The sequence below is a fragment of the Strix uralensis genome, chromosome 2, assembly GCF_047716275.1.
Source record: "Strix uralensis isolate ZFMK-TIS-50842 chromosome 2, bStrUra1, whole genome shotgun sequence".
Classification (NCBI taxonomy): Eukaryota; Metazoa; Chordata; class Aves; order Strigiformes; family Strigidae; genus Strix; species Strix uralensis.
The window spans coordinates 5,236,419-5,483,898 of NC_133973.1; the positions used below are offsets into that span (position 1 = coordinate 5,236,419).

At 43.1% G+C, this 247,480-nt stretch overlaps 4 protein-coding genes and 1 long non-coding RNA gene across 11 annotated transcripts; 1 reads left to right on the top strand and 4 right to left on the bottom strand.

The window, feature by feature from the left end:
* Positions 1-589: 589 nt before the first annotated feature.
* POPDC2 (popeye domain cAMP effector 2) lies at positions 590-12,889 on the bottom strand. Of its 3 annotated transcripts, none has more exons than XM_074853296.1 (4): positions 12,345-12,889; positions 9,855-9,963; positions 6,052-6,559; positions 590-1,044 (listed from the first exon to the last, which is right to left on the bottom strand). In XM_074853296.1, exons 1-3 carry the CDS (start codon positions 12,887-12,889, stop codon positions 6,098-6,100), a joined length of 1,116 nt encoding a protein of 371 aa, XP_074709397.1. In that variant the 3' UTR covers positions 590-1,044; positions 6,052-6,097. The 3 variants fall into 3 exon arrangements, with proteins under 3 accessions (XP_074709397.1, XP_074709413.1, XP_074709404.1); XM_074853312.1 differs by having other exon boundaries at positions 6,190-6,559; positions 12,345-12,880; XM_074853303.1 differs by lacking the exon at positions 590-1,044 and adding an exon at positions 3,943-4,509.
* A 5,589-nt stretch (positions 12,890-18,478) lies between these two features.
* COX17 (cytochrome c oxidase copper chaperone COX17) lies at positions 18,479-21,227 on the bottom strand. The gene is made up of 3 exons (XM_074853323.1): positions 20,925-21,227; positions 19,091-19,201; positions 18,479-18,686 (listed from the first exon to the last, which is right to left on the bottom strand). Exons 1-2 carry the CDS (start codon positions 21,041-21,043, stop codon positions 19,117-19,119), a joined length of 204 nt encoding a protein of 67 aa, XP_074709424.1. The 5' UTR covers positions 21,044-21,227; the 3' UTR covers positions 18,479-18,686; positions 19,091-19,116.
* Positions 21,228-25,986: 4,759 nt separating this feature from the next.
* On the bottom strand, positions 25,987-33,512 carry LOC141936412 (uncharacterized). 3 transcript variants are annotated; one of them, XR_012626737.1, is made up of 4 exons: positions 33,296-33,512; positions 31,694-31,873; positions 30,712-30,789; positions 25,987-26,080 (listed from the first exon to the last, which is right to left on the bottom strand). It is a non-coding gene; the product is annotated as an uncharacterized LOC141936412 (long non-coding RNA). The 3 variants fall into 3 exon arrangements; XR_012626736.1 differs by lacking the exon at positions 25,987-26,080 and adding an exon at positions 29,478-29,745; XR_012626735.1 differs by lacking the exon at positions 25,987-26,080 and having other exon boundaries at positions 29,478-30,789.
* A 2,341-nt stretch (positions 33,513-35,853) lies between these two features.
* Positions 35,854-67,406, top strand: CFAP91 (cilia and flagella associated protein 91). Of its 2 annotated transcripts, none has more exons than XM_074853284.1 (18): positions 35,854-35,958; positions 36,732-36,808; positions 38,973-39,130; positions 41,880-41,963; positions 43,238-43,294; positions 44,193-44,374; positions 45,061-45,238; positions 45,561-45,718; positions 45,978-46,160; positions 46,274-46,416; positions 52,466-52,582; positions 55,651-55,722; positions 57,254-57,400; positions 60,480-60,701; positions 61,975-62,123; positions 63,303-63,394; positions 66,566-66,885; positions 66,966-67,406. In XM_074853284.1, the coding sequence occupies exons 3-17, from the start codon at positions 38,985-38,987 to the stop codon at positions 66,865-66,867; spliced, it is 2,232 nt and encodes a 743-aa protein (XP_074709385.1). In that variant the 5' UTR covers positions 35,854-35,958; positions 36,732-36,808; positions 38,973-38,984; the 3' UTR covers positions 66,868-66,885; positions 66,966-67,406. The 2 variants fall into 2 exon arrangements, with proteins under 2 accessions (XP_074709385.1, XP_074709390.1); XM_074853289.1 differs by having other exon boundaries at positions 35,878-36,079.
* A 7,769-nt stretch (positions 67,407-75,175) lies between these two features.
* Positions 75,176-236,643, bottom strand: GSK3B (glycogen synthase kinase 3 beta). 2 transcript variants are annotated; one of them, XM_074853348.1, is made up of 12 exons: positions 235,272-236,643; positions 178,804-178,997; positions 149,961-150,044; positions 134,501-134,611; positions 131,458-131,588; positions 129,802-129,908; positions 120,522-120,619; positions 109,087-109,182; positions 97,140-97,178; positions 94,573-94,759; positions 88,333-88,431; positions 75,176-81,162 (listed from the first exon to the last, which is right to left on the bottom strand). In XM_074853348.1, the coding sequence occupies exons 1-12, from the start codon at positions 235,357-235,359 to the stop codon at positions 81,095-81,097; spliced, it is 1,302 nt and encodes a 433-aa protein (XP_074709449.1). In that variant the 5' UTR covers positions 235,360-236,643; the 3' UTR covers positions 75,176-81,094. The 2 variants fall into 2 exon arrangements, with proteins under 2 accessions (XP_074709449.1, XP_074709459.1); XM_074853358.1 differs by lacking the exon at positions 97,140-97,178 and having other exon boundaries at positions 235,272-236,634.
* Between the last annotated feature and the right edge of the window lie 10,837 nt (positions 236,644-247,480).

A 247,480-nucleotide genomic window follows, 5' to 3' on the forward strand; every position in this document is an offset into this window, starting at 1 on the left:
GTACCACCATCTCCAATTCCCTGACAGAGGAAATAGCTGGGGAAGTTCGTCAGCCAACACCTGTTGCAGTTGGAAGAGGCCTTCCATCTCCACAGTATTTTCATCTAAGATATTGCACTTCTCCCTACCAGTGACCGCTCACGCCAGAGATGTTTTGTACTCACTCATTTCATCACTCGGCATGTGCACCCTGAGGTCATCCCCCATAGAGCACACACAAAAAAAAAGGGTTAAGGGTTCAGGCTCTCCTTGTTTACACCTGCCCCCAGTCCCAGCTCCTCCCTTTTCTTATTCCAGATGAATCAACTCAAATAACCGACCTTTCACCAGAAGTCGGTAACTTCTTTGAGAGGTGGTGCTTGTCATAAATGAGAAATCCTAACCCCTGGAAAAGTAATTTCTTGTCTTACTAGAGTGGATGCCCAGTGAGATGCATGCTATCAAATCTCCATATTATGCTCTCCATTGCAAGCCCATTACCAAAGCCATCAGGCATCCCATTTTCCCCTGCCCTTTCCCCTCCATGCCTTGAGATCACCTCCAATCTTTCAAACGGTGTTATCTCCCTCTCCAAATCCTCAAACGCCAGTAGTTTCATCTCTGACTTTAATGGGAATCATTAAATCAAAGGGAACACAGATTCTGCGAGCAGGCTGGTATCACTTGCAGCAATATCGGTGTACCTTGGTATCAGAGCTGCCAACACACCTCAGAGGGGCAGGACTAGAAAACAAACCGTGGGAGCACACTGGGGCAGGCAGCTCTGGTGAACAGCCATGGGGTGGGAGGTGCTGGAGTGTCACACCACAGTCTCACGCATGTGCTTCACGTGCTCCTGAGTGTACATGTCTGCAGGCAGACGTCTCAGTGCGTGCTGAAGAGTGGTTCTCTGGTCAGAAACCTGTGTGAGCATACAGTCCCTTGGAGGGGCTTCGGGATCAAAACAGCCTGTTGTTCCCTAGAGTTCAGGGGTCTGAGTGGGAGCCAGAGGGGCTCGTCCTTTGCAGGGAGGGTGGGGAGAACTCCGGAGAAGGTTTCCAGAGGCTGCAGAATGAAAAAAATGGAGAAGGGAGGAAAATGAAAGCAGGGGAAGGGGGGAGAGAATGAGAGAGAATACCATTATTATCACAGGAATAAATCTTACTTCCAAACTTTTCCAAGACACAAACCCCATGGATCCCACTGTTACCTGTCCTTCTCCCCTCCCCTCCTAAATTAGCATGCAAAACTATGTAATTGTTCAACATGGGATAAATGAGAAAATGGGATTACACAGCCATCCTGTGACAGCAAAAACAAACCCCTCCAAAGCACCTTCTGTGATACCGGTGAAACGAAGCCCACAGCTCCTTTGATTTTTGGTCTCAAAGCAGGTATAAAATGATTCCTACCGACTTAGATACCAAATTAGAGGCCATCAAGCATTCAGCCATCCATCCACCTCACCCACCAAATAGCCAGCCCCGAGATGTAACTGTACAAAACTAGTTAGTGACAGCTCCACATCTTGCAAGCGCTTGGTAGCAACAAACAAATGCGATATAAAAAGGGGAAAAAACAGGTGGCTTTTGGTTGTTTGAATTTTCATGCAAGGAATAAGGTTTAGTTTGCTATGGAGCACTGAGCTTTACAGCAATACGCTGTTAAAGCAAGTTTTGAACAGAACCTTTGAACCTGCCTCTTTTAAACAGGCGGCCTGTAAGTTCTTGAAGTATCTCTCCTCCTCAGGGAAAGAATGTGCTCATCAGTAGGATGTCACAGTCTGCCTTGCTCATAAGCAGACTAGAAACTCTTTCAAGGAACTAGAAAAGAACAGTAGGCCAATATATCTCCCAGGAATATTTTCTTTTGCATGATCTTTGCAGCACTTTGGGCAATCAACAATTGCCCTCCTGCACTGTAGTATTGCCATTGTAGTGACAGAAAATGAAAAGGAGCATGATCCATAGAAGCACTTCAGCACGGGGAATTTAGGGAGCTGGAAGGTGATTACCCAGGTTAGCAGGTGCTGGGGAAGGAGGTGAGAGCACAGACCAGGGGAAAGCCCCAGGGTAGCCTGCTACCTGAAGTAGCTATTGCTTTCTTCAAACAATGACACTGCAGGGAATACCCCTGTTTATTATGGATGTTTTCACCACTTACAAGGGAAAAGTTATGAAAGGCTGTGGATGTTGTCTACCTTGACTTTAGTAAGACCTTTGACACCATTTCCCACAGCATTCTCCTGGTGAAACTGGCTGCTTGTGGCTTGGATGGGCACACGCTTTGCTGGGTAAAAAACTGGCTGGATGGCCGGGCCCAAAGAGTTGTGGTGAACGGAGTTAAATCCAGTTGGCGGCCGGTCACGAGTGGTGTCCCCCAGGGCTCGGTTTTGGGGCCACTCCTGTTTAACATCTTTACTGATGATCTAGACGAGGGGATCGAGTGCACCCTCAGTAAGTTTGCAGATGACACCAAGTTGGGTGGGAGTGTTGATCTGCTCGAGGGTAGGGAGGCTCTGCAGAGAGACCTGGACAGGCTGGAGCGATGGGCTGAGGCCAACTGGAGGAGTTTCAATAAGGCCAAATGCCGGGTGCTGCACTTGGGCCACAACAACCCCCAGCAGCGCTACAAGCTTGGGGAGGAGTGGCTGGAGAGCTGCCAGTCAGAGAGGGACCTGGGGGTGTTGATTGACAGCCGGCTGAACAGGAGCCAGCAGTGTGCCCAGGTGGCCAAGAAGGCCAATAGCATCCTGGCTTGTATCAGCACTAGCATGGCCAGCAAGGACAGGGAAGGGATTTACCCCTGGACTCAGCACTGGTGAGGCCGCACCTCGATGACTGGGTTCAGTTTTGGGCCCCTCACTACAAAAAGGCCATTGAATGACTCGAGCGTGTCCAGAGAAGGGCAACGGAGCTGGTGCAGGGTCTGGAGCACAGGTCTGATGGGGAGCGGCTGAGGGAACTGGGGGGGTTTAGTCTGGAGAAGAGGAGGCTGAGGGGAGACCTCATGGCCCTCTACAACTCCCTGAAAGGAGGGTGCAGAGAGGGGGGATGAGTCTCTTGAACCAAGGAACAAGCACCAGGACAAGAGGGAATGGCCTCAAGCTGCGCCAGGGCGGGGTCAGACTGGCTCTTAGGAAGTATTTCTTTGCAGAAGGGGTTGTTGGGCGTTGGAATGGGCTACCCAGGGCAGGGGGGGAGTCCCCATCCCTGGAGGGGTTGAAGAGTCGGGTTGACCCAGCGCTGAGGGATCTGGTGGAGTTGGGAACGGTCAGTGTGAGGTTAATGTTGGACTGGAGGATCTTCAAGGTCTTTTCCAACCTTAATGATTCTGTGATTCTGCTTTCCTGGACCATAGCAGACCTGCTCACACCATCCACTGAGCTGTGACAAGTGCCTGGCCAGAAGGGAAAATTGTCACCCCTCTGTATCACTAATTTTTGTGGTTAGGGGCCCAAGTTGCTGTGGAGTACTGTCTGCATGTGACAATTGCCCTTGTGCTGCTGGGATGGGGTGTGATTAGGATACCCAAGTGGTGAGCAGAGTAACAAGGAAGCACTCATTCCACTGTTATGCACACGCTAAACAGAGTTTGTGTTTCCTTGTCTAATTACCTTAGAAATTAAAATACTACACTGGCTATTGTCTCCATCCTGACAGACAAGGAAGATCATCCTCCTCTCACCCCAAATATCAGCCTCTCAAACATTTGGGCTTTTATCACACATCTCTACTGCAAGTATCAGCACACCTGATACTGCCTCATTCACAAGATCTAGAAAGACAAAAGCTCCCAGCTTCCAACATGTTTTAGAAGGACTGTGTGAAAGAAAGAACAGCTTTGTGCTGTGTTGCACAAGCTTCCCCCATCACACATATACACACACACCTCTTGTGTGTATGTTCACAGTATTGACTCATCACCAGAAATGAGTAGAAATGAATCAAAAAAAGTGACAGTTCCTTGCCTCCTTCCTTTTTAAATTGCATTTGAAATTCTGATTTTATTGAGCTTCATCAACTAGGAGAATTCTGCCAATGACCTGAGAATGGATATCCTTCTGCTGAGAAGACAAAATACAAGCAAAGCATAGACAAAGTGACTTCGCCACATTTACAACACTATCTGCATTCATTTCTGATTGCGTGTATTCGACAGACGTGCCTGACAGTTCGGAGGATAGCTGTCTCATAAGGGATTCAATGTTCCTGCCTCTCCAAGTAAGGACTGAAAAAGCTGCAAATTCATATCTCCGGCAATCTACCAAAAAAACCTAGGGACTTCACATTCCTAAGACTTCTAAGCTAGAAAACAAATGAGGATTTTTGTTTTCTTTTTCGCTCTGTGCTGCCTTTTTTCAAAAAAATTCCCCAAACCTAGGCAAAACTCTTGCTGACTTTTTATTCGATTCAAGCAAAACTAAATATACTTCTTACTTCCTTGTCCAGTTTCTTCACATCCCAGATTTTAAGTTTGGAGGCATGAAATCAGTCCAGGAACAGGCACGTGACTCAGCTCAAAGCAGAACTGTACAAAACAGGAAGATCTTGCAGTTTCACTGTTTTCAAAAACTAAGAATAGCAACTGGATGAAGCAACCCAAAAGGCCTCTTCCACCAGAAGCCTACTGCAAACAGGAAGCCCTGTCTGACCCAGACATCCTTTCCATGCAGATTCTAAATAAAATTCAAAAATGCAGAGCGTCACAGCGGTGAGGCTTGTGCACAAGCACTGCAGGGTAGGGGAGGTTACTGCCAACGTGTCAGGGCTGATGCCAGCAGCCAGGGTGTCCCCTTCACGCTCCCTGCCAGTGAGCCCACAGCCATTTGCAGCCCAGAAGCAGAGCCAAGCAGGCACAGGGAAGACCAGAGTGTGATGGTTCACCATGTTTAAGGATTCCTGCTGGAAAACAGTCTCCCCAGGTGCAGCCCAGCCCCGCAACTTCCTCCCTGCCACACACACTCAACTGGGACACACGCAGCAGTCACTTCTAGGACACAAATCCCAGTCCCAGGCTTGGCGGGTGGTAGCTGGGTTACAGAAAGCAGCTATTACGGGGCAGCAGCAGGAATGTACATTTTGGGGTCTGCAGCTGGCGTGCAGCAGCTGGCGTGCAGCGGCTGGCTAAAAGTAGCTCAGTGTGGAATTTCTCTCTTGGCCACTTGGATCTGAATTTCAAGCACGAGCCACCCTTCTATCTATTTCTGTTCACGTGCGTTGCTCCTCTGCCCCAGCATCCGCCAGGCCCGGGAATTTTTCCCTTGCAGAGTAAGCTGGCATTTTGGAAGAGAACATCTCATTCCCACTCACCGGAAAGTAGTTTGGGGCACATTAAAACAAGATTTAGCCTGTCAGTCCACCCAGGGTGATTGGAGGCAAGAGCTATACCACACAGGGCAGCTTTTTCAGTACCTCACTGATCTGGCTGAGACGAAGCTCAGTAGACACAAGGAGGACAAAGCAAATACTGGGATGAGCTGTGGCAGGCAGAGGGAGGAAGGACTCTGAGCTTTCTACCCCTGCCCAGACCGAGCACTCGCAGGGTGAACAGCAACTCCTTGCTCTCAATCTGCTGTAAACCCTGGAGCTGTTTCTACCCCTGTCAGCATCTCCTGCGTTGTCTGCTCTCTCACCTGCAGACATCTTCCTCAGCTCAATACTGGAGTATCTCCAGGCACAGCTCTACCTCAGGGCAAGCCAGGTCATGCCCCGTGGGGTCTCTGCGGGCACTCGTGTACCACCCGCCAGCCTGGACACCATTTCAGTTTCTCTGCCTTTCCTGAGGGATGGAGAGAGGGCAGGGCAGGGAAGAGCTTTCTATGCTCAGGTTACCGACCCTGCCACAGCATGGTGCAGCTGGTGCCTGGAGTTAAGCCTCTATCCTGCTGCTTTTCCTTAAGAAAAGTCACAAAGCTTGAGCCCACCTCCTGGGATTCCTTGGGGCAGCAGGCAAAAAAAATGCTGCGGAGAAGCAAACCCACGGCAAAAGAGGGCAAAAGGCTGGGGGCCGCTGCTCTGCCTGGACAGTTGCACCACGGGAAGGACTTGCTTCCGCAAGATGGGTACTTACGCGGGGGTCCCGCACAGGGTGAGGCGTGCCTATGCCAGGAGTGCCCTCACTTCATATACTCCCCTTCGCTCACATAGTCCATAAAAGACCCCGGCAACTCAGCAAAATCTTCCAAGACAAGACTGGTGGAGTCCTCACCCAGCAGGTCACTGTCGGGCCGGGATGGCCGGGGGCGCGGAGCTGACGGCGGTGGTGGCGGTGGCTGCGGAGGGGGCTCAGAGGCACCAGCCTGGCCAGAGGCAGGCGGTGGTGGTTCCTCGCAGTCCTCCGGCTCCCCCTCAGAGGAGGCTGGCCCGAGGACGTGGTAGAGGCTGGGCAAGCGGATGTCAAAGCGAAGGCCGAACTTGGCGAAGAGCTTCTCGTTGAGGGAGTAAAGCTTCTCCGAGATGTCGTAGCCCAGGTGGGAGGAGAAGAGCCGGGCAATGTAGCGGTCCTTCCTCAGGAGGAGATACAGCTTCTTCCTCGGCCAGGTGATGAAGCTGCAGTCGGTCTCGGCTGTCAGCGTGACCTGTGGGGCAGGGAGGGAGCAGAGTAAGCCCCACCGCCTGGGCAGGGCTCACCCACCTCAGAGATGCACGCTTCTCTCCGGGGAAGGCCCCCTGCCCCTTTGATGCCTGCTCTCCTTGGAGACAGCAGGGCTGGAGAGCCAGATTGTCCAAGCTGAACAATGGGATAAATCCTTACTCACCTCTGTTTCTTCTCCCCAAGGAGCCGGAAACCAGGTTCTCCTATGTAATCAGTGGCATGTCCTTGTTTAACCTAGCCACATGGCTGGCTACATTTCACCCTCTTGCTTTCAGGTGATGCTCCCTGTTGACACCTGAGCAATGCAGCTCAAAGGAGCAGGGCAGCACAGACATCCTTATCCCTCTACAGAAATGCTACAGAGGGAGGCATTTCTTCATGCCCAGCCAGTCCAAGTTGTCAGCGGGTAGCCCTGTGGCAGGCTGCCAGCCCATCTGGCTGCAGAGTTGCACAACCCCTGCTCTGGGAAGGCCCTGGGTGCAGGAAGGGCCACCTGGAAGGCTTGCCTGGCCACCTGGAAGGCTTGCCTGGCCACCCTGCACCAGAGGGACATCCTGTCTTGCCAGCTCTGCTGGGCGCTGTAGGGCTGAATGGCCCTGAAGGATGTGCAGCACAGCTCAGCAAGAGAGGAAATAAAAGGGTTTTACTGTGTTTGTGTGTAGATAGGGAACTCATTTGAGGTTTTATTGGGTTGATTTTAGAAAATGTTGCGTTTTGCTTTTGAGAACAGAGCCAATGCGAATGCAAACAGAGCCGTTTTTCTCCCTAGCTGTAAAACCAGACTATTAATAATAAAAAACATGACATAATACACGAGTGTATATTGTAATATATAAATATAATAATAAAATATAAGAAACACAGGAAGGCTCAAACTGCCTTAGGCCAAAGAACATCCGAGTGTAATGGAGACACCAGCATGTGAACAAGTGCCGGAGCCAAAATATCCTGGGGGCTCCCTTTCACTCTATATCCAGGGGTCTCCTTGGCCAGCCACCATGGCAGAGGGCCACTGGGAAGCTGAAAACGGCTTGGCTGCATGTGTGTGTCCTTGGGTTTGATATTCAATGCCACTGCCATGCAGGCAGCTGCCTTATGAAAGAAATATAGGAGATAAAACCTGAAAACTTTCCCAGGCTGAGGTGAGCAAGAGGAAGGGTCACAGGGAAACCAAAATGACTAGAATCTCATTTTCCTAACCAGCTTCTGGCACAGCGATCGAAAGCCTCTGCTTCTTGTGAGGGATTAAGTGAGATGTAATAAGAAAACCTGCCTCCTAACCAGGACAGATTTCGCTCATGAATCGCCCCCAGCACTGGCAGAGCCCATAATTCAGCCTTCTGGGGGAAAGTGCCAACCCTGAAACCCAAGTCCTTCAGGCACTGGGAGCCAGCAGTCCTGTGGGAAGAAGACACAGCCAAAGCAGAAAGCTCAAGAAAATCACCTCTCCTTGTAGACTAAGTCACGCTTCTGCCATTTTTCAGTGGGCTGACTTGAAACTGCTCAATCTAGAGAGCCATGGGGAAAACTCGGGCAAGAAAAACCTTCCATGTGCTCCTCCAGCAAAGTCCTAGAGTCAAACATGCACTTTTTTAACCAAATGATTGTGATGCTAGGAATAAGGTTGAGACATGTTGCAGAGTTTTATTAACTACTCAGGTAAGAGGGACTAGTGGCTTAAACAGCTGCCAAAAGCAACACTTCACTGTGGCTAAGCACAGCCATCAAGGGTGATGTCCTGCCAGGAACATGGACTGGTCAAGCCTCACCTGCTGAAGGCTGCTACTTCTTCATGCTCCTCAGTAAGCAGACGTGGGTTTTTCAGGCATTTCCAGCACATGACTGCAGCCTTTCCCCACCTGGGACTCTACCTCCCCATCCTGGTGCCAGGCACAACCAACCTCCCTGACCAGCCCTGCCTTGCAGAGTGGGAGAGGGGCCAAGAGCATGGTGCTGGCACGGCTGGTGCAGCCTGGCACCAGCTTGCTCCTGAGCCACCTCATGCACCGCAGAGAAAGACAGTTGGGAGGTCTGGGAACATTCAGTTCCAAAGAAATTAGCTCAGAAAATGCTGCAGAGGTCTTTGCAGGTTACATGCCATCCAGGTGGCCATTTCCCTGCCAGGAGCACCAAGCAGCCATCGTTCTCTCTGGTCGACTCTCAGGAAAATGCAGTTCAGGAGCTAGTAGCAATCTGCTGTCAGATTGAAGCTCTGTGCAAAACACAAGATACCCTCACCCCTAGTACAGCCATGCTGTTGTTGCCCTCTCTACCCCATTATCTTGGCCTGACATCCCTATTTCTTCTCACGAGCTGTGGCCCTGTGCCGCAGCCACACGGTCAGATACCTCCTGGAACTGTTCCTCTTGCAAGACCATAACCACTGGCGATGGCACAGCTTCCAGAAGCGACCACCACGACCCTTTCACACACAGGCCAAATTCAGACCCGAGGAAAGCAGATTTGGAGGGTTGCCCTGGTTTAACCAAGTCTGAATGTTGCTGCCCTCATGTGAAAGCATCATCATTCCCTCATGACTGTCCCACACTCCCAAGGGATTAGCAAAATCCCTCCTCATATGCCCTAACCGACATATTCTAGATTGATTTCCTGACAGGGATCAGCCTGTCCTGGGATGTGAGTTAAAGGCAGACAGATGTGGACCTAAGTGATCTCCTCCAGAAGGAAAGCCAAACACATACTGTAGGGTGTTGACAGCAAGAGCAAAATCCTTTCAGTTGCAGTAAATAAGAATTTGTCTGGCCTCTCAGCAAAGGATTCTTCTGCTCAGAAAGAACCATATTTGGGTGTGAATCATCCTTTCTGCTTCTCCATCCCAAACACATCATCGTCAGAAACTTCTTTGAGGAACAGGATATATATGGATTTACATCCCTGCTGCAAATTGCCGTGATGCTGGAACGATGCACCCTGCTAGCAGTGTGTAGGGCAAATGCATCAACACAGGTACTAGGGAACGCTGTGCTGGCAGAAAGCCAGCAATCTGATAGCCCATCTCCCTGCTAAACTGGAAGGAGCACCACGTTCCACCCTCCCTGCTATCAGCTGGTAGTAGGAGCACGCATTGAGGTCTTCTGAGGAAGGTAGAAAAAAAAATCAACACACCTGATTGCCCCATCCTGTGGTGGCTAAAGCATGAGGAAGGGGAGGAAAGTGTTCCTTTGAATTGTATAATAAGCCCCCTCCGTCCCCTTCTCAGACATGCAATGAAGCAGCAAGGAGCGAAGCTGGGCTGCTGCGGGGCTGCACGGGGTTACCTGGAAAGTTCCTTCCTCAGAGGGTCGCAGTGACTCCCATTCTGGAGAGTCCAGGAACTGGTACGGAAAGACGTAGTGAAGGAATTGTCCGTCCTGGCTCACTCGGACCCTGCAGAGAGGACAAGTGAGGAGCACAGGCTTAGTCCACAAAACAGATCATCACACGAACCTGATCAGCTCACACAATGTGCAGGCAGCCGGTCCCGCCAGGGAGGAAAGGATTTCTCCTCATCTCACGTGTGTCTCATACCCTCTCCGGGCTGGCTGCAGATGCTCCAGTCTATGGGGCTGTCCACCCTCTCTCTGCAGAAAACAATATCTGCTCCACTTCCCCATATTCCATCTGTTTTCTGTTTCCTGCTACAAAGCCAGCCCTCGCAGGTGCAATGCTTGATCCTAAACCAGGACTTCTCAGCCTGCAAGTCTGCTGCTGCTTTTCAGGTACTTCTAAGGCAGCCTGTGGCTCTTCGTACTTGCATCTTTTTCCTGTCCCCAGGGTTGCACACAGGCATTCCCTGTCTTGATGCTGGGAAGCTGTTACACCCAGAACCCCCCAAAATCCCACTGGCCATTGTTCCCGACACATCACACTGTGAGCTCCTGCTGCACATTACGATTCAATCTCTCTTGGCCTCCCAAGTATCCCTTTCCCCTACTTCTACTACAACTGCCTACCAATGTCAAGGTTGAACTTGCACCCAGCTCTGCTGTGGGAGCAGAGGAGAGCTGCACAGGCCTGGGGCAATGCCAGGGCACTCTGGAGCTCTACTCGTAGTGCTGCACCACCAGATTTGGGGTCTCTTGCCTCCCTATCACCATGTTCCCCCCGTTGTACGTTGCTCAAAGGCAATTCTTGCTTTCAGGAGTTACAAGCCTCAGTTCACCGTTGGCTTTCAGTCAGCTGGGAGTGCTGCCTGGAAGGGTCAGGGATTGCAAGGCAGGTTTCCTGATCTAGGCATGCTCTGCACTTCCAAGCCCCCCTTATTGTTCAGTTTAAGGGGGGGCACCACTATATTAGCAATGCTCTGCTGGGTCAGCAAGGACCTCACAAAGCAATAGAATGGCAGCAGGAAATGCAAATCAAATCCCATCTCCACAGAGCATCCTATACCAGCCAAGATGCACACTTCCCACTGCAAAAGAGCAGACAACTACCCCGCCAGCACTGGCTTACTGTTGCAGCACCTTCCTGTCCACCGAGCAGCATCAGATTATCCAGTGCAGGGCAAACCAGCACAGACTCTTCTCCACAAACGTGACTTGTGGATATGGTAAACTTTACAGCAAGCTGCTCAGCACAGACATCTGGTAAGGGGAAAGACACCTAATGGAAACATGTACCCAATTTCCTCCCAGTGCTTTGCCATTCAACACTGTTCAGTGGTCCCAGGATGCTCTTAACACATCCTAGAAAATGGACAAACACCAAGAAAAGGAAGTACAACCCTTCTTCTTTACACACCCCCCCCTCACCCTCACCAGAGAGGGTGGACCACCGCAGTAAAACATGAGTCCCAGGTGATGCTGGGCTTGTCTTCCCAAAGGAAAACCTTTGTGACACACCCTACAGCTCAGCACTGCTCCCATTTACAGATCTCCTACCTTTCCCACTCTCACGCGACATTAGTGCCAAGTGCCTGGCAGCAGCTGGGAAGCCAATATCATTACTATTTGCATGCATTTGGATTTTGCAGCTCATTAAGAGCTATGCTTATAAAGGCATGCCACAGGATCTCAGGTGAACAAATGCCAACACTCCATCAGCACAGTTCACTCAATAATCAAACCCCCAGTGCGACTACCTAGAGGTCCCTGAGGTCCTCCTTGGTGGTCCAGAGGAAGGAACATCATGAATGCATGACAGCACAGGGAAAGAAAGAGGCCTGATGAGGCAGGATCCACCACAGGAAAGCGCTCTCTCTTTTTACAAAATGACTCTCAAAGTGAAAAATTTCAGAGCCCTGAGGGTTAATGTGTTGGAAACAGGGGTGGAATCTCTTCCTGAACACTTCTGGCCAGGGAGAGAAGGTGAACTGAGGACTTGGTGTACTGGGTGCACAGCCCTTCGCATCACAGAGGTATGTCTGGTACCCCCCCGAGACCACAGGTCCAGGCACACTGCCTTCCTGCCTTGAGAAACACTCTCATGGCCAGTCTGCTCCCATCAGAAATAAGATCACTTTAAAATGACAGAGAAAGAGGTAAGGATTCCCCAGCAGTATCACAGGCAAGGCTGAGCTGGCCGCTTCACCGCGCATAGCTTGATTCTGCAAACTGTTCCCTGAAATATTCTAACTTAGGAAAACAAAAGAAAACAAAAACAACCCCCAAAAGCAAATTACCCCCCTCCCCAACAAACAGGTGCATATCTCAAAGCCCTTTCAGAGGAAGGAAACAGTCCTCACCCCAGTTTCTAAGAGGGTGAAAATTCAATAATAAGCCACCAGGCTTTTGCTGTCAGACTTTGTCCAGAAACCGGAGAGCCCTTACCTGCCAGACAGCAGCAACGACAGGCGGTCAATGGGCGTCTTGCCCTCCACTGCATAATTCTGGTCTCTGACTAGCGACTGCACTTGCTCTTCGCAGCACTTCACAATTTCTTTGTAGACTTCCAGGGGCACCTGCAAGGGCAGGTACATGGTCTTGTAGAGGAGGTCAAACTCTTCCGGGATGGTGTCTCTGCGGAGCCGGTAAACCAGGTGAGCCAGCTGAAGCAAGCAGGCAAGGGCGAGCAGCATGTTCCAGACGAAGATATCCAGCCCGCAGGCGCTCAGCCAGCCCCACAGGGCATAGCAGAAGTAGCCTGGGGCCAGGAGGCCAAAGATATAGAGGGACCCAAAGATGCCACTTCCCCCCATGTAACCCAGGAGGACGATGCAGCTGGCCAGGTGGTAGGCTGCTCCCTCCATAACCTCCTTCCAGGCATCACACACCGGAGGCTGGAGAACAGCCTGGTCCCAAGAAAGGCTGCTTGCGCTCATCCTTCCCCACTCCCCACCCTCCCTGGCCTTCCTGCGCTCGGAAGGAATTGTCATACACAAAGGGTGCTGCAGAGGTCTGAAACCAGAGCTGCTGGGTAGCTGTTCCTCCTCCTCCTCTTGAGCGCTGGCAGGTCCCACAGCAGCGTGCTTCAGAGTGACATGTTAAAGCGCCGCCGAACGTTTTCGCACCCGAAAAAATCCCAAAAGGGCTCGTTTCTCCTCTTTGTGGCTCACAAACAAGCAGCTGGCCCTCTCCTTAGCCACACCAGCGAGAAAAGGAGCTGGCAAACAAGAGGTGAAAAGAGCTCAGTCAAAGAAAGAGTAGAGGCCATTAGCTGTAAAACTCGCAGGCAGGACAGAGATCTCGTTGCGCTGCCTCTCTCGCCTGCCCTCCGGCAAATGGAAAGAGCGACCGTGAGAGAGCAGTGGAGGGAGCTGGTGTTGAGTGTGGAATGTGTATCACTTGGCAGCGGAAAGGAGAGAGACCCCAAATGGATAACCATGTTTGGAATTGAAATCCAAGGAGCAAAAGCAGCGAGGAGAACAGAGAGCAAGCATGCACCCGCTACTTAACATAACTCAGGCGGCCAGATAAGCCCGGCGCAGCGCGAGGCGGGGAAAGGAGAGGGGAAAACAACCAGCTTATCACACCCAGCTCCGGCCACGCGCGGGGCTCCACACCGCTCTGCGCTCCTGCAAGAGAGTGACTTTCGCCCAGCACAAAAAAGGAAAAATGTCACCCCCTTCTCCCGCTGCGACTTGTAGCAGTGGCAGGGACTTGGCAAAAGAGAGGCTGGTTCTCGAGAAATGCTTTCCAGGCCCTGCAGCACAGCCTCCCCTTGCTCCAGGGAGCTCCAACTCGTAGGGCGTTTCAGACCAAGGGGCACAAGGTAAAGCTCTGCATGGACAGACAGTTGCGATGGGAAGGGATAAAGCTCGAGTAAACGAGGCACTGGGAGCCAGCTTCATCTGTCACAAAGGGGACTATCCTGCCTAAAACTTTGGGAGTGCAACACTTGGAAGCGTGCTTTGCGGGGAAATCCTAGTTCAGGGAGGATTCTCCCACCCTAGGATTCTCCCACCCCAATGGGCTCTGTTGGGAGGCATCCTTGGGAAACGTCATCTCACATTTTTGCTTTTTTTACAGCTATTTGGAACCCCCCAGACCTTCATTTAGCACACAGAGGAAAGCAAACACTTTCTGCTGGGGTAACCCGGGACACAGGCACGAGAGGGACCCGCTGAGTTCAGTCTTCCGCGGTCAGCTACCGAAAAGATGCATAAATGCAATTTCTCCCCTGCTTCGAGTAACACAGCGGCAGGATCTGCCCCGCTGCCAGGAAGCAGTTGCATTTCAGGCATTGACGCAACCCGCACGGTCGGACGAGAGTCTGAAGTCAGCCTGCCTGGGTCAGTGGAGTAGAGGTAGGGTTTCAAGGGTGCTCATGTTTCAGGCCGAGCTTGCAGCTGCCCTGCCTGACATGCCATTCCCATTGGCACCATTCACTTAAAGACACAACTAGTTGCCTCTTCTACTAATAGTAGCTCTGGAGGAACACTGTCTACTGGGCGAGGCTGAAGCAATGCTTTATGGCAACCTGAAAGGATTCGTCACGGTCTTGGACCATCTATCTCTACAACAATTAGTCCACGTGCAGCGCGGAGCAGTACGGCTCCTAAGAGCAGCCAAGGCTGTGCCACCTTGACAGGTTTGCCATGAGGGAAGGAAACAAGACAAATTAAGCTTTGCACAGGGCGTGAGCACAATCCACTCAAGAAAGATGCTCTCCGTTAAGGGTGAAGTGAAACAGGGAATCTTGTCTCCAGCTGTCCCTTATTTAAGCGAAGAAATAAATCCTACTGACTGAAGCAGAACAAGGCTCAGCTGCAAGAGGTATGGGGAAATGAAGAACTTCATTTTTCTTGACCTTCTCTGCAAAGAGGGAAGGATGATCTTATAGTCAAAGCACTACAATAAAAATCTTGGGAGCCAAGTGCTGTTTTTCATACCATTGCCATGTACTTGGCTAGATGATCCCAACAACAACAGGTCTACCTTTAGGCCTCTGCAAAAAAAAAAAAAAAAAAAAATCATTATAAGAGGCCCTCTTTCCAAGATAGGCTGACATTTGATATAATGGGGAGTTGGGATATCAAGATTGGGAACGCTTATGATACTTTATCTGATGCTTTACATCAGATCTGTGAGACAAAACTGAACTGCTATGAATAGCAATGTAGAGGAAGCATTCCAAGAAGCAACGCTGCAATTTCTACCACCTTTCCGTACCACCAAAAAACTTTTGCAGCAACATTAAAGAAAGTAACAAAAAAAAAAAAAGTTCTTAATTTCACTCCTCAGTTAGGTAACTTCCTGAGCTAGAAAATACTCTGGAACACAAATGTTAATGACTCATTAGGACAGGGAAGGTGCTTCCGCTGGCTCCTTCCAGAACAGGGAGAGTGGCGTTGCAGTAACCCCAGAGGCGCACGCTGGGGTCGCAGAGCTGCCAGGGCTGGCGACGCGGGCGAGGACGCCCATTGTGACTTCCCTGCGGAAGGCAGACAGGAAGCTTTAAACCCACAGCAGGAACAGCACAAAGCTCTCCTTAGAAACTGTACAACTTTTCTGCTGGGGCCGAATGTGACTTTGCAGAGAGAATTAAGCCTTTTAAAAAGTAGATCTCTGAGCATACTCTAGAGATTAGGTGTCTTCAGGCCCAGTTTTTAAAAGGAAGATTTGTAAAGCAGTTGAACCACCGAGGCTCAAATCTTCCTTTCTCCCTTGAGAGTACTGTGGCCATACAGACCGCCTTCCCAGTACTTTCAATTTTCCACCCATCAAGAGTTCAAAAAGCTCTTAATTTTCCCAAGAGAAGTTTTATTTTCATGCCTTGCCTTGAATTAGAATACATGCCTTCCATCCAGGGATGCTGGGGTTCATCCGAGATAAGCGTTCAAAAGCCAACACTGATTCAAGGGAAAAGCCACACCAATATTAAAAGGGAGATACCAAGGCCCAAACCAACTTGGAATCAAGAGAGTGAGTGCACAGAAAACACCTGAGCAGCATTAAGACTCCTCCCTGGAAGGCAGCACACAGGCATTACAACAAAAGGAGACTGTGAAGAAGAAAAATAGACATGTCAAACTTTTCAGCACTCAAACTGGCAGTCTGTAAACAGGTACTCTGCTGATTTTCCCACTTAATACTGATTCAACCAGTATAATATTTATACTTAACATTACTTAATATTTAGCCCCATGTGATGATGTAAGCCAGGTGCAGCCTGCACCACATCTGCCAAATAAATCCTCTGTCCTTGAGAGCAGCACCGCACTGAGAGATTATCAGTCCCAAATTTCACAGCAGCTAGATGACTATTTTGCCCATCCTCAGGAAGGCTACAGGTTCACTGCTGATCCCGCAAGCTGAAAATTAGCCCAGTCACCTGTGTCGAGGACACTAAGACCTTGGTGGCTTCAAGTCAGAAAGGGCATAATCAGATCTCACCTTTTAGATTGGTTAGACAGTGCATTGGTGGCATTAGTCTGCGAAAGTGTTACTTACACACTAATAAACCCCGTAGCTCCAAAATATCCTGCTGATGTTTCAAGTCACATTCGATTTACAACTGTTGGGAAAGGTCTAAAGCCTGCTCCAGACAAGCTCGTGGTGAGTTACAAAGGGACAAAGACGGTGTGTACCATATGGAGTTGTACTCTATAGTTCATCAGCTTTCCTGCTATCACCACGTGCCGTGCCCTCGCAGGTACACCCAACACCCTGCGCAGGGCACTGGCTGTCACCAACTCCATCGTGGAGCAGGAACACAGCGCCAACAACTCCCCTGCACCACATCAAGCCCTGAATCCGCTCCACAGGAATCCTGGAGTAACAAATGTAGCCGCTCAGCAAGAAGTATGATTTGAATATGAGGTTCTCCCAAATTGTCCAGTATCCTTTCTGTACCTGTTGCACACAGGTATCGCAGCATCCCACTCATCATCTTCCTGCCAAAAACTGTCTAAAGTATCTACCATGCTTCTACCTTCACGCAGGCCTAGATGTGCCATTCCTTAAGTGTATAGAATTTGTGTAAAATTGCACAGGGACCTGTTTTTATTTTTCTTGACCCGATTTAAACAGCACTTCGTTCTCACTTGACCACTGCCAACCCCTGCCCTGCTCTCTGCTCTGTGGCACCATTTCCACAGTTGACCCAGACTGGACACGCTACCACAAAGCCAGTGCTCGCCCACCTTTTCACATTCTCTTCAGTTCAAGCTCTGACATGCATCAATGCAACAATAAATAACTTACTCGAGTTTCTACCTCAAGACAACAATAAATGTCAAGGGGAGCACCAGGTCCTGCTCGCCAGCCAGGTACAGCGCCGCAGGCAGCTTTGAACCCTTTTTGCCAGAGCCACACCTGCGGCCCTTCTCTTAGGCTGGAAGCCCCCGCGGGCACAACTTTTACCTCAGGACAGGGGAGTGGACGAGCAGCGTAGAGCTAAGTCTGACAGCCTGGCTCGTCCCCTGCAAGCATTTGAGTGCTTTTTCCTCAGACTCCAGAACCTCCATGAAACATTCCCAGAAGCAGAGGCTAAACTCTCCTCACACAACTCGTGAGTCTTGGCAGGGACAGTACCAAGCGTCACCTACTAAACGCCAACAGCCTATTCATGGTTAGCTCAGAACGTGCTGGGCCCAGTCGGCAGAGCAGCGATCACGGCTGCACCCATCCCTCCAACAGGATCAAAGCCAAGAGAAGAATCAAGGCAAAGCACAGATTTTATATCTTCAATTTCTGAGAAGAAAACTCAGCAGGAGAGGAAATAATCGGAGATGCCATCTCAATCAAAGTCAACTGACCAAAGGAAGAGCAACGTTAGAGTTGCATAGCAACATAGTATGAAGCCAAAAAAGTCCCACACATGTAACAAACTACCAACTGCACGTTTTTTGCTCTAGATTGTCATAAGGAAACAAAGGCCACAACCACCTTCCCACTGTCATGTCACACAGGTGAGAAAAAAAGCCAAAAACAAAAGCCTGTGCACACCTAGCACAACACAACAAAAACCGGGCATTAAAAAAAAAAAAAAAGCTTTTCTTTCAGGCAAGTGACCTGTACATACACCTGCAGTCCTCTGCTCCCTTTCTCTTGAAGAACTACTGGCTCAAGAACTTGAGTTTGGTATGGGAAGTACTTAATTCTTCATTATAAAAAATGAAGCTTGAACCCTAGGGTAAAGTTATTCAAAAAACATTGGAAGAATTCTAACAGGGGAAAGCAAATCCAGTTTTGACTCTAAGGGAAGTTCATTTCGTTAAGACTGTGGTCGTCTTCATAGAAATACAGTCACACCTACCATGCCAAACAGCACTACAAGCCTGAGCATGACTTTGCTGGAAGCAGTAACAGGGCAGTGTTAGCAGCACGATTTCTCAGTTTGCATCAGCGGGACAACCCACCGAAGGCCCATCTGTTCAACCACAACACCGGAGTACTCGATGTTGTCCTGTCAATGAGTAAGCAGGCTCTTGGCATTCTCTCCACTTCCGTCGCCGCTGTTTTCAATGAGGATGGCACTGTCATTTCTTTACGTGAAAAGAAACAGAAGTCAGGAACACTGGTCATTTTCAGACTTTTATTAAGAGGAAAAAAATATATTTTCTATAGCAGTGGTCAAGAGCTAACAGTGTAAAAGCCACAGACATGATGCACAGTCTATCACTAGAGATTCTTTATAAATAGATTCTTTGTTTATATTTGTTCTTTGAAGTAACTTGCAGAAATAATTTATTTTGCAGCTTTCCAGAACAGTCACACCTCAGACATCACCTAGAAGAGAAAGACAGCTTCACAAAACATGGATTTCCACTGGATATTGAGGGACAGTTCACCAAGCAACAAAAAAACCCCCCAACAACAAACCCATAAAAACCAACCCCCACACTGCCCTAATATTAGAAATCTAAGCTGAAGTTCGGATCTGTTAGAAGACAACAGAGGCAGAACCGTACCCCGCTGCTGAAGAGCTACTCTGAGTAGCTGCGTCCTGCTGGACGGCTTCACCACCCTCCCAAGGACAGTGGTGCTTCCTCTAGTGTCGGTGAGGATGGCTTTGCCCTCCCTGTCGTCAGGAAGACACCTTTGCTGTCACAAACAGCACCCTGGCCCTTCCAGCGGCAGCAGCGGAGGTGCCAGGGCACTGCAGAGGCAGAGGTCCTGAAGGCTATACTCACCACAACCACAGTCCTGCTCATCTCACTCATATCTTGAAGCCCAGAGCTCTCATACACTCTTTGTGAGCTTCGATTAGGTGCCCACAATTTTCTTCCCCCTTCTCAATGATGCTGCAAAACAAAAAGATTTCCAAGGTTCAACAACAAAACTATTTGTTTGCTATTAGTCAAAGTCACAGAACTGCCAAGTTGTTGGGGACAATCAAAAATCCCTATTAGGCTCCAGAGATCTTTTTGCCTATCCTGTCCAGGGTAGCACTGTTCTGGAAAGTATAATACTATCTATCTCAAAAAGGTGCCCAGGTCTGGAACTGTGCACTTAAAACTCTGATGGTGTAACAGAATTTCCTATTAACAGGCCAGCGTCTACTCTGGGCAAGTCTAGACAAGGATTTGTTATACAACACAAGGCTGTTGCATCACTTCATCAACATGCTGATCTCATCAGCAACCAGTTTCAAATCATTCAGCACGGAAGCAACAAAATTCCTCCAGTAACAGACCAATACAGAATAGGTTGACCAGTAAATGATGTTTTAGTCCAGCTTCAGTTGTCATTTAGGGAACCTGAAGCAAAAAAACCTGTGCAGCTACTCTCAGAAAAACCTTCTTTACCACCTATGGTAACTTTTGATGTTAGTCATCCATCCAAGTGTCTACTACGTATTCCAGCAGGGGTAAGAACCTACTATCGTGTGTATATCGCGTGTACTTCAGGCTCCCTCTCTGACTGACTGGCAGAGTGCTTCCTGACTCCAGCAGTGTGGGAATTCCACCGCTCTGCAGAGAGCGGGTCAGATCAACCCTCATCCGCCACGTTATGCTATTCCTGCTGCCAAAGAAAGAAACTACCAAATGGCGAAGAATTAAAATATTTTGTTAATAATATTAAGTTTTATTACAATACATACGGACAGGTCTGCTGGCTGCCCAAGGCAACTCCATCTGACCTGGGATTTGCATCCCACCACCCTTGGGGGCCCTGGACTCACCTTCACTCTACCCCTAGTGACACCCCCCTACTATTAGCAAAAATACAGTGTCCAGCATTATGTCACCTACTGAACAACAGCTGTACCACCTGTCAGGGAAAAAAAAAAAAAGACAATTTGGTCGTCAGATTAAAGTTTTTTAAACTTTAAAGATTTACTGTCACAGACAAGAGGACTCTATTTGGGGGGGGGCATTTCATGCTGCTCGACAGGTCCTATGATCATGACTAAGGCTACGATTACAAATGCAGCTACACACACCATTGTCAAATTTTACACCTCTGTGAGAAATGTCATCCTACGAGACCTAAAACTCAAAGTATTTTGTTTTATTTAAAAGAGAACAGCATTTATTATCCGTTAAACAATAAAAATGTTACTACCTGCTGGTACTGGTTGCTTTATTCAGTCAACACTAGTGAAGATTTAGCAGCATTAAAAGCTAATCTCTGAAACCCATTTTAAACTAGGGCTATGAAATATTAATCTCTTTATTTCTAATTTATCTTTTTAAGCCATTTTCTCTTCTTCCTCCTCACTCTCCCTCCTCCCTCTCCCCCCCTCCTGGATGCTCCAGCACCCTCCGTCCAGAGTGGAGGGGGCTCCCAAAATCGCCCCGGAACGCAGGCGGGGACAGAAACTCCTAGAAGGCAGCAAGGAGCGGGGCGGGGAGGGAAATCCGAGGGGCCAGGCCGCACCACAGGCCGGAAGCGGGCCAAGAAGTGGGTAAAACGCCCCAGCAGCTCGACGATGGGCCGAGCCTGCCAAGGGGAAGGCCCACCCCCAGGGAACACCGGGGCTCACCCCCCGGGACGGGAACCGCCGCCGGCCGAGGCCCTCACCAGGCGTCCCGCGCTTTCTTGGTCTCGGGGCAGGCGCAGCAGGGCTTCAGTGGCTTCTTCTCTTCCCGCGCCTCCCCCGCGACCTTGGCGTCGCAGCTGGCGGCGGCGACCGTCGACATGGCGGGCGGCTCCCCGGCACCCACAGCCTGAGGCGGGGAAGAACGGGGCGGGAGCGGCCGCTAGCGAGAGCGGAGAGACAACCGCCGCCAGCAACACCCACGGCCCTGAGGGCTCCGCTGCTTCCGGGCGAGCTGCCCCGCCGCCCGCCGCCCGCCGGGAGATGGAGTTCGGGAGGCGCCTGCCCGGCGCCGGCCGCCTCTCCCCGCGGCGGGTGCGCATGCGCGGCCGCCGCCCGCGCTTTCCGCTTCCCTCAGGCGGTGGGGAGCGGTGTCGGGCGGTATCTCAGCGCCGGGGCGGAGGGTGGGAGCACGAACGGGTACCCGCACTCGGGAACAACCGATCGATGTGTCGGAAGAGACGTTCCCCACGAACACTCGATAAGTAACGAGCGATAAGAGTACACCTCACCTTTGCTAGTAGCCGAGGTTAGTGATTATGCCAGTAGTTAGAGTTACCCTGTGGGGACAGTCACGAGGTTTTGAAGGTTGATCGAGTGAGACCTTGAAGCGTGGCCAAGATGACCTTGATTAGCGATAAGAAACTCATCAAGGATAGACTTTGATCTCCAAACCCTAGAAAATAAGTAGAACCTCCTGGGCCATAAAGAGAATGACTGGGATTGCGTTGAGAATGAGTTATTTGACAACCTGGCAAAGTGACTAATCAATTAATTAACTTGGCAATGCAACTAACTTTTGAGTGTCTTGAAAGTGAACTACCTTAATTAGAATACTAAAAAACACACCCAGAGGTCAAAAAGACCCCAGCCCAGGTTAAGACCCTTCCCCTGAGCATGCGTAGTAGTAGAAGCATTATGTAAACTGTATTCTAATTGTAGGTTAATCACTAACCAGTATCTAATAAGCATGTCTGGAAAAGTAATAACCTCTGATTTTTGTATATAAAAGCAAGCACAAAAACGTGCTGTTGGTGTGCTTGATTTGTGGAAAAAATCCACTGAGCACCCAGCCTGAATAAATAACAGTATCTCTCCTGAGTGTGTTAAGATTGGCACCTGCACACCAGGCATAAATCTGCTTTTTGGGTAACACCAGGAAGAAAAGGGAAGGAGGGAGCAGGCAGGAGGCTGAGAAACGGCGTCGGCAGCTGAGAGGACCTGTCACCCACTGCAGTCTGAGAAAGAGCAGCAACTGGCAGGATTTCAGTTCTGCCAGAGCCAGGCTCTGTGATCAAAAAGTTGTAGCCCACTACGTAAAGCTCTTTTTTTTTTCCCCCTACTCAAGCAGTGGGGGAAAACAGGGGCTCTGTTCCTTATGTAGTTGTGCACAGAAAACTGGAGATGTGTGGGAGTGAAGAACAGGTGGCTCTGCAGGTACTGCACGAACGAGCACAGCCATCATCACCGGCAGCACGAAATGTTGCTGTTTTACAGCTGGGGGCCAGCCTGGTTGGTCCCTGGCTGGGCAATAAGGGAAAAGATACAGAGCTGCTTTTTTTTTGGTCTGCCCCAAACCGGGCATCAGCAGCCACTCCTGCCTTCCAGGTCTCTGCCCTATACAAAACAGCTTGGCTCTTTTGCCAGTCTTGTCAGCTCCCGAAGGCAACTGCGTGCTACACTTATGCCCGCAGCCAGCCCTGATGACGACAGGGTTATACCTGCACATGGATAGACTGGCAGGCACGTGGGAGAGCAAAGGGCTGCCCCACACAGGGAATGTGGGAAGGGCTGCACATCGGTGGTTGTGACACTGCTGACAGCTTGGAAGGGGAAAAGGAGTGTATGCCCACTGGGATACAGCTGCTGTGCCTTTTAATGGCGTCTAGCAAGAGTCAAAGAAGAAATGGCAGCTTATGTCAGGTACTAAGGGGATCCAAAATTGTAGGAACACTGACAAGAACATTTGGAGGGACAGAAAACCTGTATTTTAGGTATTTAATTGATTTCTGACTTTAAGGATGAGTTTTTTTACACTTAGGGCAGATTATCCCATACTGGTCAATCACAGAGGTATTTATTTTGGTCTGTGATGAAGAGTAAATAGCAGTAAGCTCCTATAAAACAGGTTACATGCTCTCAGTCTCAGCAAAACTTAGGAGCTCAAAATATCTGCTAGGGATCTGAACACTCCAGTCAGGTAAAAGATTGAAAAGGGTCCTGCCCTATACAAGTCATGAAATATCAAGCAACCCTGTTGTTTTAAGAGCCCTGGGCAAGACAGAGAGAATTATTTCATTATTTTCAGTATTTACCCTTCCAGTAAGCCAGGCCGGAAGTAAAATCATTCTTGGTTCAAAGATTTTGTTCTTTTATTTCTCTGGATCACCAAGGTGAATGCCAACACCACTGACTCAAGTTACCTGAGCAAGTAAATGATAGGAGAGGATTCTTTTTTTCTTTTTTATCCCCTCATTCTCACAAGCAGAGATGAGAAATAGAACCTAGCTCTCTTCCAGAAGCCCAAAGCTCCACATTCGCATCACACAGGTAGATGAGGCTCTCCTGTTTTCACCATCGAGGCACCTCTGTGGCACCCTGACAACACAACTCCTTGAAATGCAGGCTCCTGAAGAGACTGCCAATGCATTGCCATCCTGCCCCTGAAATGGTGTCATGCAACACTCACTGACCTACTTAATTATCCATGAATCTCCATGCAGTAGCCTGTCCCCAGCTATCCCATTTGGCTGGGAAGGCTGTTCAGACTGACCTGCACCCACGCAGCCTCCTGGTTCGGCACGCACGCCTTGTGAGGCCACGCAGCCCGGCGTGATGAACCAGAAGATGTACAGGTTGCATTTGTTGACCAGAGTATGCTTGTCCCAAATCCACACAAACATGCGGCAAGATGGAGCTGAGGTTGAAATGCCTATCGAAAGCATGCATCAGCTCTCCAAAGGAGTGGTTGTAATTAGTTTTTCAACATATTAAGCTTGTTCTCCTTTCAAATTAACTAGCTTTGTCTTTTCTTCCTAAAGCTTTATCTGCTGGCCACTATCCAAAGGCCTAGATAGAGCTGGTGATAGCAACACAAACTCTGAGGGAAAGCCTGTGGTAAAAAACCTCAAAGGGGGTTTCCCAAGTCTGCCAGTGAACAGTATCTTTTATTTAACAACAACTTTTATTTTAAAAAAAGAGTTTGAATGAGACTGATTTGGCCTGTAGAACGGTATCTTTTATTTAACAACATCTTATTTTAAAAAAAGAGTTTGAATGAGATTGATTTGGCCTGTAGAAACCAGGAAAAGACCAAACATAACACATTTTATACTCTTGCTGGAGTTACAGAATACCAAGAGTAGAGGGAGGTTAAAATTTAGTCATCTTGGGAGAAGACTTCAAGGGGGTCTGCTCTGCAGAGACTAAACATTTCTTCAAGCAGCACTCCATTTTAACTGTAGCAGCTTTCCAAATAGATTAAGGAGAAGCACTGCTATTTTGGCCGCTCTGCCTGCATGGTAATAGTTTGTAACTCTGGAAGAAGGAATCACTTCTTTGTGGGATGAAGGGACAGGGGCTGGCAGGGAGGAGAAGGAAGGGAATTGCCATTAAAGCACAGTTCACACGTTTTCATACTGACTGCACCAATTTGGAGTACAGTGCAGAGAGGAGATCACAGCCTCTTCTGACACTACATTGTGCATAAGGATTGTTAACTTGGTGCTTTTGTTTTCCATTTGTCCTCTGCCTGCTGACAGTGGCAGAAGAATTATATTAAAGAGTATGTGCTGGGATGAACAGATGTATCTACCAGTCAAAGAGGAATAGCTAAAGGCAGGCTACTGAGCTGAGACTGCTGGGAAACTGTCAGATCCAGTACCCAGGAAAAGAGATTCAGTGAAAATCTGAGAGTCTCTGAAAGAGAAACGGTAAAAAAGACCCTCCCCCTGTCTGTCATGTCACTTGTGAGAGTACAGGGACTAGAGCTAGCACTGGACATTTACAGCTCTGGGTTTAGAGGACTAATGGGTGAAACATGGGGAGACTGCCCAGTCATCAGGGGGTTCCAAATTATTTTCATTTATGTACAGCCTTTTATCAGAATTAAAGAACATACAGCAGTGACTCATGATGTGTAAACACAGTAGCACTGCAGCAATTGCCGTTGGCTTCTTGTATCTTCAGTTTCAGCTCACTAAAACATTGGTTGTCCAAAAAAAGAAGTACTTGTCCGTTAGAGAGAGACTCAAATGGACAGACTTTTCAAGGAACCTCAAAAATGTATTTACATTCATTGTTACTGTTAGGTAGGGTAAGCCCCTATCAATGTCCGTTGAAAGTAGCAGTCTGGGGTAGTCTGGGGTTTTCCAGATTTCTCACACTTCTGATATAGACGATAGAAGGTAAATTTAGCTGTGGAAAATCTGTGCGGTGAAACAGAGACAAAGATATTTTGATATTTTCCACATAGTGGAAAGTGTCTGTTCTGAAAACCACCAACTCTTTACAATCTTGAAAAAAGAAACCTGTTTAATATTGGTCTAGAGAAACATTTTTGTCTTTGACTTAATATAAACACGAGACAGCTACTGCTCCAGCAGCCCAGTCAAACATACACTGTCTTTGATTGTCAAAGCAGCTGTCTGTATTTTTGGTCAACGCTTAGATACACATGGGGAAAAAAAGGACTTCAAACCTCTGAGCAAGGTGACTTGTCAGGGCCCTGTTACCTATTATATCAACTGCCCAAGCACAGGACAGTTTCTCTTTTTGATCAGAGCTGCAGACCTATCGCTACCAAGTACTATCAGCTGAGCAGCGTGAGCTGAGAATGAATGCTGGGACAGAAGGACCTTTGCTCTGGTCTAGTACAATGGAAGAGACTCTAAGGTGATGAACTACATCCCCTCTAGGCTTCAAACCCCATCTTTAGGTGAAGGCAACTGGTTCACTGGGCTAAAATCACCTCAAGAAGTGATGCCTTCCCAAGCTGAAGAGGCAAATCCCCACGTTTCAGGACTATGGCATGAATTCTGTATGCAGGCATGCTGTACCACAGGACTGACCCATCCCCTTCTGGGACATCACCATGCAAGTCTGTATGGAGAGAGTCTCCTTCCATACTGGCAAGCAAGTCCTTAAAGAAACAAGAGTAGAATTAAGATTACTTTTAAGGCATTTCTGTCTCTTTGAATGCCCTACGAGCTAGTACTGCAACAGATCATCTCTTGCCAGAAATTCAGCCGTCAGAGAGCATCAGAGGCTGGAGGTGGAAGGTAGCTTGCAAGCCTGCAACCATTTTTCACATTAGAAACAGAACTGCTGTCTCTGACATAGCAGGACTCGGCCCACAGCATCCCAGAAATTCTGGGGTCTCATGCTGGGACCAGGACTCTGTGGCCTAGCCCTCCACAGTAAAGAAGATAGCAACCCTCCTACAACAGGCAGAGCAGAAACTCTTGTCCCAGTCAAAATTGGTAGCAAAACTAATTTCAAGAATTGCCACCACCGCTTGCTCTTGCTAAGAAACTGATGGTTTATAGTACAGGCAAAACACTGTTTCTAGCGATGAATGACTTCTCCAGTGAAATCTGGATGTTCATGCAGGAGGAGGTGGAAAAAAACACATCAGTGCTTGCTTTTGGTATAAACTTAAAGGATCTTCATGTCTTTCTCACATTTTTTTTCCCACACATGTCTCCCCAGTTTGTGCTAAGATTATGACTATCATCACTTTCATGCTATGCCTCTTCTTTTCACTGCCCGCTGAAAGCATATCCAAACATATTAGTGAAGATTATGAATTTGCCCTGCAACACTGCAAAAAGCCAGGTCAGCAAATTCAGTATGCGATCTCCCTGGTAACACGGCAAAAGAAGGAAGCTGGCATTTGGTAGCATGTCACAAAGCAACCTGCCTGTTCCTCATGCACTGGAGGGAAGAACAACTGAGCCTCTGGACCCATGGCAGCTTTCCACGTTGCAGATGTGCAGCAGCTGATGTCGGATGTGCATTTCAAGCCTGGTCAGGCTTACTTCAGGGCTTCCTGCGATGACTGATCAGCTGCTCCCCTTTGTGGAGGGAACACCCATGAAAATCCAAGCATTCTGGAATGGATCCCATTGCGCAGACTGGTGGGAAGGAAAGGCCAGGTGTTTGCACTCAAATGGCTGCATGTGCTACCGACACAACCAAAGGGCATGGCTGAAGAAGACAAGTGTGTATCATCTGACAGTCTCTATGCTCAGTAACTCAGAAAATCCTAACCTGTATTTGGAAAATAGCATCACTAATCCTCCAGAAGACATGAATCTGCAAAGGTCTGTCCCTCCGCTGCAGTCAGACTCTCTGTTTTCAGTTAAAAATCAGAAAAAAATAGCCCAGGTTTAAAAGTGTTTAGGCATGAAGATGGTGATACACACTCGTCACCCAGGGGAAAGTTTTGCTCTCCTCAGGTATTTTTTTTTTTTTCCTCTGCTGCAGTTAACCAAGACAGCTGCCTATATAGTTCTTTCCAAACAAAAACCCTCTTTCATTCTCACTTCTCATGACTTGAAAGAGTAAGACTTTCAATCTTCTGCACAACCCCTGTATGAATTGTTGGAACTGATCAGAATGTGACCCCAAGCAATCAGGGAGCTGAGCCACTGTTAATACGCAGCACCACATGCATGCATGGGTGATCTCCGATTAGTCACCCCACAAAATTCAAATGCTGCCTAAGGCCTCTGCTTATGCATTACAGAAATCTTGTTCAGAACCCAGGTCCACTTGCCTGTGTATTGAAGAAAAATGCCTCACTGTAGTTCCATAAAATACTTCATAATACAAACTTCTAAGCCCGACCAGTGCTGCAGCAAAGCAGGCAGTGTTTCTGCGACCTCCGATGAATGGTGTTAAGCTGTCAATCAACACAGAAGCAGCAATACAGTAGCTCCACTTCTTTTCCACTGCACACATTCCAGTCGTCCTTTTTTTCCCCCTAAGTGTTGCTGCTACTAACAATTTTATTCTGCTTGGTGGCATGCCATTTTGATGTCTGTGTCGGTAGCAAATCTGGCTTGTTTGAATCTATTCAAGTCTTTCTCGATAATGTTTTATGAAATGTGAAGCTCTGCTACAGAAAATAGTTTAACATTCACAACAAACTGCGGGAGCTAACTGGAAGCCTGGAAGGAATCATTAGTATTTACAAATACATGAGCCATTCCAGTTTTGAGATGTCACTGATTGCAGCTGCATACTTCTATGTACTCACATCCCAGCATCTCACTCCTTTTAAATATTGCATCAAGACATAAGCTGTAGAGTGCTGCAAGCTGCTTGTAAAAAGCCTGCAACATTACATATCTTCTGAATCCAGTTAGAATCCCCACAGCTGTTACTTGCAAAATTACAAAATAATGTAGAAAATTCAGTCACTCTTAAGGCATTTCTTTCACATCAGTGGTCAAGCTAGGTTTCAACTTCGAACACCTTTGAACACTTGTTTTCTTCTGCTTTTCTTCTCATTGGCCCAGGAGAAGAATTTCTAAGTAAGTCTAATGAGCATTATTGGCACTTTCTCAAAGTGAGAATCTTTATTCCCAGCAAAAATCAGTTGGGCTTGACTATCAAGTGCTTAAGGGTCAGATTTTAAGAAGCATTAGGGCATCTCCATAGGCAGGCGGAGTCATTCTCAAGAGAGCTTATTTACATTGACATCTTCCTAAATACATTATGTAGCTGGAGTACAATTATTTTTGGAAAAGAGACATGGGAACACAAGCCATCTACATCGCAGAAAATCGCATCTAAACCTTCAGCTCAAGCCCACGTCCTGACTATTTTGCCCTGGTTTCCAATATGCTGTACAGTATGCTGTGCAGTGTTTTCTCCAAGTATTGAGTGTCTTGGGTTGGTACTTTGTGTAACAAACACTAAATTTTACTCTGTGCATCCTGTCTGACTGGCACATCATTAACTTCAACCACTCCAGTCCCTTATTTAAAGGGATTCTGGGTTTAAATGGATTCTGGGTTTAAATAAGGGTCTGATTCTCCTAGGGGTCCAATCCAAAGACTTCCTCAGGATCAAAGCAGGGATGTTTCCAGATCAACACGCTAAATGCTGAGTTCCTGTCATACCCTCACAGTTGATATGTCGAGACACCAGTGACGTGCTCTAGATCCTGTACTGTGTTCTGTTCAGTCTCCACCATTTGAGACTGGAAAGTGATGTGGAAAGGGCTGTGTGGGTACAGGCAAAGACAGAGGGAAAAGATAGGGGAACTTTCAAGACTGAAGAGAGCACAGGCTTTGGTTTCTTACACAAGGGAAGTGATACTTATGCATCCTTCCTCAATCCTTGAAAGGGCTCTGTTCAGCCCCCATCTGATTCTCGCTTTTTCTTCCCATGGCCCGAGTGTCCTGCCACTTCTGTCTCACCCTTTTATTTCTGGTAGGCCTCCCCCGGGCCCTTGGATGTGTGCTAGCCCTCAGCTGACCTTTGTCAAGTGGATTGCAATTAAAGGATAAGTAAGGTTTTTTTTTGGAAAGGTTTATTAGACAGGATTAAGATCATGTTGCACTAATCATTTAAGAGGAAATAAGAGCGTAGTGCATGGCAGAGTTATACTGTATTATAATAACAAGCTGAAATGAATTTCCGTAGCACTTCTGCCCAGCGATTTAATTTCCATGAAGAGAGTGGCTATAATGGTCACAGAAAATCAATAGTCTCTGGTGCTCCCGTCAGGCAAGCACAAACATTCACTCCCTGGAAAAGTTTTCCAACTAGTTGGAATCCAGACTTGACCAGGCACTTTGGCAAACAATAGGAGAAAGAACAAGGAGAGCAGAAATACTGCAGAGGTCAGCAAGGTACTCCATTTCATAGTTTTTGACACATCAGATAATTACATACTACATGTCTCCCTGTCTGCTGAACTGTTAAGCTACCTTGCGCTACTGCGGGCTTTAGTACAAACCATCCATCAAGCAGCCAGTAAAAATCTAGCTACTGAACTGTTGAGCTTCTGGGTGAAGAAAGAGATCTCCTTGGCTCGAGGAGACAACCTTCTCTGTGCACCCCGACATTCTTAGGGAGTCACCACTCCTCTTGGTCATGCCATCCCCCTGCCTAGACTGGGGGAGAGCAGAGTTGGGAAGTGTGATCAACTGGCCAGGCCAGGATGGTGGTTGCTGGTGACAGCACCCTCCCTGCATCCCTGCAGGCTGAACAGGCACCGCCAGTCAGGTGTTCGGGAGATCAGGACTTCAGCAGGGCCTCTCCTCGGGCTCAGCTGAGTGAAACAGGGCAATTCCTATCTTCCCATGCACGCTATTAACAGGCTGTTTTTTAGGTTTGTCCTTTTAAAGAAAGAGCTCTCCCATCCCTCCTCAAGCTCCTTCTAGTTACAGCTGCCTCTTGCCTTCCTTCCCTCCCTCCCTGCACTTGGACTCCCTTTTCCCAGTTGGTGGGTTTTCTCTCTTCCCCCCAGCTCAACAGACAGCTACCAGCAAATACAGTTGTTATTTTTTTACGTTTTAAATAGACAAACAGATGACAAGGCTGGAGCCAAACCCTCATGAAAAGCAGATATGGAATCCAATCACAACCCAGCTATAAGAACATTTCTCATCCAGGTCTCCAGAAGCAAGAAGTGGTTGGATTGCGTGGAGGATACAAGCTCATCCCAACTTCTAAGCCAGAAATATGCCACAAAATCCTGTTAAGTCAATTCAATATTCTCCTTCCATCAAATTGTTCCTCTGGTTGTTCTCTTACCTCTTGTGCTCAGACTAGGATGTAGCATCTCCTCTGCTGATTCAACCACTGATTGTTGTGGCAAGGAACAGAGGGAATCTAAGGTTTAATTTTGAAGAGAAATGTCTTAATGCACTGGAACTTGAAAGCTGCAAGCTAACATGTTGGCATTGCCATTTATTCCTCTGAGTATTGCATGGGGGGAGTGAGAACGCTAGGAATTCACTAGTTCCCTAAGGAGTTCCACCCAAGATCCTTTTCCTGCTGAGGTGAATCAACATTATTCCTGACTTCAGGCCAGCAAATCATCCAGTTGTCATCCCTGTTCATTAAGAATCTCATCCAAAGCTGATACAAGCCAAGTGAACTAAAGTATATGCATGTCCTTCAGAGGATGCCTGAAGTATTGGTAAATTTGGGGTTTCGTCACAAATGGGGCTTCTCTGAACCATGGGCTGAAAATGTCAAAATGTCCTTAATTCCACCTTCCTTTTTTTTTTTTTTTTTTAAAGTGCTAATCAAAACCATTACAGAAATCTTTCGAAAGGCTTTGAAGTGAATCCTTTAACTGTGTTCACAAAGCACTACTACTTAATTTTCTTTGAACTTTGACTTTTTAGGCTATCCGCATCTGTAGATTGCTTTTAGTACAGGAAATGTGCCAACAGTCATACTAAGAAAATAAAAGCAAGAGAGAACAGGTGTGCTATAGAGTTTCATCTATTTTTTCCATTTCAGTAGTCATATCTCAAGATGCCTCTCTTAGCAGACCTCTTAGTAAAAACAGCACAAAGAAACCAAAGACTTCACCTTGGCAAAGCTCCATTTATCACAATCAGTACTCCAAGGCCATTTGTACAAAAGATGTCACAAGTTAAAAGTGAGGTATTCCACAATGGATACAATAATGCCTTACTGTAGCCAAAGCCAGTACAGAGACAAGGCCTTGGGCCACAAAGCATTAGATTTCACAGCATCTGTCCTACATCTTTTTGAGACTTACCTCTGCTTCCTGCCGGGAATAGTGACCACGTCTTCCTCCTCCTCCTGTTTTCCCCACTCTCCTTCACCATCTCTTCTGACGGGCTGGGAGGAAGGCCTCTTTCTTCTGGATTAAAAACCTAGCAACCACATTGACCACAGCCTTGTGCTGCTGCTTTCCTGCTCCTTCTGAATCACACATCTGGAAAAAGGTGTTTATTATATACAGTTAGTAAACCAGGTGGAGATCGGACACGGAATGGAAATTAGGCCTTACTTTGGATGGGTCTAAGGGCCAAATTCATTTTATATCATTTCACATTTAATTGAAGTGCTGAACTGGCGACACCCAGGTTTGAGACTGTGATGGACCATGTATGCGGAAATTGTGACATCCTGTGGCAAGGATGGGAAATGGCACGCTAACAATTACTAATTTTAAATAATGACTTTAATTTTGTCATTTCCTGCCATCAAAGCCTCAGTAGGGCTTTTAATGCTATAACTTTTTTGCCTGTAACTTAGATGTCTTTAATAACTAGGAAAAAAGCTACCACGAAGCATCACATGCACCCAGCATGGCAAGAGTGCTGTCATTTGACAACTGCTGACAAACAGAGAGCAGAAGACAACCATCTCCATAATTAAGCTTAAAGCCAGATGGATGACATTTTGCCAGGGGTTTCACAAATCCTCGTGGATTTCAGGGGAAAATTCACATTCAAGAAACCCAGTTCCCTCCCAGGCTTTGGAGGACAGAAGGAAGACAGAGTAGAGAGACCCATCATCAGTTTAGCTCAACTTCTTTGCCTTCTTCCCCCCAATCCTGCTTTTCCACACCCTTCCCCACTGTTTCAGCTCCTCATCTAGGTCTCCCATTTTCTGGTCCAGACCACTTCAGTTCTGCTCTACTGGCTGCTCATCCTGTCTCTCCCTCCTCCCCCTGCACACTGGTTCTCTACCACCCCACTCTCCTACTAATTTTGCTTTGCTCAGCCAGCCTAGTTTCTCCTCTAAAACCACATTTTCACATCTGATCCATCTTCTCTTTGTCCAGCTACTGTTCTGCTCTCAACTAATGCGTACCCTCCTTGTCTAAATTTTCCACTTCCCTTTGTCTGATTTTACAGTTCAGACACATCAGCAAGTCCTCACAGTGTAACAAGTCCATCAACAGAGTAGCAGTAATTCATCTTGCAGCAAATTACACTATCTTATCTCAAGGTTAATGTGAGGTAAAATGCATTTGGCTCAGCCTCTTTCACGGGCAGCTAATCTTTGCACTTTACTGCAATTTTGCAACATGCTAAGCAGTGGCACAGAGTTAGTCCACTCAGTCACTGCACAGTAACTCACAAAGGTGCGGACAGTTTACTCATACATCTGAGCATCTGGTGTCCCCTCAGAGCTAAGCGGCTATAAAAAAAAAAGTCATCAGATAGACAGCACCCCAGCTCAGCTACACAGTTTTGTTCTGGGAAAAAAACCCAAACAAACAAAAAAAACCACCAAAAAATCATGCTACAGCCTGCAGCTCTGTGGAGAAAGCCCATCAGTCACTAAACTGTAGCTAAGAAACAGGAGTCTTTTTTGATTGCTTACAGTTTAGTTGCCTTCAGCTCACCTTCACCAGAGTGCCAGGATGTGTCCTTGACGCAGACAGACAGACCTGCCAGATAATCTTTGAATCCCTTTTCCAAAGTGCTGGTCAGAGACAAGGTTGCCAGAGTTTACTGTCTGGGATCAAACATTTTCTCAGAGCCTTTCATGTTTTGGGATCTTTTTCTCTAGAAATGGCTGATCTGCATTTCAAAAAAAAACCAAACCCAAAACGATTCAGACCAAACCTCACCACTTCACCTCTACAGCACACACCAGCATGCCAGGAGCCCTGGCCAGGTTTCACTCCAGCTGCAGGTCCACAGGAATATGAAGACTTCAGGTAAAGAACAACACTTGTAAGGCTGTTCACTGTCCACATCTGTCATTCACAGAGATAGCTCAGAAATGTTAGTTAAAAATAAACCAATATTTCACACACACCCCCCCTAATCTAATCTGAGCAGGCTCCATGAACCTGAACCTTGAGCTTTTTAGCTCAGCCATATATACCTGTCACCTCCCATGAGTACTACTCTTCAGGCAGCTATGCAGTGACCTGAAAACTTTTATCTTTTATTTTCTGACAGGTTAGTTTTCAGCCACATCAGTCTCTTGAGATGGTTCCCCTCATAGTCTTTCAGCTGCCAACACCAACAGATCAGAGGCAGTGGGGCCAGGCAGCTCATGGTGAATAAAGAAGAAGGTGGTAACATCTTATATTTAGCCCAATTTAATGCAGTTAAAATTAATAGTGGAACTGCACCTTTTTGGTCTTCCACAACTCCAGAAAGTACTCATCTGTTAGGCTATGCTCTGGCATTTTGTTGTACTCTGTCAAGAACTCATGTAACTGTTCCGTTGTTCTTTCTCTACCTGGTTTCCATCTGGTTCCTTTCCTCATCAAAAAAACAGAAGTCCAGGCCACCTGTATCCAGTCATCTCTGAAAAACTTGAAGTGGAAAAATGTGAGAGGGTGGAGCCAACAAAGAATCATTTTTTGGCCAAAGTACAGTTTACACACCTCATTACCTCAAGGCAGATGTCCAGCATGGAAAAATTTCAGCATGGAAATTATGGAGTTCTAATGAAATGAGATACAAAAAGGGAAAACTGAACTTGATCATGAGAAATGCTGGGCAACTCTACTAAAAAGTGACTTTTGCTGTCAATATTTATAATATTTATAATTATACCATAATTATAATAAGGTATCACATTGTAGAGCTCTTTATTAAAATGAGGGCACTTAACAGCCTGCTGGGTATCTTTAGAGCGTGGCTCAATCCATTGCAGAAAGCAGCATCTTACTGATGTCAGTCAGCAACAAAGCTGTGACAGCATTTCTTAGTTCAGACCCACATCTGAGTCTTCAATTGACCCATTTTGATCAGTTACCCTAAGAAAGAAGTTGTTGCTTCAAACAAGTGACAGGCCTTTATGAAAGTAAACCAGCATTCAAAGTTGAATCGAATGTCTACGTGTCTAGCAGAGCCAAGGAATTTGGAACCGCAGTCCTAATGTTGCTCTCCTGTGATGAAGCACCGAGGGGTCAAAATTTTAGGTCAGACATGGCAACCAGTGAACAATTCTTTGGTACAGAGTTTTATACAGAAAATAACTAATGTGAGGGACCTGCTTCAAGATTATAGGCAGAGGAGAGGGTCTATTTGTCATTTGGCTGCTTTTTACATCCTATTCTCAAAGTCTCGGCAGCTTTGCCTCCAAATCTCTTTAGGCTGACAAAAGCATTAGCCCTTCCCACGTAACAGCGTGAAAAAGCTTCCAACTTTGTTCCTCGTAGAAGATGATGGCCACCTCCTTGCAAAAATGACGTTTTTCAAAGCATAACGTTTATTTGCAATGCTTTGTGTGGGTCTCTCCAGATGCTTTACAAATGCCAGAATACCCACAGCCCCTCCGGGCAATAGACACCAAGCCTATTTTCACTGCTTTATGGCAGCAGAAGGCCTAAGCGGTAACAAGCAAAGCCAGGAATAAGAATATCCAGGCTTGAATCCAGCCCCCAGCTGTAATTGCTAAAGCAGTTTTCTTAAGCACTAAGTGAGGGCCCAGGGGAACCGGAGAGCATCACATAAAACAACTTGAGCAAGAGCTGTTGAAAAGCAAAACTCCACAGGCCCTGCCCCCCCCCAGTCCATCATTCCCTGCCCTCCTCGGACCACAGACAAGCCACCCTACGCCCTTGGGAGAGAGCCGCCACCAGCGGGGAAGGGAGCGACGCCGGCCCCGGGGCTGCCCCAGAGGCGGCGGTGGGGAGCGCTGCAAGGCCCGCGGCCCCGGTGGCTCCCCGCCCGCCCCGCCTGCGGCGGCACAAAATGGAGGCGGGCCGGCCTCGCCGCCCCACAGGGCTCTCCGGGAAGCTGGGCCCGCGGGGAGGGGCCGGCCCTGGCCACGGGGATTTGGAGGAAGCGGCGGCAGCAAGACCCGGCCTGTCCCCGGGGAAAGGCCCGAGAAGCCGCCGCCGCCGTCGCCCCCGGGGAAAAGGGGGGGCGCGCTAACGTCCCGCCGTAGGGGGCGTGGTGTTTCCCGGCCCCGCCCGCCGGCGGTCGCCATGGGAACGGCAGCCGGAGGCGGCGGGAGCCGCACGGTGACCGGCGCGGTGCGGGCCCCGCTGCTCGGGGGCGGCCGCACGGCTCCTCGGCCGGACCTTCGACTGCCCCCACGGTACCGGGCCCGGCCGGGAGGGGCAGCGTCCTCCCTGGCAGCCCCCGGGGCGGGGGGACCGGTGCGGCCAGGCCCGACACGCTCCGCGTCCTGTGGGGCCGGCCGGGCCCGGGGCGGGGAGGTAGGAGCGGGCGGGTGCGGGTTGTGAAGCGGTTGGGCTGCCCGAGCAGGCCTCTCGCCGGGCCTTCCGCCGGGCCTCCGGTGCGGGCCGGCTGCTGTGCAGGGCCGGAGGTGGCCGAGGGACTGTCACCGAGCGACCGGCAGCGGGCTAGGCAGGGGAAGCAGGTTTGGAGCCGGGAAGATGGGTGTCCCGGAGCAGGGCAGAGCCACAAGCGTGGTAAAGGGTTCGGTTGGCAGCACTAGCGAAGTTATCAGGAGCGAGGAGAGGCCCGTGACTATGAAGCATTTGCGAGCTGGGGGAAAGCCAGCACTAGCTCTATATCCCAGAGGGAAGCGTCATGTACAGTATGATATTTCCACTGATTACCATTGCACCGTGCTTGCTTTTTCTGTTTCATGTCTTCATTTTCAGTTTAAGTTGGCAGTGCTTCCAAAGAAAGTAGATTTTTCTTCAGTCGTGTGCATGTCCCACAGAACCGTAGTATTGCAGCTCTGAGGCTCGTTTCTGTGATGGTGGAATTTCTTTGATATGGAGACATGTATCTCAGTTTTCTTCTTTCCTAGTTTGTTTTATACTCTCTTACAAACAGACTTTTAAAAAGTGGAGCCTGACGATTCATGCTGATTCCTCAAATATGTAACTTATCTTTCAGACCCTCTGTACACACTGTCAAGTGAGAAGGACCACTCAAAGTCAAATGTCCATGTTCAGCTTACTGGTGATAAAGCGGTAGGTGTTGGCCAAAGATAGCTCACATGTGCACCTTATATTTCTGTGTGTATGCATACACAGGGGTAGAAACTCTCAGTTCTAAGCTGCTCCCTTAAAACAGCAAAATACAAAGCAAAGGAAGTGGTTTTATCTAAAACAAGACTTAAGACAGGGAGTAACCATGATTGCTGGCCTAGGGTGACTCTGTAGCAGCAGCCTAGAAATGCCCAGTTTCATGTCCTAAGTAGTTTCCTAAATTGTGTGTCAGTATTTTTAATAGAATATCTCCAAATGCTGTTAACAATAGCTTGTATATGTTATTAAAATCTAATCAAAGATCTGGACAGCTCTTGGGCTGTTGTTCAAGCAGAGCTGTCAAAATATGTTATTCCACACGGCGCCTCCTCACTTACCTTGGGATACACTTACACTACAGCTCAAGGTAGCATACTTGGCAGTTTAAAATGAACAAGGTAGCAACAGCTAAGCAGAACCCATCCTGATTCTTCATACTAGGTTAGCACAGTTTAACTTCCTAGCTAAGCCCATAGCTAGTTAGCCCATGCTTAGCTCTCTACTGCATTTGCTCCCCTGCTATCAGTATTCACCCTAGCTAGTTTAAAACCAGCTAGGGCACGGCTGTGGGAGTTGCAGTCACACTTTTAGACAGCAGTGGTTGATGGCGAGACAGGCAGCATGTAGGTAGATATTTACCAAAGGAAAGCAGACTTGGTACAACTGCACAATGGTTTGGATTTTAAACAAAGAGTCCTCCTGAAGCCATGCACTTGACTGAGCCTGCGAGGCAGATATTCTGAAAATCCATTGCTGTACAGCAAGGAGAAAATCCCTGAGCAGCTTTCCAGTAATGGAATCAGGAAATATTTTTTTGAAGAATGTTTCTGCATGTCTCCTACCCCATTATTTCAGATTCTTTCTTCTATCTACATGAAAAAAAAAAAAAAAAAAGCGTGTTTGTCTGCCTCTCTGTAGAGAGACATGGAGCTGGAAGCATTGTCTGTCATCACCGAGATCCTTGCAACAATATGGCTGTGTTAACAGTTCAGGCCAGACAACGTAAGCAGGCGTGCTGTCACTAATGTCACATCACAGGTGTAATGGCACGGATGGGGATGGTGACAGACTCTGACTTGCATAAAACATGTTTTAAGCATATGAATCAGCAAGTGTGCAATTCATAACAATACAACTTTGAATTCTCAATCTGTAGTATCACAAAATGGGGTGGACAGGAGTTGTGATAATATTAGTTTATAGGGTTTTCCAAACTCTCAAAAGTCAAATTCCCTTTGAAGAGAAATGAAACAAAAATGCAGTCTCATGCACAGCGAACAGCTACTCATAGTAGGGTGCCTACATCTTCATCATCTGACACTCTCTTACACTCTGGTGAGTTAGTGTACTTGAAATGTCACCACTACCCTATATGCATCTGAGTTAGCACCCGCTGAAATGAAAGGGGCCATTCACAATTCAAATCTGATTTCAGGCTTTACAGCAGCTCAAGCCAATATAGCTACATCACTTATACTTGAGTCACAATTCCAAAGATTTATTGGCAGCCATAAATTTAGAGATTTAAGGCATATCTACCCAGGGAAATTAGTGCTTAGAAGGAAGGGTGTGGATTTTTAATGTGATCATTTTTGTGTGCCAACTCCTGTGGAGATATTTTTAACACATGCTAAAACTGTTACAGTAGAAAATAATGTAACTTTACTCTGTAAGTGGAATATGTTACTTCATTTCTAGAGCACACGAAATAGGAGGGAGTTACATGGGGTAATGTGCTAGCAGTTCACATTACTGCACATTCACAGTTACTGCACACTAACTTCTTTATGTAACGAACTGTTAGACCCTTCGATTTTAAGTATAAGTTTAGACACTGGAAAACAGCCAGAAGACATATCTGTGCATCTGCTGCTAGTCTGGTATGCTCCACATCTTGAGAAGTAGCATCTAACCAGCTGACATCATTAGCATACGTATGCTGCCTTCTTTCCCCATCTCAAATGTGCGGTCCTGTAAATCACAGCAAGCTGAAATTCTAATCTCTTTAATGCTGTTTGAAATTGCTAAATTTCTCATCTAAATTTCTCCTCCAAATTTCTCCTCCTCTAAATTTCACCTCTTTTCCTTGTGTCCACACAAACATTAGGTAAAGGCACCAATGTTCAGAAGTATGTTTAGTAGCTTGATCCATTTCCCGGGCTACGGTGTCTGCTTGGAAGGCAAAGATCCAGTGCCTCCATTTATTGACCAAAGATGGAGAGGGAGGGCTCAGCAGCGCCTGGAGGCTCTTCAGCAGCTTGCTTCGTAAGTGTTCTATGGTTGGATAATTTAAAACAAACATACAAACAAAACCAACAGAAACCCATGCACACTGAAGGGGAGATGACTGCAATTTGCTCCTACTTATATTTCCCTTGAAATTAAGAGATTGCAGCTGTTGTGGAGTATGGTTGCCCATCTGTTTCTGACAGGGTGGATGTTGCACATTCCTTCATCTCCGTGCTATCTGCTTTGCAGCGGTTGCTGGGAAAGAGAAGAGAGTTATTTCAATCTCTTACAGATCAGATAAGTTATGAAGACTTCAGCGACTCGTGTGTTACTTCAGCGGGAGCTGTTTCCTTTTAGTCCCGTGCAGTTGCAGCTGGTTAGATTGCTTTTCCTGCTCATTCAGGGGCGTATGGGGCCTGAACTAGGGCACCGCATTTTTAGCGCAGGGGTTTCTTCATTGAACTTTCTCCTGGCATTAAAATTGAGGCTTCTGATTCAGCAAATATTTAAAAAACATTTCTGTGTTTTGCTACACCATGTGTTATTTGGCGTCCTTTTGTAGCTGTATTCAAGACTGCAGGCATCAGCCTAGGTAGTTGTTTTCAGAGGTTTTTGCTGCATTAACAAGCTAACTTTAGACCATGGGCTTTTCAGATGATGCGTGCTCTGGGGTTGCTGGTAACAGTTGTACCACATGTCAGACAACAATCAAAGATGTTTAAGGGTGATATAGCTGGTTTTGCTCAGTTTTGAAAGCATATTCTTCTCATTTCCATAATAAAATAAGAATTTTGGAGCCTTTCTTTTTTCTTATTGTTATTTTCAGCATTTCAGACTGTCCCCAGCACATGAAAACCTCAGTGGCTTCTTGTATTTTGCCTGTTATTCTGTAACAAGAACTTAGTTGACACCTGCACTGCTTTAAAATTGATTTACATTTCAACAACATGTATTTGCAAAATGTCTTGCAATTAACAAAAAATGAGAAATACATCCCCTCTGTTTCAACCTGCGCTGATTGACAGTGTTGCTGATACCGAAGATAGATTATTTCCCAGCTGTATTCTCAGTAGTTGCATTGCCTCTGCAAGGTTACCAGGAATAAATGCTCATTTATTTCAGCAAAGTCAGCAAATAGAAGTCAAGGACATGCAAAAGGCAGGATCTGTGGAATAAAAGGGGCTATTTTACTGGGTTCCCATTGTGCCTATAACTATACCATAATAGGATGAACAGCTTATGCTAATAAAGTTAGATCATAAGAATAAGTGCCCACCTGTGCTGAATGAAACACAAATCCATCTGGATGGAGCAACAGTCTGATATGTAAAGAGTCAGCTAGTGGAACTAGCCATCAGCTCAATTAACTCATTTGAATTACAAACACAACTTCACAATAATAGGTTCATTAGTGCTGAGCAAGTATCTCAGGTTACCGCACTGCATCTCAAAACATTCCCCTCTCTTTTGTTATGTGATACGACTGAAAGCACTGTGAAGAGATGACTTTAAACTTACCTTGGCAGTAAATTGTATGTCACAGGAGGTTAATGAAGCATCTCTCTATAGGCCTTGCTTGTAGTGGGTAGCCATACCGTGGCTCCTCGAGTTCCACAGCGCAGCTCGCAGGGCTTAGATGAGGTCTTTGAAGACAACTGATCTCAGCATGCAATCCTCTCTTTTGATCCCAGCTGTCGAGCAATGTTATGTATTGTTAATTGTATGTCTTTATTTAAAATTAGGCAGCAGCAACCACTCCAGCACCCACAGTCCCATACATCTGAGGTCAAGATTTTTACAAGTTGCCAAAAACAGTCTTATGAAAAACATGACCTTCAGGACTTGCCATATATGTAGCTCAAGGAAACCTTAATGACATGAGATGGGCTTTTTTTTTTTAAAAAAAAAAAAGAACTTCTTTTTCTTGTCTTTAACCACCTTGCAGGTTGAGAAGAGTAACAACACTGAAGTATAAAGTGGTTGTGAAATGGAATAGCAATCCTGATGCGTAGCTTTCAAAGGACTCAATTCTATCCGTTGTCTCACTGATTGCCTTAACGAGGTCTACCTCATGGTCTTCCAAAGCTTTAAAATAAAGAAAACCCTCCAAGATGTTATAGTGAAAAAATTAAACAATCTGCCTACTTTAAATTCAACATGGGGAAAAAAATTAAGAAAGACTGTTCTTGCAAAAGATACGCTTGTTCCAGCATAGTATTTGAAACATTCACATGGTTATCCTGATTTTTCTCCTTTATTGGAGAATTCAAATTGAAATTGCTGATTCTAAAATTTTTCACATTTGCTCAAAGTCTCTTCAGCTACTTTTGCAGTGGTAGTCTTCCCCTTTGTTCATTCTACTCCTTTACACATATTTTCTGTTACAGAAAGTTTTTCACTCTTAAGGAAGTAAGCTTGCTCCCCCCACTCCCAATAAAAGTAGTTTAGTTGATAAGGTCAAGCATTTACAAGTGGCCAATCCTTTTCAGGACAAGCACATAAGGAAGTTTTATTAAAGGCAGCAAATAATCATTTCTTGCCCACACATAGTGGGAAACACACATGAAGTGTCAAACTGTTTTGCTATATATATATAAAGCATGAAAAAAGCAAAATATAATTGCTTGTATAAGTATGGGGATTTTGTGGAATTTCTGTTGTGCATGTTTGTGCAACCAGAGAAGTAGAGAGAGAGATTAAAAAAAAAAAAAAAGGGCATAAGAAAAAAAAGATCAGAACTGTTCTGAATGTACTTCTTAAATGATATCCTGTATTTTGGCTTTAGAACTCAATCTTCTCTTCAGATACCTCAAATTGTGTATGAAGATCCTGAAGTTAGTGGAAGGAATCGCTACAAATATTTTGCACGGTAAGGAATGAACTGATTTGAAACAGAGTTCAGAAGCTTGCTTTTGTGCAGTTTAAAGAGCACCTAAATAAATGCCAGAGCCTTATTTTTTCCATCTTTTCTGTCAGTTCTTTGATCACTGCTATGGAGAAGCTAAATAGTAACCAAATCTTAAATCACAAGGTCTTTTTAAATTCACGCTATGCCGGAATGTTCAGGTAATGAGTTACCATGTAAGCAAATGTCCCAGGCATTCTGTAATTAATAATTATTTGTAGAAAGCGTTGGGCTGTAGATCCTCCTACACAAAGGAAGAAGATGCTCACAAAGCCATTGTGGTTCTCCAGACTCCTGGAAAGGCACCTTCTTAAGAAGGAACCTTTTAACTCCCAGTTTCTGCCAGGAGCAGAAAGGGAGCAAAGGGAATCCTTGACTAACTTTTCATCAATGTCCTCTGCTGCAGGACCGCTCTGCTCCTTCCAGAATGACACTGCAGGTCAGCAATGGACTCAAGATCTCAACCAACAGCTAGTGTACAAATGTTCTCAGCTTAGTCACGTATACTTTGAATTACATTCACTATTATAGTCAGCAGCTGTTGGCCAATATGTCCACTTTAAATATTAAAAAATTGCCAAGTTTAATAAATTGGAGTTCTTTATGGCTCCTTTAGCAACAACAAAAAGAGGACAAAGATTATATTATCTCCCACAATTTGAAATTAAGCTTTGAAGTCTCTCAAACACAAAGGGAAATTTATAGAGAACTGAAATACACAAACCATAAGAATGCCTAAGAAGGAATTATTAATATGTTATTGAGCCCATATCACTTTCAAGATACTTCATAAAATACTGCAAAAAAGGAAACAATCAAATTAGGTAGGTCCAAAACACCTTACCAGCTGATTGTAGGAATTAATTTCAGGATTTCAAAAAGTTATTTAAAAAAAACCTCTCAAAAGCTCAAAGTGAAAAAAGTAAATGAGTGAAACATACACAAAATGTTGTGAGCACACTCAAAATGAACTACTTTTAATTATTGTCTTGTTTTGCAATCCGCGTTCTGCTTCGACAGAAGAATAACAGTCCTACTGGTGGAACTTTCTCTGTTACTCCTTAGCTATGAAATAATTATTTAATATTCGGGCACAAGTCTTAAACGTTCAACTACAGAACCTGAGTTGTGGAAAATCAGTGTAACTCCACCGAAATTAGTGGACTGCAGTTTTTCTAAACCATAATGATCTTTTACACTCATGGTTGTTGTCTTACATCTGCATTCTCTCTTTTCAGACCCCTCATCCCTTCTAATAAGCCGCTTCCGCTAAATATTGCTTACACAATGGAAAAGTAAGTAGTGAGTTCTGGAACATTACTGTTGTAATGGGTCACATCTCCCCAGAAAAAAATGGGAAACTGTTTAGCAGGTGGCCAATATTTTTCATAATGCGTCAACAGGAAAAACTTCTTAAGAGGTAAGGGTTTATTCACCATTGAGAATTCCTGAGAAAACAGGTGACTGACTGTTTCTGACTTTGCTTGCGGTATATAAGTAGTGCTTTGTGGGTAAAGGACATGTGCCTCAAGTGTGTTATGATGATGAGACCTGAAACAGAAAGCCGATAATCTCTGAATGCTAGAAGAGATACTGATGCAAAGAAGATTCTCCAATACAGCAATATTGTTGGAAGATCTTCTGATATTTTATTCCAATCTCTGTCATAGTTGCACTAGTGTTCAATGGTTTAAAGCATCTTTGAAGTAGTCTACTGTGGTTTTCAGTGGGGATCACATTTCAAGGGGTCATAAGAAGATTCATTTCCTAGTAGAGTCAATAGAAGTTGTACATGCTTACATCAGAATTTAATTTTGGTTCTGGAGTTGCTGGAAAGACAAACCTGTAAGCTAAATTGAAGCAGTCCTCCATTTTACGCTAAACCACTAGCTACTTTTTGTGCCCATTAACAGCAATGCTTTAGAATGGATACATCGGGAAGATTTGCATGTAATAACCTGAGAGCTGAAACCAGAAGATTTCTGGATTGTCTACCTAAAGAGGAAGGTTTCAGAGGACTGAGTGTAGCCTCAGTCTGCTTTTACTAAAGATAATGGAGTTAACATCAATGGGAGCAATGTTAAGATAAACCACATTTGGACAGCCTACCTTTGACTTAGTGGTGTGTTTCTGGTTTTTGGTTTCTTTTTAATGAATGTGACAAATGTTCCTCCATCTTGCATCTCTTTTTAGGACAGAGCCCTGTGTCCATTCAGCTACAAGAGACAGCAAAGTCTTTGGGCCCAAATTACGAACTTTGGGCACACAGACAGATTACAGGGATGGAGAAGCCCAGACAGATCCCTATTCCCCTGAATACGTAGTTCCCAGTGGCTCAGTCCCTGAACTTCTGACACTTGCTACACTCACTTGGGGTGAGTTGTGAAATCAAGATAAATGATAATAATCGTCGCCTCTTTAGCAGGAGGTTCTTTTTTTTTTCAATGTCAGGTTTCAAGTCTGTTGCCAGCTTTGGCAGCCCCTTTGGGGCACATTATCTATTTCTAAAATAGGTATGATATTTTCCTCCTTAATAGTGCTGTTCTGGGGGATTTCATAAAGAGTTTTGGGATCATTCAATATAAAAAGGTCATATGTTTTACAAATACAAACTAGGAGCAGTTGTTCTATTTACCTACTGTTCTTCAGCTGTTCTGAGTTAGACATCAGTAAAAAAACTGTATGAACACTGCTGCCCCAGAATATACCTGTGATCCTCATCCCCCAGTGTTGCACCCGCAATAGTGATAGACACTGGACGTGCCAAAGAAAGTGCACATTCTCAGAAAGTGTCTTCTTGGAAAAGTTTTTCCTCCTTTTGCAGCCTGCAGAAGAAGTGCTAGTGTTAATCTCAACTAAGCTGTAGCAACTGCAAGTCCTACCATTCCTCATACTGCAGAATTTTACTGGCCCTAGAAGTATTTACTTCTGGCTATTGACAACTCTGCTTGTGTTTAACACATGGGCTTGTGCACATCCAGCCCTCTAATACTTTATTGGTGATGGTTATTTGCTGGATTCTCCATTCTCCTAAACAGCTACTTCTTCTTGTCCCTGTAAGGTCGGGGGTTACCAGCAGGACTAGTCGAGGTGGAGATGATTGAACGTGCCCGGGAGAAACGTGCATGGGAAGCAACTCTTCCAGCCATGGACAATGCCTCACAAATCACAAAGAGGAGGAAAATGATGGAAGATATGGAGAGGAAGGAGTGGGCCTTTAGAGAACAGGAAATAGAAAAGTAGGAGTTCAATTATACTCTTTATTTATTTTAATTATTGGCGGAATAGAGAAGGAACAGAAGGGGTACAAGCCTTTTATTGCTGTGAAAATCCCCTGAGTTTGGGAAGGGATATTTTTGCTAAATTTAATATAAGAGACTGCTACCCCAATACTTTTCACCAGTGGTAAACTCACTTTTTAAAATGAAAGATTAAATATGAGACATGCAGTATGAACTACGTGTAAAGTAGACAGTTGGTGTGTAGGATTTGATGATGACAGCATTGCAAAGAACACTGCAGAGTACAGTAGGTCATACCTGGGCTTTTCTTTCCTTTCAGGTTGCAGGAGGTTCGACTGGAAGTCTTAAAGAAACTGCTGCAGAGGCGTGAGGAGAATCAGAATAAGCTGGATGCCAAGCGCTTGGATGACCACTGGCAAAATCATCAGAAGGTTAAAGAAGAGAAAATTAAAAAGATTCAGCATGACTGTGCACTGAGTAAGTTTGACAACCAGGGAGAGAGTAGTATGAGACTTAGTTTTCAGACAAGCCATTTCTGTTTTCACAAGGTTGCAGTTTTTATTCAAGATGAAACAGGTTGTATCCACAATATAGATATGCGTGGCCAGCATTTGTTCTGGTCAAACAGGTCATGTTTTATATTAACCAGCAAAAGCTTTCATAAATTTCCAAAGATGGGGCTTTTGTTAGAACTATTTGTATGAAGAACCTTCTTGCATTTGTATTTCCTTTTCAGGGCTCAGGAAACTGATAGCTAAGGGGAATAATGTGATGGGGAAGCTGCAGAGACGAGATATCATCAAAGAGTATACGGACTTTGCATCACAAACATATGCTCCTTTGTCTAGAATTGGTTATTTCCCAGACAACCATTCTGAACGCTATGTGGTAAAAAACTTGTATCTTAACACCTTTGCAGGTAAGGCATTTTGGAAGACTTAAGTTTGTATGAGATACTTACTTAACATATTAACAAAACTCAAATTTGTCTCCCCACCACTCCATTATTTAATCACTGTTTGTATTTCTTAGGACTGTGTGAACTGGAAGCATCTCTCCCAGATTCTGTCACCCAGGTCAAGATTGAAGCTCCAAAACCTAAGTACACTACCACTAAGACTGGGTTTATTAAAAGATCAGCAAAGCTAGAGGTGGAGCTGGCACAAATTCACCAGGTATGGAGCTGCATCCAGCAGCACATCAGTTCCTCTTAGATTTGAACTGCTCAGAAATCCAATTGGGAAGATGCGTGTGTAAGCTTTCTCCCAATTTCTTGTGATAAATTCGTAATTTTTGTAAGACAACTTCAAGGACAGAGTGGATCAAACACTCAGACTGTTGTAGGCATGTCCAGTGGTGCTCTGGAACTCAGTCTGTCAGTACTCTCTCTCCCTAATATCTGTGCTTCTGCTCCAACCCTACAGAAAACAAGCATAGCTGCTTCTGTCTTCCTACAGATCAGGTATTTGGATCGGAACATATTAGGTCAGTTAGAAATTCCCTCCTGCCATTTGCTCATTCTCATTTCTCCCTTGCTTTTATAATGCACAAGTGGCAAGCGTACTGGTTACGCTGTCAAACTACTAATAATTAATCTGGATTCATATTACAAAAATTCTGTACGTTTTAAAAAAATGTATGTTTTAAGTACATATTGTAAAAACACCTGCAGCAAAGCATGATTAGAGTGACCCTGCTGATAAAATTGGATCAGAACGGTGGATGCACATCACTGTTGTTCCCTAACAACAGCATCTGATTTCCAAATGTGCTAATAGTGTTTTGCATATCTTAATTTATCACAACTGTTCATGCAGATGAGGTGTCCATATATGCAATTAACCACTGAGGAAAGAAGTGCCTCATTTGCATCTACAACCACAATATTTGCAAATTACATGTACTTTTAAGTACGCTTCTTGTGATGCTGTTGAGGGTTACCTCTTTTTAAAATCAGGCGTATTCTTGGCTGACTGCTGTGTCACTGAAAAATACTGAATTTCATTCATAAAGCTTGGCATCTTTCACCTATGCTTTATTTAGTGAAGAAATATTTCATAATTGGAAATTATGTGTATAACTTTCTTGTTTTAGTGTAATTTAATAATACTCTCAACAAAGACAGTAACTTTCTACTAATGAATTTTAAATTGAAATCTTGTTCTGAAAAGTCAGTCATCTCAATTTTAAATTCCACTGTATTTTTGTAAAAGATGAAACGTTGCATCTGTTTATTATCCAGAGGGAAAATTTTCAAAGAAAATCTTGAGTGCTACAGGAAGCGTTCAAGAACTAAGGACATTGATCCACTACAGTTTTAGAGAAGACACAATAGTATTGAAGGGGTTTGAGCTTGGGTGCTTTTTGCATAAAATTCAAGTAGTGACTATGTATAATCTGAATCATAACACAGTTTTCATAGGGAGCAGAACATTAGCCCAAGCTTTCAGAGCTGAATTCCAATTACAACAATTGTATTCTGCTTGTTCAAAATACTTCTCATGGTTTGAAAGACTACAGTGGCATGTCTAAACTGTAGTCATGGAGAAGTATGCCCTAATGATGGTTGGTCACACAATAATGTCTCTTCAAAGAAAAATTGGTGGCCGAAAGGAGATGGAAAGCAGACAATTGTTCATATTTTCTTTCTTAAATCAGCGTAGATCACTTGGTCTACATTTTATACCAACCAAAGGGCTAACATAACTAATACTCATTTCCCCATCACAAGAAGGCAAAATGTATATTCTTTTAAAATCACAAAGCATTTCCTTTGCAGGCAAAGATGATAAATCCACTATGCAAAATTTAACTGCTGCTTTTAGATATACAGAAGTAGACACCAGCCTGGTTGATCCAGACAAGCAGAAGGTACTGACACTGTGAAGCACCCAGACTGCCTCAGCCATCGTTTGATTTAAACAAACTTTCTGTTCAGAGTGATAAGAAATTACTGCCCTAATTAGCACTTGAGCTCTGTGGTGCTGTTAGTGGTCACTTCTCCCATCAGAGGCTTTTGCTTCTTATGTCTGGTGGCTATAGCATGTTCTGGCGTAGCAGGGTCTCTCCGACAGGTCCACCTCATAAGTTACTGGAGCTGTCAAGATGAGTAAAGGGTGCAGAGTGCTTGAGCTAACAGTATTTAGCACTTGAGAGGACAGCTGTCTGACCACTTGGCATAAGCAGTCTCGGTCCTGCCAACAACCTCTATCACCCACAGTATGAAAGAGGTTTAAAGCAGGCAATTAGGGATCATCTCAGAAGGGCAGTGTGTTGCTTCACCTTATTTCCATAGCTGAGCAGCTAGAGCAGTTTTCAAAAGCCTCTTCTTAGTGCTGTCCTAGCACACTTAAATAATCCTAGAAATAAAGCAGAACTCTAGAAAATTCAGAGTACTCACAGTGATCTAGCTCTAGAATGAATTTCTTCCATTTTCCCTGGATAATCTGTGGAAGGAGGTGGCAAATAGAAGAGGAATGCCAGATTTTAGCCTCAGAAGTAATCAATTTTAATAAAGGAAGTTTCCAAGGCTTCCTTCTCTGCCGAACAAGTGGCAAGATGGACTAGTCCTCCTTATTATGTTCCTCTTGGTTTGCCATATTGAGGGTTTTCCTAAGCTTAAAGCTTGTAAGAAGGGACAAGCAACTATCCAAGGAACTACAAAAAGGATCTGTGTCCTCTTGAGAATAAGAACAGCTTCTCCCATACTTGAAACTATGCCAAAAAGAAGTGATTTTAGATTTTTTGAGGAGCATCCTGAAACCTTTTGCGGGAGTATTATGTACACTCAGCATCCTTTGAATAATTCTCTAAAACAAGAGAACATGACAGAAACAGGAGTCACCCAGGACTTAGGGTAAAAACAGTGATCTGTATCTTACACGAGATCTGTAAAAGGACAAGGAAAGCTAGTTCCTAGCCAGTGCAGATGACAGTGCTTTAAGGAATGTAAGTGAGCCATTATATAGACAGCCTTGTGTGAAAATCCAAGGCATTAAGGAGATAACATACTGATACACCTAATTACTGTAGGAAAGAAATGCAACTGGGTAACCAAATACACCAAGGAATGGAGGAGCTGCTAGAAGAAATCCCAGTGCAGAACAGTGCGTGACTTTAGGCTGACCCTCTATGCTCTGGTGACTCAAGAGGGGTGAAGTGTCAGGTAGTTTCAAAGTGCTGGATCAAGATGATGTCAGAACAAAGAACCTCTCACCTGAGCATTAAGTGCAATTCTCATCATGTCTGTTTTCCTTTATCCGGTTGCTGGAAGGAGGTGGAGAAGCAGAGGGGCCAACAATGTCTCTGGAGAAAATCTCTGCCAACTTCAAAGCGCAGGAAAACCTGTTCAAGCAGTTATTTCATCAAGAACAGATCTCCAACACAGTGTTAGTTGGCTCATGCTCAGACAAGCTCTAGGAGCTATTATGTCGGTCTTAATCAGCCAAGATGCAGCGGCCATGCTGCATTGCAAAGTAGATAGTCAGCCCATCCTTGATGACCAAACCTTCCTCATTCGTGGGCTAAAAGGAAGAGAAAGAAACATGACTGTATAGTCTCTGCTGTATGTGAAAATAAAATACACCTAGTGGCTTGTGAAAAGGAGAGGATCACAGAGAAGATAAGGAATCTAGAGAATGATTTATTTGAACGAAGAGTTGTTTCTCAGGCCACTGTCCTGTCAAGAGTTCTGCTTCTATCAGAAGCCGGCAGAGAAGCTAAAGTGTATGGCCAAAAGCATGGGTACAATTTGCTGCGTTTGCCAGGAAAATGAAAAGGAGATGAATTGGGTGGTACTTCCCTGCCAAATCCAACCAGATTATACCATGACTCTGAATCTACTACCTGAAAAAAGTAACGTAGTCTACCTCAGAAAAATTAGAGTGTGATATGTAGGCAGTAACATTTGAAGCATATTGTTCAGAAATTTAGCACTTTTTAAAGAAAGTATTTTACAGTGATTCTTGGGGCCTGGCATCCCTATTTCGAAAATGGTAACTTGTTAAGTTAGGCAGAACCAGTTAATGCAAAAAGTGATATTTTCTTTTTCTTGTCTTACATTAAAGTCTTAAAATAACATAAAACCTCAGATGAGAGAAAGCAAATGGTAAGCATTTTTGACTTAGTAAAGATAGCAAAGCTGGCACTAGACTATGCTGACATGAAGACATAAAACCACTTCTGAGAACTGCAGTATTTCTCAAATCCACATTAATAAGAATTCCCTCTTGTCAGAAGTGCTCATAGATTTTTCTGTCTTTAAAAGTTATTATTCTGGTTGTATTTTGTTATTCTGGTTAGCAAGAAATATTTTTGGAGGCTAAGGTTTTATTAGAAAAAATCTTATGAATGCAACATTGTACTAATAAACATTGGACCCATTGTTTTCAAAAGTATCACAATTACAGCAGCTTTTTTCTTTCACTTTCTCCCCCTGTCATGCAAAACACCTTATAAATCATAGAAAGCACTGTTATAATCTTCATGCCAGAGATCTCTAAGGTCATCAAATACAAGAAACAGTTCAGAAAATCTCTCAATATTTTGGAGCTATAACCATTTCACATGGCTTATAAGCAGTTTATAGGCTCTGATTCTTGTGTTATTAACATGGTCCATTTCAGAAGTTTTCGGTAATAAAGCATTTTATCCCCTCCACCTAGAAAACTCTCTCCTTTTCTGGAGCAATTAATTATCCTGTCCTGAAAGGTCAGATCCAATATGCAAGAAAAGTTTTGTACAATGACCACTGGAGTTTCAAAACTTCATTAATTTTACAATTAAATTCTGTGCAGGTGCCATCAATTTCCTGTTACTGGAGAGAGAAATTCAACATGGGATTTTTTTTCTTAAGTTTTTCTCTGTTTTCCCTCCCTAGGGAAATACTGTATTTGAACATTTGAAAGACAGAGAGCAAGAAAAAAAAAAGGCACACTTTTCCTTGCTGGAATATGTCTGTTCTTTCAGTAATAAAGATTACAGATCCAACCCATACAGTAGTAGGATTATAATTTTGAAGGAGCTTTAAATGTACATACTCTCTTCCCTTTCCTTTGTGAGCCAAAGTGTGATGTCCTACAGCAGGCAAGCATTGGAAATGCAGTTAGAAATGTTTATCTGAATATCTTGTACTAAGTAACTGTGATGGGAAGTTGGCAGGACTCCGGCTCTCCAAACAGTTTGAAAATATCTTGAAAAAGTTGAGGCCGTGGTGGCATTTCCACTCCTAGCCTGCTTTGGCTGACAAGGTTTGGCATCTGCCACCAAACAGCTGCAAGCAAGTTAAACCCCACTCTTAATGGGCTTGTGGATTTTCTTGGTAGAAGGAAGTTCTCAGGCAAGTTAGTTTCCTTTTTGCCCTTAGTCCACTTGTACAGTTGCTGCAGGTGCCACTGGGCAGTTGCAGATGAGTGGAGAAGCGTTTCAAAACATATTTTGCAAGGAAGGGGTCCTGGGTCATTTGGTTCAACCCTGCGCAGTAACAGCGTATCATACAAAGACATTTCGCTGAGGAAGGGCCACAGAACAGTGACAATACACTCCTCAAGTGACCCCCTTCATAAAACCTCCTGACCACATAACATTTCTAACCCGCAGTGAAAAGCGTTATACCTATAGTTAGGCAAAGAATTGTAACCATTCTGTAGTGATGTATAAACTGTAATTAAATTGTGATATTCCTACCCAGTTTTCCTGTTTTGAAAGAATCCTACCTCTATCTTATAGGAAAATACTGTTTCTGTCATTGCATAAGGAAAGTAATACACACAACTGCCTCTGCTTGCATACGGGTCAGTGTTTGACTGGTTCAAAGAGATTCCTATTTTAAAATGAAAAAATAAATCTGAAGTATGCTTTTATTTAAGAATGTATAATATTAGAGATTAAGTTCATACCAATTTTAGATTAATTTTAGGTGACTCACCCTATGCAATTGCTGATGACTTACTTGTAAATATAGCAAAAATAACTCTCACTTCCTACTTATGTATGATTTTGAAGTTCACATCAGTATCTTCTGACCAAACAATAGCCTCATCGACTGACCATATTCAGTTTTTCAGTTGATGTGCAGCAAGAAATAGAAGCCACAAGCCTGCAAAGTGCAAAACACTTTCAGCTCCCTGTAATCAGTGTGATCAGCAACAGTCAGCATCTAGAGGACTGGCCTTGTTGTGTTGTTCTATCTAGCCCCGTTCTGATTAAATTGTGTGTCTGTTCTAGGCACTACTGGAGAAGAAGAATAAAGTCAAGGAGCCAAAGAAGCCCCTCCATTTCCTTGAAAAAGTAGAAAGGCCTGTTCCGCGGCCACCCACTCCAATCCTGGAAAAACCATCAATTGTAAGTGGGCTGGTTTTAGCACATTTTTTCTGTTGATCCCTGATTGTTTCCTACACGGTTGTGAAAGGGATGCCCAGAGAAGGAAAGAAGTAAGCTCTATCTTTTTTGTGTGTATTCATGCTAGAAATAGCCATCACTATTTCTTAAGACTCTCTTAGTCTCTCTTTATTCTATAAAGATACTAGCAGCTGAAGAATTGACAATGTTTTACAATATTTGTTGGCCAAATCCTTCACTAAATTCTATTTAATAAATAAATAAGTAGACATGTTATTCCCTTGTTCTTGGGGAACAAAAAGGCAGATTATTATTATTATTATTGTTGTTGTTGTTGTTGTTGTTATTATTATTACTACTATTACTATTATTATTATTCAGTGTCTTCCAACCTTCTGATCTGACAACACTATTGTAATCCAGCAGAGCAATTAAGTTGAGTCCCATTGAAGTCAGTGAGACTTTGAGTGCTTAGCACTGAGCATGCACTTCATTAATTTGCTGGAGCGAAGCTCTTGTCATCATGCAGGATGCAGCCTTTGATGAGCATGCCCCAGTTCACAGATGATTCTTCTGCAGAGATTGAAATAGCAGTAATGATGTGTCATAGGGGATGTGATAAGCTGTAGGAAAAAACAAGTTTTTAGGGGAGCTGCAACTTCTTTTCCTTTCTTAAAGTAACATACTTAAGAGGTGGTTGCCCCAATGGATTGCTTTGTCTGCTTATTAACACCATTTTGATGATGTAGTAAGAATCAGGCACAATTGCCATTTAAACTTGTGAATTTAAGAGACTCACACAACCGTGAAAGTGAGAGAGAGGAAGCCTTATTAGATCATCCATGCTGTCTTCCTTTGTGCAGTATGATGTGCTACATTTTATACAGTCTATTTTAAGATGACTGAAACAAGAATGTCTCCTTGGGAAGAGCTTTCCCCAGCTTTACTAACTCTAGGTATTAGATATTGTATTGCAGTGGTAGATTTACCAGTTTAGCAGATTTTTAAGTACTTCCGGGTAACATGGAAAGAAATCAGAAAGATTTATCCCCCAGTTGTTGTCATTCTTGACAACAGTGTTTACAGATTATAGGTTTTTTTAAAGAGTTCCAATACAATATAATTCCACCTAAATGAATTCTGTCAACATTTGGTTTATTTTCAAGTATCTTTATGTGTGAACACATAAAAGAGTAGAGCTCTCCAGTGAAGCTGTAAAATCGGGCCACTTCAGGCACTGAAGAGCAGCACTAACATCTCCTGCCTTACAGAATCCAAGTGAGGTTTCTCCTACCAGCTGGCTGTGAGGAGCACTGAAAGCAAGGCTCTCCTCTGTTGTTAATGCTTCTCTTCCTGCCATACACACATAGGAGTACCAACTGCTAAATGCACCAGCCTCTTCCCGCTGCAGTTGAGGATCTCAAAAGGAAAGTGTGCCAGAGTGACAGGCGGGTGACATGGACCACAAGGGATATAAAAGAAAGTGAAGAGAATGGAAGCACTACTGCAGGCCTCCCCCAGTCATTTCTTACGCACTTACTAGCCACAACAAGTTCACAGAGCACCTCTGAATTCCTTTGATGGTTTATCACTTTCTCCCAGTCCCCTCTAGTTTTCAGCCTGCTCCTAGATCCTTCCATATCCTTAATTCCTTTTTTTTTCTTTTCCTGCAGGGCACGATAGGCTTTCCATCTCCCCTCATTCTTACCTGCTGGTCTGTAGCAGGCAGATGGAGAAGATGATGATTACCCTTGCTAAGGCATCATTTGCAGCACTGAACAACAGAAGTACAGAAAAATGCATCTCACAAAAATTTAAACCAAATCTTAGTTTAAATCAAACTAAGAAGTTTGGCTTACCTGTCCAGTATAAGTGCCATCTCCATTTCCAAAATTCTGTCCTGAAGGGCTTTCACACTGTAGCCAGGTGATGTGGTACAGTTTAGCTCTCTAACTGGGCTGGAAATTCATCCCTTCTTTCCAGAGAAAAAGAACATACCAAATTATAAGGCAGTCCTTTGGCTAGTTCTGCTTCGCTCCTCCTGGGTGGTGGTGTGGAAAGGCAAAAATGCTTCCTTTTGCATTTGGAAAACTTAATCTTCAACACCTAAGAAAAAACAGATACTAAGATTTAAGCCCACACCACTTCTCTCATCCCACGCTCTTCCCTGTTTTTCCGGCACTTCTAAAATACCACATTTCAACACAGACCTCATAGGCTCTTTATTAAAAAAAATTCCTTGTAATTTTTAGACTTCTTTTTATCTTTCCCAGGCACCCAATGGGCTTCTTCCTTCTGCTACTGTCAACTCCCGACTAGAATACCCCACAGCAAGAAAAATGCTGCCAGCTGTGCTTCCTCTATTTAAAATAAGCCTTTTGTTTTTTCCCCTCCTATGGTCATGTTCCCTTTTCCCACTATGCTCCATCATTCTTCCAGATTGGTATCAGTCACACAATGCTAGGCCAGTAAAGTTCTCAAAGAGACAAATCACAATGTAATGTAATTAATTTTACTTCCAAACTATCACCTTCTGAGTCTTAAATTCACTGAGTTACTCTGATAAAGGTCACCACTGGGATAAATATCAAAAGAAAAATTGTATGTGTTCCCTTTTAATTTAATCCCTTTATTTCTGGTTAACAGCTCTCTTGCACCTCCTTCAATAATAATTCCATCCCCTTAGTGCCTTGACCTGTTAAATTAATGTAGCTGATGCTCATTTTGCAAACTCAGATTCAGTCAAGCTACAAATAGTACTTCTAGTGCATACAGTAATTTTCTCCATCAACATCTCCTTATCATTAGGTACTCATCTCTAAAGACCCTCTAAAATCTCAAATAGAATCTAATTATACAGCCTTTCTCCCCCATCTCCCCATGTAAAACATGGAAGTACGTATTATTATGACTCACCTTTCCCTAGAAATTAGAAGAAGGGTATTCAGAAATAACTGAGAAAAAGCTGGATATGAGTTAGACTTTTTGATAATTGGGTGGATAATCTATAGAAATCTCAGCCTCCAAAGAAATAATTAATTATTGTGTGGATATTTCTTGTGTTTCGGCAGGAGGAAGAGGAAAGAGAACTGGCAGTGATCTGTCTGCAGAAGTTACTCCGAGGCAGGGCTATTCAGAACATGGTGTGTCTCTTCATTTACGTCTCTCTTCAGAATGATGGTGGGAATGATTGAAAGTGTGTTTGCAATCTTTCTTCCACAGCAGTAATCAAGGGTAATGAGGCTTCTGCAGCATATCCTCTTGTATGTTATCTGGAGTCCTTCAAGGCTTTGCTCTCCAGCCCAGATTTCTTACAGGAAATTCTAGGTTCCCACACATGTCTGTGAGTGTCTCCCTGTTCCTGCCATTCCCTACACTCAGCTGTTTAATTAGATGCTTCATAGCGGAATTACTCAAATGGCAAATTCTAGTCTAGATCTGGACCATGAGTACATTTTGCCTTGATTATGCCAAGATCCCAGGCACAAGAAACCTCCCACATCCCAGCAGGGCAGCTTGTATTTCATATCATCTTTCCAGTTTCCTGTGATGGTGAGCTGAACCTTAGATGAGGAGCAACTGAAGCATACCACCATGATTTCCAGCAAGTGCAGGACCCATCATTCTGCTTTCAGTGGAGCAGAAGCAGGTCTAGGTAAAAATTGAGTAGCCATGCCTCATGGGCTTTATATTGAGCAAGTCTATCACTTTTGATCAGACCAGTCCAGAAGGTTTGTTTTCATGCTGGCTGAGAATATAATTGATATTCTCTCTTGCACTATTTATTTAACGTTTGTGAAGTGTTCCCACGTGGGGATATGACCCGAGCTTTGGCAATCAATGCAATACTGTGGAAGTGGCTTGAGGGGGAATATAGACTTCCCAATTCTTCTCCCATTCTGTGGTGATCTGTGAGAAAGATGTTTGATGCTATTGCAAGACTGTTGACTTTCACATCCTGAAATGTCCCATCATTTTAGGAATCTCCTTCCAGCTGCTACTGGATCAGAAATACATGACTCAGTTGGAGAATGATGTGATCTTTTGTTGCTGTTGGAAGTCCTGCTGGAAGAGAAGGGGAATGAAAATAAGACAGAGTCAAGAAAGGGCTGGGCCACATAACCCCATAACAGGGACAGCAGCAGTTTCAACAACTTCCCTATTAATTTATTGCTTTGAGCTGTTGCTGGACTCCCTCAAAATGAAGGTCAGAGAACTGTAGATGTTGAAACAGGAGACATATAACCCTGGACTGAGGAAAAGGAGCAATGCTCACACTGGGAAGCTTTGACATTGAGGCTGATATAACAGGATATGCAGAAGGCTACTGCCCTTTTCACTTGACATTGGTGCTGCTGTTCTGCATTCCAGTGGTTTGAGTTCTGGGCAAAGCCAAGCAGAATGAAAAAAAAAAAAATATAATAAAGTAGCAAGGGATTGTCTATACTCCACAGCAGAAGTCTCAACTTTCATCTTCTATGCAGGAGGGTTTAGACAAGATTTACCTGACAGCTGTAGTGTTTGCCTAAATGCGGGCACAAATTCCTTACAGAGAACTAGGTCTTGGAAACAGCTGACCTTGCAACTTGGGGAAAAAGGCTGTGCTCTGCTGGCAAAACATGTTGATCTATATTCTCCATTTAATATGCTTGGTTGTTTAACTTTATTTTAAAGATGTTTGAAGGGAAGGAGAAGCGGCTGGAACTGATCCAGGAGCTGCGCACCACTCACGCACTCCAGGAGGATGGGCAGCTGCTTTTGAAGGCAAAGGAGCAAATGACACAGGCTCTACAGCAACAGCATGACTTGCAAATGCACAAGGTTTGCCTGTATTGATGGGAATGCTGATTCACAACACTGTCCTTATCGGGCACTCTGTGCTTGCAGTGCCACCAACGCACTCGTATTTAATTTCTTTATGTTTTCTGTTATCCACAGCACAGAAGGCACCCCAAGTAACAAAAACGGTCTCCTAGCACAGGCCAAGCATTGAATGCTTGAGGGGCTAAAATTGCACTCTCACTGCTGTGAGGGCTCTGGGGAATGTCAGAAGCAGACTGAGGCGCCCTGACCACAGCTGCTACCCAGGCTGCACTTGCTTTGTTTGCAGACAGAGTGCTTATTTATATTTACAGGGCTTTGAACAAACTGCACTGTCAGATGAACCTCAGTTTTCCCACATTTCAATCCACTTGACTGGTGCTGTGACCTGGCATTACAATACGTGATTGTCACTCGCATCTGTCAGATGTTTTATTGAATGTGTGTTACTGCTCTGTCATTTCCCCGTTCCTTTTCTAGCTTGGCACCCTCTCAGGCTCCTCCTCAGGCATAAAACATCACAAAAGAAGCCAAAGCGGACTTACTTTGTAAGCCTTGCTGGGCTCGAGACTCCCAGGACCTTAGCAATGGTGTCACATCGTAGTACTTGCCACTGTTCCAGAGAGCAGAGCAGTTTTGGGCCCCATCCTCTGCCAAGGATGTAGTGAGAGCTGGGGATGCAAATTCCCATCCTATTTCCTTGCAGGGCCACAACCTTCCAGAGCAAAGTGAATCAAATGGTAGATGCTGGTCTGAAATGGATTATAAAAAAATTTTATCCAGACTTCACTGCATCTCAGCTATACAGTATCTCCCACATTCCTGCAGGTTTTCCTGTAGTTTTTGCTACTCTCCTGTTTTTTCAGTGACCAGCTGTGAGACAATTCTGCAGGTTCCAGATTATGATAACAGCATCCACTGGCCAGCTGGCCTGGTGGAGATGAAACCAGACCACTGCTTCCTGCTGGGTGGGCAGCAACAAAATTTACCCTCAGCTCTCAGTAAAAATTGAACTGAGTGACTGTTTTACTATTTATCATTTCCAGATGCTCCCTCATACACAGGGAGCCCAGGTGTGGAATGCAGGAATATGGAATTTTTCTACTGGGGAATTAAGAGAAAAATAAAAGCCTTAGGCATTAGGAACTTGAAATGCTCCTTCTCCTCTGGAAGCCCAGGTGAGAGTGAAGGAGAGAGCAGCTCAGACACCATAATGGAATTCGTAGAGAAGGAGAGAGAGCAAATGGTAAAGATGCTGACCTCTGATCTCACAATTTCCTTTTGGGAGAGCCACTATCCCCCTCTGCTGGTATCTACCTCCTCTACTCTTGCATTTTTTTTACTGTGTCTCTGAGGGCACACAGTCCAAGGCTCAGGTCTTCAAGTATTTTGAACTTTTAAAACTCTCTGGAATGCACGTGCAGGAGTTTTCCATGTGTGTGGCTATTTTAGAAAGTCACTGATGACTTCACAATTCTATAGTTTTTGGTGGTTACAGTTTTTTTCAGGTTTTTGACCTTTCCAGTATAAGAGGTAGCAATTTTCAAGAAATGCTTCGTGCAGAAAGAGGACAGAAACTCCAGATAAAATGGTCAAAGATGAGGGGTTGAAAATTTCCAACCTCATATCTAACAAAAGTCTAAGACAAGAGTGTTCCTGGGTTATTTTCCTCCATTTCACATCAATTTTAGAGACAGCACCTGGAGCACTAAAGAGGAAGCACCACTGTAGTTGAATGTTATCCCCTGCTGTGGGGTTACTGCATTGCCATGCTCCATTGTAAACATGCATGGGCTAAGCACTGTCACTTCTAGATGTGTGCCACACTGACAATCCCACTTTCTTTGAAACACTGCATGAGCAAATGGCACAGCAGTCTAAGAAAGCTGATATACTACTACTTGTCTGGGATATTTCAGCTCCAGTTTGAGTTTTACATTCAGGTCTACTCTGTTATTGCCTGTTTATTCCAACAGAAACACCAAATCCCAGCCAGTTCCAGACATCCCCTCCTGCCAAGGACTGGGGCTTCATAGTACATACTGGAGATGATGAACTTACCATAGATCTTGTCCCTTTCCGAAGTGCAATCCCACGTGTGCTTGGAATGAGAAGTGAATGGCACAGGAATGCTGAACACCTGGAATCTAGTCTCAGCTCTGTCACAGACTTTCTGATTTTCCATTACCTGGAATTTTGAGGTCTTGTCTGCACTTCTAGAAACTCAGTAGAATTCCTGTCGATTTGAATTTGTTAGCAGTTAGTAACTTGTACAAGTTTAGGTAGTAACTCATTACCTAAAACTGTAGGGACTCATGGTTGCTGCATTATCTCAGCAAGTTGAATCACTTTGGTCACATCAAGAATGTCCAACCAAAGAAAGACATTCCATTTCACTGAGGTGGCTTGGAACTGTAACAAACATTTTGTATCTTTAGAAGAGGATAGAAATGTGGATGTACTCACAGTTGCGGTTTCCTAAATCTTTACTCAAGCTTCCTGCTTGTAAAGATTGAGGGTTTAATTTCCAAATGCTAGAAAGAAGCTTCATTTGCAACTTTTGATGTTGTTTTTCTGTTCTGGTCTAGCTAAGCTTAGCATAGAAAGATGGAGGGTGTGCAGCTGAAGTCACTTTTATACCTCCCCTTTCATGGTCTGGGCAGCGGAGAGTTCCCCAGTAACAAGCAGATGGCCTCAGCAACTATTCTGAAGATAGTCACAGCGACAAAAGCGGTTCATAATACCTGGAACACAGTGTCTAGTGCTTTATCTCCTCCCACCCACTCAAACATAGGGGCTGCTTGTCCTAGTGTGACAGTATTGGGACTATTCCCACCCTGACTAGTTTTGGCATCTTTGAGCCTCTTTATGCCATCACAGCCTATACACAGGAACATTACATTATGCAGAATCCGGGCCAGCACATGTAAAACAAGAAGAATGCAAAACTCCTATAGGGTTGGCCCATGGATGGTCTGAGTGGATGCTACAGAGCTGTTTCACATGCCTGTGGTAGTCCTGGGACTTTGAAAAACATTCCTGGGGTTTGTAACACAATTTTTTGCATTTTTTTTAAAAGTTGTCATCAGTGGAAAACCACTTGGCCCGGGAAGAAGGAAGGGTACTGGCAAACACATTTGATTTCCTGTCCAAAGAGTTGGTGAGGCTGCAAGAAGAAAGGAAGATCCACGCTTTTGTCATGCTGGCTGAGAGGCAGAGGCGGATGCGGGAAGCGGAGGAGAGCGGACGTCGTCAGGTGGAAGAGAGGCGGCGGCGGGAAGAAGATGAGATTTTCAGACAGGCAAGAGAGGGAGACTGGTGGGCCTGTGGACGGTTTGTAGGAACCACCTCCTTGTGGGAAAGTCCAGATGGAAGGGAGGTGCTTCAGCTCTGATTTCGGTGATGGCAAGTTTTAAAATTGAGGGGGAAGGCTTAGCGAAGAGAGGGTGATTCCTTCCTAAAGGAGTCATGCCCGTTAAATTAAGGATGATCTGAATACCCCTACAGACAGTCCTGTCAGGCATATCATGAATGAATGTAGGTTTCTAAATTTCCACAACAAACACCTATGGAGAATGGATGTACCTAGGTCATCTTTAGGAATAATATTTTGGCAGCACTTTGTCTCCCAGAACTATTAGGTACTCTCCCAGGAAGGATGCCTTTAAGCAAGGTTTTGGAATGATTTTGCCCCCAAAAGTGGACTGCAGATAATGAGAGGTACAAAAATGATTTTGAAGTAATGATAACAGATAACATAACCTTGAAATCCAGGAACAAAAGTCCTGAACTACAGAAGTCCATAACTATTCTATAGTCCTATTCCCTAGCTCCTGACTGCATGAAGCATATTTCTCCCAGTTGAAAGGAATGAGTGGGAGCCTAATTGACTAAACCAATAATTTTCAAACTTTGTGGGAGGAGGTTAATACCAAGAGTCTGGCATCATGTTTATTTTTGTTTTGATTTTAGCTTCTCCTCTTTTCTGCATCTCTGAGTGGGAAGCAAGGAGGGTCAAAGTGCCATAAGCTTATGCCCTTCAGACTAGCAGAAGGAAAACACCCATTTCTAGAATCTCTGCTCTACAACCATTATAGGGAAACCAATAATTTTATCTTGGTTTTATTCATATTAGTTTGACTGGCTTCTTGGAACCTTTTCCTTCAGGATTTGCTTGAATGAAAGCTGGTTAATCTACTGAAGTCAATATTGATGTTTATTATTTGCAGTTGTCACTCAGGGGACCATGAGAACTGACAAAGCAACTGCCACTGCGTTCACAGAACTAACCTGCTGCAACAGAACTGGATCTGCAAATAAGTTTTTCTTCCACCACTGGTTCTTTCCTGCACTGGTTTCTGTTCAATTAGTTCTCAGAAAGAATGATTAGAAAATAAATTTTTACACAAGTTATTCTTCCCAGAGAGCGCCTCTGAAATCAAATCTCAGGCTGGCCTGCCTGAAATTAAGAGTCTGGTGAAAATCTGTTGGTTTTGCTTCTTTGGAGCTCTGCTTCCACCATGCTCCTGGCACAGCAATAGGCAGAGGAACAATATCTTGGTGTTTTGTTCCAGGTGGTGAAAGTGCACCAGAGCACTATTGACTCCTACTTGGAAGACATTATCCTGAGCAGCATGGAGAACACAGCTGAAGAGCAAGCCAGGGAAGAGGTTCAGAGAATGGCTGTAGAAATCAATGACATCGCTTACGAAATGGAAAGTCGGTACGTTATTAAACGGCACATTAGAGGCTGTTTACAGCAGTTTAGGACCTGCCTGACTATCTGCATCTGTGGTTACGTGTATAATCTAAGACATAGGAAGGGCAGAGCAGTACTGTTCGTGATCGCTTCGTTAGTGTGACTGCTGTATGGGAACCACACTGTTACTACACACATATAAATCCATCAGAGCCTTATTTCTATACAGCATGTGCCAGATTCCCTTTGCAAATCACTCGTGGGATCTGTGAATCACCCTTTTTAGACTTCTCCATGCCAATGCGATGCTGTGACTGAGCTTTAAGTGAATCTGGGAACTGCCTAAAGCAATACCCATTCATACTGGTCTTTTCATTTATTTACACTACTACAGAAAATCCGTTTGAAAGAGATGCTAAAAGATACAGCTATACAGCAGCCTTTCATTCTGGGGTGGCTGTTCTTTAAGAAACTGCCAATTTCCATGGGGGTCAGTCATATTGATGGCTGCCTGACAAGGCACTTTGAGTAGAGTAAGTTGTTGAGAACACCACAGTCTTGTGTTTGGCTGGGGCATCAGCAGTGAATACTTTTTAGGACCTGCCAAACCTCCAGTTCAGTTTCTATGCTCTTTTTCTGGAATTAAGCCATAAAAATCCCAATGACACAGTGACTCTCCTATGGTACAGCAGCTGTGTATTTTGTAACTAGATGAATACAACCAGAATGTTGAAATCCTTGGGGAGAATGAAGCGTAGATAATGCATGCAGCCCCTGGGCCAATTGGGAACCCACCAAACACTGGCATGGCAAAGAGCACGGGGACCAGCCAAATGCAGAGTCACAAAAGGGAAGAATTTAGCAAACTCAGAAATGGGCCAAAGACTAAATTGACAAAGACGCAAATCCTCAGAGGTATCTGCGTGTCTAACTCAGTTTGTCATCAGCGAGAACTGGGCTCCTAAATACCTTTGAGGCTAAGGAGTCTAGGGTGATCTTCTCCCTGGAAATACTGCTTTCCAATGCAGTATTGAACACATTGGCAGTGCAGTGCAAGGGGAATAGTCACACTGTCACCTATTTGTAGGACAAAGAGAGACCTGCTATCCCCAATAGTGAGGATATTTACAAGGGAGTCATGTTTGCAGAGGTGATCTGGAAAGAAAATTAATATACTTATACCACTCTGCATCTGTTCTGTAGTCAAACTCGCCTACAGTCAGAAGAGATTGTAGCAGAGCTAGTTTATGATTTCCTGATTCCGGAAGCTGAGAAAATGTCTGTCAGAGAAAAAGGTAAGGAGTCCAGTGACTTTATTCTCTTCGTGAACTGCTTCACCCTCCTTACCCTAACTGACTGAAAGATGCAGTAGCAAGAGTTGTCTCAGTTCTCTGAGATTCTTCTTTTGCCCTCTGCAGGTAGCAAGTGAAGCCCTCTGACCCTTTTTCACCAATTTCTCATGAGATTTAGTCTTTTAAAACGGTGACCTGAATTCAGACTTGATGTACATTTGGTGTGTCTGCAACAATAGAACTACATGAAAAGAAGCAGCCAATAGCACCTTCAAAAACAAATTGGGAACAGTCTTTAAGTAGCATGGCTGTGAATTGTCTATTATATGGCAATTTCTAAAAAATGTAGAGGTCTTTAACAGGCAGATTATTTAAATATATGCCGTATGTGGAGGGAAGATTATATGCTTTTCTGTGCTTTCCCCCTCCCCCCAATTGGTTGAGAGCTAGAAGCAAAGATAAGGTTTTAGGGTTGGCTGTAGTGGCATCATGTTTTAAGTAGATAATCTTGCAGTTGTAAAGGATGCTTCTGTTTAGCCAAAATGGAATAGTATCTGTCAAAATCCAGACAGGAAGGCCCTGAAAACCTGTCTGTTACGTTAAGTATCATGACTAAATGGCTGTTCTTAACTGGGATGTTTCCACTGACCAGCACACTCAGAAGACCGTGACTAAACCAGTCACCCACAGAAAAGCAATTGTATCACAATAGAGTCTGAAGTGGTCCCTGCCGCAGTGTACTTCTCTGACTTGAGAACAAAGGCACTTACTTCATTGCTTTTTTTGTTGCTTGTGAATGAAAACACAAACCCTGCAAACAGATTTTGTGGTGTCTGAATTGTCCAAACTTTCTTCCTCCTAGTTTGTGTATTTGTCACAACAACAGTATCTGTTCAGCAGCTGGCAATTCTGCGTAAGCTGAAATCAGCTCCCTTCTCCTTAGCCCTGTTTCTGCAAGCCTACCAAAGCAGGTGATGTAATTTTAGTCAATGAAGCCTGCAGCTCAGGCACTAACACACACAGGTTAGCCTGTCTCAGAAAGGAGAACAGAAAGAGAAGACCTGGAGATGGCCTAGGATTCTGAAGATATAACAGTACCATCAAGGAAGAAAATATAACAACAGCACAATAAATGCAACAGCAGCTAACGAACAAAGCACCTCAGAAGCACTCCCAAGCAACAGAGGAAAAAAAAAATCTTCAAAATCTGTGATAGCTACAGTGGGTTTGCCTGGAAAGCAAAGCTAGACCCAGACAAAAATTAAAATGGATGCTGCTGGAAGGGCTAGAGCAATAGGTGATAAAGGACAAGAGCTCCTTCGAACGCGAGCAAGTGAAATTTGCCACGATATTCTTGTGACAGCAGACATCAAATGTCAGGAAGAGACCTGGCTCATACTCTGTTCTGTTATTGCTGCATGGGGTGGAGGGGACTCCATACACTTAAGAGAGAGCTGAATTCTACCAGATGTAGAACACATCCTGCCATAAACCTCCTGCACAGTGATACCTTCAGGGAAGCAGAATCAGTAACTATTCCATGTAAATCCAAGGGAAATATTATCAAAGAATCGCAGTAGCTCTTATGAGCACATCAGTGTGTTGCGTTCCCGTGGCAGCTTTTAAAGCTTACCCTATAGTGAGCCAGATGATTCATTATGAAGCTGTGTTTTAGCAACCTGGCACATGCTTGAGCATACACCTGCCTTGAAACTAGCAGGGAGTGATCTGAGAGCACAGTTTTCTGGCCTGCCAGAGGAGCAAAGCCATTTGTAGAACAAAGATTTGAGGGCCTGGTTTAGTCTTTGCCTACACTTTAGCTTCCCCTTAAACACCTCTATTTTGCCATTACCTAGTCTTCCCTTCTTATTTTTTTTCTCCTCTTTTTGTCACATTCCTATGTGTAAAAGCAGTGATTAATCAATACTGGCTCATCCTGAAACCCCTCTTCTGAACCCTCCCTCACTGGAAGTAGAAGTCAATGTGCTGATATGAAAAAACCTGCTTTTAAAAGGACAATCACTCAACAATTTGAGCCTGCTTTTTTAAGATGGAATTCCCTGTGGATGGAGGAAGGGACTGCAGCAATACCGGGAGAGTACTCCCAGCACAGCTGATGCAGTTCATGCCCACACGATTGAAGCCAAAGTGCCTTGGGTAGAGAAAGCTCTCCTGGGAATTGAGAGCTGGCTGGTGAAGGTCAGCTTTTCAAATGCAAGAGAGATCCAGTTGCATTCACTGCCGACAAAATGGACCTGGGAGATGGATTAAACATAAGCAGGACGGGTTATGAACGTTGAGCGACCGAGTTGGGGACAGGACGCAGAACTGTGTGACAGCATGCAAGACCCCAGTGGGTCAGATTCACAGTGAAAGTACAGCTCAGCCTTACAACAGCAACAGCTCAAAGCAACAAGGAAGTCCTGAACTTTTGCAGGGAAGTGACACAATGAGAGCCACAGCTCGTTCCTGCAACATTCCCCACACCCTCCTTACAAGCACGCAGTATTTCAATCCCCACCATTGTTTACCAGCATCTTAAGTCTAGAGAGAGAACGAGAGAACAAAGAATAGTGAAGAGCAGCAAGAGGATTGTAGGGTGAATGCTTTGGCTTGGGTAATTATTTCCCAAGAGGTGTGCTGGAAAGATGTACAAGTGAGATTGGATGAAAACTGTAAAACACAGTAAAGAACAATCCTGCAGTAGCGGAAGGGAGACGATAAGGTACGTGATTTACTGTGTCTATACTGTCTCCCTTACTTTGAACTCCGCAAGAGTTTCTCAGTGCAGGCAAAATCATAACACAGGAGAGGGCAGATTTCAGCTCCAGTCTTCCAGAGGCCTGCTGCAATTAACAGACACTGAAGGAGAAGTTATTTTAAAGCCTGATAACCTATCCTGGGCAGTTATGCCCTAAGCTGGAAAGGAAAACACTTTGGCTGTGCTTCCCACTGTGGGGGCTAGTCTTCAAAGTGAAATGCAAAGTTGGTTGCTGCTATTAGGTGGCAGTAGAACGCTTTCAGCCAAAGTTAGAAGGGCGTGATTTTTTTTTTCCTTGAGATAGGCTTTTCCACAGCTGCAGGAAGGCTAAAAGCTATCCCTCCCTTCTCCCCTACGGAGAACGCTTTGCTGTATGTTTCCAAGTAAAAGTCTTACCTCTTTTTTACGCGCAGTGAGGCAGTCCCAAAGAAAACACATCTATGCTGCTCATCAGATCATCCACAGGGGCACAGAGAGGGTAGTGGCTGATCTGGCACTGCAGCGGGAGACATCTGCCAGCGAGACAAAGGGGGATCCTCCCGCTGGGACAGCTAGTGCTGCTCGGAGCGGGACAGCTGCTGGGCCAAGAGCAGCTGACAGCAATTGCTCTGCCCCAGTTGCGCGCAAACCAGCTGAACTTCTGTGCGAAGAAAGCCCAGGAGAGAGGGCAGTGAACCCTTCTGATGGATCAGACAAGGCTCCCACAGCCTCCTAGGGACAGAAGATGAGACAGGTGAGTTCCCCTTCCCCTCTGTGATTTGAACTCGGAGCATGGTGAAGGAGAGGGAAGCACATTAGTTTTACTTCTTTCAGGGCACTCAGAATGGAAAATCCTCTCTCTTCCTGGGGCTCTCCCTCCTGCTGCCTGCCAGCAATGTTGTCCTGGAACCACTCTGTATACATTCTGGTGTGGTGGCCCCAGTCCAGCACCTTCCACCTCCTCCCCAACTAGCTTTGAACCTCATTAGCTAATTTTCCTCTTCTAACTGTTAAGAGAAGCTTGAGTGAGAAAGGAGTGTTAGCATTCCTTGTTTGTTTTCCTGACACAGACCAATAAAGATCTGCACCTGGACTTTTGATGGTATTTCCTTACATTAATAACATTAAATGAAAAAATATTCCAGCAATGGGAAATTTTGAGTTGGGACCATACACAGAATCTTTTCTCAAGCATGTCCCACTGATTTCCTCAGTGGAGTAAAGCAGAGTGGCTTCCTGCATTAGCACTGCTATTAATAAAGCGTTGAACGAAAACGGTCAGATCTTGCATCATCTTTTCACATAATTAGTCCTTGCATAAAGAAAAGGCGCCCTTGACCTCGGCAGAGTGGTTCCTGCCAACCAGGCAGTGTCTGGCACTAATCACTAAGCAAGGTGATAGCAGAATGTCACGGAGGGGGCTGATGGAGCTCATGCGAAGAACCCATTAGCCAGTGCTTACAGCTTTTTCCAGAAATGTTACTCTTTGAGCTGACCTCTTCTTGCTTTTCACCATCCCAAAGGAGAACGATTCTGGAAAGAATCTTATTTTTCTTAGAACAGAGTTAGTCACTCTCCAGCTCCAGGGGACTAGGCAGAAAGGATGCTGGCTTTGCCTTGTTTGCAAGCACGGGGGTGCTCCAGCTCAGGATGTCAGGAGTCAGCAGGCTGCAGACAGGCGCAGTGCCTCTGATCAGAGAGCTGTCAGGCACCCACCTGTCAAAATTCCCGAGGTCTGTGGGTTGAGCATCCGAAAGGCACGTTTACACCGATACCAACATCAAACGCGGCAGCTTTTGGAGGAGCAGGCACAGCCACAACACCGCACCCAAAATGCTTACTCACTGATGGCTGCAACTTCTGCAACAAATCGGAGTATTGGCTCTCAGCCCTAACGTGATAATGGGCTGATCTCTGTGCGGGTCCGTCATTTCTCTGTCACTGATGACAGCCCGTTCTTTGTGCTGGGTCTGTAACGCCTCAGGTGTGCTCCAGCGAACTAATCCTGCTCCTTCAAAACACAAACCAGCAGCTGGTCAAAAATTCAGGCTCATTAGTGCATTCCTGGAAAAATTTTGCGTCAGATTTCTGTTTAGTGGATTGGGCTGGGAGGGGAGGGGGAGTGGCGGGGAGTTGAGAGCATGAGAGGAGGAAAAAAGTCTGCATACCCCTGTATTCCACTGAGCTGTAAATAAGAACTGGAGAGAGGAAACTGAGCTGCACCAAGAAGCCACTGCTGGTCTCCAGGTCGCTGAACCAGGAGCGCCTGGTGACCGGAGAGGTCAGGCAGCCTCTAAGGACTGCAAAATCTGGCAGGAGTCAGAGGCGAGTGATGAGTTTTGGTCAGGACTCTGTGAGGATGATCCCAGGAGGGTCTGGGGATTTGGGGAAATTCTTGTAGCGTACGTAGCTGGTCAGTAAAAGGGAAGGCAGCAAGTGCAAAAACATGGAAAGAAACACTCTCCACAGTGTGGGAGGAGAAGCTGTGCAGGGATCAGCCCTTTCGCCTCAGGCCACCTTGGACAAATTTAGCCCGGCTGAAAGAGGGGGGATAACATGAATCACAAGATCCAATGTAATAAGAGAGACATGGAAAACCTGATACAGCAGAACAGTAGAACAGGAAGACCGATCCACTGAGGCATTTACTGTATTTCTGAGATGGTGTGTCGAAATAAACGTTCTCCCTGTGGCTCGTTGTACAATTCGACGTGGTTTTTAAAGAGATAAGTATTCCAACAGGTGTGGGAATGGACACAGGTTGCAGCGCTCTGCTCTTCTGCAGGGACACAGCCCTCGGCACGACAACGAGGGGGCAGGGGACTCCAGATGCTATGCGCAGGCTGAGCTATAAATGTCTTGGCTTCTTTATGATTTAAGGGACACCGTCAGGGTAAAGCCATCTTTTCCACGTGACACTGCCGAGCACGTAAACTGAAGGCCACAGCAGGATTCCTGCAGGAAACTCTGCTCTAGAAACTGCTTTCGGTTTGTCACGTGCGGCGTTTTTTTTCAAGCTTCACAGAATGTGCTTTGAGAAAGAAAACGAACCCAGCGAGAGGGGATTGGCATCATAAATCAACAGCACAAGAATGTACCATTCCCGCTGTCCTAGCAGGAGCCAGACAACCCCGGGGAGGAGCCCGTACCCGAAACAAACACAGCAGATGCCTCCGGGGCTGTGCCAATACAGTGGGAACACTGGGGAAATTCTGCTTGTCCCGCTTTTCTTTCACCAGCTGCCCGCTGGGAGGGAGCCCGGCTGTGCCGCTCTGCCGGCTCCTGCATCCCGGCAGGTGGGGGAGACGGGCTGAACCCAACGAGCCTCTGGGGTCACTGCGCCGCAAGAATGGTGAAAAATTGGTCTCTTTGCAGTAAATGAATGAATGCAAATTGTCTCGGGTCTTCCCTGCCAATACGGCTGTTGCAGTGTGGAAGGAGGAAATCCTATCATGGTAACTACAGCTCAGACCAGCAAAAAGGACTTTCAGTAGGACAGCTGGAAGCCAACACACCTTTTTTTCACTGGACACCTACTATATCTACATTTTTGCCAACATAAAAACACAAAACCCCCATGGTCTCCCATCTCTCCTGTCTCCCTTAAAAGCTACATGACCATCACAAAAGTTGCTGCCGTAGAGCTGGCTGTGGAGCAGTTAAAAGAGAAAAGAGTTCCTGCCACTTTCTGAGCGCTGCTGTTTTCTCTGCTCCTGGTCTCAAGCGCATGGGATCTGCCTGCTACTTTGTTGGGCTCAATTCAGCCCTCGCACAACTCTGGGGAGGGAGAACCCTACAAGTATGGTCCTCACATGCCAGAGGCTTTTAACAGGGTCCAATTGCACTAACTTCTCCTCCTCCCCGTCCTGTCTCCCTGCGCCCACTGAAATCCTGTTCATGCAGCTTTTCCTGTGTTTTTCCAACCGGTGAGTCTGCATCTTCTCGCCATCCAGCAGCCTCCTCACCTCAGCGCCCTCCAGAGTCGGGCCTGGGCTTGGAGGAGGAGCTGTTGTTTCCTACGCCAGCCCTCCACCCCACCAGAGTGAACATCTGCCCAAATTGCCAGCTCCCCCAGACATAACGCGTACACCTAGACTAGTAAATTCAATTTGCCCGGAACCACTCTGGAGCAAGGCCCCCACCTCTCCTCACAGCCACCGCCGGGAGCAGAGCTGGCAGGGGAAGCATCTCAACAGGCACCGTCTGCATGAGAGAGACAATCCCGGCGGGCCGGTGGGAAGGCTGTACGCTGAAACCCTGGGGGGAGAGGCAGCTCTGGCTCCCTGCTCCCATCGTATCGCTCGTTCCTTCTCGTTCTTTTCTCCCACACGTTGATCAACCCCACACACCTCTTCCTCTACGTCCTCTGGCTGGAGTCTAGGCCTGCTCCCACATGCCAAAGCCCAAACCTTCACAAGATCCTGCTTCTTTTCCCCTCCTGGCCTGCTCACCTGTATCACTTGCTACTGGGGGGCCAGCCTGGCTCAGCACACCATCCCCAACAGACCCGAGAGCTGTGGCCGCCCCTGCAAACACCCACCACGCTTGCTGGCCACTCGGCTATGGGTGCTTGGACCTGTTGCACGGCCCAGCCCGTGCCCAGCTGTCTGAGATTTCCCACCTCTAGTTCCCCCAGCGGGGAGCTTTCACAGTAACCTGCACTCCTTGCCCATCCTGGCGCTCCTGGGTCAGTGCTGGGCGCGGGGATGTTCATCCTCTTCCCTGGGGCAGCGGCTGGAAGCGGGCGGCGCTACCTGCAATGCAAATTGCGGTGAGCTAATTGCAGCTGCGCAGCAAGGACCCGATGCTGTTGCTCTTGGTGACAACGTCAGCGCTGAGCGTGAACAACACCAGTGCTCTGAATACAGATGCAGCAAGAAGCCTGAAATATGTAACCAGGGTTATTACGTAGCCCCCTAAACTGAGAGTGCACTAAATCTTCTCCTAAATACCCTTCTCGGCCAGCATCTTCTCACTCATCGTTTCACATCACTAACATTTGGAAAGCAGCCGCTCCCACCAGCGTTATGGAGACTGGAAAGCTGCATTCACTCCTCTCTCCTTAATTGCTGCAGGATTGAGCCTAAGAATGAATCTCCCTTTTGTTTATTACTGAGCCAGTAATATCCAGCCCTTCCCTTTGAAGCCCCTTGCAACCACCATGTTGGTTCCTTACCTATTGGAGCTTTTCTCCACCTCCCCACATAATTTTTTCACCTCCAGCCAAAAGCAAACCATTTTTCATTGCTGTGCAGGCCCCAAATCTGTTGTCTCTAGCAGAAACAGCTTCCATTGATCAACCCATTCCTCAGCCTGGCACCATTAAAGAAAAATCTTGAAGGAGGAATGAGATGTAACTGAGATGGTCCAAAGACTCCCCAGCTGGGTAGTCCCTTCATTTCCTGAGACTGCTGACAAATGCCAGCATCCCAAACAACATCAGTGATCTCCTTGAGCAAAGATGCCCTCAAACAATCTGGGTTTTACCAGCAATCACCATCCGCCTCCCGAGCGCTCTTGCCTGGCAAAGGATTTGGTTACAGGAACAAGCTGCAGAGGGGAGAAGGACACACCATTTCTTATGCCGTAGGAAACACAGAATCATAGAATCACTTAGGCTGGAAAAGACCTTTAAGATCATCGAGTCCAACTGTGAACCTAACACTGCCAAGTCCACCACTAAACCATGTCCCTAAGCACCACATCTGCAATGTGTCTTTTAAATACCTCCAGGGATGGTGACTCAACCACTTCCCTGGGCAGCCTGTTCCAGTGCTGGATAACCCTTTCAGTGGAGAAATTTTCCCTAATGTCCAATCTAAACCTCCCCTGGCGCAACCTGAGGCCATTTCCTCTTGTCCTACTGCTTTTTACTTGGGAAAAGAGACCGACCCCCACCTGGCTACAACCTCCTGTCAGGTCTCTGCAGAGTGTGGTAACGGGGTAGGCAAGAGGAGAATTCCTCTCAAGCTCACTTGCTTCCTCTCAAGCTCATGTGCCGTCCCCCACCACGCGCCTGCCCCTGCCTCGCTCCCTGCAGCCCCTGCCTCCCTCTGACAAGACCTGCCACACGTTCCATGTCAGCGGCAGGCGTCCGGACCCCACGGGCGCTCCCCAGGTGGAGGAGGTGTAAAGCACAGGATGTTCAAGCAGCAAGCTAAGGTGAACAGTCCTGTTCTAACTCCTGGATTCCAACAGTTTTTAAAAACTTTGCTTAGGGAAAAAAAAAAACACAAACAAACAAAAAAACAACCCAAATGCCTCCATCTTTCTACTTCCCAATCCATTACATCCCCAGGCCCCAGGGCTCTGCCACCATATGCAGGGCCCGTGGCTCCTCTGCTGGGCAGGGGCTGTGCTTCTCCAGGCAGCTCTGCCTGGGGACGAGGTTTTGTTTGTCCGCAGCCACATTTTCTCACTCTGCGGCAAGCGAGGGGGCTCTGCTGACTGCCCTGGGCTTGGGCAGGCAGCCCTGCTGCGGATCCCCCAGCAGAGCACCCCACTCGCAAATGCTCCGCTGCAGCCACTCACAAGCTGCCTCACGGGAAGAGGCTGTTCATTCCCCACTTACCTTGTCCTGGAGAGCACGAGCAGAGATGGGTGATGCAGAGAACGAGGAATCCCTGAAAGAGAAGGCTTTAACGCCACTGACTGCACGGGAGACCCACCTGGCTGTATGCAGACTCTCAAGGACATACCAAGAAGAAAACATCTGTGCCAGGACGTCAGGAGTTAGCTGGGCGTGCAACAAGTTCCAGGACTGCCTTCCTGCACTGACCAAAGGCAGGTGTTTGCTGTGAGAGTCCATCTCTCCCTTACAGCCCTGACTGCTGTCACCTGCACTGTCTCCTGTGACGAGCACCAGCAGGTTTGTCCAGGGGACCGGTCTCTGCTCCAAAGCCTCGGCAGTTTGATGACATTCACACCAAGCCGTGAGCCTGGGTTTCCTGCCGTGCAGAGTGCAGTGTTGCTACCTTCACGCCTTCCTCTCCCACCAGAGCTCAGATTTGGCAGCGGGTCGTGTCTGCCCCTGCAGCCTTTGGGCATGACTGGTTCAGCAAAACCAGCAGAGATGGAGCAGCCCTGCCCTCACCAAGGCTAGCGAGGGGAGAGAGGGCAATGACCCAGCCAAGCCCTTCCCGGAGCCCAGGGAGGGAAGCGAGGTTGAAGACTGGCTAACGAGGCTGTGTACCATCTGCCGGGCTCACCGTCTCCCAGCAACTGGACTCGGTGTTTCAGGCACAAACCGCGGCGCTCCCACTCTCCCCTCCGCGTTTCGCAGCTCGCTTCCCTCCTTTGTGGCTCTTGTTCTCCCGCAGAAAGCGACTCGGACCTTACCACAGCGGCCTGAAAGCTGCTGCCTTCCAGGTAACAAATGGTGCCAGCGGCCTTGACGCTGACTTGAAGTTTCATCGATAAAGCCAAAGCACGCCAGCGGCGCAGACTGTCGTACCGCATTCAGCTCAGTTCTGCTCTGCGTTCGGATTAGCATTTTAAATCATTCAAAGGTGCCGGTGACTGACAACTAAGTGGATTTGAACCTGGTTTACAGACAGGTCTTGAAAGATATTTCCACGTGGGGAATGGTGACAGCATGACTGTTCCCTAGAAGGTTGTGCGGGGCCTGGCTCTTGGTGCTAAGGTGTTTTGTTATATCTTTTAGAAGGGTGACTGGGATGGAACTAAAAAAGTCCCACTGATAATGTTTGCAGGAATTGTAACGGGAGCGAGTGATGGCTGAACTGGACAACTGCAGCCTCCACACAGAAGGGCAAATGCAATTCTCAGGTAAGGAGACACAGAGGCACCAGCTGCGAGATGTTCTTCAGTGCCTTTATTTGACACCGGGGAGACTCTTGTACGAAACGTCTGGCTACTTTTGGTACCCACTGCTTAAGGAGGGTGTTAAAGAGTTGTAGAGGAGATACAACTGGAAAGATTAGAGGCATGTGAAGGAGCTGAAGATCCCCTTCCAGTCAGCTTAGCCAGAAGTTATGAGGTGACTGGGTCCTGGTCGAGGGGCTCTGACATTCAGAAAAGGGACCTGAGACTGGAGAAGAGGGTTCCTGTGCAAAAACAGCACAGAAGAAGAGCCCACAGCTTGCATTTGTGGTGAGGGAAGTTCAGAAGAGACAGGAGGCGCCAGGGCATGTGCATCTAGAAAAGGACCCAAGGATAACTAACCACCACCCCGAGTTACTGAGGATTGAAACTTTAAATGAATAAACTCACCTAGCGAGGTGCTGTAGTTCAGGCAGCGATGCCTCTGCAGATGTAACTGGTCGCTCTCAATGCCAGGGGCCGGCGTGGTTGAGCAGAGCAGCCCTGGTCTCAGCACGAGTTAGATGCAGCCTGAACCCCAGTGACGTTGTGGGACCGACGTTAAGCGAAGGGACAGAACGACAGAATCACCAAGGTTGGAAAAGACCTTGAAGATCCTCCAGTCCAACATTAACCTCACACTGACCGTTCCCAACTCCACCAGATCCCTCAGCGCTGGGTCAACCCGACTCTTCAACCGCTCCAGGGATGGGGACTCCACCCCTGCCCTGGGCAGCCCATTCCAACGCCCAACAACCCCTTCTGCAAAGAAATACTTCCTAAGAGCCAGTCTGACCCTGCCCTGGCGCAGCTTGAGGTCATTCCCTCTTGTCCTGGCGCTGGTTCCTTGGTTCAAGAGACTCATCCCCCATCTCTGCACCCTCCTTTCAGGGAGTTGTAGAGGGCGATGAGGTCTCCCCTCAGCCTCCTCTTCTCCAGACTAAACCCCCCCAGTTCCCTCAGTCGCTCCCCATCAGACCTGTGCTCCAGAACCAGCAGCCTCTGCTCCCCTCCAGCTGAATTTAGGCACAGGTGGCCTTTCTGAATTCAGGCCTCCCAGCAGCACACCCACTCCCAGGCACGGCCGGGACCCCCCTTCCCGCCCCGCTCCCACCTCTCCTGGAGCAGCTCCGGAGTGGAGAGCCCAGCCCGGAGCCCAGCAGAGGAGGTTTCATGAGGACGACCGCAGCTCGTGGCACACGAACAAACCACAGAGGAGCCTCTTTGCAATATAAATTTGTTTTTATTGAAGCAGCAGTCACATGACCTCGCATCTAGCCTTTAGGATAGCGACAGAATGGATTCGGCCAGGTCAGCCAGCCCAAAAAAAGGATTTTTATTTTTTTTTTTTCTTTTTTCTTTTGCGCTAATAGACATGTCATGTTTAATACATACATTATCCAGTACCGGAAACCCAACTCAGAGATAGCTACGTGCTGATTTGCTGGAGGAACGGTCCACTGGACGTGGTCTCGACAAACTTTACAGATCACCACCAAATAACATTACTAATGGGATCAAATGATAAAAAAAAAAAAACAACCCCAAACAACCATGAGTGCAGGATTCAAAGCCAGCAGTTTACACAGGTTCTTAAGTTCGTATCTATAGGTGGACGGTCAAGGAAGATTGGTTGGTTTTAATTTGAAATATTTATGTCCCAGGGTTCCTCTCTCCATCAAATCAAACTGTATCATAGACAAGCTGGCATCTCTTGAAAAATAGCATGGAATAACACAGCTCATTTAAGAAAACATGCTTATTTCTTGTGGTTTTTTCTTTTAATTATTATTACAAAGATTCACGTCCACCTATTCTTGCGGAGTGGAAAGGCATGAGGGCGAGGAACAGGGGGTGGAGAAGGGAGAGAGGAGGAGGAGGAAAGAAAGGGGCAAGTTTTTGAAATAAAGACCACACACTTGGTATTTTTTTAAATTTCATTTCCAGGCTAACCTACTTTTTATTTAATGCAAATTACAGTACCAGTTAACTATTTCCGAACCGAGTCACACAGAACAAAACGTATTTACAAGGGGAATGGGGCGGGGGAAATAATAAAACATTAAGCATACTTTCCACAAAAAAAGTTTATATTTAAAATGAAAAAAAAAAAAAAAAAATCAGTCACAGAGGCATTCAAGTAGTAATAATGTTATACAGGTTTTGCTTTTCCTTTAAATCAAGACAGATTTTCACAAGTGTATGCAAGTTTGTATACAACCCACAGTCCTTAATATATATATATATTTTTAGATTTCTGTTTTTAAGATGGAAGTGGTCACGCTAATTGGTGTGTACAGGCCCAAGTGATCCATCAGCAACACATTAATGAACGCAAATTTTACAGGCAAGCAAATTATATATATATAAATATATTTTATATATATATATATTAAAAATAAATTGAGAAAGACCAACACAAGGAAGCTACTTTTCTCGAGCTAACCCCTTAGGTACTGTTTTCCTTTCCTGTCGTTTTGCCGTTATTGCAGTGTTGCAAAACGAAGCCAACTACGACCAGAACCGGCTGAGAGCCCCGTGGAAATCAGCTGCCACCCCAGGGGTACCCGCTGGCAGTCTCCGAAAGGCAGAGCCCGGACCGAATACCCTACTGTGCTTTTCCTCATCGGCTTTTCCTTTTTCTCCGCGGTGGCTGAGGTTCCTAGTACAGGAGTACGAGTCTGACAGGCTGCTTGATTTCTACTTTTCCAAGTACTGAAAACCGGGGGGAAATTTTAAGTTGCAAGTCGCAGGCACCTGCCGTTATTTTAGGTAAAGCTTGGCTTCGAAACAAGGGGACAAAGTGTTCGGGGATCTTCTACCAGCCAATTTTCTTTTGCAGGTCATTTTTTTTAATTTCCCTAGCAAGGTAGATAAGTTTAACATTAAAGAACACCAGCGGCTTGATCGGGTGTCCATCAGGGGAGACAGACCGCGATCGAGTCCGGCTCAGAGACCCGCGCCAAGGCAGGGCTGACATAAAGGACAGATCAAGACCAGACTGGGTTAATAAATGAGCCCGAAAGAGTAAAAGAAGAGAGGGACAGCTCTGAGCAGACTGTTGCCAACAGCTTGGCATCACTGACCTTCGTGTCACCAGAAAGAAAGTGCAGCCTCTGCTTCACTGGAATGAACACGAGATGCTTCGAAATAAAACAGCAACCTTTGGTTTGGTAAAGAGTTAAGTGTTTTCCCATTCAAGACAATCTTATGTGGAGTACTAACAAGGTAGTAAAACACAAGCAAACTAGTTTTAGAAACAAGGCCTTCGTGCTGGGCACAAGAAATCAAGAGTCATGTTAAACTTATCTCAAGAAAACAAAAGTGATTTTGGGGAGGGGTTTGGGGGGAAAAAATTAGGGAGAAGAAAGGGAACAGAAAATCCCCCCGGCAGAAAAAGCCACCGCGGTCTCCTACAGCGATGCCCCCGCTCCTACCGCGGCCCAACGGCTCCGAGCGCAGCATCCCTGCGGGGTGGGGGGGGTTTCCCTCCCGGGGGTCCTTTCTGCTCGCCGGGCCGGCCACTGCCCCCGGCACAGCCGCAGGGAGGGGGGAAAGGCCGAGCCTCCTGGAAGCTGCTGCCGCCCAGCCGACTTCTGGGCGCAGGATTTGTGGGGGGGAAGAGACGAGCAAAGTCTAAGTGAGCTGCTAGGGCAAGTGTCCGAACGAAACCGGTTGCTGCTAGCGGGAGGAGGAGAGGGCAGGGTGGGCAACTTGGAGACATCCAGAACAAAGCCACGGCTCCAATGAAATGGGTGATGGTGGAGACGGTTTCCTTTTGTTCCGCTACTGATCAGGGTATCACCGAAACCTTACAGCACTCAAAGAGTTAGAAAGCGGGGAGAGGGGGGGGGGGGGGGTGAGGGAGCAAAGATGCAGGTTTGGCAGGGGGGCGGGGGGAGACATCGTTAATAAAGAAGGGGGAAAAAAATAAAAGGGAAATAAAATTCAAAAAATCATGGAAGCGAAGGCACTCCAAACTATATAGATACACTATACATCGCTAGAGTTATTGTTACAATAATACAGGCCGGTACCTACTGTACAGAGTTAAAACTATATGGCTTTAAAAAGCTCGTCTACATTTTGTCTGATTATTAAACAGAATCACTGCCCTGAACGGTAACTTTTTGCTCATTAATAACAGTTCCTGGGTCCACATATTTACATACAAAACAATAAAACTCAAAATTCAAAAACAACCAAAAATAATAATGTACAAGCTTGAATTTGGTGAGGAGCTTTGTGTTTTTTTGTTGGTTTTTTTTTGTGTTTTTTTTTTTTTCTTATTATTTACAAAAAAGGTTATTCAAAGACCTGGATCTAACTTGTATAAAAGAGTGTGTGATCCTGCCATGATCCTTGAAAAAAGAAATAAAACCAGAGGGGCGCCCCCGACCCTCCCCCCAGCCTAACACACACACAAGACACACACAGACGCCAGCACAGTCACAAAACCAGAGAGAAAAGCTCTTAACTCCCCTCCGCCAGTCTTAAACTAAAAGATAAAACAAAAAAGAAGAAAAGCCACATTTCCTGGCACAAGCAGCAATTTTTCATCATTACTTTTATTACTTTTTTTTTTTTTTTTTTAAAGACTCGGTAATTCACTGCCTCCAAATAACAGCGTCTGTGGCCAATGCTTCAGCAGTCTCGCCTATACAGCAGCTCCATACCCTGCCACTGCCCTACTTTTTGAGTCCCCTGCATTTATTTGGATCACTGGGTCAGCCAAGCCCCTTCACTTACCTTTCGGGACACTGACTAGCCGAGCTCTCGCATCAAGATGCTCTTCAGCCCTTTCTATGAAGTTGCATGTACGGATTTGGAAAGCCTTCCGTTTCTAAACGTGGGTGTGCTTTCCTTTGCAGCCAGCCAGATTTTAACGACAGCTAAAAGCTTTAAAACTTTTTTTTTTTGTTGTTGTTTTTTTTTTTTGGTGTGCCATCAGCAAATCACTGAGGGGTAAAACGTTAGGGTTTATCGCTTTCACGGTAGGTGGTCACTCACCTCTCAAAACAGCTCCTGCCTCCCTCAAACCCCTGTGTGTCAGGAGGGAGAAAGAAGGCAGGGCTTTTAATCAGCTCCAGGGCTGCTAAGAGACAGTTTCCAAAAAAATCCCACATCAACAGGATAAAAGGTACAAGAAGAAACGCACCGAGCTCGTGAGCACAACCCCTGCCGCCCCTGCGGCGGCCGAGCTTGCCGAAGCCGCTACCGCCGGCCACCCCCGGGCCATGCCAAGGTCCGCGCGTTCCCGAAAAGCAACCGCTTGCCTTAGAGATCCGCAGGTCGAATAACAGCTCGATAAGCACCAAAGGCGACTACAGTTTCGCTGAAGGAGGGTAAGGCCGGAGCGGACACCAAACTGCAAGCCTACGACAAGATCAGGTCTCCAAAAGTCTCGTTCCTACGCCGCGGCTGCGTCCGACCGCTCACCTGACCCTTTCCCAAGGAGTATTGCTTTGACTTCAGGAAGAGAGACGTGGATGCTCACACCACGTGCCGTCGCAGGGAGGAAACCCGGACCCTGAACAGATGGACTAGAACAAGCATTCACCTCACGCTTCAGTCAGACTGTTTCAAGATCGTAGACAAAATAAAAAAGCAGTATTGTATCTATGTATACATGTATATATTTATATAATATATATACACACACACTCATATATAGCCAGCTTTCCTACAAGTCAGCAGGTACAAATTACTGTCGAGAGCACTCGGATGTGTATTTTATTAATATTCTACCAATGTAAAAACATAATGGCAACGTGGCAACACGCATCAATAAATAGAGATCAAAAAAAGCAAGAGGTTAAAAAAGATGAAATTAAATACAGATTCTGGCTGTGGTTTTAAAATCAGAACTATCGGAGAATGTGGCATCCTGCAAGTTAAAACTGCAGTTAAAAAAAAAAAAAAAAAAATTACAAAATAAACCAGTAGACTGTTACAGTTCACATTATAAACCCTGGTGTCCTTTTCCTTTATGCACCTTGGGAAAGGGAAGCCTGTTCAAATCGAGAGGCAGGGAGGGGCGTGGGAGGGGGAGAGAAGAAAAATACAACCAAATAAACCCAAGTTTTCATAGTGGCCACTTTCCAAAAAGTCCCTTAACACCCCCGGCTGGGCCCCCACCCCCTCCGAGGAGTTTGTTCGTCCGCTCTTCTCTGCTGAAGATGGGAGCTGACCCGCCGCCTCCGCCGGCCGCGTCGCCCTGCGCCGGCCCGCGACACGGGGGGCAGGAGCTCCGGCGGGGCAAAGGAGCTGCTTCCGTAAAGCCAACCGCTTCTGTTCGTGCGTGTGTGTGTGTATTATATTATATATCACCCACTCGGGTAAGACTTTTCCCGTAATGAAGCTGCAGGTTTCTTCACCGCTAGCACTGATTTTAAAAAGAAAAGGCTTCCACCAGCGGTTCAAAGCTTTAGACACGCGGCAAACCCTCTCTCCCGCCTCACGGCAACCTATTTTCCTACCACGTCGCCCGCTCCCCGTACCGAGCCGGGGCAGTTCTTCAGACAACCTGGGATATGGATCTGCTGACAAGAAACGCTGAGCTGTTGAATGACCCCTGCTAAGCTCCCGACCAAATTCAAGCTGTGCACTACATCAAAGTCCGAAACTTCACTTAAAAAGAAAATAAAAAAAGAGGTTAAAAAAAAGAACTTCAGCAGAGAATGAGGTTTGGGGGTTTGTTTTGTTTTTTGTTTTTTTTTTTTTTCCTTCTTTCTCTCGTGGGAGGGGGCATGAGGCAAGAGTCCTGGTTCTGAAGTACACAACAGCAAACTTCCAACATGAAGAGATTGTCGAGGGGAGAGACATTGGTGTGTTGTATTGCTCCGCTTTCCCTCCTCCCCCCACCTAGTCCCCTGCCCCGGACACCCTGCAGAGTGAGAATACAATGAAACTGGTTTGTATTTATAGATATTTTACAAGGTTAAATAAGAACAACAATAATAATAATAAAAAATTGAACACTAAAATGAACAGGTTGGTTGGTTTGTTGTTTTTTTTTTTTTTTTTTCTCTTTTTTTTTTTTTTTCCTCTTTTTAATTTTCTTTCCAAATGTGACCAGTGTTGCTGAGCAAGACTCAAATTACTGGTGATTTTTCCTGTGCAGCTGGCTGCTTGGTACCGGTTCAGGTGGAGTTGGAGGCTGATGCTGTAGCTACACTATTGGTCTGAACTCGTTCTCCTGCGTTAACATCTGCAAATGACAGGCGAGAGGAAGGGAAGAGAGAAAAAACAACCAGTATTACCTCCAAAATACAGACACATTTGGAACCACAGCTACGACATTCTCCACACAGGGGAACCCACAACTCCCACCAAGATGCCGTTTGGACAGGATGCTCTCCTGACTTCAGGGGGTGCAGATGGAACACTTTGGTTTGGGGACAGGGTGGCAAGATGGTCTTTAAGCAGGACAAAGGCAACGTCAAGGACTGAGGGGTTGCAGGCCGGCACGGGAACAGCCAGCTGGGCTCTAGCAGATTTTGCGGGATGTAACATTGCCCATGTGGTGGTTAAGTCGCCCACGTTGCATCCCGGTAAGTCCAACTGCAAGACAAGGCACACTAGCATCGCCAAAGCTAATGCATCAAGTATCCGTGGGCACTACGAGGTTTCACGTTGGTGCTGAAGTTTCACATTGTTAGGCCTTCTTGTAACAAAGCTGCCTGTTAATTGTGTGAATGAGCGCAGACGACGAACGTGACAAACCCGCTTCCCTGGCACAAACAGCTTTGTGTGTTAATGTGTAATTCATGCACTTGCTGCCTCAGAAAATGTCTTTCAAGTCTACTACTTTATTGTGTGTTGCTCAACCAAAGGTGGTTCTGCCACCCTCTGAACTGCTGAAGCAGATTAGTATCAAGGCCTGAAGCTAGTAACAAGGTTTATGCAAGCACACACACTGTTAGAGGATCAGGTCCCCAACAACTTCTCTTCTCCAGTAGGGACAGTGCTCCACAGAGAGACAAGTCACAGGACTGCGGGCATGTGTCAAAGAAGCATTCCAAGAAAACCCAGGGTTTGCAAAGAAATACCAAAAGGAAATCCACTGTAACTGTGTTTTCATGCCACATGCATCAGGCATTTTCTCTAAAGAAACTGTTCTTAGTATTAGAAGAGTTGGGAGGGGAAAAAAAAATGCACCGACTTCATCTGGAACCATCCTAGGTAGTATCTAATTAGCACAGTCACAAGAAGACAAGCGGATGAATGGTTAAACACATAAAATACTCAACACAATAAATACAGGATGGGAAAAAGATATTAAGTGAGATTTTCTACAAGAGACTGGCATTTCTCCCACTTAAATAAGGTTAACTGCAAAGCTATCAATACTGCAACAGGGAAAAAAAAAAAAAAAAAGACTTATTATCTCAGTACAGAAGAGGGCAGCCTGGGCAAACAGTGCATTCGAGAAGACACAGGGAAAACGGCTCATAAAAAAAAGAATAGGTTTACTGACCTCAGACTGAAGGACAGTATGACTAGCATAAATAATAGACACCACAAAATACAACTGGTGGGCTGTGGGGGTGCAGTAATACTTCTCCAGCACCAAAGAGCTCGCAAGGCAATGCAGCCGGGCAATGCTCTGACAGTCACCTCTTAGGAAAACCCCTCTCCTCTCCCGCCACGTTGCCCTGACCATAGCTGGAAGTGCAGCCATGAGCAAAGGCAATGAAGTGACTGAGAGTCCAGAGATGGGCAGCACTCACTGAGTGACAAATGAAGTAACATACAGAGACAACGGCAACCAAAATAGGAAATCAAACAAACAGCAGCATCCAGGAATACAAGGGACAAGTGGGAAGAGAGGATGATGCCTATTTGAAAAGGAAATGCTGTGAGGAGTGTGTGGGAAGAAAGGGAAATCCTCCTGTGGGCTGAGGATGCCAGACGACTGCTCTGGGAGCTTCCCATTCCCTTTCCTCTCACCCTGAACTAATTGCAACCCCTCCCTCACAAAGAAATGACCACCGTGATAAAAAAAAAGCTCATGCAGTTAAAGCACCAAGGCAGCATGATGACAGTACCGATGCTATTCTGGAAAGCTAGCCCTGCACACAAGAGATGCCCTCCTACATGGAGAATTCCCCTGAGGGAGCAATTCCCAAATCCCATGCGCACACAGACCAACGATGACCACGGAAATCAAAAGTGACCCAGCTGGACAGCTAATAGTTTCCACGTTTTTAAACTCTCACTGTGCCTGTTCTAGATTAATTTTCAGGTATGGATAAACTCCAGTTAATGCAACATCTGCCATGCCTGATGCGAGCAGTCCAGCTGGAGTCTGTGCTGCTGGCAGAGGATTTCTCTGTATGTGTACAAAAAGTGCTTGTATTTCATTTGTTGAAATGAAATGTGCCTTTTGATCTCCTATTCCTGAAGACAGCAGAGGCTGAAATCGTTATCATTACATTGCTACTGAGCAAAGATAAAGAAGAAAGAGGAGGGGATGGAGCTACTTCATGTAACATACGTAACACATGCTCCTTTTCCATTATCACTCTAATGGGGCAGTTCCTGAGAAATATATATGCCACATGTTAAAAAGGAAACAAACCGGTGACACAGCCCAAGACCATTTACATGGGGCTTTTCACAACAATTTATAGAAGTCCACCCAGGCTGGGACAGATTGCTCAAGGCTGTACCAGCTCCAAACCTGCAAGAAAATGCAGTATTTTGACATTCCAGCTTGTTCTTCGACTCTGCATCGACAGGACATTTGGGGAACAAAGAGCAGCTTGTTCCAGGATCTCTTTGCTGAAGTGCCAGAGAAAGAGCACAAGTGGAGTATGAGGGTCTCCGGACATTTGCTTACTCCTCCTCACCACAAGAAATCAGTATTTGGGCATACGAGAAGAAAATCTAGGCCTCCAGCAATGCTGCTAAAACATCTGCTTTGCAAAGCAGTGGCCTGTGCCACCATGGAAGCCCTGCTGGGGAGCCAAGCTAGGAGCTGACATGCAGCTTTCTGGAACGGGACAGATGACTGACTACACAGCAGACTGCAGCTTGAGGTCAGGGCAGCCTCTTTGTCCTAAACTACCCACCCGACACCTCTGCCTGCGCGGGCAAAGAAACCACATCAGGCCTTAAGTGTCAGCCGCTTCCAAAAGTTCTTCCAAACAGAGGACAAAAGTATCTCTCATCAGTGTAGGGCACCTCCTCCAGTTCAGCTTTTCCTTCAGCTTTCTTGAGGGTGAGTGACACTCCTTAGAACCTCCCGGAAAGCAAAGATGGGGCTACGGTTCAGAGAAAGACAGAGACGCCAACTCAGTCTGAGAAAGCCCATTAGCACTAATGACAGCATTAGCTGGTTGGATTTGTAATGCTGACAGACTGTGCTGCAAAGATACAGAAACAAAACTACCACCAGCCTGGGAGTCCTCACAGGACAGCTGAGGAGACAAGTGGAAGGAGGAGAAAAAACTGGTTTTCCTATCGTGCCTCCCTACGGATGTAGAAATCCAGGGCTCAGAGCAAAACTGAGCCTGAAACATGCAACTTTTACTGCTCTAACTGTCACGGACTCACCCCTGTGCTGAGCTCGCAGAAGCCCAAGCAAATGCTTGCCCCTCTCCTCCTAGTTAAGGAATTGAAGTTTTCCAAAATTCCTTCAATGAGAATACCATAAATGCCCTAAATCTTCTTTTATGGAGCGCTGTGGTCTTTTTCAACCGTCACACACTGGCAGGTAAGACCAGCTCTAATCTGTTTTGTGGCTGAAAGTTCAGGCACACCATCGCGTTTGGGATTACATGGGATCAACGCAGCGGGAGGCCTCAGACGATGACCCCAGCATCCCCGCTGGCACAACTCCCCTGCAGATGGCAATTACGCTCTTCCCATCTTAACGCTGACTAACAGAGAGTTAACTACTGCTGATGGCTGATCTGGGAAGAAAAACAGGCAGTCGCACAAACAGAAAAGCAGGCATTCGGCTTGGTGTGCACACTCCCCCCTCTCAGATGCTGTGGCTGCACAGCTGTGAAACCATCCTCCTCCTCCTCCTCCTCCAGCTAGATCAAGGCAGCATCCACGCGAATAAAGCTGTACAGGCATTTTAAATCAGTGGCCAGTATAATTTACAGAAAGCTAGCACACCATTTCAAGCAGGGGCCAATAACTCCCATCTTCCTTCTTCTCCACTTGGCTTTAGACAGCCCACTAATGTCACAGATAATTTCTCATAGACATTTAGGTGAATTTGCTAACACCGACGCAGCAAGGATTCATACTCCCACTGGAAAACCAGGTTTCATTAGTACAGCGAGTCCAGCTTTACGCCTCAAGAGAAGAGGAAATTTACAACAAATATGGTTTTTTAAATACTCAAAAATTACCTTCAATAATTCCCCTGCATTTAAGATCATGATCCCAGGAGTACTGTTGTATCGGGCTGTTGAAATCACTACTGTGAATCTATCAGTTAACAAAAACTGCTCGTTTTGGGTAACTTTTAAAAATGCAGATGTGTGTCATAGTGGTTAGCACAAGGGTGCTGGCTTGATGAAAACTGCACTGTTAACGTGGTACGTTGAAAAGCCAATCTTTCCACCTCTTAACACCACACCACTAACTCTCCTGGCAAACACTACTTTGCTAGACTTCGGACAAATAGATCTCACTTTTCTAGTTATTCTCTTATCTATGACCCTGCCTTGGTGCATGATAAACAGCAGTGCTTTACTAACACCTTACCAAAAAGCTTAGATTCGGACACGGCTGCACACCAACATGTCAGCTGTGAAAATGGAGTGACCATCTGCAGGCAGGTAACCACCACCCACCTGGATTATCTCACTGCATTTCAATGTACCTGTGCCGCAGGCTTTCAGAGTAGGCAACCACGCTGGACATAACAGTGGACACTTGAACCTCAGTATCAGTTCTGGCTTGCTAGAGGGAGGCCCAAGTTACACGCTAATAACGTGTATTACAGTTACACGTAACTTGCTTTGCCCTTTGAATTGCCTTGAGAGCTACATTTTGTTGCACCATCACCACTCAGAAAAGTAGTTTCTGAATTTGTACTGCTTAGTCACACAAGCAAATGTTTTGCAGAAAACTGTCCTGCCTATGGGGATGCCCAGGGTTAGGTGGGAGAGTTGTTCCCATGCTGCTTTAGCCATTACTGAACAACTAGAAATTTACTGCTCTGGGATGTGCAGGAGTGTAGGGAAAGAAGGGACCCCTTCTACCAAAATCTCTGGCTAAGTGTAGCATCAGCATGCAAAGCACACAGATTAACATAACCTCACACAGGACCTCATCCTAAAAATCACAACTCTGATGAAATTCTCATCGCCTGCTGTGAGAACCCCATGCACGTAAGAAACTACCAACCAGCTGTGCTGCAGAAACCCAAAGCTGCAAGTTGCCCAACACTGAACTTGATTTCACAACTTCTTTCCAAGCGGCAAGGATTTTTTTTTTTGGTTTTGAACCATGAATAAGAGGTCCTATCCCAACTCAGTGCAGTGCTTGTGAACAGAAGGTTTAAAAATCTTGATATCAGTAAGGTGGGGTTGGTTTTTTGTTTTGTTTTTTTTGGGTTTTGTTTTTTTTTTTTTGTATACTTCACATTTAGGACTGGGCCTAATGAATTTTTCCCCCACATGAACTCTTGGAAATTGCTGGGTGAAAACAGATTTCTTTAACCCCATCAATTCCTCAAGACCGGTATCTTGGCAAAGAGAACTCCTTAAAAGGCATGAAAGGGACATTAAGTGAAACAGTATTTTTTCAGAGGGCTTAAAATAATTTTCCGTGTTTGTATTTTGTAGTTTTTCAATCACTTTTACTACTTTATCTGCTTTTTTTTTTTTTCTCACTCGTTGTTGAGCAACAGATGCACATAAAAGGGAAACGGAGAACGTGACTATTTGCAAAATACTGCCAAGTGTATGAAACAAACATACTAAATTTGCAAATAGCGATTTTGCTTTCTCCTAAATTCAGAGCACGGGCCGCATCTACTGCTACTACATTTTCAGAGAAGCCTCATCTTTCAAATCTGGGTGTATCTGTCTGTCCTGGAGTATGAAAATGCTTTCTATACAGCACGGGCTGGACCAAGCGCATCAGCTATCAGGTAACTGTCCGGCACATCAACCTGCAAATGCTTCCCTGCACGTTTCAAGAGTACCTTTTTTAATTAAGGCTTCTCCTTATCAGCTATCTTACACTGAGTAAGCATCCTGCACCTCAAAAGGGGGTCACAGCCCTTGTCAAATGGGACTGACATGCACGCAGGATGCGTGTGGAAGCACACCCATTTTGCAGCCTGCCTTTGGCTGCCCCAGCCCTGAGACAGCCAGCTGGCGCGTGCTGACTCAGGCCTGACTCAGAGCAAGAGTGCCACGTACCGAATCACCTCTGCCACATCCTGCAGCACCTGGGATTTTCTTCAGGAGTCTCCCAAATGATATTACCCAGCTTTTAAGCTTTCACTGGAAACAGAATACAATATGGAGTGGCTACAGGCCAACAGTGAGCTTTTAAAAGGTTTCTGACAGAAACTTGAGAGCGAGCGGGAGAGGCAAAAAAAGAAATTCACTTAGTGCTGGCCAAAACCCAATAGCATCTGCCTCGTGCCCAAGGATGACACAAGCAAACTCAGTAAGAAGCAACTGCAACTACTTAGATGAGGCAGTGAGCACGCTGACTGAACTCCTTAACAAGACTTCTAAGTGCTAATGCCTTTGGGGAAAAAACCCTCTCCATCCACGCTCTGCAGAGGCCACGTGTACTGAGCTAGCTGTTTCTTCTCTTCCTAGGCATCACAAACTCATGCTCCAAGTCAGTATTCATTTCAGACCAGCCGAGAGCTCAGAAATTATCACTGAATCATCAAGATCGGGAAAGACCTTGAAGATCCTCCAGTCCAACCATTAACCTCACACTGACCGTTCTCAACTCCACCAGATCCCTCAGCGCTGGGTCAACCCGACTCTTCAACCCCTGCAGAGATGGGGACTCCCCCCCTGCCCTGGGCAGCCCATTCCAACGCCCAACAACCCCTTTGGAATTAGGTGCAAACCAATCCACGAGGATTGCTAAAAACCAGGTGAGATAGTAATTTTGACTTAGTGGAAGTTTGAGCGAGAAGGACCAACAAACTAAACAGTCAAATGCAGAGTTAAAGTGTGCTAGGTTAGGATTTGGGTTGGTGACCACGGCTAGCACCCAAATGACCACCTACCAAGACTGAGTTTTGGTGACGCTGGAACGAACCCTTCCTCCTCCCTGTTCACCCCGAGGGCCGAGGTGGCTTGCAGGCCCCAGCAGAGGGAAGGTGGCTGGGCAGGGGGAGCGAGGGTGGGGAGAGAGGCAGGCAGTTGCACGTTCTCACCTGAGGCCGCTGTAGCATTTGTAGGGGTTGAAGCAGCTGCTTGGTTCCGGGCATGAGCAGGGATGAGGATCGAAGCCAGAGATGGGTTACTTGACAGTTCTGGAGGGGAGGTGGAACAGACAGAGTTAGCTCATTGTTCACAAAGAGCCCTGCATGCAGGCTCAGCTCCTTGGGTTTCCCCCCGTAACAGCAACCTCGGGCGAAATGCATGCCCTTACAGCCAAAGGTCACGTTACGTTTTCTTTGCTGACCAGCGAGAGGAAACCACAGCGATATTCGGCAAGGCGGTCTCCAGAGCAAGACTGTCAAAACTACACGTAGTGGTGCAAGGGAATTATTTCCTAGAGAAAGACAGCAGCTTGGGAGTTAGCAATGAACCAGCCAAGCCTGTTCCTTACCAACGGCCTGATAACGCTGTTTCATTCTGAGCACTGGAAAGATTCCCTTCACGAACCCACTTGGAATCAGTCTCAAGGAGAAGGCTGATAACAGTGGTGCTGCTTTGGGCACTGGTTCAGCAAGCAAGCAGCTGCAACAGTTCCTCCAAGAGCTTCAGGGATTTAGTTCTTTGGCTCACTCAAGCATCACTTTCTCAAGAACTCGGGAACCCAAGACCAATCTCGCACAGCAGTCTCCTAGAGCAAGGCCAAGGAGAAGCGACATCTTTAAAAGCACAGGGAAAGGCAAAGGGAATTGGTCTGCTGGGAAATTTAAATGGGCAACAAAATGATGCAACCATTCTTTCTGAAGACATTAACCAAGGAAAAAATAGTCATGTCTTTTAGGCTCCAAACCTAATATAGCTTCAATGTGTATCAGAATGAGAAACAGGCATCTTACAGCCACAACTGTGGGAGGATTAAGGGCAACATATTGCCAACAAATGACAATCTTCTGGCACCCTTTCAAGAGAAGCTAGTGCCTCACAGAAGGTGGGACTGAGCTGAGACAAGACAGGTCCTGTTTGTTTCAGAAACAGGAGTGACTGGCTGTCTCTTGAGAAAGCAACATCCGGTGAAAAGGATGTGAACAGTCACCTCACAGAAGGAGACTGATGACTTTTGGAGCTCCAGGAGGTCATCTGGAGGAGAAACGAGAATAGACAGCTTTTTATGTAAGACCTCCAGATAGCAAGGGCTGTACAGAAACCCATCCAAATCACACCACGGGTTCAGTAAGGGGGTTTTGTACACAGTCTTATATTATTTTGGCTCATTTTTAAGAGCCTATTGCTCTTCTTTAACGCAAGCTTTAAACTTAGGGCCTAAAGGGATCAGTAGTCTACTTGGCAATTTTTTTTTTCTCCATTAAGTTACGTTAAGTTTCTTTACAGTCTTAAATTATTTGGGCTCATTTTTAAGAGCCTATTGCTTTTCTTTAACACAAGCTTTAAACTTAGGGCCTAAAGGGATCACTAGTCTACTTGGTGATTTTTTTTTTCTCCATTAAGTTACATTAAGTTTCTTTACTGCTGGGAGGGAAAGACGTAGAAGATGCTCACCTGCTTACAAGTCCCTTATTACTACATATTTTCAGACTGTGTTTCAGCACTTATGAACACAAGTTTCAGTCTAGAACCTAACAGAAGTTGCTACATTACCTGCAATCCTGTAATACTGCATTCAGGTCTAATCCGGAGTCCTTCTAGAAAACCTCAATACTCACAGCATTTGTACAAATACTAATTCTCAAATTCATGTGGAAATAATTTAGAATTCATAAGCCTCCATTTAAATGGAAAAATAAACTGAAGAAACATGAATCCTCAAGTGTCAAAGCTGAACACCAGTGATAAACCTACACTTTAGTACTATCTTTAGCTGCTCCATGCTAGAAAATGTTGCTCCTTTAGTATTTTTTCCAAAGCTGTTTCTCAAATCTGTTATTACTGGGAATCTGCTGCTCACCTTGCTCTTTTGAAAGATTCTATCATTCCTTCATTGTTTTCTGCTCACCACTGGCAGCAATATGGGGCTGTGACCCAAACAAAAGCAGAGCTAAAACGTCAAGGAAACCCAATGACATTTACTACTTTCTGGTGCTAAGCATTGCCTCGAGGATGCAGCTATAGACTGCCTGCATGGAGGAAGACAAAGAGCCAGCTGATCCGAGAGATCAACACCCTTGTCGAGCCCCTTCTCATTCCTCCCACACATTCATCTAATGCCATCAGAACACCTCCTTTCACAGCACCCATTATGGCAAGTACACCGGGCTTTGTTGTTTTCAAAGCAAGTACAAGCATTTCTCTGGAGCTACCTTAAAGAACCTGCATAGAGACTAGAACACTGATCTTGTTCCCTTCCTCTCAAACTCCATGTTATCTTTCTTGGTATGAAGTTTTTTAAATTCAGCACGCTCTGAATGTCTTGATCCTTCACTTAGAGGACCAGGTCATTTCAGAGAAGAAATAACCAAAGAAAATTGAACTCTTTTGGTTGTACTTTAATAGCAGCTTTGCTTGAGAACTTGCTTGAAATTTTCGTTCTACCGTATTTTTGAAGCTATCCTGTCTGTAAGGATGAGACATGTCAATACTAAGGAAAAAGCTTGACCTGGGTATCTGCAGTCTACAAAGTATTGAGAACCTCTGTTCTCAGTGATTTCCAACACAGTATTTGGACAAGCTGTTGAACTGTAGCCTGCTTATCTGAATCAAACTTGCAATTCAAGGTTGGGTTAATTACAATCAATACTGTTGCAAGAAGGTATTGTGATCAAGGCAAGCCAGACAAAGTTTTCAATATCATGATGTGCACAGAGCAGCTATCCCAGTTCATGAGACCTGACTCCCATTCACATCAGCTGGGAAAACACCTTTGGCTTTCTCCTGATCAAATCATGCCATGTGCAGCCAGTTTACACATCCAGTAAAGTGCAGAAATGAAAATGTCCAGTTTTACTAGAACACTGGATCATCTTCATTCCCCAAACACAAGAAAATGCTTGGTGTTGGGAAACAACGCAGTGCTCTTTTTCAGTGTCTTTACATTTGATGTATCAACCTTCCCAGAACCCCCTGGAAAAATCAGTCTTGTATGATGTTTGCTTTGTCACAGTAACAAACTTTCCATGTAACTCAAATTATTCCAGCAGTTTCTCCTCAACCTAGAAGAGTGTTGGGAGCAGCACAAGTTTCACTGTTTTCCTTTCTTCCACCCTCCACATGCCCTGAGCAGAAATACTCTGTTCTAAAAAACAAAACCTAGATGGCACTCAAATGGTCACACTAAGGATTTTTGGTCATACTGAAACAGTTTGGTTAGAAATTAAGGGGTTTATTTCTATATATCTCTATAAAATAAATAAATATGGAAGAAATCTTTTTTTTGAAGGTCACAAGACAGGCTCATTAAAAAAAACCCTAAACAAAACCAACCACAACACCCCTGCACTTTAGCAAAAAAAAAGTAATTCGCCATCGTGAAGCATGATAACCATTCATAAGTGCTGAATCACAGAAGAATTTTACAGTCTTTAATGGCCAACACGGAGTGACAGTAACATTTGTGACCCAGCACAATCACCAACATGTTACAGGAAGTTTCGGAAATTATAGTCATTTCACAGATTGTTTGAAAAATCAGCTTCTAAGAGGAAAATTGCTTTCTGTCTTGCAGGTCTAACAGCCGTTGAACTGCAGCTCTGTGGCTAGTGAAGATACCTCCTTGGCCAAAATAATTTTTTTCAAACCCCAATTAGCATATAACATTTGTTTAAATATTAAAAGAAACTTACAGACAAGATATTAAGAATGACCAGAAAAGCTCTCTCCCACAGATCTCATCTCTACAATAAAGTAAGCACCTACATGCCCCACAACTACTGCTGGCAGCCAAAGACCATGATCTTTATCTTCCATATACTCTCACTGCTTTTTTTCTAGGCTATCGGAGAAACATCAGTGTGCAGATCAACAGATCTGGTATGACGCTTAGGTTCTTTCTGAAAATCAATTCAATGCATTAATGGTCAGATTTATGTTGTTATTTCTAACAGTCTTGCCTTCAAGCCTTCTGCAGTTACCTCCTACTTACTTCATGGGTTTCAGGCAACTGCATACAGCCAAATAAAACTTAATATTGTCTGTTGAAAACAAATGCTGCTTAAAACAAAAGGATGTCTTTCATTACTTTTAAAATTACCACAGATGACTTAACATGAATCACCATCTGATTTCCAATGACCTGATCTATTTCCCAGTTGGGATTTCTGCTCTGGACTAGCCAATTTGATGGGACCTTGCACAGTCTGGCCAAACAGCCAGGCCTGCACAGTGGCCACAGGAGGAGCAAAAGCTTCTTGTGGATCTTGAGGTCGTAATCAGGATTGCTGCTACATGAGACTCACTGCTGCACATTTATGAATTACAAAGCTCTTGAAAACCCTGTGCTAAGCAATGTATTTATTTTAAAAAAACAACCCTGGTTGTTTTTTTGAGTTTGGCTAGTCACCTACAACAGAGCTTCTTAGGAAAGCCGTTAATGACCACCCTGTCCTGCCTTCCCTTTTCGGATGGTAAAACTGACACCTGTCCATGACAGAAACCTGCTTTTTTGAATCTTAAGGAAACTGCTCCACTGGAACCGATCTCTCTTGCCATTGCCACGAGTCAGTGTGCAAGGGCAGAGCACATCAGCTCCTTAAGACAGCAAAAGGGAAGCCTAAATTTGCTTGAGCATTAGGGTAGCTTACCCAGCAGTTTCTACACTGCCTGGGGGGAAACCAGGGACACATTCCCAATACATACATTTACTTTATCCCTAAGGATTTTTTAAAAAACTCACTATAGAGCTTTCCAACTTCTTTTAAAATCCTTGTTTTCATGTAGCAGATAGGCCCAATCTTAACATCATTAAGAAACAATAAGAAATACTTTCAAAAAGAACAGGGGTGAAGCTGTATTAAGATACTGGGATCAAAACTATCTTAGATACTGAATATGGCCTTAAGAGTGGGAAGAAAAGGCAATTCATAAGTATTGTAACAAGGAAGGACCTGAACATAACTACTAAATTCCTAACAACAGATGCAGAAATCACCACAGAGGACAGTGACCTGGAAGCACAAGCTATTTTCTTCAACACTTTAAGGTGTTCATACTTTGGAAATGTTTTAGTATATTCAATATATTTACCTTCTGCAAGGCAACAACTCAAAGCAAGTTAAAAGTTTATTTCCAGGCAGCTTAAAATACCACTCTGTACAGACGCAAAGCCTTCTGGCCCTCTCCCCCTGGCCGTTTTTTTTTTTTGGTGTTTTTTTGTGGTTTGTTTTTTGTTTTTTGTTTTTTTTTTTAAATAAAAGGGCTCCACATGTTGAAGGAGAGGGCTCTGGTTTCACATTTTGGCAGATGGGCACCGCATGCACTAAAGAGTTTGAAAAATTACACCAATGCTAACTGAGCCAAAAGGTGTTTTAGACTTTCAACAGAAAACGCACTCAGATCTATTCTTGCTCAAAGGGTGAGAATTGGCAGCTAATCACTTTTAAAAAAAAGCGCTCCAAAATTAATTACTAGCATATTTGTATGCCATACTTCTCACATTTTCTGTCTTGGCAGGCAAAACTGTTCTAGGGGGGATATCAGTTTTACATTTCTGACTTCTGTGGAAAAAAATACATGAATGGTTTTAAAATTTGATACCAGTCTGGCTTCAAATAAAAACGTTACTTGTCCGTCATTTTTACAGTTTCTAAATGACTGAGTCAATGTAATGCCAGACGAACTGTACAGCACATAAAATCTGGACACTACAGCCTCTGTATTTATCTCACATCCAGAACCAAAATGGGCAGCAACGCTACAAACCTCTCTGCCAAACCTAATATGCATTACTCCTTGCTATAGCCTTTCAGGTATGAAGGAGCAGGATCATCTCCGAAACGATAATCTAATCTCCACAGTCCACTGACTGTGATATTTCACACAAAACCATCAGCTAGGTTGCAGACGCTGAACTGCAAAGGTAAGCCTTCGTGATGCAATACATCAGTAACAACCCTCGGTACCTTGCACGAAATTTGAATTGAAAGCACCAGGCACCTGAAAATCCCATAAGCCATTTCTCCAAGTCTCTTGCCTCTCTTTTTGAAATGGACAGCCAGTTATACAACTGCTTAATAACCTCAGTCCTGCTTGGAGATTTTTAATTTTGAGGGAGTGACATCTGCATTACAACAAACATTTATCCCAGTGCTTTTTCCTAAAGAAGGGATCCTTCAACGCTCACAGGCTACCTTGAGTGGTGAAATTGAAGAGTGCAGGTTTCTCTCGCCCATTTGGTAACTTGACATTTGGGTCCCGTAGTTCATCGAAGAAAGAGTGCGCACAGGCCTCCAGGGGAGTCAGGCGGGCAGTGGGGGTGTACTCCAACAGACGGCTACATAGCGCAATTGCTTCTGGTGGAGTGCGGGGCCGGAAGACCTGAAAAAAACCAACCAACAAGCAAGGAGAAACAGGTTGTCTGGGTATGTTTCTTTTCTTTGCTGACCAGAAGCAAGTCAGAGCAATTAAACCTCTCATGGCCCAACAAGCTGGAACAAACTTGTGGTTTGTGCTAATCAAAGTCCTCCAGTAAGTATGGGAAAGTCCAGTTCCTGGGGTTGAGAAAGGGTTAATTGCAACATCTTGCACTAGAGTGAAGGTGCAATGCCAGCAAGAGACTTCATGAGAGCACACTCAGAAAAACAACTTTAAGAATGAAGGGGAAACTCATTCAAAAATCATGATAAACACACACAGGTGCTACCAGCCATGCATATGGGGTGGAGTGAAGGTGGGGAGGAGGGTTCAAATGAGCAGGATTCAGTGAACGTAAAAATTGAATAAGGCCCCCACTATGGTTTTGGGTTGGGGTTTTTTTTGGCTAGTGAATGAAGTCTTAACTAACATGGACTTTTGCAAGCAGGCAGGTCAGATTGTTGCTATGGAGGCTGCTGTTCAACTTTGGAGAACAACAAGGAAAGCTTGGGTGGGGTGCAGGAAACATCTAGCTCTAATTTGCAAGTTACTCCTTCTGTGACCTTATTCTGGCAAGTCATTCCCATAAGTTTATTGGGATAATTCCTGCACATTTGGTGTTTGTAAGGACAGCTGAAAATTGCATCAAGAGAACCAGCTATTTTACTCTAACAGATTTTTACCTTGAGTGATTACAAAAAGGAGTTCTTCACTGCTGCTTTGTTTTAAACCTCTAAGAACGGTTCTACCCACCGCTAATCACACTCCCATCCTCCTTTCTCATTACGTCAAAAGCAAAATATGAGTTAATCATGTACGTGACCTGGATGGCCTCCTCAAGCACTTGTCTCTTGCTACGTTGCAGGCGGTATGCAGGCTGGGGAAAAGGGAGTGGGGTTGGTGCAAGTGTTAAGTTCTGATGCCAGCATTTTTGGTAACAACTGAGCTAATCCAAAATGCTTTTGCACCAGTGCAGGTGAACCCAAGCCACACAGCACCAAAGGAGCAAAAAAATTCAGTGCATGACATGCTAATTAATTGCAGATGAGGAACTTGCACAGGCATTCTTTAAGTTTTAACCCAAAGACACGTATGCTCTCTCGAATGAGAATCAAACACAAAGGCTAAGTTCTCCGGGGACTGAAATTTTATCTCCTTGGTGCCCAGCTGGCTCAGGAGCACCAGGTTTGCTGCAGTGTGTGCTGGACTAACTTGTGTGGCAGGGAACCCTGACTAGGGGAGTCAAAGAGCCAGGTACTGAAAGAGCAGAATTTATTTCTACTACTGGGTTATTGCAAAACAAACCAAAAAAGTTTTCCCACGAGGCCTATAATGACAAAAAGAAAGGCTTTAGCTTAACACTGCTGGCAGAGAACTTCTGCTGACCACCGGGCCGTGACCGTATGGTCTCGTGGAGGGGCAGCAGAAGCTGCTTTGCGTCCACTGCCAGCAGAGCTCGGATTGCTGATCACAGTGCACACTGGATGCAAGTATCACTCCCAAGTCACGGCACGACCAGAACAAAATCTAAGACTGTCTCCAATTTAAAAAAAAAAAAAAAGAAAGGCAAAAAAAAAGCGCTTTTTTTTTTTTTTTTTTTTTACTCCATGGTAAGTAGCACAAATGAGTATGTCTTGAGGTAAATCCACAGAAGTGAAGTCACTTGGTATTTAACATGAGGTAAAACTACTGAGGTCTCCCTCATGCACCTTCGCACTGATGTTTTAACAAGCTTGATTTACCACAGGCTTGAAACTGAAGTACTTCACTCTTAGCTGTGTTTTTCCCTCAGGACAGCTCACCTATCAGCTACTACACAGATTTTAAAAAGAAAAAAATCATTTTTTTCCTTAAGGCGAAGACAACAAGCCCTTATCTCAACCAAATTAGGAGGCAGACAGTCACAAATCTGCCCTCTGTAAAAGGAGTACTCATGTGAACTCATTTTCAAGTCAGTGAAACCCTAACATCTGTTTCCTACACCCTGTTGAGAACTGCTCAGCCTGCCTTTGGATCTGAAGTTAGTCACTCGGGATAGGCAGTTCTTGAATTCTGCCCTTACTGCTTCAAACCAGGGAGGGGGGAAAAAAAAAAAAAAAGAATAAATTAGAAGGCCTCACAGGGCCTCCCCCTGCAACAAGTGCTGACTAACACATGAAGTCAGTTACAGGTCTGTGCCCATCTCATCTCTATCACCTTGTGTTACAACATTTGCCTGGCTGCTGCCTCAAGGATGCGGTTTGAACTCAAACATTCCACTTCTAGCATTTCTCTCCTTTTTTTTTTTTTTTTTTTTTCTTTCAAGGCTAGGCCTAGTAATTTGAAAAAATGTTTAAGTACATACCCGTACTCCTGAGGTGAAATGTCCTGTTCCTGACGAGTCCTAAAGATGATAATGCAGTGAAATAATCCAAACAGGGGGAGTCAATCCAAAAGAGAATAGTCCAGCAAGGAAAAATATAGCCAATATTATAAGAAATCCATGGTGTGGGGGACATAGAAAATGTTTATACAATTAGAAACTTTAAACATCAGTCTCCATAGCAGCAAGTCCAACTTCACCACAGTGTATGCCAAAAAAATTCGATTGTGCAATGGTGAGGCATAGTATAGAAACATTTCTATATTAAATTTATGTTCCAATGCCAGTGCATTTACTAAAAAAATAAAAAAAATTGAAATCAAAACTCTAACTTGAACTAAAAGGGTAATTGAAATTCCCATCATAAAGAATTTTCAGTCCTCGGTCCTGGATATAAACGTCCACAGACAATGGGGCCAAATTAAGTTTGTCCCCAAAGGTGCATCCCACTTGTAAATCTGTCCCAGAGACACAATGTAAATTTTTGGGTGATTTTGGTTTTTTCCCAAAAAACCAAACTCCTAGCAATTTATAATTTGTGCTGAAGAGAAAGTAAAAATCCGAGATCTGTACTTTGAATTTGGATGCTTTTAATTTGCGTGAACTATGAGTGCCTCAGGCCGCCGCGGATTATTCTCCATTTTGGATTGACTTCCCCCGCCACTGGATTTTGTTTGCTGGCGTTATCTCTTTAGGATTCTTCAGGAACTGGACGTACCACCTCAGGAGTGCGGGTATGGACTGAATTTCTCTCTATTGTGGGTTTATTCTCCCTCATACCCGTCGCACCCGTTACTTAAGAAATTTTTTTCCCCTCAATTTGTCCCCTCCCACCTCCCTTTTGAATAACGCCCTAAGAAATAAAAGCAAAACCCCCTGCGGTCTTTTAGCTCTTCCCATTCAACACAGTTCCACCGGGAAAGCTGCCCAATTCGCCCACCGAGAACTACACGAGCGGCTGCCACCCACGGCGGCAATGGGTACGCCAGCACTTCCGTGCCACGGGGCGCCGACGCCAAGGCAATGCCGGGCCGGAGCTCCGTGGCGGGAAGGGGTGGGAGGATGGACAGACGGTGGGACCTGTGAGCCGTGAAGCCCCTCGCGTGTACGGCTCAGCAGGAGTTTAAGGTCTCTGTAGTTCTCAGTGAGGGAATCAATCTAGTAAATAATCCGCGGATTATTTTTAGTCTGCGGACTAAAATTTAGTGCACGGACTAAAATCCGGCCCATCGGAGCAAAGTCTGTCTCGGTCTAAAATACATCTGGGTGAAAGCAAAAGAAAAAAAAAAATAAAAAAGAAAGAAAAAAGGAGAAAGGAAAAAAAAAGGAAAAAAGCTAAGTGCACAAAGTAAAGTGTTTGGGCGGACTAACATTTAGTATGCAGACTAAATATGGCCGGGCAAAAGGCACAGCAAGTCCACAAACAAAAAACAAAAATAAAACACTGACAGGAACTTTTAAAGCAATCAAATACTACCCCACCGGCGCAGCAATTCATTTTTCTAAAATGAAACAAGACCTTGTGTAAGGCTATTTGTCCACAGGAGGGACCGAAGGCTCAAGTTTTCATTTTAAAAAATGAACCTGTTTTGGAGATAAACAAATGCAAAAAAAAGGCTTTACATACAACATTCTTCAAGGAAAATTTGCACTTGCATAACTCAAAACCTCTTGTTTCTGCAAAGCAAATGAATTTCAGGCTGAGACCCAGGTTGCTGGTTTTTTGTTTGGTTGGTGGTGGTTTTTTTTTTTTTGGATGAGTTACAAAAATCTCTGAATGATCATGTCAAATGGAAATGCCGACTCATCCAAAGCCACAGCTTTTGGTGCCTTTGTTTCCCCCCCGCCCCCCCCGCCTCTTCAGATCCCAATAAATTTATACCTCACCAAAAAGCTGAGGGACCAGTGCAAGTTCTTTCTTTGTTCAGGCATGCTGGTGATGCTCAAATACTGGCAGACCGTAAGAGCTAGACAGCAAGGCCAGACACACTCCTCTCTCCTAAGTCACACTGCTGTCAATGTGAATTTTTTTATGTTACTCCCCCTTCATTTTTTTCGGAACTACCACCTTCCCCAAGATTTCAAAAGCGACTGCTAGGCTTAAATTCCCCTCGTGCACTATGTGGCTCTTGTCCCCAAGTGACTTCAATTTAGATGAAGTCTTTATACACTAGCAGAGTGGTCACATTTTATCTTACCAATTTGAAATAGTTCCTACCAGTGTAGCAGAGCTCATGCCCCTTCTGCATTTTATTTTATTTTTTTGCACGCATGGAAAGACGAAAGAAAAAGGATGGAAAGCACAGGATTCTATTCTCCTGTTTCACTTCACTCGCATCAGCATTCAGCTCTCAAATAAAACCACATGGGGCAAGAGCTAAGTATTGTTTTAACAGAATGGTTGCTCTGACTTTCAGTTCATCGACATTCTTCAAAACAGATTTTCCATGCACAACACGGAGCTCCGTCGTCTTGGTCTAATTAAGCCCCAAAGCCAAAGCTTCACAATGTTACACCAAGGTGCTCTTCTAGCCAGTGTGTATTAAAAGACATGACTTCATGCCATCAACCACTGTGCGTTTTGCATGCAGATTGTGAATACCGCTCGCATGCTGTGCTCCCTAAGAGAGCAGAGGCTTATGAAAATGACATCTGTTGCTAACGCATCAAGTTTGTGACACCACAGTTAAAAATTTCCTCACCAGCTTCAGAGACTCATACGCTTTGCCAAGAGCCACCCACACCACCAATTCAGGCTGACAGTCTGTGCACATCTCCTTTCGGTTTGTAAGCACATTTTTGATGGCACATTAGGTAAGACAGAAAGCTCCTCCCTTCAACCAAAAGCCTGTACACTGTTTACAGGCAAAGTCATAGGACACGACCCTCAAATCAACTTTTTAAAAACGCAATCACACAATACGATTACCACAACTTTCTGACATGAAGCGGTATTTCGATCATGCAAGTTTAACGTAGTAAGGCTTATGGTAAACATGACACGTTCATAAACACAAAAGGAGAGGGAAGAGACACACGCAAGACAGCAATATAGGCACTGAGCTCTACCTGACAGAAATAAACCCAAAGCTGCAGCTGAAACTCTGCCCTTGGGACTGGTCTCGTTCCAAGGGCCCAAGAGTTTCAGAACGGGATTTCTGAAATACGCCATTTGGCTATTTTGAAGTGCATAAAACTCACGTGATACAAATGAAGGTTAAAAAAAGTCCATGAAAGAGCCACTGGTGTTGGGAGTTGTTTCAAAATATATGTAAGCCCCTCAACTTCCTTCTCTGATTAAATTCCCCTATGTTTTTTCTAAAAAACAACTCAGAAATAGTGAATGCCTTATTAGTCAAGAATCCCTGTCAGATGGCACTTACACAGACAGGGGAAAATGAAATAAAGGCAGGAGGGTTAAGTGGCTTACAAATGAGCCAACACAGAACTGGGAACAGGACCAGGAACCTGTCTCCAACGCTACTTCTTGTTGAGACCACACACTTGTTACTGGGCCCCTTCCATTGAGGACCCGGCGGAGACAGAATGAGCTAGCGTTTATTACCCAGTGCATGTGCTCTGCTTCTATCGAGCTCTAAAGGAAAACAACAAAACTCAGCAGAACAAAACAGCTCCCCTTCTTCTCAGAGAGGACCCCCAAAAATATACCTCTGTAAGCACTCTCAGCCTCGACGGGACAGCCACTATGAACAGCCTAGACAGGTGTGTTGCAATGGGACGGCTAAACAGATGGTACGTTGCAGAAGACATGTTAAATTTAACATTTGATTTCCATAGTTGCACTGATGCAAATCATGTCTTAATGTTACATTAGTGCTTGCTCACTTATTGTTAAGCAGCATTTTCTTTACTGCATACAAATTGGGCAGAGGCAGGGTAATTTACCACCCAACAAACGTGGCTTCTTTTCTCATGGCTTTAGATGGAGATAAGAGATTTACACTGTCAAAAATCATTGTTCCTACAGAAGGAGCCAGAAAAACTTGGTTGTTTTTTTCTTTTTTCTTTTTCTTTTAAGTTAGTCTCCAGCAGAGCTGTTTTCACTCATTGCTTGGAAAGTCATTACGCACCAAGTGAAAAACAGAACTGTACTCTTCAAAAAGAGGTCAGGGCACAGTTTCACAACAGGCACAAATCGCCTCCAGTTCACACTGGGAAAGACAGTTCTGCCCTTCTCCTGGCCACGCAGGTCTGCCCCTGTTCCCTTGTCCCAACACTTGCAGTCAGGGCTGAATGGTCAGTCAGGTAAGAAAGGTAATCCAAATCCTGAACTTTTGTGTTATTCAAGAGGTTTCTGCTACTATACAAACAATAATGCAGAAGGGAGGCATCAGGAACATGCAGGTGGGAGGTGGAGAACCGACCCTGCTCCATGTTGAATTTATGCCAATTATGAAACTGCACCCAAAGAACCATCTCATCTCCACTGTAACTTTGTGGCTCTACAAAAGACCAGACCCTTATCTCAGCAAGAAGAGTTTGCATTTTCAGCTTTAATTCAAATGCAAGTCCACTTACAAGATTTCTGACAAAAGAGTTTTCACTTTCTTTTGTCATCAGTTATAATTAGAAGTGACAAAACAAGCTGTCTATCCATTTTACTGTTTGGTATTCTTCTTCTAATCTACAGTATGAGCAGTCACTTTGGAAGCATTACAAGCAAAACAATCTGCTTAAAAACCAGACAAGAACCAGGAGAGCAGGAGTAGGACAGGATGAAGACATGAAACTGATTCAGGAGGGTGGAAAAACATGCTCATGAGAAAGACCGGACTCTCTACGTCCCAGTCCCAGAGTGGGGAAGACGACAGGGCTGCCTGCTACAAGCACAGAAAAATTCAACGTTCAAGGTAAAGTGATTAGTATGGTAAAACGTATACAAAGAATATACACACACACAGAGGATACTCAGATAGAAAGTATTTGCCAAGTATTTTATAATATTAGGAGAAATTATTGCATAAAATAGAAATATGTATCCTAAAGTCAATATCCAAAGCTACTCTATAATACAACCAACTGTGGTTCTGCACAGCTTCAGCTGCAGCCACGAGTGGCCAACTGCTTTGGAAAAGTGCCAGAAGGGTTGAGCTACAGCCTGAAGTTTCATCTTAGACACTGTTTTCCTCTGCTATAAAAATTTGGCTCGAAGACACAGACAGAAGAGCACTCTGAACAGTATAAATAACGAAAAAAAAAAAAAAAAAAAGATGCGCTTATGAAGTTGGGAGGGACTTTGCCCTAATCTGCTGCAATTTTACTGTGATGGCAAAGTGCTGCAGAGAGATGTCCTTGTGTAGTCACCCACAAGAGTGCACTGCAGAAGGGCAGAGATACTCTAAACCAATCTAGACATGACAGTTTTTCTCTCTCTCTCTCTTCCACTGTTAGACAAATGACTCCTGCCTTTTTCCATCTCAACACTGACTTGGAAATTATGATTCAGACACCAGCTAGCTATAAATGTGGGGATGGTGAACAAAGCCATTCTTCTGAGTACACTCAAACTTATCTCACCAACTGCATATTAAGAAAGTGCTTGCATGTGTAAACAATCTTGCACATATTTTCAGAACAGGAGAGACAAAGGCCACTAAACTACAGCCCTGAAGAGACGCACTGTCTATTTTAAAAAGCTGCCTGCAGTGGAAACTGCTTCCACATCTATACAATGGAGACAAGGCAGAGGTTATGATTTGACTAAAGAAAACAGCCTTTGCTGATATAACCTGTTGTGTTGTTATGCCATCATGAACCACGGGCACGCTTGTAGCTCAGTAGATAAGTCAGTTCATTATACTGCCATTACCAGCAAACACATGGAAGTCTCCTTGGGTGGGGAAAAAAATCCAAATGAGTCATCTCCCCCATGCAGAAGAGGCCTAAACTACATAATTATACTAAATTTACTACAGTTTTACTCAAATGAGATCCTTTACTAGCTGGATGCAAGGGGAAAGGCATGTCATCACAGACAGACATTTTTCATATTTCTGGAAATAATCACAGCACTGTCTTTGTTTTTCATAACCCAAAGGATTTAAGATCTGAAGGTAGCATCTGAGTAATGCTAGGATAAAGGCCAGCTGTAATGGGGCCACAGTAAGCAACGCCTATCTAACGCAAGCTTATGAAGCACGTGTTTAGACCTCTCCTCAGTTACCCCACTGTCCCTGTCCCCCTCCCAAAGGGTCGAAAGCTTCAGAGAAAGCCAATTGCCAAAGCTGAACTTCAACAGCCCTGTGATGTACAGTCTTGCACTTGATCTCTGATTTTCTTCTTGGCTTTCTAGTCACACAGTTATAAAGTATAGATGAAGCTTAGTCAGAAGAAGAGAAACAAGTATAAAGATTAGTAGCAGAGATCAGACTGCACTTCCAAGAAGAAAGAAGGCTCAAGGAATTGAGGTGGCTGAAAGACACAGAAGGAAAGTTCTGACCTAGGAAAAACAACAGCAACAAAGCCTCCAGAAAGGGCAGCAACTTTTATTTGATGAGCTGATACAGTTGGAAAAAAATCGACAGGTTTTCTGACCTAAGATAAACCTGAAGACATGACTGTGTGTCTAAAAGCCTACCCATTTTTTTCCAACTGTATCAGTCAGTCAAAAGATATTCCCACCCCTGCAAAAACTTCCTTCTCTTGTAACTTAATGCTACTCACTTGCCGACCAAGGCAGACAAGCAGTAGGATGCACCTCCATGAATACAGTATGTTCTATACTAAGTGAAAACAAAGGGAGGTCTGGATGAAAAGAACAGCTGCATTACTAAATTAAACACTCCAGTATTACGAAGAGGACCCCCTTGCAAAAGAACCAAAATGTCCCAGATTCCTCCTTTTGGGGCTGGGGTTGTGGGGGTGGGGTGCCAGAGAAGAAGAGATAAGTCCTGTTTTGGAAGAACTGTTTGAAAGATTCCTGGAAAATTCAGATTCTCTTTCCTTTTGCTGGCCAGGGACACACTGAACTCCCATCATCATCTCCATCATGCACGTAACTGGTATAAAAACACACACGTGCTTGGGCAACGCAGAACTATATTGGAGAGAAGTGAGAGACGCCTCCGTACGTTTTATAATAAGAGATTCCAGCTCTTGAATTACAAAAGTAATTCAATCTCAAACTGTCAACAGATCGAAAAACCAGTCAGAGAACAGTTTGCACTATAAACTTGCGTTACTGCTGCAGCACAGAAAAGTATTTTTTAGAGTGTTAGCTTGACTTCTCTCCTAATCTATGAAGAAATACCCTTGTTAATTAGAGATTAAGACACAAGTCTATGGGACCAGATGGGAGATACCTGAGGGTGCTGAAGAAGCTGGCTGGTGCTCGCCAAGCCGATTTCCATCATTTCCCAGCAGTCCTGGCTGACCGGGGAGGTCCCAACAGATTGGAAATTGGTCAATGTGACGCCCATCTATAAGAAGGGTTGGAAGGATGATCTGGGAAATTACAGGCCTGTCAGCTTGACTTCAGTGCCCAGGAAGCTGATGGAGCAGCTCATCCTGAGTACCATCACACAACACATGCGGGACAACCAGAGGATCAGGCCCAGTCAGCATGGGTTTATGAAAGGCAGGTCCTGCTTGACAAACCTGATCTCCTTCTACGACAGGGTGACCTGCTTTTTGGATGAGGGAAAGGCTGTGGATGTTGTCTACCTTGACTTCAGTAAGGCCTTTGACACCATTTCCCACAGCATTCTCCTGGCAAAACTGGCTGCTCGTTGCTTGGATGGGCACACGCTTTGCTGGGTAAAAAACTGGCTGGATGGCCGGGCCCAAAGAGTTGTGGTGAATGGAGTTAAATCCAGTTGGCGGCCGGTCACGAGTGGTGTCCCCCAGGGCTCGGTTTTGGGGCCACTCCTGTTTAACATCTTTACTGATGATCTAGGCAAGGGGATCGAGTGCCCCCTCAGTAAGTTTGCAGATGACACCAAGTTGGGTGGGAGTGTTGATCTGCTCGAGGGTAGGGAGGCTCTGCAGAGAGACCTGGACAGGCTGGAGCGATGGGCTGAGGCCAACTGGAGGAGTTTCACTAAGGCCAAATGCCGGGTGCTGCACTTGGGCCACAACAACCCCCAGCAGCGCTACAGGCTTGGGGAGGAGTGGCTGGAGAGCTGCCAGTCAGAGAGGGACCTGGGGGGTCCCTCCCCCAGAGAGGGAGCCAGCAGTGTGCCTAGGTGGCCAAGAAGGCCAATGGCATCCTGGCTTGTATCAGCACTAGCATGGCCAGCAGGGACAGGGAAGGGATCTTACCCCTGGACTCGGCACTGGTGAGGCTGCACCTCGATGACTGGGTTCAGTTTTGGGCCCCTCACTACAAAAAGGCCATTGAATGACTCGAGCGTGTCCAGAGAAGGGCAAAGAAGCTGGTGCAGGGTCTGGAGCACAGGTCTGATGGGGAGCGGCTGAGGGAACTGGGGGGGTTTAGTCTGGAGAAGAGGAGGCTGAGGGGAGACCTCATCGCCCTCTACAACTCCCTGAAAGGAGGGTGCAGAGAGCGGGGATGAGTCTCTTGAACCAAGGAACAAGTGACAGGACAAGAGGGAATGGCCTCAAGTTGCGCCAGGGAAGGTTTAGACTAGATATTAGGAAGCATTTATTTTCAGAAGGGGTTGTTGGGCGTTGGAATGGGCTGCCCATGGAGGTGGTGGAGTCCCCATCCCTGGAGGTGTTTAAGAGTAGGGTCGACATAGCACTTAGGGATATGGTGTAGTTGGGAACTGTCAGTTCTAGGTTAACGGTTGCACTACATGATCTTCAAGGTCCTTTCCAACCTAGATGATTCTGTGATTCTGAGATCTCTTTCTTCATATCACTACATCACATTGAGTATCAGTACTGTACTCTGATAACACCAATCCATTTCTACTGAAAAGTCTAAGATGCACCTATGAAGGCAGACTTCAAAATGCCGTAAGACTTCTATTGAAAATTCCAATCTAAGCCTGAAACTGCACGAATCTGAGAATAATATTCCTTCATGGACTCATCCTTATTCAGTCTCAAAGAGTTTCTCCGGTTGTTTAAAAAACCCAGAACCTATTTCATTCTGCTGCAGCACCAGCCACTATTCTTCACCTAGTAGGTAACAGCAAATGTAGATTACATCACCTCAGTGATACTGAGCAGGAAAATAACGTATCTATGACTGCCAGAAATACCCAGAGAGCAGACCAGAAACCAGGACAATCTGACAGAAGTCCACACCACTGAATTTCAGTTGCAACCTCTCAGTACTACAGCTTCCAAAGAAAATTCTTAACTGCCATCTACACAGACTTGAGGATCAAGTTCCTTGAAAACAAAAGCGTACCATGGACCTTCGATTTGTATAGATTATCAGCCTGGATGCAGCCAGTTCCAGACTGCATAGAAGAGGTTAAACATCTATACAGTAACTGAACATGCACCTTCACTGGGCATCTCCACTGCATGAAATTAACTCCAAGTAGGACCTACAAAACCTTTGAAAAACACCCATGTTGTATTAAACACCACAAAGCAATAAGGAGAATGCCCTTGTGTCAAAGAGTTTATAGCAGGGAATGACTATATTTTCAGCATATTTGAGAGCGATTTACTGAGAACTAGCTGTCCTTCCACACAAAAACCCCTTAACTTCTGTCTGCTGGTTGTAACTACAAAAATAACAACCGTCTAACTATTGTAATCTTCAGTAATTCTTTAGCTTAGATGGCAAAGGTTTGTGCTTTTGAGGCTAAAACTTGAAGTTCAAGTCCTGCTGGCAACTACCTGTAGCACTCTAGTTACATACATAGTTATTACAAAAACACATTTGCACTTTCACATCTTCAGCCATTCCTTTTCTGCTCGTTAGACAGCCAGAGTTCAGAAGGGTTTTTTTCCCCACGCTTTTCAGTTCTAAGATATGGATGCTCCAGAAGGATGCACATGCCCCCTGCCGTGCCATCAGATGTTATACCAACACAGCTGGGTAAGGAAGACCAATTCTACATAATACTACCACTTAAACCTTTCATGGCTCAACATGCTCAAAATGTTGAGAGGAAAGGATCTTTAGAAGTAATACATTGAGAGGATGAACATCATTACCAACACCATGCTGGATTTTGACAATTTAGCCTTTGTATAAGAAGAAGAGTACAGATCTCATAAATGAAGTATCATGTAACCCAATTGTAATAAACTGGTTTAAATGCTACTCTACACTCAGCCAATATCAGGAAGAGTTGTGTGCAGAATGACTTCAGAATGGGAAGCTATGTTGCAAACACAGCTCTCCAAAACTAATTGTGCCCTAATAGAGAATGCAGATTTGATCTTCTGACAAGCTCCTCTCAGTTCTTTGTAACTGACTTAGTTTCACTTGTGATCCTTTAGAAAGACCAAAAACCCATTCATACAAATAGAAGGAAGTCTCGTTTTTTTTTCTTGAAGCTTCCATTTGCCAGAAGATCTTTGTTCTGGTCTAACAGACTATCAAGTGCATACAGATGATTCCCAGGCAGAAGATGAGTTGCATAGCTAGCTTAGATGCTTAACTGTGTCCTACAGTACATCTCTGCACTTCTACTTCACTGTATATTAATTTAACCCCCCTAATCCAAACACCCTCACTGCAGGAATTCAGATATGACCCTAATATTCAATGCTATAAGGCTTTTGGACTTACTCTTGTGACTTTTACCATGATGCAATTCAAACCTGAAGAGACCACTCCCAGCGATTTCATTTGCCCTAATTTTTTCCCCTGTTAATATAAGGTATTAAAAAGCCTCGCTGGATTTACTAACCTCTCATACTATTATACATCGCTTAACTAACACACAGAAAGAAACTCTGATATGAAAATGCAAACCAGGGATTAGTGGGGAAAAGGAGAATTAAAGTGGTGCGTAACTCATTGGAGAATCTATCACAAAAATAGTGACTCACAGTATCTGGCCTAGCACGTACCTATCAGGTACATGGCCTGCTATCAATCAGCTCTAATTAGTTTATCCAGAGTTTCTACCACCACAGAGCATTTGGTCCAAAAAAGACGGACCTGGACATGTGCTCAGCTAGGAATGCAACCCTTCCACACATAGGCATTGCTTTCTTAGCAGAAGGAAACCTGAGCCATTAAGATATGATGAGAATATATTGCAACTGTAGCAGACATTTCTCAAGCAACAAAAAGTGCTAACTACCTAGGCTTCAATTGCTTAAGACTCAATATTTAACTTATTCCACACCCAAGAGGCTAATTAACTGATTGTTACCCTGTCCCAAGTCAAATACTCATCATTCCTTGATATGTGGAAAACAGCTTAATCATGTGGCAATGTATTTGTTTCAATGCTAGCAGCTTCCTCTTTGATCATGGAGGTTATAGTATTGTCTGCATGTACTGCAATAGTGTCTCGTTGTGAAAGCTAGATAACAAGAAGTCTTAAGAAGTAACTCCAAGAAAAAACAACCCCCCTCAACAGCACACCTATAGGAGTACAAACATAATAGCCTCTGTGAGAGAACCAGTTAAGAAAGTGACTGTCAGCCCTCATCACATTATGTAACAGCATTACAAAAGTGTCATAGGTATCACTGGAACACTTTCCCATTTGTAGGTGACTTTTATGTTTATCAGTTTATAGCATGACAGGATTTATATATATTGCAGTCTTCTAAACACACACACCATTGTTAAAAAATACAAGTCCAGCTGTAGGCAGCCTCAAAAACCCCCAGACCAATAGATACTACAGTGTATATTACAGTGTACCTTCTTCTCCTTATCTACATCAAAAGTTACCAGGTCCCAGCTTAGTTAAAGGCACCCAGTTTAGACTGAAAGACACCAAGGCACTGAACAAACTGAACTCCTTGAATTTTTACTTTCAGCCCACATGTCTTTATTATTCTGTTCATATAGACTCACCTTAGTCCATGGATGTGCCTTAATCTGAGGGAATTTGAATTCAGTATAGTTTGGATTCATTTCTCTAATTTGCTCCCTTGTAGGCGTTCCCAGAACCTAGAAATGAGAGAGGAAAAAAAGGCAAATTGTTTAGATATGCTTTGTATTCATATGGTTGTGAAGAGTGCAGTATAACCTATCACGTATTGAGACAACTGAAGTCAATCTGTGTAAAGAGTAAGTTAACACAGTGCTGAGAACAAACCCACAAAACTTTTGCAGAATCATTTCAGCTGAAAGGGACCTCCCTTTCCTGGGAGCTTCTGATCCAACCCCCCTGCTCAAGCAGGGTCAGCTGGAGGCAGGTTGCCCAAGACTAGATTTTTAGCATCTCCACAGACAGAGACTTTACAACCTGCTCCAGTTTTTATCCACCCTCACAGTAAAAAAAGCGTCTTCTTGCATTCAAATGAAGTATCATGTATTTTACTTTGTGCCGCTGCCTCTTATCCAGTCAGTGGGTACCACTGAGAAGAACCTGGCTGCTGCTTCTTCATTCCCCTCCACTGGGTATTTATGCCCATTGATGAGACTCCCCCAAGCCTTCTCTGCCTCAGGCTGAACAAGTCCCAGCTCTTGCAACCACCCCTCATGTGACAGATCCTCTAGTCCATCATCTTTGTGGCCCTTGCTCCAACCTCAGTAATCTCTTGCTGGCAATTCAGTTCATGCTTCAAGCCCAGCGTCCAAAATTTAATTATCTTCTACAGATTTTCACAAAATTCAAGCATCTTTCTCAAAGTTAGCGTTATTTCGATGGGAAAGAGAGTTCAGTCTAATTAGACTGTTATAAACCAGTACTGCTGAACACATCTGGGGATTGCAGCTCACTGCATATGGCTGATCAAGGATCAGACCAGTAGCACAGACCGTGTTTTACAAGTCATGAACAGCATCCCTGTGATGAGCTTCAAAGATCAGCCAGAAACTGCTGAGGGGAGCCAGACAGGTTCTGCACCCCCACGCCAAACTGTGTGGGTTTTGGTGGTATACCCCAGTGTTTCCACATGGAAGATAATTTAAACCTAACCTGGAAGCATCTAAAATAAATACCACTCCTGGTTCACTTTTACAAATTTATATTCCTCATTCCCAGAATCTGCACAATGTTATTTATACATGCAAATAAGTAGTTGTATGAGAAATAACACATAATCGCACATCTTTTTGTAGGGGTGGATAGATTTTGAAAGGATTTGGGAAATCCTTTCAGGGAATAAGCCGGACAATACGATATTAGTGCTTTCTGTTCAGTTAGCACCAAGCACAAGGGAGCCACTGCCTTCTACCTACATATAAAAACTGCAAAGCATGTTCAAGGAATCCCATTTTCTGGGTGTACTTTAGTTCTGCAGAGAGAAGTGGAGAGGGCAGAGGAGTTGCTCCTCTATGCTGAGCTCAGGTTCATCTTCCTATAGGAGCCCTGTAGCCACACTATTCTCGCCATACAGATTAGCATAACGTTATCACCTCATCTCAGACTGCACTGTCACCATCAGGAAACAAATGATCTACAACATGACGTTAGCAGTCTACCTTACTGCTTGATAAAGAAGTATTTGGTTACATATTCTGGTATCTGTGAACATTTTCATTCTGTTAGCAGAGTGGAAATTACACAAACGCACTCTACAGAGTCAGGTAAAGGGGTAACAGAGCAAGTTAACTGCTGTTTAATTAATTTGTGCAACAGAGAAACTATTATCGGGTAGTATGAAAGGAACTTGGTATCTCTTTATTATTTAAAATATGAGCTGTGTGCAACACAAACTAAAATAGCTACCCACAAAGCAACCTTTTAAATAAACAGCAGCAGCAGAGGAAATAAACCCTGCAACTTGTTCAGACAGTTGCTTCTTGGATAACAGGTTTAACTGACAAGTTGTACAAAATGAATGATCACATAACTCCTACCTTCCCATCGCTAACCAGGATTTAAATCCCACCTACTCTAAAAGCCAAGGGTTATCTTCAGAGCTGAGAGAAGATTTTTATGTGCGTCTCTGAAAACGCTGGTTTTGCTCAGGTGGTAGAAAAAAAGGGTGTTTGCAGGATTTTGTACATTTTGCTCAACATTCAAAGGAAAAAAGAGTTTACAGGAAAACGTGACCTTTCCCTGCAGGTTTTCTGTCTGGTTTCCCCCAGAGCACCGGCCACCCAGCTGCCAGTCCCACCAGGACGGTGCTGCTCTCAAAGCTTTCCAGTTCTAAAAGATGAGGGGATTTCACACCTGCAAATATTATTTTCATCCCAATTCAGGATAAAAGCCATTTTCAAAACCTTGGAAGTTTTGTTGATTAGTTAATTTAACTTCCTGAAAAATTATGCATAACATGTATTGCTCTCCCACCATTTCTAAAGGCTAAGTTTTCAGGCCTCCCTAGTATAGACAGGTCTTTTTTAAAAGCATGTTTACCTTCTTTACCCTCCTCCTCCTCAAAAATTCCTTTAATAGCCTTACTAAGAAGAGGCAAAGAGTAGATATTTTTTTTTTTTTAATATATATAGCCAAAATTCAGCAAACTGGCTCAGTTGCCAAGGCTGCTCCGAACAGGAGCCTACACAGTGCAAGTATCTTTATTTAAAGTCTGCCTATAGCATCAGAGAGAATTCAGATTAGGTAGGCAAGGACAATTTCACAGAAGGGCCCACGGACAATGTCTATTCATACATTTCACTAAAAACACAGCTGTAACTCCAGATGATGGGGGGGAGCAACTCCTAAGCTCAAGCACAGGCATCTAAGCAACAGCGCTTAAGGTCTCATGAATGCTTGGAAAAGAAGGTACTGAAGAGGGATCATGCTAGCTGAAAGAAAGGATTGCCTGACCTTTCAGTTACATAGCAGCCTTTGACACACAAAATAACTGTACAAAAGGAAAAGTGACTTATATTAGCCACTCAGTGTATTTACTTTGTTCTCTCTAGACTGTAAAGTCAGATTGTGCTTTCAATTTGTAGTGAAGCCAGATCAAAGCAAAAACCCAACCCAAACCAAACCCCAACAAAAAACTAAGAGGAAAGGAAAGTAGATAGGAAGAAAAATGGAAGTTTTAAAGACTGTGTCAAATTCAAATCACAATCCAGAAGAAGAGTGTGGAATGAATAAAGTGATAAACTGTAAAATTGTACTGGTACCTGACGTATCTGGAAGAGGTCCTGTAGTGGACTTCTCCCCACCCCCCAATGCAGTTTGTTACGTGATTTTGAAATTGTACCTTACTGATTCACACTGAGTTTTCAGTACATTAGGAATACACTCAAGTAACCTTGGTGAGTAACAGCAATCATTTAAGCTATTGCAAAAATTGGGCAAACCTCTTCTTTTAAAAAAGTCATGTATGTGACTGCTCTTTCCATTTGAAATGCAAAGGAGAAGCATAAATTACTTTGCACATGTTTGGCAGAATTACTCCATGAAACAGCTGCTCTTGCTGTACCAACCGAAAGTACTATGGAGCAGATGTTCCTTGGGGAGAGGTTTCACAGAATGGTTGAGGTTGGGAGGGACCTCTAGAGGTCATCTGGTCCAACCCCCCTGTACAAGCAGTGCCAGCAAGAGCCAGTTGCCCAAGACCATGTCCAGATAGCTTCCCCGCATCTCCACGGACGGAGACTCCACAACCTCTCTGGGCAACACGTTCCAGTGTTTGACCACCGTCGCAGTAAAAGCCATTTACTTGTCTTCAGATTGAATTTCACATGTTTTAGTTTGTGCCCATTGCCTCTTGTTCTGTCATGGGATGCCAAAGAGAAGAGTCTGGCTCCCTCTTCTCTGCACCTTCCCTTCAGATATTTCTGTACACTCATAAGACCTCCCCTGATCTTGCAAAGGTCAGAGAGTTTTTAAGAAATACAAGGTCCAATACTAAATTATTCAGGTCCACGCACAGTAGCACATACTATTCTACTGCTTGGGAACACTCTTATAAAAAGCGAGATTGTCAAAGAAAAAGTTGGTGGTTTTTTAAACAAAAAAAAAAAAAAAAAAGAGAGAACCAAATCAGAGTAAGTACTAGAATAATAAAAATGTAATTGTTTGATGGAATCAGCTGTGTCTAGAATAAAGACTAAACTTTTGAATGAAAGGGGTCTACGTGTGACTACAAGGGATCTTCTTGAAAGTGAAGACAACAGGTCAACTAGTCTTGCTCTTCATTCTCGACTGTCATCATCACTACTAAAATAAAAATAAAGAAACGTTATCTACTAAGATTAACTAAAGAATGAGAAGACAGACACTGCTCTTATTCTCTTAGGACAAAAATTGATCACAACAGGTTTCACAAGTATTTTCTGGAAAGTTTTTCCTTGACATTTATCTGTAATAGATGAAGTTCCCCAAATAATTTTTATTTGAGCAACAGGGTTCATGAAGGCAGGGCAATGGTATGTATCTCAAACAATTAAAAGAAGAGCTACAGGCTCCGAATAATGTGAACCTTACCAAACAAGAAGGGGAGATTTATGAACCTGAAATAAACCCTGAATTTAATTACAAATAGCACAAAGATCTTTTTATGTTTTTGCAATCAAGTTTTCATAGGACAATAAGATGGATGATATTCAGCTCCAAAAGACACCTTAGTTACACCCCAGTACAGAAGACAGCTGCCGCTCACACCTGGCTTCACCATGCAAAACTGCACTGACTTCTTTATGACCAAACCCGCAACACCAGAGGAAGAGGAAACTGCAAGGGTCTCAACAAACCCAGTGAAATAAAGGCCCTTTCCGACAACTACTGTTATTGCTAAACCTTCGCCAAAATATAAAAATCAGGTAAAAGCATAGGGACACCGTGGGTTCAGAAGCTCCGACTGGTAATGACTGAACTAGAGAGGGGAGAAGGTGGTTATTTAAATCAGAAACCTCTAGAAAGCCATGGTTACAGCAGTATAGTGATCCTCCCTGGGAAAACGCACGCAAGTGTACAAGGAAATATGGTCCAGAAAGTCTGGTGTGTATGGCTTACCAGATGGCATAATTAATACTTCTGCAAACATGTCTGCACCTCTTCAGAAAGTTGAGAGGTGTGCCAGATAGTTATTTAAAAAATTCACGGTGCAGGCATCTCAAGCAGTAAACACAGGTCAGCTTTGAAATAATATTTCAAGAGGTCTGTAGAAAATAAAGTAACTTACTCATTTTATACACACTTTCTTTCAAAAACACTCTCTTGTCAAACAAAAGCCAACTAAATATAGAGATTTCTTCTATTCACAAACACGAGAGCAGCTATACGTCAGGAATAGGAAGAAACCCATTGTCACCACTGACATGAATACAATTGTTCATCAACTTTTTTTTTTTTGTACTGTTTGCCTGCAAGCACTGGAAGTGACGAATTACGTGAGGCACAGGAACAGCCAAGTTATGATTGGGGCGGGGGGGGTGGGGGGGGGGCCCACATCAGGGAAAAAAAGTGCCGGGAGACTTCCCTTAGGGGCGAGGAGAGAGGACCCATGTGAAAGCCCGTGTCAGATGCAGGCAGGTCCTCAGCACAAGACCACATCCAATAAAATACAACACGTTCTCCTACCGCTTATTTTCCCGGAAGGGACGGCTCCTCTCTCCCCATTAACTACTGCAACTGAATTTATTTTATTTCAAAAACTGAGCCCAAAATAGTATCTTGACATTTGAGCATGAGACATATATTATAATTGCAGTCTATACTTAGCATTCAGCTCAGTAAAACTGTCAGAGACCAAAAAGTTACACATGGATAGGATTCCTGATACTATTGAGCTTGTCTTTTAATACATTTTTTTTCCCCCCTTGCTCCCTCTAACCCAGAAAACTACAGGAAGACAATTTTATTATTTCTCCTAAATTACCATAAAATGCCAGTTTTGGTGCAAGAAATAATCACACGGTCCAGTAGGAATCAAAACACCCAAAACAGAAAAAAAACCCCACACCCTTTCCTGCAGTTTTCACAAGTTAGTTGATGCATCTCATACTCTAGATCGCAGCATATGGAAAAAGTATTTCTGGTAAAGACAACACAAGGCAGATTGGCAGATGCTGTCCTCCCCGTGTCCCAGGGCTGCTCAGATAATTATTGCTGCTTCATTCTTCTGACAGAGATGATTATTTTTTTCTAACTTTGAGGAAATAGAGGGAAGGTACTAAACAGAACCTTTCAGAAGATATAATTATCTTAGAAACAAAATCATTACACTTCCAAGATTACCTTTTTGCAAGGGGAATAAAGAGTAACCACCGTCTGCAGGAACTGTGGTTGAAGATGTTTTAGTTTGGGGAGGGATACCCAGACAGTTTTCCCTTGATGGTTTTGGGGTGCTGTAGAGCTGGGGAAGCAGGAACGTCCCCAACCTCCCAAACTTTCACAGGGGGCACGGCAGTCCTGCAGACACCGCTGCTGCACTGCAAGCTGTGTGCACAAGGTCAGGGAGTTAATGGAGTCTGCCCTGACCGCATCTCAAAAAAAAAAAAAAAAAATCGCTCTTGTGGTCTAAGAGCTCCTTCTTTTGAGCTGTACTCAGCGGTCTCCCACTTGCACAGTGCATTTTAAATAGAGAAATGGCAACTGCAACCCTCCTGGGCTGCTGAAAGTCAGAGGAGTTTTCACCCTGCCATTAGGGACAGGACTATATGACTGCTCCGAGGTGTAGCGTTTACTCATACGTAATTCCTTTACGCAACCACTGATGAAACCCACACTGCCACTGTTCCTGCTTCAGAAATTAAGCACATTTCTGAAGGAGATGTCACTCGAAAGCCAGTAGGGGCATGAATTTTAATGAACGTATCAGGTTACCAACTTGAGATATTCCCAGCGATGCGATAACCTAACATTTGGAATAGCTAGCAAGAGCTAAAAATAAGGAGGAAGAGTCACCATCAAACTTTGGAAAAAGCACAGCACATGATTTCTCTCCTGTAATAGTGTAAGTATTCAAGAAGAATGTACTTGGGTTAAATTATTTCTTCAGCTGGAGCTCCAAGACAGTATTTCCCCATATCAAATATCATTCTGTCAGGGGTAAGTGGTCAAAGATCTCTTTCCCTGCCAGCTTGAGAACATCTGGAAAGACTGTCTTTAAAGAAATAGGCACAAGCGAAAAAGAACCTAAAAAGAAGGGGACCATGTTTTAATTCTCACAAACGTGATGCTGTGGTTCTAGAGGAGCACAGTTTTTTGAGGCAGTTTGCCACAGGCCTGGAGAAACTCGAGGTGCAACTGGATGGAGAAGATCTTGCAAGACTGCTTGAAATGAAACTGTGTGAAGGCTGCTGAAAGTGACTCAAAATCTGACAACAGCCAAAAATGCTTCGGATGCAGCAAGGGACGGAGGGTGTTGGGCATACAGTGTGTAGGAAGGACAAACCATGCCCAATGACATATCACCAACGTTCTATCTTCATGAACACAGCTACTGAGGGGATGTCATTAAGAACTGCACGAGAAGGGAGGACTAGTTTAATGTGATAGCATTTTTAAGTCATTCTCCAGCCTAATGCAAAATCTTCATACCCAGATGTAGCATCCAATTGCTGTATTGTAAAAGGAACTCTGAATAATCAAAGCTGAGTAAGCAACTGAAGACACAACTGAAAAATTTATTTTGGCTCAAAAAACGCTACAAGAGTGACTGTGACTTGGTCATCCTGAATTGATGTGAACCAGCAGAAAAGTTTCTAAACTGTCCTCTCTTGCAGTGGAATCAAGTAAATGTAAAGGATGAAAGTCATATGCATTTCCAAATGTGTGGATAAATTTCTTTTACTATGGCCCTTTTTTGGAGTTTAAAATACTCCATTTTCTCTGTCCCTAAGTTTCAGACATACAGTTCCAAAGAAGCTATCTGAAAAGCATGACTCCAAGATAATCAAACAGCAGCTCACAGGTCCCAACCCTCAGCCTTCTAGAAAGTTCACTGCTGTTCTGCAACCAGCAGATCCCACAGCTCTGCTTCTCATTGGAGCTAGCGTTAAAATAAGTCTGTGTTACAACGAAAGCTTTAAACAGTAGTATTATATGGCAACAAATGGAAGAGGTGGACACCATCTGCAAAAGTATTTTTTTAAATGAATCCTATTCTAAATGAAATCTTGTACAATCTAATGTTTTACATGTTGTGTCCAAGACTTAATATTTCTGGTAATTTGTTTGCTGCAGAACTGTGTATGTCTTCAACTGTATTGAGGCTGCAGAAGCCAAGCTCGCTCAGTAAATAAATACAGGTAGCAGTTTTTATGCTAAACTTTCAAATTTCATTCGGATTTAAGCATCATGCTGGGAATGGAGAAGAGCCGAATGTTTCATGACTTCTTTGCAGAATTGAAAATCAAATCTAATCAATTTGATTGTTGGTCACTTTTAAGGGATATGTAGTAGATGGGACAGATCCCTGCCAACAGCAGGCAGAATGGAAAATTGAGGACCTCACTTCCCACTTTTTCCTCATTCTCAAAAGGTGAGGAAAAATTACTTGAAATTTGAGGTAAACATGCTGTTCATCCTCTACTCCCACTATGAGAAATACTTGTCAGGGAGCATGGCATTACAAGGGAAGCACCTTATTGCCCAGTTCATGCACTTTCCTAGACAATTTCTCACGGCTGTTGATTCTGAATGCAATGTTCTCAATTATAACTCTCTCTGTATTCTCAACCTGAGCCTTTTGTCAAGGCTTTTCTTAATAGTTTATACAAAACTTCACAACACGAGATTTGGTAGACAAGGGCATCAAAAACTAGTTCACTTCTGCAGTTTGCACTCATTCTCTCTTCCAGTGTTGCCTTGAGAATATATGCTGCCTCAGTAACAAATATACAGGCAGAAAAATATTCATGGCACCCACCCATTCGGGCTCACATTTTCCATCATACTCCCTTAACGATTCAATGAACATCCTTTTTTGTGACTACTACTGCAAGATTTACAGCATTTGTTCTCTCAGACTTTCCTAAAACATACTGTCTCAGTACTGTAACTTTTTAATGAAAGAGACCAAGCTTACTATAAACTGGAATTATCCCTATATTTGTTTCACTTAATTTCTATGCATAGGGGCTACATATCTAACAGAAAATGGGAAAACCCCAACACAACACAGGTGTTGTTGATCATTCAGTATTCCCCCTTGCCACGTTTAAAGAAATGACTTAAATTTGTTTCTGCAGAGGTGAAAATAATTCTCTCAAGCTATAATTTACTGAAGTTCAAGCCTTTATACTGGATGCTCCTTTGGCTGTCATGAGAAGTAACATTAGTTTGCTAGTACTATGTATTCAGCTATGAACTGGTCAGTAAAAGTTACTGTACCACTCATGGCAGCGTCATTTAAAGAAGCCACAGATGGTACATAGGCTATCAGCAATTTTATTAAATTAATCCTCTGCTTCAATACAACTTAAGCACAAACAAAGCAGAATCATCACAATCGGAGCACATACGTGCTATAAAATTATTAGTTCACAGTTTCTTCCAGCATGTCTAACTGATAACAGCTTCTAGCAAACTTTGAACCAGACCACAATCTCTGCTTGGCAAGCATGTCAATAATGAGAGGACATCTATTTCCTGATTATTTTATTTCCACATTGTGAAAATCAAAGCAATGGTAAGGCAGAGCACTATGGTTTTGCTGATAAGGCCTCTCTACTCTCAGATTTCTAATTGAGCCACAGAAGGACTTACAGGACTGTCATTGTGACAAACAGCTGTATTTACGAAAAACTCGTTCGATACAGTTTCTCAGGATTGTAGACACCGATCAAGAAACAAACAGGACTTTTTGAAGGCGTCTGAAGGCAAATGCCACAGGTTATTGCACAAACTCCTCAGGAACTCTGGCCATCTGAAGTGTTCACAGGGACCGCTTCACATCTCACAAAAGCAGTGCAGCAGAAAGCAGCGCACCGCTCCAAGACACTTCTCAAAAGGAAAGAGTTGTCACTTGTGCCATCATCAGACCTATTTCTGACAGTAACTCTAATTTTCCACTAGTGTTTCCTATGTAAAGTGACCCAACTTGGATATGCTGAGCTTGAAATACACTGGGCAGAAAGGCAATACAAGAAAGTCATAGGAGAAGTAGGTGCAAGACATGAAGCCTCCAGAGGAATGTTGCTGACTGGAGGATTTCCAGCAGGACAGACAGAAACCCACTGTAATAGCAGCTAGGTTTACCTGGTCAAAGGCTGGAGGATTCGTTGGCGAGAGCCTACAAAGGTCCATTGAGACCGCAGAGAAGGCCACGAAAACACTGAGCCTCACCAGCCCATGTCCTCCACGCATGAGGATAACCACTTGGCGTTGGCTGGTGCCATACACTGCGTTAGGACGGGGACAAAGACACCACCAGCTCTTCCAGTGAAGAGCACAGATGCAAGTAGGAAGTTCTACTCTTCCACCCCCACAGAGTTTGGTTTTGAGGGGGTTTTCACATGCACGCCACAAAAAATATACATGCTTCAAGGTAGCAGTTAAGTGGCAAAACCAAGGAGGAGATTCTCTCAATGCAGTCCCCTTGCAGTGATGAAATCAATAAAGCCAAACGGTGTGTGCACACACCTTAGCCTCTGTAATACTCCCATCTTATTAAGTGCATAGTACAGATTCAGAGGAGGAATATACTGCTCTCTCCAGAAATCTTGTTTCCTTCATTGCAGAAGTTGGAGGAGGCGGGGGAGACTAGGGTGCTGGGAAGTCAGACACCAATCCTTTAAGCTATGAATTATTCTTCCATGCCTCTAATTTGAGAATCACAGAATATTCACAGCTTACCAAATGAAATCAATCAAGATGTGTTTGGACATAAGTGATATAAAAATGTTACGTATTCTGCAACGTTAGGTCTTTTTCACTTGAAAAACAAGACTCTTCAGGTGGAAGGTACCTTTGCCCTACATTTCCTGATTCTCCATCTGCAAAAAGGAGTGCCCTTTCTCACCTTTCACCTCAAAGAGCTGGAAGGAAGGGAAGAAGAGAAGGAGGCTACATATGTGAAGAATCTGGCACAAGGAAATTTAATAGCACTGTTTTCAAAGCCAAGTACTAATTGCATGCAACAAAGGAAAAAGAGCCAGATTCTTAAAGAATGAAAATCACACATTAATAAATATTGGCTCAGTATGTAAGCACTATTTCCAAGCACACTGAAACTGCAATTCTTTAAGAGGGAAAAAACCCTATATAATTGAAAGATAGTAGGTATTTCATTATGCACGACTGCAAGAGGGGCAAATAAAAGATCATCAAGTTCTCCAAAAAGCATGAGAAGTGTTTTCAAACACCATTTACATGCAACATCCTGTACAATGGTGACAGAACATGTACGTTGACGAGTTTCTAACAATTCATGTTTTCACACTGATTCCCAAGGAATAAAGCAGTCGAAACAACACTTAAAATTCCATACCTTGATTATTTCCACCAACTGATCCACACCACTGTCACCTGGAAAGATTGGTTGTCCTAGTAACAGTTCAGCCAATACACAGCCTGCTGACCACACATCTAAAAAGGGGAAAGTAAAAGGTGTCAGTAAAAGGTACGTATTAGACCATTTATATAAAACCCAGCAATTTTCAGCTACTTTATTCTTTGTCATGTTTGAGAGTGTATGTATCACAGCTAAAAATAAAAAAACCCACATTCCTCTCCTAAACATTAATCTAGAAAACACAGATACCTGGCATAAAGCAATGGTGGACAGTCTTAGAAGTCAAACCATGAGACAATAGGAACTGGAAAATAACGTTAAATGCCCTAATATACTGACATTAAAACCTACACGTGTAGGGAAGAGACCTGAGAACATCTGCCATCTGAAAATTAAGGATTTCCCCAAACCATGTGTGGTTTTTAAATCACATCAATCGTGAACTATGCATAGGTATCATCCACCACAACGCCCGATGTTTTTACTGTGTCTGAATGTTGGATAGACTCAATTTTTTATCCATATATTGAAAGCACATATACACTAGCAGATAAACCAGTACTGTAAGTATTACTTGTGTCCTGCAGTACATGATGATTAAGGGATCTGGGAGACAGCTTCTCTTAACTCAGTCACATCAAGACCTAATCTTAATCCCAATTCCATTTGCAAACGTGGCTGGACAACAGAACTGCAAGTCATAGATCAGGTCAGATCTATCATCCATAGAAACAGTCATCAACTATTTTTCATACATATACCAAATGCCACAAGTAGCCACTAGCAGCTACTCCTCCACATGAAGAAAATTTTCATCACCTATTACAGATGTATCTCTTACATATAAGACAATACTACAACAGCAACCTAAGAATGTATCTAAGCGTACTACAGAACATAGCATTTTCTTTATGAAACATAGTTAATTCAAATGAAAAATCTAATGAAGCAAGTGCAGTAAACACTGAATAGCAGATGTTTGTGGGAATCTGCCGTAACTGCATACCAAATACTGAAGTTTAAGCTGCTCACTGTAGAAGTATTGCACCTAGATGCAGAGATAACTGCTTCTTCAAAAAAACTACATTGACTATAAGGTTTTCTAGAAAGTCATCATTTGTTCAACGTACATCTGAAACCTTATACTAAAATCTAACTTTGAATAAGCAATAACGGAAGGTTTATAAAGCCTACAATACTGTAATGTCCCAAAAGGGAAAAGAACAAAACCAATCCCCCTCCACCCATCTTTCTTTGAACTCTCACGTACTTCTACAAGCTAACCTTCCCCTCCCCCTGCCCCCAACAGCCCCCCCCGCCCTCCACAGTAGCATGACCACAACTCAAAACCCAGAGAATTTACCTCCCCAGGCCTGTTCCAACCTCAGATAACCCATGCTATGGCAGAGATCCTTCCCCCAGTGTATTTGAACTATGCTATTAGGAAGCACTGTCAGTTACAGCTAAAGGTCTGAGAAAAACATCTCTGACAGTTCTCTAAACAGTCTATTATCACTTTGTCACAACCACTAGAGACTGATGCAAAAAATAATTAAAAAAACTTTCAGGAATTCAAGACTGATAACAAAATAATCTGCGAGTTAGAACAGACTTTTCCTTTCCCCATTTCTAAATGAAAGAGAGAGGGGCTATGCAAAAATACTACTTCTTCTCAAGAAAGATATAGTTCAATTGGAACATATGGTAGACAAAAAACACTGCTCATTTACTGTAGCTTTCAAAAATCATTCACCTCTAAGTCAAATGGATGCATTTTTACATAATGCCTTAGTACAAACATCGTCATCAGGGTTTATCATAAAAAGTAACTACTTACAATACAAACAGCAACCAGAAATAAACGGAAGTTTGAGGCTTGAATTTCAACAAACATACCAGATTACACTTTTTGATTTTTTTAGTCATATTTAATAAAAGTTGATATGGCCACCAAGGTGCTAAGATCTCTTTTGGACAACAAATGAAGGAGGCATCATGTAAAGGACATTGAATTGCATCTGACTGCTAAACATCTCTCTCTGACGGCTCCTGCTGTTGGACCAACGCATACCACAAAAAGATGATGCAAAGAAACACTTTTATGTCATCCCATGCAATCTAGGTTTATAGGAAATTACACAACAGTACAACAGAGAGCATAGATTTCTTCAGAAGTATTGATGAAACAGATTAAATCTATTAAGCAGGGTACTGTAACTTAGAAGTCTATTTAAAGACACCTTAAAAGGTTTTGAAAAAGCTGAGTCCTTTACACTGAGTATACAGAACAAGTGGTACCCCAAAACTATAATTATTATTTACAACTTCAATCCTTATTTTGCACTAAAAAAGAAACGATATATGGGAAGGAAAAGTATTTGACAGAATATACAAAACCCAAAGCTGGCATGACAGTAAGACAGCATTTACAACTCACTTCCTTTTAAAATTCTGAAACTACACTAGCATGATTTTTTTCAAATTAGACTGTAACTTTTTAAAACTGTTTTAAATAATCTTCTGGTCTGGCTGCTCCATGAAGTTGGCTTTGTGCAGTTTTATCCCTTCCCAGTCTTCCTAAATGCCTTCGCGCTCCACCAGCCAATTTCAGACAAGGCTGAAAGGCACAAGTCTCGAATCCATTACAGAAGTTTTGTAAAAACAGTGGGGAAAGCATGACTGCTGAGGAGAGGAGGGCTCAGGCCCTGTGGGACATGCTGGGCTTGCCCCCACCCTGCCAAACTGCAGCTGCAAACAAGTTCAGGATGTGCATGTCCTTCCACAAGCAAGAAGGCTGAGCAGAAGCAGCAGAGGGTATATGAGAAAGCTGAGGGCATTGCAGGGGGAGAGAGGAGAAAAAGAAAGGATGTAGGTCATGAGGAAAGAGCTGGGGAAGTCTGAGGAATACCAGCTGTATTCATGATGGGTTTAATCCATCAAACATAAAACGAATCCATCAGAAACAGTAAAATCTTCCAAATCGGGTGATTTAATGCCTTGTTAAAAGTCTATTTAATTTTCCTTGATTTTTCTTGCTAACACTTTAAACACACACAGAAATAAGCTATAGGCATTCCAAAATCACCAACTTTTTTCCCAGGAGTGTAATTTCACTGACTTTCAAATTAGGACTTGGGCAATATTCCCTGGGCAAGGAAGTGAACAAACCCTTGAAGCATCCTTGATGAAAGCCAGAGAGCAGAGGCTAATTTCACCAGCTCCAAGCGGGGACAGCAACAAAACACCATTTACATAGGTGTTTATACAAGTCTGGTGAGCAATGTACAATATGGCAGAAACTGGGAAATTTCAGCTCTGCTGAAACTTGATGAAATTTATGCCATCAACCTTAACAGGACTAAAATTTGGCTCTGGGACCATTGGCCTTATTTCTTCCCCCTTTGAATCTGGCATTTTAAAATTTATCTTCCGAATTTGGATGTAACATTTCTCAAGCCTGAAGTAAACGATGTACTAAATGCTGTATTTAAAGACATGTTACTTGAGAAACCACAGGGTAGTTAATACTAGTTTTTGATTGCTGCTTCCCAGACCCTTTTAGCAGTCACAGCTAACTATTACAGGACAATAATCTTTCAGAGTAAGCTTGCGGTGTAACTACCCACTCCCATGGGAGGAGAAGCATTTTCTGAACTATTTCTTTTTAAAATGTACAATTTAATTAAGGTGAAATATCACTATCATTCACATGCTTTAAACTAGTTAATAAACAAGTAAGGGAGAACCTTAACAGAAACAAGTCAACAAATCATCCTCATGCCAAGCTAGTTGGGACAATGTGAAATGTTAGGAGAAAATACTGAAAGCTATTAATTTTAAGTAAAGTAGGCAAGGCTACTTTCTTCATACCTTTGCTGAAACGTAGTCTAAACAACACGGAAAGTAAATGCAACTGCCAGCCAAAAGCAACCTTCAAATAATCTTATTTCAGACAGCTTTCACGCATTATAATAGCAGCTAATGCCATAACTTTTGTAGACTGAGGAACACTGAGACAAATACCATTATCACATGAACTACCTGCACCAGTTTAAGCACACAAATTCATATAGCCTTTTATACTACAAAACTTTTCTTAAATTAAGTTTCTATTACTTTTTTGATCTTCACAGCTGTTAGGTGGATATTAACTTGTCTAATAATACCATCTGTATAATTCCCTTGCTTTTGAATGCCATTCCAGCGTTAGAGAAGGTAAGAAAAGGAAAATTTCTCTTTAGTTCAAGAAGAGGCATCCGGCAGGACAACTCGCAAAATACACTCCTTTGCTTTAATTTGACAAGCGAGCAATGGCCACTTCCAGTTGTTTGTGACAGAATACCCTGTCCACAATTTCATTTTTGTGATCTCAAACGCTGCCTTTGCAAGCTGAGAAGCTCGTCCTCTTCTTCATGCCATGAGCGCTGTTCATTGTATTACGCTCTAGCTCCTCTAAACTTGTTATTTAGAGGACATGAAGGGAGGAGGAAAAAAAGAAGTTGAGCCTGCTCTCATCCATTTAGTACAAATCAAGAACTTTCCTTTATCTGACACTTTATGGGACACAGTTACCCTTCTAGGTTTCCACCACCATGACCACCCCCCCCATCTATTCATCTCTGCCTCACTATCCCTTGATCTTGATGGACTTCCTCCATCTTGGAGGTGACTCAAAGTTGCTGCTCTGGAAACTGTAGAAATGACTAACTGGGAAGAGACCAAGAGTCAGAAAAGCAGCCCTAGGAAGTCATAAAATCAGCAGCTTGTAGTTTGCCAAATGCCAGGCCCCAAAGTGCTTTTCATCGTTGCTTGTTTTTGAACTATTTTGGGGATGTCAGAACAAGACCAAAGTTCTAGATTACGTGCACGTGTGCTATGTTGGTGCAAGTTTTGCAAATCAAGCCACCACAAATTCACAGATTACGGAGACAGAAGAAGGTTGAAGCCTAAAACCACTTGGAAAGCCATGCTTGTTCCAGTATTTGGAACAAAAGCTATACACAGGTATCTATTCTTCTGCAATAAAGAGATGAAACTACAATGACTGGTGATAGAATAGTTCAGTAAATTAATGCACGTGCTTATTTTCAGCATTGGAAGTTGCCATCTGAGACACAGAGGCAAATACTTTTCATCATTTGGCAACAGGTTTGGGACACACCTTGTGATGGTTCTTCTGCAAGAAACTCTAAGACAGCCCGACTACACACGCCTCCAGAGGAGCTTCTGCTCCAGACTGCTGAGGTGAAATACTCTCTCCCTTCGTCTTAGCACTCGCTAGGCAAGTGAATGAATAACTTCATGATACTTATTTTTGGACACCCCAAGAGAAGCCAGCAATACAGACATACAGATCAATCTTTCCTTGCCAGTGGCTATAAATGTTCCCTATGGAATGCTCTCAACTCCCACCAGCGCAGTGACAGAGAAAATGTGCTAAGACCAGCAGACCCTTGTTATCCAGAACCACCACCACATTCTCGTGAGCCCTCCACTGGCCCATCACCTAACCTAGTAAAAAAATGTACATTATGGAGGTAAAGCTTAACTGCACAGCTTCTTTTTATACAAGAGGATCATGTGGCAACAGAAACATCTGCACCCATCCCTGCTCCAGTGCCTATGTTTGTCCCAGGATGTTGTAGGGGAATGTGGGCCACCATCCCATGGTTTTTCAGTGGGTAGCAGCACCCCTATGACCAACGCAGCCAGGAGCAGGCCAGCAACACTCTGGGATGGTGTAACACACACGGACCTGCAAGGAAGAAGCTTCGGCCAAAACACTGTCAAGGGATAACTAAAGGGCTTGGTTTGCAAAAAAATACTCCGGAAAATCAGCTGCAGGAACAAAAGTACATGCCATTCCAGCAGGCCTTAGGGATGTGCACACACTTGCAGAATTCATGGTCAAAGGTGCACAAAAGCCTAGACAAGCTATGAAGGCACCCAAGTGACATACATGAATGCTTGTGCCCGACCACTGAAAAACACCTTAAAAGTTGTAACAAGCAGAGCTATTATGGGCCTGGATTTATAGCTATTTGGCAACAGGGACTATTTAAAAACTTGAATAGGTCATTTCCCAGGTCATTATTTTAACAATAGTCCCAGGTCCACTGGATGACACACAGAGGCATTAACTGCAGCAAATGTGTTTTGGTGCTACTCTTACTATCATATCTATTTAAATACAGCACTAATGCAGTACTTCACCCGAGTACAACAAACACTACCCCTGGCTATGAGTTACTTTTAAAGGGACTTTTTGGGTTAGAATTTAAGTCATGCACTTTGATGAAATAATCAAGGTCCTAGAAGTTAAAAGCCAGTTTACAGTTCTGTTGTGACATCCAGGATGAAGACACGTCCTGGAACCAACTTAAGTTCCTGCTGCATTGAGGAGCAAGTAATGTCGCAAGAACAAATTCATGTGTTAAAAGACAACCTAGACGAAGCCACACAGCCTAATGTGACTCCCAGTTACAGTGCTAAACAAGATGACTAACTACTGATGCAGGTAGTCATGATGCAGGCTGGCTGTACTGTCAGCCTTGGGCCACCAGTGTCACTGCCTAGGCTTAAAAAAGCATATCTTGCTCAGAAATACTTCCAATAGTTACTATATTGCAGCGTGTTACAATCATAAGCCCTGCAGTAATGCCAGCAAATAACAAAAGCCTTAGGAAAACAGCTGGATGCCTCACAGATAATGTACAGAAAAGTTCTACTTAGAACACTTTCCAGCTTCGTATTCTTCACTGATTTTATTTTTAATGTAGTTTTAAGATGGTATATTTAAACAGAAGAGTGAAGATCCCTACTTTACATGTAAGCTCACGTGGATTCTTATATAGAGAAAAAGACTCTACAGAAGAAAAGTCTGTTGTGCTAACAATTCAGAAGAAAACAAGAACTAGAAAACACAAGCATGGTCACTTTTTTTTTTTTAAAAAAAAGTTTACAATGCAGTATTACAATACTGAAGCATTTCGCAGTTCCCTGTACTTTGAGCTATGGATAAAGTACTCATAATTAAATGTTCCTTCCTCTCTCTTTCTTAAGAAACCTATCTGTGCTTGTTTGGTCGGTGTACAAATAATGCTGGTTGAGTTTGGATGAGCAACCCTATGTGAAATAGGGAAGAGTTCTCACTTAAGTGCTGTTGCTGCCTATTTAGCAAGAACTAAGAAATATCCTGGCATTTACCACCACTGGAAACAGCAGCATCACAAAACTAAACCCCCAGTATTTCTAACATACTGCAGAACACTGGGAAACTGCAAAATATGTTTGTAAAAGCATTTTATTACCTTCTCAGCTCCCAAATGCAAAGATACTGTTGAGAAGGAAGTGGAGGGAGGAAAGTATAGGAACGAAGAAGTATTTGCTGAACTTCATTTTCAAGCTATTATGTGCAAGTTTCAGGGAAGGAGCTCAGGGGGAGAGGGTTTGGGGGGGGGGGGCGGGCAGGCATGAGAAAGTCTAAAATACGACTGAAATTCATGATGGGTTTGGCAAGTGGAAAAATGGAGTCCTCGCTTTAGAATGCTATTTTCATTAGAACTATTTGAGAGACCAGCAGGGAAGAAAGCAAAAATAGAAAGCGCAACTTTAAAAAGGGTCTGTAAAGAAGTGAAAGAGTAGTCATACAGTTGGAGCAAGAGACATTTCACAGGCTTATCTCCTCTGGTGACACCTAAAATACTTGTTTCATGCAGTTATCCTCTAAAACAAGTTGTCTCAGTGCACTCTGATAACACAGCTGAGCAAATCTATTAGCTCTCAGCTGGCAAAAAGATGTCAGCCAGGATCAGCCTCCTCCCTCGCACCAGCTCCCGCCACTCTGCTTTTACCTGGGCTCTGCTGCTTATCGGACCTCACAGTAGCGACGATTCAACTCACTTATGTAGCAGAAAGTTAACCTAACCAAAAGTCTCTTGTCAGTTGAAGCTGAATTGGCATATTAAACAGTAAACTGTGAGAGCTAACGTATGCAGGGGCAAGAAAAAGTAGGGCTGGGGCAGCCACTTTTGGCAGCAGCCAACCATTAAATAAGATCTGCCCTTTCATCTTTATTGTGCCATTACTTTCCCCAGACTTCTTATGGTCCTGCCTCTTTTTTTTTTACTCCTGAGGAGATATCCAAGTGTTGCTACAATACATACTAATGGAAAAAAAAAATTAGCAAGAGCACGTAAGTCTTCAGGAACGTTTCTTTTTTCGGAGAACTGCAGAGCTGGAACAAGCCAGCCAGCCATTAACACCAGTTAGAACATACTAACTGTAAACATACTTTAATTGGTTATAAACATATTCTGCCAAGACTTGATCATGATCTCCAAATCCTTTTGAACACATTAAACCTTGCTTAAGAGACTCAAGTCCATAAGCAAGGTAAAAGCTTAGGCACAATACTGGGGAACCTGAGAGCCAAATTTCATCTCTTTAGCACTAACACTCAGAAGGAGCCCAGAGAATATCTTGACTAAAAAACTGAAGAAGTTATCCACCACCAGCCAACACGCTGCTGTTCATTTTTACAATTTTTCGTTTTGCTGTTCATTTTTAGGACTCCACTGTAAGAAAACCCGGCTGTTCCCTGTCCTCTGCCAAACCCTCCAGCTTTCCTAACATTTCCATGACGCAGCTACGTGCCAGGTATTAGACAGAAGTCTTCTTCGTGTTCAGAATTAATGACTAAAGGACAGCAAAACTTAACAGAGTAAGTTGAATCAGAAAGACTGCTGTACACAATATATTAGAACTGTCAAGAGCTTAAAGCCAACCATTAGACCATTTTCCCTCCCACTAAAGACTCTTTACTAAAGCCAAGTAAATAAGTTACAGAATTATTTGTGTAAATCACAGCACATCAGAAGCAGTAGTTGGTATTTCTACAGTCATTCTTTACAGATACTTTAAGTCATCAAAATGCTTTTCTGACTTGAGATCTCACACCTACTTTTAAACTAAATGGCAAAATCACCTGATTTTTTTTTTCTTGAAATCAGCTCTCTCTCCATACATTAAAAAAAGCCCCTTTCCTAACATAATTTACACTGAAATCTCAAAAGGCATAGAAATCACAGCAGCTGTCTACAAAATGTGTGTATTTTGTTAAGAATTGGTACCTGACCATTTACAATAAAATTCTGCCTCTGGTCATTATATCCGAGATCTCTGGAAACCTTTACACTTAACTACAGAATAAACATTCATGCAGTTGGTATAGATTTCAACAAATACACATACATACCTATACTGGAGGTATAATCGGTGGCTCCAAAGATCAACTCTGGTGCCCTGTAGTACCGAGAGCAGATGTATGAGACATTAGGTTCTCCACGAACCAGCTGTTTTGCACTGAAAAGGAAACAAAACAATAATCTTTCTAATAGTTTTACAATATTGCAGTGCAGACCCACCATCAAGCTTTGGCACTCTTCACCCACCCCCCATTTCTAAATGCTAAAGTACCGTGTTCTTCTAAGCTGATGCAAGCCACAGACTCAATGATTTACTATGAGATCAGTCCAATCCATCAAGCAGCTACCTTATACTGGACATACCAAAGGAAATTCTGACTATAACCTAGGTGATAAACAGGGTCAGATTTTTGGCTGGCAGTTGTCTTTTACCAGGTACAAAGGTTTGTTTACAAAGAAAAAGATGACAGAATACAGTTCAGTCAAACACAGTTACTTTTTAAGGTTCAAAAGCTCTGGATACTCACCAGAACTGAGAGTATTTTTTTTTTTTTTAATTTCCATCTGAATATTCTGGCTCTTTGCTGTTTAAGGGAGCGTAGTATGAAGCAAAAGAGGTATGAGGAGACAAACGAAAAAAACTTTGCCATTGTAGTCACGTGTTAATGGTTCATTCATACCACAAGAGATCAGCCACAAAGGATCTAACCTACAGTATTTCCCCAACCACTACCTTTGGAAAAATTTAAGAAAATAAAAGTCTCAGTTTTCTGTTTTCTATATAGAAACTACAATTAACAAATTCCCACTGTTAACACAGAGGAACTACCACCTTTTTATGCATTGCTACTCTTGAGTTTCAGTGCGATTCCTATTTTGCTCCAACACTGGTGAGGTAGAGCTGAGGAGGAGATTTCCGAGCCACCAGGCATGACCATGCACTGCTTGAATAACCATCATCTGACATTCCCAATCGCTATGGGCAAGCAAATTTAGAAACAGCAGCTTCCATGACCTCTCACACATATGCCTTAACTATTTTAGTCTGCAAAGTTATAGCACAATCTAAAGACTGAATTTTCCCAGAGAGAAATCTGTCTCCTGTCTCAGTGTGGACTCCCAAAATTGCTGTATCAGTTCTAAGATGGGGGCTGGACTCTAAGGGTGATTCACTTGAATGGATACTGGAAATAAATGTGCTATTGGAAACAAGGATACAAATGTCCACTATCTAAGAGCTTCAATTAGAACTGCTGCTTCTGATTCTTGAGCCTCTAATGGTATTTGAAATATTAAGTGAATTAGTGTACATACAAGTAGACTAATGAAGTGTAACATTAGCCTTTTCAAGTTACTATGCCACTGTGCCTGTCTTCTCTTCCCCAAACACATCTCACCCAAATATTTGGTCGCATTTTTCCATGGCACAGTATTCTCCCTATGTGACAGTGCATTTATTTTATTTTTCTAATATCTGCATAAATAACAGGCAGATTCCCTCCCTCTTGATATCCTTTCCCAGCTCTTTTCCCCCCCTCTCTCACATGAACTCATTTTAAGACAAAAATTGAGTATCAGTAATTTCTCTTTCAAAACTACAACCTAAGCCCTGCTGAGGAACACAGAGGATTTCTTTGCAAAGTTGCACCCACGTTCACTTTGAAGGAAGCTCTTTTCACCAGGTTTGAGGCCACAGATGCGCTTACCTTCCGAAGTCGCAGAGTTTTAGAACAGCTGTATCAGGGTCCAGCAAGAGGTTCTGTGGTTTTATATCCCGGTGGCAGATCCCAAAGGAATGGATATAGGCTAAACTCCGGAACAGCTGATACATGTACAACTGGAACACAGAAACACTGCATAAGGCATGCTTTCCCAGTCAAAACAGGGTAAACAATTAATTTAGCACAAACTCTTATTAGAAGAAAAACAAAATAATTCAAAGACTCTGCTGAATGCATATTAGTGCTATGAAGATGGGCAAGGTATCTGCATACCTTCCCCACCCACCCTTTGCCACATACCCACACATGCAGTTCAAATTTGTTCATTTTTTCCTCTCAAAAATGAGCACAATTCCAAAAAAATAATTGTGCCAGCTTTTCAACATTTATAAATAATGGTAGTCATAAAAAACATACACAAAATAAAGGTGTTTGTTTGCTTTACAAATCAGCCTCTTCATGAAGTATTCCAGGTTATTAAAAAAAAAAATAATGCCCCCCAAAACCCCAGAGAAAACCCTTTAGTGGATGAAGTTATTAACAACATATTACACGTTGCCCAGGACTATGGTAGTGTCTCAGCCTGCCACTTGAGTGAATCTCCCAGTTTCTCTTGGTGAAGGGACAGACTCATTTTAATTTCAAATCTCTGGGCAAAAAGAGAAGGCAGATAAAAACAACTGTTCAGAATAATTTTATGCAAGGCGCAGCAAACAAGTATGCTGAGGGAGAGCTTTCTCTGCCCCCTTTCCAAGGCTGGCTAACCCCTTAGCAAGGATGAATACATCAAGGAGAGATGTTACGAAGCCAAGAGCTTCACAGGGCAAGACCACAGGGCATGGGGAGGATGTCCAGCTGCCGGAGCTACACACTTTAGGCGCTGGATACAATCAGGGCTGTATAGCATACACACTCATAAAGGCATAGGAAGCCCTGTTTCAAGGTTGACAACAGGCTGCCAGGTTATTTGCTATCCTTCTTGTGTCCCCTACAAGTTTCCATTTAAAATCAAGCTACAGGCAGGACAGTGTACCGGAGGAGCACCTCCACGCTTTCATTTTCTAAGCATGCTGTCCACAGTTCACCTTTAACAGTCTGTAAAACCGGGTGCAATTGCTAGATATTGATATCAAGTCATGTTTGCATCACTTTCACCACTATCTTTGTCTTTACACTTTCTCTCTCCTTTGTTTTTTGTTGTTTGTTTGGCAGGGAAGGTAGGAGCTCTGGAGGAGAACTGCTTGATATTTGGCTCTAGGTCTTTAGTTTTCAAATCTGTTTCTGAAAACCACAACTCTGCACAAAGAAAAGCAAACAAACATGTTTTCTGAATTGCCTGTCCTAGCCACGTTAAGTATGTATTGTGCAAGTGTATTGCAAAATAATGCAAAAGATTGCTCTAACTTGAAGACTCAAGTCAACACATGCAGGATTTAGAAAGTATGCCTTTCATCTCCACACAGCAAACCCAAAACTTCCAATAATTTCTTACAGCACGTTAGAAGTTACAAATAAAAATTAACAAAAAGATTACTAGAAAAGCTTCCCTGCAGTTCTTTAACCGTCTCTTTGTTACCCTGGGAAGAGTAGCTCTCTGCCTGCCTAGGTATCAATAAGAAGTTTACAAATCTGGACTTTGTGTAGCCAAGACGTCTAGAAAATTGCAAAAGCTTTAATGACATCAAGGTAACACGATCTTTTTAAATACAGGATTATGAGAAAGGCTTGCCTTGCCAGAAAAATAACAGCCTTGCAGGCTACCTGGAACGGAAAGTCCCAAGCATCCAGCAAGATGAAAGTGTTGAAGCAGAATTTTCTCTCAAAGTATAAGTAAGGACAATTTTTCCCAAGTTCCCATAATGAAGAGCAATTAGGGCAAGAGTACTGACAAAAGACATATAAACAATTTATCAAAAGCTAAGCTAACAGACTTTGGGGAACATCTAACCTGAAGACATGCTGTTCCAACAGACCAAACAGAGTGACCTTGCAGTAGAAATTGTTACTGCTGGATGGTAAAATTCTGTGCTTTCTTGAAAACAGGCACCAGTGCTGGCTATTGCAGAGACATGCCATCTACAGCTTATGCATATACAGTTATGCCACAACATTGCATTATTGGGATAATTACTATTTGTAGCTTTCACCTTTGTAACTTTCATCTTCTTTCAATTAAATGAAAGTTTTTCTTAAGCCCACCCTCATCTTAAGCATTACACTTTCAAAGAGGAGTCTGGAGAAATCAATACAAATCAGGAATTTCTGTTGCTAGTTTCCATTGACTGTTACCTGGATGCCCCGTTAACAAGTTAATGCCGTGTGAAAACGTGACCATTCACTACTGTGTGGACTGTGGTCACCACAATGTATGAAATGGAACTACGAGACCCTGATGGGTCTCATGTTTGACAAAAAAAAAGAAACCTTATTCATTTTAACCACTTTGTAAAAGGTGACAAAAGATGCAGACAACTGAAGTGAGGTTTTGAGGCTACAATGTGCATACAAGCATCTTACCCCATGTGGCTTTTCAAGACAAGAAACAATGAGTTCTAAGCGAGGACAAAAATATGCCCACAACAGAAGCACGTGAACTCTTACTCATATGCCACAAAAAGGGGAAGATAACATAAGAGAACATTATTCTTCCTGACATCCTCTTTCAGTTCCTGACCTTTGTACTATTGTGTCTCCATCATCTCAGGAAACCAAAGCTGCTAATCTGGCTGGTGACATTCTCTATCTAAGCTGCTTCAAAACCAAAACACTCCCCCCACACTCAGTCTCCCCTACACGTTCCAAGATTTTTGTAAAGCGAGAAATAGGGAGTGCTTGCTTTAAACCTCCAGCCTCTATTCTTCCTTTACCGTAACAAATAATCATTCTCATGGTTTTTTTTTTCCCTCTTGCCTCAAGATGTATGTTCTCCTAAAAATTTCAGAAAACCAATTATATCAGAAAAGAGGCATCCACAGAGTCTATTCCTATAATAACCTTGTTCATCTAACCACATCTATCAGTTACCTACCTTGACATAAATCATAGGGAGTGTCTGTTTGGCCCGACTATAATGTCTGGCAACTCTGTATACTGTTTCAGGAACATAGTCCAGCACCAAGTTGAGGTACACCTCATCTTTCTGAAAGAGAACAGAAAAGGAGAAAAAAAAAAAAAAAAAATCAGCAACAGATTTGAAGCATAAAGTACAGTTAAGGCATTCAGAGAAGTCAACAGGATGAGAAAGCTTGTGGACATTTTAAGCACACGTCTTTAGTGGGAGTGTGAACTGCCACCAAGCTGCTTTCCCTTTAGTCTCTGCATTTAAGTATTAGCACACAAGTCAAACTTACGATTAAAGTCACATTAATATAAGGCATTTTCTGTTTATAAATGAGGACAAGGATATAATTGTTCTGCCCAGTTAATATTTTCATTTGGAGATATTTCAAGGTGACATCTGCATCATTATTTAAAGCAGTCTGTTAACTCATTAGTCCCTTACCTGCCAAAACCCACAAAGAGCAAATTCAAAAGTCCCAAACTCACCCCTCAACAACTACACATCAAAAGTTTAAAACCCTGCATCTTTTAGAAATGTTACTTTGATCTTACTGAATTCCTAACTATTAAGAGATTAATAATACATAACAACCATTCATAAACAGTAAGCCAGGGTTAGCATTTGTAATCATTCTGTTTACATGTATTTTAATGTTCCAGTTATCTCCAACTTAAACATATGAACTTATTCATGGCAAAACAGAAGAACCCAAAAACAAAGACTCAAGTATCGCTTTTAATATCTAGGATCAGGTTAGAGGTCCGTGTGAATGTAACAAGAGAAAAAACAAAAGCAGCTTTATAATAAGGTACTTTGTTACAGAATATATTACCAAAGGAAAGAAAGAACAAAGAGGAATTAAATGACAAAGTACTATAATCACATAGTGCCTAATTGTGGAACTGAGAATTTTCAGCAGTAAAACAGGTCTTAAAAAAAGACTTCTGATATTTTAATGCAGTCTTCTGTGTAAATCCTATCAGGTCTGTGAATGCATTTAATGGTGGGGGGTGGGTATAATTAACTGTATCAACTTGAAAAATTATTTTTGAAAGCGAGGTGAATTAACCAGAAGTAACCTCTCCTGTGCTTGCTGTGTAACAGCTAGATCTTTCTACAGAGAAAGACAATACATGGAACACTCCGAGGTCTTCAGCTGGAGTCCCCTGTCAGCAGGTCCACTGGCTATGTATCCTTAATACCCAAAACCAAACCTCATTTAGCTACAGCAATGGAATAATATTCCTGTGACTTAACAAGTCACTTCAAGCACTGAGCGTGGTGTGTTACTCTCACAGTGCTCTGTTTTCCTTACCTGTCTCTGTTTTTTTTTGTTTCTCTTCAAAGAGCCGCAGTCTCCAATGAGTAAAGAAATGGTACGTGGTAACGCACACAGAAATACACGCCTTGACTACAAAATATGCAAAGAACTGCTGGTTTTGTGTGCTGTTAAAGACTCGGAATTCAAGATCTCTGTTCACCATTTTTTGACAATAAACGCTTGTATTTTCAGGACATTTTAATAGCTCTTACCAATATCTCCTAATAGGCCAAGTCACCTTACAAGGCCCTGCCTACATCACTCTTCCCTACAAAAAGATGCTCTTTTTAAAAATCGTTGCTTAAATGACAGTGGTAATAGTACCAGCACTAAGCAAATGCCAACAGCCCACTAACTTGTACCTGCTCTTATAGTACTTCTGCAACACAGACAGGGAGCAGCGGCCTCCAAAACCCTGCCTACACTGGTGCCTCTCCCAGTGCCATCCCAGGAACTGGGTAAGAACATGAAGGAATCCAGGGACCAGGCTGGAGAACAAACTTTTTGAAATGGATGAGGAGGGACAACTACCGGCAGTGCAGAGGAAATACCAGACAGCTCTTTCCCTTCTGCAACAAGAGAAGTTGTTCTTTCCCTGACTCGCACTTCAAGCCAATAAAAATCCACCACCACCTCTTCCTAGGTCAGAGCTTTCAAGGTCTTAATTATAAAATACAGAAAATAAATGTCCTGAAAAATCAAAGTTAACATATGCCTGGTAAAGCAACCTGTACACCAAGAGAGAAAACAGTCTCATGAATATGAATTCTATTTGATTCAGTGTAGATACAACCTGATGAATATGTTGAATGCTTGTGTCTCAGAGGATGGGAAAATCTTACTGGTAACAAGTCACTGCAGAGAGTACTCTGTTATACTGAGGTTGATTACTGTCATTCAAGGATTCATGTTCCATGTATCAAAATGATTTACACAAGCGATTAGAGACACAGAAAAAAATGAGTAGAAATGGAATTATAGCGATTTCATTATCCTCTCATAGTACAAAAGGAGACATGTAAAACAGTAATACATATGGTAATTAAACCCTGTCTACGCTACTTCACAACTGTGTTCCGAGAATTACAGAACTCTACTTCGTACCACCTTTGCTTCACTTTCTTCTCCTCCATTTTTATTTTTGTGTTCTGTTGGAAATGGGACTAAATCAATGGCATGACATGACACAAGCACAAAAAACCCCTCAAGTCACCTGAATTGTAGAGATGGAGGTTTTGCACTCACCCACCAATGCTTGCTAAGCTCTGATGCTATCCACAGCACTTGAACAAACAACATGGGTTTTGCATGGTATTGCTGCTGTATAAATGCATATTGTACATTATCACCTAGAACATGAAGGCACACGAACACCTTTCCCCCAGCCAACAAACAAGTTTTGATGTACCCAGAACTTTAATATGCGACTATAAAGACAAGGCTTGTGGTGTTGGCTATATAAGGAGCTGCACATTCCACTCTTACCACAGGCAACTGACACTTCAGAAGTGCTCTAAATGACTACTTTCATGAATTAAAGATGATTCAAGTGTTCTGACCTACCTCCTCTTGATGTCACCTGGCGCAAATCCGACAAACACTCAAAATACAGTTTTCGAGAGCCCTCATCCTTCTCTGTGAGCATGAACAGGACGAAAATAACATCCAAGTTACCTGGATTCCCCTGAACAAGATTCAGGACAAGCTAGAAAGCAGTCATGGCCTGACAAGCTCCGAGGATGATGTAACCTGGTTTGCCTACCTCATGCATTCCTCCTAAACACATATTTTTCCAGTGACCCAGATGTATTGCAATAGGAAACAGGGTTAGCTCAAAGAGCTTGCCAAATGAGGACAACTGCTTGAGGATCAAGCGGGAAGATCGAGGCTTATCTTTCCATTACAGGAAGCCTTTTTCAAACCTCACCACGTATGTGACTTGTTTCCACACTGCTGTTTCAAAACTGCTGGGCTAGGAACAAACCGAGGTAACCTAACCATCAGGAGCACCTCTGAAATGCCTCTACAGAGAACAGAAAAGTCCAGAGGAGACCGCTTTATGTAAACGACAGAAAGCAAACACAAGATGTCATTAAATAACTCGCTTCTCCTTGCAGACCTTGGGATTGAATAGATTATTAGCTCTCCTCAGCAGGTCAAATGTTTACGTGTATCCACGTTCTCATGTGCTTGCTGCTAAGGTTATGACCATGTAGTCTCTAAAATAAAAAAAGGGGAAGGGCAGGAAGCGAGATCCTGAAATACAGGATCAATGTATTCCATTAGGCTTTTGATTTTAGCAGTGTGGCTCATGTACCTGCCATTGTCTCAAGTGTAGAAGCTGCTTTTTGTCACTTGGCAGACAAATCCTCAGCTGACAAACACTGCTCCAAAACAAGCCACAGAAAAATAACCACCGCCTTGCCACTGAACCACTCTGCACCTCTCAACAACCAACAATTCAGGCACTTTGGTTGGAAACACTTCATATAAGTAAATACCAATACAGACTATGCTGTAATAAGAGGCGTGAGAAAGACTGGGACACAAGAGCCAAAACATTCTAGCAACTTATTTTTTTTTCTTTGTATCAGAAATTGGAGATAAAAGAGGCTGCAAGTACAACTACTCTAGCACATGAGCATTACATATTACATGGCTGAAGCCTGAACGAAATTGAAAACATTACCCTACCAATACAGGAAAGGCTGCATGAAGGTCTCAAACTCCACTTTTAAAACTCTTCTCTCCTTCAACCCACACAAGTGATCTGTTTTAAGCACCATCCAATTGAACTTAACTGTGGCCAATATAAAGTAACAGCTCTTCCAGATCGTTCCTTGCAGGGAAAGTAAGTATTCCTTCTCTATGATCCTTCCCCGCCTCAACAAACTACCAGCTTTTGTTAATTTTTTTCCATATATCACACACACTACATTTACAGGGTGCACGTACATAATTGCAATCAACGTTAGTCATAATCCAACTACGTCCCCTATTTACCACCAACACGATATTAGAAGCTGGGGAGGTCATACATGCTAAATGCCAGACTGAGGGCAAAAGGAGTAAAAACAATCACAGGGCGTACTCTGAAGAGCATGTCATATTGAAGAATACCTGGAATTTGGAATAATGGAGAGTACCTGGAATCTAAAGGAGAATTTCTCTGAGCGTCAAGTAATAGGATAAAAAGGTTAAGAAACTATTCTGGACGCTCCTTCTTGCGTGTGACTAAATTTACTGGACAGCATTTGGAAAAAGTGATGAACATACTCATTTCTGTTTTCTCCTGGCAGATCAGTAACAGTGTAGTGGTGGTTCTGGTGTGGTTTACGGATGGTTTTTTGCTTTTATACTTGTTTTTTAAAAAAACCTCCCAGATCATTTAATTAAGCTATTTTTCAGATGGAGTCCATGTGATCATCTGTATGAGCGCAACTGAGAGGAGATGAACAACACGGTAGTTTCTTTAACTTTGCATTTTGAGAAATAAATATGTAACCTGAACGGTGAAGAAACTCATTTTACCTGCCTATTCAAGCTAAAAGCACACATATAAATGATAAACCTAAAATTAAGGAATATGCAGAACGCACTTCTTACTGAAGCTATCCCAAGGCATCAGTGTGGGGGCTATATGAGGTAAATAAGCCAGTCAGTTTACTCAAGCTGATCATATTTTCTTTACCATATGACAGCACCCCGCTGATGATGTTTCAGAGGTACGTGCTACACAAGGAGCTGTTACTGCCAGGATGGCAGCTACTCAAGGGTTCTGTCAAAAAGCGCTGAAGGACTTAACTTGGAGTTGGAAAGCAAGAAAACGGATTTTAGCATGAAACGTGGGTTATGCCTTCTTTCAGAGTGCATTATTTAAACATCAGAGTGTCAGCATGAGGTAAGATGTGCCCTTCACCCTGGCTTAGCCACCCAGATTTAGACAAAACACAAGGTTCAAAGTCACACAGTTTTTGCCCTAGATTCAAAAAAGGTTATTTTCCTTTTTCTTAAAGTTACAACCAGCACGCACTTCACACATCCTTATCAAGGACCCTGAAAGACCCACCCTCCTTCTCTTATCTTGAAGGCTGACATAGTACATTGAAGATACAAAGACTCTGGGCAGGCTTTCAAAGACAAAGTGAGAATTTGCAGCTTTCCTACTCTAACTACTGAGTAGACACGATACACTGGAAAATTTTGAAAATGCAAAAAAATCTTGTAGTTGACCTTACTTGTATGAAGGAATGGTGACATCCAGTGGCCACATGTGCCTGTTTTTACTTGCAGTTTACAACCACACGTATTTCAAAACACAGCTGTGGCTGCCACCAAAGTAAAGTAACCACAAGCCTAGAGGTATAGCTGCAGTTTCACACAGATAACTCCAAGGGGATAAGACCAGTTGAAGACTCAACTTCAGTGTTCAGAAAGATACCAGTACTTCCTATTAGTACTGAAAGTGTTGGGCAAAATATCTCCTTTCTTCACTGTTCATGACTGAGTTTGAGAACTGAGATCTGTCCCAAGACTTCTGTTCTTATATGTACTTGTCAAAACTTATCAAATTGTTCTGTAATGCTCATTACTCTTCAGCATAACAGTCTGACTTAGGTAGGAACTGCCAGCTGGGTCAGTTGTGATGGTAGCATAGGGGCAGAAGTCAAGCATCTCAATAAAATTCACATTTAAGAACTTTTCTGGGTCTTGTTCACAGAATCACAGAATCATCTCAGTTGGAAAGGACCCTGAAGATCCTTCAGTCCAACCGTTAACCTACCACTGACAGTTCCCAACTTCAACAGATACCTCGGTGCTACGTCAACCCTAAACACCTCCAGGGATGGGGACTCCACCACCTCCATGGGCAGCCCATTCCAACGCCCAACAACCCCTTCTGCAAAGAAATACTTCCTAAGAGCCAGTCTGACCCTGCCCTGGCGCAGCTTGAGGCCATTCCCTCTTGTCCTATCGCTTGTTCCTTGGTTCAAGAGACTCATCCCCGCTCTCTGCACCCTCCTTTCAGGGAGTTGGAGAGGGCCAAGAGGTCTCCCCTCAGCCTCCTCTTCTCCAGACTAAACCCCCCCAGTTCCCTCAGCCGCTCCCCATCAGACCTGTGCTCCAGACCCTGCACCAGCTCCGTTGCCCTTCTCTGGACACGCTCGAGTCATTCAATGGCCTTTTTGGAGTGAGGGGCCCAAAACTGAACCCAGTCATCGAGGGGCGGCCTCACCAGTGCCGAGTCCAGGGGTAAGATCCCTTCCCTGTCCCTGCTGGCCACGCTAGTGCTGATACAAGCCAGGATGCCATTGGCCTTCTTGGTCACCTGGGCACACTGCTGTCTCCTGTTCAGCTGGCTGTCAATCAACCCCCCCAGGTCCCTCTCTGACTGGCAGCTCTCCAGCCACTCCTCCCCAAGCCTGTAGCGCTGCTGGGGGTTGTTGTGGCCCAAGTGCAGCACCCGGCATTTGGCCTTATTGAAACTCCTCCAGTTGGCCTCAGCCCATCGCTCCAGCCTGTCCAGGTCTCTCTGCAGAGCCTCCCTACCCTCGAGCAGATCAACACTCCCACCCAACTTGGTGTCATCTGCAAACTTACTGAGGGGGCACTCGATCCCCTTGCCTAGATCATCAGTAAAGATGTTAAACAGGAGTGGCCCCAAAACCGAGCCCTGGGGGACACCACTCGTGACCGGCCGCCAACTGGATTTAACTCCATTCACCACAACTGTGGGAAACGCATCAAAGGCCTTACTGAAGTCAAGGTAGACAACATCCACAGCCTTTCCCTCATCCAATAAGCAGGTCACCCTGTTGTAGAAGGAGATCAGGTTTGTCAAGCAGGACCTGCCTTTCATAAACCCATGCTGACTGGGCCTGATCCTCTGGTTGTCCCGCATGTGTTGTGTGATGGTACTCAGGATGAGCTGCTCCATCAGCTTCCTGGGCACTGAAGTCAAGCTGACAGGCCTGTAATTTCCTGGATCATCCTTCCGACCCTTCTTATAGATGGGCATCACATTGACCAATTTCCAATCTGTTGGGACCTCCCCGGTCAGCCAGGACTGCTGGGAAATGATGGAAAGCAGCTTGGCGAGCACCTCAGCCAGCTCCTTCAGCACCCTCGGGTGTATCCCATCCGGTCCCATAGACTTGTGTGTGTCTATGCGATGCAGTAGGTCGCTGACTGTCTCCTCCTGGATTGCGGGGGGGTCATTCTCCCAGTCTCTGTCCTCTGGCTGAGGAGGCTGGATTCCCTCAATACAGCTAGTCTTGTAATTAAAGAATGAGGCAAAGAAGGCATTAAGGACCTCGGCCTTTTCCTCATCACTTGTTACCATGTTTCCTCCTGCATCTAGCAGGGGATGGATACTCTCCCTGGTCTTTCTTTTGCTACTGACATAGAAACGTTTCTTGTTATTCTTGATTGCTGAAGCCAGAGTAATTTCCAGCTGGGCTTTAGACCTCCTGATTTCCGCCCTGCATAGCCTCACAGCCTCTTTGTAATCATTGTGAGTGGCTAGCCCCTTCTTCCAAAGGCTGTAAACTCTCCTTTTCTCCCTGAGTTGCAGCCAAAGCTCCCTGTTCAGCCAGGGTGGTCTTCTCTGTCACCAGCTTCTCTTACAGCACCTGGGGACAGCCTGCTCCTGTGCCATTAACACTTCCTTCTTAAAGAGTGCCCAGCCTTCCTGGACCCCTATACCCTTCAGGATCGTCTCCCAAGGGATCCTTTCAAGCAGGTGCCTAAACAAGACAAAGTCAGCCCTTTTGAAGTCCAGGATGTCAGTTCTGCTTAGCCCTCTCCTGGCCTCTCTAAGAATAGGGAACTCTCTTATTTCATGATTGCTGTGCCCTAGTCGGCCTCCGACCGCCGCATCATCCACCAGTCCTTCTCTGTTCACAAAGAGGAGATCCAGCAGGGCACCTTCTCTGGTTGGGTCTCTCACCAGCTGCATCAGGAAGTTATCTGCCACACATTCCAGGAATCTCTGGGACTGGTCCCGCTCTGCTGTGTTGTATTTCCAGCAGATGTCTGGGAAGTTGAAGTCTCCCACAAGAACAAGGGCAAGCGATCGTGAGATTTCTCCTAAATGCCTATAGAGTATTTCATCCACCTCTCTGTCCTGGGTGGGTGGCCTATAGTAGACTCCTACTACAACATCTGCCCTGTTGGCCTTCCCCCTGATTCTAACGCAAAGACATTCTACCCTGTCTTCACTACACTTGTACTCAAAGCAATCCTGTCAGTCCCTAACACACAGCGCCACCCCACCACCTCTCCTTCCTTGTCTGTCCCTCCTAAAGAGCTTGTAGCCATCAACTGGCGCACTCCAGGCATGGGAGACATCCCACCATGTTTCTGTAATAGCCACGACATCATAATTTTCCTGTTTCATCATGGCTTCAAGCTCCTCCTGTTTGTTACCCATGCTGTGTGCATTGGTATACATGCACTTCAGATAGGCTGATGTTTTGCCCCCTTCCCCCTTCAGATCTAGTTTAAAGCTCTGTCAATGAGCCCGGCTAACTCCTGCCCCAAGTTCTAAGTTCTAGGACAGTTGGTTTGCATTGTCTACCTTTGATCACTGAAAGAGTCTGCATTCTTAGGTGATGAACTAAGCCTTCCCCCTTCATTTAAAAAAAAAAAAAAAAAAAAAAGACATTATCTGTCCCCTTTAAAGAGAGACTGTAGTAAAGAAAAAGGTCACTCATGGAGAGAACTTCGGAATCCCTGCCGATTCTTGTTTATTTTATGCCCTGTAAAGTCTTTAAGCTTTTAGCTGTACTTCCAAAGTCAAATACTTCTATGAAGTTGGAAACAACTGCTCAACATCTAAAAGGTGGGATTGATTTGTGATCTTTGACACAGGTGATCTGTGGATATTTGAACCTCAGCTCCCAAGCAGGGACTGTGCCCTAAGCTGGCAATAACTCTGTTGGAAGATGAAAATTAACACATAAAGTTGGGATCACTGGGCTGTCCTGTGTACCCTACCATGAAAATAAAAAGCAGAGTCTTTGGGGATCCACTGTTTTCTTGCCTATACACTACCGTTCAGACTGCATGGAAATTTCTGAATTGGAATATATCCATGACAGCAAGCTAGGCAAGACAATACACTATAATGGTTGAAACTATATGCCTGCCTCAGGACAAGCAATACAAGCTGCTGTCCTAACAGTCATCCAACACGGGAAGATGAGAGCAGTGGCTTGAGCTGGTAGAAGAATAACTTGAGAACAGAAGAGTGACTAACCAGATGCACTGGACGGTTCACTGGTTTAGAGAGAAATCACGGGAGCTTCTAATTTCCAATGCACGCATCTACCACCTTGAGGATCTAGCCACTGCTGCCTACTCTGCTCTTTCAAAGTCCTACAGCAGGCAGACAAAACTGCTATTTCTATTAACACAACCTACTCAAAACAAGAGACTGCTCATAACTACAACTAAGGAAATTCCCAGCATGTTGTGAGCCCTAACAGCAGTAACTGATAATGATTATCTGATGAATGGTGCCCTTTTTGAAATGAGCTTGGCAGGCCTCAGGCAAGGACTACAGAGATACCAACATCACAAAACTCCTCATAATTGGCATTAATTGCTCCTTTGTTGACAGCACAGCAGATCTGCCAAGGATTAAATGGATCGTAGTGACTAAATTCATCTCTAGTGATGGCCCTTCAGCACATTACTAGGCTGGTGAAAAACATTCACACAGGCTCTGTCGATTTGCAATTGGGCTCAAGGCTCTGTTAACTGAACTTTTTGTGCAAGAAATTTTTTTTTTTTAAAAAAAAAAAAACAAGTTCAATTAAGAAACCAAATGGTTTGATTACAAGTACTCCATTTTAACAGGGAACAGAATGCATGGTCCTTACGCAAGGACTCATCTGAACACTCTCACAAGAAAGGATGGTGATGTTTGTGCCTCTTGTAAGGTGGAGGATCTCTCTCTTCCTAACAGGGATATGAACCTGGAGAAACACCAACTGTTCAGCAAAACTCAAACTTGCAAATCAGCCAGTTGCTCCCTTCTTCCAAATTTCTTCATTGCTGTTTAATCCACTGCTGCCAAAGCGCACGTGAGATAGTGCACTGCAGCTTATAGATGCAGCTCAACATGTATCTCCTGCATGGTTATTTTAAACCTCAGTCTAAGTCTATGGGAGTAAATTTCCATCCTGAGTCCGCATGGACTTTTGGCTGCATGCCCTTAAAGCTAAGGCTACATAGGACTAGAAATCAATCAGAGCATGCAGAAGGGCCAGCTCAGCCTCCAAAAAAGAGCCAGCATATTGCCTCTTTGTGATCTCTCTGTGCTTCCATATATGCCTTCTTTGATTCCTCTGAATACCAAGCCACCTTAAAGACGGGGAGGGGGGGAAAGTTACATAACCAGAAATGCAATTACTCAACAAAAACTGTATTTGCTTTACTTTTTTATGATTTGATGCAGGAACAAATCTCTCCACTGACTTCTCTTCCTCTTTTGGGCACGGATCTGGGTTGATCAGACTATTAAACACTCAAAAATATCCACACAAGAAAACCTGACAGTTATGAAATACCACAAAGAAAGATCTAAACCAGAAATAGAGAGGGAAAAAAAAGGGGGGTGATTAGGAACTCATTTCAGATTTTACACAGCTGAATAATTTTCCTCAGCAGCCACTGATTCAAGAAGTTAGGTCATGCTATAAAACACTGGGGAATACTCTCAGCAAAGGAGCCAGAGGGATTATTTGGTATGTTCGTGCCCTCCCTCCCTTGGAGCATGGCTCAAAAGGTTCTCAGCAGAATTAGGCTAAAACGGACAGGCAGCAAGACCATCTCACCCCTGCTTCAGTAAATCAACATTTACATTAATATATCATGCTAAATGCAAGGCAGTCCCTGAAATTCAGGAAAAGTAGCAAAAATCAAACCAGAAATGTAGGCCTTCCTACTATGGTCTGATCTCCCAGTGGCAAGCTGACAGGCAAACCAGGCATCTTGTTCAAGACCTTCTCCTAAGGTAGAATACCAAAACTATCAAACACAGCAGAGATGGCTAGCCCTATAATACCACCCATTTTGTCCAAGGATTACCTAGAAAACCACAAATCACAGAAATACAGCATGGAAAAGACTTATGACTACTTCCACGAAGAGCATCTTCCATATACAACTCAGCCCATTATTTGATTGTTCTTCCTTCCACTCTGGTTCATTCCACTAGTTATAACTACATGTTTTGGAGTACTGAAAAGCACATTACAGCTACAAAAGTCAGTGCCCTGCTATCAAATACCCCACATAGCCTCAGAAAAAAAAAAAGAAAAATCAGAATCTACTCTGGTAAATTCTTTAATGAAGAGTCTTTCTAAAGAACTGGGTTATCCAACAGGTCTGGCAAATGTCTGTAAACTTAAAAAAAAAGAAAGAACCGAGGAGGAAATAGTTTGTAGAAGCAACCTGAATGCCAAGCCTGTCAACTGTTATATTAATATATATTACATGCTTTGAGCTCTCAAACTCAAAATCATTAGTCAAACATGATTAATATGTAGTCAGTACTCAGAACAACTTTTATGTATGTACACACACACAGGTATAAATATACGTGTGCGCATGCATGTATACGCATATATACACACACCCCTATATAGGATATACCTATATAAAGGCAATACAAATTCAAAGACACTCAGTCAAGAAGGAGTCACCCAATCACAGAAAACAAGGGAGAAGAAATCAGTCAAAGCCATGTTTGATACAAAATTTCCATGCTGCTAAGGCTGGATTGCTTTTGGCAAAAGCACAAAGGAAGTTTAAGTAAATGGGAGACGTAAAAGGAGAGTTCATCACAAGGAGAAAGAAAAGCTAGGGAGCTCAAACACTTCAACCAATTTCACGGGTAGCCCCTAGAAAAAGCTACCAGATTGCTCCAAATCTCTACAAACTAGCTACAACTTTGATGCAGATACGGAATAGTCTTACTACCAAGTGTTATTTAGAATAGGTTTTCTATTTGATGCTATTTTCTGTTGTTTCCAGCTTTCTAATCAAGAATTAACTCCCACTTTGCTAGAATAAAGCCAGTTTTAAGGTTTCCCAGTGCCTTAAAATGCCTAACGATTAAAATGAACTAAAGTGACTATTAGGCACATCGCTTTCAAAGAGTGCCAGTCTGACTGGATTTGGAGAAATCCTTTGAGGTACCTCTAAACTGAGACAGATTTAAGCTCCTCAGATACTGGCCAAAAAAACAAAGAAAGAAAAGTCTCTGGGCTTAGAGACACTGGTGTCAAGCACCGGGGAAGAAGGGGGAAGTCCAAGGAACAGTCCAGCTGGAAGAAACAGGTGGAGTGATCACAGTGGCATGAAAACCTTTATGCAAGAAAATACTTGATATATACGTACCAAAATTAAGTTAATTAGTGAACTATTTCATTAACAGGATCAGCAGTATAATAGTTACCTCTGAAATTTTCCCATCACTGCTAGACTCGAGTTAATTAGCATAAACACAGATTAATGGCAGAGGACTGTTGAGTTCTTCATGAAGACAGACAATAACTGCAAGCCCCACTCGTCACTGCGCTACTGCATTTTCTGCTATATGTTCCTTGGATTTTTATATTACTCTTCCCATTGGGCTTGGCTTCAAGAATCACTTTATATAAAGCTCTGGGTACCTAACATCTAAATCTGCAATTGCTTCCTACACGTCCTTCCTGGTTACCTCATGGGACCTTACACTTTTCTCCCTTTTTCTCCAATCTCTGAAGAGCGAGCTTGATTATGAGGGTAATATGAAGGAAAAGATGTTATTGCTTCCCAAACTGACAAAAACATGACAAGAAACATTATTCTTCCTTCCCAGATGAGCTTCAGAACACCAACCTACTGCTCTCTAGAGCTTTCCCAAACAGCAGCCAACAAACTCATACACAGCTACCTTCACATGCTGCCACCAACATGGAAATCTTTGCAAGCCAATTATGTATCATTTTGTACTGAACTACAAAGAGACCTTGCAACTTGACCTGCAACTTTATGCTGCTGATGTTCTGCTGGGTGCATCTTTGCCCTAGGGACTGGATCACATCTGCCCCATTTTGCAACAGGGTAGCAGTGGCAACTGCAAAGGCACAGAGCAGAGGCACGAAGAGAAGAGCAGAAAGTAATGTGAAAGAAAACTTCTCACTGAAGCATTAAGATTCACTGGTCATGGACAGAGACCACATTTTTAAAAACAAAACTAGCATGGCCAAGAATCAGTCACGTTGGGGGTTGAAACAGCGAAGTGGAAAATCCAGTCTCAAGCTCAACATCAAGTTAAAGATTTCCAGAGGAGTTTTACTCAAGTTACTGTTACACAAAGGCTCTTGGAACAGTGTTCTGAGAAGTTTTAACACTTCCACTATTTGCAGGAGGTTTCTGAAAGTCATTAAATAAGGCAGTTGTCTTCTCTTTGTCTCATGAAATTCTACTTCACTCCAGCAGTTACAAGCTGGTTAAAAAAGCAAACAAAAAACCCCAAAACCAAGCCCTCCTTCACAGTATTTCCCTTCTTCTACTCATGCTGCTTGAGGAATATCTCGTTGTAACAATATAGTTGAAAAAACTACACTGCGCTACCAACAAAACAGCAACAGCCACGTAACACTGGAAATGCTTCCTATCACCTAGCAAGGGGAAGGAAGGAAGTGCTGATCAAAAAAAAAAAAAAGTAATTTAAAAATTAAATCACATTTCTCCTCGTTTCCTGCAAAGTGGTTTTCCAACAATGGCACAGGTAAGGCACAGGGCCAGGTACCCCCTGAGCACCTCTCAGAGAGGTAACAACAGAACTCCTCCAATTATCCATCTGTGCACTGCACAAGGCTGCAGCGAGCTGCCACCCACAACTCATCCTGGAGATGTCAGCTCCTTCTCTAGCTCCAAAGACCAGGAAGTGGGTGGGTTGCCTCTCCCATTCTGTTGGCCCACTTCATGGCAACAGCAGTTAATAGCTTTCCAGTAGCTATCAGCTCTCATATACTGTCCTTTACAGCACTATGGACACGTGTACCGGCATACGAAGACAACTAAGGATGTAATCTGCTTTAAAAAATGAAAAAAATCAAGCTGTATGTTGCTTTAAAAAATGAAAAAGAATGATATAAATTATATATAAATTTTACATATATAAAAATATTATATATAATAAATATATTTTCATATAATTTGTATAAATATTTATAACTACATATAAAAATATCAGAGGAAGTTCAGAAGGTCATCTAGTCCATTTCCCCACCTCACAGCTTACGTTAACTCCCACACAGGCCAGAAAGACTTTTTTTTTTTTTTTTTTTTTTTTTGACTTCATGGATGACCCTGCTTTAAGCATGAGGTTGGACCAGATGCTATCTTGGGGTCCATTTCATCCTGAATTCTCCTGTGCTTCATAAAATGTCTGATACATATGTAGACAAGAAAGCTGTTACGAGTTGACATTAAAACAAAACTTTGTAACTGTTTTTTAAAAAAATCCAAGGAACCTTTATACCTGGACTGAAAGAAAACATAAATGGCAGTGTCTGCTTCTTGAGATTTATTAAATCCAGCTATTTGCTCCTTCTTCTGAAGCAGAAGCATTCTGACAAATGCTAACAATCACACGATCATACATTATTCTTTCCTCTGGGCTTTGAAACAGCCTGTATATGGAACAGATGCGCAAAGAAGGGTGACAGAAGCATACAGAGACTAGGTCTGAGAAAAGTCACACAAGTGCTTTAAATCTAGAGTGCTTAATGCTGAAGCCTAGAAAACATATTTGAACATATGGAAAGGGAGCACGAGAATGTGCAAATGGAGCCCAGCTGTGCTCCATTAAATCAAAAAGAGGCGGTGCGTATCCAAATCGGTTACACTATTGTGCTATACTAATAACACTACCCCTCATGGACCACACTCTTCCATACCAAAAAAGATCTGCTGGGCACCACTATAGCACTTCCTCAATGTTATCAGATCTACTACCTTCACACTCCTGCCTCTAGAAATTCAAACAGTTCGGTTATACCCCACAGGGTTACCAGGAGGCATTGACTTGTTTTTCATTCTTACCTTCTCTCCACTAGAGTAGAAGAAATAACGCAATCGGACAATGTTACAATGATCCAACTTTCTCATAATCTGGAGCTCTCGGTTCTGAAACAAGAAAAGCAAACAATTAGAAAAACTCTTTTCTCACAAAGTTAGAGTACTGCAATGAACACCTTAACACACAGGTACAGGAGCTGACAAAACTAAGAAACCAAAGAACAACTGAAGTTGGAAAGAGGCAACAGCTTTCACATGTTTATTAGTCTTTCTTCCAACTACTTTATCACCAAGAACATTGACATCTTTGAGTACATTTTCCCTCTAAAATAAAGGTCCACAAACCCATCACAAATTCCAAGAATTACCTACTTAAATTACTAAAGTTTCAGTGGCAAAAAGCAAGAAGACATTAACTTTCCATTTTTATTTTTTGATCCTACAATAATACAATATATCAGGCAAGAATGGTTGGAAGCCTATCCCCCTCGAATACTGTAAAAATAATGTAAACCGTGTAAAAGCAAACATAACATTTCCACCTACAGACCTGCCCCTTCTCCATGCTGCAAAATAGGTTTGCGATGGAAGGTAATTTCCTGTACCATTTACTTTGCAGTACCAACAAAAAGCACCTGAAATTGAGTAGGCAACTCAGTTCCCACTTTTGTTCAACCAAAGTTTAACCAGGTTTAGGCAGAGAGAATAACAGTGTAATTTTCCCATTTTATATCAACCTGAAAAAGCTGTTAAGATACAATCAGTTCATTACATGCATGATAAACTGGGGACTTTACTGCAATATCCATTGTAACTGAGCCCTAAACAAAAGATGGATCTTATGCCTAACAGATAAAAATGAGTAAAAAATTAGATTTCAGGTATGAATAAAAACAAGCAAGAGAAATTAGTACAGCTATGTTTGTTATACTTCATTCCACAGCTGTTGCTACAATACTCCTTCCTCCTATGGTCACATTTACACATCACTGTTTTTCCTTCCTCAATTACTCTACAATCTGCAGCTTCAAAAATAAAAGGTATTCCAGTTTTCACTTGGATCACAGTGTTGCTAATCATGCATCCTAACCCACTAGGACCAATACACCAGACTAATACACTGGTCCTACAAGCATCATTAACTCTGGCCAACTTCAGGAATATTTGCAAAGAAAATTGTTTAGCCACCACACGTCTTCACATTCAGACGCACAAATCTAACACCTACTTTGTGCGGTGCTGCTGTCGAAACAAGGATTTCACATTCTGTGTATCAGAGTCTATCACTATGATTAAAGCTTAAGGAACTCCGCAAGAACCACTCGGAGCTTCTAACGTGAACATGGCTACAAACTCTGCTTTTAATTCCTCTAAGCCATGTAGCCTTTAAAAAAAAGAAAGAGGTGTTAGAGAGGATGTAGTATCATTAATCCTATCATCCCTGCCACCCACTGACTGAAAACATACTTCAGTATTAGCCAGCTCTTTACAAACACGAGTGACATCTCACACAATTATCAGTTGGCAATTATCCAGCTAGTAGTTAAGGAGAAAGCAAGTCCTTCCCTGAGCCTGCCCAGCTTCTGAACAAATTAAAGCCTAAATCCATTCGGTGCACACCTAGACAGGCCTAGTCTATCCTGAAGGACAAAGAGAGAAAATAGAAGAAAGCAAGGAGGAGACCTTTGAGGCTTTCATGCATCTCCTGGAGTGAATCTGTGGAAGAGGAATACAGTCTTCATCACATAACCTTGTCAATATGCCTCACATCTCAGAGAAGAACATTCTCCTGGTAGGAACAGGAGCTCAAATGTTCTCCACTTATTCATTCTTTATTAAATGCTACCAAAAAAGAAGTCAATCTTTGAGAGTCATGGCTGGGGTTCCTGTGACGCATGGCACAGTTCAGACTCCAGACCAACAGAAAGAGCTCATCCTCTCATCCAAACAGCTCAGCGCTGCTGGCTCTGTGGTGTCTCCCTGGGCCTTACAACGTGGGGCAGATTTCAACTAGCAAGCCAAAGTAGGGATGGCTTTAGGTCCCATCGACCATGAAACCCCAATTATGACAAGAGATTAATTTCTCCAGTTGGCTTTTACAGCTACAGCGCTCAACAGTGTTACTACAGGACTTAAACCTAACACTGCAAGTTCCAGCACCTCAGCCAAATTCCACGAGCAATTCATAGCACGACGTAAGGCAAGTAATTTTCTCCTCTCCTTCTCCTAGTGGTTGGGAGATGAGAATAATCCCTATATTATGGGAATAATATCTCATGGAATTACTGGAAGAAACATGAATACACTAAGCATTAATGTGCACATATTATTTTGGCAATATCTCTACTAGCTCCTTAAAATACACTTACATATTCTAAGCCAGCTTATTGCTTCATGTTCTTTAGATAGTATGTATATGCTGATTGGATACACTGGGGAAAAAAAAAAAAAAATCAGCAGAAGTTATTCTAACACTAGGCTGAAGTTATATTTATACTCCGGTATCTCATCCTAACACAAGCACAGTCTGTGCCCACTTTGAAGCCTTCCACTCTGATCCATCTCCTTCGGCTCTCATCCTGACCATCTGCTGCAGCTGCACAAACAGTGCTTCAAGAGGTGCTAATATCAGGGATAACTCATAAACCAGTTACACAGTAACCTACATCTCACATCCTGTGACTAGACAGAGGGAAACAAATTTCAACTGTCATCTTAGGCAAATAGTCACCTCGGCCATCTTAAAACCAAGCTGTCTTCTAATCACTGCTCCCTGGCAGAGTTAAAACTGGGAATACTCGAACAGTTACAAAGCTTGAATTGGATGGGGGGGGGGAACAGCTACTGAAGTTCCTGTAACAGACTGATGCTTTAAAGAATTCATTTTTTCTCAGATGAATAGTTCAAGTAGTCTCACCTTACCATGTATTCCTCTGTATACATCTTCAATAAATAACAGACTTTTCATGTTATAATGTGGGCTATTAATTACCAGTGTACAAATGCACTGGGGGGGGGGGAATCATCAGATTATAAGAAGGGGACCTTTAGTGAACTGAACAGTGACAGATGTCCTACACTGAGTACAGGAGAAAATGCATGTCTAAATATAATGCAAACTAAAACCATTTCAAAACACACTGATGAGAAAGGCTGACAATGCATGATCAAAATATAGGGTGGATGAAAATGTAAAGCTCATGCTTCTCCTTAAGTCATCATTTTTGTCTTTCAAGAAACATGGATGTAAAGTCAAAGACTCAAAGAGGAAGTTACTCTTCTTTCCTGTTCTCCCACCCATTTACACGAAGAGGAGGGTTTAGTTTTCTTACCGAATGAGAGAACCAGGCCTGGTAAACACTGAAGAAAGCAATACCTTTCAGCAGCAGCCTCTCCACAAGAGAGGACCCAGCAGACTTCTGTTCACACCAAAACACAGAGCTCCTGCAGCACACGTTCCTTTGAGAAGCCGCAAACCAAGGGGACTATGAGCAGATTACTCAGCAAGTTTCTGTTGCAGTTTGATTTCTTTCCTAAAATAGACTTCCTTATCCAGAAGGCAAGAGGCTGCTGACACACAGCTCCAGAAGACTGCCTTATGATGAGTGCATCTGAGGCCTTCACTACCTACTGAAGCAAACCCAACGTGACAGAACCCTGTTAATCACCTCTGAAGACAACTCTCCTAGCCCAGACTACCTGTATCTGTTCATTATATCGAAGAAAGCTGGTCGCTCATCAAGGTTAAAGATTTGGTTCAGGATTGCCAAGACAACATCAGGTTTGTAACTTAAAAGCATAGCCAATAAAGCTCATACATGAAGACTCGTGCCTTCCCTCCAACCAATTCCTCATAACTGTGCTAATGCTGCAGTTGATATAAAACCACCAAAGCAAGATCATTTCTGCCTCACTACTGTAATCTGCTCTAATAGACTAGAATAACCATCACCCCCGTACACACACTTCCCTCCCCATACAGAGATTTCTAAAACTATGCCAGTTTGCATTCATCACCCCTAATCTGGATCTTTGCTTTTTTTTTGCCTCTCCTCCTCCCTCCCCCCTCACCTTTTTTACAACAGGGGATAAAATGACTGGGTCATCAGAGATGATGCCTTACGGACTTGCAACTTCCTGAACTGGACAAGAGCAAATGAAGGTGGAAGGTTTTGTACAGCTCACATCAGCACAAGATTATCAATATATACCCAGCGAAGTGTAGAAATATCACCTGGATCTAGTTCAGAAGAGAATTCCTCAGAGTTTCCTTAGCTAAAGGGCACTCTGGGTTTTGCTTTTTTTTTTTTTCCCCCCTTCCAAAATGACTGTTTAAAGTCTCAACAAAGTTCTTTGAGGATTACGTTCAAAGCAGATGAAATGGGAGAAATCAGAAATTTGTGGTTTTGCCTTGTGTCACACCAAGCACATGACCTGGTTCTTGTGAACAGATAAGATTGTGTATGCCTTGTCCTTTTAAGAGAGAGTATCTTTTTGATGGAAAGGTAGGATAAGCTACCAATCTATTTCAACAAGCAACTTCAGCACCAATCTTCCTGTTTAAATCAAGCAAGGCCAGCAACCTAAGTTAATTCTCATTTCTGAACTGATTTTTATCATTCTTGTGGTAATATCTTCAAATGCTGAAGCTCAGTCTCTCAGTATCAGTTCTTCTATCAGGTTGGAAAAACAGAAAATGGAGGGTAACTGTCACATGGACTCTGGCATTATAGATGGGTGGAAGCAGCACAAGTAGATCCAAATTTCTCAGTATACACAATCCTCCTGCTCTTGCACATGTCATGTTTACAGTTTCCTCCTTTCTCCTGCTTCCGTCACAATTTCTCCATTCTACCACATTTCTTATTCTTCAACAAAGGTTTTCCCACAGCAAAGAGCTGGAGCAGGGAGCCACAGGCAAAGCTGGGGAAGAAACGAGTTTCCAGCAGGAGGCATGAAGGCAGTGATGAAGCAGCAGGGCTTGATTCCCCCCCCCCAAATTCCTTCCACCTGAACAGCCTGAATGAGTAGTCACCTCCACTCACCTTCACCCGCTGCACTGCTGAGCCTGCCCAGAGAACAGGCTCAGGCTGAGACCTTGACAAACTTAAAGCATTTTCACAGAGCAGGAAGAAGCCTCTTTACCCTGTCCATCTCCCACTGCAAGAAAAAGTCTGGACTCCAAGCACAGGGCAGCAGGCTCATGCTGATAAAGATCTTTCAATGTGATCCTAGCCAGCTATGCTCGATGCCTTGCCGAGACAGCTGCTTGCACATTTGAGCCAGACTTCCTAAACTCAGCTTTGTAAAACGTACTGAGACAAAACACTCCAGACCCCAGAGGAAGACATTATACTCACCCACCATAAGCTGTCTGTGGTACAGAAATAGCACCTGACAGGTTACCAAGGGGTAGTGGGATCAACAAGATCAACATATTTTCGCTAATATCGTTACTAAAGCTCCAGTCATAGTATGTCTGGTTTATCCTAAGCTTAGTAGGACAGACCACAAAATAAAAGCTGTACCACATCTCTAAAAATTCCTGAAGCTCCCTGACCCATTCCTCCCAAAGGTGGATTTCAAACACCATCAATCACAAGGCTACTTTCAACACTGTCTTGCTGTCAGCAAAAGTGTTACAGAAATTATTCTATGGCTCACAGAACTAACAGCCTTTCACAGATATATCATTCAAGCATTTTACAGAATAAAGGCTAATTCCTACATCCTTCTGTATTTGCCCCAAGCTATCACTGAAATCAGTGCTTGGAGGAAAAAGTGCAAAAGGGGCTTAACTACAGAGGCCTGGGCTGGGAATCTGCCCATACCAGCCATCAATAGCTAGCCACCCATGACAAGTCCGTTTTGTAGGCAAGCAATTTCAAGCAGAGCTAAATGTCAACAGCGATCACAGTTTTCCTCATTTACATTTGAAGCACGGATTAAGACAAAGCCCCAGTCTCCCTCTCCTGCCAGTCATGGCATATTTCCAACACCAGCAGATCTAAGTTGGAACAGTCTCCATTTTTAGCACACCTGTTAGTCTCAAACTCATACCATCTTTTTTTTTTTTTTTTCCTCCATCTAGGTTGGAAAAGGCCTTGAAGATCCTCCAGTCCAACCATTAACCTCACACTGACCGTTCTCAACTCCACCAGATCCCTCAGCACTGGGTCAACCCGACTCTTCAACCCCTCCAGGGATGGGGACTCCACCCCTGCCCTGGGCAGCCCATTCCAACACCCAACAACCCCTTCTGCAAAGAAATACTTCCTAAGAGCCAGTCTGACCCTGCCCTGGCGCAGCTTGAGGCCATTCCCTCTTGTCCTGGCGCTGGTTCCTTGGCTCAAGAGACTCATCCCCCCTCTCTGCACCCTCCTTTCAGGGAGTTGGAGAGGGCCAAGAGGTCTCCCCTCAGCCTCCTCTTCTCCAGACTAAACCCCCCCAGTTCCCTCAGCCGCTCCCCATCAGACCTGTGCTCCAGACCCTGCACCAGCTTTGTTGCCCTTCTCTGGACACGCTCGAGTCATTCAATGGCCTTTTTGGAGTGAGGGGCCCAAAACTGAACCCAGTCATCGAGGGGCGGCCTCACCAGTGCCAAGTCCAGGGGTAAGATCCCTTCCCTGTCCCTGCTGGCCACGCTATTACTGAATCATGACCTTTAATTGAGAAATACAGGACAATTCCAACAAACAAATGCTATTTATTAAATATGTATCTATGACACACCAAAAGCTGTAATGCCAAAAGCACCACCACCCAGTTAGTGCTGGTCCATTGACGATTGTCAAATACTTGCAGCCCAGCAGACCTAATGCACGGGTCAGAAAGTCCAGATATCGTGTCCTGCTCCAACCTCTACCAATGTGTAACGGATGCATGTGCATAGAAGCAGCTTTGAGGGTTAGCATTTGTAAAAGCACTTTGACTTCTACCATTCAAAAAGTCCTAGAGACATAGATAAAATACTAATGAATATATCATTAACGCTCAGGGCTTCTCTAAGGGAAATAAAAATTAAAAAAAAAAAAAAATCGGTGATAGCCATCAGGAGTTTACAGTACAAATATAAAATTGCTGCTTTAAACACTCGCACCCCCCACCCCTTCCTTGCACCTCTTCTGCCTGCCATTCATAGGAATCCCAACCCTCATACAAGGGAAAACCCAAATGTTGTAAGTGCCCAGACAACATGAGAATAATGAGTTCACGTGCACTGTGCCACACAAGCGGGATGAGCAGAGGAAGCTGACGGGGGGTCCAAGATACAGAATGCTTGTGCATGCATTTCTGTGCAAGCTGGGGAATTGCAGTTGCATCATGCTCTGGTTTACTGCACAACTAAAAGCAATCCAAGGGTTCCAAACGCAGCTTCATTTCACTACCAAGTTCCATAATGCTGCCAAACTTCCCACTATTTGTCCACGTGTAAAAATCTGATAATTAAGATCCTGAAGCAACACAGCAGGGCTGCACCGCAAAGTGTTTCTGAAACACTGGCCTGCGAACACCCAAAAAGAGTCAGAGGCGCAAAACGTGTGCGTCAGCTGTATTCTAGCCAAAATTTATTACTGAGCACAGCGACCTTCAGCCCTGGCATGGGTACAGATCAGGGCAAAAAGCGTCTGCTCCAAATGCAGCAGCAGGCAGGGCCTGCCTGAAGAGGCCAGTGGGCAGAGCGTGCTGGGCTGGAGCTGGGGCCAGGCCAGGGCAAGCCAAAGGTGCAGGGTTCAGGCAAGCGTGGATGGGGCTGCCAGCACACTCCCAACCTGCAAACCCTTGATTTATTACAGCTCGCCTGAAATTAAAGAGCAAACAGGGGCAGCAAGAGGAAAAAACATGCTTGAAACTAAAGCTCTAGAATAACGAGTGAAGCAGAAAGTCACACAGCCACTGCAAATGCGGGCTAGACTTCAATAACTTAAGAACTAGACAGATTTGAACCCCAACCATGCAGTAATGACTAAGCTGACAGAAAGGCATACTGGATGAAAATCAGAAGGGTTTGGGTTGGGAGGGACCTTAAAGGTCATCTAGTTCCAACCCCCTGCCATGAGCAGGGACACCTTCCACTAGACCAGGTTGCCCAAAGTCCCGTCCAACCTGGCCTTGAACCCTTCCAGGGAGGAGGCAGCCACAGCTTCTCTGGGCAACCTGTGCCAGTGTCTCACCACCCTCACAGGAAAGAATTTCTTCCTTATATCTAACCTAAATCTACCCTCATCCAGTTTAAAACCGTTACCCCTCATCCTATCCCTACACCCCCGATCAAGAGTCCCTCTCCAGCTTTCCTGTAGCCCCTTTAAGTACTGAGAGACTGCTCTAAGGTCTCCCCGGAGCCTTCTCTTCTCCAGCTAAACACCCGAAACTCTCTCAGCCTGTCCTCATTGGGGAAGTGCTCCAGTCCCCTGATCATCTTCATGGCCTCCTCCGAACCCGCCCGAGCAAGTCCATGTCCTTCTTATGCTGGAGGCCCCAGAGCTGGACACAATACCCCAGAGAGTGGACTAGAGGGGGAGAATCCCCTCCCTTGACCTGCCGGCCACACTTCTCTTGATGCAGACCAGGACATGGTTGGCTTTATGGGCTGAAAATGCACATTGTTGGCTCACAGTCAGTTTTCCATCCATTAATACCCCCAAGTCCTTCTCCACAGGGCTGCTCTCAATCCGCTCATCACCCAGCCTGTGTTTGTGCTTGGGATTGCTCTGACCCGTGTGCAGGACCTTGCACTTGGCCTTATTCCACTCCATGAGGTTTGCATGGGCCCACCTCTCCAGCCTGTCCAGGTCCCTCTGGATGGCACATCCCTTCCCTCCAGTGAGTCAGGTGCACCACACAGCTCGGTGTCATTGGCAAACTTGCTGATGGTGCCTCGATCCCACTGTCCCTGTCTCCATCAAACATGTTAGACAGCACCAGTCCCAATACTGACCTGAGGAATGCCACTCATCACTGCTCTCCACTTGGACATTGAGCCATTGATCACAACTCTGAGTGTGACCATCGAGCCAATTCCTTATCCATCAAGTGGTCCATCTGACAAATCCATGTGTCTCCCATTTAGAGACAAGGATGTCATGCAGAACAGTGTCAAATGCTTTGCGCAAGTCCAGGTAGATGACATCAGTTGCTCTTCTCTTACCCACGAGCTATCTGAGATACTACCACTAACCTTGTTTCCACCCTGTTAATTCTTTTTATTGATTTACTTCCCCCAATAAACTCAGATATCACATTCCTTCTCACAAAGGGACCACGTGCTTTGGACTTCCTAACTCTTCCCCTAGGCAGTCAGCAACGGCAAGTGCCATATTATGTCATCTCCAGCCTGCTCTTGCCAATGCAGGACACAGTCCCTAAGCAGAAAACTTGAGCTTCACACAGCTATTACACATCGTTTCCTATAACTGGAGACAGAAATGGTTTGTGTTCTTAGGATAACATACACAAGCCTCAGTCTCTTGGGAGAAGAAAAATTCTGATTCTTCTTTCATTTCCTCCTTGCATCTCAGCAGTTAATTGAAAGGTGGTAGCCAAATTCTTCATTAGCTTGTCCCTGCCTCTTTGAATGGAACTGGAGTTTGAGAGCCTCTCAGAGACTTAATACCATCTCTAAATTCCTGCCAGCTCAGGAAGCTCGAGACTAAACTTGGAACGCAAATTGATTTCCAGCATCGTGTCACTTCTAGACCACAACCTGAAATTCACTTAATCATTTTCAAGTGGTTGTTTCAAATACTGTGACCTGATGAACAGCCCAGTTCTACATTTCAGTTCTACAGCATCTACTGTGCTCTGCCAGCAGCAAGTCCAGATGCAGCAGGAATTACAGTGCACCCAAGATAAAAGTCAGAAAAACAGAACTAGGTCTGAAACTCAGAGAGATGGTTCAAGTCCATTATAACACTGAAATAAAGTGCAGGAAGGAGAATAATTGAAAGGAAAAGTATTTTCTAAAAGGCAGCCCTATGCTTTTAGAGATAATAGCCATTCTTTTTCAGTGGTAGCACAGAGGATCTCTGTTGAAAAACTCTTACAGGAAAAATCTTTTTCCTTTCATAGAAACAGGAGATGGATTTTTCCTCATGTTTTGATTTTTAACTCTTCAACTAGGAAGAAAGTATAAGAATGCCTATAACATCACTCCTCAGGGAGTCTGCAACATCCATGGAAACTTATACCTGCAATCACATCCGGAACAGGTTGCAATTAATCTATTAATCAAGTAAGTTCCAATCTCCCACAGGCATAAGACATTTGCCAGGTTGCTAATCACTATGTTATTAAACATTAATGAAATGCTTTATTACTCTTGGCCTTCTCTTCTTACATACGATGCAGCAGATGTTTCATGCAGACAGATTCCAAAGGACTTGCAAAACAAAAATAATTTCTCCTCACCCTCCAAAAAACTTATTTATTTAGAGAACAGGTAAAGTTCTGCCTTCAATGTTTATTTTTTCATTTGTCTCAGGACTATTGCTACATGACTCGAAGATGTCTGATGCTAGAAGTCATTAGGGGCTTTAATTTCAATTCAAATGAAAAATTCCTGACTCCCTAAGACCTTAGAGGGAACATCCAAATTAGAAGGACACAAGAAAGGGAAACACCAGGTGAAGATGGTGCAGGAAGCAAAGGCGGAGTGGAACTTGCAAGTGTTATTAGCAGCCTACAGATGATTATTTGCCAAGTAGAATTAAATCTTCCGGAAGTAATAGTCTTAATAATGAGCTCCCAGATGACCAAGTTTTTAAAAGGTTAAGCATTCTCCGCTGAATTCAGACGAAGACTGGCCAGCTCCACCTCTGGGGGTGGGGGAATGGGAGAGGAAATTGGCTCAACTCCAGCAGTGAAGGTAGAATAGGGACTTAAGACTCCTTACCTTATGCACATATCCACTAAGTCCTTCTCCCCTGATTCCTGGAGGGTTCCGCACCCGCTAGTTTGGTAAGTTTGTCATGAGCAAATATTAGTTATGGCTGTAATTTAAAACCACCACATGCAAGTATCAGGTCTGAGATAAGCCTAAAATAGTAAATACCCTACCAAATTTCAGATGATAGTTACACATGTATAAGAACATTTCAACACTCGTTCTTCATAGTTTTAGGTATAAAAACAATTCAAGCTTCCTCAAATAAATTTCTTCATATTAAAAGGCAGCAGCACATTCTTCCCGTAACTGCAAAATAATTTTCCCAGTTGACCTTTGTTAGATACAAGAAATCCATCATACGCTTGAAAGGGAAAGCCAGCTATGTCAAAGTACAAATCCACTATAAGCTACTAGAAGAGTTAGTGTTTGAGTTTGATAAAACAGGTTATCAGACTTCTTGCTCGAGGTTTTTTTTCCTTAGCACTAGCGCTTTTCAAACACTGTCCCATTTTTCAAGAAATCATTTCCTTAGGCTAAAGGGTGTCACAGCACTGAAATGAAAAGATTAGGAAATCTTTACATTCACTTCTAGACTAATTTGACCCAAAAGAAAGAGTAAGAGAAAAAGCCTAAGTTTTAGTAACTATTTGCATAGCAAAGCGTGTTTTTTATGGCAAATTTTAAAAGAGGAGAGATAGCACGATGGTTAGATTTACCACTTAGTCACACTAAAAAGTAATAGGGATCTCCAAAAGAAAGAAAGGAGCAGAGAGAAATCATTTCCTGTGTCAGGTGAGCACCATGAATTTAAAGTGGCACACATTAAATACATTTCAAAAGGCTACACTACCACCTCACAGGCTTCCAATCTCAGAATTTCCCAAGGACCAGGTCCAGCTGGACCAAGACAGGGCAGGGATGACCTAACTCCCATGAAGCCCAATCCTTCTTCCCCCAGTATCTGCAAAGATCTAGGAACGTTATCAATGCAGTTGCTCCCTTTTCTGACTGGGATAAGGCAGCTCTGAATTTAAGCCTACCCCAGGGTAAGTGTCACAACCAATGTCTTAGGAATATGTTGCAATGAGAGTCAGCCTCCAGGCTTTGATTCATAACAGCAGCTTAACTTTGCAGGGCAGAGGCAACCCCCCAAGCCCAGCAGCTCACCCGAACCTTCTCCTCCCAGGTGCTACTGTCCCTACAGCTAGGACACCTGGGTGGCTCCACACACCACCTGGGTGGCTCCAGACGCCATCTGATTCACCAGTTTGTCACCCAAAGCACAGAGCTTACCAGGAATTGAGTTCAACACATACCTTAGGTTGCAAACTGTGTTGGTTCAAGAGCTGATCCACAGCTGCTTTGAAGTTTTTGCTGCAGGGGCAGCAAGTGCAATAGTCATCCCATCTGCCACCGCCTGCAAGTCCTCTCTCTGACTCTTACAAGCATCCACTCACTGGCCTCACTGGCAGATATCTGGGCACAACTACTAGACCATAAAGTTTTCATGAAAGGAGAAACAAAAAGCTGAAATTATGGCTGGGAACTTGGGCAGTAGTGCCACTGCCACTGTGTAAGAGAGGGGTAGCTTCGGGAGCATCCTGGCTTCTACCTTGCTTCCAGAATAAAAAGAGAACTTGCACATAACCCTGTAGCAAGTAAACAGAAGGAGAACTGGTGAAACCCAGGCACTGAGGGAACAAAGACAACCCGGTCAGACCAATCATCTTGGCACTACATCACCCAACAGTTCACCAGCAGCTTCCAAGGAAGGCTCAAAAAGCTTAGTTCCTAGTCATCTGGGACCCTAACCCCAAAAGACATGGGCATTTAACCGCTCTTACTGAACTTGCAAACAATTTTCAAAAATGCATTTATAAAACGTAAGAGACTCGATGGCTTTGTGACACTGCATGCAAGTCAGTCACATAAATTAAGTCGGAAAGTGTTTCCTACATCACCTACCACCTTTTCAATAGACTACACATTATTTTGTGTTTACCGTACAGTACTAGAGGAGGTTCTCGTAAGGTAACTTCATTAAAACATCCACTGTTACTAGTAGTGCAAGTTTCAAAACCTTTCACTGAACTTGCCATATACTTTCCACGACAAGATCTTATTTTCCATAGTTTACGGAGGTCTCCCACTGCATATTTCATGCAGAACAGACATGCTGTGGGGATGACCTGGAGTTGGGTAATGAAAGGAGATCTGGTTTGGGGACCCTTGCCTCATTTGTTACAAAAGGGAAAAGCTCTGCAGTGGATAAGATGAGGAACTACAGAAACAGCAGGAACAGTCTTCTCTCACTCATAGCACTTTGTAATGTTGTACTGTGAAAAACAGACTTGAATCTACTGCTAGTACATAGAATAATCCACATTAACAGGTTTATCCAGGAAGCCGCTACATCTGTTTCACTCTGCCCAGCTCAGTATTCTGAAGCCTTGAGTGATCAAATATACATGAGATCAATAGAACCACCCATGTTCACACCTGTCAAAGTCAAAACTGGCCTCTGCTGTCCTATATCCACTACATAAACAAATGGAACAAATTCCCAATGTCTGCACTTTAAAAGTCACATCAGGAGATAGAATGTGAGATAACCAAGACAGACAGGGCACCTGTCGTGGCCTAAGGTACCTCACAAACACCACTGGCAGCGAGATGAGATTGACTTGTCCGGGCAAGCCAAGAGTCCCCTACATGCTAGCCTATTTCTCACCAGTTGCCCTGCTTGTCCTCCCCGAGCGTGAAATTTTATTTGCACCAAATTCAAACTACGCACAATCAGGTAGAAAATATGCAGTTCTGACTAGATGGAAGAAGTAAAGTATTTCTGCTCTGTGTTCAAAAGCTACATCTATTCAGAGGTACAAGAAACGTGAAAATTGGTGACATCCAGCTGCCAAACAAGCTAGGCCCACTGTTACCCCCAGATTAAGTTTCTGAAGGACCCTGACTAAGCCCATGAAAAAATTATCAAGTATCTCTCAAACACTTGGTAGCTTCCAGTGAAATCAAAAGCCTTTTAAGGACTATTATACCACCTCCAAGATCACAATGCTCCACAAGGGAGGAACAGGGATTCACTCCACAGGGAAGTCCTCACTGTCATAGCAATGTTAAAGTATACCTTTGACAAAATTTATTCACAAAAAGGAGGATTTAAAAGACTAAACACAAAGTTTTTAAACCACTGCTATCTAACACAATCAAGATATTCACAAATAACAGTTTCCAGACACAAATACGATAGCATATCTCTATGATAAAGCTTTTTTTCTCAAGACTTTAATTCTCTCCTTGATACGTTCTCTTTCCTGCCCTGATATTGAAGAGTATAAAAACCAGCAAATCCTATCTCTTCCCATCATTTCTTTGGTTTTTGAGAAACATACATCAGAACAACCAAGGCTTTAACATTTAGAACAGTAACAGTAAAGTTTAGTTTATGCCCCTTGTAGTAAACAAGACCTAACTCACTTTTATCAAACATAGCACCCTTCACTGGACTGGAAGTTAGGGCCTACCTTGTTCTGCAGCACCTCTTAAAACTAGGGATTAAGCATTATGTAATATTTTCATGAGAAATCACAGCAAAGGCACTGAATTCTGTTTGAATCAGCACCTCCCATGAGTTACCCATCTATGGCAAGTCTTTACTGGATATAGAAAACACTGTGCAGCTTTCCTAAGCAGTACAGCACCAAAGAGAATGCTCACAAGTTTCAACATTTCCTAAAAACCTTCAAAAGCAGCCTAAAACACCTACTCAGGTGAAGTGATGGAACCTGTACAAGACCATCTCTCATTATATCCTCCTCTTCCTCAGGTCAGGAATATTACACTTTATTCCATAGTCAGGGATAACCAAGTAGGGCTGCTGCACAGGAAAACAAACCCAGTGGGTCAAAGCACATGTGAATCAAGATGGGTTCTAGGGCTGTTTCTGAGAAGCTGAAACTTCTCCTGTGTCTAAAAAAAAAAAAAAAAAAAAAAAGGTTTGAAGACAATTAAATACCCGTTTCTGTACAGAATGCTTGCTATTGCCAGTTTTATGAGCTTGAAAAACTCAACTTGCTTCATAATGGTTTATGTGTATTCCTCCCAAACACTTTAAAATACAATTCTGAACTTTTTCTCTTTGCATTGAAAAAAATTACAGAATTGACTCCCTCAAAAATGGCTACAAGGCAATGGAAATATAACTGGCTTCAATATCCCTTCAAGGTTTTGTTTCATTATATTTCATGGACTATTTATGATTGTGTATTTTAGAAGTGGGGAAGCAAGATATGAAACCTGTTATCCCAATAAGCAATAATTTAATCCAGCTTTAAGCAACTGAAGGTATCTCGTACTTCACAGTACCTTATGTCATAGGAACTGCAGTTTCTTTTTAAAGTTGGTGCTCAGAAGAGAGCAGGCTAAAAAAAGTCTCTGGTATCAGAAGTGAAGTGATCAAGGATCGAATGCCAGCAGCTTCATCACTCCAACTACCCAGAGTTAGTCTCTGCAGATCAAGATAACAGTCACAGGAGCAAGGTTTGCCACATTGCTCTTTGGAGCCAAAGTGGACGCAGTTTTTAGCAGGAAAGTTCTCAAGATACCCCTACTGACAAGAGCATTAAGCAGCAACATACTCAGTGAAAATACAAAGAAATACTATCAGCTGCCTCATATTTCCACAGGATTGTCACTTCTGAGTTAAATTCATTTCCTTGCCCCACCCCTGACCAGTGAACAATTCTTTTCCACATTTTGTTGAAATCAAATTTTATGCAGAGGGTGCTGAGACCCTTTTGCATTAAAAAATCCCAACAGCATGAAATAATGAAGGCTTACCTCCCATATGGCTCCCTACACATTCTAGTGTTTACTGCACACAAGCTTAGGTTAAGACAGAGCCACTGTATCTTCAGCTATATTTACATTCAGGAAAATTTAATTCAAATAAATTTTAAAGGCGAATCAGGTAAAACTTTCAGTGTTTAGCTAGACAGCTGAATTCAGAAGGGTCTCAGCTAAATTTAATTCCCTTTGAAAACCCATTATCTACTCAAGAAGTTACCTACAGACTCATTACCCACAAGCAGATCCATGCAGACAAGCCAGTAGGACAGGATGCCACAAGCTCAGTGCTCCACCAGGAAGGGACTTTCTACTACCACCTGCCCACAGCCCTGTGCATTTGCGCTGGGTACAGCCTGTTCTCACTAGCAAGGCGGACCCTTTCCAAGAGATACTCATCAGGTTAGCTCCAAACAAGAGTCCTCGTGCTGTTTATCCATCCTGCTAATTGATGGCCTTCATGCTGCCACAGGAATTGCTCAATGAGTACACCAACTTTCTTATGTCTCCAACACTCCAGGCAACCCTCAACATGCCCTAGTTTTCCTACATCTCGTACTACTTTCTTGTCCTACTAGATCTGTTAGCCCTATGTGAAAGTAGATAACCTTTATGCCTGTTATGCACAGTTACAGAAGCAGAGTCATTGCCTATCAGGAAATCTATTATATTATCTGCAAACCATGTTCTTTTTCGCACTTTCCCAAGTTATGTTGACTTTTCAGAAAAAAAAAAAAAAAAAGAAGTATGCATTGTACCAAGCTCTTGACTATTTGCTCTGGCTCTTCAAATGCTGACTCCAATCACCTACTGTGGTTTGCAGCACACTGGGGAAAGAGCATTTTTATTTCATGTGCTCTCATGCTGCTGCTTTTGCACGTATCTAAATGACAAGCGAATAGTGTTAATAACCCCAGTGTAATAAAGGAAGTCCCAGGTCTCATAGACAGACAATTCTAGTACAGGTTACTGTGATGCTGCACTAATAGAAGAATCTAACCTAGAAGGAATATAGCACTACTTTTCTGAAAACTAAACTCAACTCAACTAAAAATTATCAGCTCTTACCACCTTCTAATTTTATAACTCAGAATTGCTCACTATTTATAAAGTGGTGTTCAGCAGAGCACCACAAAGAAAAAAAGTATTTGTCCCTATTTTTAGGAATTCTTCAGAAATCTGTTCTCACCTCAGATCTCCTGCTCTACATCCTGTTACTCCCTGTCAGACTTCATCTGAAATGTGCTCACACAGTTGCTCAACATCAGAAAGCAAAGCAAGTGCATCCGTGTAAGATACTGAAGTGAATCTTCCTTATGTTCCCCAGCCCATGCACTACATTTTGGAGCAGCTTCTACACTTGCACACTTATTACTAATTCCCATGTTGGTCAGCAACACATCTTTTTAAAGTTTCCTCTATTATTTACAAGTAAACCCGAACTTTTCCACTAAGGTCCCTCACTGGGTTCACACAGGCGACGTGAACATCCACTATAAACTTTCACTTTCTTAAAAAAAAGGAAAGAAAAAAACCCATCCTGTATACACTTGCAGCAAGAGCAATGCAATGGGTGGCTATCACAGCTGGGAGCTTAGGAAGAAGTATGCGTGTCCCACCACAACACCCAAATAACTTGCACTGTCCCATTTCAGGTATTAAGTAGCCTGCAACAAATTATTTCATTTATCAATCAACATGCTTGCACTGCTACATTCATCTGGTATAAATGACATGCCTGTTTTCAAGCCCCAAAAACTTGATACAACCTTTATGACTCATGTGTCTGGTGACATTAAACCAAGAGGAATGAACAAGGGCCTGCAAACTCAGTCTGATAAGCTGATGCTTGGACAAATCTTCAAATGAAGAAACAGAAGCAGATGAATCTTTAAAAGACATCAAGTCAGATATTTTGCCTTCATCCTCATTCGGTATGATTTACGGGGGAAAGCAAGGAGGGAAATACACTCTAGCTCTCCTTGACAGTGACTTTTGAATTTAAAAAGTAACTAAAATTAGATCCAGCTGTTCTTTTACATATGCATTGTTATGCTTCAATGATTCAGACTGGATGTTTATATTTTGACTAGTTAGTTCAGGACTAAGCAGTCTAATCATCATGGCTGGGCTTTCAAAAGAACATTACAAATGAAGAGGTGAAATAAGCACCTTTGTTGGGCCTGTAACAATTAGACCTGGCTTCAAATTTTAGAAGAACTACAGAATACAGATGTATATAGTCTGGGTATTTGCATCATGACGCATATAGGAGCCTCGATTACTCATCCCAGTTCACAATACCAGGCACTACATAAACAAAAACCCACCCTGAAGAAAGCAGACTGCATTCTACTTAGGTAAACGTCTGCAACATATATTTAAAAACACGATAAACACCACACCTCACATTTCACCCTAAAGAAGAGTGGGTCCCTTCCTTGCTCCCATCCAAAAAAACAGTACAAATACTCAATGACCTCTTTATTGACATCACTCTTATATTTTAAAACAAGTATCAACACAGTACCAAAGCATCATGCACCGTAATTAGAATTTTCCTTAATGGAATAAGTTTCTCATTACTTTTCCACAAATATTTCTTGTTTTGGGTTATTACATGATACAACTCTTACAAATCCACTCAAAGAAAATCAGATGCAGTTTTACTTCTTGCAGTAGATCATACAGGAGTCTAGGTCACCCAACAAAACCTGTCTCCATCATCCTTTACATTTAGTCTCGGGCACCATATGCCAAATTTCACTGCAGAATGCAGACAGAAATGTGAGGAAAAAAAACAAAGTGGGACATGAAACCAAAACAAGCTTTTCTCAAAAAAGTGCAACGTAAAGTAGCAGAAAAGTAGTTCCTTGTATTGTGTAGGCTAAAAATAATTGCATTGGTCACTCACATCTCACCTTGCTAGTTGTCCCAGGGACCAGGAAGTACCCAAGTCACAGGAAAAACTGGCAGCGTTGCTAATTCTAGAATACGACTGGCTGAAGTGCCTCTGTCTCTGCACTGTAGATGCTTTACAAAACATTTAAAATAGCTTCCTTTTATTGTTTTCCCATATCTTGGTACTACTTTTCAAAGCAGCAATGGGCAATGCATATTGCCTTTAGCAGCAAAGAAAGCAATCATCAATTATATGGCTCTCAAAGCTTTGAAAACTTTCCAGAAGGAACATGCCAGTTGGTTCTAAAAGGTCAGGTCTACTCAAGAAAACAAAAAGTGGCAATCAAAAATTACTCCCATTCCCACATTTCCTTAAACTTTCTGCATTTTGTTTGCTGAATTTGGAGGTACACCTCTTCAAGGAGGAATACACAAAGCAGCTCTTTTACAAAGTTTTAAACAAAGCTGAAAGGGCTGAACTACAAGAAGTGCCAGAGGGCACAGCAAAGCTGTCTTGGTGACACATGAACGAAAAGGATCTGCCCCCTCTTTGCTTCAGGAAGCCGCTGCTGAGCAGCAGGTGGATCTTTTCTGTTCTCCCTATGTCTCACATTTCATCAGTTATGCCTTCTTTCCCCTCAAGTGTGTAGTTACCACAGCAGAGTATTTGAATAAATAACAAATAATGAGTTCAAAAAGGACACAGTTTGCCACCGCCTGATTTAGCAGCCAAGTATGTTAAAGAAAAATCTGTGTTCACGGGCAAAAACTGAAGCCAAATTACTTCACAATATATTCTAATCATGCTCTAAGAAGGATGCATTGCACAAAAGATAATGTAACTAAGTAAGAATAAAGTAAGCAAGTGAGAGCCACAGGTACCTAATATTGCTAGATGTAGAAAGTGTTTATGCTAAATCTTCCGTAGCCAGGCAATCTCATGCTGTGGGAGTTCTAAGAGAGAATACACAATGGTACAACAAAAAGCCTTAAAGCAACTGCAAGCACCAAACATCCTAGTAGTCTCAAAAGCACGATTTTTATCTCAACAAGCATCAGCTAATCTTCTATTTATACTCTACACAATACTTTTCTCTCTCCCGAACTGGGAGACAGGTGTAGAAGGTTCCCACTGGGGCATCATTTCCACCCAACACCCGCTTTAATACCCAAGCTCTATACAGCAGCAGCCTTACCTAGCTCCCAGGAGCATTAGACATGCCTAATCTCCGCCTGTTCATCTTAGCTAGAACTGCAAGATGAAAAGAACTAAATCTAGCTTAGAATTTGTGTACACCCTCACGCAGCAGTGTATCACTAAATCCCTGAGCTTCAGAAAGACTTCAGGAATCTTACTGTGACTTTTTCTGCATTCACAAAACAAAAAGCAGCCCTCCACTTCCAACCGGTTGCGCACTTAGAAAGGCTACTCCATTGTCACTTTATTTGTAAATGAGAAAAGCAAAATCTGCTCCATCAGCTTGTAATCCACCAAACTCAGAGATGCATATCCAACGTGAGGACATATTCTCAGGCAAGCAAAGGCATACAGTCTTCATGGCAATGCTACTGAAAGGCTGCCACGGATCTTTCCATAAAACACCATGTCCACACTTTTCACAGCTGCTTTCAAACCCCAGCACGGCACCCCAAAAATGAAGAAAGTTAAAGTCAGCTTTCACCTCAGTTACACAGACCTATGAATACGTGCTATACGAAGCCATGCAAAGACTCCCTCTAAGCAGAAGGTTTAGAAATGTGAACAGTGAAGATGTTATCCCTATTGCATACAGAATTACTGTTTCTCTATGCCAGTCCTTTTCAACTTTGCTGCCTAAGTGCCTGAGAAGTCAAAGGAAAGGAAAGTGTCTTTTTAAAATAGAACTTAATTTGACCAGGATCAGGAATTCTTCAACTATATTCAACTATACTCGCACAGCTCCATTACGATGTCGGTACGTGGCAGAGCTACAGCTACTAGAATGCTTTAAACTACACACCTCCATACCTTAAATGGGTTTGGAATTCTTTTAAACTGTAATCTTCACTTTGGACGTCAATATTTTAAAACAGCATCCCTACAATGTTATTCTTTTTTAACCTCTGTGTCTCAAAGCAGTCTCCAGTTTAATTTAGGAATATACATTTAAAAAATATGTATTTTATGGAATGTATATATGCATTCCATGAACATCAGACATATGAACTGACTTCCTTTGGTAGATGTGAGACACAACAGGAAATAAACCAAAGCATTATTACAGCAGCTATATGAATTATCTGGACCAGTGGGGCACTTCTTATAAATTTAATATATCTTGAGGTTCTTTTTGTTGTTCCGTAGATTAACATAGGACAGAAAGATTTAATTTTAGTCTCAAGTTATGCACTATAAGTGGACAAGATGAGAGAAAACTGACCACAAGGAGCTATCTTGTTTTAAAATCCTTGGTCCTAGTTGAGGGAGTACCCCAGAAAAACTTGTGGAAATAGAAAAACTCAAAATCCAAAATAAATGCACCGCTTCAACTGCGGCATGTACCTACACAAATGCCTCATCCACCAGGTAGGGAACAAAAAAGCCCTCAAGGGCTCTTCTGACTCCTCCCTGTTCAAAGAACATATTCTTACGGCAGGTATTTCCCTACTAACATGTAGGTTTCCACACGACAACACGTGGAAACGCATTTCTACACGCACACAGAGCCACATCTGCAGATGAAGAGCACTTCTTCCTCTTCCCTAGGCCAACTGCAGCTGGATGATGCTGCATTCCCTGGGCAGCAATTTTCAGTCCAACTCCCCAGCTAAAAAAGAAAATGAAAATCAATTCCCTTAATACAAACTCCAATTCATCTCCACATGCCAAACTGAAGACCTATTTTGCATTAACACCTATTATGCATCCAATTCATTTGTCAATTAGAAAATATCTGTAGAAACAGTCAACACAACTACAAATAATTTTATCATATAGACTTTAACATAACACAAAGTGAAGAAGATGCTTCTTAGCCCTCTTAGAGCTCTTCTAGGCCACAGAAGTACATCCAGGGAGGTTTCAGCTGATACAATGAACAGTACTCTGCTTACTTCAGAGTGCCAAAAGCAAGGGTACAAACAGATTTTTGGTTTGCTAGCAAAACTCAAGTGTTTGTGAAAATTGGAAAATGGAATGAAATACAAGGTTGTGAGTGAGAGTTCAGGTATCTACCCAGCCTCTTCAGTGTGCCGTGAACAGGCAGGCACTGCAACTGCAGTTACAGCCAAATAACAGAACTGGCTCCGATAAGCTAGCTGTCAGGAGACAGACAGATCAAGTACTGCTGTAAGAAACGCTATTATCTTTGTAAACATCTCTGACAATCGGACTAAGCTAAGCTGGACCAGAGCTACAAATGTGGCCTCTGTACAAGAGTCAAAGAAACTCTCTGGAACCGAACATAGCCCTCCAGCTCTTTAGAAGATGGAAAAATATCCTGAACACATGCCCAGACATTTCCCATTCTGCAAATCATATCTGATAGCCCCAGACCTTAAGAGGGACTGCACCTCCTCAGATGAGGATAGGTAGGACTAGAGGAATAGTTTTGAAAAGGCTTTGAGTCAGGCTCAACTGTCTTCCTTCTGTTAGTTTTACAAAAGCTCATAATATTTGCTAATGTCACTGGAAAATATTTTCAGCCTTCCTTCCCCACTTGTGAACACAAGCCATCACATTAAAGTAGTCAGAAGAGATCTGTTGTTCTGGGTGCTCTTTCTAGCCATTCAACAACAAAATTAAGGCATCCTTTTAAGAGTGCCACCTCCATAATGGTCTTATGAACAGTGATTCACTGTTCCTCAGATCTTCAAAGTAGCTAAGATGTGCAAGTCCTCAAAGACTTAAAAGAAAGGTGCTTAAATGTTATTATTTCTCATCGCCATGTCTTTCCTTTGTGACTTTTTACCCCATGGGTGCTTCCAACTCAACTGAGATAGGGTAAATAAAAAAGACATTCTTCTGAGAGAAGGCCTTACAGATTAATGTTTGAATATTCAACAATCCTTAGATGGAGATATTAAAGCGCTCAACTAGCTCACACACAGAAATTAAATTAACAAAGAAAGTGCAGTGCTTAGTGCAGTGGAAACCTGTGCAGATGACAAGAGGTCACAGAGAAAGATGATCACGAATACACCAGAGCAGGTCCAACCTCTACATTGCATTCAAGACTTAGAACGCTGACTTAAGATGAAGAAAGTGTTCATTCTAAACGTCTGTGATAACTTCCAATTCCTTCTCTAGAAAGGGGTAAAGTACTTCACTTGGACACTGTGTGCTTGAAAGGGTCTACAGCTCAGGCACATACAGACAAAGGAAGTCAGAGTTCTATGTGGTATCTCAATTTTCAGCGGTAACGACAGCTTCTCTTCAACTATACACTTAACATTCTCATGGCAAAGCTACAATACATAAGAATAGGAGCCTGGAAGATGGATTTGCTAAAACATGAAAAGACAGGATGCTTCTTACATCCTGTCTGAACCTGGTGAAGGGAGATGAAAGCTGCACTGAAGACAGCAATACCTTTTCCCTTAAAGCCTTCAAACTGGGTTCCCCAACACGTATCAGGAGGTCGGGTATCAAACTCCTGTTTGTCACTCTGTAGACATGACTACCTATAGCCCAAGCTTACAGACTGCAAAAAAGACTTGTTTTAACTGTTATTTCTACCAAGTTACTAAGTACATCCCTCTTCAAAACAGATCAGCTACACTAACAGTGACCTTAGCAGACTGAAGCCCCCTGAAAACGCAGCCCTTTTTCAACATAAAGCTACTATCTGCTGTATCTTAAACAGCCAAGGATAACAGAGAGCCAAGAAATAAGCCAGAGAGGGTCAGCCAAGAGTGGAACTAATTAAACTCGATTTGAAGTCGGACTCTCACAGTGGTCTGTTAACCACTGAGATCCTGAGAGCAAAAGATATATATCTCATTAGTCAACAGATTCACGCTTTTTCTACATGCATGTTTACAGAATGACACCTTCAACCACAAGCAGAGATGCACAACCTATTAAAAAAACTGGGTCAACTTTAGATTGTGAATGCTTTAAACAGAAAAAGTCTCTTGAAAAGTTAACAGAACTTAAGAACCTAAACACCTAGTTATTTTTCAACGGGAATTCTTCCTTGTGGCTTTACACTTTTCATGTGAACTGCTACGATCAAAGTTGCTGTAATTAAGTTAACACAAACAGCTGATATGGGCTACTTTGAAAAAGGATCTTTTTATACTTAGCAGCTTGACGTATTTAAGTCAGGAACTGAAGAAAAGCTGTTGCTCTTTCAGAAGCATTTCAAACAGCTCACAAAAGTACACATACCCAGCAGAGAAAGAGAGAAACCAGAACCTCAATGTAGACTTATTTTTCCATCCTGCTGCTTTACTGGGTTTAAAGCTCAGATTAACACTGAGATTTTACATATTTAAAAAAAAAAAAAAAAGATTGTGGGAATAGTCACAATATATATTCCTCCCATAGCTAAAAATAGGAAAGAACACTGCCTACTATTCAGTGGCCTCAGCTTCACCAATGCAGAGCTTCACGTTTATGGACCATCAGGGCCCTAGTTTGACATCCCCTCACACTCCGCAAGATCTGCTATTTAAATAATTCAGGCAACTAAGACATGGGCACGCACAGTTGGATTGCTAAACCTAGGCAGTCTCTGAATGATTTGAGAGACTGGATGGCATGAATGGTTCTCGTTACAGAATTTGGCTTTCTCTTGCTGCACACTTCAGGACTATGTGAGGCATTACCAAGAAATGTGATGCCCAATCTAGATTGTCTGAAAAGGTGCAGGATTATTAAGAACTCTCTTCATCATTTAAATGGCGACAGCCTAGCGCTAAAGCAGAAACATTAAGTACTGCAATTCAGATATGAAGTATTTAAGTATTCTCAGTCAGTTGAGAAATATTTCTATTCACGCATTCACTCCAACAGGATTTCTTAAGAATGGGCATGGAATGACAGAAATAACAAAAACTAGACTAAGAATTTCCTATTTGTGCTAACGTACCTGCTTGCTTATTATTGTATTTTTTCAGAATCAGACAGCAACGTGACTGCCTCTTCATCTGAAAAATATTCCAATGAACATGCCAACAAAAGCAGTGCAAGAAAGTACACTACCAGTATTTTCTTTTCAAGCATCACAACTAGGCTGTGTCAGTTAAGGGCCTGCACTGACACATGGACGAAAATAATTAAAAATATTACAAATAATTTAACTGCACCTATCTTTATCAGTGCTTTGCATGAGGACCTACTCTTACGCATCTGTGGGATACAAGCAGCAACACAGTACAGATCTGTGAAAGCTGAGGCATAGTCTTTAGGAAATTTTGCCATTTGAATGGATTTTGGCCAAAAAAACCCCTTGTGAATAGCTGTCTTACACCAATTTTTGAAGAGAAATGTCTCTCCTACCCTTGTTAAACTTTTAACTGAAAAAAACCCCAAAGAAAACATCACCCTCCATACTGACTAGAGACAAATTCAGTGATCCCATTGATAATAAACAGCATGTAGTTTGTGAACTACTCACTTAAGTATCATGTAATTGTCCAAAATTACATTACTTAAATTCCTCACACTTAATACAGAGATCTAGCTTAATGAAGGCAGAAGAACTGCAAACCAAAATTAAGCATAAATTTCTATATTTTTTTATTTATTCCCCTCATCCATTGTCTCTATCCCTCGTGTACCAATGCTATTGCTCTAGGTTATGCTGAACTCTAGACATACTCATTTTAAAACCCACAGCACTTCAGGCACTGCACTGCCAAGCTGAAGAACCACTCAACTGCAACAAGGGAACAGAAAGAAGTGGGAGCATTGCAAACTATCTTTACCATCACAGAAACTGTAATATTCAACTCTTTAGCAAAGATTTTACACTCGCTTAGTTCTGGCATAGACCAATGCTGCTTCTGCTTCAGTGGAGGCTGACGAGAAACTTGTCATAGCAATGGAAAAGGAAAAAAGAAAAAAGACAACCCCCCTCTGGTAATTCCAGCTTTCAAGCTAGCTTTAAACCTGGATAAAAGTATCTCAACTTCCTATCAGAGATCTAAAAATTGGCAACTGTGGTGCATTTTCCAGATCTTCACAATAAACTCCCTCCACATTCACAAAATGCAGGAGGCGGCTAGAAGTTACACTCTCTGGGGACTTCCTAAAGTTTCTGAATCATGCCCTTTAAGTTTCAAGACTTCCTGCTGGTTTTTCTAAAAGCATTTTTTTAAAGAGCTAAATCACAACAAAGAAATTATACTGCATGTACCGAGATAAATCTGTCAGGATATAGAGATAAGCAGGCACCAGCTTGAAGTGCACAACTGAAAATTTCGTTGATGATCTAGACTTCAGGAAGCAACTTTCATGTATTACTTTCCTCCTGTTCCTTCACCACCACTGGGATCAGTGCAGACAGGTATGTCTTAAGTGCTCCCTCTCTTCCCTCAGCAGTTATCAAGTTGATCTAAATCAAACAAGCTACTGCCACCTTTGGCTACCTACACTAGGGTTTTCCCCATTGTTGCTGAAGCAGGGGTGTACATTAATGAGAGGGAAGAAGTGGCAGATTTCTTAAGGAACTCCACTCACCAGGGCTTGGATCTGGACTCGGGCAGCAGCGCGGGGGTGGCAGCAGCCCAGCTGAGCTGCACACCACAGCTCAGCGCTCTCAACAGAAGAGCTGATCTGCTCCTACGCTGCAATCAAACTGTACAGCCAACAGACAAAGTTCCCTGTTTAACTGGTAAAGTATCTGATCCAGCATTTACAACCTACGTTAGATATTCCCGAAGAGTAGCATACCCTGAAGTAATTGTGTGCTATTCTTGATATAAGATACATGTCTCTAGCTTCCAAATCTGTCCAGGCAGAGGCTTTCATCCAGCCTGGAGGAATTTACACCTCCTGCCAACAGAACATACACTTCCAGATCAGAATGTGAAAAGAAAGGGGGGAATAAACTGAGGAACGACAGGAAAAACTAGGGAGCTGAGAGCAAAGGTAGATGATGCTGTGCAACTGGGATACAAGTTTGGGATAAGAACATGAAAAAACGCATAACTTGGGTACTACTGCAGATGTAGATTATGAAGTTTAAAAAAGTATTTTTAAATTAATGCTATCTATTTGTAAATCTACATATGCACTTAACATTAATTCCACCTAGTTTAGGGGTATTAAAGCCTCCAGGTACTGGATGTTCTCAGCTTATGTCATCATACATAGGCAATTAGTTCAGAGTCCAACCTGGAAACACCCTACTAAGCCTTTTGGTTTAGCTTTTTTCGTTAAACAAGAGGGCTAATATTCAAATGATGTCACTCCAAATAAATATATAGTCAGATAACAAAATGCCACCGAATCAACTCCTGAAACAAAAACAATCGAAGAACTACATTTTATTCTAGATGCCGTATACAGATTTATTAGAAAAAAATTAAGACATCACTTAACTCACTTAAGCTATTAGTATTTGATGGGTAGGAACTAAAATGCTTGGCCAAGTTTTCGACACTCTACACAACCTCAAAGTCATAAGACTAAAGAAATAAAAGATTTTGGTCGAAAGCACTAGCTGACATCCACCAAGCATGACATGGCAAGGGGGACGTCTGGGCCTTCCACCTAAAACTGTGCAATTGGAAAAGATCAAAAAGCTCTTTTAAGCATGACTAGGTTTAGAGTTTCTGTTATTCTACCTCTTCCATTCTTCTAAAATAATCCACTCTTACATCATATTGCATGCTTCCCCAGTACTAACTGCCTTCAACACATAATACAGTCCAGAAATAACTCAGATCTAAGAACAATGTAGGAACTTTACACTCCTTTCTCAATTAGAAGTTAAACAATGCTGCATGATTACATTAATTTAAACATATCTTTCCTCTTCCACTCTTCAGCTAATGCATCTGTGATATCCTGATGCCTGCGGTGATGACAGCATCAATTTCAAGACTCAAGGAAGAGGCACACACCAGTTCCTTCAAAACACTTCAGAAGAATGATTTTGCTACCAAAACAGGATACAAATTACAAACATTACCAGTGAAGTTAGCTGTGCATGAACTCTTACTGAAAAAATGAGAAAACAACGTCATCCAATAGCCTTTAAAGTACTTCTAAAACCAACTGTAAGTATCAAGTTGTAAAAAAGAAGTTTCAGATCACTGATCTTCCTTAAATATATATGCTTCAACTTTCTATTTTTAAGCCCAGTTTTTGTATCTAGACCATGTAGTAAGATTATCCATGGCACTTTATATATTGTCCTTATGCTTCTGTAGTCATGAAAGCTGTGGCCTTCAGATGCTAAAACCCACACCGCTGATTTCAGATGCTAAAACCAGTACCTTTGCTATCATTCACTGTTTGCACAAGTTTAGCTGCAGGCTATAAGGGAAAGTCACAGTCAAGCACACCAAGTACCAAGCAGACAACTAACAGCAGTGATGAGGTTGCTGATGGTCCTTAACTTTTATTTGGTTTAAATATCACCAGATAAAAATACAGCTTTTTGGAAAGCTACTTGTTTAGAATAAAGAACCACTGGTCTATTAAAACCACCAGAACAGACCACATTTATAAATCAAATAATGAAGGGAAATAACTCGCTTTCAGTTCAAACTGCCCTGGGCTCAGTATTTGCTATCTTCTTGCTTGACCTGGGGACTTTCCGATTTACTCAAATACAGCCTTCCACTTTGTAGGCACAACAACCAAGAACAAAGCCCAAAGGCTTCTATTCCTCTGGCAGCTTAATTACTAATGACTGGAGAAGAGTCTATGCTAGAAAAAAGTAAGCGTAAGACCAAGCTTTTCCCTTGTTTTCACAGCTCATTGTCTGAAAAATCTAGTCTGCAACCTGGAAACAACACCACAATATCAAATCGGCATTTTTAGCTTCCTGTTTTGCACTAATCCAAATAATTGTAACAACAGTGACTCACTGATTTTAAAGTTAAACTATATCCCTTTATCATAAACCATCTGTTTCATCTTTAGTCCTGGAAATTTTTACGTGCATTTATGTGCTCCAATGAAAATAAATTTTAAAAAAAGCAAAAATCAGAAGCATTGACATCAAAGACATGGAAAATGAGATAACATTCATGAAAACATACTGAATTTATGCATAGGCTCACCTTAAATCTTTTATCCTGCAGGACTTTCTTAATGGCCACAAGCTCTCCTGAATCACAGAGTTTGGCTTGATACACAACACCAAAAGATCCATTTCCAATCACCTTGGTGTCTGTGTAGCTAACTTCTTGTGGTCGGTCCGGACCTTGTCCAGGAGTTGCCACTACTGTAGTCACTTTGCTGCCATCTTTGTCTCCTGGGAAGCAAGAGATACACAAATAATCAAAATACATGCGTAAACAAGATGACCAACAAGACTGAAACAGAAGAGGGTAAGGCAAAGATTTAAATCAGCATGTGTATTTCAATATTATAGAGAAAAATAAAAAACCCTGACAAAATGCAAAGAAAACACTGAGCATATTTTTTACTGAGATTTTTTTACTGAAGTGGTTATAATTTTTCATCTAAATTATTGCTAACAAAAATATTTCCTTTCCAGAAGCAGATAGCTCAGCAATAAAATGTGATGCATGATGAAGACAAGTACTTATTTCTACATCTGATTAACATAAGTGGTATTAAACAGTGTTGCTTGTATTACCAAAATGAAGCATTTCCCCATATTTTCCTGTAACTGAAGAAACGACACTATCAGTATAGCCTGCAGAGCAGCACTCTGTCCTTTATAGGCATGTATCCGTCAAGAAAAAACTGAAGCACTGACAAAGTTTGTTACAAACCCACCTACATGTCAAGCTTCAGCTTGCACACACTAGGAAGCAAAACCTCTGTCAAAGCTGACTGTGTGCACCTGAAGCAAAACCTAGGAAACCTTTTCCAGCCACTTTCCCACCAAAAGACAAAGCCGCTATAACCTATTCTTAGCACCACTGTTGTCACCAGCGGTGCTGCCCCTTGTTCAAAGTCTGATTCGGTTTGCAATGGGACCAAAGTTTTAGGCATTTTGCAAGCACACACTGGGCATTTATTGCCCTTCAGTTAGAATGGCTCAGGTTACAGAATCGAATAGGGCTGCAAGAAAAAACAGAATGTGCTGTTACACAGCAGTCACTCTGCAACTCTACTGAAACTGCACTCAAGAGACGCTTGTCACATCTGCTTATTAAGAAACCTTCCTTCCACAGCTTCCCCAGGGAGTCTCTTCCCGTCCTTCACTACTCATGCATTTAGAAAGATTTTTCTAACAGGTAGCTCAGATCACCTTTAGTACACTTTAGGCGAATCATTCCTTGTTCCACTCCCAGAAGGCACGGGAAAATGGCACAGCTCCCCCCCTGCCCTCTTTCTCCCTCACTACCCCTTTCAAACACGTGAGGGGTTCTTGCAAAAAAAGTTACCACGATGGAGAAGTTGTTTCTCTTTCAGGGAGCTCCCCCCTCACTGCTAAAAATCTTGCAGGTACAGTACCCAAAACTAGACCCTGCAGAGGAAGCTCCACCCAGCGTGCTGGTGACTTCTCCTGTCTGACTTACACCACACTTGTTTGTACAGCCCAGCACAATGTTTGCAGCTTGTGCAATGCTGCAACCTGGTTGACTCATGATCAGTTTGTGTACCAAACTCTCCTCTGCAGAGGTGCCGCCTGTCCAATCCTTGTTCACTTTCCACTCACACACCTGATTACTCTTATCAAAGCCTAATAGTCTGCATTTGCCCTGACTGAACTGCATCCAAGGTTACCTAAGGCTCTTTTGCCTGCCCGACACATCCTCCAAGCACAGGATCACCACCAGAAGGAAATCCCTTTCATGATGCTACATGAAGTTTATCTAACAAACTGGTGAAAACCAGTGATCCTGTGAGACTGCTTAAAAACTCTGCAAACACCCATTAAATATATACGTCATCCTAATTTCACCTTGAACCTTTTGTTACGCTCAAACAAAATAACCAAACCATTTTGTATGCCTTTCAGAGGATTCCCAGCAGTCCATTTTTTTCCTAGGCTTCTCATGAGAAAATCTGTTTGAAAACTTCAGAGTCAAGATACACTCATCTACTACTACTTCTTCTGTACCTGTAAGATCCAGAAGAAAAGTAGGTTGGCTTGGCATGATTTGCTCCTGAAAAATCCACATTAACCGTTAGACATCTCTTATGTTGCCTTTTAGGTTCTTACAAATTGTTTGCTTTTATGCATCCAACTGCTCCATGAAACAAATGAACCAATTAAAAACAAATAAAGCACATTAGTGCTAAGAGTGCCAATTACTTGCCAAGCATAGTAGGTATAGCCCTTCCCCAAAATATTTATAAGAAGGCGAGGTGCAGATTTACACATTTGAAGAGAAAACAGAGGGGGGGGTAAAAAAAAAACAAAACAAAACAAAAGAAAAATGGAAAGAGAGGAATATCTGCTCAGAGGGAGAGAGAAGCATAAATGGAAGACAACTAAAGCTGCATGGAAAATTCACCCTCCTCTGGTAACTGTAAGAAATAAATGGAAGGAAGCCAGAAAAAGAAAGAAACCCTTTTTTTGGTAAACAAGTTAAAAGTGTAATTCTGATAGCAGCTCTGCATTTTATTTGCCTGATTATTCTATGATTAGCATTCTAACTCAACACACAAATAGATGACATCTGCTTTACTGCAACAATCCTCATTTAAAAGGTAATCCCCTACTTCCCCAATTTTCGGGGGGGGGGGAGCTTTCTTTTTTTTGGCCTTGGTCACAAGGCCAGAGTATCGAGACTACTGTTAATGAGGTTTATTCCCCGCTTTCCCAAAAATCAAGACTACTGAAGTCTTCGGGGGAAAAAAAAAAAAGTCCCTGGCAACACTGGTTCAGATTTGAAGTACTTGGTGTTGAGAGATCTGCTCTAAGGACACTCTTCAGAGCTCCAATTCGCTTAAAGGTCTCCTTGACCACAAAAGCAAACCCTGAATTTCAGGCCACGTCAGGTGGTTCTTCCCAGCATAGCACTGCAATGACCTGGCCAACGACTCCAGAGCTCAAATGAGAAGCCAGTCAGCTTTACACACTTTCCTTTAAGTCCATGGAAAAACAGCTCCTAACTGAACTTGTTAAAATACTCAGTACCAAAAAGTGTAAGCACTGACACTTTAATTAGCTACACCAAGAAGTACTTTCTTTACAGAACCTTACAGAACATTAAGCTTCCTAGATATTTCTCCCAGTTTCCTTCTTCCAATAAACAACGGCTTTTACAAAACCACCCACAAAAGACACCGTAAGGACTCGGACCTTTAAAAAAAAAAGTTTCAGTTATATTCCATTACTGAATAGTTGAACCCGAGAGACTGTAGGGGTAAAATTCACCCTGCCCTTTGACAGCTTTGATCTCAAAGAGTAAAACATCTCACTGCTTTTCAAAATATACAAATGTATATTTGTATGACAGCAGCATCCAGGGGCCACAAGCCTGTTTTGCCACTCATTGCACTACATAGATGTATGCACTGTTCAGAATACCATACGCAGTTCTGAACGGTTATCCCAGTTTTTATTGTCTGGACAGCAAGAGTTGTCTTGCCAGCCAAACAGCATGTAAAGGAGTTCACTAAACAGCTCTGGGAAATACTGGTTTTAGCCTCAGCATGACGAAAGATAGCAGAGAGGAAACACCCTTTTTCCAGCAATCTTCAGTACCTCCAAACTGAAACTCCCAACAGCGCACCCAAGCAGCATTATACCACAGCAAGTCTTAATGAGAAGCCTAGACATTTTTCATCTCGTCCCTTTCACCTTTTATTTTGTTTCAGACTGTCAGACTTAGTGGCCCCAGTGGATAAGCAGGCATTGTCAAACACACAATACCCCGACACCTTTGATTGTAGGTCTACAATAGAACTAGAACATTAAACTGAAAAACTAAGGAAGGAAGGACGGATCAAACACCAAAACACTGTGCTCTTACAGCACAGCTCCCATCAGGAGAGTCACTAGTCTTTGTCCAGAAGAGGAGGCTTTCTGGGGCCAACAGCAATATCACCTACCTTTACTGTAACAAAAAAGCAGATTCATGTGACAATACAACCATCATCCACATTTCAAACCACCTTTATAACATCCAGGACAGAAGTACAAGTAAAAATAAATAGCTATCAGTCTGTAATACGCTTGTATTTGCACTTGGTATGTTTCCTGCAAACCCTTAAAGCATTTCCCCACACCATTTTGATGTTTAATATCCATGACGTGGTGTTTTTTGAGGGAAAGGTTACTCCAGAAGTCTGATGTACAACTGAAGACAAAATCCAGACATTGTAACTCCCAAATGCTCTGATCTTTCTAGCTCACTTTCCACCTTTAGCGCATGATGACTATATGGGACAAATCACGAGCATTAGGTAAGGTCAGTGGTTTGAAAGCAGAGAATACTCATCAATCTGGTAAGAAAAGCACATACTCCGTTTATAAGAGTTTATTACAGCATCAGTGAAAGCACTATTTTTCAGTATCTTGGTATAATTTTAGAATGACTCATGTTATCATTTTACCTAATGCAAATGACCACTTACCCTTTCAAGCTAAGTATTAATTCAATTTTGTACACTCAAAAAAAAGTTGACTATATTCAATTCCATCCTCTGTTTATACAATTCACCCATTAAACCAAAATTAACATGGATCAGTATTATTTTAATGAAATATGTATATTGTTTGGGAACAAAAGGCATGCATCTCAAAAAAAAAAAAGTGGCAGATGTTTACCCAGGTGAGACAAGGGATTCTGCTAGTGGACAAGCATTTCATCACATAAATGACTCACCAGCTACAGATTCCTACCGTTAGCTCAAAGCTGACTATTCTACAAGTGTACTGCACATATACTTTTTGCCAGGGCCTAAACATACCTGTCAGTCAATAAAATTCACTGCAGCCCTCAGAGACCGTGAAAGATGTCCTTCACTACTGATCAGAACTCCCCCTACGCCTTCTATTGAATGGGCCTGGAGAAAGTCCAAAATTTTGTCTGCCCTACATCCCTTCAGCTGCTTAGCTTCTGACCAAGCAGTACAAATGCAGGTTAACGCACACAGTCTGAGATCTGTGATTCTTTCTTCTTTCAACTACATATACACCCTCTTCCTCCTCTTCTCTGTTTTGAAGTTGAAGGGAAGAAACAAGGAATTAGTAGGATGTTTACAGCTGCTTTCTTCTTACTTCAAATGCAATCCTTTGTGCTGTCTACAAACTCCTCCTTTTCCTCTTTCTTTTGACTTTATCTATCTCCTCTTGCTTCCCTCCTCCAATTGCTAGCTACTCCTCACTGGCATGCGCACAGATCCTCCCCTTAGGTGCTACTTAGGCTGTTTTTAAGTCCTAAAAAAACCCACCAAAACCTCCCAGACCTACAACGCACTCTCTACAACACCTGGTCATGTAGTTGTCCATCTCCAGTAATTCAAGTATCTTCACTCATCTGATTTAATTCTCAGTGTCACCTCCCTATTAAGATATGGCTCAATATTAAGTCAGTATGGACTACTTACTTCTTCCCTTCCCAAGTCTAAGGCTTCTCCAAACTCTTTCATCTTAATTTGCTCAACGTTCAATAAGTCAACAAGTCACTTCCGCGGAAACCCTACACTGCTGGATGTAGCCCCTGCCAATGTGAACAGGTTACAACCAGCAGCTGACATGACTATCTATAGAGAAATGAGTGATCAGGAGGGGATGGAAATCAATCAGAAGTGCATTGGCTTTTTTCAGTCATTGATAATTGAAAAGGTCAAAAGATTAGAATACTTTATGAAACAAATGTCTTAATAGAAAGTACAAGAAAAGTTATCTGCTAGGATCTGATGCCAACCATCAAATCAGGCTACGAAATAAAACACCTGGCTTCTTAGATATCTGTTAATGGCATGTGAAGGAAGGAGGTCGTCAGCTGCTCTGAGAGGCTTCAGTGTGAGCAACATATGCTTGAGGCAATATGCTGTCAGCAGTAGAAATCAGTGCTAGATGACATTTTTCTAATTATTTTCCCTACTACACTTTTAAAAAGGTTAAATTCACAAAATGCTAGTAATTATGAGCCAGTACAGGGGAGAAAGTATAAAAATTGTATTGATGAACTGTTTTACTAGCAGCTTCCTTTCTTCACCAGTGAACTACACGAATGTTACCTAGTGGGAGACAGTAGAAGTTCAAAATGAACATTTTAGCAGCAAATCAGAAAAAAATAATATCAGAGAATCAAAGAAAGGAGTCTAACAAAACACAATGCATTTTGTTTTTTAAATTTACCCCAAACAAAAGGATCCTTGAAATTTCAAAAATAGCTCAGGTCAAACACTGAACAAAAACCTTTAAGTGTGCCAATCATCACCCAGAGAAGGCAGAAGCATTCACTAAATATATATATATATACACACCCATTCATACACTTGTTTTAGCACAGGAAATGTCATCTGACTTCTTGACTGTAACTGAATACCGCAATAAAAGAGCGGCCATGAGACGTTACTTAAGATCAGAAGAATCTCATGATTTGTATCCAAGGATTTTGGAAGAGCTAGCTAAGAAGTCTGAGAAGTGATGCTGATTTTTGAAAGGAATCAGAACACTCCGACAACTTAAAAGGTGGATGGAATGATCCATATGATCCTGTAATTTTGACAACAATGTCAGATGAAGTACCATAGCACTACAGTGATAATGAATAAAGCAGCAGTAAGGTGGTTTATGACTGGACTGTTGGACTCCATATTGTTAAAGAGATTATAGGTTCATTTGGAAAAAGAGAGAGAAAAGAAGCATTGATGCAGCAAAAGCACTGACTTCTGTAGGGTTTCTGACTTGCTGCCACATAGTAAATTAACGAAGAAACATATAATCAAATTATAATCCAGTAGCCCATAAACTTCAATGTAACTACGATCGAATAAAATATAGTAGGAGGCCCCACCGGCATTAATTTTTGGCCTCACACTTACCACTTTTATCAACAACCTGAAAGAAAAGCTATGAAGTTCTCAGTCACAAGATTTAGAGAGTTATATGCAGGGTAGAGATCAGTGAAAAAGCAGCTGGCCTCCCTTCGTAACCCAGGCACAAATTCGGTGGAGGGATCCAGGACCCAAGGCGACAGGCCATACAGCCAAACCAAGTAAAGCCATCCAAAAAGTGGAGTCACCAACTCTGACTTGCAAAGCATCCTGGCAGACACAGAAGTGCCTAAGCACAACATTGCTACTGAGACCTAAAGCACTCCTGAGATGTATAAGCAGGGGAACCATCAGCCAGGAAACAAAACAAAACCAAACCAAACCAAAAAACCACCAATTTTCCTATTTGGCATTCATGCTACAGCTACTGGAATAGTGTACCCACTCCTGATAGCTAAAATTCAGGAGTGATGATTCAAAACACCAGAGATTCAGAAAGAAGCCACAGACATTGTAAGGTTAGAAAAAAAATACATTGAGTGAGACTTTAAGAGCTCAAACAATTTAAGTCAACGAGAGAAAGCTGAAGGATTGTATCTAAAAGCTACCAGTTTAAGGAACAGACATTTCAGAGAGGGCTCTGATCCGCAGGTGGATAAGATATTGCACATAATGACTAGAAATAGAAATTGCAGAAGTTTGGGACAGAACTGTGGGTGGACAAAATTAGTAAGGAAATTATTTTTTCTAAAAAACTCTTGAAGTTAAGGTTATTTTTGCAACACAGATTTTTATTTTAGATTGGAATCTTTTCTAAAGCATACAGTATAGTTGAACTGCAACTGCTAGACTTGAAATAAGAAAGCCTGCACAGGATGAACGTAATGACTGGCTGGATCTCAAGAAGGTCAGGAAGGTTCAATATCTGCATAAACCATTTTTTTCTACCCAGCACTAATGCAATGGTGTCCTAGCTCAACATCAAGTATGCTGCATTCCACAGCAGTCAAAATGTGCATTCAGTTGAAACAACAACATAGTAAAGTGATAAATGATGAAAAGGCGAAGCAGCCATTTTTTGGCTTTATTGTTAATGATCAAATGATAGTCATGGTTAATTACGTGTCAATTCACTTCGATTCAATGCGGAAACAAATAATCGGGACAAATTTCAGCAACAACTGCCAAGCCAAAGACCACTAAGGTAAAAGGCTTTTAAAACACTCCACCCTGAAATCAAAGTTGCCATTGCCTCTAGCTGGAGACAAAGAAAGAAAAAAATAAAATATTCATTCCACTTGCACCAACTTTAGATGTCAATCAATTTCAAAACCTTCCAGGAGGCAAAACCTGTAACCCAAGAAAACTGCTGGTACCTCTGCGTTTTGCTCAACAGCTTCTAAAATGGCAATACAAATTCAAAGTACTAAGTGCTATGCAGGAAACAAGTGGAAAATGGAGTCAAAAGTAATCACAATAGCAGTGAGTGACTTGTCTGGTAAAACGAACTATACCATTACTAGAAAATAAGCAGTAACAGTTCAGAAAGGCAACATAACTTTATTATAAAAATGAAATAGTGTGTAACTCAACTGACCTCTGTCTTCATGACTTTTTGAGGTCAGTATGTCACAAAGAAAAAGAAACTAAATATATTTCCAGGAAAGTGTGACAAGTAATGACATGACTCATATGTCCTATATTTGATATAACAAACACAGAAGATTACATCAAGATGCAGGGACTTTATTTTTTCCTACTGTTTATCTGTTAGGAAAAAAAAATCCTAAAATTTAACTAAAGAAACAGCATCTGGATTTACTGCAACTCAGTTCATTCATTCCAGTGCCACCGGAGCTTTAAGTCTTCCTTTAGAGGTAATCACAGTTTTTTGGAGGGGGCATTCAGTTCTCTCTTTTTTGAAAGCTTAATGCTAAAGACTGTAAACAAGCTTTTAAAAATGAACAGGGTACTTAGCAGGTCCCAGAACATTTACATGATATGTTTGTTAAAATGTTCACTACAAGGTCAGATGAAGTTCTAAGGCACTGACTTTCTACAGGGTTTTAGATCTTAACTAAGGAAGCCAAAGCACATTGACCACACAGTTGTGCTAGTGGACCCCAGCATAAGCTTGACTCTGAACAATTTAAAACACAAAACAAAAACACAAGAGGAAAAAGGATGGGAAGAGCCCTGTTGATCTAGCCCAGATGCCTATCACACTGGCCATCAGATGACCTCCTGGATCCAACTATGGCAGATGGGATTCCAACAGCCAGCTACTTAAACAGCCACCACAAAATCCCAGCAGGTTACCATCCCACTGACTTATAAACCAAGCAGCTGAATCCAAAAGGGATGTTTACTTGCAGTATCTGAAGAAACAATCCATCTTACTAATGCCTGCCTGCCTTCCACGGCGTAAGGTGGTGCCCACACCTTTCTGAGGCACATCTAAAGCTTGTGTTAACCATCTCTCTCAGCTTGCTTCGAGTACTCTTTCTGTCATGCCAAACAGAGAGCAACACAGTGAATTTCTAAGCAAGAAAGCTTTCTCAAGCTGTTAGTTAAACCTCCAGTTAACACCGAGGTGGGGGAAAAATCTTGCCCTATTACCCTGGGGAGCACCATTAAAAGAAGTTTTTTTCTGTGACTAAACAAAATATCCACCAGAACACTTATACCCAAGTTTCTGCTTTGGAAAAAAAAAAAAAATAATACAGAAACATACAATTAAGGTAATTTAAACACTGGCTGCCGGTGGGGTTTCATAAGCAGTCTCATGCTTATTAACAAGTTATTTTTAGTAGGCACTCTTTCTGTTCTCCTCTCTCCCCACCCACATGCAGACAAACCCACCCCACGAAGGTTATTTAGCTATATAAATCAACTTTAAATTTAGATAAGGTGATTCCACAGATTAGGAAGCGAGTACTGAAATGATCATAACAGCATTTGTTTTTATAATCTCAGGTCAGGTCATTCTTGCCCTAAAGACCTTACAGATTAAATGCAGCGCAAGAGACAAGGACAGAGATAGGGAGTGAGCGGAAACAGTATGACAATATCATTTTGGCATGAGACTGTGGCTTTAACAGTACCCCCTTTGCTATATAGCTCCGAGTTAATTGGTAGCTGAGAAATTCAGACTATACAGTACTATGATTTCTTATTTGAAGTTTCCTTTAGTTGCCCCTCCCTCTTACATCATCAGGGAACATGATTTAGCAAACATTTGCCAAAGACAACTATAGCAGTTCAGCTGACATGTAATAACTTATAAAACCCCTGTAACTGAGCCCTGACAGGGCACTGGAGAACCCCAAGTTACAAACAGATCGTATTTACCCACTTGTTCGTGCCATTCAACAGTTGACCCTCAACGAGTCTATCAGCATCTTCTTGCAAGGCTGATATAAATCCATCATTGGGCACCTACTGACGTGCCTACTTTAAAAGCACTGCCGGAGACTCCAAGCCTTCCTCCCCTCTAAGACTAACAAATGATAAACAGCACATTTGGGGAATTCCTAGAAAGCCTACAATCTTCTCATCGAAATACCTGGTATGACCTATAAATCCTTCACTAAAGTAGTTTCTCATAAACTGCTTTGGTAGGCTGTCTACTTGCTGGAGACCTCCCTGGCTCAGTTTTACCTGAATTTGTTAGTTTTTGAGTTACATGTACATATGTCACCTAGCCAAGTACATCTCTGAGAACAGGGATTATCACCGTTTTTTTTCCTTTTCGTTCTCCCTCTGTATCCACTAAAAGGGTCCTAATGCACAAGACTGTACCATTAAGCAAATCCCACAGAACAGCCACCTGCAGTAGCTGCAAGTTGCCAAGACCCTCTCTACCACGCACAAATTAAGAGCGTCTTCATATATCTTAGAGGGACTCTCCATTCTTCTATTGGAGTTTCAATACGAAATCTTTCAATTGTGTTTATTACAGCAGTGCTTAAGCATCAAGTGTGAATAGGGCCCCACTGCGCTAGGCACAGCACTGGGAATAAGAGCCGGCTCCTGCCCCGGCACGCCTACAGCCCAGCCTAAAGAGCAGACAGACCTAGGCTGAGACAGTACAGCCCACAGAGGAAACAGTATAATGGCCAGTTGTTTCAGGAAAGTGCCACAGTTATTTGAGGAGAAAGGAAGGAACGAAGAAAGAAAAGACCTAAAAGGAAATAGACTAAAAAAAGAAAAAAAAGTGAAGGAACAGCAAAGAGATGGAAGGGGGGAATAAAAATACCCCAATGCCAAAAAAAACCTAGAACATAACCATACTAAAAAGAGAAAAAGCAGAGAGAAGCAGAAGTAAGAGCAAAGATTCAAACAGAGAAGAGAATCTGGAGCGGTACTACTATCAGATTAACACTGGACAGAGAGAGCCCCCAAACGAGCTTTCCAAGCGCACGAAGCACTTGCTGTCACCACCACTGCAGGCAGCCCAGGGCGGCAGAGCCTCTGGGCAGTTCTCTGTGGTCTCTGCAACCCGCGCCAGGCCGTGGAGCTGGGGAGGAAGGAGCAGGGCAAAAGAAGGGTGTAGTTCCACATCTGCTGGAGTCTCCTTGGCAGGGTTCCTTCTCTTGCATTGCTGCAGTCATCTGCCACAGCATCTCATCCTTGTTGCAATGCTGCACTCTCAAACCTCAACGTTTTTGTCTAAAAGAGAGCAATTTGTCTATTTATCAGTAACACAGTTGGCCTTGGAAACCCAGGTGCAATGAACACTAACTGGCACTTGAACCTGTAGAGTTTTCCTGGGAGGGCAGAGGACCAAGCTCTCCCCCCAGCCAGAGTCCTGGGTTCTGATATATTTTTCTATTCTCCGGAACATCAGAGGAATCTCCTTTTTGCTTTGCAATTTCTCCCTTCTGCCAAGTACCCCACAAATAGTTTTTGCCCTATTAGGACTTGATATGTTTTCTTACTCTCCCACTTCACTGAACACAGGACAGAAATATAGCATGTACTTGTCATGCTACTCCCTGTAAGACCAAGAAACACCATCACAGACCTACAGCCCAACCTAGAGAGTGAATTAGACTGAGAGTGAAATCACAGTGAGAAACAGATTGTCTGGATTCTGATACAGCAGCCAAAATCCAAAGAGAAAGACAGATGAAGCTAGTTATAAACAGACATTCATTTGATGCCTATCTTTTAACGTTGGAGGAGGAGTAAGAAAATTACCAGCTGTTCAGAACCAACATCCCCCTCAGGTGGGAAATACAGTGGGGAAAAAAGAGTCAAAAAGTGAGTAGTAGCTAATCTGAATCCCTATGACAAACCGTGACCTGTGATTGAACACAATTCTAAGTGAAAGGGGCACTGCAGCCATTCCTACAGAGAGCAAAATCAAGTTGTGTTACACTGTTCAATTCATGCTGCAGAACACAGACCAGCTCTAAGAGACTACACAGCCTCCGTGTCTGTCCCAAATTACTGCTTTAGATTACACCACAGAACTGCACAGAAATGGAACAAGTCAGTTTAGGTTAAAGATGGTTTTGAATTCAAAGAGAGCATTATCTCAGTTAACATTAAGAAACTGTAGGCACGCTATCAGTGCAATGCAGCTATTCTCCATGGCAGGAATAGCTGTTATCTTGGTGAAGGAGCTCTTATTACAGATGAGACAGCATTTTAGAAGCTAGGTGCGTAAGCTTTTCATCGTTGGCAAGTGTTGCTTTTTTATTTATTTATTTTTAAAGTAACAATAGTAGTAGGGCAAGAAGAGCAAGACAACTGAGTGTCGGACATGTCTAAAGCTATTTAAGGTAACCGGAGAAACTACAGCTCATTTTCACATTACACATAATCTGATCAAGGTGGGGGCTACTGCCAAAAAGGACGGTCTTCCCACCTTCACACTTCTGCCATGGCAAATCTGGCAATCTTGTAGCCTGTGGATGAGTCAGTTTAGCTTACTGATGTGACAAAATAATCCATTTCCAAAATAAAACAAGCCTCAAATCAGCAAGCTGAACCGACTCATCTTGAAGACAGGCAGTTGTTAGGTCTGACAAGGGGAAGAACAGTGAACGAGACTGTTCCTTACTGCCTATACTCCCAGGTAAGCCATGCTAAGCGTAACCTAAAGCCACACCATTTGACTCAAGGCCACGGTGGAGCTGCAGCCTGCCAAGGAGGCTGCCTTCGGAAGGGCGGTGCTGGTCCTCCCATCTCTCCTTGTGCCCTGACGCAGCTTTGTGCTGGTACCAGGTATCAAACAGCTGCTATCAGAGGCTGAGTGGGATCAGAACTGCATCTGGAGGAACAGAACTCCCTGCTCTGATTCACCCCACTGCAATGAGAGCGCTCAGGCTGGCAGAGGAAGGAGATGGAAGCAGGCAATTAAGGCCAGAGCCTTAAAATGCATACTTTAGCTAATAAAGTATTATTTTCTCCTAAGGCTTCTTAAATCCATTAATAAATTTATTTTTCCTCTCTCAGAAACAATACACCTACTTCAAGAAGACTTTTTTTACCCCCAGTGAAAAGGACAATAATGTAATTCAAACTACAGAATATGTTTCCAAATATTTTATTGCAATATACAGATTTTACTGAAACAAAATCCTACACAATGGGAATTGGTTTTCTCCACAAAGAAAAACATGAACAAAAGGAATATTTCTCCTCGTAAGAATGAGCCCAGACATCTGGGGATTCAATTCCCTTCTGCCAGCACATGGGCAGACCAAGGCTTTCAGAGACAATCTGTACACATATAGCTGAAATTCTCAAAACTGTTCCTGTAATTGTTTAAGGAAGACTACTGGAGCTTGAAATCCTAAAAGAGAGACAGGTATCTGGAAACAGGGAGAGGAGAGCAGTACTGTTTTAGCACAGCCTCCTCTCAATTATGCAGGCAAAAAAAAAAAAAAACCTGGCAAAACCAGACTTCTCCCAAATTCTGCCAGTTTCCATGCCAGACAAAGAGTATCACTTTTGAAGACATGATTAAGCAGAAACTAAGTGATACTAAGTAGAAGATACGCCTAAAAACATTAGAGCAAATTTTGAGAAATTAAACATTTATAGATGTCTACAAAAGTTGCATACCTATCCAGAAGTGGAGGTTTTCCAAGGGCTGCTGTTCCAAATCTATGCAGATTTTGAAAACACCCAAGGCTTTCTTGCCAGCAGTGCAGCAAGTTTTCTTAATTAGAAGCTTGACTGTCTTTGAGGGAAGAGAAAACAGACTGAGGTCTCAACACTGCTAGCTCTTCCTTCTCTTCTTACATATACGCTCATCCTAGGAATCTCAAGCAAGATAAACCAGGCATTATGAAGCCAAGACTGTGGGTACATTCAAAAGATTTTCATTTCTAGAAGGTGCCAATGGAGCCTATTATTTCTCTACTGCTGATATGACTGGAGAATAATGGCAACGCTTTATCTTAGTCCAGGTATGGAGGCTACTTTCAATGCAAAAATACAGACATCCATCTCAGAGGACAGTAAAGACAGAGAAGCAGTCTGATGTTCTTCTGCAGACAAAGGTTTATTTACCTGGCTCAGAAGACAGTAACTAACAAAGCACTTTGAGGAATACGATTCCTTTATTAGAAAGGCTCAGATAGACAAAAGATACTCAAATATGATATCTATCAAGATAAAGGAAGCACATAAGAGAGAAGGCACAGGTTCATTTATCCTATTTTCCCATCTCTTAGAGCAGCAAACAGTAAGTGTTCAAGGAAGAATATAAAACAGGACAAGCTTGCAGGGACAGCTATCCCAGCACACTCTCCCACCCCCCAGCTACAGGTGGAAGTTCCCAAGCCAGAGGCAGTATCTCTAGATTTTTCTTTCTGACTTTGCAAACCCAGCCCAAGATTTGAAGATACTACATGCAATAACCCAACCAACCATTTCTGAACAGGCATAAGGAGAAGTGACATCTCTAAAGCATATCAGTGTCAGGGCAATCTAGTAGAAAGCTGAAATTTTATCTCAACATCTACAGTAGCAAGTAGCAACAATTCTGTTCCAAGTCCAGGATGGCTACAAGTCCATGTGCATACTAGGCAGCATCCAGGCACTTTTTACTACGCAGGCTTAGTCTTCACCTAGTTCAGAAATTCATCTTTCATCTTGGGACTGAACAGAAACAATATTATGTAAAATTGACTGACATCTTTAAACAGATTAAATAAAATAAGATCAGAAACACTTAGCATGAGCTTGGGAACAGCGGCAGATCACAGTGACATAAGATAAAGATCAAGTAGTGTTGACTTAAGAGTTGAGAAGAAAGTAATTCTTGGGAAAGAGCATATAGAATATGCTTGAATGCTTGCATTTTGGTGGAGACAGGAAGTCTTGAATAGAAGATATTTTCCACAGTAGCAGCCATTCATCCAAAAATCCACAGTGAAATTATATTAAGACATTACAGCCTGGCACTGTAGCAGAGATAATGAATGCATAAATCAAACTTATCACAGAAGGATTTCGGCAAAGGCAAGATGGGACTCATCATCTTAAAAAGTTATGGCAAAAACCAACAAAAAAGCAGAAAAATTTGCTTATGTTTCAGCTTAAATAGTTATTACAAAATACACTTCTTTCTTCCTTTAGTAAAAACAGTCTTCCGAATAAACATGTTTTTCTAAGAACCAAATCAGTAATTGCCCTTTATCTGCCAAGAAATGAACCTGGGATCCTGTTTTCCTTTACACTTGCATATAAGAAAACATTAATATTTCACTTTAGATCCTTGATAAATCAAACAGCACCACAATTCAGTGTGCAATTAAGGAGAAAACAGCTCCTTTCCCAGTATTTTCTTTGAAAAAATGACATGTAATTGAGTTGGTACACAATTTTGGAATTAGTGATAATTTTTTTCAAAATACTTATTTCCTCTGCAAGATGACCCGAAAATACGATCTACTTTTCAAACCAATTATTGCTCCTTTTAGTTTGTCACATCCGAAGAGTATGACAGCTGTTATGGCAGATATGAACTACTGAAAGTAATGCATGCTGCTTGCATCACAAATGAAGAAACAAAGAAAAGTCTTTAGGCATTTTTTTTTTATATACTGCTCATCATCAGAAGGGGGGTTAATTTGTGGGTTCATCAAAATTAGATGGTTGGGAAATATTCAGAATCAAACTCATCCCCTTCCCAACACCAAAGATTATGGCAATACTCACATTACTCAAAGACAGGTCTTTTAGTTTAATGATTGACTGCCATCTATCCCAATAATGGCTCTTCATCTACACCTTTAGTCTTGGCTCATTTGCCAAGGCAGCAGAATTATTCCACAGAAAGTTAGAATTAGATAAAAAATGGACGGGAGGCATCACACTTGTACAGGATGAATACAGATTGGTTTTCTCCACAATTCCAAGTACTTCAAAAGGTCTCTTCATCACTGAAGAATCTAGACACAAAATTATGCCTCAAGAGTGGGAAGCCAAGGCATTTTATTACAGCAGTAGAAATAGTATCCTGAGGAGAAAAATGCTGTTGGTCCTTACAGGGACCAGTGGCCTTTAAGACTTGGAAGCTAGACGTTGCTTATGCAACAAGAGAGCACTGTCAAATTAACTACCCTGTCATTTCTTAAAACCGAGAATTATTTCCTTGATATACTAAAACAAAAAGATCTACAGTCAAGTTAAGAACATGCGCCCCTCGTATAGGCTTTGCAAACCGACTGTGAACAAAAACATAAAGCATCTTAGGTCTTTGCACTAATCTAAGAAACATCACTAGATAAAACATCAGTCACCAGAATGAAAAGGATTAACATTCGTAGCTTTTCACACAATTAAAAAAAGACATCCTGAGAATACCACTTCAGCAGTTTTAAACGCAAGAAATAAATTATGTACGCATGGTTTTTAATAGTTTTAAGTTACTCCTTTCAATTTCACAATCCATCCTCCTATCATTTGCCCCATCAGATATGGAAGTCCCCACAGAAGCCACACGGGACAGACTAATGCAACATCATCTGCAAAATACACTCAGATTAAGAGGAAAATCTGTAGCCATGTTCAACACAAAGATTAACTCAGACAATCCATCTTTCAAAAAAACATCTTAAACAAGTCCGATTATGAGAAACAAAACATTTAACAGGATTTTTCCTTTATGACAAGAACTGCTTAATATACAGATGCTTGTAAGCTTCCAACAGCCAAGGTGAGCTCCAAGGTTTTACAGCCATCATTCCCATCTCCAACATCATGGCTCTGCTTCAGCACTAGAACACCCCTTGCAAGTATGTAGTCACATGCTGCTCAAAGTACTTCAGTTTTACAAGTACACATTCTTTTATTTTCCATTACTTCAGTTTTAACATCAACAGGGACAATCTGAATATAACATAAAAGTTATTTCAAGCAGAAAAGGAAATTTGGTATCTTCCATATTTCCTATCAGGATTCAATAACGACATTGTCATCAACACAAGTCTTCCTAGATCAAAGCAATGCTACAGGAGATCAATATTCTGTTACTATACCCTATGGACACAAGTTAACACTTAGCATATTACATACTCACACTTAAACAATGACACTGTACCACAAAAGGTAGCAACGAGCTTCATGCAAGTAACATCACAATTATCACAGTAGCCACAACTGTTAAGTATTTTTGTATGAAAAATATGGAAAGGACTCTTAACTTACTGGTTTTACATACAGTTGATTGTGTAGTTGCATGTTGCTTTTCTCTGGTAGCTAAATCAGATTAAGAAGTCTCCCACACACCACGGCAGCTTATTCCTCTCCCTACTACCGTAATTCATCACACACTAAATCATGCTGATGAAACTGTTTGTGTGGCTATGCCATAAACATCAATGAAGTAATCCGGGAAGAAAACCAAGCTGTGTTTTTTATTAAAAAAAAATACACTTACAAGTCTGGATCATCTCACTGATGGGGTTCACAGTACAGCTGTGGAAACTAGTATGGGGGACTGAACAGGCCAGGGTCAAGCAGCACAATGAAACCAGCCTTCCCACTAGGAAAACTTATGTAAACCTGTACTGAAAAAAGAAGCAGCAAGGGATAAGAGGTTTGTCAACCTTAACACAGGTAACTGCCACTATCAGAACAGACCTACCTTTAACCCAAGTGCTAGGAGCAGACCAGTGTTTGCTTTCTTAATAAAATAAATAAATAAATAAATGCAGTATTAGCTTAATAGAACCGTACGTCATATACACCTTTACATGAAGCCATGTGCCTCACTTGGGTCTAATATACCATGTAAGGTAGTACAGTTAAAGTCTGCAGGACTGCTCTAATTATAATTGAGTTTTCACTTCGCACTATCTAAACCTGTGGTTTTTGGGCATACTGGGCCAGGAGAGGAAACTTCTCATTATTTGTAGGTTTCTTTCAAGTTCTTCAATAAATGGCCTGGTGGGCTCTCCAAACAAAGACTCCAGTTGGAAACTTAAAAGCTACAGACTGGTAAATGATCTCTATCCATGGCAAGATTGCAGATATAATGGCATAGGAAACAACCTGCTGGGTTAAGTTGAAGCCATCTTCGACAAAGAGAAACCCTGCTGGCACTCCAAGCAAACAGGTAAAAGGGATCCAAGCAAAACACATACTTGGACTTTCAAAAAGCCCAGACTGCTTCCCTAGCAGTCTATGGCAAGAAGTCAAGTTGCTTGGTTATAGAGGAAAGGCTCATTTATGGGCAGAAAGCTGGCTAAAATCTAGGAAGCAAGCGTAAGACTTAAGAGTCAGCTTTCCACTATGGAGAAGAGTCAATAGTGGAGCTGACCTGGCAGTATTGCTAGGACTCATTCCACTCAACACCTTCAGTGACCTGGATAGAAGCACACAGTGAAATTCTCCAAGTCTGCAGATAAAGCTAAGCTTTTTCAGGTCAGCCAGCTGCAATGACTATGAACTCTGGAAGAACCTCACTAAACTGAATAAGCAATCTGTGGTAGATGAGCTTCAGTGCACACAGATCTAAAAGAATACATATGAGGGGGGAAAAAAAATAAATCTAAATTGTGCTTTCATGCTGAATTTATAGCTGGAGTTTACAATTAAAAAAGTGATCTTGGGAGTCATCATTGGCAGTCCTTTGAAATTACTGGCCCAGTGTGCAACATTCACTCAAAATGTCATCTAGATATTGGACATCAACAGGAAGAAACTGAGAACAAGGCAGAAAGTAATTTTGCTGTTATGTAAAAACTGAAGAAAAGAATGGCATACAAGAAGGGCAGACAAGAATTCAAAAAGATATAGAAAAGGACAATTAAAGGATTAAAGAGACAGAGCAGCTGCCTTGGGAGAAAAGCCTGAAGAGGCTGAGGCTCTTCAGGTTGAATGCAAGATGATGAGGGGTGGGAGGGTGTAATATATTTAAAAGCTTACAAAAACCTGATGGCAGTAGAGAAGATCAACATTGCTGGCAATGAACTTTAGGAATCTGTTACCTCAGGATTGTGAGCAGATACTAAAGGGAACAGACAAGTACGTAGCCTCTAATGTTGCCAGTCTGATGACTGGACGCTAGAACAGTAGGAGGACAGTGAGTCACAGAGTGGCCATGCTCACATGTTCTCCCTAAATAGCAGTGCCACTGCCACTGTTGAAGACCACATATTTGGCTACAGGAACTACTGACCTGATCCAGTATGGTATGTCTTACCTTCTAAATCAAAACTAAGAAGGAAAATGTTAACATGAAATATTTCAAACTGCCTTTATACCAGGAATACTACTTAAGATACAATTTAATGATCTAATTTCCTTGTAGAGAAGGAAATTCAGAGAAAAGTACAGATGCTAAGTTAGATGTGAGGAGGAGCTTGGCTTTCGGGATGGAGGAGAAAGAACAGGAAGAAGATAAGCTTAGCTATCTCCATTATACATTACTCTGGGTACCGAGACTCAAGAAGAGCTTGCTTCCAGAATAGCTACACCCCTCTGTGCCACAGGCTCCATCTCTGAAAGCTTCGATGTCAGCAAAGGCAGCCCAGGTTAGAAGTGGGTTGCCTGCACCCAGCTGTAGTTATGGTTCCCTGATGACATCAAGGGAATTCCACCCAGAGTAAAACACACCTTTAGAAGGCAACATCTATTTCTCCATGAAGGCTCATGCTCTCCAGGCAAATCTTAAATTAGGAGGGACAGAAAAACAAGCTTAAAACAACTGAGTCACTACCCAGTATCTCAGCCACAGAAGTTTCTTTAAAAGAGACAAGGCCATGTTAAGTATTTGTACATGGCTGGTTTAAAATACTAGCAAATACAGCAGTCTCACTGGTACTGGAATCTCTGGTATCTCTCTGCCTTGGAAAAGCCATGAAAGCAGGGAGGTACTGAGGAGCTCATCCTAACTTCTGCTGCTGAAGAACTCTACGGCCTGCTCTCCTGACCCAGACCTCTTAAGTACTTAAGATGCAGGTGGCTTATTTCTTTCCCACGTTTTCCTCAAAGAATTCACCTGCTCTGCTTCACTGCCTCCTGCTCCTACCACAGGGAATGGCAGAAGAGAAGCAGGCAGAGACAGGCTCTGAAAGCACTGGGACTGACACAACCCCTGGAGAAGTATTTAAGGTGATGAGAGACATGCTCTATTACTGGGTCCTCCACAGCTGCACAGAGCTGTCTCTTCCTTGGGCTGAGCTTTGGGGCAGTGGGGACGTGTGTCTCTATACTGGGCCAGTACTCCTGGGGAATACACCTTAATATTGCTTTGGTCTCTTGTTCTTTACAAGATAGCCTGGAAACAGCTTTCAATACTATGAGACATAGTGATGGACAACCTGTAGGACAGGCCTACAGCACGCAACCTCTTCTTACCTTGAGACAGGAGCTGGACAGAAAAAACTCTTATATCCAGTGCTCACAATCTGAGAATCACAGTTGAGGCAAAATGGTTCCCAAGCGCTGGACTGAGCTGAGACCTGGCCACACAAACAGACCCTGAACTGCTATCTGCTCCCATCAGCCACGCTGGACGTGAAAACAGCGGCACATGTAGAACCAAGGGATCCAGTGCAATTCTTGCCTTGGGTCGGCACCCCAAGCCCCGCTGCAGAATGGGGGTCGGTGATACCTTCCAGGGTCCTGAGGGACTGTGGGGAGCCCAAACCGGCCACCAGCAGAACCTGCTGCAAGACCATGCCCTCTCTTCCCTCCGTTTGCAGGCTGTGAGGAACCAGCATCCATGGTAACAATAGAGGAATTGTTAAGAAAAATTATTTGGGGCTTTTCCATGTCTTCAGATGCTGGTGAAAGAAAATAACCCGTTGAAGTGGCAACAAAGAGAAGAACCCAGCCTGAAGCACTATAACCACAAGGAGCCACCTGAAGCGTACTTATACACAAGACGCTTGATCAATCATGTATACAGCAGCGTGAATACCCTAAGCACTACAAAAGCACTACAAATACCAATGGCTTCATCACCACTTAAACATTCCAGTTGTCATTTTAAGCAGTTAAGAACACATCCACACAGCTTGCAACAAGCAGGTATAAAAGCAGCAAGTTTTGTTTTACTAACAAATTAAGAGAGTATTTTTTAAAATTATTAGTCAGTTTCTGCCCATGTATTTAAACCAAGGTATCTTAAAAGTGAACACTTCTCAAATATTACACTTCATATAACTAAGACAAGTATACTTTTAAATGTCTTTGCTCACCTTGTACTTGGGTTGGAAAAAAACAAAACCAAACACCAAACTAAAAATAAGAAAAAGTCAAGCTGACCCTATAGAAGAAAAATCATGACACTCCGCTAAAATTAAGATACACTAAGTGGTATCACTCTCATTTTTTACGTCCCAACACTCAGCTGCAAAATTTGAATTTTTAACTTTTTGGAAGAGTATTTCAAATCCAAGCATAAAAAGAATTTCAGCCATGTTAAGAGTCTTGCAGAGCGGGACACAGCCTTCCCAAGGATACGGATGGAATCACCATGTTGCAGAAGACAACAAGTTGTCGTTAAATGTATACAATTTAAATCTGTATCACCAATTACAATAAAAGCATCATAAAAAAATTATGCATTTTTGTTTGCTCCGCAAGTTACGCAGTTCTTCAGATTCACAGGATGTTAAAACCTCAGTGTGTTGGTGGATGAGTATTGAGGACAAGCTTAAGACCATGGTTTTTGCAGTATATCCTTGTCATTTTAAGTATATAACTCAGGATTACATGAGCACAGAATTTTCCATATACTAATGCTAAATGCTGACTTGTTGATGCTTTACTACACCTGCTGCACATTTTTGTTCTTAAAATATAAGCGGTTTCCTGAAAATAGTGTTTACAGTATCACAATACGAAAGTCACTGAACCCTTTCCCAGAGGCCACCTATATCTTACACTTGCGTGACTTCAGCTCTTACTTTGTCTTGCGTTACTTGTGCCTGATCACATACCAATTAACGGCACAACTCTTCCGATTATGTCCAACACTTAAAGCAAGCATTTTTTCTAATAAATTGAGATGGGAATATCAAAAATATTACAACTCTAAATGAAACATGAGACACCTCCTATGACATGAGGCACTAACAGTCTTCTTCCAGCAAACAAAGCAGTAAGATCATCTATTTCTGCACTATTTTTATCTTCACATACTCAACCAGAGGAACTCGAAAGGGTTTCCATGGTGGTTTTAGTTTGTGGCAGTCTATCGACAGAGTCCTTATTTTAGTAAAGTTGACCATATTGTTTGGAGAACATTAGGAACTGGCAATTTGGGGGCTTTTCCGAACAGAAATCAAAGCAACAAAAACAGAAAGGAAAACACTAAGAATTATTTATCATTGTATTGGGCAGAGACAACAGAACAGCAGAGAAGCCCAGAAAGTAACACAAACACTGAGTTTCTGTCAATTAATTAACACAGCTAAGATAAAAAAAGGTGATAAAATCCCTCAAAGTTAAAAACGCTACAAGCCATATGTTTATTACTACTACTTTGAATAGGTAGTATTCTTTTTATAGTCTAGAGTCACTTCATCATACAATAAATTCAGGTCTCCTTAAAAGCAACCCGCATTTCTTATCTTCTGGTTAAGGAGGAACCCTGGGGAATACAAAGAGGCATAACCCTAAAGACAAAAACTTCTTTCTCCCATCTCATGCTAGAGGAGTGTCGTAATTCTGGGCAGCACTGTTTGTGAACAGTTGACAATTACAAAATTAGGTACAACAGGCAGTTTTTGTTTGTTTTAATGCAAAACATAGCCAACTAGAGCTCAGCATATTTTGGTTTACTTAGAGGGCAAGCTTAAGTTCAAATTCCTATAAAACTGCACTACATTTGTTTCACAAATGTGGTGAAGTTACGGAACTTAAACTAAAATTAAGTTTTCAAAACATACATGCACAACGTTCCAGACCAGTTACTTCTATCTGCTAGAACCTTATTTTACCTGGTTTCATTATATCTCTTCCCTAATTTGTATTCCCATATTCCCTGTTTATTCCAATTGCCTCTTCAGATCTATTTTTCTCCTTTCAGCTCTTCTGTCCTGTTTCTTCCTTGTCCGTGACTTGAATTATGGCAGCAACCTCTAGTTTGCCCCCTTCAGTTCCCTCAAATGGAAGGAGTATCTCCACATACCCAACCGTCTATTCTAACCTGGCTCAAGAGATGAGTGATGAAGTCATTGGTGTTACTGCAGCCTTCCTTGCAGCTATACAGCCTCCCTGTCATTAAAAGCAATGCTGAATTTGTGTACAAATCATCACTGTCCAGATATATGCACAACCAAATGCTGGTCTACATAGTGTTTATCCAGCAGCCTGGAAAGCACCCATCACAACTCATACTCCTGTACTTCTGCACACAGGTGTGCAAATAGCATGATCCTTTTCTTAGAAGAGTTACTGAACACCTACCCCTGTTTTACTGAAAAGTCATCAAGCAATAACAAATAGCCTGTGGGACACCAATTACTCATTTTAGGCATTAAATTCCCCCAGAATTTAAATTAATCCCACCCAAAGGCTGGGGTGTGGAAAATCAGTTCCTAAACTGCAGAGCACTACAGAGGAAAAATGAAAGGGTGGCTGAAGAGGCTCCAAGCACTGACAATCCCAGGTGGCTGAGCAACCAACCCGATAATAAGAACTGCCTCACACCCCACCCTGACAACAGCTCAGCCTTGAACACACACACACACACACAAAGGTACGTGCCCCCTCACCTGGTGTGGCACTCCTGAAACACAGGAGACAGCCGTAAGAGACCATACCCGCAGTAACCAGTCTGATGCTATGACCGGACAGAGAGCCATCATCTAGCACGCTGAAACTGGTTTCATAGAGCTAATTATTAGCCTGCCATTACATCTGAGTCCAAGCCAACTCACTTAAAAGAGCTGGACTCAATTTTAGCCTCTGGCTACCTTTTAAAAGCTGTTTCCAACCCCCGAAGGCAAACAACCTGACAGCCAACAACCCATTCATACTGGTGAGACTGGTGTCCTCTCCAAATGGTGGTATCTTCAGGTACAACACCCACCTTGTCACTTTAGTATTTGTAGTGTTTACTGCTCAAGAGAACCCACCCCCCCCTTTTTTTTTTTTGCAATGCATTCTTCCTTCAGAGGTTGAGCAAGTGCTCGTAAAGTTTCTAGAACCCATAGGGCACTTAAAAGCTCCTAATCCAAGTTTATGGAAGCAATTATAGCAGCTTTCAAATGTCATTTTGATTGCCTTCAGCATATATGCTTTTTGAAAGGATGAACTAGAAAGCACTGAGTAAACCATATTTCTCTAGATAAGAAGCAGACTGAAAGCAACTCAAAATATTTCTTATTCTTGTATAGCAAAAGACATTATCCTCTCTCAAAAGGGATACTAAATTGTAGAACTATTTACCTAAAGTACCCATGTACTCATCCACACTTTTCACTTTGTCCTGCAATTCACGTGGCTGTTTAAAATGTCTTTATAATACAGATGAGCTTTTAGAAAAAAGACAGGCTCAAACACCACACTGTCATATCACAACTGCAAATCTCCTTTCCACTCATCACAGCATTCAACATTGTATAAAATATAGAAACGTGCATTTTATACATCTAAGAATATCAGGAGAAAATAGTTAAATGGCTTTTTTAAACTGTTTGGGTGGAAGCAGAAACTAGCACGGTGCGAGGGGAGAGCTCAGACCTGTGCCCAAGCAGTGCAGAGACCTCAGTCAAATCAACTGATTTCATGCGAGAAGTTTTATGTAGGCAGCATCAAGAAACTGCTAAAAACCAGCATTACCCTGCATTGACAAACTCTGCGCTCTAGCTACTCACTAAGAACAAATGCTACTACTTACAGAAAAACACTTAACTTTCATGCTTGCCTCTAAACTAAGACAGCTTCGCACTTTTAATTGGATTCCCACATCTCCAAATGCCAATTTGGAACAGAGAAGCTGTTTACTTTGATGATGGCAAACAGCAGAACTGATTGTGCATAATTTCTGGAACTGCTTGTTTAATTTCAGAAATTAGCTTCTTTCAACTGATTTTTCCAAGCTGAGTTACATAGTTACAAGAAACACTAGAATGCTACTAGCACAGGCTGGAGAATACCAGCTTTAAGAAAGGTAGGCTTCACAATTCCTCCTTTGAAGTACAAGTTTCAGCAGATGAGGTGAACCCCTCATTGCATGCAATTACTCTAAATACTAACTTAAAACTGATCTCCACTAGGCTAGATGTCCACCTTGCAAAGGAAAACGCTGAAAATCTGAAATGCCTTTAAGGACCAAACCCGCTTCCTCCATAAAAATCACTCCCAAGAATTATTTGCACTGTTATAAAAAGAATTAACTTAATATTGCTGTGCCAAAAGTCTATCGGACTTTAAAATGCTGTTAATTTCACCTTTAAACTAGTCACGAGTATACACAAAATATGAACCACATATTTTTCTCATGTCATATATACAGACAGCAGTATCTGACTAGACATCATGTCTGTATTTAAAACAATCCCTAAATACAAACTTTCTACACTCAGCAAGTCAATTGGTATACCAGAATAGTTGCTCTTCCAAGAAAACTCCCGGTAAAAGTAAACAGCTGCCAAGTACAGCTCTCCACATACCAGGGCTTGTCTGAAGCTTGTTTACCTGTTCCATGATCTTAAAAAGCAATAGTGAGGCCAACAAAGATCTTTAGGTACTGACAGTGTTTCTTTACCAAGTACATCCACCTCCCAGCTCCATCCTTTCCTTGTATTTGACACAATCTGCAATCCAAGCGCAGGCTTCATAGGTACCTGAGACAAGCACCTCATCCTTCACAGCTTTTTGTTTGTTGGTAGAAGACAGAGGGAAGGTAAGAGCATATAAAAAAAAAAAAAATGGTGTTAACTGAATGAAGCTGAAACCTTGCTGTTTTCAAGTCATAATTATCTACTTTCACTTGCAAAAAAACCCCAGTCCTGGCTGTCTCAGGTTTTTTCAATTACTTATCAGTAGGAATGCCACAGCGAAAACCTGTTTCAGTAGTGTTTCCAGCCACTGTCACAATAAACCTTAGCACAGAAAGGTTCAACCTACTCTCTCCACCTCATGAGGCGAGTCATCTGCATACAGACCGGCATCTGAAAATCCGACTGCAGGTTTCCATCTAAGGAAGGAAACTGCTACTCAGGGAAGGATGTCTGCCAGCCATCCAGGACAAACATGCAAGTGCCTTTAGACTTTTAACTATGTTGTTACGGGTGTGGTTAGACAAGGCTGCTAAGGTGACCTAATACTTAATGCTTTGCTGTCATCAAAAAGGACACTCCTTTCTGCCCCGCCTCTCCCCCCAGCCATACAGTCCGTCCCATCCCTTGTCATCATAACTACAAAAATAAGCCAATTCAACTCGCTACCCTGGCAGAAAACTGTTTACTCTCACGTTGAGTTAACTTTCTGATGAATAAGCAACTTCAACCAGCTTGCTCTGTGGTCATGGAATGGTCTCCAATGAGACCACATATGGGAAGTAGTAGGAATATGGCCAGTAGTGGAACACCATTGTGACAGCCACAAGAAAATTCTGCTGAACAGCTAAATGCACTCCAAAGTTATGTTAAAAGAAATTATATGCAAGAGAAGCATCAAATTAGATTACAACCTGGGACTTTCAAGCAAAGACCAAGGCCTTGCCAAATACATTTATATGTATGTATGCACAGACACTATACAAGGCTGCAAATATAAATACGTCATATACATAAATATACATCATCTACTTTAAAGGGTTCAAAAACATTTAAGGGCAATTCTTCACCTCACGTACAAGTTACTGCTAGGATCTGTTGTTCGTGAAAAAACATTAAACAGAAATGGGAAGGTGATTCAATATCTGTTACAAAATTTCATTGATTTAGAAGACTTAATTTTAGGGGCGAACTCAAATAAGCCCTGACCTGAGTACTACTTCTGTTAGAAAAGTAATTTCTAGGCCTAAAATACACTGGAGGTGTGAACTCCATGAGTAGAAAAACATTAAGGCAATAGTCTTCTAATTCAAATGCCCTTTTGAGGGCATCCACTTATTTGGTCAACACTTCTCAAAAACAAGAAAGGCTGAGAACAACCACCTGCTGGGTCTCTCCTGTCTTGTAAGCAAGGTGCTGTCAGAGAGAAGTAGCTAATTATTTTGTTGTTGTAACTTATTTCATTATAATTCACTGATTCCTGGGGAATCTGGCTCATCAAAACTGACTTCATCAGAAGTTTCACATCAGGTGTTTTGTTACAGATATTATGATCAAAAGTCATTAGTTCAAGTGATGAAAAACTGTCTTTATGTTAGGTGTGAGTATGACTCATCCTCAAGTCAGGATAGCCACCATTTCTCATAATCTTTACTTGCAGTGGTAAACAAGTAGCAACAAAAACAGAAATTACAGCCAACGGATCACACAACAGACTGCCCTGAAAGAATGGCATCCCACACACTTCACGAATAGAAACAAGAAAGGAAACTTCATTAGTATCAACATAACCCTATATGCAAGATGACAAGTCAACAAGGGAAAGCTAAGTAGCCACAGAAGCAGATTACACCTGAAGAGTGATACTGAATAAAGGAAAGTGTTATCCACCCAGAGAGGGAAAGAACGTGTTTGGTGAAAGGCAGGCAGAGAACGATGAAAGAAAAGAAAGAGAGTAAATGTGCCAAAAAGGAAAATGAAAGGATGCTTACAAAAGGCGCAAGAGAAAAATAAAATGCCACATCCTTTACTAGAGTTTTAAAAGTACATCAATGAAATTCCTTCCAATCAACTGGTAAGGAAGGGTCATTTAGACAAGGAAGTGGGTCTCATGAAAATAGGAAGACAGAGTTCTAAACTCTCATCTTTTGGGGAGCGCTTTGTTGATGGTTTGTGCATGCTTCAGTTCACAGCAATCACAATCCCAAAAAGCACCCTCCTGCCTCAAAAAAAAAAAAATTTTAAAAATCGCCACATTTGACAAGACTGAAAAACACAGAACAGATGAAAGGGACTGAGTAGTCGGGCTTTGAGTGCAGAAGCTTTCTATTGGCAAATCTGAGTAGGCAGGACCTTTGACTTGAAAGGAAATCACCCCAACTTCTCAGAAGTACACTCAAAAGATTTATTCTCTTCCATAAACGGATTAAAACTAACAAATGTGGGAGAGAGGAGGGGAGGAGACCACAGACACAGAATATGAAGTAATTGTACTCAGCAGGGATTCAGAAGGAGGGGGAGGAAGAGGATGTTTAGTCAGTACCTTCCAGAAGTATTGAGATGAAGCTGCCCTACCTCTTCCTACCTAAATTACTTCAAGCTTGTATAAAACAATGCATATTGGGTTACAGTGCCTCAGTACTCAATTAAAAAGAGCAAAGCAAAAAATTCTGTTACCACATTCATATTATTTATAAACTATTTGCCAGCTACACAGTGACCTTTACAAAAAGTAGCTGTGTATATATTTGAAGCAAACCTCGGTGGCCTCCCCTTGGCTGTACGGAAAAGTCCTATACAGCTACGCACGTTCCAACTAATACCTCTGTGCTCAAGAGGAGGAATCAGAGCACGGCCCCAGAAAGGGGTATAGCTTGGGAGAGTCCTCCTCTCCAGGTACAAGAGACCCCTTCCTCCCCCACCATGTGTTACCACTGAAACCAGGTTCTTTTGTACAAAACACTTGTAATCTACTGCTACGCTTCCCCTTCCCAAAGCCTTACAAAGGAACAGTCTCAGGTGGTCTGTTGGTGGACTCTCTCCCTCAGAACACAGACAAGCAAACAAGCGAGCCACTGTGTGGAAAATACGTGATTGAACTTACTATGGCATAATTAGTGCGTTACAGCTTTCCATCCGCACAGTCACCCTGAGGTAGTTTCACTGTAGTCTGTTTTCCTTGCATAGGCTCTGAGTGAACACACACGCAGCTATCAGAAAGCAGAGTTTCACTGAGGTGACCTGCAATGATTGTTCACGTCCATACCCTTGGGTCTATTACTGTAATACACAAAAGGCTTCACAATCTCTAACTGCCCTCAGAATATCTGATAACACAGGAAAAGGCCATTAATCACATTTTGAGCTGGGGCACTGCAAAAAGCAGTATTTGCCTACATCAGACAGCAGTATTGACTGATCAGTAAAAACCCTACCATGGACATAATCACGTGGTTATAAAGGCATTTTTACATTGGTATAGCCATTTCCACACAGAATAAAAATTGCATGTGATGACAGGAAGTTTCTCTATACTGGCACAACCCGACCACACCAGAGCTTTCAACAGCATAAGCACTACTTCTTGAAAACTCAGAGCTAGCAGGACGACAGTCAGGCACACACAGCTTGCTCAGGGTCTCAGGACAGCAGCAGCAGGAGGTGGCAACTCAATCCAGAGCTCCCAGCTCCCACATTTCCTTCACCTCTAAGACCGTGCTGATGCTCTCGACCCTCTTCCCTTTCTCCTGTTCCCCATCAGTACTGACAGAATCAAAGCTTGCAGGAGCCCTTCAACCAAGCACTTGTTTAGAGTTTGTTTCACACAAGGCATTCTAATACAGGAATACTATGGACAAGCCAACTCTTGTGTCTCCACCATTAATGAAAAACTGTTCTGTGCCCAAAGAAGTATAGCAAGACTACAAACTGGGATAGATCTGGGGACTGAACTGAAAGCCTCGTGTAGTGGGCAAGCCTTTCTGGCTGACAGTTTCTTTAAGAGGTAATGCTCCATGACAGCTGCATTAGGCAGCACTTGCAAGACACTCATGTAATGACAGGGATTAGAATATGACTTGCAAATTGATATGTTGGGTAAAAAAATTAAACTTTTGCCTGAAGGAACAAATTATAAGCAAAGTTCTCTACATTGTTTTGTATTCTACTCTGTTTCCTCTGTACATTCTCTATCTTGGTTTTTAGGCTTGTTCCCTGAGCTAATTAAGCTTACCTTGTCACTATTTTGCCCACCTGTTTTTCCTCCCTGCCACCAAAAGACCTGGACCTGATTGGCCATTATCATCCTAGTCTGAAAGAGCAGAAATCTGAGAGACATCTTGGACCCCCTGTCAAACCAGCAAACCAGGTAACGCTCCCCCAGCTCTTTTAAACTGATTGGCAGCAGGATACACATCCTGCATGTACATACCAGGCACACAAAAAAAACCACCAACAAAAACAAACAAAAAAATCCCCCAAAACCAAAAAACAAACCCACACACGGTCTGCTCCAGACAAGCCAAAATCCATTCCTTCTCTGCCTGTGAGAGGAAGAAACCAAGGTCACTGAGTTACAGCATATAAATAAATAAAATTGGACAAATCCTTAAGAAAGAAGGCATCAGTAGTTCCACTGCTCAGAAGTCTGTGCTGTACGCATCCATAAACTCCTCTACCTTTGCTTTAAAGCATTGAGGGTTCTGCTTCCACCTACATTTGACTTTTCTTTGCCCACCCTGTCTCACCCAACCTGCTTTAAAATCTTGACAACACCCCCTTAGGAAACTTGTAATAGCAAGAGCTACACCTTTGAGAGTATGGTCACTCTGTGTTCACATCTATGTGTTTGAGGTATATACTTTATTTGTACTGTGGGTATTCAGACTGCAAACTGAAATAAAACCACAATCCACATGTGCTTTTGTTACACCAGTGGGCCTCTCTGCCACCAATTCTTACTACACAGAATCTATGCGTGACAGGCCATAAAAGTAGTGATAGAAAAAAATGCTACAAAACCTTCTAAAGCTGTAAATTAGGCCCAGAAATCTTATTAAGAGGCAGAATATTGGTCCTGGAGGCCGAAGGTGCAAGGTAACTATAATTCTAACATAAGTACTTCTTTCCAAACCGTAAGACTGTAACATGGCATAGTAATCTTTGCTTTTGAAAAAATTTTTGCCAACAACCTAACAGGTTAAAGCAGACCCATCTACATTGAGATACATGGTAAATCTACCTCAATTCTATACCCTATGGAGAATTCAAAACTCAGCTGCTGAGGGCTGACTACTTTCATTTTCTTAATGCTACTGCCATCTAACAAGCTTCAACAGCGAAGCCACTAACCCACCAATGCTCATGCTTTTCTGGGAGAAGTACTTCAGAGATAGGCAGGGACCAACCCACACGCAGCTTGGGAAATTAGCATTCACACACCATGTAGCTGAACACCACTAGATGGGAACTAGCTCTAAATAAGAGAAGGAAATCTTTAGCAACAGATCTCAAAAAAAAAAAAGTCAATTTCTCCTAATCAAGAGGACAGCAAGCAGAACAAGTCATTTCCTAACCTTTACATTTAGAACAGACTGCTGCTTTAAGCACACAAAAGCTAAGCCAACATGTTTTAAAGTGTTCAGGATCTACAGAACTGACAATTTGGGTTTCTATTTCTGTCTGCTTACCCTGCTGCTCCTGCCTGTAAACATTTTGTAGGAGGATGTGAAATTCAACAGAGAGGACTCTGAACTATGAATGACTCCACAGTGGTGCATTCTTAGAAGTGCGTGGTGGTGCCTATGAGCTCACTCACGCATGCTAACGTCACCAGTCAGGATCAGTTCAAGGCAGCTACAGCTCTACTTGGTTACAGCTGAATGTCAGTTCATTAATGTGAAAGTGCCCTTTCCCCACCTCTAGTGGTAATTTGAAGACAGAAGGAAGAAAAAAAAAAAAAAAGGAAAAAAATATGTCAAAGTTTTAGGGAAATTAGGTTAATAGGACACTTGGTAATACCTTCAATTCTTTGCTGGTCTTTAGCTTCTAGTAAAAACATGCACTGAACACTGACTTCTTATCTCATTAGGCCTCATAATTTCATTTCCCATATTCATTTTGTCCAACTTAATGCCTTGAAAACCTCCTTATATGTTGCATAATTTACTCTGAATACTTTCATTCTGGATTCTTCAACCTGTGAGGCTCCTATGCAATAGGTATGACAGCCTGTCCCATTTACTCCCTGGTCTGTATTAACACCATAATCAGCTACCTGAGCTAGTAAAACATAATACAAAAATCATCCTAAGGTCTTATCTACACAGGGCTGAGGAAAGAGTAAATTAAAGAAGATTAAAGTGAGACACGTTACACACGGGTATTCTTACTTCAAATTAGGTATGCACAGCTCACCTTTAATATACCTTGACCTAATCAACCAAGGTCAATGCAACTGCTTTATGTTCACAACAAGGAAAAGGTTGACTTTACAATCATAGTTAAAAGACAGAACTTATCTTAATAGTTTGCCTAAACAGATCAGAACAACTACTCATTTCATAAACACACTGCTAAAGAACTTCTCATTTCTTCTTCAAATCAATGTCTTAGACATGATTTAGCTGAATGACCAAATCTACTCAGATTTCTATCAGAACCACCTACTATTTATGGCACACCATATCATTAAATGCCTCAGAAAAAGGATAAATGTAGGTTTCTCCACCACCATCGTTTTCCATCAGCTGAAGACAATGTACATGGTTGCCTGTCGCAGAACGCAAACTGTACTGACAAGGGACTTGGAACCTCAACATTCCAAAAGGTGGTAAAATTGCATCTTCTGTTTTATAGAAGCAGATGTGAACAGATGGAGGAAAAAAAAATTATTATAAACCGAAAAAGGAACCAACACCTGCTTTTAAACAAAGATGCAGTTTTACCCAACACGTTGCAGTTTTAAGTCAATTAAAGCAGGAAAAAAAGACCATCGCCTAATCTTTTTAATTCTAAATATGACCAGTGTAACAACTTCAGTATGCCTTGGGGTTGGGATAAAATAGGTACACCCCACATCTTTGTTACACCATTTATATAAAACCAATAGAAAAATGTACACTACATGGCAGGAAAAGACAAAACACAGTACAAACCAGCATCTCAGACAACCTTGCTGTCTTTCACTCATCAGAAACGTACTCGCTTAGGCAGGGAAGCTGAAAACTCGAGCATTCCCCATCTATAAAATAAAACCAGTCTAGAATATGCAAGAAACTGTCACACCACCACAAGGTGATTTTACCACAAACTTGAGCAAAACACTGGATAGTGGTTCCCACCATCACCACAAGGCAAAAAATTATTAACCATGCAGAGGTTCACTGGAGCTGGAACCTTCCTGGTGTACTCTGCCAACCACAGATCAATCCATCCAGCAACACAAATTCAGGAACAACTAGTTTAGACTAAACATCTCTAAGTTCAACCACTTTTCCCCTGCCTGTAGCAGGGCTCGACCAAAATGAAACAGCATTGTCACTGCTGAAGTAAAGCACATGTATATGAAAAAAAATTCAGGAGACCAGAGCCTCTTCAAAAGAGAATACTTTCCACTACTTATGAATAAGGTGTTTGCTGTCTACACAGCTTCCAACTTTTATAAACTCTTTCAGTCTCAAAATACGTACTACCACAGTGCAGTAACACTAACTTCTGCCAAAAGAGAGCGCATTCCCACCAGCTCCATGGCAGCGAGCAACACATTCGACTCAAGTGTCATCCAAAGGCTTGCAGCTACTGCACAGCAACCCTAGAGATGAAAACTAAGGTTTGCAATAAAGACTCATCGTGCTATAGGACAACTCTTTGAAGAAAAAGTTATGTGGTTTACCTTCTTTTGACCTCAGTCTTCCACATACAGAGAACTAAATCACAAGACAACAAGTCAACAAGGCAGAAACTTGAATGGAGCTCAAGATTTTATCAACCATTAAATCTGGTAGGTAGGTTGCCGTACAAAGGCTTAAAGAAAATTGTGCAATGCTCTGACAACTCCAGAGGCAACATCTTCAGAGCTGTTACCACAATGCAAGAAACAACTCTTAAAAAGCAATACATACTTTCACAACTCTTTCCATAGTAGAAAATTAAGTGCGTCATTATTCCAATATGAAACTCAACATGTTTATTGCTGGAATAAAGCTTCCTGAGGACAAGTTAAATATACTGAAGATATTTTTAAACTTTAGAGAAACAACATTTGTTATTCCACACGTTTAAGTTAAGTATATAGCCAAATTTTTACCATTAAAGCAAGGATTCAACCACTCTGCTGTGTAAATAAACTAGCATTGCCTCAACAAATTAACAGTGGCTTTCCCTAAGCACACTGCGTGTTTTGAGAATTTGTAAGTGGACATATCATACATATGAAAGCAAGGGAGTCCTCTGCGAGCCCTCAAAAAGCCTAATACCCCACATCAGCCAGAGATCCCAACTATCTTGGCTGTTTATGACAGTTTATTATAAAGTTCAAATATATTCTTTGCCAATTACACTGAAAGACCTGAAACCCTTCACACCCTCAGAGCAGTAATTATGGCCATCATTTTAGACATCAACATTTCAAACAAAAATCTCTTTATAGGAGACTCCATAGACCATTCTCGACTTTCAAAATGACTGTCTTTCCCAGTAAAATCTACAATGAAGAATGCCAAGGACCAACACATAGCATCTGATGGCAATCCAACTGTAGTTTCTCTGGGAGGAGAGAAAAACAAGACATTCTGAAAGCAGGGATTTTTATTTAAGTACAGTATCAGTCTCACATTCAGAACAATGGATGGCAGCTGCATTATATTTCAAGGAATTCTGTGTAGAAAAATGTTATTTTTCTGCAAAACAATAAATTCTGAGCCCTGGATCACAACCAATAATAACAACTGTAATTTGGGTGTGTACTGGAGGAAGTATGGAGGCAAAACATAAAGAGTTTGAACACACACGAAGATGTGAAAGCCAAGATCTGGAGGTAGAGGGATATACAGTCCATGTGCTCAATATGGTTTCCAAGCAAGATAAAGCACCTAGCTCTTACTGCAAATCACTCAAAAAATAAAATGCTTATGTAAGATTTTATATTTTCAAATATCAACCAATTATTATTATTAGAGTTTGTATTTCTTTAACTATGATTTTTCACATAACAATCAGATCAATAGCCCAGTTTGTCAGCAAATAAAGAGCAAAGCATATTTAGAAAAGTTAGGCCAAAATAACTATTTCCATTCCTAGAGCGCAGATGAGCATTTAATTTGAATTCACAGGTTCAAGACAAATACGGGTAAAGCAACCTCAATTCCTCTTTCTGGACCCACTAGCAGGAAACGTGTTAGCTGTTAGAGAAAACCAAGGAGAGCCACGGTTGGCCGCACGCAAAATTCACATGCAACATTTTACACCTTTGTTATAACTGTGGTTATTTTATGGCCTCACTACAAGGTGGAACATTACCCTCAGATATATGCAGCAACTTACATGTCTCAGCACCTCAGATTCCACCTGCCAGTTTGGTGAACTAACTCGTCTCAGGTTCAAAACCAGATGGTTCTACATCAAAAAGGCTAAGTATATTGGTTTCACGAAAAAAATAAGAAACCACAACAAACAAAGAAGTCTTTAAAACAGGGTTTAGAAGTTCAAGCCTGTTTACATCAGGTTATAAACTGTATGTATGTGACAGCACTGGAAGAGGCTGACACCTCATAGCCAGAAAACATGACTTGCCAGGCTTTCAAGAAGCTGTTGAAGGGTTGTGCCAAGACTTGAGCACGCTTCTTCTAAACCCTGAAGTGATCAAGCTACCAAAGAGTGAGGAGGCTACTCCAAATGACCAAGTGGTTACTTGTAAATAGAATTTTAATTTCACTGCCTGCTCTATTAAAGCCTCACAATAACCAAGAGCAGCAGAAACACCCTCAAAGAGCATATTAAACTGGTACTTCATTTTTATGTATTGCAGTTTCTTCTTATCTACCTCAAAGTGCACACTCACTGTGGACTACTCGATAGGAACAAGAAAGCACGTTATTTTCATGGAACAGACACACATCTTCAGCAAGAGTTCAGTGTGCTGACGGTAGATCTTCCCAATGCTGTTTATCTGGTAGCACCCCGTAGGATCAGAGGCATGCCTCTGCTTCAGCAACAAGCACCGCTGTCACCAGACTGGTTAAGCCATGCAGCTCAACTGTCCAAGGACAATACTCTCCATGTTACTGATGGAACATACAGCAACTACAAGAAAACTCCCTGTAATGATTCCTTTAAAGCTGTGCTTATCCATTTAAGAAATGTCACTTGGAAAAAAAAAAAAAAAAAACAACAAACACACACAAAACAAACACCACAAACCACCCACCAAAAAACCCAGAAGAGTTTAGCCAAAACGTTCAACGCAGAACCACCGTGGCAGAGTCAACATGGAGAAGAAAAAATACTTTAAAAAAACCTGGCACACCTCAACAGTACATTAAAAATAAACCAGCCATGATAAACAGACACTTGAATGCACTTTATCAAAGTCCAACAGAACTCGAAATAAATAAAAAGTTTAGAAAGTCATGATCCAAATAAAAGCTCATCACAGCTACCTATGCTTGGAAACATAGCACGAACTGTACTGATGTTTTACTACTTGATGAGATTTAACTCCCTCCCCAAAATAAAGGTTTTTTTGATCTTCTTCGGGCATATATGATGCTGAACGTCCTCACTTGCAGAAGAATTACAAAATAAATTTTTACAATCAAACCATATTCAACAGTATTAACTTGTCCAAGATTTTTGCCTAGCATCTTGAAATAAAAAGCTCTCAAAAAAGGTTTTGCTGTTAGTAGGTCAGGGACTTGAGAACAGTAAGTGGAAATAGGTGTGGCATTCTGACCAGTAACAGTTTTGTTTTCAATTTTCTTCATAAAATAACCTTTGAGAAAAGAGGTCAAGAACATCAGAGAAAGAACTCTGCTGTATTTTAGGTGTGGATAGAAGTTTTGCTAAAAGCGAGAAGAGGCACTTTAAAAATCTATTATTAAATAAACAAAACAAACTAATGGAAGAGAAAACTGGATGGAGAGGTAAAATTGCACTTAGAACTCATACGAGTTTATCAAGCTGCCCTCATTATAAGGTTTACAGTTCTCTTAAGGATCTTCTGCACAAAACCTGAAATGTACTTTCTCCCTATAAAAAAACCTCCAAAACCTAAACATGACTTTTAAGTAGTTCTCCCACATTCTTCTCCAATATATTGAATTTATACATAAATACCATAAACACTGAATTTAAATATCCAAGCTGTCAGGCTGATGGCTTACAGAAGCCTGTGCTAACAGTATAACCCCATTCCTCTCAAGAACGCCACAGAAATTTAGCTGTACCTTAAGCATTTTCCAATCAACTTGGTTTGCACTACATTTTAACATGTAGCGCTTGCTAAAACATTCTCTCATGTCAGATACTACACGCAACTTCCCTCTATATGTCAAATAATCCAACTTCAAACCAGGCTGCATAAATGGTGACAGCTAAAAGCAATTTAAACTTCAAGTGAGACATAGTTCATTGCATAATACTCATTCAGTCCCTGAATGTGGATTACAACCAGAACATTGGTAGTTACGGACTTGAAAATGAGAAGGGGATTCCCCTAAATAGTCTGTAAGCATTCCTAATATGCCAGAGGCAACAACAAAAAATATTAATGCCTCTTAAAGAATGGTAGAAAACTTGGACAAACTGGACAAAATCGATACAGGGTAGTTTCTTTCACTTCTTTTCTCCTCACAGAAAGTATTTAGGTTAAAAGTTGGTATTATCATACAGACAAAATGCTTTTTTGTACCAGTCTCAAATCTTAAACAGGAGAGAAAATGGAAAACAATTCTGCTGGTATAGGGAGCTCCTAAACCCAATGCAAGTCAAGACAACTCAACATCTGATAAAGCCACATGGCTGTTCTCGTTACAACTAGCCACAAAGAAACATTCCACACAGGTTCATGAACAACTAAATTAGTATGTTTCTATGTATTCATTTTAGCTTTATTCCAGGCACTTTAGCAGTCTGGATAAAGACACACAACTGCTCTTTAACAAGAGCAGCCAAAGCTTTCTCTTCAAGCCACAACAAAGGACATCTCCATGTATGTCAGAACACCCCCTCAGCATGGCTGAAGTTGTTTTTTTGGGTTTTGTTGGTAGTGTTTTAAAATCATGAAAGCTTCTCAGCTTTAACTTCTCATATATATCTTATTATAAGCAGCAAAATGAAAAGTATCTCTTAGGTCCCCAAGTCCAACTTCTTCCTACTGAAGGAAACTATACTGTATAGCCCTGAGTGTGTATTCAATCAAGGCAAGTCTTTAAGGTGCTTATCTTTTCTTGAGGAAAGATATTCTAGAAATATCTTTGGGTGGGGAGAACAGAAATTAGATTAAGTCAGAAAATAGATCCTTTTATAACTTCAGTGTCCTTGTTTTTACACAAGCATTGTAATTGAAGGAAGTAAAAGCAATAATTAAACTAATGTTTGCTCGCTCTGCCCTCAAAGTATTTACAGATGAAAAAAAAAATACAATCAACATCCTCTCCGACTATTTTGCTGAAGTTAAAACAAGTATCATCAGTTTCACTTCCCGGTTCACCTTTCCTCTAATAATCCTGGTTTATCCTTCAGACTGAATTCCCCTTCTGTGAAGCCCAAGTGATCAGACCGTCTCCCCGTACTTCACATGCGGCCCCAGCAGCACCAACTATGACTCCACTCATTTCCCCGTCTCCTCTGGAGTACACTACCCAGAATCACTTACCACATTTAGAGCTCTATTGTTCAGAGGTCCCAGTCATACCACCATCCTTGTGCAAAACCCTGTCTATGCACGTTTCCAAATGATAGACTCCACACACAAGCTCTCCGTGTCACAGCATGCTATTTCTAAGACACCTGTATTCACAGCCACTGAAGCACTCCTGTACATTACTGTACTCTCATATTAGTGAAAGTAAGAAACTGTTCTACTTTAAAAGTGTTTAAGAATAGAAAAGACAAGATGCACCGAAATAAGAGTATAAATTTTACTGCTGTCACTCAGATTTTCTTGAATGACTTTAGACTTCATATTCTGGTCCCACTGGCAGGAGTTTGGAGGGTGGTACAATGACGTATTTATTTAGCCTTGACCCCCAGCCAAGGCAACTGTTCTTCTCCACTATAACCAAGCAGTGCTTTTGGATACACTGCATGACTTAATTAGCAGGCTTAATTAAAAACTTCCCAGCTGAACCCACTGATCTACACATCAATTTTAGACCAAATCTAGAAACTTAGCCCATTTGCATATGCTTCTACCACCGCCTCTAAAGAACTCCAAAAGCCAGTATCATAAAAGTCTGAAACATTTTAAAAAACATATTTAAAACATTAGTAGGATCTGAAACTTCAAATTATCATTACTTTCTTTTTTAATCTAAAGGTGGATCGCTGCATTCTTTAAACCAGACCCATTTTCAAGTTTGCCATTCCACTTACTCTTTTCTCTCAAAAAAAGATTTTTGTATTTGTAAAACTTATTTGCATAAAACCAAAATCCACAAAAAAAAAAACCCCTGTGACCGTAACATCAGCTAAACTCCAGCATTACAAACAATAAACACAATATTTCTCAGAGATAACTCAATTCGAGAGCTGTGGTTCCATGCACTTTCGAGCACAAGTAGCGACTACGACAGAGGTAAAGGAGTGAGAACGCGAGATGTGACCATTTAAACCAGAAGAGTCTTTATATGTGAAGTTACTAATATTTTGACAAATATGAAAGAGAAGGACCAAGTACTTCCAATTTTTCTTCTCCATGAGAAAGTAACTGCAATAATAAGAACTGCAATAACTTACAATTTCAGCTCTATCAGTTAGAGTACCGACTCTAGAGTACCACACTCATCTAATGCATCCTGAAATCAAAAACAAGCTCAGGGAAGAGTGGATTTTTTTTTTTGTTATTATTTTAAAGCATTATCCTTTTTCAGAAAACACAATCTGAATTATTCCAATATGCCAAAAAGACGCTTGGTTACACTCTACCTTACTTCTTTCCTAGCAGCCATTTTTGATGTCGGGTTATTCTGTTGACTTCTTGTCACTGTCACCGCGCTGAAGCTGAAGAATGTCAACAGAAGTGCCCCAGTCTCTCACAGCTATCAACAGGGAAGAGGAACAAGTTTTCAACAATACCTAAGTTGCAAACTCTTCCATCATTCAGATGATGACAGCTGAAGACAAAAAAAGAACTGTACGCCCTGACAGTCTAAGCCATCTAAGAGACGGACTATTTTGCGCATGTCAAAGAGCAAACACAGAGCACAGCCTTAAGCAAAGGGCTGCCTAGAAAGTAAGTATGACAGTCTCCAGCACGAGTCTCTCTTACAGCTAACAGTCTAACCCTTTCATCAGCCAAAGATTAAAAAGAGAAAAAACAAAAGGCATTCTGGACTATTAGTGTACCTTAGGAGAACTTTGGCATAAGGCTTCAGGGTTATCATTTCTTCTCTCATTTGAGCAGATTAGAAGGAAAACAATTTAATTTGACATCTATCTCTTTTTGCATGTTCAAAACCACTTGGAATATGGAAGCAAGGCATCAACAGAATTTTATAAACCCGAATTATTAATTTTAAAAGTTACATTAACAGTAGTTCAGGACTCCAGCCTTCCACAGTAACCTCACATGTACACTAAGACCGTAGTTTTGAGAGGCACAGAAAAAGCAGTATTTAATTCTAGTCAGAGTTTCCACACCAAATGGGAAACCACATACCAGTAACAGATGATCATTTTTGCTCTGAAGTTATCTTTATAATTTCTCATGTGAGAACTCTAGACTCAACAGTTTCACACATCCCTCTTACTTGTATGTCAAAAAACTAGGTATACGTCAATTAAAATCCCTAAGAAAATTAGAAAATAAAGAAGTGACAAAAGGCAATGCTTTGATTTTCAAGGTTCACACCAAATCTTTGACCTTTGAACCAGAGCACTAATAAAACTGAAAGAATGTATCTATATACACTCCATGGATGTACAAGACCAAGAATTTATTTTCTTCCTTGGCTCATAGTCTATGCAACACCTGGTTTCTACACACAATCTTCAGACACTTTCTCATTTATTAAATAAAAACTAAAGTGACTACTGTGAATAGACCGTTACGTATTAAGAAATTAATATTCTTCGTGCACTGGCACTATACACCAAACACATTTACTTACACTGTAAGTTCTTTTGGGCAGACACCCCCTATGACAAGCTTGTTACTTACACAGCTACTGCAATATGGTCCTGGTCTACGCTTGAAGTTCTGAGCAGTTCTGCAACTTACGCTAAATTCTTTTGTGTTGAAGTAAGAACCACAGGATCAAAAATTGAAGGAAAGCATTGTTTTTCTCAGGACCCACATGAAGCAAGCTCTAGAGATCCCCCCCAGAAAGTCTGTGGTTCTTAACTGCAGTACAGGACTACCAAACCAGAGTAAGCTTTCATTTGAACAGCACTTACGTCAAAAAAACAAAATTCAACGCTGATTTAACCTCTAACTAAAAATAGACTCCCCAACCATACCAAGCTTTTTCAAATACAGTACATGTACCTAAACTCCAAGGCTAAGGAAGTTCTTTCAGACTAGATGTAAGGAAGAAATTTTTTTACGATGAGGGTTGGTGGAACACTGGAACAGGTTGCCCAGAGAGGTGGCAGATGCTCCGTCCCTGGAAACATTCAAGCTCAGGTTGGATGGGGCTCTGAGCAACCTGATCTAGTTGGTGTTCCTGCTCATTGCAGGGGGTTGGGCTAGATGACCTTTCAATGCCTCTTCCAACACAAACCATTCTACGATTCTTTCAAAATTAGAGCTACGTGCCAAGGCTAGGACAAGCCATTACATATGGTAAATTCCCAGACTAAAGCTAACCTAAAATAATCTAACCAACCTTTAAGTGTTAAAGCTGTAGCTGGTTTCACAAATCCCCATCTTCACATCCAGTAACTGCCAGCAGCACGAGGCTACTTCATCCCAAGGGAAGAAGGAACAGGATCAGTGCGCTGTAACTGAAATTCATCCCAAGACCATGCAGAAATAACCAGAATGACAGAATACCTTAAGGGACCACATGCTGTCTTAATTAAAACCTCTCCAAACTTCTATATATAAACTACCTGGCAAACCTCTTCATTTTTAAAACAGCCACTACTGACAGCCTTCCTAACCTATTCCAGTGCTCCTGTTGTTCTTAAATGTTGACTCAACTAAGTTAAAGCATGTTTGCTGCAGTTTAAACCCACAGATTGTTCATCTCCAGTGAAGACAACAGCTTAGTCTGTTCTTTCCAACTAACTTTAATGTGTTCACAGAACATTATCAGAAATCTCCCTTCAGCCTCCTCTAAAAGAAATCATCCAAAGTGCTTCCAGCTTTCCCTTACAGCACATTTTCTAGATCTCTAACCATTCCCCTTCACCTTCAACTACTCTTCTCCCAATGCAATAGAAAAACCAGGTGGTGCACTTTAACTTAGGCTTACTAGCATGCCAAGAAGTAAGAAGGCTAACTTCATGTATTTTACATGACATTCCTGGTAATACATCCAGTATTTGCTAGTTCTGCAACATCAGCTGATTCATGGCCACTATGCAAACATCTAACTCCAGATTCTTCTCTACAGATCTGCCTTCCCAGTGATCACCCATTCTGTTATCTGCACAGCCAAGTCTCACTGAAGATTAACAGACTACATCGGCCCCTGCTAAATTTCATCCTACTTAGCTACCACTGCTCTGTCAAGATCATTTTGACCACATGCTCTTCAGTCCTTGGAGCACCTCTGAAGGGAATGCAGTCCACAAGTCTAGAAAGTTTACTCGCATCAGCTGCAAAAAACTTACTACTACACTTAAGAAAAGTCTGCAGAGGCCCCTTGACCCATCCCTCTAGTCTCACCACGAGTCCTGACTAACTTCAAAGGAACATTTATTTTATAATGGCTGCAGACCCTTCTGAGACAAACAAAAGCCTGAGTTTCTGCCAGGATATATAAAATAGTTAACAGTGTGAAAGTGAGCACAGACAATATAAAGAAATTTCATTTTTAAGAATAGACATACTGGGTCAGATCAAGGAGTTGCCTAATGCACTTTCCTGTCTTCGAGAGCAGCCATAAGCAAACACCCAAAGAATAACACCACAACAATTAACAGGAGGTATGCATACAGATACACGCCTTAAATTATATACACACATGCCATATATTTTAAGCACATTCCAAAGCTTTACCTAATAATAAAGTTCTCCAGCACTGCATCTTGTTGCCCATGTCCAACATCAGTTTATGGGAACAAAGAGCTCTCAGCTGCATAAAGCCAAAAAATGAAAAACGATGCTGTGACTAAATTACCAGAGGAAAAAATTAACAGTATTCCATAAAAGTACACATTTGAAGTTTTTAGTGGATGATGTGTTTTTAAATAAGAGCTTTTGTGCCACGCAGTTGACTCCATTTACCAGCACGTTCCATGGCTGATGTCCTTTTGAGGTTTCAGTTAATGTGGTCTACATATTTTTTTCTTCAAAGAATAACCATGGGGTGGGTCACTTTGTAAGAATCTGAAGAGTACTGTATTTTTAAAAAGGGCAGTTTTGAATAACTTCTAGAAGATTTCAGCCATGTCTTTTAGTAGCACAAAGGAATATTTTTTTCTTAATACTATGCCAAGATGAAGCAAAAGTGATTCATAACTGCACCAGCCTACCTTCCTGCATGCTACAGAAGAAAATACACTCTTGAACTTTCAGTAGCAACACAGAATCTCAAGTCAGATCAGTCAACTTACAATATATCACTATAGTTCAGTTTCATTTTTCACGGCATTTGAAGAGTTACACATTATATAGTTTATCTCAGGACATCCAAAGAAATACATTTTACAAAGGAGAACATTTCATATATAATTTACAAATCTGGTAGAACATAACTATTACTGCATTAGCTCTTCGTGTTTTTATTTAAAAACGGGGGAAGGGTACTATGAGGCAGTTGTGTATTTAATGTTTAATGACTTACTTTCTATGCAAGCACAAAAATTAGTAATAAATACGGCAGAGATGATTCCACACACAGAATAATTCCATACAGCAGGGTTGAAGAAAGTGGTAAGAAACAATAATGGTCAAATAATCACTACCTGACTCACTGCATGTTTTTTAAGTATGAGTGGTTTCACATCAATACAGAAAGAATGAGAAATCAAAGTAAAACAGCGTAAGAGATGCCCAGAGCAATTCAAGATTTCAACAAACAAATCTCCAGGAGTTCAACACCACCAGCTCTCTTCAGTGTCAGATGAAAGCTCATTATTCCTCTTCATCTGCAGACAAATTCTCCACCCCTTTATTAACTATTTTTCCTGACAAAATCCTGGACATTACCTGAATTTTTAGAACTAGTTGCCTTTGTTCTCTAATATACTTAGAAATAACAGGTCTTTCAAATATACTACAGTCACAAAAAAATTGCATCTGTAGTCTCAAAGCAGAACTGTAATACCCTATGTACAGCAGTCTAGTCCTCAGCACCAACACTTTGTTCTTCTTACTGCATAAACACCCTGCATCAGTTCTACTATTTAATGAACTACCAATATATTTTTCATATGCTTCTTCCTCGTACTTCCCAGAAAAATATTTGGCATACTAGCACACCAGAGAGAGATGCCACTCCTATTAGCCTTTTTTGTTAATCCCTTACTCCATTCACACAGACTTGAGGCACACCTGCAAAGTACAAGGTGAGGGCTGCTCACCTCTGCAGATGAACCCATACACCAAAGACCAGTGCACCACAACTCTGGGACTTCACTGGAAGCACAGCATTACACAAGAATGCTGGGAGAGGTGAAAGCACCACAGTACAGAAGACACCAGGCTGCACAGTAAACATGAACAGCCAAAATAAGCAAGTTAAAACCTACGCGTTACCAGTCTTCCCAGATACTCAAACAAGAATACCATGAGCAGCTTTGAAATATAAGCTTTTGTACTCATATTTAAAGGTGTAAAATCAACCTAACCAAAATTTAGAACAAGAAAAGGCCACAGGTTTGCAGCATTTCTGTGACAGTATATGCTACATTAGCAGAAACCTAGCTTGAAATATCAACAGCATTGTCAAATTCCCATGCTTTTTCCATATATTAGTCATAGCACAGTAAGGATTGTTCAATGTAATGCCTGAATCACCTAGTCAGTGACACAGACACTATCATTTCCTTTAAAAAGGACAGATGTACACTTACTACAGGTATAGGGTTATAACTGGTTTGGGGGTTTTGGTGCTTGACTTTGCTTTTGCAGTAATATCCTGAAGAATCCCAGCATTCAGTACAGATTGTTATAGGTTCACTAAACAGTGCTGCAAATACTTGCAAAACTTTTTAAGCGTGTCTCAAGCCTCCCACTATACCAAAAATTTTTAAACACACTGAATGAAAATAAAGTCTTATTTTAAAGTCACATAGCAACTATGTCCTTACCTGACAACTAACATCTTATGAGTTTTAAAAATACTCTATTTTTATGGCCACATACACACGAAAATCTTGACAATTTATCCAAGTCAGAAATCCCCTTTCCTACCTTACCAATATGTTCTTTAGTGGTTGGCTTGCTGACAACCTAAACACAAAAGCTGCAACCAGGAGAGAAGTCTCCCATAGTCACAACTCTCAAAGGGATAAAGGCATTTAGTGATAGAAGACGGCACATTAGGTTGCAACGCAGCTTCTTTCAAAGCTCCCCAGCAGCATCAAAATTAAATGTTAATGCTAGTGGGATAGAACATTACCAAGTCACAGAACGTATCATGTGAAGTCAAATGACAAACAGGTTCCCTATTTCTGACAAAACAATTATTGTTCAAGTATTAAAACATTACTCCCAAGTTTGGTCTGCAGAAATGTAATTAGTCAACCCAGATTAGGCAGAACATTTTGAAGCAGCCTTTAAAGGCTTTAAAGCAGAAGCTCTAAAGCAAAGCCTTCAGACATGGTCTAGGTTTAAATTCCAGATCTCAGAAACCTAGATCATCTCCTCCCCTCCGTATCATACTTTTGACAATTCATCTGTGTGTGTCTCTCTCTACACTCTCAAATACATGTAAAAAGTAATAGAGTAAAAAGAGCTGCTAGAGGTCAATTTATCATGATTTGTTATCTGGAATCTACTGATTTTGACCCGGTCTGCCAGGAACCCCTTCCTGATTCCAGTTGCTCTTCAAAAAAAAAAAAAAAAAAAAACCACCAACAAAAAAGCCAAAAAACACCCAACCAGAAGACAAAATAATCAAAAAACAAACCCACCCAAAATAATGACCCCACAATGTCTGAATAAACTATAAGGCATGTGTAGCTACTACATGTTCTAAAATAACTATAGAAGAAATTTACATTTTGTAATTATGCCACCAGGTAAGAATGAAAATTAGGCTTTCACCAGATATTTTGAAATGTAGGCAGTGTCACTGTCTCAATATGAGTTATTTCTGAAGTATCATAATTATGAAAAGTTATGGACACAGCATAAACATGTCTGTACTACTCCCTTTTAGAGCTGGACCACTATAATCAAAATTTAGAGTCAATCATGACCTGCTCAAACGTTACCAGTGAAAAAAATAACCTAGTGCATTATAAAAAAAAAAAACCACCACCACAGGCTATTGCAGAAAGCCCAAGCATTGACAGCACACAGAAAATGTTTGTTGCCTCATGAATATCTATACCTGTCTGCAAAATCCCACAGGCTTTTCAAACATGCCACCTGGGAAAACAACTGCCATTCTTTTGCTGTCACAGATCCTAGCAATGCCCTTGTCAGCTTCCACAGACACTGAAAGCCAGTAACTCCAGCCGAAGAGAAGCTTCAGTCCATTGAAGTTGAGTCTATCGTGAAATAGAAGAGACTTGCCGATTTGGTAGTATTCATTAGCCTACAAAGATCTTCTATTAAGCCAACTACGTTTCTAACACACACTCAAATTGAATGACATTCAGAGAATTTGCTGGTGAACTTTATTACTCAGACACGTGGGGTCCAACAAACATACTCAACGTCATCCCCCATGTCACCTGCGTAATAAAAATCTATACACAACCCCAAACTAACTCATGCCTACTGCACTGATCAAGGAAAAGCAAGCTCAAAGATGAGCTCAATCTAAAAACGCCAGTAACTTCCCTTCTGGGAGCTGCCATCAAAGATCTTCCTGCCCTCCCACTGATGCGTATCATCTGAAGTTGAGGCCCAAAATTTCTGGAATAGTAAAGTTCTCCCACTGCACAAACCTCATGCTTCTGTCTCTAGTACGCTCACTAGTTGATCCACTAGAAAACAAAACCAAACAGAAAAAAAACCACCTAGCTTTCCATCGGCCTTTAAAGCATTTCCCCAAGACTCAAATCAACTCTGCAGTCCGTGGTGGTTACTAAAACATGTAATCCAAAAATTAACGATTTTTGTAAACCCATTTCAAAGTCTCTAAAGCTGAAATTTGATTAGTAAGTTCTCTCTATTCTCTGAGGAACACAGAAAAAAACGTTACCTTGCAACAACTATGCTGCATTACACTATACGTACCCATGGCTCCTCAGCCAATACATACAACCGTGAGTAAGATTACAAGATTAGAAGTGAAATGATCAACAGATACAATCTTCCCAAGGACATTATTTTCCGCTTCTTTAGGTTTCAGTTGAGCGAGTGTATAAAGAAAAACCTTACATCTAGTCACCTGCAAAAAGTATACCCTGCCAGAAAGCTTTTATTCTCTCAGCAAGGCACAAAACATTCTTTCTGATGCTGATACTCCAACCTCCCTCAAATGTGGGGAAATTCATTTCAGGCTATGGACTTCATTCACAGGAATACAGATATGTGCCAAATGATTCATGTTTACTTGGCCAACAACCAAATATTCTGTTTATTTAGGCTGATGAATTTGTGTCCCCTTCCTCCCTCAAGGAAACCCACTCATACCGGTCAATTCATCATGTCACTTTTTTTTTAATAGATACTTAAAACAAATGAAGTACATGAGAGATGGGATACGAATAATAATATAAGTTCTATGTAACTGCAGCAAGGTATGAATCAAGAAAACCAAGCAGACTGGCACTATCAACTGCAACTAAACAGTTTTTTCCTCTTTCTACACTGCAAGAAAAAAGTCAAATTCTTCTTTACAGCAACAGTCACATTTTAGTTTATCTTTCTGCAAAACATATTCTTGGCCCGTCTGAAAATTAAACAATTGCCTGCATTCCTGGCAAAAGATACTTCTTTGAACTACAGGGCTTGTAGCCGACAAGAATTATATTCCTACTAAAAAAGTCAAAACAGACGACGTTCTACAGTTGTGGCTGTAAGAAGTCTGCCTTGGTTGGAAAAATTCAGCTGCTGCTTCCCTTCTGGTCATAACTTCAGAGCCAACACCCAACTTCTCTCCTTCTAAGTGCTCTGATCCAAAAGCCTGTGGCAACTTTTGCCACTACGCTCAAACCACTTACCTTCATGCATGCATGCACAGCAGCACACTATTCTCAAGTCCCATATACCTCCTACAACATTACTTATCCAGTGGTATCAATCAGGAACACCTTCCCTTTCTCTTCTGGTCAGCAGGTCTCTTACTATGACCATCTACTGTCAGGCACTTGGACTACTAACAGGTTTATTCAAACCCACCCAAATGCCTGAAGAGACACGTTGAGCAATGTAACTATACCATTACACATTCCTGTGATACATTATGTTTAAGAGACACCTTCCAGACTAAAAAATATAATCAAGAGAAGCTATCTAAACAAAGGAAAAACACTTGCAGCTATCTCCAAAATAATGCAACTCAACCATATCATAATACCAGCGTAACAGTCATTCACTACTTTCAACATGACTACAATGGTCATTACAACCTACAAAGCAAGAGATGCTCGGCCCGATTCAGACCTATTACAAAGTTATGAAACTGTGGTTTTTCTTAGCTGTAAGTTCTTACAAGCAAGCTAAAATGAATTTCCTATGGCAGGCACCAAAGCCCTCTGTAACTTCACAGAGTTAGTCCTTCAGCTAAATTTATTCCACATTACTGAAGCGGAGACCTTGCAAATCATCAAGAAATTAATCACGTGGAAGATATTGGCAACTCAGTTTCGCTCAGTTAATATTAACTTACTAGTCAAATGCATGTGCAGGAAGCACTGGTACTGATACTAACGGCCTCTCAGCTGATGAGGATAAGCCAGAAAATACTGGGTCTGCTGCTAGGAGAAGTGGCAATACTCTTGGTGAGGACTGGTACCTCCCATCAGAAGGAGCTGTTGCTGTATGGCTTTTGTTTAAAAGAGAGCCCCTGGTTCTTCCCACTGACAAGCTATCTCACCACTTTCTTCCATTATAAGACAGACTAGGTGAGAACACAAATTGCCTTAAATGCTTAAATCTACTTCCTGTCTGCAAGAGATAAAAGTACAGAATGAACTGCTTTGCTTTATTTTCTTTTCTGAACAACAGACAAGTCATCTGTGGCAAGAGCACCTAATAAAAAGATTCTTTGATAGCACTGATCATACAAGAAAAATCACTGTCCACTTCTTTTAGAGGCACATCACTATGACTTCTGGGCATGCACATTTTTGACAGTCTCAGAGGGTGATATCAAAATGCTTTCAGTAAGGCCTACAACATGGATTTCTGTTGAAATCAGCTCACCTCCTACTGCGCAGACGGAACATCACACAGCAGCACTGCTAGAGGATAGAAGATCGAGTCGCACATGTGCTGTCTCATGGACTACACAGAGATAACTGAGCCTCTCTCTATAGCACAGTAAACCGGTACCAATGGGGGCAGGAGGGATTCTGAAGATTTGGTGAAAGCAGTTCTTCTACCTATAGCAGTTATCCAAATCTAGTTTGCAAAAGCTTCAGGTAGAGCTTCATTTTAGACTTCTGTTTGATGAGATAGAGCAGCGCTGACCAGGAACATCTCATCTGAGCATGCGTATGATGTTGTAGCCGTTTCTCAGAGAGGTGTGCCTTGCTACCATGTCTCACACCTTTCTCACCTTAAGACCAGATTGCTGCAATGCACTCGATATAGCTACACTTTAAATCAATTCAACAATATAAAGTGGCATAGACCATCATGCCTCCAAACTTACGTCTTGCCCCCTGGCAGTATGCAGCACTTTGGCAACAAACTCCATCAGATGAGAAGTGCCAAGGGGGTTCCTGGTTTTGCACCTGAAGAGAGGGGGTTTGACCTGTACAGCACTCTATGGGTTTGATCCTTCATGTGTGAGGGAGTATCTTTTCCTGTCACATTGTAAAAGCTGTAATTAGCATTTATTTTCAACATACATAAATAAAAGAGCATCTGTTTACGTGGCTTACTGAAGGAAGCGCTGACGAGACAAAACTTTGGATTTTTATATGGACTTGGGTCAAAGAAAAACGAGGAGAGCTGTTCTGCAAGGTACTTAAACTTTCAATAAGCTCCTTTTCATAGCTGCTTGACTTTAAAAGTTTTGTTCATCTTTCAAGGCTGCACTGGGCTGATGCTCATTAAATTCAGAAAGCAGCCAAGTAACGCCACCAGCCATAGAGCTTCTGCAGGAGACAGCCACTTTAGCACTTCCCACACTAGCTATGGGTGACTAAAAGTCCTCAGAGTAAAGTTAAAATTTTTTTAACAAAAACAAAAGGGAGAGAACTCCAGAAAGATGTTCAAGACTTAAGTCTATGGAAATTTCTGGAAACCTCAAAGGTAACAGATCTTCCAATTTAAAATGGGACTTATCAAGTCATTCAAAACAAAAATACTCCAACAGCTTGAACAAAGAGGCTGCAAGTGTTCTCCAGCCACCTTGCATATTATTAGCTAATGTGTTCAAATAACTAATGGGCTTAACATTAACTCATTTCAGAAAATGCTAGAACCGGTCACAGCACCAAGCTTTAACTGCAGGCTTTTTGCAGACACAGATACCCTACAGGCTTTCAGAATCTTCTTCACATCCCTCATCCATCCAGCATGGGGTGAGGGAACAGCAATAGCCAATATCCCACAGATTTGTATCATTATGAAGATCTGTGATGAGTGAACTGGACACCAGTACTGGAAAAACCCTTTTTGTTCTACCTAAAATAGCACTTAGAGATGTAATACATCAAAAATAAAAGAACTCTTGGGGTAGTAGAGGGAAACCCTTCAGCCTGTGGGGTGGTCTTCAGCCATATAAGCCACAAAACTACTTTCTTGGGGAATAAGAAGATAAAAGATCAGACTACATAAACCACAACTGCCTTGTGATACCTACAAGGCCCCATGGAGTTAATGGATGAAGTAGTACAACTTCCAGAGCCAGGATGCATACAGGCAAGGAACATACTCCATAAGCCATATGGGTTTCCACTGTTGTGTAAGTAGGGGAACAAGATGGTTAAAATATTGCTAAGAAATACAAAAGGTGAATCAAGTGATAATACAATAGGGCATCACCTCCAGGAAGCAGCGTAGGGAAGAGGAAACGTGCAGAACAGTGATGGAACAAGAAGAAAAGGTTCAAGATAAACTCCACATGTCTTGAAAGACAAAAAACAACCAAATCACCAACCCACAGAACTAAGACGTGGCGGACACAGCAGAATAATTAGTCAAATTATCATTTGACAGGTTCCATTGGCAGGCCTCACTTTTTTATTAGTTCTTTTTCTGCTCAACTACCCCTAATGACATGAATAAAGAGAAAATAGTTTGGCAGCGTTAGAATTAAGTACAGCAGACAGCTGTTTTATTCCTTTTCAGACTGCAAGGCATGATTTTGGGGCACTACAGCACGAGACACTTTTCACTGTAGCACATGCGGTCATTAGCTGACCCCGTTAGTGCAATTTTTTTTAAGTTTAGGCACGAGCAAAGCTGTTCACCCAGCAGCAGTCAGAAAGCTGGACAGGGCTAGGATCAGCGAGGGCCAGACACATAACGCTCAGCAGGCTTCTGGAAGGGAGTGATCTTCCTCTCTCCAGCAAGGAGAGCAGGATGGGCGGCTTCCAGTTTCAGGAACCAATTAGGCAGAAACTGCTATCAAAGCAATAGAGAGGGCCCTACCCTAACTGGGTTGGGAAACAGAAGGTGGCATTATCTCAATCGTTTTCCCAGTTTCAACAGCCCCGCTCATTCCTTCTCGCTGTAGGTGACCAGGGTGCTCTTTTCCAAGGCGCTTCCTACACACCTACCTGGACATCCCAGAGTATTAAACTGTCACCTAGAAGCCACACGCTCCCTAAAAAGCAGTCTCTTATGTCCTGCTTTGTGGAGTGGCTACTAACAGAGCAACAAACTCCCAGACTTTATTCCTTCATGAACCACTTTTTAAAGAAGCGTTACACGAACGAAAGAGGCATCATGCTCAAACGCCAGCAGCAGCACCATGTGTGAAGAGTACACAGCAATACAGGTTTACCAAGATGCTGTGCTTTCAGGAGATTACGCAGTACAAAAACAACAGTTAATCTAAGAAGAAAAGAAAAACTTCAACAAAAACCAAGTTTGGCATCACTGTAACATTCTTCCAGAGTGTCCAGAATGAATTATTACAAGATTGTCCTTTAGATTTTGCAACCAAGAGTATGCGTACAACATCAGAATTAGCTAAAGCAAACAGAATTGCCTTCCTCACCCTCCACGTTAACAAACTCTGCTTAACCAATTACAGAGCCATGACACTCGCACATGGAGCAAAAAACTCTTCATGGGAAGCGTTAGCCATGACACTACTTACTGCAGACCAACAAGATAATTGGCTACAGTTACAAGAAGTACCGCTGTCTACAAGGACGTGGTGTTACTTGAAACGCTTATTTTCCAGAAGCTCAGGGAAGGGGAAAAAAAAAAAAAAAAAAATCAATTCCACAGTCATTAGATGAAAATTCTCAAACTGCAAACTTTGAGACTTCTATTTTTATACAGATATTTTTGGTCATGTGTTGCATGTCTCTACCCTTTATATTTCAGGATTATTTTTGTCCCATTTGGGAAACAATGTACATCTGGAAGCAATGCAAGAACAACTAGGTGAAGAACAAAAGAAAGCTGCAAGCTCATGCCTCTTCTCTTATGCTATAACCAGCAGGTTGATAGTATCAGCAAGTGGAAAACTGGAAGCTCAGCTCCCTCCTGTTGAGGGACGGGCTCAACACAAGGAGCACACGCGCTTTTTTTTTTTTTTGTGCAGGGAAAGCCTACAAACCCAGCGGTACAGACCTGCACAAAGAATGACCTACTTTAGAATTACTTCAATGTAGAAATCCATATGGTGGGGTGGAAAGAATGGTGGAGTGATTTCAAAAACACCAAAATATAAATAGAAAAAAAAGTCAGATTTCAGAAGGTAATCTTGATGCTGGTATGGCTTGAAGGAGATGCAAGAAGGCCACAGGGTTCCTACTCTTGCAGAGATGTTAAAACCCTTGTAACGTCTATTACTGAATAATGAGAGCAGCATGCAAGTCATCTTTCCCAACAGCCAGAGGAGAAGCAGCTGGTGGTGATCTCCCATCCTTTCATTCAAGGCTCAGGCTTTCTTACCAACTTCTGAGATGAAACTCTCATAAATTAAGTCTAATAAGTTATGCAGGGAAGAGATGAAAAATCCTTGCTCACTCTTTCTCCCCCATATCCCTTGGGAGAAGAGCAGTCACCGTACAGTTCTAGCACAGCTCCTCCCAGGTAACACAAGGATCAGCGAGCCCTCCTCCACTACTTTACCAATCCTTTCCTCATCGCTTGGATCCATCCTTCCTAGATAACTGTTGCAGTGCTCAGCCAGGAGCAGCAATAGCTGCAGAGACACCAGAGCAAGAGTGACTTCATCATTTAATTGCACCACCACTCCAGACTTACAAATAAAAGCAAAAAGGTTGACAGCAAACAAACTCAGGTTTTGATCCCTCATGACTCGGAAAAGATCGGCACCAAGACAGAGGTACTAAAGATGCCCGAGAGACTCAGAAGATACCAATCCATCAATTTTCACCCACCTCAGGAGGACTCTTTTGTGCCGGCTTTCACTCAAAAGGGCTCAGAATGTAACTAATTATCAGTCTGTAAATACACAGCAAAAAGCAAACTCTTTACCATGCAAGTGATTTTTTTTTCCCCCCTCAAGCATACAACACTGGTAGTAGATAACTTGCTACAATCACACCATAAGATGCTACCAAAACTAATGAGAACCAGAAAAACATAACCCTTTTTGACACCCAGGAATTTTTCTCCTACAAAGCAAAAAAAAAAACCCCAACTTTCTGGATTGTCTTACATGGATGGATGAACTGAAAATATAAACTGCATTTCCCACAGAGTCCTTGTATGTGGTTCTCTTGCTTTGTTCTGACATTTTTTTCCAGACAGCAGAAGGACCAGGAGCACATGACTAGAGCGACTGTGGGGGTTATCACAAGTGCGTGTGCTTTATGCTACGGCCTTTGTTTCTCCGTCAGTGTTATACACTTGGGATTGAATCATATTTGCAAACTTGTTAGTCTGCATCAGTTAGCACCCTCTTCACAGGCAAGCATCTGTCTAGTCTTTGACCTCAAATAAAGGGGAAAGGAGCATCAATGACCTTTCAAGAATCAAGCTGTAGAGCTTGAATAAAACAAATTTTGTTGGTGAGCATGACAGGTCTAGGTCTCGCTTGGTTTAGACAGCCACCTGCAGAAATACTGATCAACAAGACCTGCTTCCTATTCCATACGCGCATAAAGTAAATCAATATATTAAAATGGAGTCACCCACAGTTTTTCTCCAGACTAATCAAGAATTCTTAATAAATGCTAACGCTGGACCTGATCAAACATATGCTCTTATGCTGCTAATATGGGTTAACTGCACCCACGTTTTCTGAAGTGCTGCAGGCACGCTGATCATGCAGATACAAGGTAAGCTACAGACCCCGAGCCAAATGCTCTCTTCAAGGCTTCAACCGCAGTGGAAGACATTTCGGTGCAGAAATCCGTCAGAATTTCGGATCTGTCAAAAAGCTCACAATCTTGGGAGCGCTTTGGCATGAAATGCATAAAACGATGCGATATATGCACGCATGCACACACGGCGCGATGTCAGGTGTGGCTGGAGGCAAGTATCAAATAGATCAATTGAATGGTAATGCATATCAAGCATTCCCGGTCCCATAAAGATGCCACCCCGCATTTCCATAAGAAAAAGGAAAATATCTCTGGAAACTACGCTATTAATATGCATCTGCAAGATCAATTTAGTTGCTAATATGAACACATTCAAATCGGGAGTTAAGAAATTCCCTATTATAAACATATAGCCAATCTTTAGCGACTCGGAACAGGGCCTTTTTCCATTCGCGCTGTACATTTGTTCAGACTTAAGACATATTTTTAATTCACGTAAACCAGCTAATCCCACAAGCTACAATACGAAGAATGGGCACATATTAAACACAATTTCCGACGTGCCTCTGCAGAATAAAGCACAGGCCTCATTCTTAAAAATATTCTTCTGATCAGAAAACTGGAAAAGGCATGCCAAGCTTGAAATAACTACTCCATAGGCTCACATGCCAAAACAACCATTTTCTTATCCCCTCTATTGAGCATTTTACCAGAGCCTGGAGGATATTAGAGAGACACCTTTTGTAAGCTCCCCTCCCCCTCTTTTATTTTTTTTTTTTTTTTATTTTAATGGGCTGGACTAGAAGGTGCTCACACCCGATCTACGGGTGCACGCAAAAATCTTCCAAGCTCTCTCCTTCAGAGCCAGGAGTGCTTAAAAACACATAATGAACGTGAATGTCACGGCCATACCTGCGTGCCCGCAATTCCCTTCCACCTTTCGTGGGAGAATTAAAAAGGACAGGAAAAGGGAAATACAGGCAGCGGAGCTCCCAATCCGTTTCACAAAGGGGGGAAAAAAAAAAAAAAAGAAAAGGCTTTTTAATTAGCCAGAGGCCGCTTCCAGCGCTGGCAGCGACCAGAGGCTAAGGAAGAGGACAAACCAACCGGCGTTTTTTTGTCCGACAGGCCCCAACCGAAGCGGCGGCGTGCGCCTATTCAAGGTTAATGAGGGGGGAAGGGGAGAGAAAGGAAAGGAGCTGCCTCAGCCGGGGCTGGGGCCGCTCGGCCCCCGGCCGGGCTCCCGCCCGCCGCCGTAGCGCCCGGCCGAAGGGCGGGGGAGCAGCCCCGGCAGGGCCGGGCAGGCAGCACCCCGGCACCCCCCACCCCCCCGCGCAGGGCGGCAGGATACTCACGGCTAACTTTCATGCTGCCGAAGGCCGAGGGCTGCTGCACCGGCTTGCAGCTCTCCGCGAAGGAGGTGGTCCTGGGCCGCCCGGACATGGTCTCCCGCTCCCGCTCTGCCCCCGATCACCTCTCTCTCTTCCTGCCTTCCCCCTCCGCCTCGCCCCGGCGGCTCGGCGGGCCCGCCTGCCGCTCCCTCGCTCGCTCAGCCGGAGGAGACGGGCGGGACGCGCCACATGAAACGCCGGGCCCCCCCCTTCCCCCCCCCCCCACGGGGAAGCCCCCTCCCCTCTCGGTCTCTGTCGGCGCTCTTCGCCCGCCGGCTGCTGCTGCTTCTTCGTCTTCCTCCTCCTCCTCCTCACGCCGCCCGTTTCTCACAAAACCATCCTTCCCGGCCGCGCCGGTGGGTCCGCGAGCCGCCTCCGCCCAGTCCGCAGCCCCCCCGGCGCCGCTCCCGCTCCCGGCCGCGAGCGAGGGGGGTTTGCTAGGCCTCGCTGCCCCCACCCCGGGCGCCAGTCACATGGGGCGGAGGCTCACGGCCCGGCTCCTCTGATCCCGTCGCTGGCTTTCTCCTTTTCTTTTTTTCTCTTCCCCCCTCTTTTTTTTTTTTCTCCTCTTCTTTTTCTTCCTCCTCTTTCTTCCCCCTCCCCTCTCCTCTCCTTCCCCCTCGCCTCTGAGGGAGGCGGCAGGGAGCGGGACTATTTTTTCCCCGGCGGAAGGATCTCGGGGCTCCCGGATCCGCCGACAGGAGGTGAGGCGGCCGTTCGCAAGGGGATCCGGCAGGGGCGGTGGGATCCGCGGCGGGCGGAGTAGGGGTGAGGCGGCCCGGGCGGCCTCGCTCGCTCGCTCGCTGAGGCTTCTCAGTGCGGCGCTGAGGCGGCGGCTCCGGCGCGGCCCCTCATTGCGCCCGCAGGGGCAGCTGGCGGCGGCTCAGGCTGGGGACGCTGCACTGCGGGCGGCGGCCGGCGGCGGCGGCGCAGGCCATGACGGCGGCGGCTCCTCCTCAGCCGGCTTCAGAGCGCTGGCGGCGGCGGTTGTTGCTGTTGCTGTTGCTTCCCCGGGCGTCCAAGGCACATGGGACTCGCCCGCCCGGCTGAAGCCTCCTGCCGCTCCCTCCCGGCGCCGGCTGCCTCCCGCCGGGCCCCCCTCCCCGTTTCTGCCGATCAGTCCCTTTGTCCCCGCTGCTGCCTCCGCTGCGTGCCGGGCTCCCGCTGCTGCGCTGTGTGTGTGCGCCAAAGCCGCGCAGCCGCCTATACCCGCCGCCGCCCTACGCTGCGGAACGGCCCTAAGCAGCTTCTGTGAATACCCAGCCGAAGAGCCCAACGCACTCGCTAACCCCCAGCCCGAGGCCCTTACGGAAACATCCGAGCGTGCTCGGGACCAATCCCGAGGCCGTTACGGAAATGCCCGTAACGGCTCGTAGCCAATCACGGGGCCATCTCGGGCGCAGCCGAGTCTCCCCGAAGCGAGACGGAGAGCCAATGGGAGAGCGCTGCCGCCGCCCTAGCAGCGCGGTCGGGGAGCCAATAGGAAGGCGCCCTCTCTTCCGGCTATCGCCGAGCCAACCCGAAGAGAGCCGAAGCGGGACAGCCAATCACGGGGCGCGCTGCCTCGCTCCCACAGCCCTGGGGCCGCTTTCAAGCCGCAGCCCGAGGCGGAGATTGGCTTCCCCGGCGGAGCGCTCTGATTGGCTGGCGGCGATGAGGCGGCCCGAAGACGCCATCCAGCTCTTCGCCAACGGACCAATCGCTGAGCGCGGGGCCGGCGGGGCACGGCCGCTCACCTTTATGACCTCACCGGGCGCGCAGGGGGGGACGGCAACGCGCATGCTCAGTGCGGCGCGAAGGGCGGGCCCGAGGGCACAGGGCGGTGGCCGCCCTGTGCCCTCGGGTCCGCCGTTCGCGCCTGAGGGGAGGCGGCCACCGTCTCTCGGGCCCTGCCTGCCCTCCGGAGGCGGCTGCGAGGCCTGTCCCACGGGGATCGCGCCGCCTTGCCCTTGCCCGTGAGGCAAGGCCGCTTGGGCGGCGCAGAGCTGAGGGAGCAGCGCCAAAGAAAGCCCGAAATAACGGGGTTTCTGGTGGAAACCATCGGGGACTGAGATCCTCTGAGTCTGCCCTCAGTTAGGCTGGCTCTTAGGAAGTATTTCTTTGCAGAAGGGGTTGTTGGGCGTTGGAATGGGCTGCCCAGGGCAGGGGTGGAGTCCCCATCCCTGGAGGGGTTGAAGAGTCGGGTTGACCCAGCGCTGAGGGATCTGGTGGAGTTGAGAACGGTCAGTGTGAGGTTAATGGTTGGACTGGAGGATCTTCAAGGTCTTTTCCAACCTACATGATTCTGTGATCCCTCATCCAGCCATGAAAGACAGTGACATTGAACCAACCCTTGCTATCGCATGCAGTGTTGTCACCTGTAGCTCTCTGGTGTGGTTGGTGGGAAAACTCAGCAGCTGTGGGAAAGGGGCAGCAGTGTAGTGATCTGACTTCTTTAAAAAAAATACAACAGCGGTATGCTGGAAGTCACAGAGGTGACACGTGAAGTGATGCTAAACTTGTTTTGCAGAAACCGGGCTGAGCGATGGGGGAAGAAAATCCAGACTTCCAGAAAAAGTTCTCCTGATTCAGCTGTTACAAGCAAGACCTGCTTATAGGAAACACAGTTTGTATTAGAGGCGCTAAACTGGCCCTCATAGCCAGGTCTTGGTGCCACCATGAGTGGATTGAGCTTGGCCCTGGCCAGAGTCCCAGGCACTGTTCTGGAAGAGCCTGTACTTCTTCAGGGCTCTGAAGCATTCCCAGGGGCATCGGTTCCCAGCCCTGGCAAAGCAGGCGCTGGAGTACTGCTCCCTGCTGTGACCTCAGTAAAATTACTCGGCAGACCTCAGCAAAAATTGAGCACTTCTTGCTTATGCCATAAAAAAAAGTGTTCTTGCCAGAATAGTTTATACCACAAACAAAATAACTTGGACTAGGAGAAGCACTTTCTGCCAGTGTTAGAGTCTAAGAGCTGCTGTTTTCAAGGCATCAAAATATTGCCAGATTTACTTTTTTCTAATTTTTTTTCCAGTCCCGTTATGAACAACATTGCTATGTGAGCAAACAAAGACCTGGCCAAAGGCAGCTAAAATTTATCCTTTACAAGAGCTGTTTTCCAAAGCAGAAAGCAAACCCAGTCTCTCAAAATGGTCCTGTTCAGCAGTTTGCTCGCCCCGGGGTGCTCAGTTTGCTGGAAACCTTTTTTCCTGCCTGATAAATGATGAATGGTTTCACCTACTACAAAGGACCTGGGATTGTTGAAGGTTTGATTCTTCATGAGCTACCTGTGCAGCTCTGAACAGCTGGAAACTTGACAGCTGAGAGTGGTGTGCCCTAACAAGGACTAGAAGAGACAGTCTGAAATCAGTATTGGAGTGGTATTGCAGCCACCCCAAACCGTACACATCATTCCAGCCCCCCTTGAGACACCACCGTATCGGACGTTGCCGAGACACAGTCTCAATAAGCTGCCAACCATGAAAATAACATTTTCTCTCCTGTTCCGGTAGAGCTGTTGACCCCAGCCACGACTATTTGTCACAAACTAGGTCTACAGATTGGATTAGTTCTCTAAAGAGCGACCTTACATAAAAAGACAAAGTAAATATGCAACTAGGCAGTGTCCAACTCTCCTCTACCTGAAATACACCACCAGACATTCCAGTCATGAGCTTGAAATTATTTTTTTTGGCCTTGAGCACCAGAATGCCAACGCAAATCACATTTTCTTATTTTCTGACTGTTCTTTCAAAAGACTACATAAACAGGAGAGACTAAGAGAGACAGCTGAGCTTTGTTACTTGAAAAAGTTGGCAGTCTGAAAAACAGCAGGTGGGGGAGGGTGAGCTCTTTGCTTTAGCATTTGTTGTTACTCATAATAGCAGTAAATAAAAATCAAACAATGTATAATTTATACTGACGGTGTCCATTTGAAAAATGCCCCTTAAAGCTTTATAACAAGTCTACAGCCTGATAACAAAAATGGGAAATCAACTTCATTCACTTACAGAGAACAAGGCTACCTCAGGAAAACAACTTCATGCTTGTCCTCCTGTACATGGTATAGCTCTTCCCTAAAATCACCCAATTTCCTCTTCAGCACCTCAACAATCCGTATCAAACCCAAACCTCTCGGTTACTGCTGATCTCGCTTTTCTGAATACCAAGCCCATCCATCCACTTGGGGAATGCACGTTACAAAAATCCCAGCTGCGTTATTTCCTATTAGGCAATCTTGCCGTTTCCAAGTAATAATTAACCAACCAACTCTCCAAAGCCTGTCCATTCAAGTCTTAGCGTCTTCTCACCTACAAGGAAACCACGCAAGTGTGCTTAAAGGAGGATTATCATGTGTTTGAAGGGATGGGAAACTATAAAGCACCTCCAATTTCTGTTAGTCTTTTCATAGATTCTTTCCTTAGCTAAGGCTACTCTCAGAAAAACCCAAAACGCATGATAAGGGTGTCTATTAAGCTTTCATCCTCAATTTCAAAAATGGACTGACAAAATAATTCCGGAGAGTCATGTGTGAGCTAGTTGCTTTTTTACACTGAAAGATTCTCTTTTGACAACATTGCAAAGTTCACATTTATTTTTGGTCCCTTGGCTGATCAAACGACCTCCCTTTAGAATCTGTAAATATAAATAGAATTGGCACTTTGATGATCAGTTTGCACAAGCAAGTATAATCCAGCGTCTCAAGCATTAGTATTGTTCCAAATCTGGATGCAAGGGGCAGTTTTACAGCTGCTGTGTTTCAGTAACATCCAAGTTCCCAGGAAGGCTGCCTGAAAATATGAAGCATCCAACAGAAATTACTGAAGTGTTATCTCTCTGAAATGCCATAAGGTGGCAGTGAATTGGAAAATTGGTACTATTTCTGGGTAGAACAAAGCTTTAAGGAGCTCAGTAGAAGAGGAGAGGAGGCTTTTTTTGTTTGTTTACGGGTTTTCATTTGTCTGTTTACATTCCATATATCACCATAAACTTCAATCATCTTAATCAGACGCTGAACAGGTCTGCTCCAACATGCAGCAGTAGACACGTTCGTGCACGGGGAACTCCTGCTTTTCCTTTCTCCGTTGCTTCCTTTTCGGGTGATCAGCAGGAATCTGTTTGCTTACCTTGCAGCTTTTACTGGATCGTTCCACCAGAAGCCAGGGTGAGAGGGCCACCTCCGCTAGCCTGATAAGGATACAGTCATTTAAAGCTGGTTTGAACTTTGGTACGCTAGTGAATCAAAACTATATTAATGGATCTACCAGTCTTGCATCTAATTCCTTAATATTGCCAAGGGCATTATCCAGAAAACAATTTAGTGAGATATTGTAATGGCTTGTCTCTCGTTTGATTGGCATGGGCAAACTCAATGGCTATGGTTGAACTTTAACTTTTTTTTTTTCCCCCAGTGGAAAATCAGAGATTGTAACAGTAACAAATTTACTGACTGCCCAGGCGTTAATGATTAGGCAATAAATCCTGAAAAGTGGTTTTGATTTTTGTCCCAGAACAAAATCCAAAGGAATCTATGTTTAGAACATACCAGTTGCATTTATTTTTCTGAGCAGGACAGAAGTTTTTAATCCTGAGAACCCATCATTTTGCAATGATTTCCTGTCACAAAATATGTCATCACCAACAATTGCTTCAGAGAACAGCTGATGATCTGGATGTGCGTGGGTGCGCCTAGGCCTCGCAAGACTCCAGGTAACTTCGCCAAAACCAACGGAGCCAAGTGGTCCGAACAGTTTAATGTAACAGGAGCTACGGACAATTTCCATTTCCCAATTTTGCAACGCAGTCAAACAAGCAGAGGCACCGAATACAGGTTCATGGCAACATTGCGACACACAGAAAACATCAGTGACTCACTAAGCAGACACATGCGTCCTTCTCTGGAAGTCCTCCCTGCTGGTGTTCTGCGCAGTTTTAAGGTTGGTCCACTGGGTCTTGAAAGAGGCATCGGGTTTCCCACTGTGCCAGGAGAACATCTTGTTCAGTTGGACAGTTTCCCTTGCTCCAGCATTTGTCTGACCACACTTTCTTCATAAAAAAAAACCACAGTGTCCAGAGCCAGAGAAGCTGTGTCAGTCTAACGAGCCTTTGACAAGTCTTCCAGACATTTGTTTTCTGGAAAGCAAAAATCATGCCCCTTTCCTCAGGAGTTTGAAAGGGTTCAAATCTAGAAAATTCTTGGGGTCTTCTGTGTGTATCGTCTCCCTCACATTAGATTCAGTCAAGCCCAAGACTGACATCCATTTGCTTTCTATTTGTATTTTCCCATGCCATCAGCAGGTCTGTCTCCTTCTGTAAAGGGGATACCAAGGAGCAGATGGGTCATTCCTAAAGCAGGAAACTAAAACGACCCTGTTCCCCAGAGTTTACTGGGGCTCTCTCTATAATCCAGTATTGGTGGAAGGGCCCCTATATGTCCCAAGTTCACTATTTCCCTGCCTCCCAATCAACTTCCAAACTGGCTGTTGAGGAGACTTTCAAAACAAAGAGAGTTAAAGCCAGCCTTATCCCTGAGGCCCTTAGTCCATTCAAGAAGATCTTGTAGGGCTAGGAAGCCTTAACTTGAGACAGAGGATTAGGACTACTCTGTAGCTGGGTCTTGGTAGACATATGGGAGAGGCATGGGCAGGGGAGAAGACCCAGGCTGGGTTTCTGAGCCATCACAGCGACCTAGAAAGTTGTACAGGGAGCCAAGCATAACAGCCAACAAAGGAGATTTTTCTCCGCTTCCTCCTTCAGACCGCTGGGGGATGTTGCACCAACATGAGGAGGTTTACTGTGCCTTCTCACAAATGCAGGAAGAGGATTCGCTGGTTCCTTTTGAAATAGTTTTCATAAAGAAAGCCTTGCATACGGTGCAAGGTGCCAGCAGAAGGAGAAAAGGCCGTTGGGAATAGACGTCTACATCACCAAAGACGCAAAGAAAGCAGCAATGCGCCTGGTGGAGCCTGCCTGGGATGCTGTCCTTTCTGCAAGTGCTCCCTGCAGACCAAAATTACCATCCTTAGCTGCAATGAAATGCTCATCCAGCTCTTGCTGTCGCAGCTGCTTTTACCCTGTCTGAAAATAACTGCATGGGTACAGGTCTCCCCAGGACAGCCAGCTCCCTGGGGGAGAAAGGGGATGATAATGCTTGGTGGGTTAGAGCCATTCTTGTATCTGCAAGGCAGACTGTGGGGAGTGCTTATGTTGTGTTTGCAGAGAGGAACTATTGCTCTGCAATATACAACGGGTAGCAAAATGGTTGAACAGAGCTATGAAACCTTGGTCATTCTACATACATCAGCCACAGTAGTGAACTTGCACTATTATTGTACATCTTACCTGTGAATTGGGGGTCTTTAGCCTGCAGCCTGGAATTAAAGGTGGTGATTCTCCTCAGAACCTGGGAGAAAATGGACAGTTAATTATGGAGTGGCTAAAAATGTAACAGTATTTTCATTTTGTTCATTTGAGTTTTTGCCAAGCACTCTAATTGATTTAATGATCTCTGTCCCTGACTGCTCACTAATCACCATCACACACTACTTCCTTCATCTTTGGCTTGCAAATGGTTACTAATTGTTGCTGCATCTTGCATTGTACATCTGGTGCTGACAGCTGTCGTTGCCCTGAGATGGAGAGACAGCTGTTTTTAAAAGGAGAGCTCTCTCCCAAATCTGTAAAACATCTGGGAAAATGCGGCATTGAAACTGAGTTATCAAAATAAAAATTTAGCAAATATGCGGACAGGCTAGAGGGTCTGCAAACACAAAGCTTAGAAGTAGACACAGGAATCAGTACAGAAAAGACTCACTGCTGTGTCTTTAAAACAACAAGTCTTGGGTGTTTCCTGTAAAAAAATATGCCTATTTCCCCTAATTCCCTGTGGACTGCTTGACATGGCAAAATCTTTTACACTCTGCACAACAGAGCACATCTCCTAATTTGATCAGACTAACAACCCATGTTGCTTTTGCTTCAGCCTATTAGACGTAATTCAAAAGCCTTTCTACAAGGCAGGATTCAGGATCAGGCAGCAAGATCTAACTGACTGGAGACAAGAACCAGTAGCATGAAAGCACCAAAAAGACTTAGAAATCAATGGAAACAATTGCATTCCTTAAAAAAAAAAAAAAAAAATATTTTCCAGAATCTCATTTCCTCCTGAACATTTTGTGACCGTGATCGTTACAAGCAACCTATTTTTTCCCTCCCTGTTTATTTTGTGTATTTGACAGCGCTGAGCGCACAGTCCATTGTTTTGCTAGTGGTCAGCAAAGCTTATCTCCCGATCTCGCCCAGCCGCTATCGCTCACATGCTGTTCTGCAAGACTTGGATGAGCACTCAGGCCCTGCGAGAGGCTGCGAGCCAGCAGCAAGAGCAAAGCTGAACTCAACAGGCAGCGATGAGTAGGCATGTAAGGACACAGAAAGGAAATGGGTGAGCTTAAACAAGGTTAGCGTGATTGGAGCAGTAGTCGCTCCAAATGACCCCGAAGAAGAGAGCCTACCAGCAGAAAAAGCCTGGTAGATTTAACAATACCTTTTTATAAAAGGAGTCATTTTGGGACATCTGTCTTAAGGGAAGTGCTACATTTATTTATTTTTAATTGGACTGGATATCAAGCTGATGATGCTGTTCTGAATTCAAAAGGATATTCTCTTTGCCTCATAGCACAGGAGCAAGGGGACAATGCAATTAACAGGAAATTAACACTTTCAAAAGCAGTAGAAGGAAGTATTTTTAAATTAAGCAGTTACTGTATATGTCGCGTACTTAAAGTAGTTTTTTTCTAGTCACTGGAAGGTGAGGGACTTCTCCAAAAGACGATTCTAGTTGTCAACTGGGGTTGCTCTTAAACTTCACTTAGAGGAGCCTCTCTTTTCTCCATGCCTATGGAAGGACCCTAGAAAGATTTGCCTAGTAAGTGGGCTCTGGGGTAAGAAGCCTCTCACCAGGTGACAGGAAGGCAGTTATATTTCTGACCAGATTCTGAAAGTCACTGCTGCAGGATATCACTGATGGGCAAGTACCTGGATAATGCTGCCCCCTGAAGTAGGTAGTACTAAAACTCCTTTTTTTTGGTATGGGGTATGAAACATACTGTTTGACTTCAAATTGCTCTCTAAGTGTGGAAGTATGGGAAGGTTTGTAAAACACTCTGATACAGCTTGCCCTGACCACAATCAGGAACAAGATATTGGACTAGAAACCAGGGGCTGAGCTCTTTGATAATCAAGGATCGTCTCAAAGCTCAAGAGTGGTTTATCCCGACAAGAAGAAAATCAAGCAGAGGTGGCAGGAAGTGTGTGTGGATGAACAAGGAGCTCCTGACCAAACTTGACATAAAAAGGAAATGTACAAAAGCTGGAAGCAGGGGTAGGTGACCCAGGAGGAAGCCTTACTGGGGGGAGTGTCCTTCAGCAATACCAGGCCCCTGAGCAAGGGGCCCAAAAGTGCTGAGGGAGCTGGCTAATGTCATTGCAAAGCCACTCTCTGAAAGATCATGGTGACCAGGAGAGGTTCCTGGGGCCTGGAAGAAGGCAAATGTCACTCCTATCTTCAAGAAGGGCAAGAAGGAGGATCTGGGAAACTACAGTCTGGTCAGCCTCACCTCAATCCCTGAAAAGGCAACAGAGCAAGAAATCACAGAAACCATTTCCAGACACATGAAGAACAAGGAGGTGGTTGAGTGTAGCCAGCAAAGATTTACAAAGGGGAAATCAGGCCTAACCAAACTGACAGCCTTCCACAGCAAGATGACTGGCTTGGTGAATGAGAAGAGAGCAGCAGATCTTGTTTGCCTTGACTTTAGTAAGGCTTTTGACACTTTCTCCCATAACATCCCCATAGACAGGCTGACAAAGTAGGGGTTACATAAGTGGACAGTGAGGTGGATCAAAAGATGACTGAGCACTGTGATCAGTGGCACAAAGTCCAGCTAGAGGCCAGTCACTAGTGGTATATCCTGTTACTAGGTCTTCCACCATTTAACATCTTCTTTAATGATCTAGATGATGGGGCAGAGTACACCTTTGGCAAATTTACAGATGACAGAAAGCTGGAAGGAGCTGATACACCAGATGGTGCGCTGCCATCCAGAGCAACCTGGACAGGCTGGGGAATTGGGCAGAGAGGAATTGCATGAAGTTCAACAAAGAGAAATGCAAAGCCCTGCACCTGGGGAGGAGTAACTTCACACACCAGTACGTGCTGGGAACTCTGCAGAGAAGGACCTGAGGGGTTCTGGTGGACATCAAGCTGGCCATGAGCTAACAGTGTGCCTTAGCAGCAAAGACAGCCAGCAACATCCTGGGCTGCATTAGGAAAAGCTTTGCCAGCAGGCCAAGAGGAGTGATCTATCCCCTCTATCCAGCAGTGGTGAGGCCACACCTGGAGTCCTGTGCCCTGTTCTGGGCTCTCCAGTACAAGAAAGACATGGACTTACTGGAGTGAATCCAGCAAAGGGCCAAGAAGTTGATGAAGGGACTGGATCATCTCTCATGTGAGGGAAGACACAGAGGGACTGTTCAGCCTAGAGAAGAAAAGGCTCAGGGGGAACCTCGTCAATGTGTATAAATACCTGGTGAGAGGGAATGAAGGAGAGGGACACGGCTGCCCACTGACAGGCCAAGAAGCAGTAGACACTATAAAACACATGAAACTCCACCTGAACACAAGAAAACACTCTTTTTACTGTGGGGGTGGTCAAAGACTGGAGCAGGTCAGCCAGAGAGGTTATGGAGTCTCCATCTCTCATAATATATAAAACCTGACTGGACACAGTCCTGGGTAACCAGCTCTAGCTGACCCTCCTTGAACAAGGGGGTTTGGACCAGATGATCTCCAGAGTTCCCTTCCATCCTCCACAATCCTGTGATGATTCTGTGATTCCCTACAGCAGTTTCTCGTGTCCTGTATGCTGTCGGTTCTTATGCATTTCACTGATTTTTCCCTGAGGTAATTATAGACATTACTGGTATAATTAAATGCTGAATGCATATACCTCTGAGGATGAGGTGGTTATGGAGAAACCTGAACTTAATAAAATAGTCAGAGGAATTGTCCACAAACAAAATAGAGGGACTGGGAATCATCATTCATGACTGCGAGGTTCTGTAGACGTGCTTTCAGCAGAATAAGCAAGGTGTGGGGAGATGGAGGCTGACAGAGCACACAGGGCAGGGTCAGACGAGAAGTGGGAGATGAGTGACTTATGACAGCCAGTGTTGAGCATGGTGCATAAGAATTCCAGTTTTACTTCCCCGTCTATGGCATCCAATGCAACATGGGCTGGGCTGTTTGTGTGGTGGTGGTAACATTAAAGCCCTAACGCTGTACCAAAACAGGGCACCAAGCATGGACTATTAAGTCAGAAGCAGTATTTTCAAGCTGGGCACCCAGGAAATGGAGAAAACACAATTAATAACCACTTGGGAGAAGACTGATTTAAATGACCACCCAGGAACTCTGAAACAGAAGCAGTTCTCCAGGGCACCAGTCTGCAAGCTGAACCATGAGCCTGTCCTTTCTCTAGCTGTGTTCCCAGTCTCCTCCACAGCATGGTCCTGGTATATTTTATGCACTGAGGCAGGATCCCATTAAGAAGAAGTATGCAATCATGTCATTAACGTCTGCCTTGCAAGAGAAGATTAGAGAAACATTTATCAAGAATGGTCTAGGAATAATTGGTCCTGCCCTGGGGGAAGGAGATGGACTGGAGTCCCCAGATGGCTCCTCAAGGTCCCTTCCAGGCCTGCTTTCCACAAAGTCACACATGCCAAAATTAAGCCAAATTAAGTTTGCACAAATTATTTTAATTCCAGCCTTCCCTAACTTCTGAATGCTTGATTTCAGAGCCTTTTTGGCACAGATTACAGTGTGCTGCTTTTTAGGATCCCGGTTGGCTTGTTTTAAAGCCAACTCAACCTAGCAAGGATGCTGCGATATGCACATCCGCGAGGTTCATTAACAATCTTGTAACAGACCCACCACAGGGACCCCTTCCAGGGCCTGGCAGAGGCAACCCAGGTGACTGTACCCTCTCCAACTAATGAAGGCAAGGGCAGCAGTAGGAAGAGATCACTGTGCTGCTGGCCAGCATCAGAGGCTTACCTTTCAAATCCACATGCTGGCAGCAGATGAGATGAGAGTCTCAGGCCACCTGGGTTCCCTCCCAGACTCTGGAGGGCAA

Coding starts and splice junctions, on each gene's coding strand:
- POPDC2 (XM_074853296.1), bottom strand. CDS start 12,889: ATGACAATTCCTTCCGAGCGCAGGAAGGCCAGGGAGGGTGGGGAGTGG. Junction 9,964..12,344: donor TCGTTGCTGCTGTCTGGCAG/GTAAGGGCTCTC, acceptor TCCTCTCTGCAG/GGTCCGAGTGAGCCAGGACG. Junction 6,560..9,854: donor CTGAGGAAGGAACTTTCCAG/GTAACCCCGTGC, acceptor CCTGCCCCACAG/GTCACGCTGACAGCCGAGAC.
- COX17 (XM_074853323.1), bottom strand. CDS start 21,043: ATGTCGACGGTCGCCGCCGCCAGCTGCGACGCCAAGGTCGCGGGGGAG. Junction 19,202..20,924: donor AAGAAAGCGCGGGACGCCTG/GTGAGGGCCTCG, acceptor TTTGTTTTGCAG/CATCATTGAGAAGGGGGAAG.
- CFAP91 (XM_074853284.1), top strand. CDS start 38,985: ATGTTCAGAAGTATGTTTAGTAGCTTGATCCATTTCCCGGGCTACGGT. Junction 55,723..57,253: donor GCAGGGCTATTCAGAACATG/GTGTGTCTCTTC, acceptor TTTATTTTAAAG/ATGTTTGAAGGGAAGGAGAA. Junction 62,124..63,302: donor GCTTACGAAATGGAAAGTCG/GTACGTTATTAA, acceptor TCTGTTCTGTAG/TCAAACTCGCCTACAGTCAG.
- GSK3B (XM_074853348.1), bottom strand. CDS start 235,359: ATGTCCGGGCGGCCCAGGACCACCTCCTTCGCGGAGAGCTGCAAGCCG. Junction 120,620..129,801: donor CGATTATACCTCCAGTATAG/GTATGTATGTGT, acceptor TCCCCTTTTTAG/ATGTGTGGTCAGCAGGCTGT. Junction 94,760..97,139: donor ATTTCACCTCAGGAGTACGG/GTATGTACTTAA, acceptor GGTTTTTTTCAG/GTCTTCCGGCCCCGCACTCC.